The sequence below is a fragment of the Mustelus asterias genome, chromosome 6 (genome assembly GCF_964213995.1).
Source record: "Mustelus asterias chromosome 6, sMusAst1.hap1.1, whole genome shotgun sequence".
In the NCBI taxonomy this organism is placed as follows: Eukaryota; Metazoa; Chordata; class Chondrichthyes; order Carcharhiniformes; family Triakidae; genus Mustelus; species Mustelus asterias.
Genome location: NC_135806.1, coordinates 54,325,443 through 54,569,235, shown reverse-complemented (window position 1 = coordinate 54,569,235; position 243,793 = coordinate 54,325,443). Strand labels below are relative to the sequence as shown.

General features: G+C 41.9%; 1 protein-coding gene across 1 annotated transcript; it reads right to left on the bottom strand.

The window, feature by feature from the left end:
* Window positions 1-14,051: 14,051 nt before the first annotated feature.
* On the bottom strand, window positions 14,052-229,213 carry slc12a2 (solute carrier family 12 member 2). The gene is made up of 27 exons (XM_078214342.1): window positions 228,253-229,213; window positions 164,082-164,201; window positions 155,715-155,790; window positions 147,558-147,653; window positions 128,526-128,665; window positions 128,233-128,343; window positions 127,443-127,551; window positions 121,573-121,700; window positions 118,931-119,015; window positions 112,650-112,804; window positions 82,561-82,668; window positions 80,470-80,593; window positions 78,879-78,980; window positions 78,076-78,231; window positions 67,642-67,741; window positions 63,504-63,615; window positions 62,971-63,111; window positions 60,930-61,036; window positions 60,157-60,236; window positions 57,020-57,163; window positions 40,308-40,355; window positions 38,487-38,609; window positions 38,207-38,318; window positions 35,130-35,216; window positions 34,755-34,890; window positions 27,485-27,552; window positions 14,052-16,726 (listed from the first exon to the last, which is right to left on the bottom strand). The coding sequence occupies exons 1-27, from the start codon at window positions 228,877-228,879 to the stop codon at window positions 16,591-16,593; spliced, it is 3,531 nt and encodes a 1,176-aa protein (XP_078070468.1). The 5' UTR covers window positions 228,880-229,213; the 3' UTR covers window positions 14,052-16,590.
* Between the last annotated feature and the right edge of the window lie 14,580 nt (window positions 229,214-243,793).

The following is a 243,793-nucleotide window of genomic DNA, read 5'->3' as shown; positions in this document are numbered from 1 at the left end:
ATTAAAGTAGATTTCCTTCCCTGATACACAGTAATGAACCACATGGGTTTTTACAACAACCAATGATGGTTGTCATAGTCACCATTATTAATATATTCATTTAATTTAAATTCCATGTGGTGATTTGAACCCATACCTCCAGAGAATTAGCCTGGGCTTCAGGATTGCTAGCCTAGTGACATTTCTCCAGCCTACTACACCACCATCTCCATCTGGTCTGCTACCTCTGCTTTAAGGGATAATGATGTGGAGCTGCCGGCATTGGACTGAGGTGGGCACAGTAAGAAGTCATATCACCAAGTTAAACTCCAACAGATTTATTTGGAATCACGAGCTTTCGGAGCGCTGCTCCTTCAACAGGCGAGCAGCACTCCCAAAGCTCGTGATTCCAAATAAACCTGTTGGACTTTAACCTGGCGTTGTGAGGCTTCTTAAGGGATAATGGTAGCACTGCAGGATACAGGCAATCTGGATGAAGAGAATGTCATCCTGATTGAACAAAATAAAAGGCAAACTTCATGGGCTTATAATGGAGATATGGAGGAAAATAAGCAGACTGCTTAAGGTTGGGCCTCCCACAGCTGCTCTTGGGTAAACTGATTGCTCGTTTCATGGGAGTACTGACAGTGAACCCCATCGCAAAGACTCTGTGACAGAAAGTGAGAACTTGCTGCCTGAAATTGCCGAAAGCCAATAAACAGAATCCTTCCTTCCTTCGTTACTCAGCCAAGAATTTTTGTTTTCCAATCACTGTCTTACAACCATTCAATACGTGTGAACTCAACTACTAACCAGCTCGACATGGTATGCTTGTAACTGAACCCTCTTTTATAAGTTTAACTTAACTCAGATTGGGTCCTAACGTAAATCATTTCTGAGACAACAGCTTTTGCTCTCATTACTGTGTTATTTAAACGCCACTTTTTAATTGGACACACCTCCAACTCAATTGGAATTTGTTGCACTTGGTAGAACAACTGTACGTTTTACATCCTGAATTCCAGTCCCTTCTTCAGAACATTAAACTGATTTTTCAGGCCCCAGAAGTTTAAAGTTTACTGCAATTAAAACAGAGAATGCTGGAAAATACTAGCCATGGAGGGAGCAGGTAATTGCCCTGAAACAGATATTCCCGTTCGAAGTCAATGGACTTTGTGATGGTCTGTCAAAGTATCCATCCCATTCACTACCATTCCCACAGTGGACGGGACCAGAACATTTAGGTCATTAACTCTGTCTCTATCTCCACAGATGTTACCAAGTGTTAACCAGCATTTTCAGTTTAATTTTAGATTTCCAGTATTGACAGTATTCCGCTTCTGTTCTTTCCTTCAGCTGGTATGTAACTGAAGTAATGTGACACCACCTCCTGAAAACAACATCCAGCTAAACATCGTGCAAAAAATATAATGATTCACGAGCTGATTTCCAATGGAGGGGCTGATGGATAGCCTGGGATCTGGAGTATCGTGGTGTAATCATAGAATCACTACAGTGCAGAAGGAGGCAAGTTGGCCCATTGAGTCTGCACTGAACCCAATCCCACCCAGATCCTATCCCTTTAACATCATGTATTTATCCTACTACCTCTGACACTATGGGGCAATTTGCCAATGCCAATCAACATAACCCACACAACTTTGGACTGTGGGAGGAAACCGGAGCACCCGGAGGAAACCCATGGAGACACAGGGAGAACATGCAAACTCCACACAGTCACTCGAGGCCGGAATTGAATCCAGGTCCTTGGTGCTGTGAGGCAGCAGTGCTAACCACTGTGCCCCAATGCCGCCCGTAATGTAGTTACTAAAATTGAACCATGTTTAACATGGCCCGCCCCATATATAGCCACTGTTTAGATACAATGGCCAGAATTTTACTGGGTTACTGAGAGCAGATTCGGTGGAGTGGAGGGGAACAAGGCTGTAATGGGTTCAGCCGGAAGTCCAACGTTGTGACATGGAGTCCGAATTTTATTTGCAGCAGGAATCATGGATGATGGACTTCTAAAAATGACAGAGCAGAACATCAATTAAGGTAGCTGAGACACCAGATGAATGATGCGCAGGAATTGGGCTTCAGAGCTTTACCTGCCTAGAGGAAGCAGCAAGGAGAAGACAATTCATTGCTGCCTCTGCCAGTCAGACATTCAGAAAGCCATTGTGCAGTGGAAGAGAGTGTGGTGAATGGAGAACATTGCCGGATGATGACAGAAGACATGTAAAGGTTCCAGCACTGATTAAAAGAGTGTGTTGCAAGAGTCATAGAGGAGCAGTGGCAGTTTCTCCCAAGGCACTTGATAGGGAAAAATGTGGAGAGGGAAGTGTGCTGGACAGGATGTGCAGAGCTAGGACAGAGCCCACCTGCAAAGGACCCAATTCTTCCAAACTTTGTGCTCCTTGCCCACTGAGGAAGAGGGGTACTCAGTGGGGGTGGGGAGGTCTAGGTGCCAGGGAGGCCACAGTAGGAATGCAAGAACAACAGGAGAATTGCCTGGGTGGACATGCTGAAGAAGATGAAGAGAGGCATGCCAGCAACTTCTTGCACTAAGAAGGGCCTTTCCCAGGAAGAGAGTCTACTGTACACAGATGAACTATCTGCAAATGTCCAAATGGCACTGGCAGCGCAGATGAAGCTCCCCAGGCAGTTGATTACTAATCACTGTGCCTCGGGATGAGCTGGGGCCCATGGGGTACAGTTGACACTCAATGGTAGTGGCTGTGGATTTTTCCAGGAATCTACTGAGGATTTGTGTGGGATCCCACAGGCTGCAGTTCATCGGTGTGTCAAGAAGGTGACCAATGTCCTACTCAAGTGAGCCAGAGATGGTTTGTTGTAATGACTATCCTGACAATCAGGCTGAGAGGGCCATTGGCTTCAGGACCATTGCTGGATTCCCCCAGATACAAGGTGTCATTGATAGCATGTATGTGACCATCAAGGCTCTGACAGATCAGCCAGCGGCCTTCATAAACAAGAGGGGCTTCCATTGCAAGGAGATTCAACTGGTCTGTGACAACAAAAAGCAGATCCTTCAGATGTGTGCATGGTTCCTGGGAAACAGCCAAAACACCTGCATCATTCAACTGACCAAAGTACCAAAGCTTTTCTGGTCCCCTCGTGCCTAGTGGGAATCCATGCTGAAGATGAGATTCAGATGCAGTGGAGTCCTTCAGTATTCCCCAGTATGGTCACACAGATGTTGGTTGTGTGCTGTGCACTCTTATAGAGTATTCACTGTAAAAATTGTTAAAATTTCAGAGTTCACAATGGTTCTGCTGGCTCAGGGAGTTTACCCACTAAGTAGCTAAGCCATAAAGAGATGGAAGGTCCGAGATTCATTTGCCAAGCTTGGTGAGGCACTGGTTGGAAAATCACAAATAACCTAAGAGGAAAATGACCATAAAGGAAGTGTGCATGTGGATGTTGGCACAGCTCTGAAACGACATTGAACACTCACTGTTCAGGCTCAAACAGGAATAATGGACTTCCAGATGAAAAACCAGAGGGCAATCAGTCCAGTAGAACCATCATACCATTAATGTCATCGGCAAAAAAAGGGAAGCAATTTTTTACTTTAAATGAATGCAAATGATTGATTACTATTACCTAATCTGAGTAATGCCTGCACCTTCTCACAGCTAGCTAGCTAGTCTTATCTCTTCTGCCTAATGCACCCACAATGACTCATTACTGACATAAGAAATCAGTCTAGATGTTCAGCTGGAGTGTTGTACCCCTCTCACATTTGGCTCTGAGATCTGGGGAGATGGTCTGTAGGACTCATTAGCTACTTGAGATGCTTTGCCCACTTCACCTTTGCCTGTGGCTGCATTTCTGCTTTATTTTGTTCCGGATTTTATACCCTTGGTTTATTGCTTTTCCTTGTAATTATTGTGAAACATTAGCTGTCCTCTTCCATCTAGTAGTATTTATTCTCTCATTATATGTCTTTTTCTTTGATGCTGTGTTGCATGTTTGTCTGTAAGAGAGTGTGGAACAACAGCAGACTGACTGAGAACACCAAACTGAGAGTCTACGAAGCCTGCATCCTCAGCACACTCCTCTACAGTGCTGAGACCTGGACAACATATGTTAGACTGGAGAAAAGGCTGAACAGTTTCCACCTTCACTGTCCCAAACAGGACTAGGTCACTAACTCAGAGGACCTGGAGCATGCTAATTCCATCAGTATACACTCATTGTTAAGCCAACAATGTCTGCACAGGTTAAGACACATTCATCAAATGGATGATGGCTGCATAGCCAAGAACCTCCTGTATGATGAATTACTTGACAGATCATGACCTCCATGGGCATCCATATAAGGACACCTGCAAGCGAGATATGCAGATATTAACACCTGCAACTGGGAGCCAATTGCTAAAGGCTGTGACCTCTGGAGGCTGATTGGTTGGAAGGGCATTGGAAGAGGTGAGCAGAAAGGAAAAGCTCAGCTGGCTGAGAAGAGAGCCCAAAGAAAACAGAGACCAGCGAATCATGCACCTTTTTAGCCTGCTATCTTCCTTTACAGCAAATGTGGCAGAGATTACCATGTCAGAGTGGGGCTCCTGAGTCACACCAGGTGATGCTTAACACAAGAGTTGACCATCATAGTGAAACCATCATTTTGCAAGACAGAAGGCCGCCTCCACCTGTCTCTATCTTTAAATAATAATGTAGCTTTAGAATTTTTGATTTGCTAACATCACTGCACCATTGAGCTGTCTCCAGGCAGCTGCCTGTTCCTTTCTTTTGATGTGATTAAGTGTTTGTTTTGTTTCCTTTTTAAATGCTTTGATGCTGTATCCCATCTATTATTACCACCCACTTCCTCTTCTTCTGGCGGAGTCTATAAACATTCACCGAGCTTCTGCTCCAAATTGCCAGTAATGTTTTGACATGGAACGTCTCCTGTCTCAAACAACACTTTTTTTCTCTGTTTATAACTTGCATTCGCTTGTGACACACTTAGAAATGAATAGTGATCAAAACCAACAAGTCAGGAGTTTCAGGTATTTTAAATCTCAATTTCTACATGTCTCTCATAATTGACACTTTAACGGTTCTTTTTAAAAAAATACATAACCTTAAAAAGCCAGCTCAGTTGTATTTGAGGTAATTGAATATTGGCGAACAGAACCAAAATATTACTTACTATACGAAGCAGCCTTGCATGGTTTTTTTTTACAGAAAGCAACCACAAAGTAACTTCAAAATATTGAATTCTAGTTTGGGCACTGGTATTTTCCTGAAATAGGGAGGTGTGAATTTAAAGTTGATTTAACCTTTACCAGTAATAAATGGAAAGTAAGGAAAGCATGAAAATAATTTTCTGTGCACTTTACAAATCTGTGATGCAAATTTAAAATTCTAAAAATTGTGTTTGAAAACAATACATGCTGATAACTGCTGAATCTAGCATACTGCACATGACAGAGAAAGTGCCCAGACCATCAACACAATGCGTTTGGAAAGGATGTTTCCAGAAAGGACATTCAAAATGATTAGTGTTATAATTCCAACATAATTCAAAGATGTGCAGGTTAGGTTGATTGGCCATGCTAAAGCGCTCCTAAGTGTCAGGAGGATTAGCAGGGCAAATACCATGGGTTTGTGGGGTGGGATTGTGGTTGATGCAGACCCGATGGGCCAAAACTTTATTTCAATTCCTGCTGACCAACTCAAAGGAACCTCACAACATGATGTCAAATTTCAAGACTTTTATGGTAACAAACAAACTGAAAGCAACATTACTTAGTTGACAAATAGTACTGTAAACTACAGAGAAGATATCCCTTCTTTAACTTTCTAACATGAGAAAAACATCGTGTCACAGTTGTACCTCACTCGCCTGCTCGCTGCAGTTTTGACAGGAACCAGTTCAACATCACTCTCATCTTCTCCCCATTTCAACAGTTGGAATGTTGAGTAATCCTGAAAAGACACTTCTCTCAGTTTGCAGAAAAGTCCTGAACTGAATACTAGCAGTAAAGCCCCCACTCTGGTGATTGTTCCTCGATCCCCAGGCAGAATTAATGTTCTGAATTGCCAGAAAATGCATCTCTTCGACCAGAGACAATCTTCCCTCCTACATCCTGCTTGGTAGTGCACAAGAAGGCAGCACATTCCTCTTTGCTAACCACACTAACAACACTTCTTCATCTCTCTTGGAGACCTTCCTCTCCTCTTCTCCCTCCAACCACCCACCCCCTCTCTGAAATCTAAGAGACAAAAGCTCTGCCTACAATCAGCCCCAGATGATCTTGCAGAGAGGAGGAATGTCAGCTGGTCGTCTTGGATTAACCCGCCCAGGACTCTCCTGGGATTTGCAGCTGTTCCAAGTCCCCCAGCAATGACCCCAGCAATTCCAGCTGCTCAGGCCAAGGAGGCTGCACCTGCCTCACAGCAGGAGACCCAAAGCAGGCCAGTGACTTCATATCCAGATCCTCCAGAGGACACCCAACAAGGTCATCACAGAAAACAGGATGTAGCAGTTAGCAGGCTCCCTCCACCTGCAGATCCCTAGACATAGTAGTAGGGCAAGAAAAATGAAGAAATATTGAGAGCAGAATGATGGCACGGATGTTCACCAACCGTATACACTTCACACATTTGTAAATATGCTTATCTCAAAATCTCAACTCGTGAATGGCTCTTGTTATCTGATGCAATGCCCTGAGATCATGTTAGTGTAAACGGTTGCCCCCCTCCTCACTTACCTCCCACAGTGTGCCTCAGGTCTCTGGTGTCTCACACAATCTCAATACAGTGTTCGTTTTTCTATCCACAGCAAGATTGTGAGAAAAGCCTCTTGCTTTATCCACATGGTGATTGGGCCATGCTTATCTTAGACTTGCATCGGAGGATCATATCATGTGCTTCATGAGTTTAGACTTTGCAGTTTCGATTTTTCTCCGGATGCTGCTGCACTGAAGGCTTGTCAACGTTTTTTACACAGAGGGTGGTGGGGGCCTGGAATGCGCTGCCAAGTAGGGTGGTGGAGGCAGGCACGCTGACATTGTTTAAGACTTACCTGGATAGTCACATGAGCAGCCTGGGAATGGAGGGATACAAACGATTAGTCGAGTTGGACCAAGGAGCGGCACAGGCTTGGAGGGCCGAAGGGCCTGTTTCCTGTGCTGTACTGTTCTTTGTTCTTTGTTCTTTGTATATCTTATAGGTTTTAATGGTGACCCACATTGGAGTCAATCTTACTCGGCATATCTTTCAGAGGCCTTTATGTAATGTCTATTAGGCTTGCATTTGGGTTACATTTCAAGTTATAGTCAGGGATCTTGGACTCTCATGGCCGCATTTAAAATGATGTTATGACCAGGTGTATAGCTAGGCATCACCCTATAGTCATTCCCATTCTCCACCTGCATGATGCAGAGCTATGAACCTCGCTAGCACTTGGTGACTCTTGAAATATCTGCTAGACAGTAACAACTATGTGAGATCAGAGGTGTGTGTCAAGGCATGGGGCGGCATGGCGGCACAGTGGTTAGCACTGCTGCCTCACAGCGCCAGTGACCCAGGTTGGATTCCTGCTTAGATCACTGTCTGTGTGGAGTCTGCACATTCTCCTCACGTCTGTGTGGGTTTCCTCTGGGTGCTCCGGTTTCCTCCCACAGTCCGAAAGATGTGCTGGTTAGGTTCATTGACCATGCTAAATTCACCTTCAGTGTACCCAAACAGGCGCCGGAGTGTGACGACTAAAATTTTCACAGTAACTTCATTGCAGTGTTAATGCAAGCATACTTGTGAGTGGAGGCGAGAGTTCATGTTCTGAAGTTGTTGAACTCAATGTTCAGTCCAGAAGGCTGTAAAGTGCCCATTGGGAAGATGAAGTGCTGTTCCTCCAGTTTGCATTGGAGTTCATTAGGACATTGTAAAAGACCAAGGACAGACATGTGGACAGGAGAGCAGGGTGGCATGTTGAAGTGGTAAGCAGCAGGAAGGTCTGGATCCTGCTTGCGGACCTACTGAAGGTGTTCTGCAAAGCAATCACCCTGTCTGTGTGTAGTCTCTCTGATGTAGAGTAGATCGCATCGGGAGCAGCGAATGCATTAGACCAGATTGAAGGAGGTGCATGTGACGTGTTGCTTCACCTGAAATGTGTGTTTGGGCCCTGGAGTCAAGCCTGAATTGGACTGGACAGCACAGTAAGAAGTCTCACAGCACCAGGTTAAAGTCCAACAGGTTTATTTGGTAGCAAACAAAAATTTGCTAACAAAGAAGTCAGCACAGAGATGAAGGCAGTGGAAGAAGAGTTGAGCATCGTGTTGAGCCCGAAATTCGTTGAGATGAGGACGTAAGAGTACAAAGCGAGTCCTTTGCTGAATACAGCACAATCAGCCTCAGAAAGGGGAAGGTCAGAGGGTATGGTGAATAAGCAACAAGGGCTGGGATTTGGAGGGAGTAGGTGGAGGGTCCTGGACGGGTGTTGGTATCGATGAGTTGTTGGAGATTGCGTTCTCAACACCTAAAAGGAAGAGAAAAATTTTCTTGTTAATGCGTCGGATGAGACAAAGAATGAAGTGAAACTGGTGACCAGGACAAAGAGGTATTCAGTCTAACACACAAATGGGTAAATGTGGTATATGAATTTCAGAGCTGGTGTGATGCCAGATATATAAGCCATACATCCCAACAACTGGTGGATTTGTATCAAACAGCACGTCCCAACCTGTGATTGCAAAACTCAGAACATCATGACCAATGTTAGATGTGATTCCACAATTGGGTAACAATGCTGAACAATCCTTGGAGCGCCAAGACTTTAACTAACAATCATTTAAGTTTATCAGTTGGACTTGCAGTGGAGCTCACTTATGCTTGTCAGAAGCTATATATATTCATATGCCGAGACTTGCCCTCAAAAGGCAAAAGGTATATGTCAAGGCATTGTATCTTTTCCAATTAAACAAAAGTATGGGGGAAAGCATTGGTGCATTCTCCATGGCAACACCTCAACCAATCAGTACTGATTTGTTAACTAATCAGCACACTTTTTTCATGCAGTGTAAATTGATGCTCCCTTTGAAATTTGGCATTCTTGCATCTGTCCAGATGAAAAACTTTGATAGCATGTCTCCTTTTTCAGCAAAACTGGAAACTGTTAAGGTAATGGTGGATTAGGGAGAGTCACAGCGGTATGTGGGAAGTCACCAGACAAGGGGACAAAGAAATTGAGCTGAGATAGGAAGAAATTGCCCCACATTGGGAGCCATTGTTTTTTGAGGATCAGCACAGGGACCCGGGTTCAATTCCGGCCCCGGGTCACTGTCTGTGTGTAGTTTGCATGTTCTCCCCGTGTCTGCATGGGTTTCTTCCAGGTGCTCAGGTTTCCTCCCCCACTCCAAAGATATGCAGATTAGGATGATTGTTCAATGCTAAATTGCTCATTAGTGTCAGGGAAATTAGCTGGGTAAATACCTGGATTTAGGGGGATAGAGTGGGATTGTTGTTGGTGCCGGTTTGATGGGCCTAATGGCCTCTTTCTGCACTGCAGGGAATGTATGATTCTATGAAATTGGTTCAGTGGGGCAGAAACAGGCTGAAACAATGGATATCCTAGGGCAACTCTGTTTGTGGATTCTAACAGTGGGAAAGAGATAGAAGGTGGCTATTTAGACTTGGAGGACTATGAAGTTGACAGCTGTGGAACAAAGATTTCTAGAAGAATAAAGGTCAGTGACTATCCCAGAATGAATGGCTTAATGTTCAGTGGTGGCATTATGGTCCAAAGGAGGTAGGAAGAATTGTCTGAGAGTTGGCATTTGACCTCTGCTAGGTCGAGGTCAATGTGCCAGACAACATCAGTACCACCCTTGTTAGCATGTGTTATGAGTGAGGAGAGCAAAGAAATTGAGATGGCCAATGTCACACTGGCAGATCTCAAAGAAAATCTGTAGAGAGGCTTCAAGGCCAGAGCTCGGTCAGGGGTGGAGGAGAACACGAGTAAACTGGTCCACCATGCAGGGCTTGTGGGGAATGTGCCTGTACAAAAAACATGGGTGTAGGGTTGAAGGCCACAGAAGTATAGCTCAGATAAGTCATCTCAATCAAATCACACAAAAAAATATTGTTTTTAAATGTCAATGTAGCTCTTAAGATCAAGTAAGTAGCAAGAAATAAGATTCAATATGTTTACTCAAACATGAAATATTGTGTATTTAATAATAATGTATAATACATGGTAAGTTTGCAAAACTGACAAGAGAAAGCAATTTCATAATTGAGTCCTGAACCTCTGTACTTTATACGGCTAAAAAATACATCCTAGATATTTTAAAACTGCAACATGCAAGCAGCACAATGGCCTCACAGTGCCAGGGACCCGGGTTCGATTCCCGGCTTGGGTCACTGTCTGTGCGGAGTTTGCGCGTTCTCCCCATGTCTGCATGGGTTTCCTCCGGATGCTCTGGTTTCCTCCCACAGTCCAAAAGATATGCTGATTAGGTGCATTGGCTATGCTAAATTCTCCCTCAGTGTACGCGAACAGGCGCCGGAGTGTGGTGACTAGGGGATTTTCACAGTAACTTCATTGCAATGTTAATGCAAGCCTCCTTGTGACACTAATAAACAAACTTTAAATTTTAATTCAAACTCATGGTTAAGATGATGGTCACAAACTATACCACTGATGTCATCTGTATCCTTGGATGAGATTACCTAGCTGTCACTCCATGATATTTTCTATTTCAACCTTGTTAGGCTATTTCTGGATTTGTTTGTAATTTTACATAATTTATATTATGTATTAATGCAAAAAGATTACGAGTGATGTCTACCCAGTCCCAGCCTAAAAAATGAAACACAACTCTGGCTCTTCATCATTCCATAGAAATAAAAACATTTCCCATCTGTTGTGTTATTACTTTATTTTATGTTCAGCACTCAGTGATGTCCGGACAGCAGCAGCCCTTTTCTGCTGATCATAGAACCCAATTGCTGTCCTCAACCCTTCCTCAGTTTAAAGCAGTTCTGCCAGGTTCCCACCCACCCAAAATTTTTTGCGTACACATTGCTTCTTAGAAACCCAGAGTTTTTTGGAGGCCAAAACATGAAAGATTTTGCATTTTCTTCTCACATTTTCACCAAATTCCCACCAACCCCCATCTGCTATCAGGATGCACTGGTAGCATTTAGTTGTGTGCATTTTGAACTGGAATTTCAATGCGTAGATCATATAATTCTTACAGTGCAGAAGGAGGCCATTTGGTCCATCCAGTCTGCATTGACTCTCCAGTGGAAGCTGTTGTAACCTTTTGATGTTGAGAGATGTTAAAGTCCTTCCTCACGTACCATAATTGGCTCCTCCACCCCTCCCCCCGACCGGATTCCATACGCTCTTGTGCACTTAACGTTTTAGTACATGAAATAGAAGTGCAAGGTCAAAGACAAATCAAGAAGCTGGTTTATTTTATAGAGCATGTGATTTTTACACACATTTCCAATTTTTAAAAAAATGACCTTTTCTATGTTTTCCATCCCACACAAAACAATAAAAACACCATCCTATCTTGAATATAGCAAGCAGGTAATTATCTATGAATTCTTTGTACTTGATCAGCCTCCAGCTGTAAATGTTGGCCAGCCATTTCCTGCTCAGACGGCTCAGTGAGGCACTGCGGCCTCAACACCTTGGGTGACTGACTGCCTATGTGGAGGTTGCACGTTCCCCTGTGTCGGCAAGGAGTTTCCTCCCACTGTCCAAAGATGTGCAGGGTAGGTGGATGAGCAAAGTAAATACATGGGGTTACGGGGATCAGGTGGGTGGGTGATAGGCCTGGGTAAGATGCTCTGTCGGAGAGTTGGGGCAGACTCGATGAACCAAATGGTCCCCTTCTGCACTGTCAGGATTCTATGAATTGCATCTCGGAGACTTTTTCTTTCCTTCTCAGCACAGAAAGTAGGAATCAGCCAGTAGAGCTGCCATTTCTTGCAGTAGTCTGCTATATCTTGTCTTCCCCAAAAACAAGCTATTTACTGGCCAGCTCCATAGTTTTGCTCATGGTCAAAATTTTTAAAATCCTGGTCAGCTTTTTTTTGCTGATATCTTTCATTATTTTCCCCTTTCTTCATAAAAATCATCAGCATTTTTGCTCATTAAGTCTTTGTTTGCCCATGATTATTTTTCAACTGCTATTTTAAACCTCTTAACTTTTACTCTCTCTCTGATGACCACACTTTTGTCATCTTTATGCATCTTGTGCTCTCCTTTTCATCTCACCAAATTTGGAGACCTGCAGCCAGACTTGAGCACCTTGATATACAAAAATGTTGAACTGATGTAGCACCATTGAACATGCCAAAGTACTTGTCAGCCAATTAAGTACTTCTGAAGTATAATCACTATTGTAATATATGAAACGTGGCAACCAATCTGCACACTGCAAAGTGATGGCACTTCTGCAGTGATGATCGAGGAATAATTATTGGCCAGGACATGAGTTTAAGTTTATTTATGTCACAAGTAGGCTTACATTAACACTGCAATGAAGTTACTGTGAAAATCCCCTAGTCGCTCCAGCACCTGTTCAGGTACACCGAGGGAGAAATTAGCATGGTCAATGCACCTAACCAATATGCCTGTTGGACTGTGGGAGGAAACCCATGCAGACATGGGGAGAATGTCTGTGCGGAGTCTGCACAGTGACCCAAGCCGGAAATCAAACCTAGGTCCCTGGTGCTGTGAGGCAGCAGTGCTAATCATTGTACCACCCCATAACTCACTAGACTTGAATCTCTCCCCACCCCACAGGAATACTGCCATATTATAAATGTTTACATGTGCAACTCTGTATATATTAATTGGGTAAGTATAAAATGGAACAATAACCAGAACAGTAAAATTAGTAAAACAGGAAATCTGTTCGACTGAATTTTTCAGCAGCTCCTGCAACAGGGCACTTGTGAAACATGACAGCTGAAGGCTCAAATTGCCAAAAATATAAAATACCAACCAAAACCAATTAATTAATTTAATTTTGAGGACTCTAAGAAAACCTGCTAACTCGTTTGTCAATGAAACTGTCACGACATTTTGAAACAAGTTATTGATTTTAGCTCTTTGGGATGCTTTGAAAAGCACAACATAAAATACAGGCTTCAGTGAATGTGGCAAACACTGCTGCAGATAATGTAAATAGATTTGCTTTATTCCATGTGCTGTGAAGCTGGTGTTTGGCTTAAAATATATTTTTTAAATTCTATGCAGCAGGGTGACCTTGCTGCTGTGACCGCCGTGCAACTCCCCTCAAGGTTCACAGATGTGAGTGTCACAGGGCATTTTTGAAAGATTCACATGGAATTACAAGGCTGACCTCAGGGACACCATTTTCCATTTAAACAGATGCTGTTTATGCATAACAAAGAGGGAGAGGATGTGCGTGACAGACAAAATCATGCAAGTTTGCGTATCTGATGACTGGATGTTGCAATTACTAAACCCTCCCCCCCCAGTTCTAAAGATGTTACCAAGGCTCTTCTTCCCATTTGTAGAATCTGAAGAGAGACATCAAAACAATTGTGTATTTTGGAAGGCTCAATTGTGGAGGATTTCATCCAATGTTGCATCAGTAAAAGAGAAACGAATATGAAATAGTAATGAAACAAATTTAAAGTAATAGATTTTAGGCGGCAAAATTGATGGGATGGCCACATATCATTATATCATAGAATCCTTACAGTGCAGGAGGTCATTTGGCCCATTAAGGTTGCATCAACACTCTGACAGCCCTATCATTGTAACCTAACATATTTATCCTGCTAATCCACCAAACCTGCACATCTTTGGATGGTGGGAGGAAAGCGGAACACTGGGAGAAAACCTAGGCAGACATGGGGAGAACATGCAAACTCCATACAGTGACCAAAGACTGGAATGGAACCTGGGTCCATGGCATTGTGAGGCAATCGTGCTAACCACTGTGCCACCATGCTGCTCTTATCTAGTTCAGTGTTTTATTATAACTCAATTACTACGGAGATAAACCAACCAAGTCATGAGGTGTCTCGGAGACATAATTATGCCACACAATAATGTAACTTATTCTTTATTGCAATAACGATGTACAAAGTATCATCTTTAATACTTTTAATGTTAAAATAATTAGAAAAGCATTTCAGTGAATTATAGTACAGTTTATCAAAATGTTTCATTCAGCCTCTTTGGGTAGTTTACCCTCTGGAAAAAACATGGTCATGAAATAATTTCCAAACATAGCTTTGTAAAACAATTCTGTAGACGTATTTTTTAAAAAAAGGATTGAAATTTACAGAATACAGCGCTGAGTTTTAAAAAGAACCCCTTAAAATAACCAAATTGAATGTAAAAAGGAAAAGAATTGCGTTGATTTACACAAAATCATTAGATGAATAAATTAACAGAAAAATGAATCAAAATCGGCCATTTCACCTAGTCACCCTCGCAGTAATTTCCTTCACAATAAGAGGTTAAATACATAAGTATTCAGTGTACGGTGCAATTTCACATTTGTGAAGATTACTCATGTTTTTTTGTGAACTGGTTAGTTGTCAATAATGAACTACAGTAAGTTTTAGCTTTGGCTACAAAACACTTTACAAAAGCAATGAGACCATTTCTGAACATGGGTAATTGTTGCCTACAGCATGGAATGAACACAACACTAGTAATAGCTACACCTTTTGGACAGAAGTGACTTCTGTTTCCTCGAGGAGTTAGCATGAATTGTTGAACAGTGGCAGTGTAGGATACATAAGAGACCACAAGAATGCACCCTGCAATTTGTAAGCTATTCTTCCTACATTTTATCTTTTATGCATATATACACACAAAATTCATTTGGTATTCATTTTTTTAAAAAAAAAATCAATTTTTAGCTGGCTGAACTAAGCAGTACATTGGTTCACAGAAGATTAAATTGTTGTCCTCTAACAGAACTCTATGTACTGAGCATTATTAAATGACACTGCTCAATATCCGTCTATATAGATTTTTAAGAAATCATTCATATGAAGGAGGAAGCACAACAGCCTTTCAAAGTTCGAACATTCCTAATAATTATAAAGATTTAAGAAATTATTCTTCAATTTTATGGTCATGTTTACAACCTTTAAGTCATTCAAATTAAGATATATTACTTTAATAATGATTTGAAATGTCATGCATTTAACTGCACTGGGAAAGGAACATAGTTTATTTCATACCCAGGTTTATTTCATACCCACTTGGTGCTAGGATAGTAATGAGCAAAACTGCGATGAAGCCAAGTTTGGGCTAGTGTACATAATGTAATTTCATGAAAAGGTATTTGGCAAACAATTTAAAAGTGAACATTAAAAAAGTTCTGAATAGAAACCAGGATGGCTGTGGCTTATTTTTTTCCTCTTAAGATATTACAAGCAAATGATGCAACAATGCATTTCAGCACAATTTACATTACATCATGTGAATAACATTTCATGAAGAAGGTGCCTCTTTAAGTTATGAAGCAAAAGGTCGGGATGAGTAGGTGCATTTTCAAGATTTTAGCTCCGTTTTACATTTCCACAAGAATAGAAAGGCCAGTTAAAATCCGAAAAGCTGATAATTTTTTTTCAGTATTCCCTTTTCAAAGTATTACTCTGCAGATAAAAATATATGACAGCATACTATGACCTTGCTTCCTCAATGCTTTTACAACATGTAAGAAATGTTTGCACACAGTGTAAGCAAGCAAGTTAAATTCCCAGATTTTCTCAAATGAGGGCTGGGTCAGGGGTGAGGTGTGCACGACAGTCTTTTGCAAGATACTGTACTCTTTACTAACCCTGGCTAACACCCCCCTCTAATTATTCTGAAAAACTTAAACCTCCTTTTCCTGATATACAGGCACATTACCGCGTACAGCAACAATCTTTGAAAATGATTACCCCAAAATCACTCCCACAGTGCATTTCACAGAAATGGGGGAACTAAAGGGCAACAAACAAGCATTGCCTATGAAACTGGGCTACTTAAATATCAGAGCTTTTGAGTGCTAAACTTAGAACATGTTTTCAATTAATAGCAACCCTGTGGAAGACCAAAATAGTGAAAGCAGCTTTTTTTTGTGACAGAAGGTGGAAAATACACCCTCTGAGAATTCATGTTCCATCTAAAGCACTAACTACAGTTTATATTAGACCACTTCATTTAACAATGATCATTCGTTATACATAAAATAGGGAATCAATGGAATTTGGTAAGCAATTTTTTTTTTGGAAGGCACCTCAGTAAGGCTGTAAAGGCTTTTCATATCAATGCAATTTTTATTAAGTTACTTGAAAAGAAAACTTATTATTGCTGTTGTTCCAGTAGCAGAAAGAAAACTTTCTGTGTACAGTCAGAAAAATATGCTTTCATTCAAATCAAACTCAGGCAAATTGACAGACCGTCAGGGCAAAAATCAAGTAGTTCTCAGATCCTTGTAACGCAAGGATTTCTTCCTTTTGTGTGCTTATTTTGTTTTTTGATCAATTGGATGTGAAACACACCAAAGCCCAGGACTCTTCATTATTTCCTACTTCCAGCTGCTGCAGTGAAGTTACCAGAGAGTGATGCCCCGTGCTAAGCATCTAGGAGTAGAAAGTAAGAACACTCTGATGGTTGCCTCGAACAAGTAAGATGGGTGGCAGATCCTTTGAGAGAGTTTCAATCCAGGCCATATACAACGCACTGGACACGGCGCCTTTTCGTGCCACTGGCAAACTCCTGCAAAAGAACAAAGAGTTAGTATCCGTATAGCTCATAACAAATGGACTGGAAATTCATTCTGGTATGTTGCAAGCATTTGTTGATTATGGTTAAATGATTAGATGGCAATTAAGACTGTAGTATATCGTTTCAATAAATGAGCCGTGGGTTTTATATTCAACTACTTTGTTATTGTTTGACAAGTCTTACAGGTTCACCTGAAGGCAGAAGCAAGCAAAGTCTTTGACTCTAAAATTGGTATCCTATATACCATCACTTCTTTATTCACAGTTCCTTTGAGCATTCAGACCTGGCAGTGTTTGCATGATGACATTCAGAATAGAACAAAAGTGCAACTCGGCTACTCATGAAGCACTATTTGTAAATGCCACAAGACCAGAATTCCAACTGGTCAATTATTTGGGAACCTAATATAATGGTTATTGGGGAAAATTCAAAGGAATAATCACAACCAGTACACAAATTGGTTCTTTCTTTATTGCAATGTACCGAATGATCACATCACTGGAGTCAAGCCTGCATTGGACTGTACAGCACAGTAAGAAGTCTAACAACACCAGGTTAAAGTCCAACAGGTTTATTTGGTAGCAAAAGTCACTAGCTTTCGGAACAGGCGGTTCCTTCGTCAGGTGGGTTGTAGTTCTGATCACAAACAGGGCACAAAGACACAAACTCAATTTACATGAATAATGATTGGAATGTGAGTCTTTACAGCTAATCAAGTCTTAAAGGTACAGACAATGTGAGTGGAGGGAGCATTAAGCACAGGTTAAAGAGATGTGTATTGTCTCCAGACAGGACAGCTAGTGAGATTTTGCACATCCAGGCAAGCTGTGGGGGTTACAGATAGTGTGACATGAACCCAATATCCCGTTTGAGACCGTCCTCATGTGTGCGAAACCTGGCCATCAGTCTCTGCTCAGCGACTCTGCGCTGTCGTGTGTCGTGGAGGCTGCCTTGGAGAACGCTTACCCGGAGATCAGAGGCTGAATGCTCGTGACCGCTGAAGTGCTCCCCAACAGGAAGAGAACAGTCTTGCCTGGTGATTGTCGAGCGGTGTTCATTCATCCGTTGTCATAGCATCTGCATGGTTTCTCCAATGTACCATGCCTCGGGACATCCTTTCTTGCAGCGTAACAGGTAGACAATGTTGGCCGAGTTGCAAGAGTATGTACCGTGTACCTGGTGGATGGTGTTCTCGCGTGAGATGATGGCATCCGTGTCGATGATCCGGCACGTCTTGCAGAGGTTGCTGTGGCAGGGTTGTGTGGTGTCGTGGTCACTGTTCTCCTGAAGGCTGGGTAGTTTGCTGCAGACAATGGTCTGTTTGAGGTTGTTTGAAGGCAAGAAGTGGGGCTGTGGGGATGGCCTTGGCGAGATGTTCGTCTTCATCAATGTTCGTCCTTAATGGAGATGCGTGTGTCCAAGAATGCAACCGATTCCGGAGAGTAGTCCATGGTGAGTCTGATGGTGGGATGGAACTTGTTGAAGTCATCATATAGTTGTTTCAGTGATTGTTCACCATGAGTCCAAAGAAAGAAAAGGTCATCGATGTATCTAGTGTATAGCATCGGTTGAAGGTCCTGTGCGGTGAAGAAGTCTTGTTCGAACCTGTGCATGAAGATTTTGGGATATTGAGGTGCGAATTTGGCCCCATGGCTGTTCCATGTGTCTGGAAGAAGAACTGGTCGTTGAAGGTGAAGACATTGTGGTCCAGGATGAAGTGGATGAGTTGTAAAATTGCATCTGGAAACTGGCAGTTGTCGGCGTTGAGTACTGAGGCAGTTGCAGCAATGCCATCATCGTGGGGGATGCTGGTGTAGAGTGCCGAGACATCCATTGTGACGAGGAGTGCTCCTGATTCAACTGTTCCATGTGTGCTGAGTTTCTGTAGGAAGTCCGTAGTGTCGCGACAAAAGCTGGGAGTTCTTTATACAATGGGTTTCAGGATGCCCTCGACATAGCCGGAGAGGTTCTCGCACAGGGTCCCATTGCCCGATACAATGGGACGGCCGGGTATGTTTGCCTTGTGCATCTTCGGGAGGCAGTAGAGATCTCCATGGTGAGCAATCACTGAAACAACTCTATGATGACATCAACAAGTTCCATCCCACCATCAGACTCACCATGGACTACTCTCCGGAATCGGTTGCATTCTTGGACACATGCATCTCCATTAAGGACGGTCACCTCAGCACTTCACTGTACCGCAAGCCCACGGATAACCTCACGATGCTCCACTTCTCCAGCTTCCACCCTAAACACATTAAAGAAGCCATCCCGTACGGACAAGCCCTCCGTATACACAGGATCTGGTCAGATGAGGAGGATCGCAACAGACACCTCCAGACGCTGAAAGATGCCCTCATAAGAACAGGATATGGCGCTCGACTCATCGATCGACAGTTCCGACGAGCCACAGCGAAAAACCGCACCGACCTCCTCAGAAGACAAACATGGGACACGGCAGACAGAATACCCTTCGTCGTCCAGTATTTCCCCAGAGCGGAGAAGCTACGACATCTTCTCTGGAGCCTTCAACATGTCATTGATGAAGACGAATATCTCGCCAAGGCCATCCCCACAGCCCCACTTCTTGCCTTCAAACAACTGCACAACCTCAAACAGACCATTGTCCGCAGCAAACTACCCAGCCTTCAGGAGAACAGTGACCACGACACCACACAACCCTGTCACAGCAACCTCTGCAAGACAGCCGGATCATTGACACGGATGCCATCATCTCACGCGAGAACACCATCCACCAGGTACACAGTACATATTCTTGCAACTCGGCCAACGTTGTCTACCTGATACGCTGCAGGAAAGAATGTCCCGAGGCATGGTACATTGGGGAAACCATGCAGACGCTACGACAACGGATGAATGAACACCGCTCGACAATCACCAGGCAAAACTGTTCTCTTCCTGTTGGGGATCACTTCAGCAGTCACGGGCATTCAGCCTCTGATATTCGGGTAAGTGTTCTCCAAGGCGACCTTCACGACACACGACGGCGCAGAGTCGCTGAGCAGAGACTGATAGCCAAGTTCCGCACACGAGGACGGCCTCAACCGGGATATTGGGTTCATGTCCCACTATCATAGAAATCATAGAAAACCCTACAGTGCAGAAGGAGGCCATTCGGCCCATCGAGTCTGCACCGACCACAATCCCACCCAGGCCCTACCCCCACATATTTTACCCGCTAATCCCTCTAACCTACACATCCCAGGACTCTAAGGGGCAATTTTTTTAACCTGGCCAATCAACCTAACCTGCACATCTTTGGACTGTGGGAGGAAACCGGAGCACCCGGAGGAAACCCACGCAGACACGAGGAGAATGTGCAAACTCCACACAGACAGTAACCCCCACAACTTGCCTGGATGTGCAAAATCTCACTAGCTGTCCTGTCTGGAGACAATACACATCTCTTTAACCTGTGCTTAATGCTCCCTCCACTACATTTTCTGTACCTTTAAGACTTGATTGGCTGTAAAGACTCACATTCTAATCATTATTCTTGTAAATTGAGTTTGTGTCTTTGCGCCCTGTTTGTGATCAGAACTACAACCCACCTGACGAAGGAACCGCCTGTTCCGAAAGCTAGTGGCTTTTGCTACCAAATAAACCTGTTGGACTTTAACCTGGTGTTGTTAGACTTCTTACTGTGTTTACCCCAGTCCAACGCCAGCATCTCCACATTTGGACTGTACAGCCCAGAGCTATGAGACGCCTTTTGCAAGGCACTCTGTTGCTTAGAATTGGCATGGAATGACTTCACGCTGGTGTCTAGTGGGCTTCAAAATGCACCTTTTGTGGGGGGGGGGGGGGGGCTTCAAAATGCACCTTTGGGGGGAGGGGGGTATCAAACAAACTTAAGGGGAGTTATTTCTGATGTTTTCAGAGTGTGCATGTTCTGACCTATACCTACTGCTGGGGTGGAGCTCTGTGCATGTGTATAACTGAAGCTTTCCGCAATGACAATGGCAGCATAAGTTCAAAGTATAACTAGTGTTCCCAGTCACTCACTACAAATATCAGCCTCTGATCAATAGCATATTTTATCAGTCTAAATATCCATTTCAACTTTTGGAAGGGAGCATAACTACCTATATTTAAAGAAGAAAAGAACTTCAATCTGCACATTACACTCTGAAAGCAACTCTAAAAATGACAAACATGTATACTGTCATTTCATACTGGAGCCTGCTCAGTCTAAATGCAAATCTTTTTCTTTAGAGTGCCCCGCTCGTGAAAATTAAAAATTCAGTTAGTAGCCCAAAAAACAGAGGCACGACAGGGCATATCAGTTCCGTTTGATGCACATCCTGCTCCATGCAAGAACTCTAGGGCTAGGATTTTTAAAAAATGGCAGGGGTTCCAATCTCTGCATCCATTCTGATACTGTCTGCCCCACAGCAATTCCACGCTCCAACAAGCATTAATTGGCTGGAGATGGGACTTCAGTCCCTCACTCGGGAGAAAGTCCTACCTCAGAGACCTGCCGGCCAATCAGACCAGGACAGGGAGAAGAGAGACCCGGGGGTATTGCTGGAGAGGCTTGGGGGGGGGGGGGGGGGGGGGGGGGGGGGACACGGCTGCAGGAGTTAAAAGGGGCCTGAACGCAGTTCAATTTTGGGCTTCTCCCTGCTTCTGAACTCCTCCCAGCTGGGCAGGAAATGTTTAAATGGTTGATAATTGGTCACTTAAGGGCCTCAATTCATGCTGGGGGTGGGGGGTGGAGGGGAGGGGGGGTGGTGGAGGGTGGGGGGGAGGGGGAGTTGGTGGAGGGTGGGGGGGGGGGGGAGGGGTTGGTGGAGGGTGGGGGGGCGTCTGCTTTTGTTTGACTTGCTTTGCAACTGGGAGAGACAACTCCATCCAAGCATAAAATTGCAGAAGTCAGGCAGACAGGAATGCAGTAGGAAGGCTGTCTATGAAGTTTAAGGTCACCCCCAACCTGCATATATAGTGACAAGGGAATGTTAGGTTCTGCCCTAGGTGGTGTGAGATACTGTACTCTTTACTAACCTGGCTAACACCCCTCTCTAATTAGTCTTAAAAACTTAAAGCTCCTTTTCTTGTGGGCCGGAAGTGTCACCAGTTAGGGCAGTAGCAGCTCTAGGTTTGGAGTTTGAATAGCAGCTGAAGTGAATATTGTGCAGTGAGCATCACCATTTCTGACCTCATGATTGGGGGAAGAGGTCATTAATGAAGCAGCTGAAAATTGTTCAGCCCGGGGCACCGTCCTGAGGAATTCCTGCATTCTGCATCCTCGGATTGAGACGATTGACCTCCAACAGCCATGAACATCTTTCTTTACGTTAGATACGACTCCGACCCATGCAGAGTTTTCCCCAATTCCCACCGACTTCAGGAGGCGGGAGGCCTTGTTAGAACGCAAACTGAGCACCAGTGAGCAGGTTGTCACTGAAGTGCTGTTTGCTACAACTGTTGATAACACCTTTCATCACTTTGCAATGATAGAAAGTAGACTGATGGCATGACAATTGGCCAGATTAGATTTGTTCAGCCTTTTGTGCACAGGACAAAGCGGGGCACCTTTCCACATTGCTGAATAGATGCCACCGTACTGGAACAGCTCAACTAAAAGCAGGGCTTGTTCTGAAGCGCATGGCTGGCTGTCAGGTCCCATAACTATTGTTATATTTAGTGCCTTCAACCATTTGCAAATATCATGTGGACTGAATTGATTATTCTAAAGACAGACATCACTAATTGTAGGGGCCAGAGGAGGAGGCAAGATAAATTATCTGCTCAGCACTTCTACCTGAAGGTGGTTGCGAATGCTTAAGCTTTGCCTTTTGCATCAATATGCTGGGGTCCACTATCATTGAGAATGGGGATATTTATAGAGCCTTCACCTCTAGTTAGTTGTTTAATTGTGCATCATTGGTCATGACAGCAGGATACAGAGCTATGATCTGATCTATTGGTTATGGATTTGCTTAGCTTTGTCTATAGCACGTGTCTTCCCCCTTTTAACATGAATATAGTCCTGTAGCTTCACCAGGTTGTCATCTCATTTTAAGGCATCCATGATGCTGCTTCTGGCATCCTCTCCTGCACTTCTCATTGAACCACTGCCGGTCCCTGGCTTAATATTACTGGCAGTATGAGGGATATGCTGTGTCATGAGGTTACAGATTGCGGTTGAATACAATTCTACTGCTGCTGGTGACCCACAGCACTTCACGGATGCCAAGTTTTGAGCTGTTAGATCTGTTCTGAATCTATTCCATAGAGCATGGTGGTACTGCCACACAACACAATGGAGGATGCCCTTAGTGTGAAGATGGGTCTTTGTCTTTTTAGGGTCTATGTGGTGCTTACTGCTACCAATACAGTCACTGGCAAGGATGAGTTCAAGCAGGTTTTTATTTTCATCACTCCTCACTTGCTGCAATCCCAATCTGGCAGATATGTTTTTTAGGACTCAGTCAGTTTGCTCAATAGTGATGCTACCAAGCTGTTGCTGATGGACAGTGAAGTCCCTCACCCAGAGTACATTGTGCCCTTGTCGCCCTCACTGCTTCTTCCAGGTGGTGCTACATTGTGCCATCATCTCTGTTGGATCTGTCCTACTGGGACAAAGAGGGTGATGGAGAAGTCTAGGATTTTGGGGTGGCACTGTGGCACAAGAGGCAACACAGTGGCAAGCATTGCTGCCTCACAGCACCAGGGACCCAGGTTCAATTCTGGCCTCGGGTGACTGTGTGTGGAGTTTGCATGTTCGCCCAGTGTCTGCATGGGTTTTCTCCAGGTGCTCCGGTTTCCTCCCACAGTCCAAAGACATGCGGGTTAGGTTGATTGGCTTTGCTAAATTGCCCCTTGGTGTCGGGGGATTAGCAGGGTAAATACATGAGTCTATGGGGATAGGCCCTGGGTGGAATTGTCGTCAGTGCGGGCACGATGGGCCAAATGGCCTCCTCCTGCTATGATTCTAGTGGGGAAAGGGGTGGGGCCCATCTCTCCAAGGAGAACAATCCCAATCTCTCCATTCTATCCTCATAACTGAAGTTTCTCATCCCTGGAACCATTCTTGTAAACCTATTCTGCACTCTCTCCAATGCATCCTTCCTGTAGCGCAGCACCCAGAACTGTACACAATATTCCAGCTGAGATCTAACTAGTGTCCTATACAAATTCAGCACAACTTCCTTGCCCTTGTACTCTAAACTCCTATATTCAGTTATGAATATATTCATGAATATACTCCATTTAGAAGAACGAGGGGAGATCTTATAGAAACATATAAGGTTATGAAGGGAATAGATAAAATAGAAGCAGGGAAGTTGTTTCCACTGGCAGGTGAAACTAGAACTCGGGGACCTGGCCTCAAAATAAGAGGGAGCAGATTTAGGACTGAGTTGAGGAGGAACTTCTTCACACAAAGAGTTGTGAATTTGTGGAATTCCCTGCCCAGTGAAGCAGTTGAGGCTACCTCATTGAATGTTTTTAAGGCAAGGATAGATACATTTTTGAACAGTAAAGGAATTAAGGGTTATGATGAGCGAGCAGGTACGTGGAGTGGAGTCCATGAAAAGATCAGCGGAGCAGACTCAAGGGGCCAGATGGCCTATTCCTGCTCTGAGTTCTTATAAATAAAGCCCAGGATATTGTATGCTTTAATAACTGCTTCTCTTCTTCAATGATCTATACACATATAGACGCAGGTCCCTCTGCTCCATTTTATATGGTCAATCCACGGTTTTCCTAATAATTGCATCACTTCACACGGAACTTCATCTGCCACTTATCTGCCCACTCCACCAATTTGTCTGTGTCCTTTTGGAGTTCTACACTGTTCTCCTCAGTTTCCAATGCTTCCAAGTTTTGTGTCATCTGCAAACTTTGAAATCGTCCACAAGCACAAAAAATATCCATTAGCCATTATTCTTGGTTTCCTATTACTTAGTCAATTTTGTATCCATGTTGCTACTGGCCCTTTTATTCTATGAGCTATAACTTTTCTCACACGTTTGTTGTGTGGCACTGCATCCAAAGCCTTTTGAAAGTCTAATTCTAAAGTGGATTCAGGAACAGAGACACCCAAGGCTACATACGCACAAAACACTGAAGATAGCACAGAAGTTTGAGAAAGTGGTTAAGGCACATGGGATTCTGGGCTTTTAAAGAGACGTTTAGAATACAAAAACAAGGATGTTATGAGGATTTTGTGTAAGCTTACTTGTGACACTAATAAATAAACTTTAATTACGTTACAGAATAGAGAAACTGGCCTCATTTCCCTTGGAGAAGGTAGAGAGAAGTGTTCAAAATCATTAAGTCTAGACAGAGTTGAGAGTGTGAAGGTGTTCCATTTGGTGGAATGGCTGTGAACCAGAGGACAAGCTCCGCACAGACAGTGAACCAAGCCGGGAATTGAACTCGAGTCTCTGGCGGTGAGGCAGCAGTGTTAACTACTGTCACCGTGCTGCCCCGTCCTGACAAAAACAGCTAAACAGATACTTTTGAAAAGCACATTGGCATACAGTTTTCTCCATCATCGACTATTTCGCACGATGCTTAAAAATTTTGATCCAATTTAAATTGTCGTATATATGGTTTTTTTTTTAATACAGCAAACGTTCCCTTAAGCGATATTTGCAATTCTTCAGGTTATCCAGAATTAATTTGCAAATAAACACCAATTTCTCAAATTTTTGACCATCTTTATTTCATCCATATCTATCTTAATGCAGTTCTGTTTCCCTGACACTTCTTTATTTCTTAAATTACAACTTCCTACCATCAGAGCTCCAAATGTGCTACAATTGACTCAAGTCGATCAGAGATTGTTAATTACTCAATAAATGATAGCCATGCATTTAAACTAACATTTGTTTTGTCACTGGAGAGCAAAGGGGACACTAGTAAATCCAAAGCCTGGTAACTGGATGGATCCGCGATAGAAAAACAGAGGGAAAGTGATGACCTTGGACATGAATGGAGAAGTATAAAAATTGGGAGAAATCTTTCCCCATATGTTGGTCTGCCTTTTAACTATGCAGCCTATAAACTCTTAAGCCAGACACTTAAGCTACATTCCTCCGCCTGTTCTGAACAAAAGCTGCCTCTGTATATTGGCTAAAATAGGTTATGCAGAGTGGATTTAATAACTATGTATCAATTTATTTTATGGGTGGAATGAATCAACTCTTTCACAACTCACTTCATTCAGGAGACATGGGCAATTTTTCCTCTTCGATACCAAAGCGCGAAAGCTGGGAGATCATAGCATTTACTGCACAAGCTCGTGGTTTTTTACTCAGTAATTAATGGGCTAGAAGCTTTCTGCCCAAATGTGTGAAAAGCACTTCTGCCAACCCAAACTTTTGTGTTTAGATGCTCAATAGGGAAGATATTTTTGAACAGGTCTTTTTGAGCCAATTACAACTGACATACTGCTCCCTCATTCCCAGGTATAGATGAGTTCTACAAAAGCAAAATTCTGTAGAGGCTAGAAATTTGAAATAATAGAATGTACTAGCATTGACTTGAAACACTAACTCTATTTATCTCTCCACAGGTGCTGCTCAATTCACTGAGTATTTCCAGCATTTTCTGTTTCTCATTATAATTAGACCTCTTTGCAAATCTTGAAACCTTTTCATTTATTTTATATGATTGAACAAATGGAATTGTTAATATTGGTAATTATTAATCAATAATAGCAATGAAAAGCAGTAACAGCTTGAAATTGTTAGAAGCAACACCAAATTAAATCTGGAGTATGACATCCGGAATGGAGCTACCAAATGGAGTTAGCAAACTTTTTTTATACTGAGGTCTGCATTCAGTCTCAGAATGAACCGTCTCCTCTGCATCGACTATAATGGTCCGATGTGAAATGGGTTTGGGCTGCTTCCAATCATTTCCTCATGCAAAGCTTCACTAAAGGACGGCATGGTGGCACAGTGGTTAGCACTGCTGCCTCACAGCGCTAGGAATCTGGGTTAGATTCCTGGCTTGGGTCACTGTCTGTGCGGAGTTTGCACGTTCGTCTTCATGGGTTTCCTCCCACAGTCCGAAAGACGTGCTGGTGAGGTGCATTGGCTATGTTAAAGTTCTCCCTCAATGTACCCAAAAAGGCTCCGGAGTGTGGCGACTAGGGGATTTTCTCAGTAACTTCATTGCAGTGTTAATGTCAGCCTACTTGTGACGATAATAAATAAACTTTAAAATGCAATCTCGGTTTCCTACGATCATAGAAGAAATCATAGAAACCCTACAGTACAGAAGGAGGCCATTCGGCCCATCGAGTCTGCACCGACCACAATCCCACCCAGGCCCTAGCCTCCAAATTCCTACATATTTACCCGCTAATCCCTCTAACATCTCAGGACACTAAGGGGCAATTTTAGCATGGCCAATCAACCTAACCCGCACATCTTTGGACTGTGGGAGGAAACCGGAGCACCCGGAGGAAACCCATGCAGACACGAAGAGAATGTGCAAACTCCACACAGACAGAGACCCAAGCCGGGAATCGAACCCAGGTCCCTGGAGCTGTGAAGCAGCAGTGCTAACCACTGTGCTACCGTGCCGCCCGTGGGAGTAGAAAACTGATGAGTAGAGATTTGGTTTCAAATCAGATTTCTGGCCATTTGGGAGTTAAACATACCATACATAGATCAGAGTCTTGCACATTCAGTATCCTGAACTTTTTTGGCTTGCTGCACTGAATAAACTACTCACCAGTCACATATTTTTTATGAAGTTACTTACATGACTATGAGGTTAGCAGTGCCTGAATTCTCCCGCAGCAATTCATTCAATCTGATCTGTCGATACGTCTAAAGGGGAAATAAAAAGTAGTTAGAAATATGTGCTATTTTAATAGATTGTAAAGTATAGCTATTTGAATGGCTACCTGTTCCACTGGGCCTGGACCACTGGAAGCATTCATCAGAAATTATTCAGAATATCAGCCCTTAATATATGTAGATATATGTTTAATATATACTGAAGTAGAAAACAGAATATAGGAGTAGGCCCTTCAAGCCTGCTCTGCCATTCATTTTGATCATGATGTGGAGATGCTGATGTTGGACTGGGGTGGACATGATGAGAGGTCAAAACAGATTTATTTGAAATCTCAAGCTTTCAGAGGCCCTATCCCCATTAGGCCCTATCCTCTTGGCACTGCCCAATGTCTGGTGGGCAATGCCAAGATGCCCCCTGGGCGTTGCGAGCTCGGCAGTGCCAGCTCGGCCCCAGCACTGCCCAAAGGGCAAAGTGGCAATGCCCAGGGGGCACCCCACTCCTTACCCAGAGCTCCTGGGGGGCCCCCATGGCCCCCCTTCACTCCAGCAGGGTCAGGCCATCAGCTCCCCACAAGAGGAAAGCTATTGTATACCCCGCTGGAGTGAAACACTCCTGGCCAGGGCAAGAGGCTAGCGGGCCTTGAGATTTCAGTCCCAGATCTGCTAATTACATGGAAATTCTAATCTGAATAATTTATACAGCTCCACACCAATTTCTTTCTTTCCAAACACTTCCATTAACAAGCTCCCAACCTTTGCTAAAACACAAGTTTCTGTATAATTTGCGGAGGCCATGCCACCTAGCGGGGAGTCTACGAAACGGCCTCCACTTCAGTCTCCCAGTCCAGGGAAATCACCTCTGTTATCTTTATCGCTATTTCTTATTTTCAAACTAGACTTCCCTACCGAACAAAGACAATTAAGATAGCTGACCCTCAGTCAGGGAGTTACCCCAGCAGTTTCCAGAACAAAAAGCATTCTCCTCAGTTTTGGGAATGTCACACCTCATTACACCCAAGGGGCTACTAACGCAACAACCAGAGACTGGTCAGACCAATTTCAAAGCGAGCTATAGAAAGGTTGATCAGCCAATCTTGCCAGCAGAGTCAGTGGGTTTATGGAGACAATGGCTTCCTAAATGACAAGCCCCGCCTCCCTTTCAAGCCATAATGGCTGAGGCATCAACAGTCCCGAAAACAAAACCAATTCCAGATGTTGAATAAATATTCCTTTTTGAAGCCATTGTGGCAAGGAAGATTCACAGGGCCCAAGACTCTGACCTTTGCAAAAAAGTCATGTTAACTTGTTAGGCTGTACACCCAGTTTGCTATTTTACAATCCAACTAGCAAGCCACAAAGGAGCTGGCTCTGTCCAGACCGAATAACCAGCCCATCTAATCCAACTCAACTGGAAGATTCTGTACCATCACCTACAGAACCGACTCATTCGCTATGTGCCTACTTGAGCTTGCAACATCAATACCATCTGAAAAGCGAATGCTGCAACACCAGTTTTCAGCCAGCCAGACTTAAAAGAATTCTTCATTAGACTCTGAATTTGAAACTCTGGAACTCAAGTGAACCAATATTCAATTTCTCTGTGGTCCCTGTACCGTAAAACTTACTTTTTGCTATTCCCCCTTTTTACTCTGTGAATGTGGGAGTGGGTTGTTGCGGACACTCCTTTTGAGGATTTTGAATGTGTGAAATAAAGTAACCATCCGAGTTAATCCTAACTTGGGTTTTCTGTGAATAATCAGTAAAACTGAATCAGGCAAAATCTAGGAATTGGGAAAAATTACACCACCATCTATTCTTTAAAATAAAATAATTCAAAACATCCTCTGGTCATAGACAAGCAGTAGGAGGAAAAGAATGTTGTTAAACTGACCCACTCTCCTGTTCATAATACCACCAATATCTGAGTGATATTCAAGTTGTACAGAGACTTGCGTTTTAGCAAAGGTTGGGAGCTTTTTAATGGAAGTGTTTGGAAAGAATGCAGAGATTTGATAAATGGAGATGAGGACAGAGTTGAAGACAAGAATCAATAGCTGCAGCGTGGTTTGGTCAGTTGTGAATTAGTTAATGGTACAATCATCACAAAAACAAAGAAATCCACAGAGACTAGCGTCATCTCCAAAATGAGCAAACATGCATTACATAAACAAAATCTAAAAGAAGAACAAAGCAGCGAATCATAACAATATAGTCCAGGGGGTCAAATCTTGCAAACTTCCGCTGCTTAAAAAGGGACTTTTGAGTCATTACTCCCAAAATCTTATTAGCCAGAGAGGTGATTTTTTTGTCATTTTTAAACGTAATGAGTTATGATTATCTTGAATACACTGACTGACTAGATGGTGGAAGGAGATTCAATTGTAACTTTCAATAGGGAATTCCAAGTGGAAAGACCAGTGGAGTGGCACTAACTGGACAGCTCTTTCAAAGGGTAGTACTGGTTTGACAGGCCAAACAGTAAGCTTCTGTGCCGTATGATTTTATGATTGCCCTATTTTCTGCAATAGATACATGGGTGGGCTGACAGGTTGGCAGATTGAGAGGAATTCCATGCCTCTTCCTCTGAACAAAACACTAACCTCTGCTTATAGTTGATGCTCGTGGCCAACGTTCAATTATTTGGACCTCACAATCACGATTAATGCATCAGATTTGGTCAGAACTTCATTCCCAGACAAACCAGGCATCACACGTGTACAACAATTGTTGCAAGACTGTCCCAAATCAACTGATCTTTGGAAAACCATTCTTTTTAATTGGCGAGGGGCACGGTCGAGGTTTCAATCATTATGATCATGTTGGTAGCGCATAGTGGAGCATATACCGACTGGGAGCTTAAATGATTAGTGTAGCTTTCCTCCGTAGACTCACTGTTTCAGTAACAATAGAATTCAGCAGTAGTGATCATCTGCCTGACAAACAGGCCAGCACTGACTGTGAAAGAATTATTTTACTGCAGATTAAAGACAACTATATTGACAGGGTGAAATAAAAACAAAGTGCTGGAAATACTCCACAGCTCAGGCACATCCCCGAGAGAAATGAGTCAATGTTTTAGGTCAACGACATTTCACAGAATTGGAAAAAGACAAGAGCTGGTTTGAAACAAAGAGGCAAAGAATGCCTGTGATAGGGTGGAAGGCAGGAGGGTAAATGACAAAAGGGATATTGATGCAAGGTAAAAAAGAGATGGTAATGGAATAAGTGAAGTAAATAAAAAGTGCATCTGCAGGAGGTGTACATGGGAATAACAATCATCATCATTACTGCTGCTCTCAAAAAATGGGGACAAATGTTTGATTTGAAATTGTTGGATTATCATAGAATCATACAGTGCAGAAGTAGGCCAGTTGGCCCATCGTGTCTGCACTGACCACAATCTCACCTAGGCCCTCTCCCCAGAACCCCATGCATTTACCCTAGCTAGTCCCCCCGACACTAAGGGGCAACTTCGCTTGGCCAATCCACCTAACGCGCATGTTTTTGGACTGTGGGAGGAAACCCGAGCACCCGGAGGAAACCCACGCAGACACGAGGAGAATGTGCAAACTCCACATAGACAGTGACCCAAGCCAGGAATCGAACCCGGGTCCCTGGCGCTGTGAGGCAGCAGTGCTAACCACTGTGCCACTCCGTAAAGTCCTAAAAACTGTAAGAGTAGAAAAATCACATGCTGTTCTTCAAACTGACTTTGAACTTCATCAAAACAGTACAAGAGGCAGAGGACAGAGAAGGGTAGAGAATTAAAATGACAAGATGATTGGGAGCCTGGGGGTCATAGTAGAGTACTGAACTAACGTGTTCTACAAAACCGTCAACTAATCTGCATTTGGTTTCTTCAATATAAAAGGAGACCATCACTTTAGCAGTAAGTACTGTATATTGATTCGAAAGAAATAGATGCTATTTCATCCAGAAGGGCGTTTGGGATTCAAGCTGGCAGGAGGGAGGAGAAGGTAAAGGCTAGGGGCTGTGTTTAAATGAGAAGGTGCTGGGGAAAAAGGGATGATTGAGGAATAGGCCAGGCTGTCGAGGAATGAACATCCCCTTTGAAATGCTGAAAGGGGAGAGGAACATGTGCTTAGTTGTGGCATCATGCTGGAGGTAATGGGAGGGGGATCTGTTGAATGTGGAGGTTTAAGATTATGATATGGTGTATCTTATCATGTTTCTGGGAAGGAGAGGAAGGGTTCAGCGAGACAAAACAGACCTTGTTGAGGACTCAGACAAACATGGAAGAAAACGGAAGACATTTGAAGTGAATGAAGACAATGAATTAAATTTGAGCATGGCATGGTGCATGATGGCTGGCATGGTGGGCCAAAAGGCCTCTTGCTGTGCTGTAAAACGCTATGATTCTGTCAAGTTCTTCTATTGCCTTTTACCATTGTTTCTATCTGTCTGGCCAGGAGACCTTCAGCCCAGAATGAATAGTTTTGCTTGTTTGCAGAATTCTCTTATCACTAGGATTCCTCCCCTCTGGCTGGTCATTTACTCTCTCTAGATCTTCTCTTTGGAAATTGGCAGTATGACATCAGGCAGTTTCTCTGCTCCCTTCATTCACTCTAACCTACCTTGCTCCAAATGAACAGCGCTCTGTTCTGACCTGACCCACTGCTGTTCACCAAGTGACCTTCAACTAGCAAAGACAGAATGTTACCTCTGACAACAACAACTATCTCCCCGGACCATAACCTCACCAATGAACATCATGCCATTGTTTCCAATACTGTCAAAAGCCTGACATCATCAGCCTCCAACCTCAGATTCATCCTTCTCACCACGCTTCTACCTTGTTTCCAAGATACATAACCAGGACTAACCACCCTGCTCGACCTATTTCTGGCACGGTAGCACAGTGGTTAGCACTGCTGCTTCACAGCTCCAGGGTCCCGGGTTCGATTCCCGGCTCGGGTCACTGTCTGTGTGGAGTTTGCACATTCTCCTCGTGTCTGCGTGGGTTTCCTCCGGGTGCTCCGGTTTCCTCCCACAGTCCAAAGATGTGCGGGTTAGGTTGATTGGCCAGGTTAAAAATTGTCCCTTAGAGTCCTGGGATGCGTAGGTTAGAGGGATTAGCGGGTAAAAATATGTGGGGGTAGGGCCTGGGTGGGATTGTGGTCGGTGCAGACTCGATGGGCCGAATGGCCTCCTTCTGCACTGTAGGGTTTCTATGTTTCTATTTTGCAGCCTGCTCATACACCACAGAGCTGATTTCTTCCTATATTCACATTTCTTTTCCCTTTTCCAATATCTTTCTACCTGCACCTGTAATTCTTCTGATTTTTTCTGTCATTTTAATCATTTTCAGTCTCCTTTTCACAATGGACATTCCCAATCCTTCTGCACACCTATCAACATATCCTGAGGTTGCTACTTAATACTTGGGTAGTTGCACAGCCAATTGCATCCACCATCACCCTCCTTCATTCAACTGAACTTGTACTCACATTGAATAACTTTTTTAAAAATTTCACTAACTTACTTCAATTAAAATATGTTGCTATATGTACCCTGTTGAGTATTAGCTATGGGTGTCTATTCACAGATACATGGAACAATTTTTCTTTCAGTCCAACTCAGGTCCCCTCCCTCCACTTTCCTACAGTATATTGAGGACTGTATTGGTGATTTCCTGGTCTTGCCTGGAGGTAGAAAATTACATCAACTTTGCTGAAAGGGTTGTGAATCTGTGGAATACCATACCCGAGAGGGTCGTGGATGCGACATTTGTTTAAGGCAGGGATTGATGGATTTTGGTCTCAGGAAATTAAGGGATATGGGGAATGGGCAGGAAAATGGAGTTGAAGCCCAACATCAGCCATGAGCATGTCAAATAGCAGAGTAGGATCAATGGGCGATATGGTTCACTCCTGCTTCTTGTTACTGATTTCTACCTTTCCCTCAACTTCAAACGGTCCATCTTAGACTCTTCTCTTTAAATCCTGGTCCTGAGTGTCTCTATTTCAGTGGGAAAGGCTGTCAACCAACATCTATTATAAACCCACAAACTCCCCAACTACCTTGACTATACATTCACCAACCTTTTTTTCTGCAAGGGCTCCATTACATTCTCCTACCTTCACCATTCTATCTATTCTGACCACGGCACCTTCCATGTCTTCCACTTTTCTCAACTGAGGAATCCCCCCACCTTGGTTGACAGGCCTTGGTCGTCTCTGATCCATTTCCCGAACCTCTGCTCCCATCTCCTTCCCTGTTTCCCCTTGTCCTCACCTTCAATACCCAACCTCCATTTTCAATAGATCATCCTCCACCATTTCCATTACCTCGGGCTCATTGCCACTAACACATCTTCCTCCTCTCCCCTCCGCCTTTGGCACTCTATCAGGACCATTCCCTCCTTGACACCCTAGTCCATTCCTCAATCACCTCTAACATCCCCTTCCCTTTCCACAGCACATTTCCATGCAAACAGAGGAGATGAAACATTGGTGCTCAAACACTCCTTCCAAGCAAATCAGCAACTTCAATTAGGGTAGACATCACAATCTATATTGTGAAAGACTAAACGCCGAGGGGATGATCGCTCTGTGGAGCAGCTCCGTTCAGGCTATAAGTGTGATTCCGAGATTCCAATTATTTGCATTTAAATTCTAGCCTCACTCTAGCCTTTGAATTAGCCTGACTCCCATTGTGAACTCTCTCTCCTTGGCCTCTTACATTTAATGAAGCTGAAGACAAGCATCTCATCTTTTGATTAGGCAATTTATAGCCTTTGGGCTCAAAACCAAATTCAATAATTTCAGATCATAACCTCTGACCTTATATTCTTCATAAGGCAGTTGTTAGTGATGACTGTTATTCTCATTTATCTCTGGATCGATCATCGTCTCCCTTTGCCTTCCACAATCATCCCTTTTATCATCTGATCTCTCCTGCCTTCCACCCTATCATAAACTTTCCCCAGTCACCCTTTTCACAGCCTCAGTACTTGCTTAAAACCTCTCACCATCTCCCAAGTGCCTCCATTTCTGATGAACGGTCATCGACCTGAAAAGCTATCTGTGTTTCTCTCTCCACAGATGCTGTCAGACCTTGACCGTTTCCAGCATTTTGCCTTGAATTATTATTGTAAACTTTGCTCTCGTGTTTCATTTTGCAGTTGTGTTTTTCCACCATGTGCTGAGAAGGCCAAGTCTAACTGACATGCTGGCAAAGAGGTTCAAAAAATTCTCTCAAAATGCAGAGACCTTCATTCTGTAGATCTCAAGCTCATTATCCGTGATCCTCCATGGTTCCTCCTCCTTCATTTTCTCAGATGCTTCTTGCTCTTTGTCATCCTCGTGAAGTCTGAATGGTTCAATCATTTCTTCAAAGGCTGCAATACTGTTTAATAAAAACAAATTCAGCAAACACTCGTGCAGCATTTTGATACAGTACTGACTGTATTCCAACGCCCACGGCCAGAAACTTCTACAGTCCAAAAAAACCACAAAATAACACATAGCTTATAATCACGAAAGGTCAGGAATTAGTTACTTCTTAATGCTTTCAGGGTGAGTAATTAATTACATGCCAAGGCTGTATGATCATCGTGACATATTTTAAAAATCAAATTCACTTACTTTTCTTTGCTTGGCTTTGTATTCATATCCCCGAGAACAGTAATGTCTGAATAATCTATCCTGAACTTGCTGAGTAAGGTGGCCATTCTGGAAGTTAATAATATTATTTAATTATTAACAGTATTTTTCATATTCAAGAGTGCAAAATAAGCTCCCCACATCACCACTTCATGAAAAATTCTACAGGCAATATTGTCGTCTATAATGCAACATAATGCCTGCGCCTGTTGCAATAGGGGGAATTGATGGCCAAGTGGATATGGCCTAGGAAGCTATTCAGTTTCAAAGACAACAAGGGATGGGCAATAAATGCTGGCTGGCTAAGACATCTCTCCTTGTTAGAGTTGTTTCAGAAAGTCTCTTAATGGAGTATCAATAACGTAACATGCAAGATATATTTATGCATGCAATACAGAAACTGGTAGCAAATGGTTGTTACCATGTTACCAACAATGTGGAGATGACAGCGTTGGATTGGGGTAGGCACAGTAAGAAGTCTCACAACACCAGGCTAAAGTCCAACAGGTTTATTTGGTAGCCTGAACTTTTAGAGCACTGCCCCTTCATCAGGTGAGACTCACCTGATGAACATAGAACATTACAGCACAGTACAGGCCCTTCGGCCCTCGATGTTGCGCCGACCAGTGAAACCAATCTAAAGCCCATCTAACCTGCACTATTCCAATATCATCCATATGTTTATCCAATAACCATTTGAATGCTCTTAATGTTGACGAGTCCACTACTGCTGCAGGCAGGGCATTCCACGCCCTTACTACTCTCTTGAGTAAAGAACCTACCTCTAACATCTGTCCTATATCTATCACCCCTCAATTTAAAGCTATGTCCCCTCGTGTTAGCCATCACCATCCGTGGAAAAAGGCTCTCACTATCCACCCTATCTAATCCTCTGATCATCTTGTATGCCTCTATTAAGTCACCTCTTAACCTTCTTCTCTCTAATGAAAACAACCTCAAGCCCCTCAGCCTTTCCTCATATGATTTTCCCACCATACCAGGCAACACCCTGGTAAATCTCCTCTGCACCCTTTCCAACACTTCCACATCCTTCCTATAATGTGGCGACTAGAACTGTACGCAATACTCCAAGTGCGGCCGCACCAGAGTTTTGTACAGTTGCAACATGACTTCCTGGCTCCGAAACTCAATCCCTCTACCAATAAAAGCTAACACACCGTACGCCTTCTTAACAACCCTATCAACCTGGATGCCAACGTTCAGGGATCTATGCACATGGACACCCAGATCCCTCTGTTCATCCACACTACCAAGTATCTTACCATTAGCCCAGTACTCTGTATTCCTGTTACTACTTCCAAAGTGAATCACCTCACACTTTTCCGCATTAAACTCCATTTGCCACCGCTCAGCCCAGCTCTGTAGCTTATCTATGTCCCTCTGTAACCTGCCACTTCCCTCCGCATTGTCTACAACTCCACCAACTTTAGTGTCATCCGCAAATTTACTAACCCATCCTTGTATGCCCTCATCCAGGTCATTAATAAAAATGACAAACAGCAGTGGCCCCAAAACAGATCCTTGCGGTACACCACTAGTAACTGAACTCCAGGATGAATATTTTCCATCAACCATCACCCTCTGTTTTCTTACAGCTAGCCAATTCCTGATCCAAACCACTAAATCACCCTCAATCCCATGTGTTCGTATTTTCTGCAAAAGCTTACCATGGGGAACCTTATCAAATGCTTTGCTGAAATCCATATACACCACATCAACCGCTTTACCCTCATCCACCTCTTTGGTCACCTTCTCAAAGAACTCAATAAGGTTTGTGAGGCACGACCTACCCTTCACAAAACCGTGCTGACTATCCCTAATCAAATTATTCCTTTCCAGGTGATTATAAATCCTATCTCTTATAATCCTTTCCAATACTTTGCCCACAACAGAAGTAAGGCTCACCGGTCTATAATTACCAGGGTTGTCCCTACTCCCCTTTTTGAACAAGGGGACAACATTTGCTATCCTCCAGTCTTCTGGCACTGTTTCAGTAGACAATGACGACCCAAAGATCAGAGCCAAAGGCTCTGCAATCTCCTCCCTAGCCTCCCAGAGAATCCTAGGATAAATCCCATCCGGCCCAGGGGACTTATCTATTTTTACCCTTTCCAGAATTGCTAACACCTCCTCCTTATGAACCTCAATCCCATCCAGTCCAACAGCCTGCATCTCAGTACTCCCCTCAACACTGTCCCTCGCCAGTGTGAATACGGACGAAAAATATTCATTTAGTGCCTCTCCTATCTCTTCAGACTCCATGCACAACTTCCCACTCCTGTCCTTGACTGGTCCTAATCTTACCCTGGTCATTCTTTTACTCCTGACATATCTATAGAAAGCTTTAGGGTTTTCCTTGATCCTACCTGCCAAAGACTTCTCATGTCCCCTCCTGGCTCTTCTTAACTCTTTCTTTAGGTTCTTCCTGGCTAACTTGTAGCTCTCAAGCTCCCTAACTGAGCCTTCACGTCTCATCTTTACATAAGTCTCCTTCTTCCTCTTCACAAGAGATTCAACCTCCTTAGTAAACCACGGTTCCCTCACACGTCTGCTTCCTCCCTGCCTGACAGGTACATATTTATCAAGGGCACGTAGTAGCTGTTCCTTGAACAAGTTCCACATTTCAATTGTGCTCATCCCCTGCAGTTTCCTTCCCCAACCTATGCCAGCTAAATCTCGCCTAATCGCATCATAATTTCCTTTCCTCCAGCTATAACTCTTGCCCTTTGGTATATACCTATCCTTTTTCATAGCTAAGGTAAACGTAATCGAATTGTGGTCACTGTCAAAGTGCAGTGACCAGCGTCCGATAGCTCGTGCTACCAAATAAACTTGTTGGATTTTAACCTGGTGTTGTGAGACTTCTTACAATGTTACCTACACACAGTATAAGTTCGCTCATAAAATTCACTTGATGTTTAGCCATACTCTCTAACGTACAAACAATTTAATGAAAATGGAACTAGCTGTTTACTATTCACACATCTGCAAACACACATAAAACTTTTAGTTTCGCCAAAATCATTAACATTACTCACGTTCGCCTGTCGTGGTCTATCCTGTTTATTTTTCCACCAATGAACACTCTGATCTTGCAATCTTTCCATTTTTTCTTCGTAGTGAGAAGATATGGGATAAGTAGCGTCAGGCCTATCAAAGCAAAAAACTGCTGTAGACATTTAACCAACCCAAAACTTTCTTTTCCAGCTCATTTCCAAAGTAGAACTTAGCAAACAAACAAGAGAGAGAACTGGAAATTATTGGCCAGTTTATTTGTACAATATAAGGAAATGAATTGCAGAACAAAACAAGTTATACCTCCATCATCAAAAAGCCACCAGACGTCAATCGTCCCTTTGCCTTGTTTCTTTTGGAAGCGAGAGCTGGCCTGGAGCAGCTTCTGATCAGTCATATTCATAGGCACAGATGGACCTTTAGCCTCTATAAAGTTTCACGCAAAATTAGGCACTTTTCCAAAGAAGCCAAGAGCATTGTAAGCAGCAATCAGAGTTTAACATGGCAAGTCATTTCACAAAGGAAAATATGGATTACAGAGTGTTTCAGAGAACCAGAAAGGTCCCCGAAATTAGCATTTCCTGCATTTTTTTTGATTGCCCTTTCTCAGGAAAAATAAAGTGACTGATCCAGGGAATTTTCTTTACATGACAAATGCATCTCTATGAATTTATTTTACCAGGTCCAACAAATTTTGCTCCCAAAACACTTCCCTTATTTCAGTCCCATCTCACATTTGCTCAATACCACTTTGTAAAGGGCAATTAGGGATGGCCTGACCAGCGAAGCCCACATCCCATGAAAAAATATTTTAAAAAAGCATTTCATTGCTTCCCCCCACCCCAAAAATTCTAACGTTAGCAAGTCATCCAAATATGCAAGCCTGCAGCAACTTTCTTTTATAAATTTCTCAAACGGCCCGATTATAAAAGGGCAGCTAGTGACTCTGGTTAAGTCTTGCAAGTGCCAACAAAATGCCATCACTACAAGTTTTTGCATTGATCTAATTTACTTCTATTAGGCATAACATTATTGCATTTTCTGGACCAAGATAGTTTTTTCTATGTTTTTCAATGAAACTATTTTTTTCAAAACAAGATTGCATACCAGACTTTCATTATCTTACTAAACTGGATTTCCATTTTTTGACACAGTTAGTAAATTCTTATTGTTAATAGGAATGGGTAAAGTATTTCTGGGTCAATTACCTACCATTGCTTGGAGGCACTAGAACTACAATTCACATTTCCATGCACTCAGGTACAGAATAAACAACCTCATTCCAGTGAAGGATACCACAGTAATGCTAAAACCTCATTGATGGTCCAATGAAAAAGAAAGGTGGACTCAGATAATATCAACAGCCCTGTAACCCCACACCGCGCCTGCCCAATATACACAGATAAAACACACTTTTCAACTTCCCCCTCCACCACCAACGCTTTGAAAAATAAATGGATAGGTTACACAAACTTTGCTGTATAGCTTGGAACACTATCCATGCTATATTGCAAACCACAAACACCAACAGAATGGACTGAGGAACACACAAGGCATCTTTAGCTTGGGTACAATTTAAATTGTAAGCAAAGCAAAAGGTAGCAACAAATACAAGTGCATATTAAATCAGTCAGTCTCTAAAAGAAAAAGAGGTTTCCATTTGAGTGTAGCCCTTTGTCATTCCTGATAAAGGGCTACACCTGAAAACATTAGTATATCTGCTTTTAGGTGCTGATTGAGCTGCTTCATATTTGGAATATTTTCTGTTTTTATTTCCAATACTCAAATCTTCCTTGTTAAGGCAAATTTTTGACAGCTATCATAGAACTTGTATTGAGCTGGCAGAGTTATTGGAGGTATTGAGAAACGTGCAACTGAAATGTTTAAGCTGGAACTTCACGGACTTTACAAAAAGGAATCAGCACCAGCTAATACAGGAGGGACACTGAGAAAAGGGAGTAGAGATTTAAAGCAAGATATATCTGAGGTATTCAAAGCAAAAGAAAACCTCACAAAATATGCAACGGTACAAAAAAAAAGACAAAATGAAAATTCTGGCTTCGAGCACAACTTAAATAATGATTTAGCAAATAATGAAATGAAAACAAAAGATGGGATGCCTGCCTTTTTTCAAGAGTGGCTGGGTTGACGCCTTTCCGTCATCTTCTTCATCTGCATTATGTTCAAAACAACCAATAAAGTAAAAGTTAACTTCAAATGCATCACTGGATGTAAACAAAGTAAACATTAATTAGTTGGTTTAGAATGCAATTAATGGTGAATTACGTTGTGAACATTAATTTAGTACTTGCAGGATGTAGAAAAAAACATGAGCGAACTAAAGTAATAGGCTTGATATTTAATTGTGCTGTATTATTTCGTTAACTCAGCCCAAACTCCAACCCTGTCCTGAAAATGTCTGTTTGCTCAGACAGCTATCAACTGATTTACAAGAGTTTGTTTATATCTGTGGTGGAGAAAATTTAATTGATCAAACCATTCAGTAACAGTAATCTTTGAATATCTTTTTGATAAACTTTTCCTCCCTCCATCACCAAATATTCCTCGTACTCTATTACAGGCAATGATCCAGACATGGATAAGGATTCACATTGACACCAATTTGTAAAAACATGGAGGGAGGCTGGTGGGCAGGAAGGCAGTGATCCAGACACGGATGAGGAACCACATTGACACCAATTTGACAAAAACATGGAGGAAGGTTGGGGGGCTGGAAAATAGGAGGAGGAAGACCAAGACATGCCATTCGTGCAAAGTCAGACAAACACAAGAAGACCCCTGCTGAAGACTGGTAGCTATTAGCCACGGACTTATCTTTTTTTTATCCCACTTATTTTTCCTTCTTTATCCCATCTCAACTCAAATGCTTGTTCTGGTACATACGTTATGTCAGATTACACCCCAAATACCCAGTGCTGAGGAAGTCATTTCTCCTCCTGCTCCATTTAATAGGGCTATACTATTATCGACACTGGTCGACCTCCCAGTCAGCCATTTTGTTCTATGCACAGTGTCAACGGACATGGAAATGTTCCAGTCAACCATAATCAGAATCTTGAGCACAACTTTTATCTTGAGTAAGTTAGTTGAAAATATTTATTTCTTTTTTTTTTTAAATCAGTTATGTTGAGATGGAAATAACAGAATGCAATCATTAATTTGTACAGGTGTATTGAGGAGATTCATGTCATGGCTGATAGAATGCAATATACGCTTCAGCTATTTAACCACTCTGGAAAAAATGGAGAGCCTGTAGCCATCTATAAAGGGAAGGTTTCACAGGGGTTTGATACACAATTCAGTCTGGTTTCAGCTAACACATTGGTTTGGAGCTTTCCACAATGATTATGCAAAAGGAAGCATTTCCTGCAATATCTGGCAGTACACACAATTATATTTACAAGGTACCTTGGAGTCTTGACATTTTCCTGTGTAACTACCAGCTTTTATTCAGAGTTTATTTCAAGATCCTCGGTAGACATTTTTTTGGAGTCTGCACATGACACCAGCATCCATTAAAGAAAGTTAGACCAGAGCACTGCTCATGATTTTCTCATGTGAAGACCTGGAAAATCTATCCTCTAGTCTCACCACATAGTAAACACCCATCAACTTTCTGAAAAATAACTGATGGCACTTTTTTAAAAATTAGCCATTAACTATGACAAACTGATACGTTTAATGGACATTTTTACAATTGAATGGAGGGGTGTTAAAAATGTATTTCCAACTTACTGATTTGTTATATGTAAACATCTTAAAACCACTTTATCTAGCATTACGAAGGCCAGGACTTTGCTGGAAAAGGACAATCTGTGGGAGCGGGTGCAAAAATCAGCATTCAACCCACCGACCTCAATGCCGGTTTCCACACTGTATTGCGCACTTCAGACATCATTCATTTTTCACCCACAGGCATCACACTGTGTCACTGGCATTTGATTCACTAGCCGAGCTGTCGCAACCTCAGAGCTCCTCAGCTCCTAAAGCCATGTTTAAAGGGTGCGTTCGCACAGTCTTTACTCTTTCACTCCGAGTCAGAGTCGTACAGTGCAGAAAAGGCCCTTCGGTCCATCGAATCTGCACCAACAATAACTATCACTGAAGTCACGCTAATCCCATGTTCCAGCACTTGTACCATATCCTTGAATGTTGATATTTCAAATGCTCACCCAAATACATTTGAAATGGTTGTAAGGTTTCCGGCCTCCACTACCTTCCCAGGCAGTGCATTTCAGATTCTCACCGCCCTCAGTGAAAAAGTATTTTCTCAAACCCCCTCTGAATCTCCTGCCCTTACCATAAAGCTATACCCCCTCGTGACTGACTCTCCCCCCACCCCGCGGGCAACCACAGGGAACAGCTGCTTCCGATTCACCCTGTCCACACCCCTCATAATCTTACACACCCCAATCATGTCTCCCTCAGCTTCTCTCCTCTGAAGAAAACAATCCAAACCTATTTAGTCTGACCAGGTAACATCCTGGTGAATCACCTCTGTACCCCCTCTGGTGCTATCACATCCTTCCTATAGTGAGGTGACCAGAGCTGCACACAGTACTCCAGCTGTGGCCTCACCAACGTTCTGAGCTTAAGCTCCACATAACAAATGGCATCCAAATTTACCGATGCTTCACTGAAGCTCAGTGGAAGCCCACAGCGATGTACTCTATCCCCACTCTGGCTGCGGGAGCCCCAGAAAGGTCACCCATCTAGCTTGAGAGGTGGTTGCAGCGGTGGTCAGTGCCAGCATCCAGCAAGAGATGTCAACCACACAGGACAGGAAGAGGATGACTGATTTCTTGATTCTGCTAGATTAAAGTCAACCATCTCAGTAGCCTTAACTCTCACACTCGGCCCATAACACATTCACAAGGAACTCACTCGCTGCCCCTCAAGGGACATCACCATTCACTTTCACACACCCTCACATCATTTGGCCTCATCTCCTCGGGAGCTTGCATCCTTATCCTGCTGATGGCACCACTTGCCACCCACATGCCAGGTATCCTTATGTGTCCTCACATACGTCTAGCTCACACCCTCTCCACCTGTTTTTACGCAGGACAAGCTGGCTCACAAGAAGGTGGAGGGGTCCCACACCAGTAGAGTAGCTAAAAACTAGCCAGAAAGCATGTGGATTGTGTCGGCGCTGACAGTGAGGTAAGTGGTACACACCCAAGCGATGACCCTACACTATAACATCCATCAGCCAACCATACTGTGAGTGATGTCTCCTGTTTAGCAGCCCCTGCCATGCACTAATCACCTCTCCTTTCTTTCTCAGCCAGCTCTGCAAAGTTCAAGGTCAGCCACGAGCCAGGCCATTGACTCCAGCCCTGACAAGAACTCAGATAAAGATTCTGAAAACAGCAACATTGAAGACCTGTCACAGTCCTCAACCACACTCTCCAACAATGCAGAGAGACACACCTTGATGGGACCTAGTTCTTGTGTAGCATCAGACTCAATCTGTGAGCACATTGCAAGGTCTGATCCACAGCAGATAGAGGCAGGGGCATCCCACATTGCCGGCACTTAGAGAATTGTGGAGGCCAAGGAATCTGCTGAGTCCAAGCCAGATGAAGAACCTCTGGATGCAGTCATAATCAGTTGCTGGAGCTCCAAAAGCAAGCTCCGGAACATTAGGAAGGAATGTGAGCAGCACTCCTCAGACTGCAAGGCACGAGGCAGGAGTCCATCCATCTTCAGTCTGAGGTGATTGTGCTGACATGGCAAAGCACTGAGGCCTACCAAATCTTACCAAATGGTGCCAAATCTTGCAAAAGTTGGCATGTGAGAGCAGATGCTTTGGCGCGTCAGTGACAGTGTTCTTGTTCATGTGTGGATAACACATGCAATGTCGATACACCTGGAGTCCCGTGTGGTGTCCACACATGACAGCTCTCCAGGGATCATCAGCTGCGTCCAGGGGAGGCCCCATTGGCTCCTGGTCTTCTTGGTTCAGCTCCTCTCTATGGCGAGCCAGGTGCCTCCATTGCATTCTTCCCCTGCTTCTCTCCAGCCTATAGGCAATACTGCAGACAGTGATAACACCAGGCTCCATCTTCATGATTGTCCCCTCACTGCAGTAACAAAGCAAGTAAGAAGTCTAACAACACCAGGTTAAAGTCCAACAGGTTTATTTGGTAGCAAAAGCCACAAAGCGCTCGCTGCTCCTTCATCAGGTCAGTGGGAGTTCTGTTCACAAACAGGGTATATAAAGACACAAACCCAATTTACAAAATAATGGTTGGAATGCAAGTCTTTACAGGTAATCAAGTCTTAAAGGTACAGACAATGTGAGTGGAGAGAGGGTTAAGCACAGGTTAAAGAGATATGTATTGTCTCCAGCCAGGACAGTTAGTGAGATTTTGCAAGCCCAGGCAAGTCGTGGGGGTTACAGATAGTGTGACATGAACCCAAGATCCTGGTTGAGGCCGTCCTCATGTGTGCGGAACTTGGCTATCAGTCTCTGCTCAGTGACTCTGCGTTGTCGTGTGTCGTGAAGGCCGCCTTGGAGAATGCTTACCGGAAGATCAGAGGCCGAATGCCCGTGACTGCTGAAGTGTTCCCCAACAGGAAGAGAACACTCTTGCCTGGTGATTGTTGAGCGGTGTTCATTCATCCGTTGTCATAGCTTCTGCATGGTCTCCCGAATGTACCATGCCTCGGGACATCCTTTCCTGCAGCTTATCAGGTAGACGACGTTGGGCGAGTTGCAAGTGCATGTACCATGTACCTGGTAGATGGTGTTCTCACGTGAGATGATGGCATCCATGTCGATGATCCGGCACGTCTTGCAGAGGTTGCTGTGGCAGGGTTGTGTGGTGTCGTGGTCACTGTTCTCCTGAAGACTGGGAAGTTTGCTGCGGACAATGGTCTGTTTGAGATTGTGTGGTTGTTTGAAGGCAAGAAGTGGGGGTGTGGGGATGGCCTTGGCGAGATGTTCGTCCTCATCAATGACATGGAGAAGATGTCGTAGCTTCGCTGTTCCGGGGAAATACTGGACGATGAAGGGTATTCTGTCCGTGTCCCGTGTTTGTCTTCTGAGGAGGTTGGTGCGGTTTTTCGCTGTGGCTCGTCGGAACTGTCGATCGATGAGTTGAGCACCATTTCCTGTTCTTATGAGAGCACCTTTCAGCGTCTGGAGGTGTCTATTGCGATCCTCCTCATCTGAGCAGATCCTATGTATACGGAGGGCTTGTCTGTAGGGGATGGCTTCTTTTAACGTGTTTAGGTTGGAAGCTGGAGAAGTGGAGCATCGTGAGGTTATCCATGGGCTTGAGGGACAGTGAAGTGCGGAGGTGACCGTCCTTAATGGAGATGCGTGTGTCCAAGAATGCAACTGATTCCAGAGAGTAGTCCATGGTGAGTCTGATGGTGGGATGGAACTTGTTGAAGTCATCATATAGTTGTTTCAGTGATTGTTCACCATGAGTCCAAAGGAAGAAAATGTCATCGATGTATCTAGTGTATAGCATCAGTTGAAGGTCCTGTGCAGTGAAGTGGTCTTGTTCGAACCTGTGCATGAAGATGTTGGCATATTGAGGTGCGAATTTGGTCCCCATGGCTGTTCCGTGTGTCTGGATGAAGAACTGGTCGTTGAAGATGAAGACATTGTGGTCCAGGATGAAGCGGATGAGTTGTAAAATTGCATCTGAAGATTGGCAGTTGTCGGCGTTGAGTACTGAGGCAGTTGCAGCAATGCTACCATTGTGGGGGATGCTGGTGTAGAGTGCCGAGACATCCATTGTGACCAGGAGTGCTCCTGGTTAAACAGCTCCATGTGTGCTGAGTTTCTGTAGGAAGTCCGTAGTGTCGCGACAAAAGCTGGGGGTTCTTTGTACAATGGGTTTCAGGATGCCCTTGACGTAGCCGGAGAGGTTCTCGCACAGGGTCCCATTGCCCGATACAATGGGACGGCCGGGTGTGTTTGCCTTGTGCATTTTCGGGAGGCAGTAGAGATATCCAACGCGGGGAGTATGTGGGATGAGAGCATGGAGGGTGCTCTGAAGGTCCGGATCAAAGGTATTGATCAGTCTGTTGAGTTGACGGGTGTGTTCTTTGGTCGGGTCTGCGAGTAACTGTCTGTAATGTTCCTCGTTGTTCAGTTGTAGGTAGACTTCTTTGCAGTAATCCATTCTGTTCAGTATGACTATGGCCCCTCCTTTGTCTGCTGGTTTGATGACAATGCTGCAGTTGGTCTTGAGAGCGCGGATGGTGTTGCATTGTGCTTGGGTGATGTTCGGGGCTGTCCACATCATGGCTACCAAAACAATACAGGAATCAGCAAATTGCTTTTCACTTTTGGTCAAGGGACCAACTGTGATTGTTGTCTCAAGAGCTCTTCACACACGCTGGAGTCCTGACCCCCAAAAAGAACCCAGCATGGGGAATGCATGAGTGTTCATAACTCCTCCCTACCAACCCCACACCCAACTGTGCCCCCCACAAGCTTGTTTAGTCACCCAAATGTTCTGCAGACGAGAAGAAGCTAGCAAATTTGAAGGCTATTCACAAGGGGAGCAATCATCGCCACTTTGAGGGATCAATGGTGCTTGAATGAGCATAACCCGTGCACGTCAACTGAGCAGTTGCTAACAAGTCTCAGCTGTGGCAGTGTCCTCCTTTTGGAAGTCACATTTCAGTTGGTTGTCCATTTAGTACCCCGCCCTCAAGTCACACATTTCTGTGCAACTTCCCCCAACCTGTCGGTCCCTTGCCCAGTGGAGCCATTGCCCTGTGGTCCCTTCCTTTACTTTTGGCTTGCCCTTCACTAGTGGAGCCCTTGCCCTGCAGCACAGTAAAAGCCACCCCCACCTTAACCCTAGTCTGGTCACTGTGGAGATTTGCTGTGAAATCTTGCACTGATCCTTGTTAGCTAACAATGTTGTACAAACAAACTAAGTCCCAAGCTAAGTTCAGGTTGCCAGCTGCACAGTATTGAAATCCTGTTTTGAAACAGAGTTCTAATTGCACACAGTCACGGAAGGAACAATTCCAGCAAGTAGCTTTTATAATGAGATCCAAATGTATCCTAATAACGTTCACAATGTTTGGTGGTGGGAAACACAGGCCGCCATTGATAGGTGAAGGACAAAATCACTTCCTCGCTTGACATTTTTGGAAATCCCATTTCAAACCTGCTTGTGAGATTTTGCTCTCGCACTCGCCTTGGTGCATGCCATGATTGGGAGCGGAAAATCCCTGCGCAAGCTTACAGAAAGCTAATCATAGTTCCTTTTGTGGACAATGCTTTGATCTGCATATCCCTAAAAATACATTAGGTAGAAAATGCATTTGGCTTTTCAACTGCTGGTTGTTAAAAGATTTAAACAAGATCACATTATATAGAACATATTGACTTTTATGTGGGCATCTCTGGCAAAGTCAGCATCCCTAAATGCCTTTGAATGGAGTGGCTTACTGGAGCATTTTAAAGGGCATAATCTTCTTGCTGGGAGTCACATGTAGGCCAGACCAGGTAAGGATAGCAGATTTCGTTCCCTAAAGGACATTAGAGAGCCAGATGTGTGTTTACAACAATCGATGACAGTTTTGTAGTCCCCACATTACAGAGACTCTCTCTTGATTCATTGAATTTAAATTCCATCAGCCGCCATGGTGGGATTTAAATCCATGTCCCCAGAGCAATAACCCTGGGCTCTAGATTCCTAGTCTAGTGACATGACCTTCCCTTAAACCTTTCAATATATAATACATTAATCTAAAATAAAGCATTACATATCATTGATTACACATCCAGACTTACTGAAGATTTAGAATTTGTAACATTTAGAATCCAAATTCATGTCGAGTCGCAGACAAAATTAATAGCAACTGATGATTATGAGATGCAGACTCAACACTGGAACTGCTATTCAAAAAGGTTGTGGCATTTCTATCCATTGTACTGGACTTTCATGTTATGTATTGATGTTATTATGATGAATAGTAATGACAAGAATGTAAATAATCCAATTACTAGCCAGGTTCACTGAAGTACCCCGAATTAACATAGACAACCAGCTTTCCCTGTCTGGTGTCGAATTCAGTTTGATGGAGACAAATACCAGATTAGGTTTTAATTCCGTATTTCACATCAAACGTTAGAGTTAAGCCTGCAATGATCTCTAGTTTGCTTTGTCAGCACAGATTCCAATGGACAGGAAATAACCTTGTACAATAGAGTGCCTTCACTTCCCAGGATCTGAACTAAAAATATTCTTGCCCAACCCAGCTGTACAAGTCCAGTCTGCACTTCATTCTTGGCATAATATTAGTGGTTTTACGCACGCAGTGCCAATCATCTGGTGGGTATTGCACAGTGATCATTGAAGGCAGAAGAGTGTTCAAGCATCAACTCAAATTCTACTTAATTTTAAATAGAACCAGTTTAATGATGCTTGAGCCCCGCAATCACAGTTTTCTTTTGTGTGACAAACTGAAGTGTGGCGAATATTTCCAATATTGCTCACTTAGTGTGGGAAAATGGAACACCAATGCAATTTTGGTATAATCAAAAAAAAAACTTTACTCTTGAGGCTCACATTGTGGAGGCACAGAGAGAAATGAGGGTGTTACATTCAATAATTAATTGTAATGTGATTTAAATCAACAAAGGTAACAACACTTGCAGCCATGTCAAAGCAGTTATTTTTGATCATCTTTGCTTTTAATAATTCCCTTTCAGGCAGGCTTAATGTCCCCTGCAGTGCCAGTTTAAATTCTGCTCCTGGAAAGTACATGGTGTCCTGTTTGGCACTGCCATTGCCCCCACTTTCTCTTTCAAATCTCATATTCCACTGCCTTGCAGGAATCACTGATACACAGAGGACTGTCAAGCATGGACTAACAACTTAACGTGGCATGGTGGCACAGTGGTTAGCACTGCTCTCTCAACGCCAGGGACCCGGGTTTGATTCCCAGTTTGGATCACTGTCTGTGTGGCATCTGCATGCTCTCCCCGTGTCTCCTTGTGTTTTCTCCGGGTGCTCCGGTTTCCTCCCACAGTCCGATGTGGGAGGAAACCGGTTAGATGCATTGGCCATGATAAAAAAATTCTCCCTCAGTGTACCCGAATAGATGCCGGAATATGGCAACTAGGGGATTTTCACAGTAACTTCATTGCCTACTTGTAACACTATTAAATAAACTTAACTGCTTCATTTTTTTTTATTCATTAGTGTCACAAGTAGGGCTTATATTAACACTGAAATTAAGTTACTGTGAAAATCCCTGAGTCGCCAAACTCCAGTGTCTGTTCGGGTACACTAAGGGAGAATTTAGCATGGCCAATCCACCTAACCAGCACATCTTTCGGACTGTGGGAGGAAACCGGAGCACCCGAAGGAAACCCACGCAGACACGGGGAGAACGTGCAGACTCCGCACAGACTGTGACTCAAGCCGGGAATCTGTGAGACAGCAGTGCTAACCACTGTGCTGCCCTGCATGAAAAACATATAGTGCACAAATATGTTAGATCAACTCCAAGAAATCCAAATTGACATCTCTTATAAAAAGAGAAACTCTTAAGGTCACAAGTGAGATTTATTTCTTTACATATTAGATAAAGAAACCACATACTCAATGATCTGCAGACATCATCAAATCAAGTGTTCACTAATGGTGGAGGTTCCCTTCGTGCAACAGACCCCCTGCTCACCTTTGCTCCTCAAAAGGTCTGTCAAGTTTTTGGGTTACATTAGATGGCAAGCTACAACATTTACTACTTACTGAGCCAACGTTATGGAACTAATCATTAGAGGGCAGCTACTTTAAACTATATTAGGTTTCAAGAAAATCAAGACAAAAATCAGTTCCTTAAGGGAAATGAGGGTGGAATTATTCTAAGTTACATCTGTTAGGCAGCTGAGTTACATTCATGTTTAAACAGTACCTCACATACTTGCAGCGATCTGTTAAACCACAAGAGAGAGAAAAAAGTTGTGTCAAATTAGTACAAGGGAATATTTATATCATAGCTGAATGCTTGTGAGCTGATTTGGACACCCCATTAAAGAAGAGGCATTAAAGCTTCAGACAGCTTACAGTATAGATTCACCGGGAAGGAAAATGAAATCTAGCTGATAGTGATCATAATACCATTGAGTTCAGCATAGTGTTTCAAGTGGAAAGACATGAAACTTCTAAGATTCCACTAAGGTCAACTTCAATGTGACGAGAGACAGAGCCTAGTCCAAAGTAAATGGAGCAAATCCGTTAATGAGTAAAATGGCAGAGAAATCAGTCATAGACCGTATTTAAATTAGGATTTGAGATACTAGGACCAGCTTACATCTTTACAGGGCAAAAGTTGGACTTGACAGAAACAAGCAACAACGATGAAGAAGAGCTAAAGGGCAACATAAAACTAAAAGAGCGAGCATAAAGAATGCAAAATAAATACTCAGATCCCAGTGAATGGAAGTGTGATAAATCCCCAGGACTCATTGTTGATTTTGATATCACTTGCAAGTTTCTATTTAGATATGTGTGTGTATTTGGAAATGTAAAATTACAAGCAGATATTGATTAAATAAATGGACAAAGCTATGGCAAATGGATTCCACTCTAGACAATTGTGAGATCATCCACTTTGGATCTAAAAAGGATAAACAGATAAAATGTGGAGACCAAAAAGACTCGGGTGTCCCTCATATTCACAGATCATTAGGAAATGTCACGAACAAGTATATCATAATCAAAAAGGCAAATGGAATTTTGGTCTTCACATCTAGAAGACTAGAATGAAGTGATAACTTCAGTCACACAAAGTTTTGTAAGACCACACTGGAACATCGTGAACAGTGTCGAGCACCATTCCTCAGGAAGGATGTATTGCTCTTTGGAGGGAGTGTAGCATAGATTCACCTGGATACCAAAGGTTGAATTAAGGGGAAATATTACACAAATTGTCGCCCTGGGAAGATTCAAGGTGATTTAATCAAAACTTCAAGATTTCATAGGGCACTGATAGGAGAAATATTTCAGTTGGTTGGGCAATCTCAGACTGTGGGGGATGGGGGGGGCACAGTCTAACAATTACAGTCAAACCTTTCAGAAGTAAGGAAATAATTTTACATACACTCCTCTGCAAACAATACTTGACCTTATCAGTTGCTAATTTAAATTGAGATTGATTGATTTTTGTTAATTGAAGATGTTACAAGATAGCAAAGGTGGGTATATGGAGCTAAGTCAGAAATCTGCTGGACATCTCAGTGATTGACCAAACAGGCTTGAAGAGCTAAATGGCTTACACCCGTTTCTATGCTCCCAAGGAGAAACTGGTGAAGTTTGGAATATTTCCACTATAACGGAGGTGACTAAGAAATGATTCAATAAAGCTTTCTTAAGAAGATGAGGAATTTTAATAGGACAAATGGGATGGGCTACTGCCTCTGACTGGAGAAACCAGTGACAAGTTAATTTAAAATAGTAAAGGAGAGGAGAGCTTCTTTTTTATGAGGAGTCTTACTATGGAAGAAAGAATGCTTTGCCACAGGGGGATGATTGCACCTTTTACAATAAAAGTGAATGTTTAAAGCAGACAGTTACATCAGCAAGATTGGTATAGAGGGATATGGGCTAAACGTGGGCAATCGGGACTAGCTTAATGGTAAAAACTGGATGGCGTGAACAAGTTGGGCCGAAGGGCCTGTTTCCATACTGTAAACCTCTACGACTCTGAAATTATAACAGGGAAATGGGAAAAGAGCAGAGTAGTGGGATTAGTTTGGATTGCTCTCGTAAAAATAGACTACACAGGAACAATATTACCACTCCTCCACTTTTCCCAGGTCAAAATCCTTGAAACAGTCTGCAACAGCACTGTAGGTGTACCTACACGTGGGCTACAATGGTTCAAGGTGGCAGCTCACCGCCATCTTCTCAATGGCAAATAGGGATGGGCAATAAATGCTGGTCGAGCCAGAGACCCTCACCCTATGAAATAATTTTAAAAAGTACACATCAAATGTTGATGTGATGAACATAAAATGAGACGTTATTTGTTCCTTACTTAAGACAGTATTAATCAATAAATAGGTTATTGACTTGGTTATAACAGTTGTGTGATGCATTCATATGTTCTTCTTCCCACTGGAGAGCTCTTGACAATTGGGAATGGGAGCACACACTGCAGCAAAGCATAAATATTATTATCAGGACCACTGGCTCCCATCATGTCAGCACTTATCTGGCCATGGGGGATGAAGAATGAATCAGTACTGGTGCGGGAGGTGAACTGAAGAAACATCGTTTTTAAACTTGTTGTAGCCTCGATACACATGACTGAGTAGAGAAGACTTTGTGGCTTGTGCTTGAATAGCAACGGAATACACAATGTGTTTATTCAATTTCAAAATTATGGAATGTTATGGTTAGATAACATAGAAAACTCATGTAGCTTACGGAATTGCTGATTTCTAGTCAGATTCCTACTAATCCCCACTATTAAGGGGTTGGGGATTGGGCCATGTCAAGTAACAGTGACTAGAATCCAGTTATGGATAACATATGGATTGAACAACAAAAGGCAATATCTTCAAGTGCGCCGCAGCAATTTCTGTCACAAAGTCAAGACTCCCTAGCATCTTAAAGGGTTGAACTTGCAGGTATTGGAGAACACGTTCAGTGTGTGAAATGTTTCTTTAACAGCTGTGATGCACACTGGGATGTTTTATTATGTTAAAGGCACTTCATAAATACCTGTAGATAACTAGATTGTTCTCCAATATCTGGTGCAACATCAGACTGTTGCAAAGCCAAGAGATGGAGTTGGTGACTGGACTACAGAGTTTGTATTTGGGATCAAAGACATGGGCTTCAGTCTGGCAATATTTAAATGAGGAAAATTCTGCTAGTCCAGATAAGCAGTCTGATATACTGGAGAAAGTTGGTGAGTTGACGGTGAGGTAGAGATGTCAATGTACATGTGGAAACTGGCACTGTGTTCTCAGACAATGGTGCCAAGGGACAATACATAGATAAGAAATAGGAGGTGGCCAACGACAGATCCTTGGGGGACAGTAGAGTCAATGGTAAGGGAGTGCAAAGGCAAACATTGCAAGTGATTCATTGGCTAGATAAGAATTGGACCGAATGGGTGCAGTCCCATCCGGCTAGTGGCAAGGGAATCGAGGAGAATGGTGTGGTCAATTGTATCAAAATCTGCAGACAGACCGGGAAAGATAAGGAGGGAGACTTACCTTTGTCCTGCAGATAGACTTGGAAAGATAAGGAGAAAAGCTTACCTTTGTCACTGTGACGTAGGATGTCATTCACAACTTTGCATCATTTTAGTATTTGGAGGGATTCAAACATGGAGTTGCAGGAAATATGGGCATGGAACTGGAAGGCAACACGTTCAAGGACTTGAAGGAAGGAGATAAGGCAATAGTTTGCAAGGACAGAGGGCATGAGGGATGATAACATCACATTTGAAGATAAAGAGAACACTACATAGTTTGAGAAGCAACTAAATATGGAAACCAGCAAGTTGCATCGTTGGAAGTGTATTGGGTATAGGATTGAAGGAGGAGAATGCTGTTCTCACAGACAAGATGAAATTGAAAGGGCATGAAGGATAATGAGGGAAATCTTTGAAATGGGCAAAGTTATAGTTTTACATTTTTGAGTACAAAAATCTATTCACTTTATAGATATGCAGATTTATGATAAAAGTATAAGAAGTGTTAATAAAGTGGGATTGTCAGGGCTCATGTATATAAGTTACCTAAGGCTATGTTAAAATGTTAGATTGTTCTCTCACTCCCATCCCAGAGGAGTAGGCATTAGGAACAAAGTTGCCAGTTTATGCAGCAAGTGCAGACTCCCTGCAAACCTTTAGATGGACTAGTTCCTAGTTGAGATGGAGATCTGAACTAATTTGTATGCAGGGCTGAGTTTCAAGTCTGCATCCAGACTTGAAATTTAAGAGCTGTGTTCTCTCTCCACAGATGCTGTCAGATCTGCTGAGATTTTCCAGCATCTTCTGTTTTTGGGTCTTTAACCGCTCTGCCATTCCACTCAGCAGCCCATGACCACTTTTGATCTGCATCTGAAGGTGGTGGGTTGGACTACATTACACCTACGGACCAGGAAGGAAGAGCCTGCCATTAGGGGTGCATTTTCCCCAAGGCAGGGACAGGAAGTTGGGAGATTTTCCGACTATGCGCAACTGCCTCAGAAGCTAAACATCCAGGCCTATGTCTTATTAAAAAAGGTGAAATATCAGGCAATATAAACACAATATGGTCTCTTGGACTTTCTTAAAAAAAAGCATAAGGCAGCATAGAGGATTTTTATAAAGAAAACATCCATAATTTGCCTTGGATTTTAGTCTCACGCTGAAGATTATACAGCTGCCGCCAGGCATATCTAATCACAATTCTTCAGACGCATGCTGCATTTTCCGAGCACAATATTTTTGTCCTCGTGTCTCGAGCACTAATGTTCACAGCTTGGTTACAATGGACTCATCGTTAATTAATTTGGATTACACCTCATTAAAACTATTCCATAACCATTATTCCCACACCCTAAAGAAAAGGACTATATATCCCAGTGCACATCAGAGTTGAAACTCCTTCCTCCTCTGCTGCTGCTACACAAATGATCCATAAGTATCACAAGCAGAAGCCAGCCAGCACTCAACAGGTTAAAAGAGTATTGTGTTGAGCAAGCCAAAATATATACAAGTAAGGACAATTTTCACATCAATTTTTCCACTTGATTTTGTTCATTTGTTTCATATTTTGATAAATGATTAGATAACAAAATTTTGATCCATAATATTTGGAGTGATGTATTTTATGTATTCTCTCTCACTCCATTAAATTCTGTGCAGAATTTGCCATGATATGATTACATTTAACAGTGTTCACTAATCGATGATGTGATCAAATTATATCATGTGAATTGAGACCATTGATTTAAAAAATCTGAAACTGAAGTTATGGGCAGTGAAATTGTCACAAACCTCAGCAGTGCAATCATGTCACCCCCAGCACAGGCCTTTGGATCTCTTCCTTGTCCACAGCCAGGGAATGATCCATCCTTTACTCATCTTGAAGTTAATACGCCTCTGATTAGCCAGGTTGTGTGGCATGTATTAATCACAGAATCCGCAACAACTCAGTGGAAGCAATTTTAACTTTTATCGCCAGGTGGAACAGTGAATCGACAGAGGTTTTACACTCTGCCTGGTTTTCTTTTCCATTTGGGAATGCCTTTTCCCCCAGCAATAAAAGTTAAAACTACCCAGAGGCTTATACTACAGGATATCAGAGGTGACCAATGTATTTAAATTACTGCTTCAACAATAAAATATATGAACTCAAAATGGGCATGCAGAGGGGTACATTTGGTTGTTCCTACAAGCAAGATCCACAAATTCAGCATTGCTGTTAGCTCCCCTACTGAAACAACGCTCATGAGATTGTTGTAGAATAAAGGAATTCAGCAGTTACTCATTTAAAAAAAGTTATATACAACATGTTGAAAGAATAGAAACCTTTACAGAGGCTATAAGTCATTGAATTGCACCAAAATCTATTGAGTGAAAATCTTTCCATCATTAATTTTATCAAAAGGTCAGGAAATCTCACTTTGTACTTGTTCCAATAAGTATCTGCTCACTACCAACAGAATGTAATTTACTCCTCACGTGGTACAGTTCGGTGGTAACTTTGTGCTGCTGGATATAATCAGCATTTCACTGAGTGAAATGTTTCCGCCAAAGATTTTCCAGTGGACTCCTGAATACAGGTGATGTCCTGACAATACTAATGTACTGACTGTTGGTGCAAAGAATGACTCAAGTATTTTTATCCCAAAAAGACCCAAATTGCTTTAAAAAAAGCCATTCAATCACAATTGAAGTGGCAACCATCCAAATCTAAAGCCAATTTTTGCTGTAACCACATTTCTCCAGTCAGTTACTTACACCTCCTGCATACAAAGGGCAATTAATTATTTGCTTGCACCAAAGCTAAAGGCAGCAGAATCTTCTCTTTGGTCCTTTTTGCCACAGCGTCCATTCTTTTAAGTCTTTCTTACAGAGAGGGAAGACTGTATCAAATAGGTGTATATTCGGCTGTTTTTTTTTGTGTGTTGTAAAGTTTTAAGATACTGGAGTATGGTCAATTTCGAGGACAAATCCCCTATTAATTGGCCAAATTAGCAACATTTTGAGCCAGCTCAAAATGTGTGGACTATTGTTAAAAGGAGTTTGCTTTTTTATATTAGTGACATTCTGAATTATTGGGCCTCTACAGGTACCAAGTTATTATAAAACAAATTATCGCACTATGTCACAATGTCTGTTCAAATAATGGGCTATTTTCTACCCAAGAAAGCAGGTTGTCTGAACAGGTGCAGATATTAGGAGAGTCCAAAAATTTTGGAAATAATACAGGTCAAAGCTAACATTTGAAGAGAAAATGAAGACTGACAAGTTCACTTAGGAGCAATCAAAATTTTTTTTAAAAAGAGACCAGTCTTTGCTTTTGTCAGTCCTATAAAAAGGGCCCAGCTATTATTCTTTTTCAATCTCGGTGAAGGGGCTGTACCCAAAAATGTTGCGAAATCAGTCTCACGCTCTCCAAGATACCGACAGACCTGTTCTACATTTGAGATTTTATTTGCCTTTTGCATTCACATAGTTTGGGGCTTTGAAATAGGTACATGCAGGCTAATCATAAAAGGGAAAAAAGTAGCTTTATTGCTAAACTATTAAACTTATAATTTAAATTTTAAATATACACATCACTACATTTTCATCTCATCAAATCTGTGAATTCTTACCTTTTTGGTCTTGTGACACTGCTGGGCTGTTGGTTTCACTCACTGATTTAGAAGATGGCTTGGAAGAGTCTGCATCAGAGTGCTCCAGATTTACTACTATATCCTTGGGATGAGCAGATTTCTCCTGAGAAGTGCACAGTTCTTCTGTACATAGGAATAGAATAGGCATTGACCACATCAAAAAGATTTGATGCTCAATTTAACACCATAATTAAACGTGAAACCATTACTGTCTTCATGTAAAGTAAGATAGAACATGCAATCAGGAAGCAAGTGAGAGCGTGAACAAGGACAGAGAAAAAAGGAGCAAAATCTTGATTTATTTGAATAAATCCACTCCTATATGGGCAGACATATTAAACAACCCCAAGTCAAGTAAATGGAAATGCAAGCAGTGGTGAGGTCAAGAAGAGAGACCACTAAGAGCTGACCACTAAGGCATTTGCCACATTATTGTGTTGCCAATCTGATATACCTGTAGCAGAAAACCTAGGTCAATTCCAAAGGTAAACAATTAAGAAATGATGGAAGAAGATGGTCTGCTCAACAGTATTAGATTTCCACTCCATCTGACGAAGGAGCAGCGCTCCGAAAGCTAATGGTATTTGCTACCAAATAAACCTGTTGGACTTTAACCTGGTGTTGTTAAAACTGTTACAACAGTATCAAACACAGAGGCTTAAGAAGTCCAAGGAGAGATATTATCTGTACATTTGGCTAGGGTCGATTAGTAACATGATACTCTTTCAAATGTCTGAGAAAATACGCTATCTGATTGACGAATCTGATGCTGGTAGTTACTAATATACAGTACTAAATTCCCACATTCCATAAGGGGCTGGTCACCCATCAGTACCTGTTGTTCATAAGTATCAACTACAATGAAGAAGCATAAAACTCTTATTTTGAAAAGCTCTTAATTCTTTTTCATCTGCCTAGCCATGCAGGTGCCGCTCTCATTGTTACAATCTCCATAAGATCTTTTACTGTAACAAAAGACTAAAAACACAATTGACCAAACTCCATCTTTGTAGGCTACTTACACTTTAAATCACAACACAGAACATGCCCCTTTTGCTTTTAGCATAACCAAAAATGTACTTTACAGATATGCTTTACACTATCCTTTTACTAAACATTCTCCCAGAACCAGCCCAAAGTTATTCTTAGCTCCCGAGGGTTTACCTTTCATCTTTTCCTTTCTCAGCCCTGGAACTTTTAATCTCAGAAATGTTTGCACAGTGAGGTTTTGTCCCCTGAGATTCTTCCTCTTGTGCAAACTAGATAATTTTTTCAGCCTCATTTTAATTCCCCATTAATTCATGTTATTCGATTAGAGTGCAAGCTCCCACTCACATTCTTGTGTATTGGACGAGTGACTTGTTGCCTAAAGCTGCTCTCCCTCTCACAGACTTTGGCAGACTAACTTTGTTAGTGGGTTTTCAGGTACATCTTAGACCAATCCCCTCTCAAGTCCCATCTCCATGGCAGTGTGAATCACACAGGCCATGCATCTAGCTAGAATTACTTATCAGCTATCCTTGAGACCCCAACTTTCTTGTATCTTAGGAAGCAAATGGACAACTTGAATCACAATCGTCTGTACCCAACACGCTCAACACCTTTTTGGGACATTGGAGATGGTCAGTCCATTCACTTATCATAGTCTGCTGTCAATGTCACCAGCTGTAAACACCATGTATCTTCTTCCCAGTAAATCAGTCAGGGCTCCCTTTATTCTTCAATAATCAAACTACCCAGGCTCTTGTTCAGAACAAGTCACAAGATCTCCTTTGTTTTACCTCAAATGGAAAGCACAGCCCAAAACAATCTTAGAATTGTAACATAATGCCCCCCAAAAGATGCAAGTACATGGGAAGATGTTTAGTCCATTAGGATTCCATACCATGGATGCTGGGTTGCTGAATATATTCAATTCAGAGATAGATAGCTTTTTGGAAACTAAGGGAATCATAGACATATGGATAGTGTGGGAACATGTAGCTGAGTGGAAGATTAGCCATGATGTTACTAAATGGCGGAGCAGACAATGGACCAAAAGGCCTCTTCCTCCTCATATTTCTATATTTGTAACATGACTAGTAGTTGTATGTGATAACAAGACTGAGGCAAGCTGGCTTTTCCTGGATGTTATAACATTAAATGTGTAGGTTAGGGGATTAGCGGGGTAAATATGTGGGTTTACAAGGATAGGGCCTGGGTGGGATTGTTATCGGTGCAGATTCAATGGGCTGAATGGCTCCTTCTGCACTGTAGGGTTTCTTCTAGGATTCTAAATGCACCAAATGTGATATTACTTAGTAACCAGAACAAACCAATTGCAAACAGGATAGCTTTTAAACACTACCCTTTCATCTCTGGATATGAGCACAAGTTTATTTTAGTCTTACTATGGAAATCCTTTCACTAGAACGTTACACAGTGCACTGTCATGCATTCTCAACCTGGTTTGTAATGCAAGAGGCCAGAACACAAAACTGTTCTAGGTGACTCTAACAGGCTGTTTCAGTAAGGAAACAAAGATTTGCATCCCTTATTGAATAAATGAGGGAACCAGTTAGTTAGTTGGCAAGATGGCTAGTATGTGGTTCAGAATAATGCTGACAGCATGGGTTCAATTTCCATTCCAGCTCTGATGGACTTAGGACTTGCGTCCTTGTTTTGACCTGACAGTGGAAGGCAATAGCAAACCAACACTGACAAAAACTGCTAGGAAAACAGCTCAGGATGTAGCATCAGCAGACAATAAGTCAAGGACCCGTCTTTGGCGAGAGCACATGAGTGAATGAAAGAATGAATTGAACAAATTGGCACTTGTCATTTCACTCCTATTCAAGCAGTAGAATTAGTGTCTCCCTTCTGGATGATGGAAATACAGAACAAGATCAGGATGAAGTCTACAGCTGATCACTAGGTAAGATTTAATAAGAGATTGTCCAAGTGTGAACCTCCTCAAAGTTCTCTTCCAATGCAAGGTGATTCCCTGCATCAACAGTTTCCAATATCAGCACCAGTGCAAACCATGACCAGTCTGGGAGGGAAAAAAGAAAGCTGCATTTTCAATACTATGCTGGTTCTCTATAACACCATTGAGAATTGCAGGTCAAAAAACTCACCTTGTGCTTGTAGGTGAGAAATATTAAAGCCTTCCTTTAGTCTAATGACAACTACTCCATACTGGTAGTCAAATGCATCACTGCAAAGAAAACGTGCAACCAATGAACAGTTCATGAACCAGGAAAATGAAATAACAGTCTATTACCAGAACAGGCATAATATTTCACAAAGACTGGCCATGTGCAGACCAACATTTCTACTGCAAAGACATTATGGGTGGGATTTTATGGCCTCACTCGTCCCGAAACCATAAAATCCCACCCAAGGTCAATGGACCTTTCCATGGTCCGCCCTTCACTTGCTCCGATTCCCGCGGTGGGTGGGATGGTAGCTTTCCAGCCTATAACTTTGTGCAGAGAAATATTACCAGAAAGTTTACCGCCAATATATCCAAAATGCATTATTGTCATGTGTCAAAAGAAAGAATTTGGTCACTTAAGTTAATTGGTAAAAATCTAGTTGAATTTTCTCATACTTGGAAATCTTCAAAACTAGCATTGATATTCATATTCCTTATTTATTTCACTACTGCGAACTTCAGAATATAAAAGCTATACCGTTGTTTTAATTCTTCAGGAGATTAAATGATCACGCTACAGTTTTGATTATGACAATACTAAAGAAATATAAAGGTCTGCTTTTCACTCAATGCAAAGCAATCTTATTAACTTGGTTCCAACCACCTCCAAAAGAATCAAGGGAAGAAAAGCTTGCTTTTGTTTTGAAAGTGGTGCTTTACTCTATGGAACGGTAATTAGTAAGATTAACTCACTGAATAGTATTGATGTAATTTTCCACATCCTTCATAAGGGCTTGGTGCCAGTCTTTTTTAAAGCCAAAAACAAGCGTGTTGGGACGCATTCGACCAAGTCCTACAGCCTGGAAATAGACCAGAAGCAGAATTTTAAAAGTCACTCCTCTATCAGACATGTGCCTGATGTGGGTACAGACTGCAGTACAATACAGCCCTCGATGTGACTATTTGGCAGTCTAATTCACAGGTCACAAGGCAGCTGGTGGGGGAAATAGAAAGGACGTCACACTACACAATGAATATTCAAGGTTAGCAATGAGCCTTCTGACTTTACTTCTAAATGTAGTTACTTCCATATTATTTTCAGTCTGATTCCAGGTGCCAAGAATACTGTACAGCATCTTCCAGCATGTGTTAAGTCAATTTCCCATTGCCCAGTGACGGACTTGTAAATCCAATTTCACCTGGTTTACGAGCCTGCTACCAGACTACAGAGAAGTGATTTAATAGCCTTGAGCTGGCTCCTAATATCCAAATTAGGGAAGTACATTTAAAGACAGTTCATGGAATTTTACAGAAAGAGAGAGAAAGGGAGTGGAAGAAGAGAGATAAAGGAAGAGAGAAAAAAGTGAGGTAAATATTCAGTATTCACATTGTGATTTCTAACAAGGAACTAATCACAGAATGCCACTGCTACTTTTGTTTGTGCCGTATACTCAATGTTAATTTGTCAAAATGGTACCCTAAATATTTCAATATATTATCAACATCATCCAGTCACAATTTTTAAGATTTTTGCACCAAACACAACATGAATAAGCTTTAAAATCTTAGTTTTTAAATTTCTGGCACGCTACATTTTATGTAGCTATTTTGTTTTGTTGAGGTAATGTACAATATTTTATTGAAGGGGTAGGTAATAGGCTCTCTGCTGGTTCTGTTCTTTGACCAGTTAGCAAGAACCATGCAACAGCAGCCTGGTAGAACTGCTTCCGATATCTTATTCTCCCCTTTTCTTCCACTTCCCCTCCCGACATAGCCTTCTCAGAGGAGATGGAGAGTGTTAGAAAATGGCTACACGGTGGGAAGATAGATGAGAATTTGAAACTCATTGCCTGTCCTATTCCATCGATTTCCTTTTAATATAGTGAACAGATGCAATGGTTTTGTTTAAACCTCAGGTATGATGTTCTTCTGAAGAATGCCCATAAAGAGCAACATAAAGAGCAATCTAGCAACTTGTTTTGGTTGAGGTGGGAAGTGTCAGACAGATGAGGAGTTGAAAATTCCAAAAATTACACTAACTTAGCTTATCCTGAGGAGGAAAACTGTATCTCTAACTCAATCAGCCTCTTGCTAGGTGAAATTATTCTGCCATTCTATTACCACCTCTTTTTAAGATAGTAACTACCCTGCAAAAAAAATCAATTGGTTGTGAAGTTTTTTGGAATATCACGAGGTTGTAAAAGGAACTATGTATGAAAGCAAATTTGTCCCCTCTTAATTGGGGTCAGCCTTATTTTGAAAACAATCACACTTTTAAAGAAGATATTGAGTAAAAGCATTTAGTGTAGTGGCATAGTTAAACCAGAAAGCTACATAACTGAAGCCAAGGAAGTTCTCGAGCCGTACACACACAAACTCAAAGTCAGATAGTGTTGAGTGAAGCAAACATAAGTATAAGTTAAAGAACAATTGCACACTAGATTTGCAATGTCAAAAGAATTACATTATGGAACATCACACACGCATGCAAGTGCACGCACACGACAATTGCTCTTGCAGGAAACAAGATGATTGCCGGCTGTGGGATGCGGTTAGCTTTTTGTTTGTCTTCAAATTTGAATTGTTGATCAATGGAATTTTTCATAAATATTGAAAGATTAGTGACTGATCCAATTTCTAACCCAATACCGTAGTCAATACAGGTGGGGAAAAAAAAACCTATGCACTTCCCAGCCCCTTCCCCTCCACCAGAAATACATACTATAAAGCTGAATAACCATAAAGGGCAAGTCGGATTAAAAAGCCAAGCTGTTAATATGCAAAAAAAACTTACCTGAAGCAAGAACTGTGTTCCCTCACGCAGATCTTCTGCATATACAGGCACGTAGAAGGCTTTCATTTTGTTTTTGATTAACCACCGTTGGTACTTGGCCTGATCAGTAGAAATTTCCTTCAAGGCTTGTCTACGAGGTCCCTAATGGGAATGAAACTTTTGCAGCTGAGTACAAGTAAAAGATCACCTTCTACTGCTTAACATTTACCAATATTTCCTCTCCCATGCTGAAGCCTTTGGCCACTGAAGGAAACTGGCAAATTAGTATAAACTACGGTAGAATTAACATATTTTGCACTATCCACAAATATAAAATCTCAACAGATCTAAAAACAGAAAATTTTTATCCCACCAGTGGAAACTGGATTTAAACCAGATAGCCAAGAGGTGAGAGAATCAATTCTGCTATTCCATTAAGGATTCATACACCGTGTGCATACCTTGTCAAGCCACCGTTGGCAGTCCACCAACGGAAAACTATTGCGATGTTATAAGTCGTTTTAATTGAAAATCAGTTTATCTACTGAACTCACCGTATGAACATGTCCACAGACCACTAGCCCAACATTTTTGGTAAAGGCATGAACTAGATGGAGCAAAGCTGGACGGGATGTAGGAGCACCTGTCATCAACAGGCATTGAGGCCTACACAAAAACGATATAGTAGCAGTTCAGAATAAAGTCAAGATAGAGATATAACATTTACATTGAACCTTGTGTTACATTGATACATACACTGGATTTAAATCACTTTATGGACCTGCATCGGAGATTTCCTCTACCCCTACCCAATTCTCCAATATCTCTGCATTCCTCCAACTCTGACCTCCTGCACTTCCGAGTTCAATGCTTCACCATTGATTGACTAGGCCCCAAGTGCTGGAAATCCCTAGCTAAACCTCCACACCCCATCTCTTTTAGTAAAGATCTGAAAACTTAGCTTTTTGACCACTCTTCTGGTAATCTGTCCTAATATCCCTCATGTGGACAGTGTCAACTTTTGTCGGATTATAGTTACATGAGGGATCTTGCAACATCGACCAGAAATATTGGGTAGAATTTTGCCATTTTTTTCGGCAAAGTGTCAACGCGGGTGGGAAAAGCAGAATGTAGCTTGCTGGTTGCACTACTGGCTTTACCTGCCATACATCTTTCGACTTGTCAAAAAAGGGATGGGTCCGACATCATGCTGGTAGGGCGAGCTTAATTTAGGCTCTGGCAAGATTGGTGGTGTTGCAGGGACATCCTGCTGGCGTAAAAGCAGTTTTGGGTCTCCCGCTGGATTCTCTGTCCCCTGAAGAGGGGTGGAAAATCCCCCCACCCAAAAATAACTCCTGTTTCTCTCTACAGATGTTGTCCAGCTTTTGAGTATTTCCAGAACGCTTGTATTGTCACCGTAACTTCAATGCAGTGTTAACGCAAACCTACTTGTGACGTTAATAAATAAACTAAAAGATACAGCATGCCCAAAAAAGGCAGGACATCAATTCCCACCAACTACTGCCCCATGAGTCTACTCTTGATCATCAGCAAGTGATAACAGGTGCTGCTGACAGTGCTATCAAGGGACATTTATCCAGCAATAACCTTACTTAAGTTCATTGTAGGTTCTCCCGGGACCATTCAGCTTCTGATCTCATTACAACTTTGGCCCAAACATCAACATAACAGCTGAATGCCAGAGGTGAGGTAATAGGGACTGCCCTTGACATCAAAGCAACATTTGACCAAGTGTAGCACCAAAGAGCCCTCACAAAATTGAAGTCAATGGGAATCAGGGGAAAATTCTGCACTCGTTGAGTCATGCCTAGCACAAATGTTTGTAGTTGCTGTTGGCCAATGATCTCAGTCTCAGGTTATCGCTGCAGGAGCTCCTCAGAGTAGTGTCCTCGGCCCAACCATTTTCACTTGCATCAGTAATGACCCTCCCCCCATAATAAAATCAGAGTGTTAGGTGTGAGCAGTCAGACAGGAGCAAGGAGCCCAACTTTTGAACTACATTCAACAAAGAGTGGGAAGGACTCAGTGGGCTTTAATCTTTGTGGATTGTTGGGGGGGCCAGTGGTTCACAAATTGTGCGTGTGCATGTGTGTAATGCAGCCTTGGTTCAAAACAGTGACAAAAGAGCAAAATTCCAGAGGTGAGGTCAGAGTGACTGCCCTCGACATCATGGCAGTAATTGAGGGGTGTGGCATCGAAGAGCCAAAGTAAAATTGAAGTCGAACAAACTGGGGGTAAACTCTCCACAGGCTGGAGTCTTACCTAGCACAAAGCAAGATGGTTGTAGTTGATGGGAGATCAATCATCTAAACCCCAGGACAGTACAGCTGAAGTTCTTCAGAACAGTGCTTCACTGATAACCTTTCTTCCAACTTTAAGTCAGAAATGAGGACGTTAACTGCTGATTGCAGTCTTCAGTTCCATTCACAACCACCCAGCTATTGAAGCAATCCATGCTTACATGTAGCAAGACCTGGACAAAATCCAGACTTGGGCTGTTAAGTGGCAAGTAACATTCATGCCACACAAGTGCTAGGCACTGAACAGCTTCAACAAGAAATAATCCAACCATCTCTCCATGACATTCAATGGCATTACTATCACTGATTACCCCACTATAAATATCCAGGGTGTTACCGCTGACAGAAAACTGACCAGAACTGGAGCAGCCTTATAAATACTGAGACAATTTTAGCAGAGCTCAGATACGCTGCAGCAAGTGACTCATTTCCCGACTCAAAAAGCCTTTCCACAATCTAAGGCACAAGTCAGAATTGTAATGAATACTCTCCCCTTGCATGGATGAGTGTGGCTCAACAACATGCATGAAGCTCAAAGCAAACTGCTGCGGATGCTGGAATTTGAAACAGAAACAGAAAATGTTGGAACGCCTCAGCATCGGTGCTGTCAGACCTGCTGAGGTGTTCCAGCATTGTCTGTTTTTGTTGCATGAAGCTCAACGCCATCTTGGACAAGGCAGCCTGCTTGATTGACTATTCATTCAGCATCTTAAATATTCATTCCCTGAACCATCTAACACAGTGGCTCCAGTGCTTACCATCCATAGGATGCACTGTAGCAATTCACCATAACTCCTTCAACATCATCTTCCAAACCCGTGATTTCTACCACCTAGAAGGACAAGGCCAGCAGTTTCATGGAAACACGCCACCTGCAAGCTCCCCTCCAAGCCACTCACCATCCTGATTTGGAATTACATCATCGATCCTGGGTCAAAATCATTGGATTTCACATCTAACAATATTGTAGGAATGCATCTAACACACAAACTGCAGCAGTTCAAGGCAGCGGCGGCTCACTACCACTATTTCAAAGACAATTCAGTATAGGAAATTAATATTGTCCTTGGTAGTGATTCCCAAATCCCAGGAATGATTTTTAAAACAATATTCATTCCTGAAACCTGGGTGTCTCTGATTAAGAAGTTTAACAACACCAGGTTAAAATCCAACAGGTTTATTTGGATAAACCAAATAAACCTGTTGGACTTTATGTGGCGTGGTGGCACGGTAGCACAGTGGTTAGCACTGCTGCTTCACAGCTCCAGGGACCTGGGTTCGATTCCTGGCTTGGGTCACTGTCTGTGTGGAGTTTGCACATTCTCCTCGTGTCTGCGTGGGTTTCCTCCGGGTGCTCCGGTTTCCTCCCACAGTCCAAAGATGTGCGGGTTAGGTTGATTGGCCATGCTAAAATTGCCCCTTAGTGTCCTGGGATGCGTAGATTAGAGGGATTAGCGGGTAAGATATGGGGGTAGGGCCTGGGTGGGATTGTGGTCGGTGCAGACTCGATGGGCCGAATGGCCTCTTTCTGTACTGTAGGGTTTCTATGATTTCTAAGATGACTTAAACCTGGTGTTGTTAAACTTCTTACTGTGTTTACCCCAGTCCAACGCCGGCATCTCCACATCATGTCTCTGATTATGCCAGCATTTATTGCCCATCCCTAATTGCCCTTTAGAAGGTCTTCTTGAACTGCTGCAATCCACGCATGCGTGTGTGCCATAGGAACACCCACAGTGCTGTTAGGGAGTTCCAGGGTTCTGACCCAGCAACAGTTAAGGAATGGCGATAGATTTCTAAGTTAGAACGATGTGTTCCCATTTATCTGCTGCCCTTGCCCTTCCAGATGGTAGAGGTCATGGCTTTGGAAGGTGCTGTCAAAGGAGTCTTGGTGAGGTGCTGCAGTGCATCTTGTAAACAATACACACGGTTGTCACTGTGCATCGGTGATAAAGGGAGTGTTTATTGTGGTGGAGGGGGTGTCAATCATGCGGGCTGCTTTGTCTTGGATGGTTTCATGTTTCTTGTGTTGTTCGAGCTGCATTCACCCAGGCAAGTAAATTTTTTAAAAATCACAAGCAAGGCTGACACAATACAATTATAGGCTCAAACTAGTATGCAAGTATAACTTACTCGATTGCTCTATGAACTGGCAAATAGACAACAACTGTGCCAATATTGTGGGAATGTGCACATTGCAACCAATCAGGGGGAACAAAGTCAAAATCCTCGAGCACTTATTATGAATGTTATTGTAACTGCAAAAATTCAGAATCAACTTTTGAAGAATAGGCTTCTTCGGATGGATTTCAGCTACAAGATTAGCTTTGCCTCCACAACTGCATTGCAGATTTGAGAGATCTGCAATTACCTGAAATTTTTCACATGGTCCTCAACTCCTGTAAGTCGTATGGCATGTTGCAAGGCATTCAAGTAAGTCAAAGCTTGTGTGGAAGAACCCCAATTCACATCTGCAGAAGAAATATTTTGAGGTTATTTGCGTGCACCACACTAAAGTATTCATTACATTTGTAGTTTTAAGATTTCAGGCAAATTAGATCCTAAACAAAGTAGTACAGAAAATACCGTCCAAATTCCATTTACAGTGCATGCATATTCACACAAATTGTGCTAAAGGTTGGTGAACATGCACAGACCAATCAAGTAGAAAGATTATATTGAAGTAATAGTGGAGACTTGACTCAAGAAAGAGCAGGACCGGGTATTAAATATTCCTGAATACAAGATGTTCAGGGGTGATAGTTCAGGAAACAAAGGAGGAGGAATGGCAATATTGATTAAGAAGACATTGAGTGCTGCAGAGATGCCCTGGACAGTTCATAAGCAATCTATCTGGTTACAGTTAACAATAGAGGTACCATTACATTAATAGGTGCATTAATTCGACCAACAAGTGGGAAAGGTAGAGGTATAATAGACAGGGGCAAAAAATTATGGAGAAGTTATAATGGGTGACTTTAATTATCCAATATAAAGTGGGATTGTAATAGTGTAAAGGGCGGAAAGGGGAAATGAGTTGCTGGAGTGGGTTCAGGAAAACCTTCTTGATTAGTATGCTTCCAGCACAATAACAAAGGAGGCATTGCTGAATCTGGTTCTGGGGAATGAAGTGGGTCAAGTATCACTAGGAATAATGTAAAGGGAACAGTAGCTACAGAAAATGACAAGGAGCAATCAAGAGTAAAAACAATTATTTGGAGGTGGGCTGATTTCAATGGGGCGAGAACAAATTGGGCTGAAAGATTTGGAGTAAAAAAGATTGGTATGCAAAACTGGAGCAGAACAATGGACTGCCTTTATAAAGGAAATGACTTGGGTACAATCAAGGTACATTCCGTGAGGGGGAACAGTGGGTCAATCAAAGCCAGAGCTCCCTAGATGGCAAAAGAGACAAAGTGGGATGAAACAGAAAATGGGTGTGCGTGAATGGTGTCTCATTGTTAACAGATAAATAAGAACCAGTCTGAATATAGAAAATTTGAAGCAAGAGGAAATGGAAAATGAAAGAGAGGCAGAGTATGGGAACAAACTGGCAGATAACATTAAAGGGGGTGCAAATAGTAAAGACATACAAATAGTAAAAGGATAGGTACAGGAGGAGTGGGCCCTGATGAGAGACCAATGAAAAGGATGCACACATGGAGCCAGAGAGCATTGTCAAGATATTAAATGAGTACTTTGCATCTGACACCATCAAAGATGATGCTGTTAAAGTCAAAATGAAAGTTGAGTTAGTGGAGTTGCTGTCTGGGCTACAATTTGATAAAGAGAAAGTATTAGAAAAGCTGGCTGTATTGGAGGGCTAGACCAGTTGCATCCAAGGATACCGAGACAACTGAGGATGGAAATTTCAGAGGTATTGGCCATAATCTCTCAATCCTCCTTGGTTACAGCGATGGTGCCAGAGAGCAGGAGAATTGCAAACGCTGCACCTTTGTTCAAAGGGCATATATAGGTCAGTCGGTTTAACCTCAGTTGTGGGAGAGTTTTGAGAAACAATAATCTGGGACAAAATTAACAGTCACTTGGACATTGTGAATTAATTAAACCAGCACCCATTTGTTAAAGGCAAATTGTGTGTAACAAATGTAGGCATTTTTTTGATGTGATAACAGAAGGTTGACGAGGGTAAAGCAGTTGATGTGATGTACATGGACTTCAAAAAGATAATTTGTTTTTAAATGCCGCATAATAGGCTTGTGAGCAAAACTAAAGTTCGTGGAATTAAAGGGACAGTGGTATCATGGATATGGAAGTTGGATGAGTGACAGAAAACAGAGGGTCACTTTGCTTGGATTGATGGAAGCTATGCAGTGGGGCTGCACAGAGTTTGGTACTCGGGACCACTGCTTTTCTTGATAAATATTGATGATCAAAATTTGGGGTGGGATTTTCTGCTCCTCTACAAGATGATCCCACTGGCAGGAACGGCCAGAACATTTCTGCCCTTGGGTATATACAGAACAATGCTTCCAACATCGGAAACAACACTTGGAAGTACTGTAAACTGTGAGGGTAGTAATCGACTTCAAGAGGACATGAACAGGCTGGTGGAGTGGGTGGATACATGACATATGAAATTTAATGCAAAGAACTGTCAAGTAATACATTTTGGAAGGAAGAATCAGGAGAAGCAATGCAAAATGCAGGAACAATGAGATCTGGTAGATACATATATAAATATAGCAGGGCAAGTTGAGAAAGTGGTTAAAAAGCATCTTGGGCTTTATAAATAGAGGCCTAGAGCACAAAAGGAAGGAAGCCATAATGAAATCACTGCTTCAGTCTGAACTGAAGTATTATGTCCAATTCTGGGCACCATACATTTTAGGAAGGATCTAAAGGCTTTAGAGGAGATACAGAAAAATATACGAGAATGGTTCCGGGGATGAGGGACATCAGTTATATGGACAGTTTGGAGAAACTAGAGGGGGAAGGTTGAGGGGGAAACTTGTTAACGGTGTTCAAAGTTACAGACAGTCGATATAGAATAGATAGGGTGAAACTGCTCCCACGGCCAGAAGGGTTGAGAGCCAGAGGACACAGATTAAAGGTGAATGGCAAAAGAACCAACCATGGCAAGAGGAGAAACCCTTTACATTGAGTGGTTATGATATGGAATACAGTGAGTTTGGTGGAGGTAGATACAATCCTGGCTTTCATAAGGGAATTGGATAGGCAGCTGAAGAAAAGGAATTACAGCTTACCGGGAAAAGACTAGCTAAGTTGCCCTTGCAGACAGCTAGCATGGACACAATGGATTGTCTGGCTTCCTTAAGCCCTGCAACCATTCTGTTTCTATTCTATGTTACATACAGACATCTCACCACAAGGTGTCACCCTCTAGCTTGTAGAAAAGTGGCCGCAGCAATTGGGAGTGGAGCTGGGGTGAGTGGGGGAGGGAAAGAGAGAGAGATCGGGAGCAGTGAAGGGGATGAGGTACATTTCAGCAGGACAGCTTAGGTGATATAATTTCCCCTTTCCCTATAAAGCGGTTACATTTACCTGAATGCTTCAACTGCCTAGCCCTAAATAAATCTACCCAAGGGACAATATGTGACTACCCAATGGAACAAAACACACAACTTCTGGCAAATCAAATATTTAGAGTAACATGACTCCAATCCCTACTGTTGCTTTGGGATCTTTTAGGATCCGCTAAAGTCAAACAGAGTATCGAGCCCATCATTTCCGATAATCATCATAAGTCACAAAATCCAGGTCAGGCTACAAAAAGTGAGTGTTAGAGCCATCCAGTGATTGCACAGCTATAGGAGAACTGGCACAGATTCAAGCCCTTGTAAAGTAAGGTGATTGCTTTGTCTGCTTTTATCAGTTAGCAAATTGCTATGCAAGGGATTTATTTTTCATCTCAGCAATGCATAGATCTGAACCAAGAAATAATTGCCAAAAGGAAATGTTTTACCATCGCTCATGTTTAAATGTATGCTTACCCCAAAATGGACAACTGCTATGCATTACTTCCCCTTAAATGATAGACAAAGAACAAATAACAGGAAGCACCATTTCCTGCAAAGCTTTGAAACAACTGACAATTGTACACCACCACCATCTGCAATATTTTCCTAGTTGATGGAGAATTATTAGAGTGTTGGTTGTAATGGGGAAGGGGTAGTGGCGAGGAAGAATGGTTAGTGGAAAAGAACAGCAGGAAAGAATTTGTACAATTCCTTTCCTTCTCCAGTAAACAATGAAGCCCTCTGGTTTATGTCTGGATATTCTATGTTTGACAGTGGCTATGAAATAAATGAAAGCAAACCAAGATGAGGTTTTTTTTTTCTTTTTATGAATAACATTGCACAAATTGGTTGCACTAACAACATGTCATTACAAGAGAGCAAATATTACAACCCTGAAAGCTGATGATTCCAATTCTTTTGCTAATGTAAAATAGAGAAGATTTTCTTGCCAATTAAGTGTATGAGTAGAAAGAAACTCACTGATCCAAAAAGATTTATTTTAAATTAAAAAGCAACTCTTTGGTTTCAAATTCCTTTTCTCAAGTTAACTATATTTACACCCACACCAACATAAGTATACCCCACTAACAATTTACCGAACACCTGAGCTTCAATGCATAATATGTACAAAATAATAATGCAAAGAATAGCCTTGCTCACTTTAAGTTACTAGTTATATTATACATTTATGGCATAGGAAATGACATTCAAGCTGTTGAGTGCCACAAGTCCCTGTATAGGCTTGCAGGTAAATTATGTCAATTAGTCCTCCAAATTATCACAACCACATTTTGCTGTGCCGATGCTTAACTGCCACGTTCATGTTCTGACAATTATTGCCAGTTGTATTAGAATGCCCAAGGGTGTAGTTGCAATTTTTAAAATATCCTTGTGTGTGTAAGAATGCAATAGCAGAGGCAGAGCTCAGTTAGTACATTGATTAGTCCATGCAAACCCACGATCGTGTTATTGTTGACTATTCACAATCTATCAACTCCACAAGAAGACAACCACATTTCCTTTTTAGTGATTCCCTTATTTTAATTTTTTTTTTAAAGCACTTTAAAATAATTTCGCTCTTCCAGACAGCCATGATCATGACCAACAGTCTCACCTTCTGCCTGACCCAAATCATTGTTCCAAGGCACACAGCAACTTGCTGGTCAGCTTAACCCCTAGTTTTCCTAGAATTGAAATTTCCTGCTTCCAAATACAACCGCATGTCAAAGTCCCGGCCCATAGAGGCTCCCTCCTCTACCCAAAAGCAGAATGGCAGTGTGACAAGGGCCGAGTAGAGTCAACATATCTCAGCTCCACAATCACTATTGTCACTCTATTCTGAGAGGAAAAGGCAAAATTAGTGTTGTGGAATCAACAAAGCATTTAAATAGGGAGGTACAGCAAATAAATCCACAATAAACTCAATGAGTAAAAGATCAAATTAAAAAAACAAAGCAAAAAGGGGAACAAGTGAGAAACGAAAAGCAATGACAGGAAAGTTACAAGAGAAACACACCGGAAATGCACAATTATTGCTCACGTCGTGCAACAGGAAGAAAATTCTATTGTTTGACAAGTCCCACAACCGGATTACCCCCACCTTCATTGTCTGCCCGTGCCCCAGAGAACAGAAATTTTAAAACAATCTTGAAATTTAGGATGTTTTTCCTACTTTCCCCATTTCATTTGCAAGATCTGTTCTCCATTTCATGTTGCCCTGTATTTTCCATTTCAAAAGACAGCCCTCCACTCAACTCTTTGCAAACCACTTTCTCCAATGTTGACCCTGCCCTCCTGAAGGTAAGGACTTAAATATCTTTCAAGATATTTAAGCTCAGAAAGGTTAGTGCTGGTAGGATAGCTAATCTAGGAGTGTCCCAGTAAAATTCAGTCCTGTGCCCATTGCACATCTATAAACCCCAGCTATTCCATCAGTTATCCCCCCAATCAGCACAAGAGATCAGGAAAAAAACCTGGGACCTTTTTGGTTTATTCATCACAATTACCCAACAATTCACAAAATATAAAGTACCCTAAAAGAGGAAGTGGCTAGAATGATGCGTTTTTGATATATTGAGATCTTGCAATACGGGATCTTGCTCGACATGAAAGTAATTTTCTTATCCATTTTTACATTGTGCACACTCAGTATTATTACTATTCAATAGCACCAATAAAATGGGAGACTCTTTCAAATAAAATGGAATCACTTGAAACCACATCAGCCTTGGTTGATGAAGGCAACCAGAAATGCGTGGCAAAATATGTGCAAGAGCATCAAGTGGCGGTGCAAACAATAGAAGTCTAGGAGTTGGCCCATGATAAGTATCACCAGAGAGCCTTAATATTTTCAGGAGGCCGACCAGTTTACCTAGGCTCACTGGTAACACTTGCTTCGAGTCCCACTCAACTTGAGCAAATCATTCAGACTGACGTTACATTCAATGCTGACAGAGTGCTGCACTGTCTTAGTTGCCCTCTTCCAATGAGATGTTAAACCAACACTGCAACCGGGATGAGCAGAAAAGAATAAGGTTATTCCCCTCTGTGCCCTCACCGATATTTCGCCCTCAATCAATATCATTAAAACAAACCATTTTGCTACTCATCTCATTGCTATTAGTTAGAGTTTCATGCAAACAAATTGGTCACTAGGTCTCCTGTACTAAAATAGCAACTACATTTCAAAAGTATTTCATTGACTTGTTTTAGCACATCCTTAGGTCATATCAAAAATATTTATGGAGAAAATGACTAATTTACATCAATTAAACTACCAAATACTTCAGCATAGTTTCTTTGAAGTTATTTTCAGCGACTTTTAGATCAGGTTATTTAAAGGTGGAGGTCTAAATATCCTGATTACGAATTTTTGCAGATAAACCCATTCTTCAGTCGCCTTAGTAAAATTCAAACTCAATTGCATTGCCTGGTTGCATTGGTTCATGAAATAATTTATTTTTGCAATTATAGAAATGAATTTTGAATGTGCTTGAAATGTAATTCCAAGCACATTTTGGGTTCAATTTCCATAGCGCGCTAGAAGTGGAAACTCTACACGGCAAGGACTATGGCACTATTTCTGATGGCACCCATTTCATAGAATCCCTACAGTGCAGAAGGAGGCCATTTGGCCCATTGAGTCTGCACCAACAACAATCTCACCCAGGCCCTATCCCTGCAAGCCCATGTACGTATCATTCTAATGCCCTGACGCTAAGGGGCAATTTAGCATGGCCAATCAATCTAACCCACACATTTTTGGACTGTGGGGGGAAACCGGAGCACCCAGAGGAAACCCATGCAGACACAGGGAGAACGTGCAAACTCCACACAGACAGTGACCCGAGGCCAGAATTGAACCAGGGTCCTTGGCGCTGTGAGGCAGCGGTGCTAACTACTTTGCCACCGACACTAAATTTTAAGTTTTATTAGTGAAAAAATTGCTAGAAGTTATTACTTGCCCAGCATGGTACAAAGCCGGCCTTTAGTGAATTGGCCGGTCAAACAGAAACTCATTTGGTCAGAGTTACTGAGGCTAATAGAACAGATATATTGGCCAACAGACAAAATTTATTCTATGCTAGAGTGTTAAAGAAAAAAAAACTTACATAAAATTCTTCTCATAACATGAACCCTTAAGAGGTTTTGATATTGAAACGGATCAACAAGTGGAAGATTGTGTTCTCGAGATTAATCACAGCTCAACCTCTTGATCAGATTGTCTGAGATTCAAGGTACAATAATCATTTTGAATTGCTCCTTCCTGTGAAGCTTTTCAATGATTCAAGTTCCAGAAAAACCAACCACATATTGCCAAGTCCTTGTAGGTGGGGAAGTAATGAAAATACAACCTTTCCTCCCACTCACTGGAAAGTTTTTTTTTGTATCCCCAGAATAGGTAGCTGAATCAAGGATTTTTAACAAGAAAAATCAGTTTAAATTGACAATTTCTCTACTTAAACAGCAAGAAATGATCATTCCTCCCCCCACCCCCTCACCACAAATAGGTTCTCCAATTCATGTTTGTATATTTCACGTGAGTCACAGAAAAGTGTAATCAATTGAATGCTTGGATTTAGGAGTATGTTATCACTGGCGTATAGAATCAGAGTCAGACTTGCACTTCCACCTACACTGCTGCCTAGCCACATAGAGCTTCAGGCGTTCCCTGACAATTTAAACACACTCGCCCAGAGTCATCATAACCCTCTCACCACAAAAGAAATTCCAACAAAGTGCCCAATATAAAAATCCTGCCTGGTTTTTAGGCACCCTCAGGGAGGTTTGTATTGAGGTAGCGTATCTACAAAGGTAAACTGCTTCTGTCATATCCAGAGGTTGTTGGTAAATGCCTATCAACTCATAATGGAAGCAGTCCATTGATGACCACATAACCAGAAGATGGTTGCATTATCTCTAGTGCTTACTAGATAATTTATGAAATTCAAGTAGTAAAAGTTGATTCAAATCATATTTTTGATGGTGGGGGTGGGGGGTGACAATAAATGAGGTGTCTACGTTTGGGGGATTTTTACCAAATTTATCAGAGATTTTCATCTAACACTCAAAAGGATGAGTATCAGTACTGTGTATTACCAAACGTGTCACTCGAGTGAAGAAAAACCATTCAGCAAAATGCTAGGTGACGATCAGGCAACACGATCTGAACTGGCAATACCACAAGTACCAGCCAATATTGTAACCACTTTTATTTCCTAGCAACAGAAATAAACCAGGCCGTACCAAGCTGATCCAAGTGTAGTCTGAAACCAATGATATGAAGAGGACACCAGGGAACATCAATAGACCAATGGATGGTTTGAACTGACATCAGCAACCATGGCACCAACTTGATTAATAATTTGATCTATTCTCAGTGGGTGAATTCCTCCAGGATTTCATTCTGTTTTTTAAAGAGCAGTCCTTATGGGCTTCAACAGGAAGGTTAATTAATTCCGATAGACTTGTATCACATTCAGATTGCTAATAGCAGGTGTCCACCATGCTCATCTGAAATACTGTAAATCTTTGATGATTTGGTAAAATGCTCAAAATTGAATGGGTAGGGTGACTATTGATTAAGCATAGCTTTATACAATGGTTGCAAATGGAAGACTAAATCAGCAGCATTCTAACACAATAATGTTCAAATCAGTAGTTTCCATTATGATTTTCTCCCCCGCTGATTATCTGAATCAGTGATGCCCCTGGCATGAATTAGTTGACTAGAATTCCTGTGAAAGAGGACAATTCCAAGGAATTTAGTTTTCTACTACAGTTCAACCACTTAAGAAATCTTCAAATTTTTAAGCATTTACACACAACGCCCACTTATTCCATCTTCAGTTACAGGCTACATCAAGTTACATGGTTACCAAGAGCAGTCATCTGACAATGCTGTAAATCATTGATTAGCTTTGCACACCATGAACTAGAAATTAGACAAAAGAAACTGGAAATATTTGGAGACTTAACCTGAGTAGAAGTCACAACTTGACATTTAGAAAGCATAGCCACAGAGAAAATTACTTAAAGATTATTAAATCTGAACAATGCCATTAAGTTATATACGTTTCAACTGTCTGCAGACAATAGTGTAAAATAACCACAATTTTTTAGTCAGCTCTCTTCTTTTTTAAAAAGGGGAATAAACATTAAAAAGATTCTTGAATAAAGGTCCGATCACAGAAAATAAGCAGCAACTACACTAAAAGTAAGAATTCCACAAAAAGTTTATGAATTTAGCCCATATTTCAAGCACCAAAAGAGCGCCACATCAAAAGCTCGTGCTAAAATTTCCATTTTATACACTGTTTTTCAGAAGTGTTTCTTCTGCCTTGTGTGAGCTGAGGTGACAAGAGAGGCATATGACGGCATTTGTATGCAACAGTGACAATAGAATTAAACTCTAGACATTGCACCAGAAAAACTGCAAGAGTTGCAGTTCAATAGATAACCACTTTTCAAAACTATTGTGTAAACTACAATGTACTGTCGGAACAGCATTGATAACTAAACAGTTAGCAGACATAACATCTGGTCACAGGTAATGTTTCAGCAAAATTAACAGATCTGTTCAATGCTTTTAAATAAAGTGCAATAGCAATCTAAATAATTCAAACTAGCAGGTCAACATTTAAAAAAATACTCTCTCCATCCTTTGAAAAAGGCACTGACTCCTTGTTGGGTGCATGGTTCCACAGGAAATGAGCACCATTCAGTGCTCGCCTATTTGGTCACGATTCACGTATAGGGCTGGACAGAGTGGTAAGGCAGACTATTCAACTGGCAACATGGATAAGCATTTTGAGCAGTAGGTATGGGATAGTGATTAAGAACAGATGTTTAAGACAATTTTCCCTTCCTAATCCAAATCATCTCTACCACTTCCCCACCTCAGATGATCTAACTCATTACAGAACAGGAATTAAACCTAGGACTGGAGTCTTGCTGAAAAAAAAACAAGACCTGTTGCTGAAGCTTTATATCTTGCACTCATCAGGAAAAATTCACAAGAATAAGAACCCTCTTCTCATGCAGTATATAGCGTTGTTCCCTTTAGATTTCATATTCTTGCTCTCCACTCAAACAACAAAAGTCACGATTTATAAAGCCAAGACCTTCCTGTTTCATTCTGGTTCTCCTGTTTACTTGCTTCAGTCTTCAAGAAAGATCTAGCTCATGGTCACCAGTGAGTTTGGAGATCTTTCCAAAGACATCCGATAAACACAAATTATCAGCAGATGAATCGCCACAAGAAATTGAAAATCTTGACCACAGCTGATTTATGTTAACCGTACCTGGTTTCTTGTAGGTGACGTAGATATATAAAGCGAGGACAATGACATTCGTCAACAGTGCTGCCCACCAATTGATGACAAACATTACTCCACAGCACAAGATTGCACCAATCAACGAAATCCACATGTTATAGTATCTAAATGCAGGTCGCCAACCTAAGTGCAAAAAGCAAGGAAGAGATTGAGCACAGATATGTTGAGAGATTTTAAGTGACGTTAATTTAGCAGAGTTTGATTTATAAAACAATAGCAGCTGCAGGCTGTGAGAATTGTGTGCCATAGAGATTACAGATATAATGTCAAGTCAAAAATCACAAAGCAATACAATAAAATCAAATCATTCATAATTTTACAGGACAGTGTAAACTCCATACTAACCTTAGTAACTGGTGAATACAAGTTGATACTGAGCTCAGTTCGCAACTGGTAAGGGTACAGGAGGCCAAAAAGGCCAAATCAGAAATGTTCTTTAAAACAAAGCACAAATAATAGTGCTCATTTTTACCAGATGGGGGGCAGAAAGGGAAGAATTTAGTTACCTGTATTTTGAATAAATCTCCACAGATTCATTGCCAAGAGCTCAGCAGGCATTTTCTGAAAATCTAATAACTGAAAATATGACTAGCCAGTTTAAAGCGCAACAATATATTCCTGGTATTACCATGCTCGCATCAATTGGCAGACATACACACCATCCCTTCTCGAAATTAGAGTAATCCCAATGCACAAGAAAACGTATGCACTCAAAATATAAACATTTGCACTTAGCCAGCCAGTTTTCTCACCACTGACTCAGTTCTTACCTGGAGATTTAGCAAGAGAAGCATGGAACACTGAGAAATTAATCAAAGCATACGAAGCCAGGAAAAAATTGGAAATGATTGGCGCAATCACATTCAGTTCAGCTGAAAAGTAAACACACAAAGAACATAAAATGTAATAGGAAAAGAAAATACAAATTCCCTAACTATTGCCAAAGCAACAAACTATTTAGAAGAACTGTCATTCTTACTGTGCCACAGAACATATATAAATATATACACCCAAACTACAGAGCATACTGAACACAGAAATCTGTCCCTCAAATGATTGTAAGTTAGCCACAACTGAATCCAATTTAAATATTGATTTGAAGCGAGCAGTTCTATTTGTGTCACTTTGGGTCAGTGCTATATTGCCTTTCTTTCTTACATGTCTGTGCACGCAGATGGAAGAGATTGAACAGGTTTAGCTTAAGTGCATCATCCCTTTCTCTCACACAGTTTAAACACAATATGCAAATATAATTCTCCACATCAGTAACAGTGACAAACAAGATAAAACGAAATTCATTAGTTGTGAAAGAGAGCATAAGGGTGAAATTATTTCTCCACCACCCTTCACCCCCCCCCACCCCGCACCCCCCCCCCCCCCCCCCACCCAGTGCAGTTTTCACCTTAAATTTCCATTCATTTTCAAGTATGCAATTATTCTCTAATTCAGATACTTCACTCCTCTGTCCAACCTTTTCTCTACTTTAGAATCCAACCACTCCCCCAACCCTTCATCAAAGCACCACCCCCCACCCCTGCCCACAAGGATTCTCCCAGAGGCACCCTCCCTCCCCCAACAAGGATTCTGCAATGCTCTCAGTTCCACTACTGCCCTGAGGCTCATCTAAAGTACAGCAAGCCACTTAATCAATATTTTCTCACTTTTTTTAAATTTGAGAAATCTTAAGCGGTAGATCAATATTCATTGTGAAGCACACTGCTATGGCAGAAGAATGGCTACAGCACAGGAAGATGATAAATTGATCAGTCATGTTTTTGCTAGTTCTCTGGAACAGCAATTCAACTAGCCCCACTCCCCTGCCATCTTCCCCCATGGGCCCTGCAAATTTGCTCTCCTCTGGTGCTTATCCAATCTCCTTTTGAAAGCCCCAATTGTATCTGTCTCCATCACATTTCAGCAGTACACTCCAGATCTTAATCACTCACTGCACAAAGACTTTCTCATGTCACGATTGATTCATTTGCCAATCACTTTAAACTGGTGTCCTGTAGTTCTCGACCCTTCCACCAATGGGAACTATCTCTCCCTCTATCACCTTCCCTCCTAGGGGAACAAACCCAGAGTCTCCTTGTAACTGACGTCCCTCTTCCCCGGAATCATCCTCCTAAATAGAGATCAATTAAAAACCAGTGATCATATTTTAAAACTACATATTGTATGAAGGGAAGTAAAGATTTGCTGAGATTTTCTTTCTTGCTGACATGAAACATTTGCCCCAAACACAATGCAATTATAGACAATTGATTCTCCTCGATAGGAAGTACTAAGGCAATGCATTAGATTAATATTGCAAATTTTTTTTGTTTTACAAGTTTGCTGTTTTGCTAAATATTGACTAACCAATCAGTATGAATCCTAAGCCAATGAAGAATGTGAGAACGTATCCACGTAACGGTTCATTGTTCTTGCCATAACCAACTGAAAAAACGTGAAGACCAGGATATATATTATCCTTGCACAAAGCCTGAAGGAAAGAATAGTTATTACTATAGTTCAGGTGTTCAAAATACGCTGCACAAAATAGAACTAAACACACCAAGTTTACAAAATGTATATTTTCTTAAAGCACATGCACACACTTCCCAAGGGGATCTGCATGTGACAATTTGACTTCCATCACTTCATCCACAAGGCAACATAATGCTGTCTACCCAAGTGTCTTAAATCTCACAACTTTCAAAAATGCTGCAAACACAAAGACTGAAATGTATTTTAATGTGGGACTAGGATAAGACAGAATGGTTTTTGGTCAAAAGTAGCTTTGCTTCAGAGGTCTGTTTCCGTAATTAAACCGAACCATGGGTAAAAACAAAGGACGCAGTGTTATATCTGGCTCTGGGTAACAGAGCAAGTGAGCATTTCAAAAATAAAACCCTTGAGAAACAGTCACCACAAACCAATTACGGTCACAGAGAAAACCAGAGTCCAAGATAAAGATATTGGACTGAAATTAGTTTACTTAAAAATGATGCAGTCACGATTAAACAGCTATGAAAATGGTTGATCAGTATCTTCCATTGCATGCACAGTGAAGTATATAATGAATAAGATGAATATAAAATATTACAACTAGGAGTAAAATGGCTGTGTCAAAAACAAGGGGTAGGATTTTTTGGTTACACCCACCCTTAGACTAAAAACCTCCACCTTCCATCCCCTCCCCCACGAGGTCAACAGGCTTTTAAATGGTTGTCAAATTGTCCGTTCTGCTCACAATGATTCCCGTGCCAGGTGAGACCGGAAATTTTACCCAAAGGTTTCATGGAGAAGAATGGAGTTTAAAATTATTTTGAAAAGAAAGCAGAGGCTACTTCACCTGTGCTTGTTGTAGAGTAACAGCTGTGCGAAGCCAATTACTTAACAGTGTCAATGGAAGGTCACAAAGATATCAAACTACCGAACCAAAGCTCCTTTAATTTATAAATGATGCAAACCTCAATTACATTATTGCTTTTTGTTACCTTAGTTTGGTTAATTCTATGCAATGTTTTCATTCTGATTTTATGCTAGCACCAGCTATCCATGTTTCAAATCCAATACTTTGATCAATTTTCATAGAAGCACAGAATCCCTACAGTTCAGGAGGCGGCCATTTGGCCCATCAAGTCTGCACCAACTCTGACAGAGCAGGCCCTATCCCCATAACCCCACATATACCCTGCTAATCCCCCTTATCTACACATCTTGGGCCACTAAGGGGCAATTTAGCACGGCCAATTAACCTAAACTGCACATCTTTAGTCTGTGGGAGGAGACCAGAGCACCCAGAGGAAACACATTTTGAGTCCATGCATCTTTTATTTGGCAAAGTATGCAGCACATATGCTATTTCCCACATATATCTGTCACCTGAAAGAACTCGATCAGATTTGTCAAACACAATCTTTCTTGCTTAAATTACTGTTTGTTGTTAATTATCTTCCTTGTTAATCTGCACTAGATTGCTCCTTTATTTGAAACTCTTTTCAACCACAGTAATTGCATATCTACTGCTGGGTTCCAGAGCAACTGTAGCTGAAACTATGTTTTCTCCCCCACATTTGTAGCCAGTATAACAGTGGTGTGTGATATTAGCCATATCTGTGTGTTCTACCTTATTGCTGTTACAAGATGCTTTTGTGCATTAAAGTTGGATTACTCAAATAAACACTTCTAGAAAAATCATCTTAAAGCTACGAGCAATAGTTTCCTTGGTTTCACACTGCAAAAAATCTTCAAGGAAATTTTAACTTCGATTTCAGGAGGATTATTCATAAGATTCATGATATAATCTTTTAAGAAGAGCATTCATAAACCACAGATTGAATCAATTGACTGATAAATTGCTGTAGATCACAATTACAAATTAAATTTACATTTCTCAGGGACAACCAAATCCATGCATATGCCTGTGCACACATTTTCAGTAAACATTTGGAGTTGTATACTGACCTGGAATATTTTGGGAGCACTCACTAATGAGGCCAGGGCAGAAGAAAGTGTAGCTGAAAAGATTCCTGCAGTAACTAAAGGCGCAAATCCAGACACCAGGCTCATGACCTGAAAAGAATTCAGATTAATCCAGAATTATATTATAATCTCATGTATTTCCCGGAATAGGAGTGGTAGAGAACAAAAGAACCATACAGCACAGGAACAGGCCCTTCGGCCCACCAAGCCTATGCTGAAAGAAGGTCCATTCTTTATCTAGAGCATGTGGCCATTATTGCCGAGTTCATTTCCCCCCATGTTAAAATTACTCTCATCAGCCATTAAATGAAAACTGTAACAAAATGTTTTGTTCAAAAAAAAGCTGGGGGTGACTAGGAATATGTAAATATACATACATATACACTAAAAATAAAGTTGTTTGTTCAATGCTAAAAGAGCTGTATAGACCATTCCTGAAGGCAGGGGCAATATTCATGTCAAACGGACAGACATAAATATGCACATCTCATTTAGACTCTCCGACGATGTCAAAATGTGGACAATAAACTCAAATTGTACATTATCAGAAAGAATAAATTACAGAATTCTGCTGCTTTAACTACTTTGCGTCTGGAGGAATGAAATAAATATTCCTTTCCTCCTGGCCCCAAGTGCTCTGGAAACAGCTCTCCATAATAATTTTTTTTTAAAGAACTCCCAACAATGGTCGAGTCATATACAGACATAAAAGCCACACCTGTCCTTTAAAATAGAATGGGCTGCTATTGGAGTACTCTGACAATAGCTGACTACCATTAAAACACCCTCACAGACCTTCTGTCTGACATTTTAAGTAGTCTGACGTTTCAAGTTTATTTTCAGCTTTGCAAAGTATTAATTAGAGACACTTCATCCCATTGTTTTCACGTGTGCACTTCCATTCCTCCACGAATACCAAACTGGTACTTAAACATCAAGTAAACATTAAATAAATCAAAAGAAAGAATATTCATGGGATAAACTAATAAGGAAATAAGGTCCTTTTGTGGCTGGAGAACAGATTCAGTAAGTAACAGTCAAGAGATTTATCCCAATATTTCCATAAAACACAGACCAAAATGCATCTACATGTAGAACTCATTTAAGAGTGAATAACCATCATCTTTATCAAAATCAATGGGGATGGACTTGGCCCACAGAAAAAAAAAGTATGAAGCAAGAGTGATTTTCCAAATCAGGCAGTATTTTTGAGAATAAATTTTCCCCTCATTTATAGAAGCACAATGTAATTTCCTGATGGAAAAAACCTAATACTGCATGCACAGGGAGAGGGTAGGAGATGCATTTTCCTTTTCAGGCACAGGAAGGGAGCACTCAAAATTCAATATTTTTCTGCACCCCTTCCCTGAAGGCAACAGAGATTAACATCCAACTTTAAGCGTAATTTTCAAACTGAAGATTCCAAGGTTTGCAAGTTTGGATTTCTTTATTCTTCCTTTCTTTGTCAATTTCCTAGATTGACTAAGAAGAAAAAAAATTCTATTTCCCTTTGGTTAGCTGGCTCGGGCTTTTCAGAGTTGGCCAATATTTACACAAAGGTCCCCCAGGAGGACTACAATGCATTAACAAGTTATTCCCATAATTTCCTGCTTGTGCGACACATCATTGATGAAGAGGCCACAAGGTAAAGAAAGGAGGAATACTTAATATATGCGGGCACCATTATAAAATCATTTCTCAAAATAGCAACCAAATAATGTTGAAGTATTCTCTGATTACATCTTGAATTCTAAGACGATACCTCAGATTTTGTTTTGTCATATATGATTATACTGTAAAGAGTCAGATGAATAATCTTAATAGGAAAAAAATCAGCACAAATTTTAAGTGATGCTTAAAAAGAAAGATTTCGGCATACTTACCAACGGCACAAAAGTAGTTTAAACACAGATTCTACTGTCCAAATCTATTTTTAGCCTGTCATAGCCCCTTTTTCCCTGTTAGATTCAAGGGCATGCAACGACTTAACACCGTTGAATCTTTGCAACTTCATTTTTTTCTACGACAAAGTTGAAGACTGAAAATCAATTTAAGTTTTAATGCAGTCACAATACTCTCACAATAACCTTCTCGTAACTACCATTCGGCCATCTTTCAATTTCAGTGGAAAAGTCCCTTCTGGTTCAATGACAACTTTCTGTCCTTGCATGAAAGAATTCTGGAAACTGTTCCACTATTTTCCATAAGCGCCTCAGTGTTTGCATGGAATAACCTTTACTGTGGTAATCTACTTCTCGCTATCTGACAGATAATCAATGTCAACGGCCATTCCTTTACAATGTGCCAAAATTATGAGGCATTATGATTAGACATGAAAATATACTACAACTGCATCCATTCCAAGATCACTCGTCTTTAGAAATACTATGCTTAGAAACAATGGGCAATATGTCATGCGTGTGGTGAGTTTGTAGGTAGGGAAGTATTTTATTTTTTCATGGGATGTGGGTGTCGCCAATTGCCTTTAAAAAAGTGATGGTGAACTGCCTCCTTGAACCACTGCATTCCATGCGGTGTAGGAACATCCACTGTGCTGTTAGGGAAGGAGTTTTAGGATTTGGACCCAATGGTCGTAGTTCCAAGTCAAGATGGTGTGTAGCTTGGAGGGATATTTGCAGGTAGTGTTGTTCCAATGCATTTATTGTCCTTGTCCTTCTAGGTGGTGGAGGTTGCAGGCAGAAAGTCCCATGGATATTTGTAATATTTCCAGAGGTACATATTACATCTGCGAAGATTCTTCCAGAAGAAATGAAAAAGAAGCATGGTGGGTGGAGAAAGCAAGCCCAACAAAGTGCCAGAAAAGGCATTGTGGAAGGTAATGGCAATGGAAAGCAGTGCCATCACTTATTCATTTGGAACATTTTCCTGTTGCTGAACCCGAGGCCCTTTACATACAAAGGCAGATCACTTTTGAAAGGGTAGAATGTCATCCTGGTTGTCGAAGCCTTTTAGGGCTGTGCCACAGCACTTTCCATGGTCCCATTCAGGTGCTTGAAGCTTGACTTCAGTATCCCAATGGTTCGTTTAATGAGCATTTTTATTGCACCAAGTATTTCGTTGTGCCTGATTTTATATAACACAAAGTGGAGTCATCAGCCATGGTCATAGACCGTTTCCCTGGTCACCAAACAAACTTCCAGCTGAATAATCTCCAGGTCAATGAAGTACAAAAGCATTGTGACAGCTTCCCATTTAGCATGCACTTAACAAGAAGAATAATGTGGCTGGCATCACACACCAGCTGTCCAGTGAGCGATTTAAATCTCTTTCGGTTCACATATTTTCACTCGGTCCTTGTATAAAAGGAATGGTAGGCCTGACATACGATGAACGTCTGAGGATCGTGGGATTATATTCATTGGAGTTTAGGAGGTTGAGGGGAGATCTGATAGAAACTTACAAGATAATGAACGGCTTAGATAGGATGGACGTAGGGAAGTTGTTTCCATTAACAGGGGAGACTAGGACGCGGGGGCACAGCCTTAGAATAAAAGGGAGTCACTTTAGAACAGAGATGAGGAGAAATTTCTTCAGCCGGAGAGTGGTGGGTCTGTGGAATTCATTGCCACAGAGGGCTGTGGAGGCCGAGACGTTGAGCGTCTTCAAGACAGAAATTGATAAATTCTTGATTTCTCGAGGAATTAAGGGCTATGGGGAGAGAGCGGGTAAATGGAGTTGAAATCAACCATGATTGAATGGTGGAGTGGACTCGATGGGCCGAATGGCCTTACTTCCGCTCCTATGTCTTATGGTCTTATGGTCTTAAAACCGTTACTTTCATTGATGGAACGCTGATTCCTGGGAAATTAAGACATTCTGAAAGCTAACTGCACAAGCTCAATTTTTGCTGGTTCGTGGAAAACAAAATGAACAGCAATTGTTACTGATGCAGTGATGCATTGCAAACCAACTTGAGGGGCTTATTTTCCTTGCATCAGCCTGGAAAGATTCTGTGACATAGCTTTACAGCCACCAACAATGCTGTAACATTGTGAAACAGGCTGCAGTAAAGGGCCAGAAGATGCCAGAATACTACAGCCTTCTCAGCAACTGCCTTGGAAACAGAAAGGATGGTCTGTGTGTACATTCGAGTGTGGGTATCTAAATTTAGGCATTAGCATTAAAGCTGACCTCTAAACTATTCCACTGCCTGCTCTTTGGTACCAGTGATATTGTGCAATCATTTGGAAGAACTTGTGCCCCACCAACTCCTCCAAAAATAAAGCATTGAAAGTGCAATAGAAACTCTCTGCCTTCATTTCCAATTGTGCTGTTTCAAGATGCATAGTACTGTACATGATCAGATCAGCCATAGCTTGAAATGTGTGGCAAAATCCCTGGCCACTATGACTTCTTACAATCTTCAACTACAATTAAACTTCTTTATGTTAAACCTCCTGACAAAGGACTGTGCATCTGAAGCATTTAATGGCTTACCCCTTATTGATCTTAACTTTGTTAGCACTTTGAAAACTAAAATCCCCTTTTGTACATTTAGAATTCTCAGAACATTCAAAAAATGTTGAAGGTACTTTATATTTATTACAATTTATGCAAGTTTCATGTAGCAATTTTAAAAAAATTACAGGAAGGATTTTCAAGTCAACCAAAGTTAATGTGAAGCAGAATTCTTAGTTGTTAACTAGTTATAATAAATCTATAGAGCACTTCAGTACAAATTAGCTCCTTCATATTTGGCCTGATCACTGAATGTGCAAGCAAATATTTTTGGACTTCGAATAAGCAATTAAAAAATACACTTATGCTTCAATAACATTAGTAGAACAGTGCTCAGATACAAGTGCATCAACATTAAACCCACGAATAGTGGAAGATTTGTTACAACCACGCCACCTCCTAAATGTAGCCAACGTTTGGGTATAGCCCCCCCACCCAAAGATGTGCGGGTTAGGTTGATTGGCCCGGTTAAAAATTGCCCCTTAGAGTCCTGGGATGCGTAGGTTAGAGGGATTAGCGGGTAAAATATGTGGGGGTAGGGCCTGGGTGGGATTGTGGTCGGTGCAGACTCGATGGGCCGAATGGCCTCCTTCTGCACTGTAGGGTTTCTATGATTCTATGATTCTACTACAATTCTCAGTGTTTTCTTCCATCAACTGCATTAGTTACTGCAACTAGTAACTTTTGCAAATAATCTCTGGATCTACAATTGGTATTACTTCCTCTTTGGATTCAAGTTGATTTCAAGTATAAAATGGAGCACGGCTTTGGCCTTCATGTTCGCCAAGGACATAGGCTGCACTTCTAAACTGTGGTTTGATGCAGTCTAATTATGAAGTTGGATTGTATTCCTGCAGAGCTCAGTCAGTCCCCTGTTCATTCCAAACAAATGCTCTACAATTCTTGAGCCCTTTTGTGTTCTGCACCAGTATATTCACACAAAGATTTTTGATTTTAAGTCTCTCTCTACTTGTTAGGGTCAAAGTAAAGATGCCAATGCGAGGCCATCAGTGTTAATCCCAAGCAGTGCCTGAACCAAGATTGAACAATTATTATAGAGTCATAGAGGTTTACAGCATGGAAACAGGCCCTTCGGCCCAACTTGTCCATGCCGCCTTTTTTTAAAAAAAAACCCCGAAGCTAGTCCCAATTGCCCACATTTGGCCCATTTCCCTCTATACCCATCGTACCCATGTAACTGTCGAAATGCTTTTTAAAAGACAAAGTTGTACCCGCCTCTACCACCACCTCTGGCAGCTTGTCCCAGACCCCACCACCCTCTGAAAAAATTGCCCCTCTGGGCCCTTTTGTATCTCTCCCCTCTCACCTTAAACCTATGCTCTCGAGTTTTAGACTCCCCTACCTTTGGACAAAGCCTTTCTCTATTCTTTCATACTATGAAGTTCCAACGTAACTGAACTAAGAATCTGGATGAATGGTCAAGTTCAAAACCCACCACGACAGCTGGGGAATTTAAATTTATTTAGCCTGGAATAAAATTTTGTCAGGTACTTTTGTCATAGTTCCCAACGTCTAGATATCCTTTACTGTGTACAGTTTTGGTCTCCTGGCACTGGAGGGGGTGCAGAGGAGATTCACTAGGTCGATTCCGGAGTTGAGAGGGTTGGCTTATGAGGAGAGACTGAGTAGACTGGGGCTATACTCAACTGGAATTCAGAAGAATGAGGGGAGATCTTATAGAAAAATATAAGATTATGAAGGGGATAGATAAGATAGGGAAGTTGTTTCCACTGGCGGGTGAAACTAGAACTAGGGGGCGTGGCCTCAAAATAAGGGGGAGCAAATTTAGGACTGAGTTGAGGAGGAACTTCTTCACACAAAAGGTTGTGAATCTGTGGAATTCCCTGCCCAGTGAAGCAGTTGAGGCTGCCTCATTGAATGTTTTTAAGACAAGGATAGATAATTCCTTTATTGTTCAAATATTTAAGGGTTATGGTGAGCGGGCGGTTAAGTGGAGCTGAGTCCACGAAAAGATCAGCCATGATCTTATTGAATGGCAGGGCAGGCTCGAGGGGCCAGATGGCATACTCCTGTTCCTAGTTCTCATGTTCTTTACCCAGATGGATGCAGTTAGGGTAAAGACCATAGGTGATTTCATTGAATGGTGAAACAGGTTAAGGGACTAAACAGGCTTAAGGGTCTGAATGACCTGCATGTTCTTATGCAGTTGACATGAATCAGAGTCAGGATCAAACGCTAATGTTTAGACCAAGACAGGCTTTTAACATTGCTGTTACCAAGAGCTAAAACATTTACATTATTCCCAATAGGAAATGCTCTGATGGCAGTGAAAGGGTTGATTGAGTGAGAAAAATAATGCATCCAATACTATTAACAAGTCCAATATGTTGGCAAATCAGTTTGGTTTGTGACTACTGCCTTAAGCTTCAAGTAAGGATCCTATTGCATATTTCCAATATCCTTCTAATTAACAAAGCAATGTTTGCACTCTTGAAGCACTCTAATCCAACTATATAGTATTGTCAATTTCCAAACGCATTTAATAAAATATTACATATTAGAGTTAGGGTTAGGCATAAACAGCTATTAACAAATTTTCCACTGTTGGTGGGTTTAATGTTCACCCTTATCAGAGCAGTGGTGTCAACTCTGCTAACATTATTGATGCACGAGTGTACCCAACATATAAATTCCTTACAAAATCTGAAAGAACCTCAATTGAATCATCCCCTAACTTTATTCATCTAGGGAAGCAGCTTTATGTAATCTCACCTCATAATTCAATCCTTGGGGCCCAGCTAGTGTACTGGTGAAACCTAGACTGCAGGTTTTCCAAGACCAATACCCAAAGGTGTGTGTTCAGAACTGTAGACAGTAATTCAGATGTCATCTAAGCAGGGCTTTATATAGCTGAAGCAAACATTCTCCATTTCGTATTCTAGCTCTTTATTCTTTCACGGGATGTGGGTGCTGCTAGCAAAGCCAGCATTCGTTGCCCATTCCGAATTGCCTCTGAACTGAGTGAGGACAGTTAAGAGCCAAGCACATTACGGTGGATTGGGAGTCACATGTAAGCCAGACCAGGTAAAGTTGGCAGATTTCCGTCCCTAAAGGACACCGGTGAACCTGATGGGTTTTTACAACAATTGACAACGTTTTATCAAATTCAAATTACCCCAGCTGTTAGGGCCACCAGACATTTTGTGTCACTGAAATACCACCACCTCCCTAACTTTCTAGATAGAACATATAAAAGCTAACATTCCATTAACCTTTGATTTTTTTTAAAGTACTTGATCACTACATTTTATCGATCTATTTACATGAACTCCTAAACATTTTTGGACCACCACTATTTCTTTAAAAAATTTTATTTGATCTATTCATTTTTTGTTCCAAAATAGTTGACCTTGCAAATCCACCTACCACAGTTATTTAACCTATCAATGTCTCTGAAATTTTATGCTCTCTTCTACACTACGTACTGTACCATCCATCTTCATGTCATTAGGAAAATTAAATTCATGGTTCTCAATTGTATTATCTAATGTTGCATTGGGAAACTCTTGGCACACTTTCAACCATAAAGTTTGGGCAAAAGATAACAGGAGCTGACTCGGGAGAATTGCAGATCCCAAAGAAGATGAACAGGCACTGCGAATGGCTGGCAGCTAAGTCAGGACCAACAAATCTAAAACACTATTAAAACTCCATAAAGCACTGGCACTTTCACACATGGCAACATTGGGCCTGGTTTCAATTGGAGAGGAAACATCGAGTCTAATTATGAAGTCTATGCATGGTGAAGGAATAGCTAGGTTCTGAAAGATTCAGCAGAAGGAAGCTTGAATGACACAAGATCTTAAATCTTCTAGTTATGATTATCTCCAAGAATATTGTTGATGTAAAGGTGACAAGGAAATAAACGCGCAGACCTGTTAGAGAGAGGTTATTTGAACAAGATAGAGGTGTTAGGTCTAAGAGTCATGGGTATAAAATCAATAGGCGAGGAACTTCTTTAAGCTTCAGAAAATACTTATTTTCACATCACTTGATGCAATAACTATCAAAACCCATGTAGAACATAGAATAGTTGTCTTGTTAAAAAGAAACTTAGCAGGTTCCTGATAGAGATGGTTATGGTGGGGGTTATGTTACCAGTTAGTTACCATGCAGATGGCTATGGGGGGACTAATTTACCAGTTAGTTACCATAGAGTTGGTTATAGGGGGTTATGTTACCAGTTAGTTACTAAGTTGATGGTGATGTGGGGGAGTGGGGGGGGATGTTGTGTTTATAGGTACTAACTATAGTGTTCATGATATGCCATAATCAAGAGTTTCTTTGCTGCCTGAGGAAATTCTTGAATTAGCCACAGTTTTAATTTTTCCTTTCCCAGACAAAAGGAGAATTAGTGCACAGTATTGGTGGTAGCCTCAATGGAGCTGACTTGATGGCCCACTTGTTTTTTTTTCCTGTTCATGTGTGTATGAAAGTTGCCCGTCAAAGGGAGTTAGCTAATTACCATACTGCCTTCAGTTGGGCATGGTATTATACTACTTTTCTTTTTTGAAGGCTTCATACAAGTTCTTAAAATGCATGAATAATTATAATCTTCAAAACTATGAGCAGGAACATAGCATACCTTTCGCACACTTGGAATGTTCTCAAAAGTAGATTTCCCCAAGGCAACCAGTGCAATGTTCCAATGACACAATACTTTTGAAATCACAGTCACATTAAATGATCACAGCACAGCCATTCGACCCATCAAGTGTGTGCCAGCTCTGAACAACTCACTCCCCTGCCATTTCCCTGTAACCTTGTGATTTGTTTTCTTCTGAAAATGATCCAATTCTCTTTTTGAGGCCTTGATTGAATCTGCCTCCACTGAACTTTCAGGCAATGCTTTCCACATCCCAACCACTTGCAGAGTAAACAAAGTCTTTCCCTATGTTGCCTTTGGTGCTGTTGCCATTCACCTTCAAGCGCTGTCCTCTGGTTTTCAATCCTTCCACCACCGGGAAAAGTTTCTCCCCATCTTTCAGTCCAGATCACATGATTTTGAACACCTATATTAACCTTCTCTTAATCTTCTCTTCTCCAAGGAGAGCAGTCTCAGTTTCTCCAATTTATCCAACTAACTGAAGTTTCTCATCCCTGGAACCATTCTTGTGAATCTTTTCTACATCCTTTCCTAACCCTGCACAATTTTCCTAAAGTGTGGTGCTCAAAACTGCACAATACTCCAGCTGGCCAAAGCAAGCTTTCACACAGGCTCATCATAACTTGCTTGCTTTTTACTCCATGTCCCCATTTCTAAAGCTCTGGATCTTGTATGTTTTACTAACTGTTTTCTCAACCTGCTCTGCAACCTTCTAAGATGTGATCTCATATACCTGCTGGTCCTTCTGCAGGTTTAATTCCTGCACATGTCCCACTAGATAATATGATAATTGGGGTTGCTGGCTTTCACAGCAAAAGCAACAATAGCCATTTTCTTGAACTGTTGGTCGAATGCAGATCCTAGATCAGCTTGCCTTGGAGCAACTATTAAATACCTAGGCATTATTCAATAATTCAGATACATGCAATCAGCATCACATGTAAACTGCTCTGATAGCAATGTTGCTCTTAACAGATGTTTGATATGTTCCAGCAACCATGTGACAATTTGCAGCTGGAAAGATTGCCACATAACTTTTCTAAAACAATAACTGCACATTTCTAGGCAGCACAGAGCAATGGCTTTCATTTCCTGCTCTAGGACTAACAATGGAAGCCTAACATCTGGCAGGATTCATACTCAGTGCTGAGATGTCCAGAGGTTTGCAAGTCATTAGGTTATAATTTTTGTGCTATGCTAATTTGAAATAGTCAGCAGCAATTACCTGTAATAGGAACATGGGCTGGTTTCCAGCATTATGGTGGCCCATCTGCGTCACACACTGAAGATCAAAGTCACTTTCACACAATGAATCTAAATATTAGGCTGTTTTGAAGCTGGAACTTTTGTACATTTTCCTCAAAAGGGAATTGAGCAAGCCTTTTGTTTAGTGTACTTTGGACTCTTGGTGAATGGACTCTACCACTCAGATGGCTGGGGTTACCAATCCTTTTGGGTAGTTCGGGAGTGTCTCTGAAGGTACCATTAATCTCCCAGGAGCTGTCGCAGGCAATCCAGGAGAAAATAGGAAAATGAAGTTCACAGACTTTGCATGCGGGACTGATGATAGAACACAATTCAAATGGCTATGCAGAGCAGCGAACTCTGGGAAAATGGCATTGGCGGCATGAGCGGGCATCCAAAATGGGGCAAGAGGTAAGATGCAATTCACAAAATATGCTAAGCCATTAAGAACAGGCTTAAACAAAAGAATCAATTCCATTTTGTTTTCTTAAAAATACAATAGAATAGACGTGCAAGACCACTGAGCTGAAATACTTCTTTTCCATTTAAAACACTTAATAAATACCTGAAGACTCAGCTTGAATTAAGCTTAAAGTTGCTTAATTTGAAGTAAAATGGAGCCAGCATGATACCTTTGGTGTTTTTATGGTAAACACTAATGTATACAAAAATGAATCAGCACATGGAAGAGAGGTATCATTGTAAATTTAGGAAAATAATTTGGACTGATAGAACTTCACGGGTTTTCAAATTAAGTTATTTTAAAAATTCTTTAAAAGAATTACAAATCCTTGCAATGGAGATGATGGTTAGAAAATTTCAAAACAAAAATATGCCCACGACCTATATACAAAAATAGGCAACAACAATGCTATTTTATTCTTCTAAAAATAATTTTATGCACTAAAACATAGCTGCAACCATAAACGTGAACACATTTATGAATTGCAGTAACATATTGTGTGTTCAAACCTCCAGGAATACATCCAACCAGAAAGTTGGCAACCAAAGCCACAAACCCGTTCCTCTTTCTCAGAATTACTGCCTTCAGGAGAGAAAAGGAAGGAAATGATCAAAGTAAGTTTTAGAAAAAGAGAGAATTGCATGAAATATTTTGTTGTTGCTGATAAAGCTCATGGAGTCAAAAGAAAATTGGGTTCAGCTCCACTCCAAAGATTTGACCACATAGTCTGATGCAGTCTAATATCGGAGAGGGTCTGCATTGTTGATGTGCTAACTACCAGGTAAGACTTTAAGCAAGGCCTCACATTTCCACTTAGGTAGACATAAATGATCCCACAGCACCAGTGAAAAAGCAGGAAAGTTCCCAATTGCCCTGGCTTAACTGATCCCTTAATCACCGTCACTAAGGTATCAAGTCACCAATCTAACTGTTGTCGTTGTGTACACTTGATTCTAGATTTGCCTACATCTAAATTTACTTAAACAAGGTTAAAAGATATGGTGGATGAGCGCGTTCATCAGTGCACCTTATTTCATCTATACAGAAAAATCTTACTATCTTTCCTCCCTGCTCCCTCCACTTCCACAAATGAAGCATCTAATTGCTTCTTTTTAAACAATTTTGGGTTTTCACTTCAATAGCTTATACAGAATACTATTCCAAATGCCAATCACTCTAAGAAAATCATTCTGATATATATCCTAAGTTAGAAACATAGAAACCCTACAGTGCAGAAGGAGGCCATTCGGCCCATCGAGTCTGCACCGACCACAATCCCACCCAGGCCCTACCCCCACATATTTTACCCGCTAATCCCTCTAACCTACGCATCCCAGGACTCTAAGGGACAATTTTTAACCTGGCCAATCAACCTAACCCGCACATCTTTGGACTGTGGGAGGAAACCGGAGCACCCGGAGGAAACCCACGCAGACACGAGGAGAATGTGCAAACTCCACACAGACAGTGACCCGAGCTGGGAATCGAACCCGGGATCCTGGAGCTGTGAAGCAGCAGTGCTAACCACTGTGCTACAGCACCCTTGTACTAAGCTCACACTTTAAAAGGAATATTTGTTTCATCTTTGACAACGTCTTTATACACATCTACAAGTTTACTTCCTCAAACTGAAATCCAAGTTTTTCCTCATTCCTCAGATACCTGACTAAGGATCAACCTTATAATTCCTCCTCGTTGCACTCCAACCAGCCTCACATGCCTTCCTAGTTTCCTGGAAACTAGAACCTGATAACACTACTCAAAGTGCAATGTCACTAGAGTGCTGCATAGTTTGAACATGTTTATTAACTTATGTATTTTAATAGTGTATTGCCTTTGCTGCTCCATAATGATTGGATGTGTTGAACACTGGATCCACTAAAGCACCCAGATAATTTACAGTATGAAGAGTAAGAGTGAAACATGCCATCACTTGCTGTAGTTGCACTGCACATTCTTCCACCACCCCAAGACAAAATTTCTAGGGAACCAGTTTCTTTCTTAAAACATTTCAGAAAAAGATAAAATTGTTTTTAACCCAGAAAATCACATACCACATTTTTTAAAAAGGCACTAAAGCAGGGCAGAATTCACACTGAAAATTATTACACCAGCTTAATCGACAGAGTGTGACCGGGTTAACATCGGATCATTATTGCCTCCTTTAATAGGAAATCTCTGAAACAACAGGCAACTGTACTTGAAGGTTTTCAACAGCTAGACAAATCTGACTGGCACATCACAGTTTAACAATGTCATATCAATGTCAAATTAAAATTTGGCACAATGACATGATATGAATGCCCGCTTTCATCTAGATAACCCTTGCAAGTCTTATGACTGAGAAAACAAACACCCATTATTTGAAACTTCAATATTTATCACTTATTATTCAGCATCAACTTTTTTAAATCTGGAGTATAATGCAAGCATTCTTTAAAGAATTTGAGGGGTTCATTGTACTGGAATTAAACTAAGTATTTCAATTATTTATTGTCTTACGCATTTTCAATAAAAACCTTGAACTTTTCTGCATTACTTAGCCCTTATTCAAATAGCTTTGCCTTTTGTCCATGGATAATTAGATTAGTAATTTATTTTAAAAGACACGCATTTTCAGCTAAAGTTACAGCTGTTTCATTAGTGCAAGATATGGGAGATAGTGGTGTAGTGGATTAGTAATCTATTGGCCCATGTTAATTCCCTGACTGGTTCAAATACCACCATGGCAGCAGGTAGAATTTAAATTCAGTTAACTGAAAACTAGTTTCTGGAATGGTAATAATGAAAATAATTTGTTATGAAAAGCCACTGGTTTACTAATGTCCTTCAAAAGGAGGAAATCTGCTATCCTTTGCCAGTCTGGCCTACATATGACTCCAGACCCAAAGCAATGTGACTGACTCTTAACTGCCCTCCAAAATAGCCTAGCAAACTATTCTGTTCAAGGTCAGTTAGGCAGCTCATCACCACCTTAGAGGGCAATTATGGATGGGTAACAAATACTGGTCTTGCCAGCAATGCTCACATCTTGTGAAAGAACATAAAAAAAGCCAATTCACTTCTGAAAATTATTGAATTTTCTTCCATCACCCTTTCTGGCTGTGTGTTCGAGGTTATAATTTCCTGCTTTTTTTTTTTCTCCTTACATTGCCTCAGATTATTTGCCAATTGTTTGTGCTCATTGACATGTCCAAATTCTTATGTTTGGGGTCATGGAATGTGAGCACAGGAGGAGGGGGTGGGGAGGTCAATAATGACAAACTTCTATCTTTTCTTCATGGCAAACATCATTTCTAAATATATCCATTTCGCCACTATTGGAAACAACAAACCTACAAATACAAGATCCTTAGCAAATTTTCAACACAAGAATGAATGTGAAATCTACCTTTGTCTAAAGTATAAAGCATAGAAGTTATTTTTTCCCAGCATCAGCTTAATTCAGTTGTACCATATGATAACACACTTAGCCTGCAGAAGCATTGTTCTTCAAAGAGATGAAGGAAGCAGGGTGGCTGTTTGTAAATCCTGGTGATGTGGTTAGTGCCTCCTGGGACCTCAGGCCCTCCCTTGTGCACATGCTGACCCAACAATTTTGCATCCCTTCTGATGTGCTGTCAAACAACATCCAAGGCACTCCCCATCCTGATCTTGTCAATTTGAAATCCTCAAAGATCGTAAATAAGGTGCATCCACATCAGCACACTCTGCCAAACGCTTGTTGAAGAGAATTGAGACACCAGCTGAGCTTCTACTCATATGGGTCAATGAGAAACTCACCTACATTTTCCTGGTTAATTGCCCAAATCCCCAAAAAAGTGGGGTTCAAGTAGAACTTAGAGCCAAGTTCAAAGCAATTTAAAAATGACTTAATGTGTCCCAAAGATATAACTGCACCAATATGTATGTGTTATAAACTATTAGGAAATCCCCAAATTCAATGCACAGGTCTCTTTCCAACATTCAAATGCACATGCATTTGAGTTGCATTCATGCTCATTACATACACTTTTTTTAAAAAAAAACCCTACTGCCCACTCTTGGGAGTTAAAATTCATCCCATATTTAGCTCTCTCTCATTTAAATCACCAGACCTTAACATGTGACAAAAGGTGGTATGCAAAAATCACAAAGTCAAAAAGCACGTCAGTTGCTGATGCACTTCCATTCCTTTAGATAGTAGTACAACCTTCATGTTCAAATTGTAAATACCATAAAGGACAACATTAAAAATCAAAAGGTGGCATTTTCTCAATCTGCATCTGTAAATTATGATGCCATGTTTTGTTCAATTAATTTGTAAACTCTATAATTTTATACTAACCACAAATCATAAAGAATAAAGAGTGCAATTGTTGTGATTTAATCAAATATTGGCCTTGTGCATCTGCATTTTATAATTGGATGCGAGCGTGTAAACGCCACATCAGTTTTGCCTGCAATGTTACAATGCAGCACAAATATATCACTTGTCCTCACTTCAGTTCATTTGTGCCAGTTGCATCTTAGCAACAATGCAAGTAGATTACAGACAGAACTAGGGAAGTTAATAATTCAGCTCACATATATGGTGTTTAGAATTCCTCTTGGTCACGATGGAAAACCATCGATCCCAATAGGGATGGACAAACATTCCCATTTTTTCCCCCCCAAAACATAGTTTTTTTTGATTTGTCGCATGTCTAACACAGACAAAAAAAACTTTTACTATCTACACTACTGAAGATCACAACCCCTGGAGAAATAAATCTGCTTCTAACAAGTCTTGAAGCACACTATTGTGAAAAGTACATAGGCAAGAGATTATTTGGTATAGAGTGTAGAGGACTGTTGGGACCCATGCTTTTCACTACCTTATTAGGCATAGGTTGACAGGGCAGAGACCTGGGTTTGTACATGGGTACTGCTGAAGAATAGTGTAGTTAGCTCTATAAAGCCATACCCTATTTGGTGCCAGGTGGCAGAGACCCACACTCCGTGACCCCTCCAAGCTTTCTTAGTGCCTTGGGAGTGCTGTAGACTGATCTGTTTGGTTCAGGTATTCAATTATTGAGGTTTCCACAGAAGGTTGACTTGATTGTAATCTATCACTTGAAGTCACGAAAGATGATAAGAGATCGGAGCAAGAATAGAGGGTGCAGCCCCTCTAGCCTTCAATGCTACCCAGTACAATCATGACTGATCTTCTACCTCAACTCCACCTCAACCTACTCCCTGTATTCCTCAATTTCCTGAGATACCAAAAATCTGTCTACCAACTTCGAAGATACTCAACCTCCATCACTCTTATTCTCTCTTCTGCCCCCACCCATCCCCCCAAGAAAAGCAGTTATTAGCAACAATTAGACAATCAACAAGAACAGGCACTGAAACGTGCCACAAACAACAGGGATCGATCAGTCAGCTGTAAGCACATTTCCAACACTGTCTTAACCACAGTATACCCCAGCTAGCACTTCACTGGCAGCTGTTTGCCTTTCTGCAACAGAATCATGAGAGACACCATCAAATACATTCTCACGCCAGCCTTCTGGTAAATGATATAATCAGTACCCTCATCAGCTCCACAACCGTCCTCTGCCTTCAGCATAGGTGAAAGAATCTACGCAAGATATTTTACAGTATGGCTACTTCATTTCACACTTTATACAAGGCCAACTCTCATTCGGTCTGAACACTGGAACATTAAAGAGCTTTACAAAGACACACACCGATTGAGAGGTTGACTCCCTTGGCAGGAAATTGAGCAACAGGTCTGCATAGGCTGAAACTCCCCCAGAAATTATTTCCCTTTTCTGTCATTAAGTCCACCCTATTGCTTTTACCTGCTTTGCACATATGGGCTAGAGCAGGGTTTGCAACCTTTCCGCTTCAGAGCTCCTCCTGTGTTATAAAAATTCTGAGGACCATTTGCAACACAGCACAAGTATCTTCTCGGAATAAAAATTGTACATATATTTAAACTTAGACGTGAAACTTGCTGAGCAACAACACTGGGTGATATTTTCGAGAAACACGTACACGTAATGCAGCTGCACAGATTCCTGGTGGTGATCCCCTGACCTAGAACTAGCCTTTAAAATACATCTAGTCACGAAGGGCAAATACTAGGATTTGGAAATAGGAAATGCTGGAAATACTCAGATCAGGCAGCATCTGTGGCAAAACAGAGAATTAATGTGTTCTGACAGTAGGTTAATGTTCTGAAACATTGGCCTAAATTTTCTGGTTCTGCCAGCCACACAATTTGTTGCTGGCATGACAGATAATTTGATGGACCAGCAAAAGATCCGTTGACTTTGGATGGAAATTTCTGGTGTCTCACCCTCTCTACAGATGCTATCTGACCTGCAGTGTATTCTGAGCACTTTGCCTTTTTTCAAAATATCAGATTTCTGGTATGTGCTTGTGTTTTGCTTTTGTATAGAATGTTTGGATATATTGTGCCCATCACAGGCTTAATCTGCATTGGTACATTGGTCCTTTTTTACAGTTCTTCAGTAACAGCAAGTGTCTTTCATGCTTATTCAGTGTGAGGTTGCACACATGCTGCAATTGGCACTCAGGGATATAGAAATCAAACAACAATTGAGACAGATGTCCCTCATGAATTCCAGTTTATATTTCAGTACCAACAGGGTAGAATAGGCAAAATACCCAAGGGATGTTTAATAAGGAAGGGGGGGAAAATTGAAATACACCATAAACGGGTTAAACAATTTCTTATAAGACCATAGAAGTTCACAGCACAGAAGGAGGCAATTTAACTTGTTTGTATAATCTCTTTGGCACACAATTAAGGCAAAATAAATCCTACAGCCCAGTCCTCTACATTTCAAATATTTATCATCTTTAATTACTTTGCTTCAGCAGTTACAGTAGAAAAGGAAGAGAGTTTGCCAGAAGTCCTGAGGAAATTAATAGTGGATAAGGACAGGGTCTAAATAAAATTAATGCATGTAAAACATCGATAATGAAGAAATTAATGGAACTAAAGAATGACAAATCCCCAGGACTTGATGGTTTCCGTCCGAGGGAGTTAAAGAAAGTAGGGGAGCACATTGTAGATGCCTTAATGATAATCTTTCAGAGTTTCCTCGACTCAGAAGTTGTCCTTCTGAATTGGAAAATTGCTCATGTCACTCTGCTTTTTTTTTAAGAAAGGTGAAAGAGGAAAAACCAGGGAATTACAGACCAGTTAGCCCAACATCTGTGGTGGGGAAATTATTGGATTCGATAACTCAAGGATGGGGTAACTGAACGCCTCAAAATTTTTCAGTCAGTCAGGGAGAGCCAGCGTGATTTCATGACAGATAGGTTATGTCTAACAAACTTCGGAGTTATTTTGAAGAGGTGACTAAGGTAGTGGACATGAGAATGTTTATGGATGTTCTTTCTATGGACTTCCAGAAAGCATTTGACAAAGTCCCACAAGAGACTGTTAACTAAGGGAGAAGCCCACAAAATTGAGGGTTAATTACTGACATGGCTGGGAAATTGGCTGACTGGCACGCGACAGAAAATAGGGATAATGGGTAGGTACTCAAATTGGCAGAAGTTGACTGGTGTGCCATAAGGATCTGTGTTAGGGCCATAATTATTTGCATTTATTAGCGACTTGGATAATGGCATAGTAAATCATATATCCAAATTTGTGGATGACTAAGTTAGGCAGCATTGCATTCAGTGCAGGAGATAATATAAAATTACAAAGGGATATTGATAGACTAGGTGAAATGTAAGCAAGTGTGAGGTTAAGCATTTTGGACCAAATAAGGATAGATCAGGTACTTTCTAGATGGTATGAAGTTAAATACAGTGGATGTCCAAGGAGACTTGAAGGTTCAGGTGCATAGATCTTTAAAATGCCATGAACAGGCACAGAAAATAATCAAGGCGGCTAATTGAATGGTGGCCTTTATATCTAGAGGACTGGAATATAAAAGGACACAGAAGTTATGCTATAGCTATACAAAACCCTGGTTAGATCCCACTTGGTGGGAGTACCGAGAGTAGATCTGGGCATCACACCTTAGCAAGGATATATTGACGTTGGAGGGAATACAATGTAGGTTTACAAGAATGATAACTTTAATTCCTAAGGTCCAGGTATGAGGAGGGATTATCCAAATTAGGCCTGTTTTCTCTAACATTTAGAAGGTTAAGCAGTAATCTGATCAACGTGTTCAAGATATTAACAGGAAAAGACAGGGTAGATAAATGGTTTCCACTGATTAGAGATTCTAGAACTAGGGGACATCTAAAAATTAGGAGAGATGTTAGGAAGCAAAGGACACAAAGGATGGCAGAGGTTTAGAACGCTCTTCTACAAATGACAAGTTGACGCTAGATCAGTTGTTAATTTTAAATCAGAGATAGATTTTTTTTGTTAAGCAAAGATATTAAGGAATATGGGCCAAAGGCAGGTATACGGAGTTAGGTCACAGATCAGCCATGATCTCAATGAATGATGGAACAGGCTTGAGGGGCTGAATGGCCTATTCCGGTTCCTATGTCCTAAATTATAATGTCTTCTATGTCCTTTCCATAATGGAAATATCTGTAAGAATTGTACTGATTCTTCCTCTAATTACTTAACAATGCTTTTGGATTTTGTTACAACCCAACTCCCCACATCATCCTTACATTCAAGAGCAGTGATCTTCTACCAACACAAACACCTCACTCTTCTGAAAAAGTTAGAACCAGGAATATATCCACAAACTTGTCCAAACAAAAGTTGTGCATCTTTTATAGCTGCATCACATCCCTTTGTAACTATTAATCCGCTTAGCTCCCCAATGGGGGGAGGCAATGGCCTAGTGGTATTATCACTGGACTATTAATCCAGAAACTCAGCTAATGTTCTGGGTTCAAATCCTGTCACGGCAGATGGTGGAATTTGAATTGAATATTTTTAAAAATCTGGAATTAAGAATCTGCTGATGAACATGAAACCATTGTCAATTGTTGGAAAAACCCAAATGGTTCACTAATGGCCCTGACCGCATGCTTACCCAATCTGGCCTACATGTGACTCCAGAGCCACAGCAATGTGGTTGACTCTCAACTGCCCCTCCAAGGGTAATTGGGGATGGGCAATAAATGCTGGTCAGCCAGCGATGCCATGTCCCACGAATGAATAAAATTGTTTTCAATACTTTGAATTCACAGACCTCACCAATTCTTCCATTTCTCTTGCTCCTCCAAAGTCAGTATTTTACTTTTATCTCAGCCTGTTTCTTTCACTTTCTCTTAATCTTCTCACTTTAAAAATTTTTTTAACTAAGCCTTTTAGTTCGATTCTAATGCCTTTATTAATCCTATTCTTCCTCTCCAATTTCAAACTCTCCTCACCCACCTTCCAAATTAAATTCTCCATTACTGTTCTACTTGCCCTTTCCACAAGTACATTAGTGAATATTATCTCTTTCGGGCATCTTTCTTTATTTCAATATCTTAGTGTCCCTAAAAATGACAATTCGTCCCTCCTTCACCAACCCATTAACCACACACTGACCCATCTAATCTTCCACTCTAATCCAGTTAGTGTATGATGCAGGAACCGAACATTACTACATATGGAGATTTTGCTTTCCAATTGAAAACCTTACCTGTTAAACTCCATCTTCTATGGCATTTCATTTTTAGCATGGATGAAATCATAGAAGTTTTCAGATTCATTAGATTTTTTTTTAATGTTTTAAAACTGTTTGTAGCAGCCAATTGCCCATTTGCAATGAGTGGCTTGCTTCACAGACCAGCTTTCAAATAGCAACTAAAATTTGCACCAAATTCACATTAAAAACAGAGATGATTAAACGTAACCTTTAATGTACAGCACTTTGAAGTTATTCCACATCAACACCAATTGTTTTGCAATGAACCTCAAAGCAATTCAGTCTAGCAAAATAAATTAAGCAAAATAAAAAAACTATTCAACATGAAAGCATTTCAAAATTAATAATTGTCAGAACCATTACATAAATAGACTATTTCCCCTCCAATGTTTCTACACCATCGACAAAACACATGATAATAGTTACACTGACACAAAACAATGCATTGCATCTCCAATCTCTATTGCTTCAATTTACAATTCATTAACCCTATAAACAATGTACTATCCATCTTGGAGAACACAGATTACTGTTAAAATATCTAAGAGTATCAACTTTTAAATAGGAAACATATCGCCCATGCCTATGTCAGGGAACTTAGTCTCCACAAAAAATAGAATATGCAAGGCACACTGAGTTGCTGGGGATCTTCATGCCACCATGTCATCTTGGTCCTCCGACCAAATTGCAGTAGATGTGCTTCTTAAACTGAAGGACACATCAGGATTGCTAACTTCATACATACATAAAGAGCAAGAGGGTTGTCAGGGAAAGGGTTGGTCCACTCAAGGATAGCCGAGGGAATCTATGCTTGGAACCAGAGGAAATGGGCGAGATATTAAATGAATACTTTGCCTCAGTGTTCCCAAAGAGAGGGACTTAATGGATGAGGAGCCGAGGGTGTGTAGATATTCTGTGTCATGTCAATATCAAAAAGGAGGTGCTGTTGGGTGTCTTAAAAAGCATTAAAGTAGATAAGTCCCCACATTTGGAAACAAATTGAATTAGTGATAAACAGCATGGTTTTATGAAGGGGAGGTTATGCCTCACTGACTTAATCGAGTTTTTCAAGGAAGTGACGAAGATTTTAGAGTCAGAGAGTCAGAGAGTGGAAACAGGCCCTCCGGCCCAACTTGTCCACACCGCCTTTTTTAAAAACCCCTAAGCTAGTCCCAATTGCCCGCATTTGGCCCATATCCCTCTATACTCATCTTACCCATGTAACTGTCTAAATGTTTTTTAAAAGACAAAAATTGTACCCTCCACTACTACCTCTGGCAGCTTGTTCCAGACACTCACCACCAACTGTGTGAAAAGATTACCCCTCTGGACCCTTTTGTATCTCTCCCCTCTCATCTTAAATCTATGCCCTCTAGTTTTAGACCCCCCTACCTTTGGGAAAAGATATTGACTATCTTGAGGAGTGTACATATTACAGAGGAGATGCTGGAAGTCTTAGAGCGCATCAAGGTAGATAAATCCCCCGGACCTGATGAAGTGCATCCCAGGACATTGTGGGAGGCTAGGGAGGAAATTGCGGGTCTCCTAGCAGAGATATTTGAATCATCGATAGTCAAAAGGTAAGGTACCTGAAGATTGGAGCGTGGCAAATGTTGTGCCTTTGTTTAAAAAAGGGCTGCAGGGAAAAGCCTGGGAACTACAGGCCTGTGAGCCTCACATTTGTAGTGGGTAAGTTGTTGGAAGGTATTTTGAGAGACAGGATCTACAGGCATTTAAAGACACGAGGACTGATTAGGGACAGTCAGCATGTCTTTGTGGGTGGAAAATCATGTCTCACAAATTTAATTGAGCTTTTTGAAGGGGTAACCAAGAAGGTAGATGAGGACAGTGCAGTTGATGTTGTCCACATGGACTGTAGCAAAGCCTTTGACAAGGTGCCACATGGTAGGTTGCTGCATAAGGTTAAATCTCACAGGATCCAGGGCGAGATAGCTAAATTGATACAAAATTGGCCTGATGACAGAAGCCAGAGGATGGTTGTGAGGGCTGTTTTTCAAACTGGAGACCTGTGACCAGTGGTATGCCTCAGGGTTCGGTGCTGGGTCCACGGTTATTTGTCATTTATATTAATGATTTGGATGAGAATATAGGAGGCATGGTTAGTAAGTTTGCAGATGACACCAAGATTGGTGGCATAGTGGACAGTGAAAAACGTTCTCTGATTGCAACGGGTTCTTGATCAATTGAGCCAGTGGACTGACGAATGGCAGACGGAGTTTAATTTACATAAATGCGAGGTGATGCATTTTGGTACATTGAACCAGGGCAGGACTTGCTCAGTTTATGGTAGGGTGTTAGGGAGAGTTACAGAACAAAGAGATCTAGGGGTATAGGTTCATAGTTCCTTGAAAATGGAGTCACAGGTGGACAGAGTGGTGAAGAAGGCAAACAGCATGCTTGGTTTCATTGGTCAGAACATTGCATACAGGAGTTGGGACGTCTTGTTGAAGTTGTACAAGACATTGGTAAGGCCACACTTGGAATGCTGGGTACAGTTCTGGTCACCCAATTATAGAAAGGATATTATTAAACTAGAAAGAGTGCAGAAAAGATTTACTAGGATGCTACTGGAACTTGATGGTTTGAGTTATGAGAGGTCAGATAGACTGGGACTTTTTTCTTTGGAGTGTAGAAGGCCACGGGGTGATTTTATAGAGGTCTATAAAATAATGGAGGGGTATAGATCAGCTAGATAGCCCATATCTTTTCCCAAAGATAGGGGAGTCTACAACTAGAGGGCATAAGTTTAAGGTGAGAGGGGAGAAATACAAAAGGGTCCAGAGGGGCAATTTTTTCAGAGGGTGGTGAGCGTCTGGAACAAGCCGTCATAGGTAGTAGTAGAGGCGGGTACAATTTTGTCTTTTAAAAAGCGTTTAGACAGTTACATGGGTATAGAGGGATATGGGCCAAATGCAGCCAATTGGGACTAGCTTCGGGGTTTTTTAAAAAAAAGGGCGGCATGGACAAATTGGACCGAAGGGCCTGTTTCCATGCTGTAAACCTCTATGACTCTATTAAGTCCCGCATTTAATTTGTCTTTTGCGCGGGCCTCCACAGTTGCTAACTTTTCACAATTTCGAAAGTACCCGATTTCATCCATTTAGAGGTCGAAAGTCGATAACCTCACATAGTACCCATCTTGAAATCCGTTTGCTACAGTCTTGCCCATTCACTTAACTGCATTTTATGCTTCCAGCTACACTGCTCATGTCACCCATCTTTGGGCCATCGGCAAAGTTGCATATGTGGCTGTTTGATCATTTAAGCTTTTAGATAAATATGTTGAATGAGTGAACCCTAACACAGATCCTTGCAAAACAGTACAGATCACATTGTGCCCATTAGAGTACAAGTCCGTTATCCTTATTCTCTGTCTCCTTTCACTCTAATTTTCTAATCAAGACAATCAGCTGCCTTCAATTTCATGTGTTTCAACATTAGCTAATCAGAGGGACATTAGCAAGTGTGACTGCAAGTCAGGCAGGTAAAGGGAACCAGCAGTCAGGAACTCAGGAGCCTCAGCCCTTGACCCTGTCCAACAGGTACGAGGCACTTGCTCCCTGTGTGGATGGCAAACAGGGCTGCAGGAAGGATGAGTCAGCTGACCAAGGCACCATGGTTCAGCAGGCCATTCAAGGGGAGGAAGTAAATAGGCAAGTTGTAGTTGTAGGGGATTCTATTATCAGGGGGATAGATAGTATCCTTTGTGAGCAGGATAGAGTGTCCCGCATGGTATGTTGCCTGCCCGGTGCTAGGGTGCGGGACATCTCTGACCGGCTTGAAAGGATACTGGAGAGGGAGGGGGAGGATCCAGTTGTTGTGGTCCATGTTGGTACCAACAACATAGGCAAGTCTAGGAAAGAGGACCTGTTTAGAGATTATAAAGAGCTAGGATTCAAATTAAAAAACAGGTCCTCAAGGGTCATAATCTCCGGATTACTGCCCGAGCCACGTGCAAATTGGCATAGGGAGGCAAGAATAAGGGAAGTTAACACGTGGCTGAAAGAGTGGTGTGGGAAAGAGGGGTTCTTTTTCATGGGACACTGGCATCAGTTTTGGGGCAGGGGGGACCTATACCGTTGGGATGGTCTCCACCTGGACCGAGCTGGGATCAGTGTTCTGGCGAAGAGAGTAAATGGGGTGGTCAATAGGACTTTAAACTAGAGATTGGGGGGGAAGGGAAAGTCAGGGAACAAAGAGGTGAAGGAATCAGTGGAAAGCGTAGCTGCTTAGGATTACGAAAAATCACGAAAAGACAGCACTCAGGAGAGGTTACGATAGTCCCCATCTCACAAAATATGACACAGTGTCTGGAAAGGCTCAGTAAACCAAGGTCCACCACACTACGAAAACAAAAAGGGACGGTCAATAGGGAATTAAAGGTGCTATATTTAAATGCCTGCAGTGTCCGGAACAAGGTAGATGAGCTTGTGGCCCAGATTGTGACTGGCAGGTATGATGTGGTAGGCATCACAGAGACGTGGTTGCAGGGGGTTCAGGACTGGCAGTTAAACATCCAGGGATTCACAACCTATCGAAAAGACAGAGAGGTGGGTAGAGGGGGTGGGGTTGCCTTGTTAATTAGAAATGAAATTAAATCAATAGCACTAAACGACATAGGGTCAGACGATGTGGAGTCTGTGTGGGTAGAGTTGAGGAACCACAAAGGCAAAAAAACCATAATGGGAGTTATGTACAGGCCTCCTGACAGTGGTCAGGACCAGGGGCACAAAATGCACCACGAAATAGAAAGGGCATGTCAGAAAGGCAAGGTCACAGTGATCATGGGGGATTTCAATATGCAGGTGGACTGGGTAAATAATGTTGCCAGTGGACCCAAAGAAAGGGAATTCATTGAATGTTTACAGGATGGCTTTTTGGAACAGCTTGTGATGGAGCCCACGAGGGAACAGGCTATTCTGGACTTAGTGTTATGTAATGAGCCAGACGTGATAAAAGATCTTAAAGTAAGGGAACACTTAGGAAGCAGTGATCATAATATGGTAGAATTCAGTCTGCAATTTGAAAGAAGGAAGGCAGAATCAGATGTGAAGGTTCTACAGTTAAATAAAGGTAATTACAGGCGCATGAGGGAGGAACTGACAAAAATCGACTGGAAGCAGAGCCTAGTGGGAAAGACAGTAGAACAGCAATGGCAGGAGTTTCTGGGAGTAATTGAGGACACAGTGCAGAGGTTCATCCCAAACAAAAGAAAGGTTATCAGAGGGGGGATTAGGCAGCCATGGCTGACAAAGGAAGTCAGGGAATGCATCAAGGCAAAAGAGAGAGCCTATAATGTGGCAAAGAGTAGTTGGAAGTCAGAAGATTGGGAAGGCTATAAAAACAAACAGAGGATAACAAAGAGAGAAATAAGGAAGGAGAGGATCAAATATGAAGGTAGGCTAGCCAGTAACATTAGGAATGATAGTAAAAGTTTCTTTAAATACATTAAAAACAAACGGGAGGCAAAAGTAGACATTGGGCCGCTCCAAAATGACGCTGGTAATCTAGTGATGGGAGACAAGGAAATAGCTGAGGAACTTAATAAGTACTTTGCGTCAGTCTTCACAGTAGAAGACATGAGTAATATCCCAACAATTCAGGAAAGTCAGGGGGCAGAGTTGAATATGGTTGCCATCACAAAGGAGAAAGTGCTAGAGAAACTAAAAGGTCTGAAAATTGATAAATCTCCGGGCCCAGATGGGCTACATCCTAGAGTTCTAAAGGAGATAGCTGAAGAAATAGTGGAGGCGTTAGTTATGATCTTTCAAAAGTCACTGGAGTCAGGGAAAGTCCCAGAGGATTGGAAAATCGCTGTTGTAACCCCACTGTTCAAGAAGGGAACAAGAAAAAAGATGGAAAATTATAGGCCAATTAGCCTACCTCAGTTGTTGGCAAAATTCTAGAATCCATCGTTAAGGATGAGATTTCTAAATTCTTGGAAGTGCAGGGTCGGATTAAGACAAATCAGCATGGATTTAGTAAGGGGAGGTCGTGCCTGACAAACCTGTTAGAGTTCTTTGAAGAGATAACAAATAGGTTAGACCAAGGAGAGCCAATGGATGTTATCTATCTTGACTTCCAAAAGGCCTTTGACAAGGTGCCTCACGGGAGACTGCTGAGTAAAATAAGGGCCCATGGTATTCGAGGTAAGGTACTAACATGGATTGACGATTGGCTGTCAGACAGAAGGCAGAGAGTTGGGATAAAAGGTTCTTTCTCAGAATGGCAACCGGTGACAAGTGGTGTCCCGCAGGGTTCAGTGTTGGGGCCACAGCTGTTCTCTTTATATATTAACGATCTAGATGACGGGACTGGGAGCATTCTGGCCAAGTTTGCCAATGATACAAAGATAGGTGGAGGGGCAGGTAGTATCGAGGAGGTGGGGAGGCTGCAGAAAGATTTAGACAGTTTAGGAGAGTGGTCCAAGAAGTGGCTGATGAAATTCAACGTGGGCAAGTGCGAGGTCGTACACTTTGGAAAAAAGAATAGAGGCATGGACTATTTTCTAAACGGTGACAAAATTCATAATGCTAAAGTGCAAAGGGACTTGGGAGTCCTAGTCCAGGATTCTCTAAAGGTAAACTTGCAGGTTGAGTCCGTAATTAAGAAAACAAATGTAATGTTGTCATTTATCTCAAGAGGCTTGGAATACAAAAGCAGGGATGTACTTCTGAGGCTTTATAAAGCACTGGTTAGGCCCCATTTGGAGTACTGTGAGCAATTTTGGGCCCCACACCTCAGGAAGGACATACTGGCACTGGAGCGGGTCCAGCGGAGATTCACACGGATGATCCCAGGAATGGTAGGCCTGACATACGATGAACGTCTGAGGATCGTGGGATTATATTCATTGGAGTTTAGGAGGTTGAGGGGAGATCTGATAGAAACTTACAAGATAATGAACGGCTTAGATAGGATGGACGTAGGGAAGTTGTTTCCATTAACAGGGGAGACTAGGACGCGGGGGCACAGCCTTAGAATAAAAGGGAGTCACTTTAGAACAGAGATGAGGAGAAATTTCTTCAGCCAGAGAGTGGTGGGTCTGTGGAATTCATTGCCACAGAGGGCTGTGGAGGCCGAGACGTTGAGCGTCTTCAAGACAGAAATTGATAAATTCTTGATTTCTCGAGGAATTAAGGGCTATGGGGAGAGAGCGGGTAAATGGAGTTGAAATCAACCATGATTGAATGGTGGAGTGGACTCGATGGGCCGAATGGCCTTACTTCCGCTCCTATGTCTTATGGTCTTAAGTATCTTCTCAAAGTCTAAATAAATAACATCCGTAGACATTCTCATGTGTAACATCACAGTCAACACTTGAAAAAACACAATTAGTCAGACATGACGATTTTTACAAATCCATGCTGGCCTTTTCTGATCAGTTGAAAATTCAAGATATTCACCATAGGGCAAAAATTCCCCGAGAACAGATATTAGGCTAATTGGTCTACAATTCCCCAATTTTCCCTTCAACTATTATTAGAAAATGGTGGCGTGATGTGCAGTTTTCCAACCAAAGGAATAGTTCCCAAATTGAGAATTTTGGAAGATTATAACTAGGACATCATAGAATCCCTACATTGCAGAAGGAGGCCGTTCGGCCCATCGAGTCTGCACTGACTCATACCCAGTCTTACATTGTAACCCCATGCATTAACCTCGCTAATCCCCCTAATCTTTTTAACTTGTGACACTAAGGGGCAATTCACCATGGCCAATCAACGTAATCTGCACATCTTTGGACTGTGGGAGGAAACCCACACAGACATGGGGAGAATTTGCAAACTCCACATAGTCACTCAAGGCCAGAATTGAACCTGGATCCCTGGTGTTGTGAAACAGCAGTGCCACTCATCTGCAACATTCTCACGTAGTTCCTTTAAAATCCTAGGATTGAAACCATCTGTCCCTGGGGTTCGTCAACTTTGAGTGCTATTATTTAATTCATTTTGCTTGCATTAATTCTGGTCAAATTCTGTCCCCGATTCATAGAAATCATAGAAACCCTACAGCACAGAAAGAGGCCATTCGGCCCATCAAGTCTGCACCGACCACAATCCCACCCAGGCCCTACCCCCATATCCCTACATATTTTACCCACTAATCTACGCATCCCAGGACACTAAGGGGCAATTTTAGCATGGCCAATCAACCTAACCCACACATCTTTGGACTGTGGGAGGAAACCGGAGCACCCGGAGGAAACCCATGCAGACACGAGGAGAATGTGCAAACTCCACACAGACAGTGACCCAAGCCAGGAATCGAACCCAGGTCCCTGGAGCTGTGAAGCAGCAGTGCTAACCACTGTGCTACCGTGGCGCCCTTGGATGTCTGACCTGCATAAATACAGAAGCAAAGAAATTATTCAGCATGTTTGGCATTTCCTAATTTTAATTGATAAAATTGCTATCCAGATTTTAAAGGGGCCTACACCTTTGTAATTATAAAAAATTCCATTTGTTGATTTTGACCTCTCTTGAAAATTTTTCACCATATCCTTTTGTTTTAAGTGTTTATTGTTTTGTCACCCAGAGTGGTTTTTGGATCTTTCCCACTTGCCAGGATCTGTGTTTTTTTTGAATTTTTGTATGCTTTTGCCTTTAGCCGACATTGTCCTTTCCTTCGCTCGTTGTCATTTTGCAGACCCCTGCTGAAATCTCTCCACAAGTTGTGGGAGCCAAGAATGCCAGGTTGAGAACAACTATTTTAAAGATTACTCCAAGTAAACTCCAGCCTGCATATCAAAAACTACAGTAGCTACAAAAACGATGAAGGAAAATGAGGGATTTGACAATTTCTTCTAATTGGAAAAATGACAACTCAGGCCAGTCAGCTGCAGCCATATTATAATGCTGCTGCTCCGTGTGAAAGCACTAGACAAAATCTACTGTTTAGATTTCCTGAATTAATGCAGGTTGGAATTGTAGCTGAAGTAATGCCAGTTTGCAATACTGTGTCTATTGATCAACATACTAGTTTATTTTTAATTGATTCAATTTTCATTGAAAACACCTGTTAATTACGCCAAGTACGCTTTTAAAAGGGACTCAAAAGATCCGGGTTTTTTTCACCTCGAAGTTATTCACTCGACCATACGAACATTTATTCATGGCACCACCACGACGATCAGCGGTTTAGCAACAGGTGCCTAATACCAAAAACAACAACCCATGACAACATCTGATAACCACTTCATACGTGGCACTTGTGGCAGAAGCTGCCTCTAATGGACTGATCTCTTCAGCCATCAGCAATGCGGTACTGTAGGAAGCTAGTGAATCCCCAATAGATTTGATGTGCTGCCCGTTTATCAAATTGCCAATGGCAATACCTCAATTTCAAAAGTCATTTTTTTCACAATTTCAGTCAACAGTCAAGAGTTATGACCCCCAATACCTATCTCTAAGATTAGATGCCATCCAGGAACACCAATCCCTAATGGACTGTGATTCACCATCTGGACTCCATGAAATGCCGAAGAACTGACCGATATATATGTTGGTAAAATCATAACAATTACCTGACAAATTAACCAGAACATTACGCAGTTAAAGAAGGACTTAAAAAAAGCATTTTTCCTCCTCACCTGGAAGTTATTAATTAGACCATACGAACATATATTTGTGGCACAGGAGGAGAAATTGAAGCCCAGTTTACAGGCTGCATTTGTGCAGTTTACCACTGTTCCAGGGAGGATAGCATCGGTAAGATTCCCAGTAGCATCACGTACAATACAGGAACCTGACGGGGAATAAAAATTGCAAACAGGAGGTTAATGTGTCAGCTAGTATTTTGCACCCAATTACCTCCAATCCTGTTTCCCACCTCATTTCAAGATATTTTGCTAGAAACCAAGTTTCAGTAGTGTTAGAACACAGAAAAGTTGCAACACAGGAGGCGGCCATTTGGCCCATCTTGTCCATGCCAGCCCAAGGATACCCAGGTGCCCTTTCTCATCCCACCTTGCTACACCTGGCCCATAGCCCTGTAGTTTACAGCACTTAAGATGCAGATCCAGGTTCTTGAGTTTAGGGTCTCTGCCTCCATTACTGACTCAGGTTGCGAATTCCAGACACCCACTGCCCTCTGTGTAAAGAAGTTCTTCCTCATGTCCCCTCTACACCTTCTGCCACTTACCTATAATCTACGTCACCTGGTTCTAGAATTTGTCACCAAGGGAAACAATTTTAGCCTGTCCACTATCTCTTCCCTTCATAAATTTTTTTCACCTCAATCAAATCACCCCTCAGCCTTTGTTCCAAGGAAAATAACCCCAACCTATCCAATCTCTCCTCGTAGCTACACTTTTCTAGCCGTGGCAACGCTCTTGTAAAGCTCCTCTGCACTCTCTCCAGAGCGATTACATCCTTCTTCTAATGTGGTGACCAGAACTGCACAACATTCAAATGTGGCCTCACCAGTGTTTTTACAATTCCAACATCATATCCTTACTTTTACATCTATACCTGTACCAGTGAAGGAGAGTATCCCATATGCCTTCTTTATAACCTTGCCTACTTGAACTGTTGCCTTTAGGGACCTGTATACTTGTACGCCAAGATCTTTCACTTTATCTACCCCTTTTAGTACATTCCCATTTATTTTGTATTCCCTGTAACTGTTTGTCTTCCCTAAATGCTTGACCTCACACCCCTATCTTAAAATCCATCTGCCACTTTACCACACACTGCACCAACCCATCTATATCATTTGAGATGTTAGCTATCCTCTACTCAGCCAAACTTTGTGTTGTCTGCAAATTTCCCAACCGTGCTCCTTAACATGTTAATACATAACAAGCAAGAGTCCCAACATCGAGTCCTGTAGAACACCACTTGAAACAACTTTCTATTCGCAAGGGCATCCATCAACCATTGCCATTTGCTTCCTGTTACTAAGCCAACTTTTTATCCAGTTTGCCAGATCATCCTGTATCCCATGGGCTATTACTTTGATGACCAATCTGCCACATGGGAATCCACATTTTAGCCTTGCTAAAATCCACGTACACAACATCTGCTGCACTACCTTCATCAACCCTTCTTGTCACTTACTCAAACGATTCAATCAAATTTGAGGCACCAGACTTTCCTTTAACAACCTGACCATCCCTGACTAGTCCGTGCCTTTCTACATAATAGTTAACCCCATCTCTCAGGATTTATTCTACTAATTTGTCCACCACCGAAGAAAGACTAACTGGCCTATAATTGCTTGGCATTTCTTTCAATCGCTTTTTAAAGAATGGATCTATGTTCGCATTTCTCCAGTCCTCTGATACCTTCCCTGTGTCTAGTGAGGATTAGAAAATCATCCTTCGAGCATCTGCTATCGCTTCCCCAATCTCCTTCAGCAGCCTCAGAAACAATCCAGCTGGTCCTGGCAACTTATCAAATTTCAAGGATTCCAACCCTTTGAGTACTCTAGCAGTGGTTGGCACTGCTGCCTCTCAGCGCCAGGGACCCAGGTTCGATTCCCGGCTTGGGCCACTGTCTGTGTGGAGTTTGCACATTCTCCCCGTGTCTGCATGGGTTCACTCCGGGTGCTCCAGTTTCCTTCCACAGTCCAAAGATGTGCTGGTCAGATGCATTGGCCATGCTAAATTCTACCTTAGTGTACCTGAACAGGCGCTGGAGTGTGGCGACCAGGGGATTTTCACAGTAACCTCATCACAGTAAGCCTACTTGTGAAAAGTTTTTTCCTGGACATATTGCATTAATTCTTTTCCCTCAATGTCCCTTATATTGTTCGAATCCCAGTTATTGGGATAGTTCTGAATAAACAGGAGCTATAAGAAATTTCTTCACTCCTGTCCATGGACGAATTGCCGGTTGGTAATATTAAAAACACAAATGATTTTAGACATCATTGTCGGGTGAATTGAACCTGCCCCCTGTAGGCTCAATATAAAGAACATGACATCTTTGGTAATGTATTTAGTTAAGAGATAATTTAAAAATAAAAATGCTCTTTTCTGAAAAGAAATGCAAGGCTAAGTGGCTTTATAAACATTAATCGAATGTTAAATCTTAAAAAATACATCACCTATAGCAATATTTAAGCAAACTATTCATTAAACCCTTTTAGCTCATCTTATTTTACAATGCAATGAAAAATGTGTTTACTAACTTTTGAGAGTCATGTTGGCACTCTTTAATAAGCCACGATTTTGTTACTCTATCCTTGATTAGCTATCACCAAACATATCAAAGCATTGCTGTAATAACTCAGAAGCTCAGACGACAATGTTAAAAAATAAAATGGTATTATTTTAATCGTACAAGAAATTTCCCATTTAGATATTAAGATTCCATTATATATTACTTTTGAAGATTATATTACTTCTGAAGACTGGCCGTTTCCCAACCAGCAAGAGTTTCATTTTGAGTCTTTCCAGTCGAGGCAGTCTCTTTCATAAATCAATGTTTCAGCACTCTTAAAATAGACCTGCGAGAACACTAACATTTCAAACCCCACAGCTTTTTAATGATACAAAAAGAAATCCCACGTGTAACAAAGATGTTTCAGGTCCCAGCAGCAGTAGCCAATCCTCCCCCATGAAAGCAGCTACTAAACCACAGCAAAATCAAGTGTCCCAGGAGAATGGTGAGAACCATTTGTTTTGTTGGTCAGCAACACTATTTAGTACACAGAATTCGACACAACACTACTTAGTATACAGAATTCCCATTTATTAGGAGGTACCTTTCCTTTTTATGGCTATCGCAAATGAATTTTGCCATCATTAAAGCATTTTCAGAATATTCAAGGGAGTCAATGTTCCAGGTTTAATTGCACATTTCATTCTTTTGCTATTGACACCCACTAGCTGGCTATGAAACTAATGCAAGAATGTGGGGAGTTATAGGAGTTAATGATCAACTCGTCATCAGAATATTTGAGTTTTTTTTAAGAAAGGAGTGATGGATGTACTAATTCCCTAATGAGATTAGTGAGTAACAAAAAAGGTCATGGGAATAGGTCACACTGATAAACATTTGTCCATCTTGTACTTCAAAAAGTTAATTCTGAACTCCGACATGTAAATTGTTTACTGCCTTGAGCCTATAATGTGGAAAAGAGTAGTGGGAAGTCAGAAGATTGGGAAGGCTATAAAAACAAACAGAGGATAACAAAGAGAGAAATAAGGAAGGAGAGGATCAAATATGAAGGTAGGCTAGCCAGTAACATTAGGAATGATAGTAAAAGTTTCTTTAAATACATTAAAAACAAACGGGAGGCAAAAGTAGACATTGGGCCGCTCCAAAATGACGCTGGTAATCTAGTGATGGGAGACAAGGAAATAGCTGAGGAACTTAATAAGTACTTTGCGTCAGTCTTCACAGTAGAAGACATGAGTAATATCCCAACAATTCAGGAAAGTCAGGGGGCAGAGTTGAATATGGTTGCCATCACAAAGGAGAAAGTGCTAGAGAAACTAAAAGGTCTGAAAATTGATAAATCTCCGGGCCCAGATGGGCTACATCCTAGAGTTCTAAAGGAGATAGCTGAAGAAATAGTGGAGGCGTTAGTTATGATCTTTCAAAAGTCACTGGAGTCAGGGAAAGTCCCAGAGGATTGGAAAATCGCTGTTGTAACCCCACTGTTCAAGAAGGGAACAAGAAAAAAGATGGAAAATTATAGGCCAATTAGCCTACCTCAGTTGTTGGCAAAATTCTAGAATCCATCGTTAAGGATGAGATTTCTAAATTCTTGGAAGTGCAGGGTCGGATTAAGACAAATCAGCATGGATTTAGTAAGGGGAGGTCGTGCCTGACAAACCTGTTAGAGTTCTTTGAAGAGATAACAAATAGGTTAGACCAAGGAGAGCCAATGGATGTTATCTATCTTGACTTCCAAAAGGCCTTTGACAAGGTGCCTCACGGGAGACTGCTGAGTAAAATAAGGGCCCATGGTATTCGAGGTAAGGTACTAACATGGATTGACGATTGGCTGTCAGACAGAAGGCAGAGAGTTGGGATAAAAGGTTCTTTCTCAGAATGGCAACCGGTGACAAGTGGTGTCCCGCAGGGTTCAGTGTTGGGGCCACAGCTGTTCTCTTTATATATTAACGATCTAGATGACGGGACTGGGAGCATTCTGGCCAAGTTTGCCAATGATACAAAGATAGGTGGAGGGGCAGGTAGTATCGAGGAGGTGGGGAGGCTGCAGAAAGATTTAGACAGTTTAGGAGAGTGGTCCAAGAAGTGGCTGATGAAATTCAACGTGGGCAAGTGCGAGGTCGTACACTTTGGAAAAAAGAATAGAGGCATGGACTATTTTCTAAACGGTGACAAAATTCATAATGCTAAAGTGCAAAGGGACTTGGGAGTCCTAGTCCAGGATTCTCTAAAGGTAAACTTGCAGGTTGAGTCCGTAATTAAGAAAACAAATGTAATGTTGTCATTTATCTCAAGAGGCTTGGAATACAAAAGCAGGGATGTACTTCTGAGGCTTTATAAAGCACTGGTTAGGCCCCATTTGGAGTACTGTGAGCAATTTTGGGCCCCACACCTCAGGAAGGACATACTGGCACTGGAGCGGGTCCAGCGGAGATTCACACGGATGATCCCAGGAATGGTAGGCCTGACATACGATGAACGTCTGAGGATCGTGGGATTATATTCATTAGAGTTTAGGAGGTTGAGGGGAGATCTGATAGAAACTTACAAGATAATGAACGGCTTAGATAGGATGGACGTAGGGAAGTTGTTTCCATTAACAGGGGAGACTAGGACGCGGGGGCACAGCCTTAGAATAAAAGGGAGTCACTTTAGAACAGAGATGAGGAGAAATTTCTTCAGCCAGAGAGTGGTGGGTCTGTGGAATTCATTGCCACAGAGGGCTGTGGAGGCCGAGACGTTGAGCGTCTTCAAGACAGAAATTGATAAATTCTTGATTTCTCGAGGAATTAAGGGCTATGGGGAGAGAGCGGGTAAATGGAGTTGATATCAACCATGATTGAATGGTGGAGTGGACTCGATGGGCCGAATGGCCTTACTTCCGCTCCTATGTCTTATGGTCTTGAGCGATATATAAAAGACAAGCACTTTTCATGACAAAGAATGCTCATAAGCATAGAAAGATAGATATCAGACAAATCCATAATTATAAAAATCTGCAGGAACTAAAAATTTTGGAAACAATAATTATACAAGAACATAATCACCAATTAAACAAATGTTATAAATGTATTCAGCATCTGAGTAATATGAAACACACCATTTTGTTGTTCAACAAAACTTTTGATGCAACTTAGTTTGAAAGAGAAGAAATATATACATTGGATGAAACAGCTGCTGCAAACAATTCTGACTTATAAGAGATTAAAATGATCTGGTTAGATCATAAGATATAGGAGCAGAATTAGGCCATTTGGCCCATCGCATCTGCTCCACCATTTGATCATGGCTGACATGTTTCTCAAGCCCATTCTCTTGCCTTTTCCCCGTACCCTTTGATCCCCTTACCGATCAAGAACCTATCTATCTCGATCTTAAATACACTCAATGACGTGTTGTCCACCGCCTTCTATGGCAATGAATTCCACAGATTCACCACCCTTTGGCTGAAGAAATTCATCCTCATCTTGGTTCTAAATTCCACCTCATTTTGTGCCCCCACATCCCACCCACTCCTCTTGGTACCCTTGAGGTTATGACCTTTTTAAGAAATACCTGGCCATAGTCACTGTATTGTGAAAACAACCATTCTGCAATCCACTTTTGAACGGAATTCAAAATTATTAAATGCAAAAAAACAATGAAAACAAAAATTTAATTGCAAAGCCTGTATGGAAACATACATTCATTTTTATTTGGTACATCATCTTTAAATTAAAAGATTTTGAACAGAGAGAACCCTTACCAGTAGAAACAGCAGCTCCTGCATAGACTATTGTGGTGATTAAAATAGCCAAGAGTGTGCCTTTCGGTATGGCTAATTGTGGGTCCTTTTATAAAAAAAAAGGTACATCATTTAACACAAAAATATTTCTCTCCAGTACAAAGGCGGCTCTACAAATATTTACAGCAACATTTGTTCTACCAAGAGATTGGCGTGCAAGAACAGGGAAAGTTACTTTAATGACCGATTTAAATCTGCACCATATACAAGTTGAATCAGAACTGGTAAATTTAATTAGAATACAACTTCATAGCTCAAGAGCCTAATGGAAGTCACAAGAGACAGTTCTGATCTTGACCTGGGAGACGGGAGGGGTGACAGAGTGCGGGATTAAGATTAACATGATCTGGACCGAATAAACCTTCCTCATTATCACAGGTTTATAACTAGAAGAGCTAAATTAAGACAGGAAGGAAACATTAAAACAAGTTGAGCAGGGTGCCCAACATCATTTCCATTGAAGAGAAAGCTAGCACAGATAAATGAATAATACCAGGCATGCAGGATAAATATAGGCGTAAGATCAACAAGCGAAGACAAATTTAAATGGATCAAGAAATCAAAAATGGTCAAAGAGAAAAAAAAAATCCTTACATAACTTACAGGGGACAAAAAAAAGGGAGCTCATTGGGATAAACATGATCCTGCAAAACAAGCTGAAAGGGCAGAGTGCCAAAGAGAAATGGATAAATGCAAGACAAAGCACGACAGTAATTAGTTCTCAGTAACACAAAAGCAAAAGGACTGCCAAAAAGAAAAAAAGAGAACACTAAAACATGCAAATGGATTGAAACAGATGAAAAGCACAAGATAGCAATTAGTCTCAATGATGTCTTCCTGTACGAACCTAAACTAAAGGGGGAGGGGCACCAAGAAAGAAAGTGGGGGCACAGCACAGAGGTGGGAACAGAGACAGAGAAGTTTTAGGAGCAGAATTCCAAAGCTTAGAATCTAGGCAGCTGAACACACACCGCCCCTGCTAGGGTGAAGACAAAGTGCAGGAGAAGAGCAGAGATCCTTGGAGAGGTTGCAAGTTTGGAAAATATTAGCGATATGAAGCGAGTGCGGCCACGATGATTTTAAACCACAGGCTGAGAATTTTAAAAATCAAGATTTTGATAGAACAGGAACCAAATGTGGACCAGCAAGCACAATGATAATGATCGCCCGGAATTTGGTCAGAGCTTGGATATGAATACTATAGTTTTGGACAAGCTGAAGTTTATAATGTGTGGTAGGTGAGGGGCAGGAGAACATTGGAATGATCAAGCCTGGAACTAACAAAGGCGTGGATGGGCTGAGACAATAGCAGAGATTTGTCATGTTACAAAAAGTGGAAATGGCAGCTTTGATGGTGGTGAGGACAAGGGGTCAGCAGCTCAGCTCAGGGTCAAAGGATGCAAAAAGTCAGATTCATCATCAGATTTTTTTCTGGCCAAGGGATGAAGTCCGTGACTGTCGAACAGAATTTGTGATGCAGACCAAAGACAATGGCTTTCATCTTCCCAATATATAATCGGAGTAATTTCTGCATATTCAGATATCCTGGATATCAGTCTAATCATGACAAATCAGAGGCAGTGAAAAACGTCGAGAGTGGTAGTGAGGCAGCGTTGGGTGTTGCCAGCACATATGTGAAATCTGACGTTGCTGTGGAGCATCCTATAGATAAGAAATGGGAGCCGCCGAGGATAGATCCTTCATTCACAGACAAAACAGTGAGTGCGCAGTAGTGAAGCCCCATGACAGATCATTTTCTGACTATGACTAAATAGATAGGCAGGAAGCCAGGCAAGGGGAATCCCACCCAGTTAGATAACAGAAGAATAACACTGCAGGGGGATGGTGGGCTTAATTCTGTCAAATGCTGCAGAAAGATAAGAGAATTTTGAGGAGGAATGAATCACTGTGGTCACAGTCATAAGGATGTCATTTGTGACATTGGCGAGGGCTGTTTCATTCAAGGGATGGAAAACTAATTTGACAAGTTCAAAGATCGAATTGTGGGAAAGATGCACATAAAAGTCAATCCACTGACCACAGCACAGTAAGTAGTGCCTCATAGGAGTTCAGAATCCACTGGCTAAAAGCTTTGTGCAATAATAATAAGTTGCACTTAAATAGCACCTTTAATGTAGTAAAGTGTGCCAAGACACTATGTAAATATAATCAGGTTAAAAATTGACACCAAGCCAAATATCGTTGACTAAAAATGTAGGTTTTCAGAAAGCTCAGAACAAAGGGATAACTATCAGAGGTGGCTGATATTGAAAAATACACAGTGTCAAATACATGCTCAAGGACAACAACAACAGCAACCATTCGCTTTACTGTGATGTCAATTGATGCAGTTTGTTACATGTAGAGTATTATCTGTACAACAAAGAAATATAATTCAATTTCAGATAATACTAATATCTCACTGTTGTTTCCTAAAAATATCTCTTGCATTTGTCACGCAATACTAAAATCTGGCAATAATGACATACAAAAAGGTGTGTTTCAAGCCCTCAACAGAATAAATTAGTCATTAGATTTGCGGCTGCTGACGTTGTTGATTTCCCAGATAACAAATCCTTTTCCATGTATAAGCAAACACTTACTGCAAGATCACCAGAGATATTTGCTCCAGCAAGGATACCAGTAGCAGCAGGAAAGAAAATAGCAAAGACGGAGAAGAAACTTTCTCCCTCTCTAAAGTCAGGCCCAAAGTTTTCATAAAATATTTCACCTGAAATAAAAATACAAAGATCATAATCATTATTTTACAACAAAATAATTTTACCAAATTATTTCCACTTTAAGCCACCACGCCAATAAATGTAGGTTTTCAATATAATTTATCAGAAATTCCCTGGTTTCGATGTTCATTGTTAACATCATATGCACAATATTCTAAATGTCTCATACACATTAAATTGGGTCTACATATGTGAGCTTATTCTTGCATCATGTCCCCAACACACAATAATCCATAGAGAGGTCTGGGCTGCAAGAACATCTATCATATCATTGGATCTGCTGAAAAGTGAAGGGCTTTAAGAAGCAATATAAGGGATTGATTTTATCCAAAATTTTGACACACCACGTTGCAATACAAGTTAACTAAGCTCATTAGTAGTACGGCCTTCCTAATTTTTCCCCTGAAACAAATAGGATGAAATCAGCCATGGGCAAAGGGGCAAAGGTCTCCATTTGGAGATAATTATGTGTCACGTCCCCAGAGCATCTTTTCACCACTCAGCTACGTGTATGGACTTTACCCTGACAAATTCTCAGCAGTTGACTGCATTTAGCAACACCATATTTGCATGCACCCAACATGAGCTGTATCCAAGTGCCCAGAACACCAGTGTCATTAAATCATAGAGAAAAGGATTGGACAATGTTGAAGCTCGATTGGAAGTGGCATGCGTCCTCTTCCAACTTATAACCGTATGTAAAAGTACAAATGAGCAATGGAGACAATCCTAAAGATGCAAATCTTATCATGTCCTGGTTCAGCAAAGCATGCAAACATCTTCAAGGGGGAATTCCAAAAAAGTTCATTTTCTCTTGCCCTTACACCCAACAATGCAAATGCTATTTCTTGGAGAGCCATTGGATGCATTTCACTCTGGATGCGCACCAGTATCAAAGGCTAAATTTCCTTTGTGAGAAAAGGATATGCATCATTCTCCACGCCCATTGTCACAACTTTAATAATGTAAGAAGTCTCACAACACCAAGTGAAAGTCCAACAGGTTTATTTGGCGTCACGAGCTTTTGGAGCACTGCTCCTTCATCACTCACCTGATGAAGGAGCAGCGCTCTGAAAGCTCGTGATTCCAAATAAACCTGTTGGATTTTCACCTGGTTTTGAGAGACTTCTTACTGTGCCCATCCCAGTCCAACGCCAGCATCTCCACATCATGGACACCTTTGATAACTGGCAGACAAATTGCTATATGGCGCAAAGAAATAGACATGTAAAGTATTCAGTCACCCCCCATGTATTTTTGTTTTCAACTAAAAAGGTCTGCCGTGGGCTCTATAAATGGATTTCCTTCATTACCTGCTTCCATCAATGTCAATATCTGTACCTCAACAAGTATTTAAAAAGCACCTATAACATTATTAAACATCCCACAACTCTTTACAGGAACATTAAACAAAATTAGACAGGAGCACATGAGGAGATATTGGGCCAATAAATAAATGTGGTCAAACGTAAAGAATAACAGAGACAGACACGCACCAACATGTTTTGGGGGAGGGAATTGCAGAGCTTAGGGTCTTGGCAGTTGAATTGGAGTGACTAAAATTGGGATACTCAACAAGAGACAAAAGATGCACAGATACCTCAGAGGGCTCGAGCCTTACAGAAATGAGGAGGCACGAGGCCATGGAGAAATTTGAAAATAAAAGTTGAGAATTAAAAATAAGTGGTTACTTAACTGGTAGCCAGTATTGATCAGCGATAACAGGGCTGAATGGGACTTGATCTGATTAAGGACGCTTTGGATGGCTTATGGAGGGTAGAATATGCAAAGCCAGCCAGGAGTGTCTTGTACTAGCCAAGTGTAGGCATAATAAAAGCATTGATGAGGGTTTCAGCAGCTGATAAGTTGAGGTAGGGACAGAGTCAAGAAATATAGCAAGGATGGTCTTGATAACAAATGTGAATGTGTAGCAGAAAGCTCATCACTGGGTCAAATACGAAACAACTTTACAAACAGCTTGATTCAGCCTTATGTATTTGTCAGGGACAGGCACAGAGTTGGTAGCTCGGGAAGAGTTTACACAGGGACCAAAGAGACAATGGTTTTGGCTTCCCAAAATTTAATTCGAGAAAATTTCTGCTCATCCAGTATTGGTAGTTGGCCAAGCAATCTGACAATTCAGAAGCCATGGCTACACAATACAGAATGGAGCCTCATGTCTGTACACCCACATGTGAATACAATAGAACCAGGCAAGATTACCCACATTCATGGTGGCGTGGTCGAGTTGAATATCAGCAGAATACCTGTGGAAATGGATGGGTTTTTTAAAATAAGTTTATTCATGGGATGTGGGTGTCACTGGCTAAGCCAGCATTTATTGCCCATCCCTAAATGTCCTCGAGAAGGTGATGGTGAGCTGCCTTCGTAAATCATCCATGTGATGTAGGTACATGTACAGAGCTGTTAGGGAAGAAATTCCAGGAATTTGACCCAGCAACAGTGAAGGAACAACGGTATATTTCAGAGTCAGGATGGTGAGTGACTTGGAGTTGCAGCTGGCAGTGTTCCCATGTATCTGCTGCCCATGTATCTGCTGCCCTTGCCCTTCTAGATGGTAGTGGGTTTGGAGGGTGCTGTCAAAGAAGCCCTGGTGAGTTCCTGCAGTGAATCTTGTAGATAATGCACACTGCTGCCACTGTGTGCTGGTGGTGGAGGGAGTGAATGCTTGTGGATGGGGTGCCAATCAAGTGGTCTGCTTTGTTTTCGGTATTGTCAAGCTTCGAGTGCTATTGGAGTTACACTCATCTAGGAAAGTGGAGAATATTCCATCATACTCCTGAGTTATGCCCTGTAGATGGTGGGAAGTCAAAAGCGGCGAGTTACTTGTCACAGGGTTCCTAGGCTATGACCTGCTCTTACAACCAAAGTATTTATATGGCTAGTCCAGTCCAGTTTCTGGTCAGTGGCAATTCCCCAGGATTTTGCTAGTGGGAGATTCAGTGATGGTGGTGTCATTGAATGTCAAAGAAGCAATGGTTAGATCTGATTAGTTGGAGATGGTCATTGCCTAGCTCATGTGACGCACATGTAACTGGCCACTTCTTAGCCCAAAGCTGGATATTGTTCAGGTCTTGCTGGCTGCTTCAGTATCTGAGGAGACATGAATGATAAACATTGCGCATATCAACGGACATCCCCACTTTGGATCTTACGCTGGAAGGAAGCTCAATGATGAAGCAGCTGAAGATGGTTGGGCCGAGGACACACTACCCTGAGGAACTCCTGCAGTGATGTCCCGAGATGATTGGTCTCCAACAATCACAACCATCTTCCTTTGTGCAAGGTAAGACTCCAACCAATGGAATTTTCTCCTCCTGATTCCCGTCGACTCCAGTTTTGCTCGGTCTCCCTTGATGCCATACTGGGTTAAATGCTGCCTTGATATTACAGGCTGCTCTCTGACCTCAGAGTTCTAGCGCCCATGCTTGAACCAAGGCTGTAATGAAGTCAGGAGCTGTGACCCTGGTGAAACACAAACTCAACGTCTCTGAGCAGGTTATTGCTGGGTAAGTGCCACTTAATAGCACTGTTGATGACACCTTTCATCACTTTACTGATGATTGAGTGTAGACTGACAGGGCAGTAATTGGCCGGGGTTGGATTTATCAAGGACATATCTGGGCAATTTTCCACATTGCTGGGTAGATGTCAGTGTTGTAGCTGTATTGGAACAGCTTGGCTAAGGACGCAGCAATATCTGGAGCACAAGTTTTCAATCTTATTGCTGAAGGACAGCATGTAGATGAAAAATCGGGGAGGGGTTGCTGTATCAGGTAGTTTTAGCAACCTCTATCCTCCAATAATGACACCAGTGACTTACATTGAAATTAATGTTTTCTCCCTATCAGCGAGTGAAATTAACATGAAAATATCACTTTTAGCAGTTTCATATGATTTGCAGCTATGGGTCCAGGAAACCATCACTCGGGCTCTGACTGGATGAACTGAACAGTAAGTGTTTTCTGACTGGCAAAAAAATTTGAATTGCTAGAGAAATGGCCAAGATTTTTGCAAAATCAGACAAGAGAAGAAAATTGAGGATGTAATCACAAGAAGGTCTTTGTGTACAAGCAAAAGGTCATCTTGAATAGGTTGCAAATACTGTGTGAAAGGGGTAGTATCCTCAGGAATAAACAGGAAAGAGGAAAGAAAATGGGGCTATGCAAGCTAAATCCAATCTCAGTACGTTAAATAAAGAATGAGCCTGAAGCCAGTCTGTACCTTGACACTGATTTATTTCCAAGCCTGCAGAGTAAAGACACAGACTCCTTCGATTCCCTCTAACATCCAGTGGGAATACTTTTTTTTAAATATACTCTTCTAATGAAGCCCGAACTTGACAACTGGGGATGGCTGCTCTTAATCATCAACTCAAAGTATGGACTCTATTGCAGTATAATTTCAACATTAACAACGTGGAGAAAGGAGGAAGACAAAAATACTTCCTCATTCAAATGGAATTTTCTGGATTTGCTCACTTTATCTTCTCCCAAAGTGACACACAACCTGCGCTATACTCTATCCAACAACTTGACACTAAACCATCCACATTCACTGGAGCTGGAGTGACAGGTGTGCCCCTTACATGGTTGACATTGAACTACTTCTAAAGTTCACGGTAGAGGCCTGTCTTTTCCTTCCAAGCAGCTGTACAGTAAGAACATGCTCAAGAACACATTTACCAGGCTTCTTTTAAAAAGCATTAGTCATGCAGAGCCAGGACGTCATAAGATTCTTATCCTGTCAAGGCAGGTCTGCAGTATATGACCCCACCTAACATGAAGTGCGAGCTGCATGAAGGCAATAATTACAAACTGCAATGAATGGGGGTTGGGAGAGAAGAAAGGAGAAACCAAGAAGAGTCTAAACATTACTAGTCCGGGGGGTGGGGAGAGAACCTTAGGAGAATAGGAAACAAATGCGTACAGAACTCCATTAACCCAATAAACAGGAATCTCAAACACACTGGATTCTTTCAACTATTTAAATCCACAGAAAGGAAATTACCAAAGACTTGGGAGGAATTATTAGAGAATAATAATATTACATTGAACATCAATAAATTATATAAATAAGAAGCTGCAATGTCAAAGACAATTACATTTGAAGGTTAAAAAGATAGTTTCTCCCAATGACTCAGCAGATTTGCACAGATAGTATTCAAACTATATGGATTAGTAAGGTTCAATCTGCAGACTATACTCCGCGAGTTAGTCACTTATGGGTTAATTGCATTGACATTGACGGCAACAGCTTTGGATTAGGGAGAAAAGAAAACAGCATTCTGCTCCTGATTGCTATTGAACTACCCCTGCTGCTGTTATTTAGAGAAGCCTAGTTCAACTTTAGGTGTGCTGTCTTATCTGGTGTTTGCCACATTAGATGCTATACCAACAATCATTTAAGACATCTATATAAATGCGACTTGAACAAAAGGCATGCATGACACTACACTCCAAGAAACTGACACCTTCAAGGAAAGCGGAGTAAGTTTGCAAGGGAGGTAGGTGTGGAAGTTAGACACAGATGCCATAATATTCCATCAGGTTCATAACCCTAAATAAGAGTTTCAAACCCCCACCTCATTCAGCTGTTCCAATAACAATGCTAGACATGTGCATTGTCTACACACTATCTGAACTAAATAAAGGCAGGTTCCAAAGCAAAACCATTACCAATACAAAATGTTATTGTATTTTTCCACATACTTTGGTAATTAAAAAATCCTTTTGCCCGTTTGTCATTGGCTGGGATGAAAGTTCCCACGGTGAAGTTAACTATGGATATCAGCAGAATTCCCAAGAGCACAATTTGAGCCTGCAATGAAATAAAAGGGAAACATTTAAATTACAATTGTTATTCTGTAAAGATCATGGGATATATTGCACAAGATCCTGTGCAAATGGCAGGCCCATTGAATTACATCAGTGTGGCATAGGAAAGAGTGGCATCCTTGCTCACTGAAAGGGACCTGTCCACAGGACTAGGCCTCAAAATGTACTCCAATCTGCAGTCTCTCATAATGTATGCTAGAAAGCTCACAATTTGAAACATGCAAATACACACATGTAAAACTCCAATTCATGGAAAAACTATTTATTTTCACAGGGGAACCATACAATTTACAAATGTCTAATTTATGATGGAATATTAAAAGTCAATACTCAAATGTTTCCCTTCTTGTGCCAAGGTCAGAGTTGTCTTTTTCTCCATACAACATTAAGGCAGTAGCCAAGTGTTGCCATATCTCCCATCCCACTGTCTTCAAAGATTCCTGGGTTCACCATTGAAGATCTTGATCATTCTTCCCAGATTTAAAGAAAAACTTCCGAGCAGCTTTTCGGTCCTCCCCTACCCCACCAAAACACGGATTTAAAACAAAATGTATAAACTTTATGGTGTTGACATTGCAACTGTTAACTCTCAGCCAAAGCTTTTAGTTAGAGTGTTGCATGCACCTTTCAGTATTCTTTGTGAAAGTATGCTGCAGAATCCTACCTTAGCTTCCCATTCCATCCCTGCAACGGATATGCCAAACAGGGCAACAATCGTAATGGTTCCTACAATCCGGATGTCACTCATTTCGTCAATCATGAGTGCATTGTGTTCCTCAAGAAATGAAAAAAAGGCAATTTCATCAAATAAAACAGGTTAAATCATTAAATTAATAAACTTCCAATTATAGTTCAATTGTTGAAAATTAATATCAGTGTCATCTGGATGTTTGATTTGTACTTTTTGATCAATGTTCGAAAGAAAGTATTTTATTGATTTAATCAAATGCAACTTACCACAAGCAGATCTCGAACTGTCTCTGCAAAGCCAACCACGTACATGGCTACAGCAACTGCATTGGCGAAGGCAAAAATGAGGCCTATTGCACCGCCAAATTCAGGCCCCAAACTTCTGGATATCAAATAGTATGCTCCACCTGTAGAGATAAACACAATTTTGTTGGCATCCATTTTCAGACGCACAGCATATTCTTTTCCATTTTGGAGCATCCCAACCTGGCAGAAATGTTGAATAGCATACCCAAAAATCTAAGTATTTAATCTAAAAGTACCAAACTACAAGTTTACAAGGTTTACAAGATTTTTCTACCCCAGGGGTAGAAAAGTCAAGTACTAGGGGATATAGGTTTAAGGTGCGTGGAGAAAAGTTTAGAGGGGGAGATATGCGAGCACGTTTGTTTTTTAACACAGAGGGTGGTGAATGTCTGGAACACACAATGCCCAGGGAGGTCATGGGAACAGGTATGATAGCAGCATTTAAGGGGCAACTAGATGAATACACAAATAGGATGGGAATGGAAGGATACGGACTCCGTAAGTGCATACGGTTTTAGTTTAGGGAGACATCATGATCGATGCAGACTTAGAGGGCCGAAGGGCCTGTTCCTTTGCTGTACTGTTCTTTATTCTTTGTACTAAAGCAGATAAAAATAGACTTGGCTGCACAGAACACAATCTCAAAATTTACAGATGACACAAAAGCATTTTGAAATGAGGGAGATACTGATAAACCTCAGGAGAAAATAGACAGGATAGATAGTGGAATAGAACACAGAACATAGAACATTACAGCGCAGTACAGGCCCTTCGGCCCTCGATGTTGCGCCGACCAGTGAAACCTACACTATTCCAATATCATCCATATGTTTATCCAATAACCATTTGAATGCTCTTAATGTTGACGAGTCCACTACTGCTGCAGGCAGGGCATTCCACGCCCTTACTACTCTCTTGAGTAAAGAACCTACCTCTGACATCTGTCCTATATCTCTCACCCCTCAATTTAAAGCTATGTCCCCTCGTGTTAGCCATCACCATCCGAGGAAAAAGGCTCTCACTGTCCACCCTATCTAATCCTCTGATCATCTTGTATGCCTCTATTAAGTCACCTCTTAACCTTCTTCTCTCTAACGAAAACAACCTCAAGTCCCTCAGCCTTTCCTCATACGATCTTCCCATCATACCAGGCAACATCCTGGTAAATCTCCTCTGCACCCTTTCCAACACTTCCACATCTTTCCTATAATGCGGCGAACAGAACTGTTATGCAATACTCCAAATGTGGCCGCACCAGAGTTTTGTACAGTTGCAGCATGACCTCCTGGCTCCGAAACTCAATCCCTCTACCAATAAAAGCTAACACACCATATGCCTTCTTAACAACCCTATCAACCAGGGTGCCAACTTTCAGGGATCTCTGCACATGGACACCCAGATCCCTCTGTTCATCCACACTACCAAGTATCTTACCATTAGCCCAGTACACTGTATTCCTGTTACTCCTTCCAAAGTGAATCACCTCTCACTTTTCCACATTAAACTCCATTTGCCACCTCAGCCCAGCTCTGCAGCTTATCTATGTCCCTCTGTAACCTGCCACTTCCCTCCGCACTGTCTACAACTCCACCGACTTGAGTGTCATCCGCAAATTTACTAATCCATCCTTCTATGCCCTCATCCAGGTCATTAATAAAAATGACAAACAGCAGTGGCCCCAAAACAGATCCTTGTGGTACCACTAGTAACTGAACTCCAGGATGAATATTTCCCATCAACCACCACCCTCTGTTTTCTTACAGCTAGCCAATTCCTGATCCAAACCACTAAAGCACCCTCGATCCCATGTGTCTGTATTTTCTGCAAAAGCTTACCATGGGGAACCTTATCAAACGCTTTGCTGAAATCCATATACACCACATCAACCGCTTTACCCTCATCCACCTTTTTGGTCACCTTCTCAAAGAACTCAATAAGGTTTGTGAGGCACGACCTACCCTTCACAAAACCGTGCTGACTATCCCTAATCAAATTATTCCTTTCCAGGTGATTATAAATCCTATCTCTTATAATCCTTTCCAAAACTTTGCCCACAGCAGAAGTAAGGCTCACCGGTCTATAATTACCAAGGTTGTCCCTACTCCCCTTTTTGAACAAGGGGACAACATTTGCTATCCTCCAGTCTTCTGGCACTGTTCCTGTAGACAATGACGACACAAAGATCAAAGCCAAAGGCTCTGCAAACTCCTCTCTAGCCTCCCAGAGAATCCTAGGATAAATCCCATCTGGCCCAGGGGACTTATCTATTTTTACCCTTTCCAGAATTGCTAACACCTCCTCCTTATGAACCTTAATCCCGTCCAGTCCAACAGCCTGTGGAATGGTGAGGCAAGTGACAGAAGATGTTTAAACAGAGAAGTGTGAAGTGATTCATTCAGGCAATTTTTTTAAAAGTATAATATATAGGGGTACATTAGCAGAGGACCCAAGAGCACATGTGCACAAGCAGGGCAGGTTGAAAGCATGGTTAATAAAGCATACAGGGTTCTGGGCTTCATAGGGCCATAGTGCACCAAAGCAAGGAAGTTATGATAAACCTATATAAAACACTGGTTCAACCTCCACTCAAGTGTTGTGTCCAATGTTGGGCATCGCACTTCATCAATGATGTGAAGGCATTAGCGAGGGTGTGGAAAGCTTCACAAGAAAGGTTCCACAGATAAGAAACTCAATTACATGGATGGAGATGAAACTCAGCTTTTCCAATCTATGAAGAAGGTTGAGGGTAAATGAAGGGACTAGACAGAGAAACTATTCCCACTGGTGGAAGTATCAAGCACAAGACGATCCCAAGTTCAGGTGATTGGCAAAAAGGACCAATGGCGACAGGAGGAAGAATTTTTATATTTTTATGCAGTGAGTGGCTGCCTCAGAGCGTGGCGGAGGCAGATTCAAATCAAAAACTGGATGACTATCTAAAGAGCAGAAATTTATAGGCATGGACAATAGCCAGGGGAGTGGGAGATGCGCTTGCAGAAAGCCAACATAGAGACAATGGGCGGGATTTTACAGCGTCGCTCATCCTGAAACCGTAAAATCCTGCCCGAGGGCAACAGACCTTTCCATGGTCCATCCCTCACCCACTCCGATTCCCATGGCAAGTGGGATGGTAAAATTCCGGTTGATGGGTCAAATGGCCTCCTGTGTATAACATTTTTACAATTCTACCAAGTGCAGAGCCACAAAAAGGTACCAAGTTTTCAGGTTTTAAAATAGCTGGTTTAAATTTCCACATCTGGCCCCACACACAAACACAAAACACACACAGCAAAAAAAATCTATGCTAAATGGCTGTGTGTTACTCAGGACTAAACTAGTCATATTCTTTTAATGAAAATGATTCATCCTTGATGGGAACTTCACAAACAAATGAGGATTGTATACGCAACTCTTTGTCCTGTGGCACAAAATAGTAACCTTTTGCTTTAGAACACATGTAAATTCTTCTGATTTAGAATGTTACCAAAACCCTTTGATTCCATTAACCCAGTTTCAAATGGTCATTAAGAAGCTTAAAAATAAAAAATGAAATGTATTAACAAGCCCAGCACAAACCTGTAAGGAACAACTACAGCCGTAACCTGAATGCTCAGTTCTGCAAGTTCAATCATTTAATTAATCATCTGAGGTGGCCTGTCACCAGTCGCTCAGCCAGCATGACTCACAGGCAGGGTTATTGGGAGAAACAGGCTTGCTATTCATATTCTGTTCCTTTTATCTGGCCCAGGTTGGTTCTTAACAGTGTACCATCACCTGTAGCGAGATAAAGAGTGATGATAAATTATCCCATTCACCTCTGCTGGCATGTTCACTTGGATGACCTTCATTGCATACAGCAATAAGAAATTCAATGGGAACAAAAAGCCATCAAAATACAACACCAAGCGAGACAGGTGAACCCGAGGTCCCAAAATAGTCTGGTCCTAAAATTGAGGGAATCAAGCCTTAACATGGCTCAAAACTGAGAATGTCTACAACCAATTCCAAGATACCAGAACTATCTAGAAAATAGGTGACCACTTTAATGGATCAACTTATTCATTATTTCTCAATATACTTGTGTGAACTTGCGATGCTTGTACCTGATGAGATATCAGGACTAATACAGAGGAAAGGCACAACAGTTCAGTGATATTTAATGGTCAATGCAAGTGGGTCAGCTGGTGGGCAATATAATCAAAATGGACCCATCATCTACATGATGTTCGTCAATATATAATAGGCTTAGGCCTGCTCAATTGATTGCAATAAGGAGCTTGTGCATCCTAGGTGATAGGCGAGGACACAGTTGCAGTACAACTGTCCTGTCAGCAGAACCGAACCACTACGAACAGAATAGCTCAAAAGATGTGTGGCTAAGAGACTGTTAGAGGCTGCAAAATAAGGTTAGGACTGTGTGAACCTGCATCTCTGAAGTTGCACACTTTTTTAAAAACAAACATGTGTCTCTCTTTCTGGGGTGCCAAATGTAATTATACGCCATTTTTCTGGAGAACAAGTGGTGCATCCACTTTTTTTTTTAAGAACGTGCCATGTATATAAAAATCAATTCATTTTCCCAAATTAAACCAAACAATTCAGAAGTGACATAATCTTATAATGTTGAAAGTTAAATTCTCACGTCAGTGGTCAACTCTTCCACATGAGAGTAAGCAATTCTGAACTACCCGTTGTGCATTTTCAGGAGATGAAAATTGGCTGGAGCACAAAAACCATGATTAAAAATAAAGCTAATCAGCTAATTGGTGGAGAAAGCTAGAATAAATAGGCAAACATTCCTACTCTATTCACACCTTTCTGGCCTATTTCATCTATTAATTAAAATCACATTTAATATTTCAAAAGTACTCAAGCATATTGAATTACTGTTTGTAACTTGGTGTAGTTGTGGGAAATCATTGACTTGTTAAATGTGACGGTCACTTCATAGAACTTGAATGTACACAGCACTGGGTCTTTCTGTGATATGCAATTATTTCTCCAACATTAGCACAATCAAGTGAACATGACTACATCAAGAACATTCCCTTTTCTCATTGTGTTGCAGAATTTCATTGATGCAGTAAAAGCCTCAAAAACAAGGCTTTCAACTTCTCCTGTTTTTTTTTGCATCATAACTAGAACCTTTAATCCGGCAAATAGACTGACATCTAATTTTAAACACGTTGACAGGTTAACCACAGATTTAATGAAGATGCACAAATTTTCATAAGACTGATCGCAAAACATTCTGGTTTGATTACAGAAATGCTTTGTTACTCAAGTCCACATGATTCTGTCAAACATTAGACTGGATCAGATAAGCTTGCACATCAGAGGACATAGAGGTCATATATCCAAAATGTAGGGGTTAAGACAAGTGAACAATCTAACAGCAATCATATAGTATTGTAATGAAGTCCCCGACAATCTGCACCATAAGTGGAAGCTTTGGTGTTACTGTAACGAGATGACTTTTATTCTTCATTTCAGAAACAAGGATGTTTTCAGGCAAGTTCTGTAACAATTAAACTAGAATTCCATGGAGCAAGATGGCACAGCGCAAACACAGATCATCATGGAAGAGGAAAGTCAAAAGCCCAGTGCCTCACTTCGTTCAATTCCCAGTTTGAACAAAGCTGCAAGGAAGTAGCAATAAGAAATTGGATAGGAGTTTTCTAAATGCGCTTTACCTGGTAGCCCTAGCAGTTTGGGCCAAAGCAGTTTTCAAAAATAGAGATAAGATTAACCCACATCAGGAGGAAGAAACAGTGGCAATATAAAAGGCACTGTGTTTCATTAATCTTTACTTCCAAACCGGTTCAAAGGCAGCTTGGACACCTTAAATGCAAGGCATCAATCTTTACAGCAGTGCAACATGCCAAATTCTCAACGTGGGAAGAGATTTAAAACCCTCGCTACATTTGTAAAGTTTCCACTGACTCAGTGGGTGGGAGATATGGTTTGCTCGGGCGAGACTGGAAATTCCTGCCCGAGGTCAACGGACATTTCCGTTGTTGGATCCTCGCCCGTGACAGATTCCATGGCAGGCGAGATGGTAGAGTTCTAACCAATATGTTCCTCAGAGATTCAGCCATAGACATTTCACTTTAATGGTATTTAGCTTACAAAAGGTTCAGGAAGCTAGGTAATGTTAGAGATCTTGAAGAGTATACGGCTAATAGGAAGGAACTTAAGGAGGAAATTAGGAGAGCCAGAAGGGGTCATGAGAAGGCCTTGGCAGGCAGGATTAAGGAAAACCCCAAGGCATTCTACAAGTATGTGAAGAGCAAGAGGATAAGACGTGAAAGAATAGGACCTATCAAGTGTGACGGTGGGAAAGTTTGCATGGAACCTGAAGAAATAGCAGAGGTACTTAATGAATACTTTACTTCAGTATTCACTATGGAAAAGGATCTTGGTGGTTGTAGTGCAGACTTGCAGCGGACTGAAAAGCTTGAGCATGTAGATATTAAGAAAGAGGATGTGTTGGAGCTTTTGAAAAGCATCAAGTTAGATAAGTCGCCGGGACCGGATGAGACGTACCCCAGGCTACTGTGGGAGGCGAGGGGGGAGATTGCTGAACCTCTGGCGATGATCTTTGCATCATCAATGGAGACGGGAGAGGTACCAGAGGATTGTGGATGTTGTTCCTTTATTCAAGAAAGGGAGTAGAGATAGCCCTGGAAATTATAAACCAGTGAGTCTAACCTCAGTGGTTGGTAAGTTGATGGAGAAGATCCTGAGAGGCAGGATTTACGAACATTTGGAGAGGTATAATAGGATTAAGAATAGTCAGCATGGCTGTGTCAAAGGCAGATCATGCCTTACGAGCCTGATCGAATTTTCTGAGCATATGACTAAACACATTGATGAAGGAAGAGCAGTGGATGTAGTATATATGGACTTCAGCAAGGCATTTGATAAGGTGCCCCATGCAAGGCTTATTGAGAAAGTGAGGGGGCATGGGATCCAAGGGGACATTGCTTTGTGGATCCAGAACTGGCTTGCCCACAGAAGGCAAAGAGTGGTTATAGATGGGTCATATTCTGCATGGAGTCGGTCACCAGTGGAGTGCCCCAGGGATCTGTTCTGGGACCCTTACTCTTTGTGATTTTTATAAATGACCTGGATGAGGAAGTGGAGGGATGGGTTGGTAAGTTTGCTGATGACACAAAGGTCGGAGGTATTGTGGATAGTGTGGAGGGATGTCAGAAGTTGCAGCGAGACATTGATAGGATGCAAGACTGGGCGGAGAAATGGCAGATGGAGTTCAACCCAGATAAGTGTGAGGTGGTTCATTTTGGCAGGTCAAATAGGATGGCAGAATATAATATTAATGGTAGGACTCTTGGCAGAGTGGAAGATCAGAAGGATCTTGGGGTCTGAGTTCATAGGACGCTCAAAGCAGCTGTGCAGGTTGAGGCTGTGGTTAAGGCGTATGGTGTACTGGCCTTCATCAATCGAGGAATTGAGTATAGGAGTCGTGAGATAATGTTGCAGCTATACAAGACCCTGGTCAGACCCCACTTGGAGTACTGTGCTCAGTTCTGGTCGCCTCATCACAGGAAGGATGTGGAAGCCATAGAAAGGGTGCAGAGGAGATTTACAAGGATGTTGCCTGGGTTGGGGAGCACGCCTTATGAGGAAACGTTGAGTGAGCTTGGCCTTTTCTCCTTGGAGTGACGAAGGATGAGGGGTGACCTGATAGAAGTGTACAAGATGTTGAGAGGTATTGATCGAGTGGATTGTCAAAGGCTTTTTCCCAGGGCTGAAATGGTTGCCACAAGAGGACACAGGTTTAAGGTGCTGGGGAGTAGGTACAGAGGAGATGTCAGGGGGTGGTGAGTGCGTAGAATGGGCTGCCAGCAACAGTGGAGGCGGCGGATTCGATAGGGTCTTTTAAGAGACTTTTAAATAAGTACATGGAACTTAGTAAGATAGAGGGTTATAGGTAAGCCTAGTAATCGCTACGGTAGGGACATGTTCGGCACAACTTTGTGGGCTGAAGGGCCTGTATTGTGCTGTAGTGTTTCTATGTTTCTAGTGAAAGAGTGAAGGTATTTGGCCTTTGCTAGGAAATAAGGCTAATGAAATGAAGTTTCCATGCATTTCTTAAATTGCTCTTTTTTACTAACAATTTTGAAAGAGAATGTTTCCTTCTCCTCAGCTCCAACTATTTTGGCAATCAAGACTCAAACCATGGCCGAGAGTTTCCACTTTGGGCAGAATTGTCAAACTGGGTGTTCGAATTTGCAGTGCTTTTCTGAAGCAAAGTTATGGTTCAAGTTTCTGCCAAAGTCATTTGTATGATCACAAACACAAAATCCTTCGTGAACCATGAGAAGCGGAGAGCAAAGAATAATTGTCTTTTCTTCTCATCAAAAAATATTATTGAGTGGTAACCGTGGTGCAGTTTCATCAAGTATAAAATGTTTTCTTATTAAAGTGTTTATGTTTCAACATTAAACTATTTTGAAATCAATAACAATGTTTAAAAACTATACTGAGCCATTTACTAGCTCTATTGCTCTACTGAATCCAGTTTCTTAGCAAATTAACGATTAAATACTTAACTCCTTCAAAACATGTGCACAATAAGCTCTCCCTGAACGCTGTGGTTGCATTCCTGAAAGGCGCAACTTCCAATAAAACTTTAAGCAAATCAGTAATCCAGAGATCCAGGCTAATGTTCTGGGGACAAGGGTCCATATCCCACCAATGCAGCTGGTGGAATTTAAATTCAATTAATAATATTGGAATTAAAAGATTGCCTCAGTAATGATGACCATGAAAACATTGTTGATTGCTGTAAAAAATATCTATCTGGCCCTCTACTGTTCTTTAGAGAAGAAAATGTGCCATCCTTACTTGGTCTGGCCTATATGCGACTCCAGACCCACAGCAATGTGGTTGACTCTCAACTATTGTCAGAAATAGCCTAGCAAACTATTAGTATCAAAATGCTACAGAGTTCCAAAGGAACCAAATCGAACAGAGCTACTGACCAAGGAACCGGAAACCACAACAGCAAACCAAGCCCCGTTGACCCTGCAAAGCCCTCCTTGAAGTACTGGAACATTTCTTAGGAGTAGTGCATTCAAATTAGCCCCAACATTGCGGAGATGGGCAACGTTAAGTCTTCCTTTTAAAAACGCGGCACGGTAGCACAGTGGTTAGCACTGCTGCTTCACAGCTCCAGGGTCCCGGGTTCGATTCCCGGCTCGGGTCATTGTCTGTGTGGAGTTTGCACATTCTCCTAGTGTCTGCGTGGCTTTCCTCCAGGTGCTCCGGTTTCCTCCCACAGTCAAAAAGATGTGCGGGTTAGGTTGATTGGCCAGGTTAAAAATTGCCCCTTAGAGTCCTGATGCGTAGGTTAGTGGGGGTAGGGCCTGGATGGGATTGTGATCGGTGCAGACTTGATGGGCCGAATGGCCTCCTTCTGCACTGTAAGGTTTCTATTCTATTCCCACGCCTAATCAGTGTTCGGCAGCACCTGATCATTGGGTGGTTACAGGTTCAGGTTGACTGAGATAACTTGCTAACATTAATTGATAAGCCCCGAAGAATTGTGCATAAAGTTGATACTGCAGATGGGCACCATCTTTTAAACAACTTCTTTTGAGAGATCAGGAAGAAGTGAGAAAGAAAAGCACTTGGCAAGACAATTAACTCGGAACATTCTGGTCTTAAAAAAGGTTTATAATTTTTGTAAATTGCTTTGATACATATAAATTTTGGATTTTACCTGGTTTCAAAAGAAGATTTACAAGCAAGTAAAATACTTGACAAGCATATTAGTTACGATATAACAAAATTTGTTTTCAAACAAATTAATCCCATTTGGTATAGGATCCACCCAGTTCTCATGTTGATAATTTAAGCTATTTTTCTATTTCAGTCACAGTAGCAATTGTTCAAGTAAGTTCAACAAAAACCATACTAAGTTACAGAATGAGTTCCAAATACCCTCGGAATGAAGTACTTCACAGAAACAAGCCATGCAGCCCAACTGGTCTATGTCGGCGTTTATGCTCATCTAATCATCTATCCTCCCATTCCTTTCTCCCTCATTGCTCATTTAGCTTCTTCTTAAATACAGCAATCACGTTGTCAACAGAGGCCCAATAGGCTGCGCTGGATGAATGATCAGTGAATCGGTTTTTAGTAACATCAGTCAAGGGCAGAATGCTGCCCAGGGCATCAGGGCAAATCAGCTGCAATTTACATAATAGTTCCCTTTCATTCCCTGAAACCATTAAACAAAGAGACAGAGTAATGTATCAAAGTTTTCTGATGACATATGGCTGAGTGAAAACGGAAGGATACAGAGAGACTGCAAAGAGATATCAACAGGTTAAATGAGTGTGCAACAGGGTTATTCAATTGGCTGGAAAAACAGAAAAAAATTGTGTGTCAATGTTGATCCCCATATTTATGGAAGGATATACTGGCATTGGAGGCAGCTACAGTAAAGGTTCACTAGATTGGTCCCTCAGATAGGGAGGTTTGTCCCATGATGAGGGGTTGAGTAAATTGAGCCTTTACTCTCGAGTTCAGTAGAATAAGAGGTGATCTAATTGAAACATCCATTCACTTGATCGGGTAAGCAGAGAACGCTTCTGCTGGTTGAGAAATCTAGAACACAGGGACACAATCTCAGGTTGATTACTTAGGATGGAAAGAAGAACAAAAAGAGTGAAGAGGGAAAAGTATAACAATTTCAAAAATCACATTTTAATTATACTTGAGACAGAGTTAGCAAAGGAACATTCAAGGAAGTGATAAGAGCGTATCCTTTCCAAGCACCGAGAGCTATAAAAGAAAAAGAGCCAGCATGGGGTTAAGCAAGAATGAGTGAGTGAACCACAGATAAGAGGTGAGATTATGAGATAAGACATGTAAGAGAGCAACAGTGAGTGAGAGAGATAAATAAGAGTGAGTGGGGCAGATGTCTAAAAGAGAAACTTCTTCTAACCCATGGAATTCTCCTGTTTCTTCATATTATTCCTGATGTGGCATCACCTTTATTTTTAATTCATTTTCTGCACTGAAGTTATACCATTTAGGTTTCCATTACATGATCATGATACTTGGGCAGCTACCTTTGATTTCAGTCTTCCAGTTACAAAATGTGAAAAATCGATTGTTCTTTTTAAACAAAAATTGCTTTCTTTGTACGTACCTACCCATATAATGGCCAAACAATGAGCACTGTAGCTTTAATAAGTAAGGTGGGGTTAAACGCGTCATTTAGAAAAAATACCCGGCATAGAACTGAACTTACTCTAATGATTAACAGCATTTTTAAAAAAAATCATTAAGTGGTAGTTGGAGAACTCCTAAATCTTACTCTGGGACGGAGACAATGGAACAATTTGTTACAGCAATGTTGAAAATAGTGATTATTTAGCCGCAAACATCTCACTTTGGCAAGCACAACTTCATTATCAAAACTTTTCTGCTGAGAACCAATGCAATCTTTCTTCAAAAAGAGCCAGGAAACACTCGAGTCAAGCTTGGAAAAGCATTGATTTCAAAGGTAAAAGGTAGAGACAAACAAAGCCAACTGTGATTCATCACCAAGACCATTTACTCCCACTCCTAGTCACAAGTCAGTGACCCCTGCTGGAATGTGCACACACACCTATACAGAGTGAGGACAGGATCAGGCTTCAGATAGATTACCATATAGGCATCGCTAGCCAACACTCAGTCGATGCCCACACATTTAAAAATTAATGTTTGTGCCAGTTGTGTTTCAGCCATGTCTCAAGTTGGGAGCACCCTTGTCTCGGAGGCAAACCAAGACTGACACTAGAGGGAGTGTGCATTTTTGGAGGTGCTATCTGTCTATTGAACTAACTGAGGTCAGGTCTGTTGTCTCAGCTGGCACCATTTCGCAGAACAGGGGAGTCATTCTCCATATCCTGACCAAATGAACAATGCAAATAAAAAGAAACACATTATCTGGTTGTTATAACACTGCTGTTTGTGGGAGCTTGCTGTGCAAGATGGCTGCTGCTTTCAAATGTTTCCAAACTATTTCATTGGCTGTACAGTGTTTTGGGATATCTGGTGGTCATGAAAGGCGCTACATAAATGCTTTAAAATTTGTTTGGCTGATGGTACCTGCATATCTTCTAGGCTGCATTTTTCCAACTTGGGATCATTCTTGGGTTGGGGACCTAGTCACTGGAGTAGCATGCCTTCTGACTGCACTTTATCACAGAAAATACATCCGGAGCCTTTTGTGTGTCAGCTGTGGCTGGGTTGATAGCATACTCGCCATCGCAAGTTTATTGGTTCCAGTCCTACTCCAGGGCTTGAGCACAAAAATCAAGGCTGACACTCCTGTGAAATACTGAGTGAGCATTCCACTGTCAAAGGTGCTGTCTTTTGGCTGTGCCACTAAATGGAGACCCCAGTCACCTGCTCGGGTAGACGTAAAAGTTCCCATGACACTGCTCGGAAGAGGCCTGGCCAATATTTATCGCTCAAACAACATTACAAATAATAGATTATCTGGTCATTATTGCAATGCTGTTTTGGGGAGTTTTGCTGAGTGCAAATTAGTCACATTTCCTACATTGCAATAGTGACTACACCTCAAAATGTAAGCACTTCCTTGGCTGTGAAGCATATTGACACACCCAGTGGTCATGCGAAATGCTACATTAACGCAAGTATTGCTGCAAGATGTCTTGCACAGGAATGCCAAGTTTCAAAGAAAACAATTTATACTGCATGACAAAGAATGATGTTGATTCAATAACCACGTTTTCTGAATGGTACAGATATTGTATGGCGAATGCACCAGTGAGCTATTGTACTCCATGCTTTTGTTTATTCAAAATAAGGGGGTAATGTCAGGGCATATTCCTTTTGCCTGCAGAGGATAGGTCCTTGCCTATGAATATGTAGCTTCAGCAAGCACAGTGAGCTACATTGAGAGCCTGACTGTTAATCTTATATATGTTGTTGATATGAATTTTAGCACTCAGGATTCTTCATAAATGCGGCATAATCACAGAATCACATCTAATTTCAGATGTTATGTTTTAGAGAACTACCATCATAATTGCTGAGATGTGTCAATAGCAAAGTCAACTCAATTGGTTATTTAATTGCTATTGAACATGGCTTCTTTGGAGATGAACTACATACACAAAACTGCCCTTTTTGCAGTCAAAATAATTTTCAGACGGAGATCTCACTGAACCAATCTTGACGACTGCAAACACGAAAATAAGCATTGCTTATTTTCTCTCACCTGAATCCACAGCAATTAGAACGTAATACAAACTAGATGATTTTGCTTCTGGCCCCTCAAGCCTGCTCCGCCATTCAATAAGAGTATGGCTGATCTTTTTATGGACTCAGCTCCACTTACCTGCCCGCTCACCATAACCCTTAATTCCCTTACTGTTCAAAAATGTATCTATCCTTGCCTCAACGAAGTAGCCTCAACTGCTTCACTGAGCAGGGAATTCCACAGATTCACAACCCTTTGGTGAAGAAGTTCCTCCTCAACTCAGTCCCAAATCTGCTCCCCCTTATTTTGAGGCCATACCCGCTAGTTCTAGTTTCACCCGCCAGTGGAAACAACCTCCCTGCTTCTATCTTATCTATTCCTTTCATAATCTTATATGTTTCTATAAGATCTCCCCTCATTCTTCTGAATTTCAATGAGTATAGTCCCAGTCTAGTCAGTCTCTCCTCATAAGCCAACCCTCTCAACTCCGGAATCAACCTAGTGAATCTCCTCTGCACCCCCTCCAGTGCCAGTCAAACTCAAAGGGATTTTTCACCCATCTCTTTTTCAGAATCTGAAACTTCTCCTCTGGAGCACAGCAACAAAACTGTTGATCAACACAGCCAAATGTGATTGGATACTGCTCGTCAATCCACTGACAGTTTCCTCACTAACACTGTTTCCTTCGATTTGCTATAGCAGTGTGGGGAACATGTAGTAGTTGACGCTTTTTAGTTGCACTTGCCAAACTTCCAATGACTTTTGGAAAGCATATATTTGTTCCCAGTGCTGAAAAAAAAAATCATCCTTTCCTTGCAATTTTAGGTTCAGTTTGTTTAGAATCGAAAAGGTAAGACAGATAGATGGATAACCGCTAGAAGGGGCAGGCAGTCAGTGCAGCAATCCCCTGTGATCGTCCCCCTCTCTAACAATTAAGAGATTCCAGGATGGTATGTTGCTTCCCTTGGTGCCCAGATGTCTCTGAACAGGCAGAAAGCATTCTGAAGGGAGAGGGTGAGCAGCCAGAGGTCGTGGTACATATTGGTGCTAAAGACATAGGTAGGAAGAGTGATGAGGTCCTGCAGCAGCAGTTCAGGGAATTAGGTAGAAATTTAAAAAGCAGAACCTCTAGGGTTGTAATCTCAGGATTACTCCCTGTGCCACGTGTCAGTGAGGCTAGAAATAGGAAGATCGTGCAGTTCAACTCGTGGCTAAACAGCTGGTGTTGGGTTTCAGATATCTGGACCGTTGGGATATCTTCTGGGCAGGTGGGACCTGTACAAGAAGGACAGTTTGCATCTAAGCTGGAAGGGCATAAATATTCTGGGTTTGCTAGTGTCACACGGGAGGATGTAAATTAGTTTAGCAGGGTGGGAACACCAAAGCAAAGGTAAATTAACTGAAGGGGAACCGGAGAGTAAGGCCAGTAAGACTCAAAGAGCAGGCAGGGTGTGGTTGGTAGTCACAGAGGGTCTGGTGGACTGAAGTGCATTTGTTTCAATGAGAGAAGTGTAACAGGTAAGGCAGATGAATTTAAGAGCTTGGATTAGTACTTGGAACTATGAGGTTGTTATTACAGAGACTTGGTTAAGGGAAGGGCAGGATTGACAGCTTGAAGTTCCAGGATACAGATGTTTCAGGCGGGCTAGAGGGGGAATGTAAAAGGGGTGGGGGAGTTGCACCACTGGTCAAGGAGAATATCACGGCTGTACTGTGGGAGGACACCATGGAGGGCTCATACAGCGAGGTAATATGGATAGAGCTCAGGAATAGGAAGGGTGTAGTCGCAATGTTGGGGGTTCACTATAGGTTCCCCAACAGCCAGCAGGAGATAGAGGAACAGATATGTAGGCAGATTTTGGCAAGGTGTAAAAATAACAGGGTTGTTGTGGTGGGGAATTTTAACTTCCCCTATATTGACTGGGACTCACTTAGTGCTAGGGTCGTGGATGGGGCAGAGTTTGTAAGGAGCATCCAGGAGGGTTTCTTGAAACAGTATGTAGACAGTCCATCTAGGGAAGGGGCCGTACTGGACCTGGTATTGGGGAATGAGCCCGGCCAGGTGGTTGACATTTCAGTAGAGGAGCAGTTCGGGAAGTGACCACAATTCAATAAGCTTTCAAGGTACTGATGGATAAAGATAAGTGTAGTCCTCAAATTAAGGTGCTAACCTGGGGGAAGGCTGATTACAACAATATTAGGCAGGAACTGAAGAATGTAGATTAGGAGCAGATGTTTGAGGGCAAATCAACATCTGGCATGTGGGAGGCTTTCAAGTGCAAGTTGATACGGATTCAGGACCGACACATTCCTGGAAGGATGAAGGGTAAGTATGGCAAGTTTTGGGAACCTTGGATAACGAGAGATATTGTGAACCTAGTCAAAGAGAAAAAGGAAGCATTTGTCAAAGCCAGGAGGTTAGGAACACACAAAGCAAGTGTGGAATACAAGGAAAGTAGAAAGAAACTTAAGCAAGGAGTAAGGAGGGCTAAAAGGGGTTATGAAAAGTCATTGGCCAGCAGGATTAAGGAAAACCCCAAGGCTTTTTATACATATATAAAGAACATGAGGGTAGCCAGGGAGAGGGTTGGCCCACTCAAGGACTGGGGAGGGAATCTATGAGTGGAGCCAGGGGAAATGGGTGAGGTATTAATTGAGTACTTTGCGTCAGTATTGACCAAAGAGAAGGACTTGGTGCATGATGAGTCTGGGAAAGGGTGTGTAGATTCTTTGAGTCATGTTGAGATCAAAAAGGGGGTGGTACTGGGGTTCTTGAGAAACATTAAGGTAGACAAGTCCCCAGGGCCTGATGGGATGCACCCCAGAATACTGAAAGAGGCAAGGGAGGAAATTGCTGGGGCCTTGAGAGAAATCTTTGTATCTTCACTGGCTACAGGGGTCATAGTCATTGATGAAGACGAACATCTCACCAAGGCCATCCCCACACCCCCACTTCTTGCCTTCAAACACCCACGCAACCTCAAACAGACCATTGTTCGCAGCAAACTACCCAGCCTTCAGGAGAACAGTGACCACGACACCACACAACCCTGCCACAGCAACCTCTGTAAGACGTGCCGGATCATCGACACGGATGCCATCATCTCACGTGAGAACACCATCTACCAGGTACACGGTACATACTCTTGCAACTCGGCCAACGTTGTCTACCTGATACGCTGCAGGAAAGGATGTCCCGAGGCATGGTACATTGGGGAAACCATGCAGACGCTACGACAACGGATGAATGAACACCGCTCGACAATCACCAGGCAAGACTGTTCTCTTCCTGTGGGGGAGCACTTCAGCAGTCACGGGCATTCAGCCTTGGATCTTCAGGAAGCGTTCTCCAAGGCGGCCTTCACGACACACGACAGCGCAGAGTCGCTGAGCAGAAACTGATAGCCAAGTTCCGCACACATGAGGACGGCCTAAACCGGGATGTTGGATTTATGTCACATTATCAGTAACTCCCACAGCTTTCCCCCTGATCTTGCAGAATCTCACTAGCTGTTCTGTCTGGAGGCAATACACATCTCTTTAACCTGTGTTGAATGCTCCCTCCACCCACATTGTCTGTACCTTTAAGACCTGGCTGGCTGTAGAGATTTGCATTCTAATTAGTATTCTGTAACTTGATTTCTGTGTCTGTGCACTGTTGGAGAACAGATATCCACTCCATCTGACGAAGGAGCTGTGCTCCGAAAGCTTATGGTATTTGCTACCAAATAAACCTGTTGGACTTTAACCTGGTGTTGTGAGACTTCTTACAGGGGAAGTCCCAGAGGATTGGAGAATAGCCAATGTTGTTCCTTTGTTTAAGATGGGTAGCAAGAATAATCCAGGTAATTACAGGCCGGTGAGCTTGATGTCAGTGGTAGGGAAATTATTGGAGAGGATTCTTCAAGACAGGATTTACTCCCACTTGGAAATAAGTGGACGTATTAGTGAGAGGCAACATGGTTTTGTGAAGGGGAGGTCATGCCTCACTAACTTGATCGAGTTTTGAGAGGAAGTGACAAAGATGATTGATGAGGGTGGGGCAGTGGATGTTGTCTACATGGACTTCATTAAGGCCTTTGACAAGATCCCTCATGGCAGACTGGTGCAGAAGGTGAAGTCGCATGGGATCAGAGGTGAGCTGGCAAGGTGGATACAAAACTGGCTCAGCCACAGAAGACAGAGGGTAGCAGTGGAAGGGTAAGCTTCTGAATGGAGCGCTGTGACAAGTGGTGTTCCACAGTGATCAGTGCTGGGACCTTTGCTGTTTGTAATATACATAAATGATTTGGAGGAAAATGTAACTGGTTTGATGCAAACAACACAAAGGATTTGCAGATAGCGATGAGGACCATCAGAGTATACAGCAGGATATAGATCGGTTGGAGACTTGGGCGGAGAGATGGCAGATGAAGTTTAATCCGGACAATTGCGAGGTAATGCATTTTGGAAGGTCTGATACAGATAGGAAATATACAGTAAATGGCAGAACCCTTAGGAGTATTGATAGGCAGAGGGATCTGGGTACACAGGTCACTGAAGGGGCAACGCAGGTGGAGAAGGTAGTCAAGAGGCATACAGCATGCTTGCCTTCATTGCCGGGGCATTGAGTTTTTCAAGTTGGCCAAGTTCCGCACATGAGGACGGCCTCAACCGGGATACTGGGTTCATGTCACACTATTTGTAACCCCCACAGCTTGCCTGGACCTGCAGAGTTTCACTGGCTATCCTGTCTGGAGACAATACACATCTTTTTAGCCTGTCTTGATGCTCTCTCCACTCACATTGTTTGTATCTTTAAGACTTGATTAGCTGTAAGTATTCGCATTCCAACCATTATTCATGTAAATTGAGTCTGTGTCTTTATATGCCCTGTTTGTGAACAGAATTCCCACTCACCTGAAGAAGGGGCGTGGGGCTCCGAAAGCTTGTGTGGCTTTTGCTACCAAATAAACCTGGTGGACTTTAGCCTGGTGTTGTTAAACTTCTTACAATTGGCTTAACAGAAAGGGAAAGGCCATTTGGCGCCAAGCGCACATGCGTGCAGGATGCTTGGCACCACATGTACAGGGTGCGTTGACCTGTTTATTTTTGCCTCTTTTGGTCATACACTGCACTGTAGCAAGAGTACACCCAGAGAGGAAACGGAAAAAAAGGTCGGGTGGTCATTGGCATCATTTGTGGCGATCCATTTTTCAATATCCCGCGACCCACCCATGGGTCGTGACCTCCACTTTGAAAAACACTGCTCTAAAGTACCATCAGCTAGTCAAGCACATTAAATTCCATCATTATGTTTCACTGCAGGAAGTTCAGTCAGCTGAGTGCAAATCAAAGACAGTTAAAAATAAAAGTTCACCTTGAAGTGAAGTTCACGCCCATCCACTGAAGGCAGCTGCTTCTCAGCACAGAAATTATTTCTGGAGCAATAAATTTACTAACTGAGCACATGAATAAAAGCATTGTTGCATTATATTTAAAAGAACTGTTTCATGGATTCCAGTCATCTTTTTTTTCTGGTGACATAAAGGAGTAATTGAAGGAGGAAAATATATATTAAAAATGTGATCTGAAAACCTCAGTCTTCAACTGCTCTTTTATATCTGAAGCAAATAATAACATGCGGAACAGAAGAAACTTGATGAGATATTTTTGAGATCTTGGAGATGCAAAATATCAAATATACTACATTGACATTAATTAATAACACTGCAAAGATGGAAACATGAAATCATTACCTCCACGAACAAATCCATTGGTAGTTATAGCAGAAGTCGATAGGCCAGTAATTGTGGTCACAACAGTCGCTATGCCAATAACTACAAGACAAAGACCTGTTTACAGAAAAAAAAAGTTATTCAAATAGGTCTGAAACAAAATTCAAAATCATGTTTCAGCAAACAATTGTAGTTTTCAATAGTTGCTAGAGACAGCGATCTGAGGCATATCACATTGACTTGACAGTAAGGAATAGTTAGACAGGACTCTAATGGAGAGGGACTACGAACCCAATGATATTGGATTCGAGCATGATTACACTTTACAAAATTATCAGCTTCAAAGTTAATCACTATCCTCCCTACAATGTCAGTCAACAAAGTTCTGTTTGAAGGCCAGTGACTAATATTGCTCCTAGCCTGCACCGTACCATAAACGTTCAATTCCTTCAACCATGCTGTCCTCACACACCACTACGCATGAAGTAACAATCTCCTATTTAATATAATTAAGCAAACAACTTGGATCAAATATCTGAATTGCCTTACATTGTGGTGGTTAAAGATGTTTGAAATGGTATATAATAAAATTCAAGATCTTCAGTGCAGCCGCAAGGTCAATCTGAAAGGGATGCTTAAAAGGCTTAAGTTTAAAGTTTATTTATTAATGTCACAAGTAGGCTTACATTAACAATGCGATGAAGTTTCTGTGAAATTCCCCTCGTCACCACACTCCGACGCCCGAGGGAGAATTTAGCATGGCCAATGCACCTAACCAGCACGTCTTTTAGACTATGGGAGGAAACCGGAGCACCCGGAGGAAACTCACGCAAACGCGGGGAGAATGTGTAGACTCCACACAGTCAGTGAGCCAAGGCGAGAATTGAATCCAGGACCCTAGAGCTGTGAGACAGCAGTGCTAACCACTGTACTGCCCCTAACATTTTATGCAAGACTCTCAACGATGGCACTGGCTCCCAATGTCTCAGGAACACGTGTTGCTCACACTGATCTTCCACAATATTGGAAAAGCTTTAACAAGCCATTTTAGAAGTTATTTTTCCCTCTCCACCCTCCCAATTTAGCACATTGGTTAACATTTCCCCCAACTCCCACACTGAACAAATGAACAATGAGAATGGTCTGGATAGGAAACAGACAATTCTCTTTTAAATCTCCAAAGATCTATTGTCGATGTAATTTAGCAGATTCATATAACAAAATGATTAAAAACAAACAAAGGAAGCATAATGGGCATCCAGAGACAAAGGAAGGTTACAGATGCAGAGGTAGATACCACTGAACAAAGATAGGCATACAAAAGATGTCACCAACACCCTGTGCTTGAAAGCACATCATGGTTAACTTTGCATTATTTTACAAGCCGTTCTCTTTCAAGAACTCCCACAGAGTTAACATATTTCCTAAGTGGCAGTTACTTCATATTTAATTCTGGTTTTAAACACTGAAGGCTAAAATCATATTTAAATTTGAAAAGATAAATGTCTGCCACATAATAAACAATGCTCACACAGAATTAAACATTGCTGTAATGCAAATTAATGGAGAAATGTGATGGAAGAATTAGAAATCTAACGGAATAAGGACTTTTTTTTTTAAAGCCTCAACTTCCAAATGGCTTGACATCTCATTCATGAAACTTGTAGGCTGGAATTGTACCGCTCTGTCCGCCACAGGAATCAGAGAGGCAGACAATGGGAAGGTCCGTTGACCTGAGGCGGGATTTTATGGTTTCTGGAAGAGCAAGGCTGTGAAATCTGGCCCCGTGATCCAAATACAAAAGCTATACTATCAATTTTCCTTTACTCCCCATCTGCACTATGCCAAAGACTGGTTCCAGAGTGAAATAATACACACTCATCTGCTGAACTTAAAATACCACGTGACCTATCTACAGCCAGCTTTTGTTGTTGGTATACTGCCTCATCAGCAGGTGGAAAAATGTTTTTCATATTTCAGTGCATATAGAAGGATTTAATATTCTACACGGACAGATTTTCATCAGCTGTTTATTAACAAGCCCACATACAACATTGCAGCACTATCAAGATAAAATTAGAGGCGAGAAAGTTATGACAAGCTTGTAAGAAAGAAATGACAGTCCAATATAACTATCATTCTCACCTCTTAGTGGAAAAGGGAAGGATGAGAGAGAGAGAGAGAGAGAGAAGAGTGCAAGAAGAGTAGGAAGCCGTTATCAAACTTCATTGGAGTCTGTAAAATTTCAGGTTGCCCTGTTCTTTCAATGACAGCTGCTTCTCAGATTATTAGCACTTACACAAAATAACACCTATTTGTGAAGAGCTGAATGGCAAACTACATAGACATTCACCCCCCACACTACAAAATCAGAAGTCTATAGTGAGTTGGCATTTTAATGGAACAATCAGAATGCATCCTAGTCTTCAGTGTTCTCCTTGCATCAAATATTTTCATTTTCAACTGAAGTAAATAAGTGTGAATGTGGGATACAAGTGCCCTGCGGAAATCGATACAATTTAGCCTGCATCTAGGTGACAGAAACAAACCTTGTTAAAGTGGTATTGCACATCTCAATGAAAGATATTACAACTAACAATGTTGGAACCCCACTTCCAATTAACAGCATTATACACACTTATTAACTCAGTGGCCAGTTCACCATTTGGCATAGACTTCACAAATCCCAGATTCATTTCCTGGTTTGCACCAAGTCAACTATCAGAGTTAATACAAATGAGGAGGAGTAAGCCACTCAGCCCCTCGAGCCTGCTCCATTATTCAATAAGATCATGGCTGATCTGATTGTAACCTCAAATCCACATTCCCCACACATCCCCAATAACCTTTCAACCCCTGGCTCATCATCAATCTACCTACCTTAAAAATATTTAAAACTCTGCTTTCATTGTCTTTTGAGGAAGGGAGTTCCAACAACCCACTACCCTCAGCAAAAATTTCCCTTCAGCTGTCTTAAATGGGTGACCCGTTTTTTTTTAAAATAGCAACACCCTAGTCTTAGATTCTCCCACATCCAACTTGTCAAGACCCCTCAGGATCTTGTGTTTTAATCAAGTCACCCCTTGCTCTTCTAAACTCCAGCAAACACAAGCCCAGCCTGTCCAACATTTCCTCATAAGACTACCCGCCCAATCCAGGTATTAGTGTAGTCTGAACTGCTTAAATAAAGAGTCCAATATTGTACACAGCACTCCAGATGCCCCTGTGTAACTGAAGAATAACCCCTGTACTCAATTCCCCTCACAATAAATGATAACATTCTATTAGCGATCATAGAAAAATTGTACAGTGCAGAAGGAGGCCATTCGGCCCATCGGGTCTGCACCGACCACAATCCCACCCAGACTTTATCCCCATAACCCCATGCATTTATCCTAGCTAGTTCCGTTGACACTAAGGGACAATTTAGCATGGCCAATCCACCTAACACATCTTCAGGCTATGGGAGGAAACCGGAGCACCGGAGGAAACCCACATAGACACGGGGAGAATGTGCAAACTCCACACAGACAGTGACCCAAGCTGGGAACCAAACCCGGGTCCCTGGCGCTGTGAGGCAGTAGTGCTAACCGTTGTGCCGCCACTATGCTAATGACTTGCTGTATTTGCATATTGTGGTTCCTTTTGTGGTTCATGCACGAAGACACCCAAGTCCCTCTGCATCTGAAAGCTCTGCGACCTCTCACCATTTAGCCACTGTGCCTCTCTTTTGTCCTCCCTGCCAAAATGAACAATTAATTTTCCCACATGTACTGCATTTGATAGATCTGCCCACTCACTTAACCCACCTATATTCCTTTGTAGCCTTATGTCCTCTTCACAACTTACTTCCCTATCTTTGTCATCAGCAAATTTAGCAACCAAACCTCTGTCCCTTCAGACAAAGTGGTGGCCTCAGCACTGATCCCCATGATGCACCACTCCTTGTACCTTTACAAGTTTATTTGTGTCACAAGTAGGCTTACATTAACACTACAAAGTAGTAACTGTGAAAATCCCCTAGTCGCGACACTCCGGTGCCTGTTCGGGGATAGAGGGAGAATTTAACATGGCCAATGCACCTAACCAGCATGTCTTTCGGACTGTGGGAGGAAACTGGAGCACCCGAAGGAAACCCACGCAGACATGGGGAGAACGTGCAAACTCCGCTCAGACAGTGACCCAAACCGAAAATCGAACCCAGGACCTTGATGCTGAGGCAGCAGTGCTGACCATTTGTCAACCAGAAAAAGACCCATTCACATCTACCTGTTTGTTCTATTAGCTAGCCAACCCTCTAGCTATGCCAATATGTTACCCCTACAATATGAGCTTTTATTTTCAACAATAACCTTTGATGTGGCACATTATCAAATACCTTCTGGAAATGGGGTACTATAACTGTCTCCGCATTCCTTCCCACCTAATATCCTCCACGTACTCATCTTGTAGAGGTTCACAGCTACAGAATAGCCACGTGCTTGTGATATCGGAGGACTAAGAGAAATAACATCCCAGCACCGAACGCCACTTTTTGGCAAATAATAGGAGAGAAAAAAAAATTGATGTTCCACTGTACTCTTAAGATCAAGATTTCAACTATCCAGGATGTAGCTGACAATGTTTTGAATCCATGTGGTTTTATCTTAGAAAAAACTAGCATTAAAAACCCCAAAACAAAAACAAAAGTATAAAATGGAAACCAATCACAGGCTAAGTGTCTTTATTTATTGACAATGCTGAAAATCAACCTTAACGATTGGTAATCCTGTTCAGTGCATCCAGCACATTGGCAATGTGCAAGTCTGAAATATTAATCCAATAAAAATTGTAATTCAAATAATTTGATTAATTTAGTTAGACAAGACATATTCAGTAGGGCCTGGCTACACGACAGCGCAGAGTCGCGGAGCAGAAACTGATAGCCAGGTTCCGCACACACAAGGACGGCCTCAACCGGGATATTGGGTTTATGTCACACTATTTCACATAAATATTTCTGCTTTTTTCCTCCTGAGTCTTTATCATGCGATCCTAGAATCAGAATTTATGTCACACTATTTGTAACTCCCACAGTTGCGTGGACCTGCAGAGTTTCACCGGCTGTCTTGTCTGGAGACAATACACATCTTTTTAGCCTGTCTTGATGCTCTCCCCACTCCCATTGTTTTGTTTCTTAAAGACTGGATTAGTTGTAAGTATTCGCATTCCAACCATTATTCATGTAAATTGAGTCTGTGTCTTATAAGTTCTGTTTGTGAACAGAATTCCCACTCACCTGAAGAAGGGGCTCAGAGCCTCGAAAGCTTGTGTGGCTTTTGCTACCAAATAAACCTGTTGGACTTTAACCTGGTGTTGTTAAACTTCTTACTGTGTTTACCCCAGTCCAACGCCGGCATCTCCACATCATGTCAAGAATTGACATAGATTAAAGTTGTGATTGCCTTCAATCTCAATTAAGACAAGAGTTTTATGGTTTGATGTGACAATCTTGGTGTTAAACGGCTAATAATGTTAACGAAGTCCTAACCACAGTAATACAATGGTGGCACAGTGGTTAGCACTGCTGCCTCAGTGCTAGGGACCCGGGTTTGATTCCCAGCATGGATCACTGTCCGTGCAGAGTCTGCATGTTCTCCCCGTGTCTGCGTGGGTTTCCTCCGGGTGTTCGTTTGCCTTCCACAGTCCAAAAGACACGCTGGTTAGGTGCGTTGGCCATGCTAAATTCTCCCTCAGTGTACCCGAACAGGCACTGGAGTGTGGCGAGTAGGGGATTTTCTCAGTAACTTCGTTGCAGTGTTAATGTAAGCCTACTTGTGACACTAATAAATAAACTTTAAAAAAAACTTAACTCCAAGAGGGAGGTACTCAAACAAACCCAAGCTCTAGTTAACCGGTCACATTTTTCTCATTTGCCAATTTGTTGAATTGAAGTAGAGCCCACTAGAAACAAATTAAGTTCACGAGCATAAGCCAATATCTACAAGCAGCTTGATCGGTGCTGACAGAACTCACTTATAGTAACCAACTGTGAATTTGAAACAAGGAGTTTAACATTATGATATGAAGTTCAGAATACGTGTAACTGTTGTGTCATTGCCAAAAGCTTCAGCCTTACTTTCCTCAACATCCAAATTATATTTTGACTTAACAGCTTTACTGTTTAAAAAAATAAAATCAAAAAGATTTTTTTTTAAACTTATTTAAGCGTTGCTACTGCCAATTCTTCATACTTTGCATCCAGTGCAAAATTTCACTTCCCAGAGGCTAAGCACACAAAAAGTGCTCCTCAATCTTACCCAACACTAATCAAAACACTCTCTCACAGACCCTCTCTTCACATATTCACCAAAGTTGGGAACTAATCTTTGAGAATCCAAGTGCTTTTTAAACAATTAAGAATTTTTAAAACATTAAGAATTTTAGTGTCATGTGTTACACTATAAAAGAATTTTAGCATCATAATGTGTTACACTATATAAACAGGTCACTTGGCTCAAGTCTGCAACAATACTTTTCCTCTATTCAAGTCTTGTTTCATAACCGCTACTGCTTGCTCCCATTTAACATTAATTTTCCTCTTTTTCAACAGCAATCATTTGAACAGGAAATTAGATAAAGGTCTCTGCATCAACAAAGGTTTGCAAAGAATTACACATTCTAAACACCCACTTGTGGTTTTATTTACTCATCCTGCTGTAGCCGAGTCAGGGGATTAATTAGAGTTTCCCTTTAACAAATCTGTACCGGTTTTCCTTCATTAATCCATGCTTGTCAGGGAAGGTGCTGGCATAGTGGTATTATCATTGGACTAATAATCCAGAAACCTAAGTTAATGCTGTGGAGACCCGAGTCCAAATCCCACCATGGCAGATGGTGGAATTTGAATTCAATCAAAATCTGGAATTAAACCCATCTTTAGAAATGGAAATCTGCCATCACGTGACTCCAGATCCACAGCAATATGATTGACTACTAAATGCCCTCCGGCTTGCTAAGTCATTTCATTCAGTTGAAGGGTAATTAATGCTGGCCCAGCCTACGACACCCATATCCCATGAATCAATAATAAGTAGTTGAGAATTTTAGAACTGATAATACAGGACAAAAGCTTCCCCGCCACCAAGATTCAGATGCTTGGTTCATCCCTGCACCCTTTTTTCAACAAAGGTGTAAGGATTGGCAATTCTCAAGTCCTCTAACACCAAGTTGGCATTTATAAAACAGGAAATAAATTTAATCCTAAAGCCTGAAAAGCTTTCTAGTTCTCTGGGGAGGAGAGGTGGGGGGGTCACTCGCAGGTCCAAGCACTGAACTCCAAATATACCATTCCAAAGTACCTCCTTTATATGAAAGATTTAGTCCAAAAATAAATATACAACCAATTTGTCAACAAGGATCATTAATTTACCTGGTGGATCAATAGCTTTAGTATGTTGCATGTGACCACAACCTTCATTATTAATCCGGATGCAGCCCTGGTCCTAATGAGCTACTTCAGCCGAATACAGTTCTTACCTTGGAAACAGTTTCTTTAATTCATTTATTTCAAAATAGGGATTTATAGCCATGTAATGCAAATTAAACAGAAACATATTCTAGGGAACTAACAACATTGTTTTCCACAGCAGTGCAAAAGGAAGGTTAAACTTGTCCAGATAAATATTTATATTCCATTTATAAATAAACCACCTCACATATTTAAATATTGTCAGGTACTTTGATGCTAATCTATAAAAGATGAAGATGAATCTTTAAGAACAGAAAGCAAAACAGTCATTCCCTGACAGGTAAGGAAGGAACAATGTTTATGACCATGCAGAATGGCCGCAGATATGGAAGGAACAATATTCATGGTTAGCTGATTATACATTAAGAGCTGCAAGTTACTTGGGAAAGACTCACATCTTAACAATTTTCCCATGAACTAGTTAATTTGTAGTTAGTTGTACCAAGCTCTACTATAACTGTTTCACTGCAAACTGTAAAATGTGCTCAGTTTCAACACCTAGCGTGTAATTAAGATCAAGACAGAAGACAACCATACGTTACATTTAACATACTACTGCAAACTATTGAACCACTTAACATGTGAATTAGCATTCAACACAAAGATGAAATTTGCACTTAAACACTAGCGCAAAGAAAGATCAGAAAGAGTTCAGCTTTTCCACATACCTATCCCAGCATGTCCAACAATCCATGTCAAACGGATGAAGAGCATCACACCCCAGATATTTAGCATACATCGTACCTAGAGGACAGGCAAAGGTTACAAGAGAGTACAAACTTGGTTGATAATCACACATTCCAAATTCTTACCAAAATGCACTAACAGCCAACCAGACAATGAATTAAGTATAGCAAAATCTCAAACTTCTTTAACTGCATTTAAAATATCATTTAATGATATTATTTTTCTCTAATTATAGCCCTGATTTCGACTTCTCTAACAAATGGTGGCTGTGCCCTCAGCTGCCTAGGCACCTAGCTCTGGACCATCCTCACAGCTCTCCAATCTCCACCTTGAAGACACTCTTTAAAACTTACCTCTTTGTCCAAGTTTTTAATCATCAGGCCTAATATCTCCCTTATATGGCCCAGTGCCATTTGGGATGTTTCATTATATTTAAAGGCACTATGTAATTAGAAATTGCTGTTGCTCAGCAGGCAGTAAAAGGGAAGATGTGGGCAATAACTACATAAGTGACTTAAAAGAAGAGAAATTGGCATTCATAGAGCAACTTTCATGGCCACCAGATGTTTCAAAGTGCTTTACAGCCAACGAAGTATTATTTTGAAGTGCACTCACCGTTATATTGTAAGAAACCTGGCAGCCAATTTGCATACAGCAAATAGTAATGTGATCATCCTCAGAAATTTTTTTCTGATGTTGAATGAGGAATAAATATTTGTCAGGACACCCATTTCCTTCAAAATAGTGTCATGAGACCTTTTCACCCACACAAGGGGCTAATGAGACCCGAGTTTAATGTCTCATTCAAAAAAATGGCACAAGCACCAATGCGTCACTCCCTCAGTGGTTGAAACCAGAGCCCTGTGACTCAAAAGGTATTAGTGCTACCAACTGAGCCACAGCTGACACTTGAAGTATGGTATTAGAAAAATATCTACATCCATCAAAAGAAGCTCAATTTGGGTTCCATCAGGGTCATTCAGCTCCTGAACGTATTACAATCTTGGTTCAAACAAGGACAGAAGAACCGAACTCCAGAGGAGAGGTCAGAGTGACGACCCTCAACATCAAGGAAGCATTTGACCCAGTGTGTGGCATCCAGAATATCACTGCAGGAGCTCCTCAGGGTGGTGCCCATCTTCAGCTGCTTCATCAATTACCTTCCTTCCATCATAATATTAGACATGGAAATGTTCGCTGAGAACTGCACAATGTTCAGCAACATTTATTACTCCTCAGATACTGAAGCAGTCCATGTGCAAATGCAGCAAGACCTGAACAATATCCAGGCACACACAGGCAAGTGGCAAGTAACATTCACGCCACACAAGCTTTGAAATGTTAACTCTATTCTCCGTCCACAGATGCTGCCAGATCTGCTGAGTTTATCCAGCATTTTCTATTTAGAATACTTTTATCTATTAACTGAATATTACACAACATTAAAACCACTGCCACTTGGTGCACAGAAGCATATGTCATCTCACAGGATTTGTAATCTAGAGGCCTGGATTAATAATCTGGAGGACAAGAGTTTAAATCCCATCATGCAGGTGGAGAATTTAAATTCAATGAATTAAACTTTGTTAAAGATTGAGATCCAATAAAGTACCAGAATATTCTAGAACCCACCTGCTTCACTAATGCCCTTTAGGGGAGGAAATCTTTGCAATGGTGTTCTTGGTATATTTGTATCCTTAAACAATATATATTGGTCCACATGTGGGGGGGGGGGGGGGAGGAGGAGGAGGAGGAGGAGGAGGAGGCCACACTGGTAGATAGTGTTCGGGATAGTTAAAACATAGATCTCAAGTAGCTGAAACCTGGGCAAATCGTGATGCCACTAGGAATGGATCTCACAGGGCTTTAGTATATGGGCAATGGACTGGCTTGGATGGTCACAGTCACAATTTGAGTTGTTCTCATATTCCAATCATGGAGCAAGGGGCCACATCCTCTGGCCCGTCTGCAATCAGTTGAGTGTGGCCAAATTTCCCACGGAAGGTTGAAATCTGGGACTTTAACACACTCGAATCAGTTAGCAGGTTGCAATTAGTGATGTTTGCAGTCAGTCATCAAGAGGTGGTCCATCAGCAGTTTCTAGGCTGTGGACTGTGTTCCAGCAGAGGCAGCAAGATTGCAGAGCAATGCTTAATTTTTTTTTTAAAAAGAACCTGGGTCAATGGGAATGCTTCATTATGTACACCTACACAGCTGTTAGGGAGGGAGGGCCAGGAGTTTGACCCAGTAAATGGGGAAGGAACAGCGGTATAATTCTAGATCAGAATAGTGTGTGGCTTGGAGGGGAACTTACAGGAGGTGATGGTCCTATTCAGCTGCTGCCCTGGATTTTCTAGGTGGTAGAGTTTGCAGATTTGGAAGGTGCTTTTGAAGGAGGCTATCTAGTTGCTACAGTGCATCTTGTAAATGAAGTATAATGCTGCCACTGAGAGTCAGTGATGGAAGAAGTGGATGTTTAACGTAGTGATGGGGAGCCAATTGAGTGGACTGCTTTTTCCTGGATGTTATTAAGTTTCTTGAATGTTGTTGGAGCTGCGCTCGTCCAGGCAAGTGGAGAGTATTCTATCATGTTCCTGACTTGTAGTTGGTGGGCAGACTTTGGAGAGTCACCTTGCATAGAACTCCCAGCCTGTGACCTGCTCTTGTAGCTATAATACTTATCATAATCATAGAATCCTATGGTGCTGAAGGAAGCTTGTCCAGTTCAGTTTCTGGTCAATGGTAAACCCCAGGATGTTGACGGTAATGCCAAAAGGAATGTCATGGGAAATTATTTGATCCTCTCTTGATAGACATCTCAGACGACACAGTGGTTAGCACTGCTACCTCACAGTGCCAGGGACCCGGGTTCGATTCCTAGCTTGGGTCACTGTGTGGAGTTTGCATGTTCTCCCCGTGTCTGCGTGGGTTTCCTCCCACACTCCAAAGATGTGCAGGTTAGGTGGATTGGCCATGCTCAGTTGCACCTTAGCATCAGGGGGACTAGCTCAGGTAAATGCACTGGGTTTATGGGGATAGGGCCTGGGTGGGGATTGTGGTCGGTGCAGACTCAGTGGACTGAATGGCCTCCTCCTGCTCTGTAGGGATTCTATGACATGGACATAACATTTGCGCGCACACAGGTGCCAAGTAAATTGCCACTTATCAGCCCAAATCAGAATGTTGTCCACATCTTGCTATACATGGATACGGACTGTTTCGATATCTAAGGAGATGCAAATGACACTAAACATTGTGCAATAACCAACCAACATCACCCCTTCCGACCTTATGATGAAGGGGTGATCATTGATAAAAGTTGAAGATGGTTGGGCCTTGGCACTACCCGAGGAACTCCTGCAGAAATTACCTAGGACTGAGATTATCTGTCTTCATTAACCACACCATCTTCTTTTGTGTTAGGTGCGCCTCCAACCAGTGGAGAGTTTTCCCCGATTCCTATGGATTTCAATTTTGCCAAGACTTTTTGGGCCCGATTTTACCATCAAGTTATGCCTGTTTTCAGGCACGAAAACTTGGTAAAGCCGGGCGTGAGGTGAGTTGCATGATCCGCACCTACCTCCGCGCTGGTTCCCCCTTTACCAAGGCCTGAAAATGGCCATGATCGGGCCCACGCCCATTTAATTACATTTGTATGCAATTAAATTGACTTAATGGGCTGCACGTCCAACCTTACCGGCACTTCCCCCTTTACCACCGCATTCACCTGTCCAGAATCGGTGCGAAACAGACATGGTCCACAAAACTCTGATTCAGGCGCTCCAGCTAGTGACGAGGTAAGTGCCCAGAGTCCGACGGTTCTCTGCCACTCTGCCTGAGATCAGTGAGGGGTCCACTGCCACTCTGCCTGAGATCAGTGAGGGGGAAGGGGCCAGCGTTCAGTAAGTGGGGGATAAGGGGGTCAGTAATGTTGTGGGGGTGAGGCAATGTCTGTTGGGGACAGGGGGAGGCATCATCCAACCCAGGAGCGATGTTGCAAGGGAGCCAAATTCTATCTTTTTTTCCTGCACATGCGCAATTGGAGGCGCCAATCGGAGCTGCAGGATTTTGGGTGCATTCAGAATCACTGATATTTTTTCAGGCAGAGTGCGTATGGGGGTGCCGGAGAACGGTCTAAAAGTCAGATCTGAAACACTCCCAGTTTCAAGTCTGCCCATCACTCAAAATGGCAAAATAGCATCTACCTGACAATGCCCAAGAATGTCCTGTCCATAAAAAGGACAAATCCAACCCAGCCAGTTTCTGCCCCAGTCTACACTCAATCGTCAGCAAACAGATGGAACGCATCATCGACGGTTCTATCAAGCAGCAAATACTTTGATACCATACTTGAGCCAATGCCATCTGAACATCAAGGCAGTCACCCTCACCCAGAGTTCAGCTCTTTTGTCCATTTTTGAGCCTTGGTTGTAATGAGGTTAGGTGCGGAGTGACCCTGGCAGAACGGAACGTCAGTGAACAGATTGCTTAGTATTTGCTGCTTGATAGAACCGTCGATGATGCGTTCCATCTGTTTGCTGACGATTGAGTGTAGACTGGGGCAGAAACTGGCTGGGTTGGATTTGTCCTTTTTACGGACAGGACATTCTTGGGCATCGTCAGGTAGATGCTAACGGTGTTGTACCTCTACTGAAACAGCTTGGTTAGGGGCACAGCTAGTTTTGGAGCACAAGTTTTTTGTTATATTGCTGGAATGTTGTCAGGGCCCACAGAATTTTCAGTACCTGGTGCCTTCAGTAGTTTCTTATTTTAACGGAATGAATCCAATTGGCTGAAGACCGATGATGCTGGGGAACTCAGGAAGAGGCTGAGGTAGATGATCCACTCAGCACTTCTGACTAAAGATGCCTTATCTTTTGCACTGATATCTGGGCTTCCCCCATCCATTGTGGATGGGGATATTTGTGGAGTCTCCTTCTCCAGTGAGTCGCTCAATTGCCTGCCACCACTTGCATTTGAACATGGCAGGAATTGAGAAGTTAGATCTGATCTGTTGGTTGTGAGATCGCCTAGCTCTGACTAAAGCATACGGCAGCCACCGTTTGGCATGCAAGTAGTCCTATGCTGTACCTTCACCAGCTTGTCACGTCCATGAGGTTAGCCCCATTGATTTATGGAGGGGGGAAAAGTCATAAAAGTTCAGAAACAAAATGGAGAATTGGCTTTAAAGTGAGATGGCGTTGAGAAATCTGGTAACCTCCCTTGTTGTCTGCCAATATACATAGAATTGCCTACGGTTACAAGTTAGGGAGCATTTGTGTGGACAATTACTGGTCCAATAACTCTCCATAGTAAAGTAAAGTTTATTTATTAGTCACAAGTAGGCTTACATTAACACTGCAATTAAGTTACTGTGAAAATCCCCTAGTCGCCACACTCTGGTGCCTGTTCGGTACACTGAGGGAGAATTTAGCATGGCCAATGCACCTAACAGCACATCTTTCGGACTGTGGGAGGAAACCCACACAGACATGGGGAGAGCGTGCAAACGCCACACAGACACTGACCCAAGCCGGGAATTGAACCCAGCTCCCTGGCGCTGTGAGGCAGCAGTGCTAACCACTGTGCCACCCCATAATAAAGAAAACAGCTTTCCTCAAGTTTAAAAAAAAACTTATTTCTCAACACCTGGCAATTTGTGTAGTCAATTTCAAATTATATACTATAGTCTGTGATAAGGAACATTTAAGACATTTTGAGGGCAGTCCAAGCCAGCCAGCTAGTTTGGGAAACAAGGGATTCAGCCCAAAGGTAGATCCGGCCTAAAATCCACTAACAGGAAGGGAGCTGGGGCTGGTGTTTTACCTACTGATTTGTAAAACCAAGCTAGATCTTCACTACAATGCATCTCAACTGGAGAAAAACCCAAAATCTAAAGTTTATTTATTAGCGTCACAAGTAAGCTTACATTAACACTGCGATGAAGTTGCTGTGAAAATCCTCCAGTCGCCACATTCTGGCACCTGTTTGGGTACACGGAGGGAGAATTTAGCATGGCCAATGAACCTAACCAGCACATCTTTGGGTCTGTGGGAGAAAACTGGAGCACCTGGAGGAAACCCACGCAGATACGGGGAGATCATGCAAACGCCACACAGACAGTGACAAGCTGCCAGAGGCAGTAGTAGAGGCGGGTACAATTTTGACTTTTAAAAAGCGTTTAGACAGTTACATGGGTAAGATGGGTATAGAGGGACATGGGCCAAATGTAGGCAAATAGGACTAGCTTAGCGGTTAAAAAAAAGGGGCGGCATGGACAAGTTGGGCTGAAGGGCCTCTTTCCATGCTGTAAACCTCTATGACTCTGACAGTGACCCAAACTGGAAATTGAACCCAGATCTTGGCACTGCAAGGCAGTGCTAGCTATGAAACCTGCTGCTGCAATTAGTAAACCAAGGCAAATTAATTGCCAACGACTTCCAACTTCCCTTCAGTGATCAAAAAGGGAACCATCAGACCTCAAACATTTCAAGCTTCCATCTCGAAAGACTCAAGTTTAACAATAAAGTGAATGCTACCTTTGAAAGCAAGCCATAGCTCATGTATATTATTGCAAAATTCTTTCAGAAAGGGTGTGGCAGCCTAAATTTGCCCAGATTTGTTGCTGCTGGTGCACCAGATACACCAGGTTAATGTTTTGTACTGGAACAAATTTCTTCCTGGAAGTTTACAACAGCTTTGGTAGGGCAGAAAATTTCAAGTGACTGATAAATTCCGTGTCAATATTCAGGGAAATATCATGTAATCCTCAGCATTTAAAAAAAAATACAAATTACTTTTGGATAAAAAAATGACGGTTATAAACAATATAGTGAGTACAGAAGTCTTATATTCTGGAATGCTTTACTATAGGAAATGGTTGATGCAGAGTCCATTCCATATTTTAAAATGAAAATTGGATGAACATTGAAACTGAGCGATTTGCAGGAGTATGGGAAGGAAGATAATGTTGGATCACTCGACGAGATACACAAGTGGTCCAATGGTCTCCTTTTGTACTGTTATCATAGTTCCAATGAGTACAAAACATTTCTCAACTATTCATTTCAAACATCTGGCAGTATGATCAGAAGTGCGTATTTTTGTAATTGTTCTTTTAAAATAGTGATTCTCGATCTGGGGTCCATAAAAACTTTCCAGGAAGTCCAAACAGAGCAAATCTTATGGTTGGGTGACTACCCAGAGCATAGTGGTCAAGTGTAGTTGTACACACAGCGGCTGGGAGGGGGGAGGTCAAGAGAAATGTGTTCTCCTTCTCAGTATTGTCAGAATGTGCAGTTAGATGTGCACACACCCAATACAGCGATGTTTGTAAGTAAATACCTCTCTTCCCAAAAGCATTGTTCAAACACCACTTTCATTTTCTGAGTATTATAAATTTAACTGGGGGTGTTAATGATGACTAATATATTTGAAATGGGGTCCTTCAACCAAGAAAATGAAAACCAAAATCTTTAATACATTGATTTGAAGAGATTTACATTATTAATACAGGCTACTCTGATTATAGTCACTGTTTAATTAAAACTGTCTTCAACTCTATTTAACTCATTCTTCTTGGCCATTTCTGTATGCTGCACTTTGCCAATGTTGAACAGGTTCATGGAATTGCTCATAAAAAAGGATCATTTTCAAATAGCTCATGCCTATTAGGTTTCATACTTTATTGAAATAGATAACTAAAAAGCAGCTTTGCAATTTAAATAGTTACTTTCCTCACTTGCATAGTTTTCTTTTTGAAAAAGAGGATAGAGAGAGCAACAAGAAGTGGTCACTTGTCGTAACATTACAGTAAATAACGAAGTTTCTTATGCAAACCTTCAGAAGAGATCATATGTTTTATTTTCCTACTAAATCACATCATGATGGAATTGGAAGTGGGTACTATCAATTAAGGAAGAGTCTCTAATATAAGGCAACAATTTACATGAACTTCCACATTGGATTTTGTCCTGAAGATGGGAATGTGGTTGTTGTACCTTCAAAGTCCAGAAATTATTGGTCAGGCAAAAAGAAGTCATCTCCACAATGACAAAGATTAAAGGCATTTTGCTGTTAGCTGGTCAGTTAGCAGTTGCAGGTGGTCAAAGCTTAGTACCAAGCTAAAATCTGCAAGATTTCTAAAGGCTTCTAAAACCCCAACAACAGTCAGATCACAAAGTTAATCAAAACTAAAAAATCTCAAATGATATGCTGAAATATCTGGAGACACCTTCTCAAGGGCAATTAGGGATAGGCAATAAATTCTGGCCTAGTCAGTGACACCCACATCTCATGAAAGAGTATACAAAAAGGTCCATTGAAAATAGAGTGAGCAATTTACTTACCAGAACACCTTTAACCCAGCCAAACTTTACAACACCTTTATTGTCAGCAACGTGCTTCGACACAGCCTCTTCAGCTGGACAGGTTTCTTCTCCATTTACATAGCCATCCTCAAAAGGCTCCTGAAAAGCAAATGAGAAAGGTTTTATTTTTTACTACCCCTCACTTCAAATATTACATTATTCATAAATTCATGCTCATTTGTCCAAAACAATATTTGGCACAACATTTTAAAATTACAACATATTTATCTTACAAGGCAACTGCCAATTATTGAATTCAAAGCTTGAAAACAAAACCATTTGCCAGCACTAGTTTTTCCAACCTGTGTCATTACACTGAAGTGAATGCAAGAACATGATGTAGGAGCAGGACTAAACCATACCTCAAATCAACTCTGTCGTTCGGCAAGATCATAGCTTCAATATTGTTTCTGGTCAGTATTAAATTATGGTACAGTTCTGAGCTGGCATTCAGACAGAAAGGGAAGGAGCCAAGTTTCCAAAAGAAATTGTAGCCAAGGCAACAACGTTATTCAAAAAAGGAGAATCAACCGAGTAACCTGTCAATCAAATAACCCTTATGGGCAAACTCAATCAAAATTTTATTAATACAGGGAGTAATCAAGTCCAGATTTAATTAAAACAAGTCATGTTTTGAAAAGTGTAAGATTGCTTTTTAAGGACATGGTAATACTACAGAAAAAGGAAATGCATTTGGATGTCCAGAAAGCATTCAATAAAAGGTGTCTCACATGAGGTTATACCAAATGCCTGAATTTAATAAAGAGTGTGCAGCAGATATAGAAAAATAGTTGTTAGAGATTAGGGTTAATGTTGGTTGTTCAGGTGGGAAAAGAGTAGAACTTGAGGATACTGAGATAATTTCTACTAGAACAGAGAAGGCCATGAGAACTTTAAAAATTAAAAGGATCAACAAGAGACCTACGTAAAGTGGCAAAGTCAGTGATGATCATGCCAATTAAAATTGATGCAAAATGAGGAGCAGAGTTTAGATTAATTACAATTATGGAGTATGAGATACTTTGCTATTGAGAGCAGTTGAAACAACAACAACAAAACTGAAGCAGGGCAAGACACAGGGACAAACAGCAGGGTTATGTGATTACCTCCAAACTCCTCCAGCAAAAAGTAGGCACAATGGCCTGAATGGTCTCAATCTGTGCTGTAAATGTTCAAGTTTCTGCAGAGTAGCAGGACACAGGTTTATGCCCACCATCTCCTCATTTTAGAATTCCCAAACCTGTCTAGATCCATAGGGGGATAACTCCTGCAGCAATACCCTGGGGCTTCAATGATTGATCTTGAATAATAACCATTCTTCTTCATTCTCATCTAGCTTCCCCTTCAATGCATTAAAAGGAGTATAGGAGAATGTACCAATATGGTTAGATGAAGACGGGTGGGAGAAGGTTCAAGTGGGACATAAGTGCCAACACAGACCAGAGTGGCCGACTAGTACGCTTTAAAATTTATTGACTCCAAGTCATTAAGGATTTTATTCTTGCCCCACTTCTGACACACTCACATTGGTTGGGGGACACAGAAGGCAAGCAAAGCATTTGCCTCATTAAATATATAAAACAGACATTTCCAGAGAGAAAAATAGTTCCCATGTTAGACACTGGAAACCAATAAATAACCAAGTAAGTATGGTACAGAGTTACATCTCTTCCTAAAAACCCATACAGATCCTGCATTTGTGGCATGTCCAAACTGGCTGAATACTATGCTTTCTCAGGATTATGACAAAACAATAGCCAACGCAAGTTCATTTATATCTTGACACCACTGACTCCAGATGACCAGAGAAAAATCCCTGAATTGCTGCTCAGTTGCTGTGGAAGTAGAAACATGACCTCACCTTAAATTAAGCACTGCCAAGGACATTAGCGGTGCACTGTTACTGTTCCATTACACAAAAACATAACGATAGATATTGTCACTGCTCTAAAGAATGCTAACATTCAAAGCTTCCAAAGAGACCAGTATTCCAATATACACATTTCAGTTTTGAGATTTAATACCTCACTGCACTCCTGCACACCACAAAAATATACCAAACTACAGCCAGAGTTAATTTTTTAAAAATTATGCACCAATGATCGCAAACCAGGCCCAAGTTAAAACCAGATGTCACCTGTAGCACCTGTGAAAAATTAACTGTGTGCAAACAAAGGCGTTAGCATGTTACCCTTTACAATATGATATCCAGTATTTCCATCAGCAGTAAACCTGGATAGAGAACATCGCCTTTTAAGATGTGGATCAATTTATTGCCAGTTAACAGCATGTGTGTCATAACTATGTCTAATTGAACCAATAAAGTTATAGCGCATCATTTCAGAGGGCTACTCCTAATCATAGAATCCCTACAGTGCAGAAGGAGGCCACTTGGCCCAGCGAGTCTGCAGCGACCACAATCCCACCCAGGCTCTATCCCCGTAACCCCATTTACACTGCTCGTCCCCGATACTAAGGGTCAATTTAACATGGCCAATCAACTTAATGCGCACATCTTTGGACTGTGGACGGAAACCGGAGCACCTGGAGGAAACCCATGCAGACATGGAGAGAACGTGCAAACTCCACACAGACAGTAACAAAAATTAAACAGCTTCGCCATATTCAAGAGTCAGAGGGCAATATTTTCCAGCTGCGCTCACGCCAAGATCGGAAAATCCCACCCGAGATCAACAGAACTTTGCATAGTCTGTGTCCCGCCCGCTATGAAAACTCCTCCATAGAGTTGTACAGCACGGAAAGAGACCCTTCGGCCCATTGTGTCCGTGCTGGCCATCAGGCATCCAACCTACCATAAGGCAAACCCACTCTCCCCCAAATGGGGCTCTCCGGATACTGTGCAATTCTATTCCAAACAGAAATTTTGCTAAATATTCGCAAAAGGAAAATGACACAATGATAAAATAACAGTATTCCTCTGTTCTCTCACCAGGAACAAAAGCTTTGCTAAACATCTAAGGCAATGCTTCTTGAAAATGATTTGTGCTACCAATTCCTGTTCAAACAGTTATACCCAAGCTAAACCTACAAAAGCAATCCATCCCTCAAGGGATAACTTCTCTTGTAAGGGGACAATCAGGGAGAACTGCAGTATCCAAAGTGTACTGCATGATCCATGTTTTCGCAAAAGGGATTTTCACCATTCAAGATGAGGGTGTCCTGCTGTGCCTAAATTTAAACTTTGACCGAAAGTGTTCTTCAGCTTTAATCCGTTTTTATTTGAATTCAAAAGCTTAAAAGAATCAAACTGACCAATCTTACCCCCGAACAACATCCATACAAAAGTTATTTTAACATTTGTGGTCTGATTTATACAATCAAAAAAAGTTCATAAACTTTGAATGGCATATTAAGCTTCAGTGAACACTTCAAAAATAAGTAATTTGGAGTCACTGCTTAAATCATCATGAGTGAAGTAGCCTTAGGCAATTTGCAATTCACTAAAAATCTTTGTATAATCTTCTAATTAGGCTCTTAAAACTGAATGTTACAGCACCCAATATATAAAAAACATTAACTGAAGTCAAATTACAGCATTGAGGAATCATGGTACAGTAGAAATATACTACAATTATCTTGGTATGTGGAACTAAGCACAAGACAGGAGGATTTTTTTTTAAATCATTCATGGGACGAGTGTGTCACTGGCAAGGCCAGTATTTGTTACACATCCCTAATTGAGTTTGGGAAGGCATGAAATGTTTAGAAAGAATAAAATTAATTTAAAACAGATTAGTTCTCTATGAGATAGAACTTGGATGCTTAAAAAAATCTTGCAAGAAGAAAGTCATCTTGTAAAATAATCTGGCCAGAGTTTCTAAAGGAAGCAAAATAGAAATAGGTGTTTATCACAGGCAGTCAGCCTAGAATAAAGGTAAATGGTGAAGTCGCTATAGTCTCAAATGACCAGAGGCTCCTCTCCCCTTTGAGGGGAGAGAGCTGACTGGTGGTGATATAACCTGAGGATCACCACACCTCAGGTAAGGGACAAGGTTGAGAAGGTGGGGCCTTCATGAATAACCTCAGCCAGTACGAAAATTGAACTCACGCTGTTGGGAGTACCTCCACATCACTCAGTTGGCTGGGAAGCTAATAATAAGAGGGAGGACAAAACATCAAGTTTTAAGATGAATGCAAAAACTGGTGATGCATTTATTGGAGAACTTCTAATAACTAAAGTTGCACAAATGTTTTATGGCAACCAGCCATAAATCCAGCCTCAGATGACTGTGTGTGGAGTTTGCATGTTCTCCCCATATCTGCGCGGGTTTCCTCCGGGTGCTCCGGTTTTCTCCAACACTCCAAAGGGTTAGGTTGATTGGGCATGCTAAATTGATCCTTATAAGGTGTCAGGGGTATTAGCAGGGTAAATGTGTGTGTTTACAGCAATAGGGTCTTGGTGGGATTGGTACAGACTCGATGGGCTGAATGGCCTCCTTCTGTACTGTAGGAATTCTATGATTCTATGAATCAAGACAAACAGATGAAATTTGCAAAATGCAATCACATGGGCGTCACTGAGTGTTGGGAGAATTTGGAAACGACATAATGTAGTAACCAAATTGAAGAAAGAGCATTAAAAAGTGAATACAGGAATGCACAGGTACTTTAGTCCAAAATCAGCACTATGTAAATAAGTTAATCAATCATCAGGGACCAACCATACCAGAATAAAGACACACAAGATGGGGTTTTAAAAGAAATAGATCCTACCCCACAAGCCTTTTTTGAGCATGTCATATCCCAAATGAACAGGAGCGACCCATATAATTTTAGAATATTTAGGACTTCCAAAAGAACCTTGATAGAATTGGTCACAAAAGGCTGCTACTGAAAATAAGAATACGGTATAACGTTTATGTAGAGAAGTTGAAGTATGGAAGCAACAGGTGCAGGTGTGATTAAGCTTTTTTTTTGGGACACAAGTGGTATTGGGGGAATGGGAAAATAATGGTATGGAGTAGGATGCCACAGGGTTCATTGCCGAGACCTCTAATCCATGTTAAATGACCTGCAAACTAGTTGAAGTGTTAGATGATGATTGCGCAATGGGAAGAGTTGTTGAAATGGAAGTAATCAGGAACACGCATTAAAAAAGTCAAGACAAAGAAAAAAACTGGAAAGCAAAATGGATTTACAAATACGAGGGCTGTAAAATTAACTGTTTAATTTTGCACACTGCAGAAATATTCCATGCAAGTATTTCAAACAAGAGGCAATGCTGAGAAGAGGGACACGACTGATCTGGATTAAAGATTTGTGGTATTACGAATGGCGAAAAACAATGGGATCTTGTAATCTTGAACAGGAAGTGACTGAAAGGATGCCTTACAGAAGTGCAATCGAATATTATGATAAATAAATTTATGAACATTTTAAGGCATATTACAACAAGAGACAATTGACTAAAACTGACAAAAGCTTGGAATGAATTTTGGAAACACTTAATACAAAGGATGATTAACATGTGAAATGATAGTGAAGGTAAAAATTTCGGATTATTTCAAGAAATCATGGGCATAATGTCAGGAGGCATGTTTGTGAACAATTTGTCCATTCCTAAATATAAAATATGTATTGTGCTTTAAAATCTATTTACATCAGTAATATTGTAAGTAGTCTCACACCAGGCTAAAGTCCAACAGGTTTATTTGGAAGCACGAACTTTCGGAGCATTGCCCCTTCATCAGGTGAGTGTAGAAACTTGATGTGTGTCGATATGCGCGATCTGCTTGGAGATCCCCTCCACTTTGAGCCAGCAGTTTGCAGTGTCGGTGGTAGTCATGATGTGGAGTTGCCGGCGTTGGACTAGGGTAGGCACAGTAAGTAGTCTCACAACACCAGGTTAAGCTGTAATATATTGAAAATCACCAGGTCGATTCACTTGATGAAAGGGCAACGCTCCAAAAGCTCATGCTACCAAATAAACCTGTTGGACTTTAACCTGTGTGAGACTACTTACCGTGCCTACCCCAGTCCAACGCCGGCAACTCCACATCATCAGTAATATTCACAGTGGCATTGTAATTTTTTGAAAAGAGTCCATTTGAAGGCATCATTATAATTTAGATTACTCTCTCATTATCTATAAACCAAGTACTTCATGAGTTAGTATATATAGAAATGGTTAACTTATGTGAATCTTCAACAGAAAAAAGCATGTCCACCTTTCTTTGTAATACTTCAAATTCTCGCGAACTTGCAGGGCAATTCAAAATGATCGGTTTTAGCAAATATTTGTCCCCATACTACAAATTAGGGTGCAGTTTACACTTGTATTGCAATGTAATTTCATGGAAACATCAATGGCGTCGTGCCTCTAGATTAGTGCAGCAGACTAAATCCAGAAGCATTCAATGTAATGTTTGCCCAACAGCAGCAAGAACATATTCATAAATCTTTGTTCCTATTGTTAATACAATTCCTTGCACGAGACATTGCTTCATCTGTAGATCAACAAGATGTGTGTGTAAAGTACTGCATTATAGTTTCTAGGTTATAATCATCCAGAACTTTAAAAAAAGCACTAGAGCAGCCATCCTGAAGGAAGGCCATCCCAAAAAAAACTATTAAAAATGCTCTGGGTAGTTCTTCCAGTCATATTTTACACTGAGGAAATTTGAAAGAAAAGTCTAGCTTTGAACATGCACTAGTCTATTCATGTGCATTACCTTCCTGACCTGCCACTTGTTTCAACTTGTTCCAGTTTAGATTAGATACAACCTTTCCCCACCTTTCAATTACAAAAGTCACTCTATTGTAACGCCTACCTCTCAACAATCAATCACCATGCAAGCCTCCCAAAGTACATTAACTGGCTGCAGTTTTGCAATATACTACAGTTTTAAGTTATTCAGATGCCATAAATACATTACAATAGCAGTCAGATGCACATCATAGAACATAAGAGTTGAGGCAGTTTGTTCCAGCCACAGAGTTTTTGCCAGCACAAAGTGAGATTTTCTATTGCTGGCTTCAAATTATGCAATTAGTCATCGTATAAGTGCAATGCAGACGCTTGAAATCAAATTCCTTAAAATCACAAGGGGATAATCGGAAACAAAAACTACATAGAGTGCTACATGTTGCACTTCCTCGAGTCAGCCTTCCAAAATAAGGATAGAGACAATACAATCAAGTGGGGCCAAGTTCTACTAGAGAGAAGTCAGATTTAACAGAGGTTTTAAAATTATGAAGAGCTTACAAATTTAGTGCTTGTCTGACATTTTTCTTGAGGCAAAACAGTGTTGGTAACACCCTTAAGTGGTCTGAGCATCTTACAGTTTAGCAGTATAATGGTTTTGCCCAATATCTAACAGTACAACAGCATAACTAATACAATGTTCCACGTGCCCCAATTTCACGTGGGATACTGCAAGCTTTTTAACTGTAGAGAAATACCTGACAAAGGATAGGTATGATTTGTTGCATTAAGAGACAAAGCAAATTTCATTCAACTCCATTTCACTGTTTGCAAAATAAATTACACATATTCCTTAATGCCTTCAAACAACAAAAACATACGATTCCATCACTCTTTGGGTAGTTATGCATAACGTTTTAATGAACTCTGTAAATGGATGTCTTCTCAACCTCCGTTGTTTCTAGCTTTTCACCATTTAGGAAGTATTCTGTTCTATCTTTTTACGTCCAAAGTGGCTGATCTCACATTTGCCTACATTGAAATCCAACTTTTTAAAAATCTCATGTCCTTTTCTCTAAAGAGCCTCTAATCACAAACTCCAATTTTCTTTTATCCCCAATGACTCAGGCTAATGGATTCAGGATGGACCAATAGGTTTGCATTATTAAAACCAGGCAAATCGGTTTTGTAAGATAGTACAACACAAGACTATTTCAACCAGATCCACGGGCCTCAGTCTTAACCCCATTCCCTCAACTAGTCAGACAGAGGAATAGGAGGTTAAGCAATTAAATATAGGCAAAACATCCCCAACACGTCTCACACACCATCTTTCTTTAAAAGAAACAATGGCAGATACTGGGGCAGACTGATGCCAAAATGTTAACAGTACAGATAGAAGCTATTTACCCATTGCGTCCATTCCAGCCAAAAAAGAGCTAGCTAGCCTAATCCCAGCTTCCAGCTCTCTGGCTGTAGGTCATGGCACCTCAAATGTGTATGGGCACTTTACAGCCTGGATTGAACACGGAGTTCAACAACATCAGAGGATGAACACTCTCCTCCACCTTCACCCAATTTCCATTTATTTTATTCATTTTCATCTCATTCATCTATTTTATCATCCTTTTTCCACTTCTATTTTTCCACTTCTCCATTGCAAGTTCCTTCTTTCCACACCCTCCAACCCCCCACCACTTCAGTGCAACTGCCACATTCCTCAGGCAGCCCTTTAACAATCTGTACCGCCATTCTCACATTCTGATCACTTAATAGACACTCATCACTTTCTCAGCCTTTTGTATCCTCATTTACATTTCCTTTGTCCAATTCCACACCCCCTCCCCCCAACAGTATAAATCTCTGCTGATTCTCTTTGTTCTGACGAAGGGTCATCTAGACATGAAACGTTGGCTCTATTCTCTCCCTACAGATGCTGTCAGGCCTGCTGAGATTTTTCCAGCATTTTCTGTTTTTGTTTCAGATTCCAGCATCCGCAGTATTGTGCTTTTACCTTTTTGAAAAAAAATAGGGGAGTTTGGGTGGTGAGGTCCAGGCTCCCAACAACCCCTCGGTGAAAATATTACTCCAACTCCCCTTTAATCCTTACTTTAAGACCATTCCACTGGCTATTGACCCGTCTGCTTAGGAAATAGGCCCTTCCTGTTCATTCTATCGAGGTCCCTCTTCATTTTATTTCATTCAATTAAATATGCCACCAGCTTCTTCTTGTACAAAGAAATCAACCCCCAGTCTATATACCCTATCATAGCTAAAATTCTCCATTATTAATAACATCCTCGCAAATCCCCCTCTCTAGGGCAGTCACATCCTTCTTATAATGCAGTGACCACGCTGTACACAGTGCCTTGGTTGTGGTCTAACTAGTGATTCTCTAACAAACTCCCAGCTGTTACACTCAGGCAATAACGCAAAGCATCACAAATGCCTTCTTGGCCACCTTATTTACCCTTCTTGATATTTTCTGGAGCTGTACTCCAAGGTCCCCCTGTTCTTCTGCACTTCAGAATCCTAGTATTTATTGAACATTCTCTTGCCTGGTTTGTCCTCTACAAATGTATTACCTCACACTTCTCCAAATTGAATTCATTTTACTACTTTTCTGCCCACCTGACCAATCTTGACATTGTCTGCAAACTTTATGTGGGGTGGCACAGTGGTTAGCACTGCTGCCTCTTAGTGCCAGGGACCCAGGTTCAAGTCCAGCCTTGGATTACTGTCTATGTGGAGTTTGCATGTTCGCCCCGCGTCTATGTGGGTTTCTGTCAGATGCTCTGGTTTCCTCCCACAGTCCAAAGATGTGCAGGTGAGGTGGATTGGCCATGGTTATCGGGATAGGGCGGAGGGGAGAGCCTGGGTGGGATGCTCTTTCAGAGAGTCGGTGCAGCCTCAAATGGGCCAGATGACCTCTTTCTGCACTGTAGGAATTATATAGTCATACATACCACAAAAAAAATCAAATGACCTGGCACTGAACCCAGCAAAATCCCACTGCAAACATCCTTTCCATCACAAAAACATCCATTCACCATTACCCTTTGCTTCCTGGCTCAGTCAATTTTGGATTCAACTTGCTATTTTGTCTTGGATCCCATAAAGTTACTTTTGTGACCAATCTGTAGGATGGGACCTAATCAAATCCTTGCTGAAATACTTAAGACCAAATCAAATGCACTACCCACATCCTTGAGTTTTTGAGGTGGTGACAAGGAAGGTTAATCATGTTGGTCAAGACACAACATTCCTTTAAATCTATGCTGACTATTCTTGATTAATCCATGCTTTCTAAATGGTGATTAATGTTGCAATAATTTCTCCAGCACGGAGGTTCGGTTGACTGGCCCATAATTACTCAAGCTATCCCTTGCCTGCTTTTTTTAAAAAAATGCTACAACATTAGCAGTCCTCCAGCACCAGGCCTATCACAAGAGTGAATTAGAAAATAGTGGAGAGTGCATCTGCTATTTCTTCCCTTGATTCCCTCAGTAGCCTGGGATACATTTCATCTAGGCTTGGGGTTTTATCCACTTAAGGATACTAAACATCTTAATATTGCCTCTTTCATTTTGTTTATCCCATCGAATATTTCACAATCCTCCTCAACTAGGAGGTTTGGTCCTTTTTAAGGGAAAAAGAGACGTAAAGAATTCATCAAGAATCATGTCTTCCACAAGTCAACTTTTAGGTCTCCAATTAGTTCTGCACTTTTCTTAGTTATCCTCTTGCTCTTGAACATATTTATGAAACATCTTAGGGTTCTCTTCGATTTTATTTGCCAATAATTTTAATGCCTTCTCTTTATTTTCCTTTTAATTTCACTCTTGCCTTTTTCATATTCCTCAGAATTGAGCTTTCGACATCTGGTGCAAGTTCTCTTTTTTTTGCCTGATCCTATCCCACTCTAATATACATGGGGGGCGGGGGGGGGGGGGGGGGGGGGTGGTAGAGAAAGGAGGGAGGATCTAGATTGGAGAGCTCTACATTTTTTGCGTTGTACAAATATATTTGTTCTGAACCCTCATTCTTCAATGCCTCCCACTATTTTTAAGCCCCAATTTACCTTCAAGTAGCTGTTTTTAGCCCAGTGTTGCTAAGTCGCATCTCAGCTTGGCAAAATTGGCCTATCCCCAATTTTAAAAAATTACTTTTCACCTATCCTTTCTCATAACTGCTCTAAATCTAATGGCATTCTAATCACTACCACTAAAATGCTCTCACTGATACCCCTTTCACTTTAACTTGCATCCCATAATTATCCTCTCACTTGTAGAACTTGCTATGCACTGACTTAAAAAAAAGTTCTGATTCTGTGAATGCTTTTCAAGAGTTCCAGTTAATATTTGGGTAGCTGAAATCCTGTTATTGCCTTCTAACATAGCAGAAATTCATTCATCTAACTCCCCTGACCGTTTGCAGACATGCAGTATACTCCCAGACAGTGCGACTGCTTTTTCTTTTCCCAGTTCAATCAGTGTGGCCTCATTTGATGCTCCCGTCGTTATGAGATCATCCCTCCTCACTGCTGTAATTGTTCAAAAGTGCTTCATAAAAAGTGCCTCACAGAAATGTCACCAATAGCCTATCAAAAAATCAAACCTCATCTCCAGGTTTTGATACATGTATCAAACAGAAAATGGTTCCCAGTCTCAATATATTCTTTCTAATAGTACAAGATTGATTACAAAGTTATGAATATTACATTCTCTGGAAAACATGCTATTTTAAAAATATATCCATATGACAACCCTGTGATATGCTAAATCAGTCAAACTTCATGTTGCTAAACTGTTTCTTTTATGCCCATTTCCAATCGGAAAGTTACAAAAAGATCCCTCGTAATTTCTCCGATTATGGACGCGGAGATAAAGTGGCCGCTGCTGAAACATTGAAAATTCTCCAAATGGACCATCAGTTCAACAACTCTTAAGTTGAAATATTTTCAGTTTTTAAAACCACATTCTTTCAATAATGAAGTTACACAAGTTTTAAGTTACAACAAAATTCAACCCCACTGCTTTGTCCGCTCACCCTATAGCAAATGCTGATCAATTCGCTGAGATAATTCTTGATAGAACAAGATAATTCTGCTACTTTTCATCATAGGTTTGGACAATGTTTAACAGGAGAATGGTTCTACTGCAAGAAAAAGTATAGTACAAAAAATCAAAACTGATGGTTCAGCTTCTGCATCATATGATGTGGTGCTGAGCAGCATTTCAAGTTTCACCTGGTTTGTTAGGGGGTAACTAATCAGATGTGACACCCATCCACAAATCGAAGTGTCTAAAGAGATCAACTGCTTAGCTCACATACAAATAGCCTCTTGGGTGTGGGTGTGCATTAGATAGTTGGTAGAAGCTGCTGCCTTCTAAGGTAGAGTGGAAGAAAGGAGGAGGGGGAAAAAAAAGCCAGACAGTTAAAATTGGAATGGACATTTGCACTGCTGTTTTTGTACAAGTCTAACTTTGTAAAGTCACTTCACCAAGGGCAGCAGCAACAAATTGACATTCGGAAAACAAAATGCACAAATAAGAGCTGACTTTTAAAGAAAACAGGACTAGCACTTTCAAAATAATTACATTTTGGACAGCACACTACTAGTGCTTTTTCTCAACACTTTAAAAATGGTGCAATCTTCACATACAAGTTTAAATGAAGACTGGTCATAAACATCAATTACCAATTAAAATTGACAGAAATTCCACTTAATTTGAAAAGACTAAAAAAATGACATCCAATATCAAGAACTGCACTTCTCTCCAGTGGCAGTTTGATATATTTTGTTACAGCAACAAAAGATCCAGGTAATTGAAAAAAAAACAGATCTCACTATGGCTATCCATTCGACAATTCCGAATTCTATTTGCCATGTTATAAACATTCAAAATTTACAATATTTTCCAATAGCTTTTCCACTTTGAAAGTGCAAAGCCTAATTTTTCAATCAAGCATTGTTTATTCAAGTTGGTCAAGATATATAATCTCTTCTAGATCAACCACAGTTGTATAAAATTGCCTCATTTCCCTGGCCAGATGAGTATGCAAAATTTATTGAAAGACTTATTTGGTAACCCCAAACTTTAGCAAGCTAGCATCAATTGATTGTTCTTAGCTTTCAGAACTTAGTTTTGTTAAGAGTTGAATGTCGGTAAGCCTGCTTTCTAGCTATTACCCAGTCACCACTGCAATAGCCAGATCTGAAATAAGAACTGGAACAGACTCAATTGCCCCATATTAAAATAAAATACCAAAGTATATTGTGGGTGCTTTGCACTTGGATGAGATAACAAGTACTGGCGCAACCGGCAAGGCCAATGTTTATAAGCAAGGGAGAGAGAAGAAATTTTCCTCAAAAACTTTTAATAGATAAACTCAGTAAGCACCACTACATTAAATCAAGTAAATCATTAATGAATTGAGAGATACACGCATTTGGTCAAGCAGGTGACAAGGTTCTTTGTATTACATTTGATTGCAACCTCAGTTTAGTACTAAACCATTAAATGCACTGGTAAACAATGCAGATTAGTGAATTCAGCTTTTGTTGCTAAATATTGAACAGAGCAGTAACCCAGTGCCGAGGGAATATGAAAAAAATATCAAAGCAAAAACACCATTATCTTTCTACACTGTACAATGTCTTATTCGAATTGTGAAGTCATATGCACATAACTAGATGCATTGTTCACTCCTGATGCATGTGGGTGCCATTTAATAATGCACAAAACTGACAACAAAAGTGCAATTTGGAAAAGGTTCCACTGTGGGAGTACGAAAACCCACAACTTGTAATACCATGCTATTGTATAATAAACAATTGGTTTACAGGAAGCAACAAAATATTGTCTGTTACATAAAATAACTTGTTCACTTTCTGCCAAATTTTCTCTGATCAGAGAATTGAAGAGGTAATAAATTAAGAGGTGGAGTTGGACTACAACCCCAAACACAGTACAAGTTTGTTCTCCAACAAAAGGAAGCGTGTGTGCAGGGGTGCAGCATTGATCGGAGAATTGAAGAGGTATTGTACACACCACTCACATTTCCTTCTGTAGGTTTATAGTGGGTGGAGTCAGCCATTATCGTCTTTGATTCAAAAGTCACTATTAAAGCCATTCATGTGTCAAAGATGTTAACGGACAGTTATTTTCAACTAGATAAATGGACATAATATAACATAAATTCAAAAGATTTTTCTTAAATCCATATTGACCCTGTGCATATGCAACCATTATCTGAAGCTGAAAATGGAGTCATGTGTAACCTGTGTGCGCTCCTCGATGATGGTTTGGATACGTCAAAAAGCACATTGATTTTCCTTTAGCTATTTCAGATTTAATACCATTTAAACCTGATGCATCCTACAATACTGTGCCAAACAGGTGACGGGCATGTGCTCAAGAAATTCTCTTCCCAGAGAGATTCTGAATGCACTCTGGGAAAGAATTTTTAACCAAGTGACACCACCATCCCTTCACTGGGCTCACACTTCAACTTGGGGCCACAGCTGTTAGAAGTACTGTAACAAGCAAGTTTAACCCACCACTCTACACAACTCCTTCAGGATAAATTGAAGGTTCAGATGTACTTAAACCAAAAAGTAGGATATATTGGTGGGTGGAGAACAAGAGCATAAAACATACCCCGAAATAAAATGTAATTGTGCAACACTATTGGTTTCACATGAATTTGCTTCAATTTTACAGCTAACCACATACAACAATCCTATCCTGCAATTCAGAAGAAAACCATAGATAACAATCACTATTTATATTTAGCATTAAACAAAGTGCAGTACTTGCATACCTTATTTACCTTTTGAGAAATACCACCATCAAATCATATAATTTAATAAAGATTACCAAATACTTTGATCCTGTATTCTTAAACATGTACTCTTAAGACATAGTTATCGCATGTTACTGAAGGAAAGATAAATACTGAGATTGTAACAGAAAGCACATTTGATATTCTTAGAAGACAGCAGCAGCTCGCCGCTAGCTTCTCGAGGGCAATTAGGGATGGGCGACAAACGTTAGTCTTGGCAGAGAAGCTCGCAATCCATGAACAAATAAAAATATGATGACTATGGTTGCATTGTGCAGAGACAAAAAGTGAGATTTTCTCACAATTGCTAGAATTAAAAAAGATTTTACTATTATGACAGAATTACAGACACAAAGTTAAAAAATTGGGACCGGAATACCAGAGACCTTGAAATTGATAATTAACTAGTTCAAGATTTTTAGCCTTTATTCTTCTTCAATCCAGCAGTACATCAACTCGGGGTGGGTGGGCTGCCATGATGAGAGCTCAATGTCATCTTTGGAGAAAAATGCCTAATTTCAGAAGCTCTAATCTAGCATTGCAGTCACTTGAATATGGTTGCCTCCTCCAGTTCCTTCTCAAGGCATTGGCTCTTTGCTGAAGAGAATTTACACAACCCATCTCACCCAAGTACCCATTATTGATGCAAAAGCAAAATATCATGAATGCATGAAAATCAACAACAATAAATGCTGGAAATACTCAGCTGGTCAGGCAGGAAAGATAGAGAAATAGATGGTCTCGGATCTTTCGTCCAAATTGGAACAAAATGTCACTGGCCTGAAAATTCAACTCAGTTTCCCTCTCCACAAATGAGTGTATTTCCAGCATTTTGTTTTTATTCTGGCCATGACTGACGCAAAAGCCCGAAAAAAGTGAAAGCTGTTCTACCATGGCAGCAGGGAGTGGTTCCTTTGCTAATGTGCCCTCTTGGCGATGCTATTAAATTGCCCTTTAACCTTCACTTCTCTGACAAAACAATCCCAGTTTCTCTAGCCTCGAGTAACTCATCCATGGGTACCATTGCTGTAAAGCTTTACCACACCCCTCTTCAAGACATTGAAGTGCAAAGTACGAATTGGACCAAATTCTCCAGCCAAAACTCAACTAGGGATTTAGAAAGATGAGCAAAAGTCAAGAATCCCATTCCCATATGTTTTTTTATTTAAAGCAGCTTCAGATTTGTGTTACATTAATGGCCAGGTTTCACTGCACCTGCAATCCTCCTTTAAAAAAGTACTTCCAAAATGCACGCACACGATAGTTAAGAAAGCCCACCAATACTTCTCCTTTCTCAGAAGGCTAAGGAAATTCAGCATGTCCATTACGGCTCTTACCAATTTTTGCAGATGCACCATAGAAAGCATCCTTTCCAGGTGTATCACAGCTTGGTATGGTTCCTGCTCTGACCAAGAAACTACAAAAGGTTGTCAACGTGGCCCAGTCCATCACGCAATTCCCATCCATTGACTCTGTCTACACTTCCCGCTGCCCCAGAAAAGCAGTCAGCATAATCAAAGACCCCTTGTACCGTGGACATTCTCTCTTCCACCGGGAAAAAGATACAAAAGTCTCAAAACATGTACTAACCGACTCAAGAACAGCTTCTTCCCTGTAGCCATCAGATTTTGACTGGTCCAAATCATATATTAAGCTGATCTTTCTCTTCACCCTACCTGCAACACTACATGCTGCACCCTATTCTTTCCTTCTCCCCTATGTACTCCACGAACAGTATGCTTTGTCTGTACAGCACACAGAAACAATACTTTTCACTGTATCCCAATACATGTGACAGTAATAAATCAAACTTCATATTTCAATACATTGCATGTCATCTCTGTCATGTTTCTGCCCATTTCACCTGACCGAAGTCTTCTTTAAATTATGCAGCATTCGCCCAGATAAGCCTCAGTTTCTTCATCTGAAAGATGACTACCATATGCACAAAAGATGGGAGGACATTCAAAAGTTAAAGTCAAGATGAATTGATCTGTTACTGCCTCACAGCACCAGGGACCCAGTTCGATTCCTGGCTTGGGTCATTGTGTGGAGTTTGCACATTCTCTCCCTGTCTGCGTGGGTTTCCTCCGGGTGCTCCCGTTTCCTCCCACACTCCAAAGATGTGCAGCTCAGGTAGATTGGCCATGCTAAATTGCCCCTTAGTGTCAGGGGGACTAGCTCGGGTAAATGCATGGGGTTATGGGAAGGGGGCCTGGGTGCGATTGTGGTCGGTGCAGACTCGATGGGTCGAATGGCCTACTTCTGCACTGTTGGATTCTACGATAGGCTTCTCAGCATTCTAGGAATAATAATAGCTATGCCCATACATTAACACCGCAATGAAGTTACTGTGAAAATCAGATATTATTGTCCATTTCTAAACTGGATGTAACTTATTGTGCAAGAAACAAAACAATGACAGCATTGTTAGGAACGTGGATCTACTTGTGGTACTTTGTAATTCAGCAGCTCTTCTATAGAAAGCCATAAGCAGTTCGATAGTTGAGTTCACTTCAATGAAATTCAAAATGTACCCTGAGATTGAAAGTTAGGACTAAGTATCCCATTTCTGTATATTTTTTTAAAGCAGCTTCAGATGTGTGTTATATAAATCCCGAAGTTTCTCTGCACCTGCCCCCTCCCCTTAAACTTAAGTTTATATTTCCTCTCTTTATTCTTTCCTCCAAAATGCATGTGATGAAAGGCCTTCTCACGAGGAAAGCTTGGGCCTATATTCAATTGGAGTTTAGGAGAATGAGATGTGATCATATTGAAACACAAGATTCTGAGGGGGCTTGACAAGGTAGATGCTGCAACTACGTTTCTCCCTGTGGCTAGGAACTGGACCCATCAAGCTGGTTAACAAGAACAAACATCTGTGGACAATCCAGCTCGACAACAACGTCAAATATCAGTCTCTGCAACAACTGCATTCGTGTCAGGACATGACTGCATCTGTTGCATCATAATCCATTGCCTCAAATCTTCTACACTTGTAGCCCTCGTCACTACAGTAGGCATGGAATACATTTGGGCATTTGCTATGGACAGGTTTGTTCTAATTCAAAAAATTGACCAGAGATATGTTCACTAAAATGCTTTGGATTATTTTCAAAAATGCTTTAGTGCTATTCTTAGTTTTGCTCATTTGATTTTTTTTAAAAAAGACGACACTAGCAAAAAAAAAGGGTGCACGGTAGCACAGTGGTTAGCACTGCTGCCTCTCAGCACCAGGGACCTGGGTTCGATTCCCAGCTTGGGTCTCTGTGCGGAGTCTGCATGTTCTCCCCATGTCTGCGTGGGTTTCCTCCAGGTGCTGCGGTTTCCTCCCACAGTCCAAAAGATATGCTGGTTAGGTGCATCAGCCATGCTAAATTCTCCCTCAGTGTACCCAAACAGGCACTGGAGTGTGGCGACGAGGGGATTTTCACAGTAACTTCATTGCGGTAGTAATGTAAGCCTACTTGTAACTAATAAATAAACTTTATGAAATTGGTGAAAACGAGGCAACCAGTTCTGGGCAAAAGAAGAATCAATCAATTCCAAACCATTTGTACTGAAGATATACACTTTGCAAAAATAAAATAAAAACAGTATAACCACATCTGGTTGAACAGATTAGACAACATAACGCAAGATGTAATTTAATTAACAGCAATATATTTAATGCCATTCCAAAACACCAGTCAGAAATTTCCAGAACCCTGCTCCACTGCAAAGCCCCTTAGGCTGAACACCAGAGAATAATGCAATCCTATTCTTGGACATGGATCACAGAAAGTTAGAATAGAGTCATAGAGGTTTACAGCATGGAAACAGGCCCTTCGGCCCAACTTGTCCATGTCGCCCTTTTTTTTTAAACCCCTCAGCTAATCCCAATTCCCTGCATTTGGCCCATATCCCTCTATACCCATCGTACCCATGTAACTGTCTAAATGCTTTTAAAAGACAAAATTGTACCCGCCTCTACTACTACCTCTGGAGCTTGTTCCAGACACACCACCCTGTGTGTGAAAAAATTGCCCTTCTGGACACTTTTGTATCTCTTCCCTCTCACCTTAAACCTATGCCCTCTAGTTTTAGACTCCCCTACCTTTGGAAAAAGATATTGACTTTCTAGCGGATCTGTGCCCCTCATTTCATAGACCTCTATAAGGTCACCCCTCAGCCTCCTACGTTCCAGAAACAAAATGTCCCAGTCTATCCAGCCTCTCTTTATAACTCAAACCATCAAGGCCCAGTAGCATCCTAGTAAATCTTTTCTGCACTCTTTCTAGTTTAATAAATATTCTTTCTATAATAGGGTGACCAGAACTGCACACAGTATTCCAAGTGTGGCCTTACCAATGTCTTGTACAACTTCAACAAGACGTCCCAACTCCTGTATTCAATGTTCTGACTGATGAAATCATGCATGCCGAATGTCTTCTTCGCCACTCTGTCCACCTGTGACTCCACTTTCAAGGAGCTATGAACATGTACCCCAGAATACAGGAGCAAATAATTATGAAGGCAAATGGAATGCTGGCCTTTATTGCAAGATGGATGGAGTATAAAAAATAGTGAAATCATGCGACAACTGCAAAAGGGGTTGGTGAGATCACACCTAGAATGCACAGTTTTGGCCCCCTTAATGATCAAATAATTCCTCCTTGTTCAACTGCCGAAAACCACACAGGTCTGCAAAGTGTACAGTCACAATAGTTGACACTACACATGAAAAATCAGCCATCTTGGATAATAAATGGGCAGTACTGACAACTTAAGGAAGCATATACTTGCATTGGAACCAGTTCAGAAAAGGTTTGCCAGGCTGGTTCCTGGGATGAAAGAAGGCCTTATGGAGGAAAGGTTGGGCCTATACCCATTGAAGTTTAGGAGAATGAGATGTTCGTACTGATACACAAAATTCGAGGGACTTGACAAGGTGGATGCTGAAACTATGTTTTTCCCTTGTGGGGGCATCAGTTCTGGCATCTGGAACTAAGGGCAGAGTTTAAAAATAAGGGGTCTTCTCTCAAGATAGAGATGAGGAGGAATTTCTCTTCTCAGAAGGTCTTTGAAATTCTCTTCCTTAGAGAGGAGTGGATGCTGGGACATTGAATATATTCAAGGTTGAATTAAGCAGCCTTTTGATTCGCAAGGGAGTTAAAGGCTTTGGAGGCAGGCAGAAAAATGGAGTTAAGGCCATAGACAGATGAGCCATGAACATATTGAATGGCAGAGCAAGCTTGATGGGCCGAATGGCCAATTTCAGCTCCTATTTCTTATGACCTTACATCAAGTCAGTTTCAAAAATATTCAGGTCTATGAAACCTCCTGGCTATTTTACAAAGCTATACAAAATAATCTTTAAATGCTTTAGAAAAAAAAAATGAATAGTTTTATGCCATGCTGTCAACACAGTATAAACCGATGAGTTGAAAGCACAGCTCTGCAATCACACACCTGCACTGAACTGAGCACCTCGAATGCAAATCACAACTTGTAACACAACCCAGAACTACAAATGAGTTACAGCTGGTCAAACAAGTCTCAGAGGTAACACAATGTTACCAAAATGTAGACAGCTTGGAGAAAGAGTGTCAAGGAATATCAAATGCATTTGCTTACTATCTTCCTTCAAACATTTGTTTATATTAGAGGAGACAAAATGACTATCTTTTCCCCATTCATCCAATTGGGACAGCAATTGCTGTAACTGAAATGGTTAACAATAACAAGTTACGGTATTCATAAGTAATGCCATTGCTATTATGGCAGAAATTTGAATCAACTTTTTACAAGCTTTGGATAATGCTGCAAAAATATATACATGGTCTACATGACAATTCTAAAACTTCTGTTGAAACAACCACCTGTAACAAAAATATAATCACTGTTCTTGCTAACTGAATCTAAAACAACATCTCCCATCTGTCCAAGTTAAAATGGTCAATTATACCAATATCCTAAAGAGTGAACTGGCTCCAAAATACTGTCGTCAGTCCATCATTACCACACAATTGAATTTATTGGAATCATTAATCAACTGGCATTTGAGAAACATGGGAAATGGGAGGCAGTGGCATAGTGGTATTGTCACTGAACTAATAATCTAGAAACCCCTGGGGACCTGGGTTTGAGTCCCACCCGGGCAGATTTCAATTCAATTAGAAAGTCTGGTATTGCAAAGTCTAATGATGACCATGAAACCATTATCGATCATAAAAATCCACCTGCTTCATTAATGTCCTTTAGGGAAAAAAATCTTCCGTCCTTACCTGGTCTGGCCTACATATCACTTCAGATCTTACAGCAATGTGGTTGACTCTTAAATGCCCTCTGAAATAGCCCAGCAAGTAACTCATTTTAAGGGCAACTAGGGATGGGCAATAAATGCTGGCCTAGTCAGTGATACCAATAAAAACGCATAAAAGGGAATTTTAAGAATTACAGTACGATTGAACGCCCATAGATGCTTTCATGTAAATTCATTTGAAACGTTAATTAGAATTGGGACCCACCATCCACAAAAGTTAAATCTCTCAAACTTAGTCACTGTGCAGCAACGTACTCAAAAACACTAAAGTTTCCCCCACTGGGAAAATGAGAACCAAGGACATCCTTTCAGAACAAGGGTCATTTAAGGCACAGATGAGGAGAAGTTTCATCTCAGAGGGTTGTGAATCTTTGGAACTGTCTACCCGAGAGAGCTGGGGAGGCTGGGTCACTGAATAGATTCAAAGACTAAGATAAGCAGATTTTGAAATATTTGGGAATCAAGGATCATGGAGAACAGGCAGGAAGTTGGAGTTTGGGCTAAGTCCAGTTCAGCCAGGATCTTATGGGATGGCAGGATCATGCCCATGGGACTTTATGGCAGATTCCTGCTCCTATTGCAACTCATCGTGAAAGGACTGATACCAAATTTGAGAAAAACCTAGACACCACCCCACAAGATATTCAAATAATTAACATGAGAGCAAAAGGTAGAACCTCCCACTTTAAGGAAAAGTACATTTGAGACATAATGACATTCTCTACAGCAACAGGGTGCGGCTGGGGGGGGGGGGGGGGGGTGGTACAGTGAAGGGAGCAGGTAGACAAATGCTAAGTTTTGCTTAGATAAGCAATGTGGCCGAACATTGGGCGACACAATTAGCACTGCTGCCTGAGAGCGACAGGGGCCCAGCCTTGCAAGGATTACAGCCATGGGCGACTGCCTGTGTGAGTTTGCACATTCTCCCCATGTCTACGTGGGTTTCCTTCCATCGTCCAAAGAGGCGGAGGTTAGGTAGATTAGCCATGCTAAATTGCCCTTTAATGCCGAAGCATGTGTAGGTTAGGTGGATTAACCATGGTTAACGCGCAAGGTTACAGGAATAGCAGGTTGGTCTTGGGTCCGATGCTCTTTTGGAGAATTGGCGCAGACTTGATGGCCCAAATGGTCTCCTTCCGCACTGTAAGGATTCTATATACGGCAAACAATTATGAAGGAAACATAGGCAGAGAGAGTTCAGAACTAGCCTTGTGTCGCTTGTAATGTTCTATTTTGAACTAATGGGCCTGAGAGGGGTGCATTACACTGGCACTCAACGTTTCTGCAAGTGATGAAATGGAAAGGATTTGAACACACCAGTTTTGCACATTGCCCACCTGGGTTCCAACTCTACTGTGCTGTGTGCAAAACAATCATGGTATCAAGAGGCCAGCATTAATCTGTCCATTTTATTACTCCAGAACTGGCCAAAGTGAAATTACAAAATACAGTTCACATGACGGATATGTATTGATACTTTGCATCGAAATACTCCCAAAGCAAACATCAATGCAGTAGTGCCAAATACTGCATGATTAGTACACAGCAATGGAATCACAGGCAGTGTCCAGGATAAAAGGAATCAATGCTTCATCATCCAATCTAGTTGGCTAGGGTGAGGCGCTTGGATCTGTATAAAAACAAATCTGCTCAAGCAGTTAATTTAATTCCACTTATGTATACCCAAGGAGAGGTCCAGAATAGAACAGTGATTAAAATTAAAATGGATCAGCTTTCACAACTTTCCACTGGGATGGAAGCAGCCAGACGACAGCCACCTAGACAACAGTTAAGACCAGCTTTGATACTCATGGATTTTTTTTCTGATAAGGCTATGTTCTCTTACCAAAATAGATCTTTATTTTATGCTTCTGAATGTGCGGATTGGGTGGCAGGCACCAGCAACAGGAAAGAACTTGTTGCAATGGACATGGGATTTTAAAAATCAGGACTTTCAAATTCGAAGCATCATAAAACCCAAATTTTCCATTCCTACAATTTAAAATCAGAAGCATTATTGAAATGTTAATATGAAATCTAACTTGATCAAGGGTACATGCTGACAAACAAGCTTAAAACACATGTGCAACAGTCGTCTTGACTTAGTGGGTGAGATTTTTTTTTAAAGTGTCCAGCTAGCATGAAAGCGGGGGAGTTGCTGATCCGTTTTTCGGGCGGGTTTTCACACCCGGTCATATGCACTCAAGTCTTTGAAAATATGGACTAGACCATTTCTGGCCTTGAGGCAGTGGGCGGGGCTTAATTCGCCAGACAGCCAACAGCTCAGATTGGAGCCACAAACTGCGCAGAAAAAGCAAAAATAAAGTTCTCCTGGCAGAACCACCCTCCCCCACCCCCCAGCCAGATACAGCCTCACCCTTCCCTGCACGAACATCGGGGACCACCCACTCCAACACTACTGACCCCCTTACCCTCCTCAACGTCCCCTCTCCAGACATTCTTGCACATGGCCCCCTCATCGTTTCCCCCACCAGCTCCAATGGCTGACTGACATGAGCCTCTCTCTCCCCTGCCCCGATCATCAAAGGCACAATTTCTCCCCCGCCCCCCAATCAGCACACCTGCAAATGCTGACATGGCTTCCCCTTCATGGTAATAAGGCAAACTGCATTAAACTCGCTGGAATGCCCCAACAGGCATGTGGCTCGCCCAAACTGCCTGCAGCTGATCTGCCCTAACAAGGAACAGTTCCATAATAATCCCCAAGGATGGACAGACAGGCAGGCAGTGCAGGAAGAAATCACCTCCAGGAAGATAGCTCCCCGTTTTCCAGATGCTGACCTGGCGAGGTTGCTGGAGGGGATGGAAGCAAGGCTCTTCCCGCCCAGCAGGACACTGTCCCAGTGGAAGAGTTGGAAACGCAGCTTTAGAGGCAGTGCCAGCATGTGTTAGTACCAGGGCACAGGCCACGAGAACCAGGAAACAGTACCACAAAAAACTGAATGACCCCATCTGGGCAGCAAGGATGTGTGTTTAACCTCATCCAACATCTTCCCCCTAAATGACCCAGAGATCCCCCAACCCCCTGACCCCATCTCCCCCCAGCACCCTGACCCAATCCACCCACCCCCAAGCACCTCCCTGCTCCCCATCCCACTCCCACGAGTATCACAAGCCTTGCTCGCTGAGCGCCATCCCCGATACCCTGCAGGACTCATGCAATCAGATTGCTTCTTCTGTCCTCACGGTAGCACAGTGGTTAGCACTGCTGCTCCACAGCTCCAGGGACCTAGGTTCGATTCCTGGCTTGGATCACTGTCTGTGTGGAGTTTGCACATTCTCCTCGTGTCTGCGTGGGTTTCCTCCGGGTGCTCCGGTTTCCTCCCACAGTCCAAAAATGTGCGGCTTAGGTTGATTGGCCATGCTAAAATTGCCCCTTAGTGTCCTGAGATGTGTATGTTAGAGGGATTAGCGGGTAAATATGTAGGGATATGGGGGTAGGGCCTGGGTGGGATTGTGGTCGGTGCAGACTCGATGGGCCGAATAGCCTCCTTCCGCACTGTAGGGTTTCTATGATTCTATGAGGAGAAGAATGCTCATAATCACCGAGAGAGGGCGAAGACAAGGGGTGGTGTGCCCGTGATCCGAGTCCTGACCCCTTTGAGGAGCAGGCACTGGAGCTTGCGGGAGATGGGGGGGGGATGCGGACTATTATCGACAGCATGGTCAGGTCGGAGCATAGGAGTGGGCACCTGCCAATCCTCCACTTGGAGAAATCTCAAGCAAGTTGCATGCAGCCCAGATTCCTCTCCCTCCCTTTCACTTAACCTAGTGTCCTGTGTTGCAGGAAGGGACCCCGATGCGCCTGGCATCACAGCCTCCACTGCTGCTTCCACCCATCCTACGCCTGACAGCTCGGGAGACTCCTCGGAGGAAGCGGATGAAGGGACCTCGGAAGCGGACGCAAAACTGGTGCCAGCCTCGACCTCGCAATTCATCATCCCAGAGACTCTCACATCGGAGGCTCGTTAGTGGCGAGGCATCTGGGTCACTCTCTGGTGCGCACGACACATCTGCTGATGTACATCGGGTGGAGGAGGGAATGTCCAAGGCCTCTGGCATGCAGGGGCCTACCGGAGGCGAGGACTCAGCTGGCTCCAGGCTACATGCTGGGCCTCGGAGATCACTTCTGTGAGGCTGCTGGGAGGAGTCCCAAAGCTTTCAGGTGGACCAGATATTGCCTGTCTTGTGTGGTTCCCAGGCCAACAATGCAAGGGTGGCATCCATGGTGGAAAGTCTGGGGCAGGAAATCCTCACCATGAATGCAGGCTCCAAGCGATGACCAAGTCACAGCAGGCCACGGTGGTGTCCCAGAGGGCCAAGGCCGAGTCACAGCAGGCCACAGATGAGGGTCTCAACAGGATTCTTGAAATTCTGCAGCCCATGGTGGAGAATCTCAAAAGCTTGCAGGAGACGCAGCGAGACAGTGCTGAGACACAGTGGCTATGGCAGCAGCCTTTGAGAAGGTGGCCAGTCACAGAGGGTCATGGCTGAGGGGCTTCAGAGCGCGGCCCAGTCTCAGAGTGCACTTGCAGCTACCATTGACAGGTGGATCCTGACTGAGAGGGCCATTGCAGAGGCAAGAACACAGGTGGCCCTCCAGGACTGGCAGGGCCAAGTGACGCTGGAGCTTCTGCAGAAGCACCGCTGTCTCATGGAGTGACCCAGGGGCCCACAGGAACCCAGAGGGAGGTGGAAAGACTCAAGCCCATGCTGGGGCCTTCCACCCAGGAGACTGTGGCTATACCTTCTGTCTCCCCCCTTCCGGACACCAGGGCGTCTCAGGGACAGTGGGATGAAGAGGATGTCATGGATACGTTGCTGATTTCCTCTAACAGAGCATTAGATTAACAGGGAAACCCCATAGAATCTCTACAGCGCAGCAGAGACCATTCGGCCCATCAAGTCTGCATCAACTCTCTGACATAGTAGTTTACCCAGGCCCTCTCCCCCACCCTATTCCCTGTAACCCCAAATATTTACTATGGCTAATCCATCTAACTTACACATCTTGGAACATTATGGGACAATTTGGCATGGCCAATGCACTTAATCTGCACATCCTTGGACTGTAGGAGAAAACCAGAGCACCCAAAGATGGAGAGAATGTGCAAACTCCATATAAATACAGTCACCCAAGGTCGAATTGAACCCAAGTCCCTGGAGCTGTGAGGCAGCTGTGCTAACCTCTGTGCCACCATGCTGCCCTATACAACTCACTAAATTTTCTGGTTTAAAAAAAACTTTACAGTTCCCTGATGCATCAGCTGGTGTAGGCAAGGGAACCTAGCTAAGTTCCAGGTTCTATCCTCATTTTGTGTGCAGTTAATGGATCTGAAACAAAGCTTACATGTGATCTCACTTCAGCAGTTCCCAAGGTAGAGGCATGTGGACAGAATAAGTCTTGCTGAAACTCACTGTTCATATAAACAATGCATGATTGAATATAACATAATGGAGAAAGAAAATTAAAACCGGACAAGGTACTATAATGGAGGCCTATAACAGGGACTACGTGCAGTGTTAGAGAGAGAATAGCATTAGGTGATTTACTCAGAGTTAATGCAGACACCATGGGCCAAATGACCTCCTTTACGCTGTAACGATTCTATGATTCTGGGGAACAGAAACAATTATTTTCCTAATTGTAGAATGAAGAAAGAATTTATTTCCCATTCTTGGCTGCACTTAAAGTTGATAAGTCATGAGGACTGGAGGAGATGCACCAAGGATACAGAGGGAAGGGTTGAAATTACTGACTATAAATTTTTGAAACTTTGAGATACAGGGGTGGTCAATAGATCGAGTTACAGCCTTGTTCGAAAAGGGTGTGAGGATAACAACTGCAGAAAGTCAGTTTAACCTCAGTTGTGGGAATATCCAGGATAAAATTAAGTCATTTGGACACATGCCAAAATGGATTAGCTAAAGGCGAATAGTAGGTAAGCAACTTGAGCTTTTTCATGAGATGGAGAAGGTTGATGAGGGCATTGCAAAGAACAAAGAAAATTACAGCACAGGAACAGGCCCTTTGGCCCTCCAAGCCTGCACCGACCATGCCGCCCAACTGAACTAAAACCCCCTATCCTTCTGGGGACCATATCCCTCTATTCCCATCCTATTCATGTACTTGTCAAGACGCTCCTCAAAAGTCACTACCACATCTGCTTCCACTACCTCCCCCAGCAACGAGTTCCAGGCACCCACTACTCTGTGTAAAAAATCTGCCTCGTACATCTCCTTTAAACCTTGCTCCTCGCACCTTAAACCTGTGCCCCCGAGCAATTGATCTTCCACCCTGGGAAAAAGCTTCTGACTATACACACTGTCCATGCTTCTCATAATCTTGAAGACTTCTATCAGGTCTCCCCTCAACCTCTGTTGCTCCAGTGAGAACGAACCAAGTTTCTCCGACCTCTCCTCATAGCTAATGCCCTCCATACCAGGCAACATCCTGGTAAATCTTTTCTGTACCCTCTCCAAAGCCTTCACATCATTCCGGTAGTGTGGCGACAAGAATTGAACACTATATTCCAAGTGCGGCCTCACTAAGGTTCTATAAAGCTGCAACATGACTTGCCAATTTTTAAACAATACCCCGGCCGATGCAGGCAAGCATGCCGTATGCCTTCTTGACTACCTTCTCCACCTACATTGCCACTTTCAGTGACCTGTGTACCTGAACACCCAGATCCCTTTGCCTATCAATACTCTTAAGGGTTCTGCCATTTACTGTATATTTCCTATCTGTATTAGACCTTCCAAAATGCATTACCTCACATTTGTCCGGATTAAACTCCATCTGCCATCTCTCCGCCCAAGTCTCCAATTGATCTATTTCCTGCTATATCCTCTGATGGTCCTCATCGGTATCCGCAAATCCACCAACCTTTGTGTCGTCCGCAAACTTACTAATCAATCCAGTTACATTTTCCTTCAAATCATTTATATATATATTACAAACAGCAAAGGTCCCAGCACTGATCCCTGAGGAACACCACTTGTCACAGCCCTCCATTCAGAAACGTACCCTTCCACTGCTACCCTCTGTCTTCTGTGGCTGAGCCAGTTCTGTATCCACCTTGCCAGCTCACCTCTGGTCCCATGCGACTTCACCTTCTGCACCAGCCTGCCATGAGGGACCTTGTCAAAGGCCTTACTGAAGTCCATGTAGACAACATCCACTGCCCTACCCTCAATCATCTTCGTCACTTCCTCGAAAAACTCGATCAAGTTTGTGAGACACGACCTCCCCTTCACAAAACCATGTTGCCTCTCACTAATACGTCTACTTATTTCCAAGTGGGAATAAATCCTGTCTCGAAGAATCCTCTCCAATAATTTCTGTACCACTGATGCAAGGCTCACCGGCCTGTAATTACCTGGATTATTTTCTTGCTACCCTTCTTAAACAAAGGAACAACATTGGCTATTCTCCAATCCTCTGGGACCTCCCCTGTAGCCAGTGAGGATACAAAGATTTCTCTCAAGGCCCCAGCAATTTCCTCCCTTGCCTCTCTCAGTGCACTTGGATGTGGTACACGGACTTCCAAAACGTGTCTGATAAAATGCCACAAAGTTGTTAGCAAAGTTAAAGCCCGTGGAATAGAAAGGGGCAGTAGCAGCAAGAATATGTTGTTGGTTGAGTGACAGGAACGGTTGATTTTTAGACTGGAGGAAGGCATACTATGGGGTTTCCCAAGATCAGTATCAGGTCCACTGCTTGGTCTGTATTAATAACCTTGGCTCAGACATATGGGGCACAATTTTTAAATTTGCAGATGATATCAAACTTGAAACTGTTGTGAACTATGACAACAGCGATAGACTTCCAAATGGCCAGACTGGCTGGCAGAATGGACAGACATGTGGCAGATGAAATAATGCACAAAGCGAGACACTTTGGGAGAATGAGCAAGCAGCAATAATATAAACCAAAGAAAGCTTTGGGACCCTGGGGGGTATATATGCACAAATCATTGAACATGGGAGGACAGGTGCAGAAAGCAGTTAAAAATCCATACGGAATCCTTGGCTTAAGTTATGGCGAACTTTTATAAAACATTGGTTTGGTAGTGTTTAATTCTGAGCAAACATTTGGACGAATGTGAAAACTTTGAAGATGATACAGGAAAGATTTCAGAGAGTGGCTGTAGGAAACCTTCTTCCCTGGAAGACAGACTTCAGGTACAAGGATGAAACAGGTGTTTCTAAAAGAAGAAAAAGGTTGAGAGATTTGAGTGTGTTCAAGATGTCAAGGGATCTGGACAGAGTCATGAGAAAAGTTTTCTCTTTGGCAAAAGGGCTGAAAACCAGAAGACAGAGAGACAGCCAAAAAATAAACCACAGAAGTGGTCAGGATCTGGAGTGTACTGCTTGAGGGAGGCAGATTCAATTATAGCTTTCAAAAGTCAACTGATTAATTATTTGAATAGAAACATTTCAAAGCGGGATAGATACTGGGACTAGCCGAATTGTTCTTGCACAAAACTGGCAAGGACACAATGGACTGAATGGTAGCAGGATTGAAGATGGCCATTCTATGAAATATTATAATCTATGGATATATAAACACGTAACAAGGCGTGACAAAACTGCAAATCTTTTAAGTGATAGATGTAACATTTACGTTATGTTTATTCCGATCTTTATTTCTGAAAAGCCAGTTTGTATCTTGCTTATACTAAATGATCCAAGGAATTGCATAAAAATGCATTGCGTATACTTCCAGAGGCTCTAGTTTGCAGAAAGTTCACAAATCAAAACCAGTGAGAGATGCAGGGCAACGAGAGAGACGAGTGAGTAATAGATGTGGTAGAGGGAATCAGAGAGAATAAAAAGCATAAGAGTCAGACCCCAGAAAAAAATAAAGGCAAGCAGGAGAAGCAAGAGACAGAGAATGGAGAGGAAGAACAAAATTTAAGAGACGAATTAAGGTGTACAATTTACAGAAGGTGTTCTAATGGTCAGGCGGGTATATTTATATTGCAATGGGTTGGGAGAAAATTCTGAGGATGATACAAAATCATTCACTTATTCAATAATGTGAAGAGAATATGAAAAAGTAGAGTAGATTGCTGTAGCTCGTGATACATGAACTCTGGATGGGGGCGCTAGACTCTCAACTAACCCACCACAGGCAGATATCGAATTGACAAGGAGAAATTTCAAATTCCCACCCAAAAGGGTGGCATGAAGTCAGTGGAAAAAAAATCTACATTGCTTACCTGAAGTCAGGGTTGGGAGACCCCGACCATTTTCAGATTTAGGATTAGTTTTAATGCTCCGGGGCTCCTCTGTTGCTTATCAAACAGTAGGAGATGGGAAATGTAGCGAGCTCTCAGGCCAAAATAGCCAGGTCAGCAGAGGCAGGGTGGAAAGAAAACTAGAGGTGGTAAGGAGTCACTCCCAATCTTTTAATTTACTATCATTCTACAACTTGGACTTCAAACAATTAATGCTCAGTTATTAGCTGACCACATGAGACAACTACAGCAAGAAATTTCACTCAAAATAAAGCACATAATTAGATTTAAAAATAATTTAGACAAATGGTATGAATAACAGATGAGGATTGTTTATTGATGGAAAGATAATAACCCACCTAATTTTAGACTCTGACTTATTTCGCCTCAAACCATTGTACATAGTTACGCAAGCAGTTAAAGTCGCTTCTAAATGCAGAGGCCTAAAAACTGAAATGATCCACTCGGACAGAACTAGATTAATTCAGCCCATTCTTACTTCTGCCAGGCTAAGTTGAAGCTCTAGTTAAAAAGGGTCATTACATTCAAACAAAGTTCAGGTCTTTTTTAAATCAATTAAATCCTGAATGTTTTAAAGATGCATATTGATATTATTTAACAAGGTGCTGATTACATTAGCATAAACTAGGATTTAGCAAGCGAATGTGACAGGAAGGACAGAAGGCCAGTGAGGGGAGGACAAAGGGAGCAGATTTGGAGATCAAAAACACTCAGCCCACACATGGAAAACTAATTTTGACAGTGATCGCTTCGGCAAGCACTAAAACTCAGAGATTCTGAAGCATCTGCAGGTTGGTGTGGAGTTTCGCCAAATACAAGACTTTTCAAATTTAAAAAATGGTTATGCTGCAACCAAGTGATGTGTTTCATTACCATTTGTGCGCTTTCTATTGGTCATTAGTTGAACTATATCAACATCAGCTGGTTTATATGGCAAGTGGAATCAAAAAAGGTGGGTCAGACTGGTTGCTTCACACAGCCACTTTGAAAGAAGGACCTATTGCGCAACATAACTGTATGGAAGCCTGGGAGCAGGTCACCTGCCTTCCCACATGGATGGAGATAGAAAAAAAAAGAGCCTCGCCCATTACAAGTGCATTCTGTAACAGGATCTGAACCAAATTAGGCACTGACTGTACATTCCCCATACAGACAAATTTTAACTAAACCTCAAAAGTACACATAAATCTAGGATCTTAGACCTGGTAACAAGTATCTGAAAAAGTATCTGTAAAACCATTGGCAAACAGACTTAGTCACTTCAGTGGTATTATCCACATAAATAAACTGATCAAAATATTATGACGTTCAGGGTAGAAAAAAAGCTACAGGTCATGCACCTATATGCATTTCAGGCTTGCTCAAAAATAAGGCATCAACCTGGCGAAGATTGCATTGAATCTCTACAGTGAAGAAAATCTGCACCAACTCTCCGACAGAGCATCTTACCCAGGCCCTATCCCTGTAACCCCACGCATTTACCCCATTAATCCCCCTAACCTACGCATCTTGGGGCATTAAGGGGCAATTTAACATGGCCAATCCACCGAACCTACACACGTGGGAAGAAACCGGAGCACCCGGAGGAAACCCACACAGACACAGTCACACAAGGCTGCAATCGAACTTGGGTTCCTGACGCTATGGGGCAGCAGTACTAATCAATGTGCCACTATGCTGCTTGTGCTGCACAGGAGCAGCAGTGTACATCACATACAAGATGCACTGCAGCAACTCCAAGGCTACTTTGCAAGCCTGTGACCTCTACCCACATATTCTCTCCAAGCCACATCCCAGGCTGATTTGGAATTGTATCACTGTTCATTCACAGTCACTGGGTTAAAATTCTGGAACTGCCTTCCTAAAACCGCTGTGGTGCACCAACACCACATGGACTGCAGTGGTTCAAGGGCATGATGTGGAGATGCCGGAGTTGGACTGGGGTGAGCACAGTAAGAAGTCTCACAACACCAGGTTAAAGTCCGACAGGTTTATTTGGTAGCACAAGCCACAAGCTTTCAGAGCGCTGCTCCTTCATTAGGTGATGAAGGAGCAGCGCTCCGAAAGCTTGTGGCTTGTGCTACCAAATAAACCCGTCGGACTTTAACCTGGTGTTGTGAGACTTCTTACGGTTCAAGGGCAACAGGGGGTGGGTAGAAAATGCTGGCGCAGCCACCAACAGGCACATACCGCAAAGGATTTTTTTTAAAAATCAAAGTAATCCTACAATCTCAATCTACTCCAGGATTAGACCAAGAACATATATACACTGTGCGATCCAGTCCTGAATCCATCCCAATTGCACTGTGCTGCACAGAACTGAACTAAAATGTTAGTCATCTGCAAATACTGTGGTCCCGCAGGCAGTTCTTCATGCCACATGGCAACTTATAATTCTCAACTAATACACATTAATTTGGTGAATTTCAATGGAAGTTAACATCCAGGAATGTATCAACAGAGCCAATGAAATTCTATCATGGTCAAATTAAAGTTGTAATCTTAGTGCAAATTTACTCCTGTTAGAATATAGTAATAGCACAAGAGATAAAAACTTGCATTTTTAAAACTTCACAACAAATTAGCACTATTATGAGTGGAAAGATGGCAGCAGATTTACACATGCAATAGGGTAGTTGGTGTTGGTTGAGGGATGAGCAATGCTGGCCAGGAGACTGGGAGAGCTCCATGGAAATGAATCACTCTTATTTTTTTCAATTCAACTAACACAATCTGGTCCGGCAACGACTACATCGGAGACAGTCATGGACCTGTTTTGACTCAAATCACCAATATTTCCCATATTATGATCCAATAATACATAGTAATTGTGCTCCCCCTCCCCCGAAAAGAGAGGGTGCTTACAAATCAATGAGGTTCAACAGACACTGATCTTTGTTAAAATGGTCTTTATCCTGGCACAATATTGAAGCTCAACAATAAATATTTTAAAATGCTTCATTTAATGTATCCATGAATCAAAATGCTAGCTTGGATATAACTCTCAGTAATTTTTCTTCGTTTCCTGTTTTAATCTATTCACTTTTACCCTCTTTACCCAAATTCCTCAATATTATTCACAGGCACTTGGCACAAATAACCATTATTGTACAACCAAGATATTTTAAAAATGAATAACCAGGGTAGTCACTTGGATGTCTATATTTACTTTCAAAAATAAGCTTCTGCCTCCAACATTGTAAAGTGGTCACATATGAGCAATACTAAAACATTAATACTGAAAATTTAGTCATATAAAAGGGTCATCACCATCAAGAACAAAAAAAGGCACAGTTGACAAAAAAAAGAGCATGGTCTCATTATCATGGTTTAGGATTAAAATCAAATCAAGTATAAAATTCAAGTTGCAATTGAATGCGGTGAGGCTAAAAGTTGGATTAATGTTCTAGCTTGCACCCAGATTATTTTGGGAGTTTTACTCTGGCCTGCTTCCATGACAGAAACTAGCAGATAATTTGGAGAGAAAAAGCTCTCTTCATGTTTAGGATTCTTAAATACTACGATTTCTATTGGTTTAATAAAGGCTGCTGCTGTTAAAGTAAATCATAATACAACATTTCAAACACGATGGAAGTCGGAAATCCTTTATGGAAATATACGTATCTAAACACATTTTGTTTTTGTTCCCCCTTGAATAGAGTTAACTAGCTATGCTAAGCGCACTGAAGTTATTTGAGCATTAACATTTCTCATTATTAGATCCCTGTCATGAATGCAAAATATTAAAAAGACAGTTTTTATTCTATATATGTTCTATAATTCATTTTACTTTGGCATTTGCAAACTCCATCAGCAAAACACAAGCAGGAATAGAAACCACCTTAAAAATTGCCATTGTATCCAGAATCAGAGATGCTTGATTCAGCAATGGAGTTGTGAAAACCTCACAAATATCCTATATATTGTGAAAAACAATTAATTTTACAACACCAAAAAACACCATTCAGCATGTTGGAGAGAATATGAGGGCACCAGGACAAGTGTCTAAGTGTTGACTATGTTAAAATCTCAAAGAACTTTGAGAGTCAAGAGACCAGGTTCAAGGATGACCCAATCCCAGAAGTTCCAGGATCCACAGAAAAGACAGTGTATTGTGGAATAAGGATTAGTGATTTTCCTTATTCCCCAACAAGAATTTTCTCACTGGAAGTTTGGTGTGGAGTCCAAATTTCAATAGCATTAAATGGAGAACTACAAATCCAAAATTCAATTTTTTAAAGAAGTACATTCAGTACACCACAACTAATTGTCACGAATAGCCATAAAACATTTAAGATTCTTTTTCTTCCTCCTAATATTTAAGTTTTAGCCTTATTGGTTTTCTTTAAACATCAATACCCTTGTTGATGCATGAGGTTTCTGTGCTTTACTGATCTTAATGTTGCTTACGCAGCATTTTGTTGGATAAATATGGCTACAATTCCATCAGCATATTTCTGTACAACCCTGCCAAAAGGGATTCTACAAATATAAATTCATCCTTGACAAAAGGAAAAGCACAAGTCTCAATGCAAGTGTTGAAGAAAGCCAATTGTCATTTAATCACATACTGATCTCCACAGAACAGATGAATAGGAGGGTGGACACAGATTGATAAGAGAACACCTGCTAATAAGAAACACATGAAAACAATGGGACACACAATTTCCTGCTGGCAACATACAGCTTTAGGACGAATTTTATCATTCAAGAAGAATGCAAGCTTTGCTCCTGCTGTTTGAGCAGATGGAATGCATTCACTACTTGCAGTGAATCAGAGGGCCATGTTTTTTTTTAGGTTCACAATACACCACATTCCATATCTGGTGAATTCCCTCCACAATTTTGTCTACAGTCAGGAGAGATCAAAAATGTAAAGGCAGCCTCATGCATTAGAGCCTGGCCTAAGTTCACACACAAGTTACTCACTTAGACGGAGGCGACTTATAAAATAGAGGCAAAGTACAAGACCAGGATGCCTCAGGCAGGGTTGATTCCTGGTGTGAACTAATCTCAGAGTCAGGGCAGCAGGAAGAGAACACCTTCTAATGTAATGCAATCTAGCATCTCCTTCACTCTGCTTCATGGTTATTCCATAATGTTTGGACATGGCAAGCAGATTTCTTTCAGTTTCCTCCTACCCCAACCACGGATGCCTATTTTTAAACTTCCAGCATGTAGTATGGCCCAGGTGTCAAATTTGAATTTATTTTGTCGCAATCCAAGTGCAAACCTGCCAAACTCCCAAGTCCATAAGCCTCAGCTTGAGGGCTGAATGTAATGCTGCATCAAGACAGCAATTCCAGATCATTTAAGAACTGAAACAAGGAGAATTCTGATGTCTGTGAAACAGTTAATACTTCCTCCCTCCCTCAGTGGCCTAGTTCACCAAGCAAGGACTTCTGACTCATTCCTACTCCCTAACTCTCATCTACACCTTGTTCCTGATATTCAATTACCTTAATTTGCATTAAAAACTCCCATTGTATTTTAATTGGAAACCTATTAATATAATCAGTGCTCCAAATACAGTTAAAGCAATACGCAAACAAAAACAGAATTTCTGAATGTCTTAAATGGCATCTTAGGACAGGCTATGCAGAATTTAAAAAGCAAGAAAATGTGGATGCGCCACAATTCAAGTTTAATGAGCTCAAACGTGGGAGAGCAAAGACTAGAAGTAAATTCTCATGTAAAAATAGATTTGTGAAATGAGAGGGAAGAACATAAAGTTGCTGACGAAAAAAATCTATGATCCTAGCCAGTTAGCATGAAAATAAAAGAAAAATACTTGAAATTACTCATTTTTAATCGTTACTTGAATGAGGAGACACTGGATCAGTGCGCGAGGAATGGCACAGTTCAGTGAACCGAAGCACATCATAAATTGCAAAGTATGAAGATAGCTTCACCATTCATCGCAGTTAAATCAATTTATTTGGACTCTTTGCATCACTGGACGCATTTTTGTACAGTTTGCATATTCAAGCTCTCGGCATGGCATGCAATCAATTAGGTTTGCTCAGTATTCATATATTGGGTACCATACTTCAACTGGTCCCAAATTTTTCTGATCTTCATTAGAGTTAGATGAGGCTCTTCGAGATTAAAAAAGACAAAAAATATAGAACACACTCATTAGGCCAGGGGGTATCAGTAGAGAAAGGAAAATTTAAGATAACATGTGTGTGACCAGGAGCTGAGTGAGAAAGAGCAGATTATGAAGAGTTAATGGTGGTCAAGTGTGCTCCAATCAAGAGTTTGAATAAAAATCTGAGAGATGTGACAGGGAATTTCACAGTAACTTCATTGCAGTGTTAATGTAAGCCTTATTTGTGACTAATAAATAAACTTTACTTACTTTAAGGAAAGTAAATGACTAGTTGGCAAGTATTCATTTTGTTTTTCTTTACTTCCCTCTAAACTCAGGTTTTGTGTTAAATTTGGTAAATAAAATGCTACGTGAATTAGTAAGAGTATCAATCTAGAACAATTTCAACTGAATATAGATTTCACCAGTGCAAGGGAATTCGGAGTGTGTGAAAGTGCAGTAAGACAAGAATACGAAGCACTGGTATGAACAAATACCAGTTGTATCAAATTAGGACTGTGGGTTAAAGTCCTAAAGCATAAAATTAAATTTAATAAAATGAGGTTATTACCTAGATTAAAAGCTATAAATAGACAACTGAGTGATATCTCAAAAGTAGACAACCTTATTAGTTAAGTAAAATAGGGATAACAGGGCAGATGGTGTGTTGTAACTGTAGCATGAGAGAGCTGGTGGATACCAGTGTGCTCCACAGCAACCACATCTGAATTAGGTATTGGCAGCTCAAGGAATTTGGGCTCAGAGTTGATGCAGTGAAGTCCAAGCTTGGACAATACAATGAGAAAAGCCACCTGAGCACTTTGATCCAGGAGGCAGTCACATCTCCAAGTTAAACACTTGGAGATTTGATCTACTGTGGGCAGCACGGTAGCACAGCGGTTAGCACTGCTGCTTCACAGCTCCAGGGACCTGGGTTCGAATCCCGGCTCGGGTCGCTGTCTGTGTGGAGTTTGCACATTCTCCCCGTGTCTGTGTGGGCTTCCTCCGGGTGCTCCGGTTTCCTCCCACAGTCCAAAGATGTGCGGGCTAGGTTGATTGGCCATTCTAAATTGCCCCTTAGTGTCCTGGGATGCATAGGTTAGAGGGGTTAGTGGGTAAATATGTAGGGATATGTGGATAGGGCCTGGGTGGGATTGTGGTTGGTGCAGACTCGATGGGCCGAATGGCCTCTTTCTGCGCTGTAGGATTCTATGATACTCTAAGGGACAGGAGTGCATGACTAAGTAAGGCAGGTACTGTGATCCAGAGGCACTGGATAAGCCTTAGGTACAAGATTCTGGCAGCCTGTGAGGATGAGAGCAGAAACTACCAAGAGGATGAGCAAACTTACTACAGTATTTTGTAGGAGGCAGTTTTCAAGTTGAGGGAATAAGGAGGAATGTAATTGTAGTTTGGCATGCTTTTCTTTGGGGTTGGGGGGGGGGGGGGGGAAGAGGCATATTCAGGGAAGGAACATGGTTAGAAATATGGAGGGAACTTGAAAGTGAGAGAGGGGAAGGTGTGTGTGTTTTGGTCCACGAGTACCAAAATATTAGTAAAATCAAGCAAATAAAAAAGGTTCTACTAAAGGAAATGTGAGCATCAACAAGATTGAGCGATTGAAGGCCTGGCTCAAATGTTGGTATGGGAAAAATAGGTTTCAATTCATGTGTTATTGGCACTGGGAAAAGAGGAAACTGTTCCACCATTTGGATGAGCTTCACGTGAATCGTGTTAGAACCAGAGTCCTACCAAACTTATTTTTATTCATTTGTGGGACATGGGCGTCACCAGTTGGCCAGTATTTATTGCTCATCCGTAGTTTCCCAAGGGCAGTTGAGAGCTGTGGCTCTGAAGTCACATGTAGGCCAGACCAGGTAAGGATGGCAGATTTCTTTCCCTAAAAGAACATTAGTGAACCACATGGGTTTTTCCAACAAACAACAGTGGTTTCATGGCCATCAATAGATTGTTAATTCCAGATTTCTTTTTAAAAATTGAATTCAAATTCCACCATCTGCCATGGCGAGATTCAAACCCCGGTCCCCAGAACATTAGCTGAGTTTCTGGATTATTGTATGACTAGGATTGTCGGTAGAGTAAAATATTAGCATAGATAGAGGATTAGCTAACTAACAGCAATTAGAGAGTCAAGATAAACGGGTAATTTTCAGGTTGGCAAACTATAACTGGTGGAGTGCCGTAGAGTTCAGTGATGGGGCCTCAACTATTTAAAAATCAATATTGAATGAAGGGGCCAACTGTACTGTGGCCAGATTTGAAGAAGATACGAAAGATAGGTAGGAAAGCAAGTTGTGGAGAGGATACAAAGAGTCTGCAGAAGGGGTGCAGATAAGTTAAGGGAGTGGAAAACATTTGCAAATAGAGTATAATGTGGGAAAATGTGAGGCTGTCCATTTCAGTAGTAAGCACAGAAAGTCAATTTTTTTTAATAGAGATTAGAAAATTTTGCAGTATAGAGCGAACAAGGTGCCCTAGTGCAAGAAGCACAAAAAGATAGCATACAGATACAGAGAGTAGGAAAGAAAATGGAACATTGGTCTTTATTGCAGGGATGGATGAAGGAAAGGAAGGAAGCCTTGATACAACTACACAGAGCATTGGTAAAACCATACCTTATATTCCTTACTTAGGGGAGGGGTGCACTTGCATTGCAAACAGTTCAGAGAAGTTTTACGGGGTTGGAGAAATTGTCTTATGAGGAAAGGAGGAGCAGGTTGGGCCTATACTCATTGGAGTTTAGTAAAATCAGAAGGGATCTTATTTAAGTACAACGTGCCAAGACGACTGGCAGGGTAGAGGCCAAAAGGACGTTGCTGGCTGGGCCAGCATTAGTTCCCCTTGAGAAGGTGGTGGTGAGCTGTCTTCTTGAACCCCTGCAGTCCCTGTGATGTTGGTACACCCAGAGCTGTTAGGGAGGAAGTTTCAAGATTTTGACCCAATGGCAGTGAAAGAACGACAATATATTTCCAAGTCAGGATGGTGAGTGGCTTGGAGTGTTCCCATGTATCCGCTGCCCTTGTCCTTCTGGATGGAAGCAGTCTATATCCCAGAAATGTTAAATATTATTCAAATCTTTTGCAGGACTGCAATGCTTTGGGGATTGAAATCAAACCACACACAAACTTTCATGGTCTAATAAAAATAACCAAGTTCCAACATAGGTCCATTTCTACAACCCTTTAACCAAATGGTATCATGTAGATAAACTTCATTCTTGATCAGTTTGGATATATATCTATAAATAGTTTAAGATCAAAGAAAGACATTAAAGATGCATTCCTAGATATTGAGTGGTGAGTGAGAGAGGAAGGGAGATGAGAAGGAGACAGAAATAACAATACAGCACTGATGCAAATCAGCTTCAGTGATGCCAGGAATCTGATTTTCTATCTACATGAAGCTTAATATTAAAACAAGCATGATGGAACATTCAGCAGAAGAATGCAATTTTTTGCACTGGCTGCAGGAAGTGCAGGGCATAACAAAGTCCTTCCACTGCGCTTCAGGTTTCAGCGCAACTCAAATCTCAGAAGTGTAACATGAGCAGGAGCCACTGAGGTATGAATTCCAGGTTAAGATAAATAAGAGAGACGCCGATAAACTCAAATTTCCAATATCTTATAAAAGGAATGTTCTACTTAATTCAATTTGATTACATCTTTTTTTATGGTGACAAGCACCGAGCTTGAAGTAGTAACAAAATGTAGATGCAATATTAAGATGGTTTTAATTTTGCAATTGTTTAACCATATTGTAAGAAAAAAAATCACTTCATCCTATCTCAATTTCCCCAGACTTTCCACGTACAGTCAATGGGTGGCACAGTGGTTAGCACTGCTGCCTCACAGTGCTAGGGACCAGGGTTCAATTCCAGCCTTGAGTGACTGTGTGAAGTTTGCACGTTCTCCCAGTGTCCAGGTTGGTTTCCTCTGGATGCTCTGGTTTCCTCCCACAGTCCAAAGATATGCAGGTTAGGTTGATTGGCTGTGCTCAATTGCCCCTTATGTGATTTGTCACATGTATTGTGATACAGTGAAAAGTAATGTTGCGCGCTATACAGACAAAACATACCGTTCATAGAGTACATTGGGGAGAAAGAAAGGAGAGGGTGCAGAAGATATAGTGTTGTCATAGCGAGGGTGTAAAGAAAGATCAGCTTAATATACGTTAGGTCCATTCAAAAGTCTAATGACAGCAGGGAAGAAGCTGTTTGGGTCAATTGGGTAAGTTTAACAACACCAGGTTAAAGTCCAACAGGTTTATTTGGTGGCAACATCTTCATGCACAGGTTCGAGCAAGACTTCTTCACCGCACGGGACCTGCAACCGATGCTATACACTAGATACATCGATGACATTTTCTTCCTTTGGACTCATGGTGAACAATCACTGAAACAACTCTATGATGACATCAACAATTTCCATCCCACCATCAGACCCACCATAGACTACTCTCCGGAATCGGTTGCATTCTTGGACACACGCATCTCCATTAAGGACGGTCACCTTAGCACCTCACTGTACCGCAAGCCCACGGATAACCTCACGATGCTCCACTTCTCCAGCTTCCACCCAAAACACGTTAAAGAAGCCATCCCCTACGGACAAGCCCTCCGTATACACAGGATCTGCTCGGATGAGGAGGATCGCAACAGACACTTCCAGACGCTGAAAGATGCCCTCATAAGAACAGGATATAGCGCTCGACTCATTGATCAACAGTTCCAATGCGCCACAGCGAAAAACCGCACCGACCTCCTCAGAAGACAAACACGGGACACAGTGGACAGAGCACCCTTCGTCGTCCAGTACTTCCCCGGAGTGGAAAAGCTACGGCATCTCCTCCGGAGCCTTCAACATGTCATTGATGAAGACGAACATCTCGCCAAGGCCATCCCCACACCCCCACTTCTTGCCTTCAAACAACTGCACAACCTCAAACAGATCATTGTCCGCAGCAAACTACCCAGCCTTCAGGAGAACAGTGACCAAGACACCACACAACCCTGCCACAGCAACCTCTGCAAGACGTGCCGGATCATCGACACAGATGCCATCATCTCACGTGAGAACACCATCCACCAGTACATACTCTTGCAACTCGGCCAACGTTGTCTACCTGATACGCTGCAAGAAAGGATGTCCCGAGGCATGGTACATTGGGGAAACTATGCAGACGCTGCGACAACGGATGAATGAACACCGCTCGACAATCACCAGGCAAGACTGTTCTCTTCCTGTTGGGGAGCACTTCAGCGGTCACGGGCATTCGGCCTCTGATATTCGGGTAAGCGTTCTCCAAGGCGGCCTTCGCGACACACGACGGCGCAGAGTCGCTGAGCAGAAACTGATAGCCAAGTTCCGCACACACGAGGACGGCCTCAACCGGGATATTGGGTTCATGTCACACTATTTGTAACCCCCACAGTTGCCCAGACCTGCAGAGTTTCACTGGCTGTCTTGTCTGGAGACAATACACATCTTTTTAGCCTGTCTTGATGCTCTCTCCACTCACGTTGTTTTGTTTCTTAAAGACTTGATTGTAAGTATTCGCATTCCAACCATTATTCATGTAAATTGAGTTTGTGTCTTTATATGCCCTGTTTGTGAACAGAATTCCCACTCACCTGAAGAAGGGGCTTGGAGCTCCGAAAGCCTGTGTGGCTTTTGCTACCAAATAAACCTGTTGGACTTTAACCTGGTGTTGTTAAACGTCTTACTGTGTTTACCCCAGTCCAACGCCAGCATCTCCACATCATGGGTCAATTGGTACATGATCTCAGACTTTTACATCTGCCCCACCCCCCGCGGGAGGAATGTGGAAGAGTGCATGTCTGGGATGCAGGGGGTCCTTAACTATGCTGCTGCTTTTCCTAGGTAGTGTGAAATGTAGACAGAATCAATGGAAGGGAGGCTGATTTGTGTAATGGACTGGGCTATGTTGAGAACCCTTTGCAATTTCTTGCAGTCTCAGTTAGAGCAGGAGACATACCAAGCTGTGATACATCCGCAAAGGATGCTTTCTACGGTGCATCTGTAAAAATGAGAGTCGGAGTGGACATGTCTCATGGGAAAATAGAGGCGTTAGCGGGCTTTCTTCTGTTTAGCGTCAGCGTGAAGGGAGATGGATCAGGGCAGGTTGTTGGTGATCTGGACACGTAGCAATTTGAAGCTTAACCATTTCCGTTGCATCCCCGTTGATGTAGACAGGGGTACATCCTCCACTACATTTCCTGAAGTCAATGACTATTGCCTTTGTTTTAGTGTCCAGAGATGTTTCACAATGTGATGAATTGTCAGTGAGTTTCTGCTACTGGCACCGGAAAAGAATGTTGGTCAGGGCGCCATGGTACAGTCTTCTCTTCCATTTCAAACGGTGTCAGCAATTGTTAAAACATCCAAATTACCGGGTCAGGTAGACAGGGTCTCAATTTAATAAATAGCTGAAGGAAAGCACCTCTGACAATGCAGACCTCTCTCAATATTGCTCTGAATTGCCAACATATATTATCTACCCCAACTCTTGGACTACAGATAGCATCTCCAACCTTTGAACACAGGCAAGAATGCTGCCAACTAAGCCAAAACGACAATGCCATAGACGACAGGTTACAGGTGCAATTTACAATCCGAGTTAGGCATCGAGGAAATTACAATTCATCTCAGCATAAAGAGCAGACAACAGAAATCATGGGCTGAAGTGGGGGAAGAATCAACTTTAATTTTGATTGCTGCTTCACAGCTCCAGGGTCCTGGGTTCGATTCCCGGCTCGGGTCACTGTCTGTGTGGAGTTTGCACATTCTCCTAGTGTCTGCGTGGGTTTCCTCCAGGTGCTCTGGTTTCCTCCCACAGTCCAAAGATGTGCGGGTTAGGTTGATTGGCCAGGTTAAAATTGCCCCTGAGATGCGTAGGTTAGAGGGATTAGCGGGTAAAATATGTGGGGGTAGGGCCTGGGTGGGATTGTGGTCGGTGCAGACTCGATGGGCTGAATGGCCTCCTTCTGCACTGTAGGGATTCTATGATTCTATGACCACAATTAGCATGTGCCAACTATACACGCCTCAAAGCTGCATTACCTATTTTACTTCTAATATTCAATATAGTTTTACTGGATTAAAATAGGATCTTAAATCAGAAATTACAGTTTAATATACATTTGAAAGCCAATAAAAACAAACATTCTGCAAACGTTAATACATTAGAAGTAGATATATTGGGGGTGGGACAGTGGCAGAGTGATTAGCACTGCTGCCTCAACACCAGGAACCAGGGTTCAATTCCAATCTCGGGTGAGTGTGTGTGGAGTTTGCACATTCTCTCTGTCTCTGCATTGGTTTCCTCCGGGTGCTCTAGTTTCCTCACAAAGATGTGCAAGTTAGGTGAATTGGCCATGGTAAAATTGCCCCTTAGCATCAGGAGTATAAGCAGGGCAAATACATGGGGTTACAGGAATAGGGCCTGGGTGGGATTGCTGTCAGTGCAGGCTTGATGGACCAAATGACCTCCTTCTGTAGGAATTCTATGATTTTGTGATCTTAAACTGCTTGTATTTAATGTGTAACATCAGATGCGATTCCAAGATTAAACAACACTAAAAAAACCTGATTGTGCTGAGAATTATACTGACAACCAAGATTGTCAGGATCAGTGTGGCTCACTTACACATGCTAGAAGCTGTGTTTACACACAGAGCCTTGTCCTTTGCAAACAAAGTTTAAGTTAAAGTTTATTTGTCACAAGTAAGGCTTACATTAACACTGTAATGAAGTTACTGCGAAATTCCCCTAGTCGCCACAGTCCAGCACCTGTTGGGTCAATGCATCTAACCAGCATGTCTTTCAGAATTTGGGAGGAAACCGGAGCACCCACAGACACGGTGAGAATGTGCAAACTCCACACCGACAGTGACCCAAGCCGTGAATCGCTGTGATGCAGCAGTGCTAACCACAGTGCCACCGTGCCGCCCAGGCACTGCACCTTTACCAGCTAAGCAAAAACAAGGGGGGGGGGAGAAGCGACAGCCATTCCTGGTTCATTCTCCATTGCAATATCTTCACCGGAGTTGATGCACCTGGTCTAAATTCAAACAAAAGCCTGTGGTTAAATGTTCCCTGGTGCATTCTTCATGGTAAGGAGTCTCACAACATCAGGTTAAAGTCCAACAGGTTTATTTAGCAGCACTAGCTTTCGGAGCCTCAAGCTCCATCAGGTGAGTGAGGATTTGTATTCACAAACAGGGCATATAAAGACACAAACTCAATTTACAAGATAATGGTTGGAATGCGAGTCTTTACAGGTAATTCTTCAGACATACAGGCATTTTTCATGGCCACACCTCCATTATATTTCACTTGTCAGCAAGTAAGCACTCTTCTCATGCAATATAAATTGTTGTTCCCTTTAAATGTTGTATTCCTGAAAATCTGTCCGGACGAATGTAAGACAAAAAAGCTTCAATGTCTTTTTTATTCCCCAAGCAACATTAAATGATCATTGTGTCAGTAGGAGGGCAACATGGTATTAAAAATATCAAAAACTGGAGATTGGTTTTAAAGGAAGGGGTAGCTTTGCTGCCTTGTGTAATCCGGACAAATGCAGAGAAAAATTGGGAAGTCTAATGGGGACGTTGATCTGATGATACAAGTTTTTGAGCAAAGGAAGAGTTACATTTCACTTTTAAAAGTTGGCTTTGGATTTAAATCCAGCTTAAACAAAAAATAAAAGTGTCCTCTGCTGACAGCAAGAACCCAAGTTTATGTAGTTCATCACTCGACAAAAGGTCCAATGTTAACAGGCAATGCCATAATGAGGACTGTTACGGGATCAGTGTGCACACATTTTATCCCTTCCAGTTGACTATAAATGTAGAATGTTGGGTGCTTCCAACAGGCAGCCTCAAACCCGCAAGCAACTTTCCAATCTCCAAGTCCCTCACAAAACCATTACATTTAGAATAACCCGAGATTGCGTTTAAATTGAGCACTTGTCCAAGGTGCTGATCATTTGATACTTGTTTGATGTAAAAGTGCGTGACAAAAATTTAGTCAAAACTACAAAACCAGTCTAAGAAATAGCAACAGATGTACAGGAGTCAAGGTCCTTGGCTCTTCATATCTATTCTATCATTCAATTGGATTAGGATTGACCTATACCTCAATTCCAACTACCAGCCTTTATTCAATATCAGTGGAGACCCCTTACCAAGAAAAAAAATAGTGCGTCAATTTTGAAAATTTAAATTGAGCCAACAACCACAGCTTGTTGGGGTAGCTAGTCGCAGTTTTCCCCGACCTTACTTCCAGGTTTCATTCCTAAAGAGACTAGTTTTAAGATTATACCCCAAAGTATTCTCCCAGAGTGAATAGTTTCCCTATTAGATCCCTTTTCATTTTAAAATACCTCAATTAGATCACCCCCCAAACTTTCTAGTCATGAGAAAGAGAATATTAATGCACCATATCCCTATTTTTGAGCACTACGATTTGGCATCATTGAGGAATTTGTGCAGAATCTTTCAAATTGCAACATGTTTCCAAGATTGAAAGAATAAAATAGGTAAATAATTAAAAACACACAGCAAGAGGTAAAGTGAAATCATAATGCAAATAAAAGGTTTGGAAGCAGCTACTTTTAAATTTCAAGTTTTGCTGAGTGATGTGTTATGGTACTACTAATTTATCTGCAAGTTCTTTCATTCTGCATCAGAAAGGTGTGCTCTATTAATATCTTGTATATTATGGGGATAGAACATTGTGTAACACAACACATTTACTGCAAACAGCTGAAGCACTGCTGCAGTTAACAGCAAACGTTGCGTTTAGTGGTATCACCCTACCACTATCCAAAAGCAAATGAATATTAATTAGTGTTTTAGGATGTTCCAAAGTGCTTCACAGCCATTTAAACACTTTTGAATTGTAATAGCAGTTTACGTGCAGCAAGGCTCCACAAAACAGCAAAGATAAACAGCCATGTAATATAGTTGGTCATATAATTTAAAATTGAAGATAATGGTAGCTCGAAGACCAAGAGAACCCATCCTGCTACTCTTCATGTAGAGCCATGGGATATTCCTTGTCTAGCTGAGAGGCAAGTTGGATTCTTGTTTATCTACTCAGTTCCACATTGAAGCACCAGCCTTCATTATGTGCCAAGTCCAAGACTTCAACTCTCAGCTCTGCCATCCGATAAAGGTTCTTAATGTTGCAAAAGGATTTACTGTTGTTCCTATATAAAATTTCCCCCCAAAAAAATATTTGATGCAAAATCGATTGCATTTGAACAACCCGAAAATAACGTAATAATCAATTAAATGCAATCACTTACTATCCAGCCAAACACAGTAAGGAAATGAAAAGTTAATTAGTTGGCAATGATTGAGAAAGAGTTGGAGAATTTACTGACACTGTCATGTAGCATTGTGATCTACAAGAATTAACAAATTCATTAATTGCTAAGACAAGTTACTATATATATTGACCTGGCTGCTATGATTCAAGCACATTCATTAGAATATGGATACAATGGCATTTCTTGCCAAAGATTAGATTTTTTTTAAAGAGCAAATATTTGAACAACTCCCAAGTTTACTCCACAGTAAAAAAGTCAGGACGTTATTTGGTCGTTAATGTATTTGGACAACATTCAAAATATTGGATTTGAAGTCCAAGTGCATAAAGCGTGAGAGACGATTTGCTTCCTGCAAAGTACCCAACTATAGATAAGTTGGATATGGATTTGTAATAAAATGGCCCTCCTGTCTGAAGTTCGGACAGCATACAATGTCTCAGTTTATACTTTTGTGACATTGAAACAAAATGTATAATTGGATATGGGATTGTTTGATAACACAACTAAAACTGCTATATAAAATGATATGGAAGTAGAATGGCATTGGCAGCCATCAATGTTACCCCAATGCCTAAATGATGGATAGGATCTTAAAGTCTGGGAGATGATCAAGTTGGTGTTTACTATGAAGCAATAAAATGAGGCAGAACAAAAATGGAAGCACACCACTGAAACTGCAGTGATTTGTAATGTCCTTTGGTTACTGAGGAAATGTTTTTTCTGCCTTCTCAATTCCTGCAGTGAAAGATTTGTTTGCATCAGGATACACAACTTTGCTGCCATTTCTGAAGTTAAATGCATACTACTCTGCATATTCTGGTTAACAATGTTCTGCACAGAATCAATTAGCCAAAAAAAAAATCTTACAAGGCATATTTTATGTTCATATTTCAATTTCACATGGCTTTTTTCATATAAAGCTGTTGTGATTTTCAATGGAGAGATGGTGGCATAGCAGTAATGCTAGGAGCCCAGGCTAATGTTCTGGGAACATGGGTTCAAATCCCACCATAGCAGCTGGGGGAAATCTGAAATTGATTAATAAATCTAGAGTATAAACTAGTCTCATTTCAATTGTAAGAAAAACAAACCTGATTCACTAATGTCCTTCAGAGAAGGAAATCTAGCATGTTTATCTGATCTGGCCTACATGAGCCTCCAGACCTGCAGCCGTGTGTGGTAAACTCTTAACTGCTTTTTGAAAAGGCCTAGCAAGCCTTTCAATTCAAAGGGACAATTAGGAATGGGCAACAAATGCAATGATGTTCTAAGAAAGTAAGACCACATATTTTGCAAAGTATAATAATCCAAATAGATTTGATCTAAATTAGCAGTATTAATGCAGGACAATCCTCCAAATCGGACCTGCATAATGACATTGTTTGCTTCACCCATATACTGCATGCAAGATGGATGTTTGCACATGTTACTGAAACAGTTATGAAACGCAGACTTACGTAGAGCAAGTTCTGGAGCTCATCCAGATCTCCTGTGCATGCGCAGGCCAGGAGTGGGCTGCAAATGCACATTTCATCTTCACATTCTTCAGGCTCAGGACACAACCTGCATGCCTTCGCACAGAAGGGTGCAAAAAACCCAAATCTGAAGACTAGGTACTGAGCACCATAGGCAACAAGTGTGCCAGACAGAAGGACAGGGAGAGCTCCCAAAAGGAAGTACCAAGTAAAGGGCAAAGCCAGGGGACAGAAACAATTAAGGGGGAAAACAGAAACAGGTTCCAGTGTGACCATACTTGGGTAACTGGTCAGTTGAAGGAACAGCATGTGGCAAGCCAGTTAACTCTGTTTAAAAAATACTTTTCTAATCTATCCTCCTACTCTAACCGATATGCATGAAAGTCAGAGCGTTGTATCATTTTTATTTAAGCTAGGTTAGGTACATTAAATATTAATTTCAAAGTAACAAGGAAACTCATCTGTGTGTATCTTTTACTATCACATCATAAACAGTTAAGCACTCAAAAATTGGTAATAAGCATATCCTAACCCATTGCAGTCAAACTAGAAGTGGGGGCAAAAAGGAAGGCTATTCCACCTCCTCATCTGATCACAACATCTAAAATAATTTTAATGCTAAAAATTGTAAGATACTTGCAGCAATAAACAGGTTACAATAGTAAGGCACTTACCTAACAGTAATGGAGTAAGTAATGAGTCGTGTGTTACGGATGGTTTAAAACAGCCCCACAGGTATCCTGTGGCTCTCTCTTTTCCCACCCCCTGTATCAACTTGTGCAAGAATAGGCAAAACGGGAATATCAAATCACAACTAAAATCATTTGGGTTGAATGACATTCTCCCAGTACTCAACTGTTAGGTAAAAGCAGAAATTAGTATTGCCAGGTAGGCCACTGCTCCAATAAGTAATTAAGGTCATCATTTTAAAAAAGGAGATACTTTCCATCAGTGTGTACTGGAGAGACAGCAATTACCAGTACTAATCTCAGGTTATCTATAACAGAAGCTCATGATGCCAAGTGTGCTGTATCTTCAAGATGCATCAGTCCAGCCAACCTGCTAATGACCTTGAGTGCTTCTGGAGCATGTGTTCCGTCTCTAGCTTTTTTTTTTAAGATGCAGTGCCTGAACAACATATTCCCTTAGCTAGTGCTATAAATTTGCAAAGGAGCCATCTGCATATGAAGGTTTCCATTTTGCTAGTGCTATCACAGCACAAAGCATTTGTAGTGGGCTACAATAATGAATTTGCAATCCTATAAAAACTTGCATGCAGTTTCAACAACTAGATTGGAATAACAAATACCCGAAATTACTGTCTTGATGCTGAATTAGCTATTTCTGACGCAACACAGAAGCAAATATCCAGCAGGAAAAGGAACAGAAAAAAATGGCAATTTTTACAGAATTATTGCAGTGCTGTTTCCCATTTTGTAATGTACAGGAAACAAGCAGAATTTACTAAATTTCATATGATCAGCCCAAGTGTCATGTGCAGTAAAACTTGCATTTATGCAATGTATGTCAATGTAAACATATGTCAAAAAGAATTTCAAAAGTACTTTACCTACAAGAGTTTGACAGGCAATGCCCTAGGTAAGTAAACACAACAGTCAGAACTCTCAGCAGATGAATCAACCATTCACAGTTTCATTTTTTTTTTAAATGTTACCCTGATGACATGCACTACCACTTCACAGATCAGAGACTGGGTCACCATTCATAAATGTTAATTGGATGTCAGATAAACTTAGCCATGAGTAACAGAATACAATTTCAACTGAACATCCCTTGACTCTTTTTTAATTCTCGTTGTTCTAGCATTATATTAAATTGTGAAAATGACGTTGTAAAATAGGTTAGACGAAAATTTGCGTAGCCTAAGAAGTGGGAATCCCAATGGCATGCAATAAGAAATATGGCAATGTGGGAACTAGATTTACTTAATTTGATAAGAGTTATCCAGCACAGGAAGCCCTTTGATCTATAATACTTCAGCCAGCTGTTTGAAAGAACTTCCCAATTAGTCCCACTCCCCTGTAATTATTTCTCCCTTAAGTATTTATCCCATTTCCTATTGAAATGTACCACTCTATCTACACTCCACATCGTAATGTGGTCATTTCTGTTCCCTTCAGGTCACTGGTGTTTGCATTTAATTTGGTCATGGCTTGTGAACCTCACTGGCAAGGTCAGAATTTATTGTCCATCAGAAGGGGAGTTGTTAGATAGTGTTCTCCAGGTTCTTTCGGCTACTATTTCTGAAAATTGCCTAAATTCTGTTGAAATGACTGAATATTATGCATGAACAGTTACATTCTAGTTTCCCCACCCTAGCAAAAAAAATGCTTTCCAAAATAGGGCATGGAAATTGCAGTTCAAGTTCCCACCAGCAAGATAGGAAATCAGAAATGTATCTGCCAATTACTGTACTGATTTGCACTTAATTACTATTTAGAGTTAAGCTCTAATGTTCTTTGATAATCCCTCATATTAATAATCATGGAGGAGAACAAGGAAATGTAACCATTTTCTAAATTTTAGTACAGATTGTCTAACCTGAATAGTCCAAGTAGAGTTCATCATGGAATTGAAACACTGGTGCACAAATGAAGCAACAGGTTTATATTATTGCAAGAAACATCCTCCCGTATATTCAAGCATAAAATGTACCAAACTCACCTGGATAGTATTTAAGCTAAGAACTTTGGGAAAAGGGAACAAATTTAGTTTTATTTAATACACAACAATCAATAACATTCAACCCTTTTGGTATTGCTGTAATTAAGTGACATGTTTTCTTAATTATAATTTGCTCTTAATGCTAAGTTTATGAGCTAACCAGCTGTAATATTGTTTTTATTTGCATACAATCTAAAAACTGTATTGTTGTTCCTTCACAGTACTAGGTCAAAACTCCCTCCATTACTGGCCTGTGGGTGTACCTCCACCAGATGGACTACAGCAGTTCAAAGCGGTAGCTCACCACCATCTTCAAAGACAATTAGGGATAGACAATAAAAGGTGGCCTTGCCAATGATGCTCACATCCACAAGAATCAATTAAAATCAAAGCTTTAACGTAATCGCCACCATGGATAATATACAATTTTTGAATTCTTCTTCTTCCATGGGATGTGGGCATCATTTGTTGCCTATCCCTATCTGCATTTCAAAAGGTGGTGAGCCACTTTCATGAATTGCTGTTGTCAATCTGGTGCAGAAACATCCACATGTGCTGTTACAGAGTTCAGATCCAGTAACAATGAAGGAACAGCAATATAGTTCCAAGCCAGGATGTTGTGTGACTGGGAGGGGAATTTGCAAGTGGTTTTCTCATGTGTCTGCTGCCTTTGTTCTTCTAGGTTATAGATGTCACAGATTTGGAAGGTGCTAATGAAGAAGCCTTGATGAGCTGTTGCAGTGTGTCTTGTGTATGGTACAGACTGCTGCTACTTTGCACCAGTGTTGGAAGGTGAAGGGGTAACAATCATGGGGCTACTTGACCGTGGGTGATGTCAAGCTTCTTGAGTGTGGAGCTGCACTCATCCAGGCAAGTGGAGATATTCCATCATTGCTCTGATCTGTGTCTTGTAGAAGGTGGACTGGCTTTGGGGCGATAGGAGGTTCTCTGAAATTCTAGCCTGTGATTTGCTTTTGCAGCCACAGTATTTAAATGGCTGGTCCAGTTCAATTTCTGATCAATGGTAACCCCCCCCAGGATGGGGATAGTGGGGGATTCAGCTATGGCAATGGCACCAAAATCATTGCAAGATGGCTCAGATTCTTTGTTGGAGTGTGTCACTTATCAGCCAAGCCTGAATGTCATCCATGTCTTGTTGCACATGGACACAGAATACTTTGTACATGAGGAGTTGTGAATGATGCTGAACGTTGTGCAATCATTAGCAACCCTGTGACCTTCTGGTGGAGGGAAGGTCACTGATGAGGCAGCTGAAGATGGTGATGCCTAGGACACCACCCTGAAGAATTCTTGAATTCATGTCCTGGGACAGAGATGACTTATTTCCAACAGCCATAACCATCTTCCTCTGTGTTAGATGGTGAGTTTTCCCCAATTCCTACTGACTTCAATTTTGCTAGGGATCCTTGATGCCACACTGGATCAAATGTTGCCTTGATGCTAAGGGCATTCACTCTCACTCACACAGGTTCAGCTCTTTTGTCCATGTTGGCACAAAGGCTGTCATAAGGTCAGGAGTCTAGTGGCTCTTGCAGGACCCGAAATGAGCATAAGAACATAAGAAATAGGAGCAGGAGTAGGCCATCTAGCCCCTTGAGCCTGCCCCGCCATTCAATAAGATCATGGCTGATCTGAAGTGGATCAGTTCCACTTACCCACCTGATCCCTATAACCCCTAATTCCCTTACCGATCAGGAATCCATCTATCCGTGATTTAAACATATTCAACGAGGTAGCCTCCACCACTTCAGTGGGCAGAGAATTCCAGAGATTCACCACCCTCAGAGAAGAAGTTCCTCCTCAACTCTGTCCTAAACCAACCCCCCTTTTATTTTGAGGCTGTGCCCTCTAGTTCTAGCTTCCTTTCTAAGTGGAAAGAATCTCTCCATCTCTACCCTATCCAGCCCCTTCATTATCTTATAGGTCTCTATAAGATCCCCCCTCAGCCTTCTAAATTCCAACGAGTACAAACCCAATCTGCTCAGTCTCTCCTCATAATCAACACCCCTCATCTCTGGTATCAACCTGGTGAACCTTCTCTGCACTCCCTCCAAGGCCAATATATCCTTCCGCAAATAAGGGGACTATGTCATTTGATAATACTATCGACACTTTCCATCCCTTTGCTGATGATTGAGAGTAGATTAATGGGGTGGCAATTGGCAACCATTGTAGCTATGTTGGAATAAGCTTCATTAGGGAAGTTGTTAGCTCTGGAAGGACTTGAACAAGCATCAATTTTACAACACAAGCTTTCCAAAGGACAGTTTTTTGGGGGGGCTGCGGTTGTGTTGGGGAGTCTAGAAAGCATTGTTTTTCAACTATTAACAAAACAAATCTAGTTTCAGATGCCATGCCTAGTATACAGGCATAAAGATATTACAAATTTTAAAGCTATAATTTTAAAATTAGATACCAAAAGTTGCTGCAATATATCATGCGACTTATACTGCACAATCACAGTCACTTGAAAAATTTACATATCACTTGTGGGTTCTTCACAATCACTATTTATCCACCATTAGCAGAAAGGATGGAGAATAGAGACATCAAAACTCAAATGGGTGATGAACATGAAATGGATCTCACTGATATTGCATTGACGATTCGTCATCCCAAAGGCCTAGGCTGTATGAAAAGGTTGGTGTGAAAAGCCACAACACAGGGATGTTTACCAGTCTAACACACCACCTTATTTGGAAAAAGACTGTTGCAGGTCACATGGATTAGGCAGCCATTTTGCTACCTGCTTCAAAATATAACAGAAAACCGATACCATTAGAAACACCATCTGAGCCAAAGCAGCTGCAAGACAATGACACAGCCAAGGTAATATACAGCTGTATCCTGCAAGTGAAAGGACTCTTCCCCAACTGGTTCAAAGTTGACCTCTTGACAATTCAACTGCAAAAAGCATCACTACTTACTAAGAATCTTCTGTTTTTACAAGACCCATTCCAGCTGAAGGAAACTACAAGGTTGTTACAAAAGAGACTGATAATTCCATTGGTAATTATATAATTTTTTCTTCATTTCTATTTAATCTTGATTTGTGTGACAGTGCAAGATAGTGTGTTTAAACCTCCAGGGCATGTGCATGCTAATAAATAATCTTTAAATTCACAAAAAGCTTACTGCTGGAAACATTTCACTACTTCATGCATTAAACACTTTAATCACAACAATAAACCCTGTCCGTAGCAGACAATATCCATTCAGACATGTCCACGGCGGGAATTGGTTTAATTTTTAAAAGACATTATGTTTATCCATCACGTTTCATTTATTGCAAATGTAACTGACTATATTTAGTACAACATTTAATCTTGAGAGAGATAAAGAGAACGGAAACAACAGTCCTGCAAAACAAAATTCTCTTTTTTGGAGGGAGTTAGCTTGAATCACTAAAGTCCTTACTTTGCAAGAAAGAAAAATGGTCATCATAATGTGCGGGAGGCAAACACAACAGAAACTATTTAATCAGTTTGATTGGTTCAATCTCAATATTTTCCCATCTGAAGCAGATTAAAATTAATGCAGGAGATACCACTAATTCTTAAAACTTAGTTATAAATAACTATAACCAAATTCGAGACGTTGGTTCAAGCCTAATTTCCAGTCACTTTTTTTAAGAAACATATCCTCAAAAACAAATGCGAATAACTTAACACTTAACAGACGGCTGTAATCAAATTATAACTGCAAACACTTAGTTTCATTAAGATTGCATTCATTTTAATCAAAATTCACTTATTTCTAAACTAAAGTACTGCAGGCTCCACGTTCACATTCATTATATCAATCCTTTTATTCTGTTAAATGGACTTCTGTGTGCCCACCAATGGAAGTACAATTATCTGAACAATTATTTCCTCAACTATAGACGCAGACTTTCCAGTAATTTAAAGGGATCAAGAACAGAGTAACAAATGCAGCAAATTTAGTACTCAGACAAAAGAATCTGCAAGATTAGATCGGATAGGAAAAAAATTGGCTGAAGAGAGATAATAAGAACAAAGCAACACTATGTTTCATTGAAGGTAAACATCAGCACAGACAGATCCAGTATGGTATGTTTCTGCACTGTAACATCTATATACTTATTACATTGGATGAGTTCAGCAACACTTTGGGTGGCACAATGGTTAGCATTGCTGCCTCTGTGCCAGGCAGCCGGATTCAATTACAGCCTTGGGTGACTGTGTGGAGTTTGCACATTCACCCGGTGTCGGCGTGGGTTTCCTCCTACAGTCCAAAGATGTGCAGGTTAGCTTGATTGGCCATGCTAAATTGTCCCTTAGTGTCAGGGAGATTAGTGGGGTAAATATGTGGGGTTGCAGGGATGGAGCCTGGGGTGAGTTGTTGTTGTCAGTGCAGGCTCAATGGGCCAGGTGGCCTCCTTCTGCACTGTAGGGATTCTATGATTACCTCACTTTTCCATACGCAATACCATCCTCCACCCCAATACCGCAACCTTTTTCTTCTGACTTTAGCCTTTTGGTGCATCTCCCTTTTGCATATCATCCACCATCAACCAAGGGTCAGTTCATAGCATTCTTGTCCAAGTCAAATGGTTGAGTTCAAATTCCAATCCAGGACCTGAGCACAAGGTCTCCACCCACTCTGACAGAGTAACCTACCCAGGCTCTCCCCCCACACGAGTTTACACGTGCATTGCATCGCACATTTACCATAAAATGACCTTCACCGGAGGATAATAAAACAGAAGGATAGTTGAGGTGATTCAGTACTCTGGTAGAGGCTGAAACCAGATTGGAGAGATTTAAATATGGAGTTCCAGGAAAGATGGGAGCAGATTTGGGATCACCAATGGTAGCTTTGTCTTCAGATAACTCTGCCTTACGCAATCATATTTTATACTTCTCATTCGCTCAAGCCCTTCTTAAAATTCAGCTCGAGGTTAAATATGACACTGGTTGTGAACAACTCAGCTTGAGATGATGGTTGATGGAATCAGCAAGAGTATGGAGACAAAGACAATAGTATTAGCCTTTTCAGCCAACTTCTTCATAACTTGTTATTGAATAAGCAATCTGACAACAGAGACAGTGAAAGGGTCAAGAAAACAAGAGCTCAATATCATCAGTGCACACATTAAAGCTGATCCCATGACTATCAATGATGTCACCAAGGGACAGCATGTAAATACAGGGAAACAGAGACACAAAAAATGAATACTTAATAAGAATATGGAAGTAACAAGAGCAGTGTGGGACAGAAGACATTGCTAAAGATTCTCTGGTTTCCACTGAATAGGTAAGAGGAGCCACGTAAAAGGAAGTACCATCAAACTGGATAATAAATGAGTTGTTATAATGATAGTGTGTTCGACCATGCCAAAGACTGCAGAAGTCAAGGAGGGCTAAACTTAACTTTAAGTAAACTGCTATTTTTATTTCTAAACAGTGTGGAAAGGAAAAGAATATCCAATCTGTTGCTATAATGCATACCTATGCCGTTGTTATCCCGATTCAATTATTCAAGTATTCTTCGGGCTGCCCCCTTCCCTCCCACCCAACTCCTTCACAGGATATGGGTGTTGCTGGCCAGGCCAGCATTTATTGCCCATCCCTAACTGCCCTCAAGAAGGTAGTAGTGAGCTGTCTTCTTGAACAGCTGCAGTCCATGTCGTGTAGATACACCTATAGTACTGTTGGGCAGGGAGTTCCATGATTTTGACCCGTGACAGCGAAGAAACGGCAATATATTTCCAAGTCAGGATGGTTTATGACTTGGAGGTGGTGTTCCCATGCATCTGCTGCCCTTGTCCTTCAAGGTAGTAGAGATTGCACGTTTGCCACCATAACATCGTTGAAACCTATTTATGGGTGTAAACAGCGCTTATGAAATTCACCTTCCTTTTAAAAACATTTTACCCTCTCCCTCCATCTTGTACCTCGCCACCAACCTATAGCCTTCCAAATTATTTCAGAGTGTTCTTCTGTCAAACTAGGAATCTGGCACAATCACTCATTTGGCAGTCTTGATGCAGGGTGCTGTCAGTGTTGTTTGCATTTGTTAGAATATATTGAACATAGCTGTCAGCATACAAGTCAACCTTGAGAAGCCTTGAAAAATCCCTCTAAAATCAGGAAATAATTTACAGATTAAAACTGCGGGCTTGGTGCGGTGGTCACCATTTTGAAATATCAGCATCCGATGCAAAGAATGGGCATGCATTAACCTCTCATAAATCAGCCCGTATTGTCTGCTTGATTCTTTGCACCTAGTTTTAAGGTCCTGGTCAGTAAAACATGCATTGTTGTGGGTGAAAGTCAGGGTTATAGTCTCATTAGTAATCAACATGTTGCAGCCGAATGCGGGGAGGAGATGGTGGAGGGGTCGACTTTAAAGTAAAGTTTATTTATTAGTCACAAGCAGGCTTACATTAACACTGCAATGACGTTATTGTGAAAATCCCCTAGTCGCCACACTCCGCCACCTGTTCAGGTACGCTGAGGGAGAATTTAGCACGGCCAATGCACCTAACCAGCACATCTTTCAGACTGTGGGAGGAGACCGGCTTAAATGCCAAATTTAAGCAAATACATGATTTTTGGGGGTTGCAAAAATAGTGTCATCATGTACACGACGACTTCTTCTTTCTCTCTCTCCCCCCCTTAATAACAACAAATGACTTTTGGAAGTGCCCTCTGACTAGCAACACCAGGTCACACAATTTTGGGACGTCTGAGCTTTCCTGATATCCTGTTCTTAAAAGTTCAGCAATTACAAATTGCAAAAAGTTCCAAAGTCAACATAAAAAACCGAGCATAACTGCATTTTGTCACTTCAGGTACTAAAAACAATAGGAGTGCAACTTTCTATGTTTTAAAAAAAAAATTGATCAGTCAAGTGTGGAGAATTACTGCCTTGTGACTACTTCACTGTTTTTAATAGGAGAGAATACATCAAGTACAATAGAACCTCAGTGTTAACATTGTGTTATCGGTGGACATTTCTGAAAACATGGAAGACCGTGCTCATAGCTTGGAAGATCTTCGTGCGGAGCAAAAGACAACTGGAAATTGAACCTCACGCAATGAGATTTTTTTTGCAGGCAATATTCCAGTAGGTTTAAACTGCCTTCAGGGATCGAGATGCTATTGTTTGTAAAAACAAGTCTGTATTACAGCTGGGAACTGTATTGTCCCAAGGTCAACTGATATCAACCATGGAATCTCACAACATTAGCCCAACAATGGCATAATATCCAATTGATGTGAATTAGTATCAAATATTTTAGTTTAGGTGCAAAGGAGAACTACTGAATCAATATTCACAATTCATGCAGACATCCAAAGATGATGGCAATATTAAATGGGACATTAGACAATTTAATGCAGAAGACATGAATGTGCTTTTCAGTGATAAAACACAAAGCTGCAATGATAACAATGGCAAATGCACCATGTGGTGTAAAGCTAAGCTACAGAAATCAGAGATCTGCATTAAGTGTGTCATCCTTAGTCAAATTTATGTTTGCTGCCTATACTCTCAAACGTAGACTTGGGTCACAAGGATAAGACACCAGAAGATGTCCGATACCAAAAAGCTGCATCCTAGTATAAGCCAATGCCTTCAGGATAAAGTCCTACTTGCTGCAGAAGAGAAAAGGAGGCCAATATAAAAATGTTTCAAACCTATCTTTTGATGTTATCCATTGTATTCCCACTAGCACTAATCTCATGGACATGAGCAGACAATGATAAGTCACAAGTTTGCCAACAACCACTGATTTCTCCTGTTTGCTTTGACGAGACCACACTTTGTGGTAAACAACTGAACATATATAGATAGTCACTTGTGAGTTCTAAGACATCAAATATGTACACAATTGATCTGCTTTGATTTCTGATAGTTACCACCAGTAGTAAGAGTATTTATTAGCTATGTAAAGGTCAAATTTCACAGTAGTGGTCGCCATAAGATTCCTGGGCCAGAATTTCCATTTTGTTGGTGGCAGCCAATTAAGCAGCTGCTGCTGTGGATTCCTGATGAGAGTGGCAGCTCACTCAAGAGTTGTCAGTTCAGAGGACCAGCAGTACCACAGCTTGTGGATAGTCATTGTTGGGGCAACATCTGGAGTGCTCACTGCGGCCAAGCAGCATCATTATTGCAAAGACAGCCATTGTCACCAGAGGCCCGTGGGCCATGGAGCACCCATATTTACCGCGCAGTCTGTCCGTGGCACATGTCAGGAGGCCCTCCCAATGTTTGCATAACGCTCACACAAAAGTGGAAAGTGGCCCTTAGCTACTTTGTTGGCTCAATTGGACTCCTGGCAGGGTGCCCAATTTGCCACCTTTTCCACCGCTGTAAAAAGGCATGGGGGTGCAGTGAAAAGGAGAAAAGTGTGAGTCAATCTAATGAGTGCTGCAGACCCACCAATCTTTTACCCTTTCTGATAATGCCATCAATAGCAAAAGATAAAATCAATCTCATGCACATTATGGTTTACTGTTCATTCCCAACCCTCACATCACAGCTGGGATTCTAACCTAAGCAATGTTTTCAGAAAACAGTCTATATTTAACAGTTGGAGAAAACCCACTTGCTACATTTGAGCAGCAGCAGCAGAGAATGAAGTCTGCAATTAAATGCTGTTACATACTTCTGAATTCATTAATGGGATTGAGTATTGCTGGCAAGGCCAGCGTTTATTGCCCATTCCTAATTGCCCTTCAGAAGGTGATGGCGAGCCATTTTCTCGAACAGCTGCAATCCACTTGCTGTAGGTACACTCACACAGTGCTGATAAGGGGTTTCAGGATTTTGACCCAATGACAGTAAAGGAATGGGGATATGGTTTAAAGTCAGAATGTTGTAGGACTTGGGGAGGAATGTGCAGGTGGCAGTGTTCCTATGTTTCTGCTGCACTTGTCCTTCTAGGTGATAGAGGTCGCAAGTTTGGAAGGTGCTCTCAAAAGAGACTAGGTGAGTGACTGCAGTACATCTTGTGCTGGTGCTGCAGGGAATGAACATTTAAGGTGGTAGATGCCAATCAAGTAGACAGCTTTGTCCTGGACAATGGAAAGATCCCCCATGTGTTTTTCCATGCATCCAGACAACTGAAGATTATTCCATCACTCTCCAAACTTGTGCCCACATTTTTTTGAAATTGAGCAAGGGTATCAAGGGATATGGGTCTAGGGCAAGGACATGGAGTTAGGCCATTGATTAGCCATGATCGTATTGAATGGTGGAATGGGCTCAAGAGGCTGAATGGCCTACTCCTGTTCCCATATCTTTCACCACGTCCAATTGTTACACAGGTATCGAATGAAGTTGCGTTGCAGTTTATTGAGTTAATATTTCTTAATTCTTTTGAGTTGAAATACTGTTAACAAGAAGAATTCAAAAGTGTTTGTTGTCATTTTTTTTTTTGCAGATTCAGGAGCTGTGTCATTTGCTAGAACTGCTCTTGTAGCCATAGCATTTATAAAGATGGCTCAATTAAGCTTCCAGTGATGGTAGTGTCAAGAATGTTGGTGGATTCATCAATGGTAATATTGGTGAGCGTCAAGGGGAGATGGTTAGATTCTCTTGTGGGAGCTGGTAATTGCCTGACACTTGTGTGGTGTAAATGTAATTTGCCTCTGATTAGGCCCAGCCCACATGTTGTCCAGGTCTTGCTGCATGCGACAATGGACTGCTTCAGTATTTGAGTTAAGTGGTTAAGAAATATCAGAAAATAATTGCTGCTGAGGAAAGGAGAATCACAGAAAAATGGTGGTAGCAAACTACTGTGAAATCACCTTGTTAACAGGGTTCAAAGTCAAAGCATAAAAAATATTTAACACAAACTGCATCAGGACTTCATGAGACACCTGTGCAGTAACTGTGGATGTGGTGAACGGTATGGATACTTTAAGGTCCTTGCTTCAAAAGCATGGTAAGCTCAGGCAACATAGCATCCAGCTCCTCAATTTTGTTTTAAAATGCTATGGTTTGGATTTTACCATTAGCAGTGAAATGCTAGCGCTCACCATTGACTTTTACAAAAAAAAAATCACCCACCAAGGTAGCATTCTGTGGTGTGAATTTCACCTTTTCCCACGCTGATTTCACTTTGGCACCAACAACAGGGAAGCTGTGGTGTCCAGTAAGTGATGTCATCAAGTATGGCAAGCAGTCAATCGTATTGAAGGATTCTCACGGACAGGAAATCAGGAAGTAAAAGGCACAGATAACCCGTCATTTTTTAATTCATGTTTAAAAAAATAAAACAACTGGGACATGTATGCAAGGTAAAAGCTGAAGTAACATTAAAAAATGTATAGTTTAAAAATCTGCAGATTATGACGAATTTAAAATTTCACAAATATATATTATATATATATTTTAGGGCCCAAGATAGTTTAGTAATAATGGCTTAGTACACAGTTTAAAAATGCAGCTGCAACTCATTCTGAAGCAGTCAGTGCATGGACATGTATATGCAGCAAGACCTGGACAATATCCTCACGCCACAAGAGCCAGACATGGCCATCTCCAACAAGAGAGAATCTAATCATCTCCCCTATCTGGCACAGTGGTTAGCACTGCTGCCTCACAGTACCAGGGACCTAGGTTTGATTCCCGGCTTGGGTGACCGTGTGAAGTCTGCACATTCTCCCCGTGTGTGTGTGGATTTAATCACTGATGCACAGTGGCAGCATTGTGTACCATCTACCAGATGCACTGCAGAAGTTCATCAAGGCTCCTTTGACAGCATCTTCCTACCTACAACCTCTTCCATCGAGAAGGACAAGGGCAGCAGATGCATGGGAACACAACCACTTGCAAATTTCCCTCCAAACCACTCACTATCCTGACATTTCTTCACTATTGAGTCGAAATCCTGGAATGTCATTCTAACAGGAGTGTTGGTTTTCCCACAACTGGACTGCTGGGTTCAAGGTGGCATCACAGCACCTCCTTTAAAGATGGGCTAGCTAGTGATGCCCACATTCTATAAACAAAAAAAAAAATTAACAACTGTAAAACTGCTTGAAAAAGTTACGGTTAACAGCACAATTGGTACAAGTTCCATTCTGTGGGGACTTAACAGCGCACCTAGAAATAGCAGGCGTGGGAAATAAATGACAAGTAACTTCCGGACTTCCACATTCAAGTTGGCATGTATGGACAATGGAAGTTGCTGTTGGTTACACAGTCATAATGGCTGTGAGTGCTGACAGTTGTGTTGTTTTTCCACCTGACTATTACAATACAACTGATTCATTTTGGGGCTAAAATATTGGTGTTAGCAGATGAACTTTAAAGTATTTGCTATCATTCCTTCACCACTTAATATGTACCACTTTGAATAATTGGGTTATTGCTCCATCTTTTCAAAAAAAGATGAGGCATGTCATATGAATACATTGTGATAGTGCATCAATAACAATTTCTATGCTTAAAATGCACTGTAGCACAATAACAATTTCTGTGCTCAAAATCCAGAGTTATTTTTGTTTACCAGTACACCATTCATCATTGTATTTTGGAACCAGCTCAGTGGGATGCACTCTCTTATACATTGTACACAAGATCTGTACATAAAAAATGTCTACATCCAAATACTATAAAATTCAGCTAAATTGTTAAAAACTTGGATCTGGGTAGGATATCCCTATTTTATATTACTACCAACCTACCTCCCCACCCACCTACCCCTGAAAATAAAGTTCATGTCTAAATAACATGCCTGCTTGCAAAACTGCCACACAAAATGGCCCTTAACTCTAGTTTTCAGTCACAGTAAACATTTTGCTTTTTCACACCCTTTCCCACCATGTAATGGAAGGTCAAAGGTCACTAGCAACACAATCAGCTGCTGTCAAAAACACAACCACGTGCACAAACTGGAGGAAAGATTGCCCTATGTTAGTATTATAACATTCTACATGGTTGAACTTTTCACATGGCTGTTTAATCTACAATATCCTTTGTTTCCTTCACCCTCCCAATCCAAAAGTGGAATTCAGGTCACCACTGCCCAAATGAAACAAAATAACCTCAGCATAACCCTTAAGATTACAACTAACTACAGCAGGTTAGCAGAATTTGAATTCCAGTCTTCAGTAATTGTCACACTGTCTGTTATAAAGCCAGTTCCAGGTAAGAGGCCTATGAAGAGAAAAACTGCCACGAGGTGGATCCCCAACATCTGAAATGGTTGCACAATGTCAAGATGTTCAGGGAACTGGCTTACTCTGAACAGGCCACAAATACAGATATAGAGCTACAGAGGAGGAAAAGATGGGCAGATCGAAGGGAAGAAAAGAAATTCCCTGTTGCATTCTCCATGGCAACGCCTTGGCCAAAGTTGACTTGCCAAGCAATCAGCATCTCATTTCCCATTCTGTATAAATCATTACTCGCTTTGAAATTTGGTATTCTTGTGTTAGTCATGATGAGTGCAAGATGAAAAGCTAAAACAGCATGTCATTTTTTCAGCAAAACTATGCCTCATATTTAGAGAGATTCAGATTCCAGCATCCACAGTAATTTGCTTTTTTACACCTCATATTTACATCTGTAATAGTACATGAACATCACCGCAAGATTTATTATATTTACTGATTACAGCACTCCTACTTGTTAAGCTAAATAGTTAATTTCAAACAACAATGGAGTCGAAAGCCTAACAGTCATTAACTAAATATATATAAACCACTTGAACTTCATCTTAAAAAATAGATTTTAACACTTACTCTGGATTACAAGTCAAACTCTGGCATCCATTTTATATGTTGTTGCAATTGTGGCTGCAGGTGATTGCAAGAGTGAATGTCATTGGCACGGGAACGACTTTCTTTCCATACACTCACCTAGAAATCCGCAGCCAAGGGTCAACAGTTTTAGGACCCATATGTGTATCTGACCTTATGAAAAGAAAACTTAATTCTATGCAGGCATTTCCAGTTAACTTTTCCATTATACATGCCCATTCTTCAATGGAAACTATGCAATCTTGACACACTGCAAGTCCATCACCACCATATCTCATCCAGCATAGCTGGCAGGAGGGCAGAGTGACAGATGACATAGACAATTTCCATTATAAATGTGGCATTTACAGGTCAGAATATCTGACTTGGCTGAACAAGTCGAATACCTTGGTCCAATTTAGCTCTATCCCCATTCGACCTAAAGACCACACACTTGGGTCTCCACTCACTCCCAGTGAGCAATGCCACTGGGGGTCAGCTTCCAAGTCCTGGATGCCAACAATACCATCAATATACCGCATTTACAATAAAAATGCGTTTTTTTTTTAGAGCTGGGCTGGGCTTCTAACCACCAAGGAAGGGTATATAAAATTGCTGCATTGGGAACAGTAATCCTGCATGTATTGCAGACTAGAGAGAGGAGAGAGATGCGCTATTGTACCTTGTCCAGCTCATCGTGGAGTTCAGCCAGGCTGGGTCTGATGAGCTTCTCTCCGAGTTGAGCCACCGTGTTCCTGTAGTGATCGATCCTGGGCACCGCATCGATGGTGTTGTGGCCGAAAGTCCTGAGATAGTAAGTGTTGCTGTGTGTATCGTAGTAGTGATGGGTGGTGGTGCCGGCCGAGTGCAGGCTGCCTTCACTCAGCATGGTATCGCCGTTCTGCGGGTAGCCATTCATGCTCTCGCTGGCGGCTTGCTGCTGCTCGGGGGCCGCTGCCGCCGCTGCGGACGGGCTGCACCCCGGCGGCTCGTCCGAAGCCGGGTCCACGAAATTCACCCGGAATCTGCCTTTCGCCTCTTCAGCAGCAGCAGCAGCGGCGGCGGCGGGAGGGGAGGCTGGAGCCGGAGCTGCCCCCCCGCCACCATCCCCCTTCTCCTGGGCTGAGCTGGGGCTCTGACCCTTCTGCCCATCTCCCCCTCCTGCCCCCTCGCTCACCAAATCCACCTGGAAGCGGCTCTGACTGGCGACGGGACGGAGCGGCATCGCGGGCTCAGGGGGGCCGGCCTGACCCTCAGTCTGCTCGCCTCCTCCACCGGCGGCCGGGGAAGCCGGAAAGCCGGGCTCCATCCTCCCTTCTTATCCTGGGGTCACCCTTAACAAGCTCCAAAATCAATCAATCAATAAATAAACCAACACTGGGGGGGGAAAAAATGTTTAAATTGGGAAAAAACCCCCACCCTCAAAAAAAAATAACCCCCCCAGAAAAACCACCCCGTGTCTCAGACAGACCCTCTGTCTAAACTTTACACTTGGGGCTAATGTTTCCCGGTTCCACTGCGGCCGCTCCCCAGCATGAATAAGCCGGCTGCTCAATAACTGCAGCCCCGCACTCACTCACTCCAGTCTATCTGTTTATCAGTCTGTCTCTCTCCCTCCCTCCTTTTCCTCCTTCCTTTATCTCTCACATCCCTGGCCGGCCTCAGCTGTTATAAGCCGGCGCTCTCCTCTCATTGGCGGCTGCAGAGTGCGGCTGGGGGGGGTGTTGCTGTTGGAGATACACACACACACAGAGTCACAGCTCAATACAGCAGAGGGCAGGGCAAGGCTTAAACATCGCGAGAGATAGACACCACACACACACACACACACACAGGCTGATAGCTGGTTTCGGTTCTCTCTCTCTCTGTGTGCTGGGGTATCATTTTCAAACACACTCTGTCTCCCCCCCACCCCCTAATGCTTCTAAATGCAGAGCCACAATATGAGAGAATACATGAGAACACTGCAGAAGCTGGAAGTCTGAAACAATGCAGTGGGAGAGGTGCTGGGCTGGGCAAATAGAGCCGAGGGATCCTGTGTTAAACTGTTCAAAATATGCATGGATTGTTGTTTCGCGGGTAAGTAGGGAATTGCAGGCAGGCAGCGAGGTAGTGTTTTTACCCCCCCCCCTTTTTTTGACCAAGGGCTGGGAACATTTTAAAAGAGAACCCTCCCCCCCCCCCCCCCCCCGTCTTCATTTCCATTCGGGAGGGAAATAGCCCGCACATCCTGGAAATCTGCAATGCACAGCACGTCAGTTGACATCTGTTCAGAAGGAAAAGGCAGGTTGGAAAGGTTTGGGATTTTCAGATAGGCCAAACGTAGAGAAGTACATTGATGAAGTAACTGCACATTGTTTACTAGAGGATCATTAGAGGACACAGATCAAAGGGGAGGCGATGCAGAGAAATAAACAAGACAAACGTATATGCATATAAAGAGCAGTAATAAAAAGGAAATCAACACAGACAATAAGAAACAAGGGGCAAATGCAGCAAATCGGAAATTACACATGAATTTGCGAATTAGGAGCAGGAGTAGGCCATTCGGCCCTTTGAGCCTGCTCCTTCATTCAAAAAGATCACCACTAATCTGATTGTAACCTCAACTCCACATTCCTCTATCCCTGACAATCTTTCGCCTCATCATAAATCAAGGATCTATTAGCTCTGCCTCAAAAATATTCAAAGACTCTGCTTCCATCACCTTTTGAGGCAGAGAATTCCAAAAATTCATGACCCTCAGAGGAAAAAAATCTCATCTCTGTTTTAAATGAGCCACCCCTTATTGTAAACTTTAGTTTCTCCCAGAAGAAGGAATGTCCTCTCCACATCCACCCTGTCAAGACTCCTCAGCATCTTAAAGATTTCAATCAAGTCACCTCTTGCTCTTGTAAACTCCAGTAAATGCAGGCCTAATCTCTCCAACCTTTCCTCACGACAACCCACCCATTCCAATATTAGTCTAGTAAACTTTTTCTGAACTGTTTCTACTGCATTTACATCTTTCCTTAAATAGGGAGACCAACACTGTACACAATCCTCCAGATGTGGTCTCACCAATATCCTGTACAACTAAAGCACAAATTCCTTACTTTTGTAATCAATTCTGCTCACAATAAACAATAACATTCTATTAGTTTTCCTGATCACTTGCTTTACCTGCATACTAGCTTTTTGTGATTCATGCATTTGGATACCACCAAGTGGGTACTCCCTCTGGGTGCTCTTCAGGTCTCTCTGACACGGTGGCACAGTGGTGAGCACTGCTGCCTCACAGTGCCAGGGTTCAATTCCAGCCTTGGGTGACTGTCTGTGTGGAGTTTGCACATTTTCCCCATGTCTGTGGATTTCCTCTGGATTCTCCATATTTCTTCCACAATCCAAAGATGTGCAGGCTAGGTGGATTGGCCATGGTAATTGCCCCTTAGTGTTCAAAGATATGTAAATTAGGGGGGATTAGTGGGATTAATGTGTGGGGTTATGGAGACAGAGCAGGGGATGGGCCCGGATAAGATGCTCTGTTGGAGAGTCGCTGCAGGCCCAATGGGCCAAATGGCCTCCTTCTGCATTGTAGGGATTCTAGAGATTCTATAAGCTTCACTGACAATTAGATGAGTGTTTCCTCACTGTACTGGGTACATAATATGCTGCTCAATTCTGACGTTATGACACCTTGTTAGAAATATCAGTTCAAAGTACCAAGTTACTGCACAGGAAATAAAACAGAACCACAAGATACAGTGAAGCTCTACAACCTCTCTCCACCCTCCACTGGGATTGGTGAGACATATACACAGTTTGGGCTGCTGCCCATTAGTACTGGCTGCACCCAAGTTGCAAACCTGTCCCAGCTTAAGTCGGGCCTGGACAGTTGTAGGCCGATTCCCCAAAGCCCGAAACCAGGACGTAGTGAGTCTCCACCAGCAGGAGAACAAGCTCAGTAGAGAAAACACAGCCTGTAGCAGTTCCTCCCTGACAGACAGCAACTCCAGTAGCTGGAAGTTCCATTCTTCCAAAGCTGGTCCTCAGCTCCCCATTGACCACACCCGCCGCTACTGCCCAGTGCATAAATGTCAAAATGCCAAGCATGTCAGGGAAGACTCTGTCTATCTAACTGCCATTGAGATCCTGAAGCTGGCTAGCAACATGCCCCCGGACAAGAAGTCCCGCATCATCCTCGCCATCTCTAGCTCACCATCCACAGCAACAAGGAGATAATTAGCTGCTGGGGAGACTCACCGTGGCCCAGGGCAGGGCAGGGTATGGTTCAGCTCAATATCCAGATTATGCTGCTGTGCAAGAAAACCAGACAGGCCAGTAAAGTAAAAGGATCAGAAATTAAAGAGTGAGAAGGGAGGGACTTGTGATTGAAGGAGCTGGGACAGCAACATGGGAGAGACAGAATGTCTGACTGGAGGAGCAGCTCCTCACAGATTCTGTCTCCTTAATTCACTGCTCATCCGATCAAAATAGATGGAGGTGACCTTTCTCGAAGTTTTCACCCTCATTATTGAAGGCTATTTGTGAGGTTTCCAGGGTGAATTTGTCCACTTATCCCAAGTATCTTGAATCCTGAATTGAAGTGGAATTTGGTGAACCAGCCAGAGGAAAGAAGTGTCATAGCTAAGCCCCGTCAGTGCTGTCCTTTGATGATGGTCTCTATCCCAAATGTCAACCTGCCACCTTCTCTCAGGTATAATATACCTTCCCCGCATCACAAGCACTGACTGCTGTGAAGAAAGCAAAAGGTAAAGCTATGACCTGAAGTTACTTTGAAGTAAATTTTCAGATCAGAGGGTGCAGAGTGTTCAGGAGAAAGATGAACATTGTTCCTTAACCTTGCATTGAGTTCCAGTGGAACAGGCCAAAGGATCTATGGCTGAGAACTTGGAGTCAGAGTGGGAGTCAAAGCTGCTGTGATGAGCCACAGGGAATGTGAATGGAACCAAAATAAAAACAGGAAATGCTGGAAACACACAGCAGGTCAGGCAGCTGCTGTGGAGAGAAACAAAGTTAACCTTGTGGGTCAATGACCTTTTGTCAGAACCCGAATGTTTGCTGGCCACCTGAATCTGAGTTTGCATCATTGTGCTCACCCCAATGAAAACTACTGTCTGAAATAGAAGCAATATTTTAGGCACAAGGTAGCAGCATTGTGAAGTGGGCAGATGTTGCATCTCAGATTCAAGCAAAGGGCAGGAGGGCTTTATTAAAGAGGAAGCTGAGAGGTGACCTGACAAAGTTATTTAAAGTTATGAAAGAGTTCAAAATGGTAAACTGATAGAAGATTTTGCCATTTGTGGGTGTGTGCAAAATTCAGGGCCATAAATATTGGATAGTCACAAATAAATCTAATAAGGAATTCAAAAGAAACCTGTTTACTCTGAGTGCTGTTAAAATGCTACCACAAGAAGTATTTGACGTGATTAGAATAGACGCGTTTAACAGGATTCAAGATGGAGGGAGAAAGGAATAGAAAGATTAGTCAATAGGAGGAACTTGTTACCTTTTGAAAAAAAGGTAACAAGAGGCGTAAACAACAGTATTGACCTGATCAGCTAAATGACCTCTTTTTGTTCTGTAAATACAATGTAAAGTGGATTGCGAAATCCCCTATAACTTCACTGGAATTTACGGCAGAAGGTTAGCTCGATAAAGACGCCCACAATTCCAATTGTTTTACCAGAATAGTTACCCAGGAAAATTTGGAAGAATGAAAACCACTTCTAATTCCTGGGTATCTATAATTGAACCCTTGACTACCCTCTACCTCCCCCGCCCACCCCATTGACTAGCTTCCATACCCTTTGACTACCCTTCTGACCCCCCTCCACGACATACCCACCCACCCAACTACCCTCCTGATCCTCCGACTATCCCACATCATCAAACTAATTTGCTGACTCCCTGACTTCCCTCAACCCGAGCCCTGTACTGACCACCTAACTCATCCTATTCCCTCAACTGACCGCCCGCTCAACCTATCCTATCCCCACCCACTGACAACCAGACCTTCTGACCCATCCTACAACCCCCTTCTGACCTCTTGATCCATTCTACACCTCCAGTCATCATTCAACCTCCTGACCCCTTCTACCCACATCCACTGATCGCCGAACACTCTGACTCACCCTACACCACCTCCCCCAATCACCACCCAACTCCCTGACCCATACCTGACCCCAACCCAGCCCATCCTACACACTTAGCTTGCAATTTACCTTTCCTTAGCTACTCAAAGTGGCTGGAACCTTTAAACTTACCAGCTTTATGGAAGTCAGTGCTGTAAAAAAGGATGTCATTGTTTCCTTTCCTCTAACTGTGCTGCACTCAACTGAAGGCCTCAGGAACCCTTGCACTGTACTTTCCTCATCCAGTCTGAGTCAGAAGGTCAGGCTAGAAAGGTGCAATTCCAGGATGAAAAGAAGTGGCGATCCAACTGTGACTGCCACTCCTCGGAAGCTCTGGCCCATTATGCACAAGAATATCACAGAGCAACAATCTCTCCAGAAAGTGAGGTGAAGAGAGGAGAAATTTTGATTTGTAATCGTATAATTTTTTTTAGATGGTGGAAGAGGTGATAGATACCTGGTAGAGCAGAAAGCGAGGATAAAGAATATCCTGTGATTATATTGAGGGACAAGGGCCTAGCGAATAATGCAGTTTCAGTCAAGCATGCTGTGGAGGTATCATAGAGTCATAGAGATTTACAGCATGGAAACAGGCCCTTCGACACAACTTGTCCATGCCGCCCTTTTTTATAACCACTAAGCTAGTCCCAATTGCCCGCATTTGGCCCATATCCCTCTATACCCATCTTACCCATGTAACTGTCTAAATGCTTTTTAAAAGACAAAATTGTACCCACCTCTACTACTACCTCTGGCAGCTTGTTCCAGGCACTCACCACCCTGTGTGAAAAAATTGCCCCTCTGGACCCTTTTGTATATCTCCCTCTCACCTTAAACCTATGCCCCCTAATTTTAGACTCCCCTTCCTTTGGGAAAAGATGTTGACTATCTAGCTGATCTGCCCTTCATTATTTTATAGACCTCTATAAGATCACCTCTAAGCCTCTTACGCTCCAGGAAAAAAAGTCCCAGTCTATCCAGCCTCTCCTTATAACTCAAACCATTAAGTTCCCGTAGCATCCTAGTAAATCTTTAATGCACTTTTTCTAGTTTAATAATTTCCTTTCTATCATAGGATGACCAGAACTGTGCACAGTATTCCAAATGGAGAAAGCTCAACTCAGGAAAAAAGGGGACAATTCAGAAGCTCTGATTTGGAACGTATAATCATCAGGACAAATATGATGGAGACAGAGAAACTGGGATTCTTGATGAGGTGGAATGGGAGGAAGCATAATCAAAATGACTGCAAGATTGGTGGGTTGTTGATAGGTGTCTGTGGAAACCACATTAACAGCATTGCAGGGAGACATCTAGGAAAGAAAGAGGCAGACATTGACCATGCAAAAGTAAGGGATGGATGGAAATTAGAAGAATAATCATTGAAATTATCCATTCCAGAGCAAAAACAGAAAGCAACACTGATATAGTCATCAATGTGATGGAGATATTGGGAGGAGTTTTAACATAAGTGGACACATGAACTCGGGTATGGCAGAGGGGACAGGAAAAGTAGCAGCACATTGGAAAAGCAACTCCAACTCACTTGCTTCCAGATTTCACTTCAGCATGTTAGCCAGCATGCTCACAACTCCCTTGAACAAGGCGGGCTTTCCATTTCAAGATGTTAATTGTTCAGATAGAGCTATATTTATATAGGTTCTGATTCCATAGGTCTCCTGAGCTTCCGGGAGCTCACTAATGAAAGCAAAATGAGAAGCAGCTGTAAGTGAGGGAGCTGAAGCCATGACAGAAAAATATGCCAATCAGTCCTCCCAGCTGATTCCTTACCTGTTTATTTGAAAGGGATTTTCACAGGAACTATACCAAAAGTTCACTTTACACACTTCGGAGGTAATTTTCCCAGACTTTGACGGTTTGATGGTCTGATCTGCACTTTTCAGCTTTAATCGATCAGGTTGACATGGATGCTGCATGTACTGCATTACTTAAGACCTCAGATGAGGACCAAGGTGACCAGCAGCAGCCTGCAGCTCATAGACATGCAGTCCCGGAGTAGAGAGGGAAACAGCAGACAGTGCAACTTTAGGGAAGTCTTGCCTGGCACACAGGACTTTCAGGCAGAGGATAAATGTCCTTGGCATGTTGGCATACCCGTGTCTCAGGTTGCTTAGGGTATCATATCAGGTGAGAGTAGGCATTTACAGCCTGGTGGGCAAGACCTGCTCAACCCGGTTCCCACGCTCTACCAGTGATTGTCAAAGTGACCACCATCCTGTGTAATTGAAAACAATTGTGGTTAATTGGATGCAGATAGTGGGCATGACCTGGGAATTTACTTACACTGTTATGAATAGGAACCAACACGTTGTGGCGTGGATCAAGAGGTGATGTTTGTAATGTGTATCTTTGTAGATAAATGCTTATAGAAGTATAAATATTGGCTCCAGTTGTATCCTTCCTGGAGTATACCATGGTAGTAGAGGATGGTTACTTATAGTGAAGGTTGGAAACTAAGAAAAATAGCCAGGCACAAAGATAATATCCTAATGGCCATTGTGGAAAATGGCAAAAAAGCAGATATAAATTGTTGAGCATGATTACCCTCCAATTTGAGTCAATGAGAATCAGGGGGAAATTCTCCACCAGTTGGGAGTCATACCTAGCACAAAGAAAGATGGTTGTTATTGTTGGAGGCCATTCATTTCAATCCCATATCTGCAGGAGTACCTCAGGGAAGTGTCCTAAGGCCAACCATCTTCATCTGCTTTGTCAATGACCTTCCTTCCATCATAAGGTCAGAAGTAAGGATGTTCACTGATAATTGCACAATGTTTAGTCCCATTTACAATTTCTCAGATTATGAAGCATTGTGTGTGAGATTATGCATCAAGGCCCAGACAACATTCAGGCTTGGGCTGATAAGTAGCAATTATCATTTGTGCCACACAAGTGCCAGGCAATGACCATCTCCAAGAGGGAATCTAATCTTTTCCCCTTGACATTCAGTGGCATTACCATCGCTGAATCCCCCACTATCAACATCCTAGGGTTATCACTGACTGAAACCAAACTGGACCAGCAACTATGGCTACAAGAGCAGTTTAGAGGCTCAGAATTCTGAGGCAAGTAACTCACCTCCTGACTCCACAAAGCCTATCTACCATGTCTACAAGGCACAAGTTATGAGTGTGCTGGATGGCTTTCCACTTGCCTAAATGAGTGCACCTCCAACGAGACTAAAAAAGCTCAACACCATCCAGGATAAAGCAGCTTGCTTAATCGGCACCGAATCCATCAATTTAAATATTTAGTGCCTCCATCACTAATGTACAGTGGCAACAGTGTTCAGCATATATAAGTTGCATTGCAGTGATTTACGAAAGTTCTTTCAACTGCACCTTCTCGAACCTGTGACTTCTATCACCTGGAAGGACCATGGTAGCAGCTACATGGGAACACCACCATCAGCAAGTTTCCCTCCAAGCAACACTCCATCCTGACTCAGAACTATATTGGCATTCCATCACTGTCACAGGATCAAAACCCTTGAACTTTCTTCCCAGCAGCACTGTGGGTGTATCTGCATCAAATGGACCGCAATGATTCATCTTCTCAAAGGCAATAAGGGATGGGCAATGAGTGCCGGCCCTGCTGACAATGTCCACATACCATGGGAAAAAAAATGACCAGTGGAAGAATGAAGCTGACATGTGGGGCTCGACTTTACCATCGTGTTAGGCCCATTTTCGGCCGCGGAAACTTGGTAAAGTTAGGCGTGATGCGAGTAGTGCGATCCGCGCCGACTCTGCGCCGGATCCCCCTTTACCAAGGCCCTAAAATGGCCACAATCTGGACCGTGCCCAAAATGGGCGCAACAGCTATTTAAATGCATTTGCATGCATTTAAATTGACTTAATGGATTGCACACCCAACCATACCGACACTTCCCCCTTTACCACCGCGTTCGCCCATCCAGAATCAGCGCAAAACAGGCACGCTCCATAAAAGTCCGATTCGGGCACTCCAGTTAGTGAAGAGATAAGTCTGATGACTCTCTGCTTGAGATCAGTGGGGGGGGGGGGAGGGGGGTCCGCTGCCACTCTGCCTGAGATCAGTGGAGGGGAACGGGAGTCCGCTGCCACTCTGCCTGAGATCAGTGGAGGGGAAGGGGAGTTCCCTGCCACTCTGCTTGAGATCAGTGGGGGGGGAGGGGGGTCCGCTGCCACTCTGCCTGAGATCAGTGGGGGGGGGGGGGTCCGCTGCCACTCTGCCTGAGATCAGTGGAGGGGAAGGGGAGTCCGCTGCCACTCTGCCTGAGATCAGTGGAGGGGAAGGGGAGTCCGCTGCCACTCTGCCTGAGATCAGTGAGTGGGCGGGAGGGACCCACGATCGGTCTGGGTGGCGGGGGCATGGGGGGATAAAGGGGTCAGAAATGTTGTGGAAGTGGGGCAATGTCTGTGGGGGCCAGAGGGAGGCATTATCCGGCCCGGGGGAATGTAGCAAGGGAGCAGCATTCTATCATTTTTATTTTCTGCGCATGCGCAGTTGGAGGCGCCGATCGGAGCCGCAGGATTTTGAATGCGTTATACCCCACCCACAGGCTTCCACAACACGATTCGGAATCGCTGATATTTTTGCAGGCACAGTGTATATGGGGGCGCCTGAGAATGGGTTTAAACATCGGATCTGAAACACTCCCAGTTTCAAGTCCGCCCAGCACTGAGAATCAAATTGGTAAAATAGGGCCTAAGGACACAGGTTGCATCCTAACCAAAGAGAAAATAAAGGAAGGTTTTTGTATTGTCACTTCCTACAAGAAATAGAATCAGAAGTATTTTGTGAGCTGGATGCCAGTGGGTTGGATAGTGAAGAAGGTTCGGCCTTATATTAAAATCTTGTATTAAAATCTACAAGAAAGATGAACTGTTAAATGCCTATGAGACTTCCACAGATTTTGGACAACAGATGGTTATTCTGTAAGAAATGTATCAAGGATTTTAATAGATTGTATAAAAGATTGTCACAATTCAATGTAATGTTTGCTGGATCAATACCACCATTTAAATTGCTGGATTGTGTTACGATGTCTCACATGGACGAGTAACTGTGTCTAACTGGTGTTCAGTTCTCAGAGAAGTGTCTCAGTTGTGACAGATATCTGCTGATGAAAATAATTCCAGGAGGATCAGTCATTTCATTTAGCCTTCCTGGAAAAAATGAGACAAAGAATAGAAAACTTAATGTTTGCCAGATTTCAAAATAATCCACATACCAGATGCAGATGGCAATACAACAGTAGGATTAAAGACTTACTGAATGATGATAAAAGCATGTTTAGCATATCTGGCTATTACAATAGAAGGCAGAATTGGAGCTGCTATAATAGATGAATGAATCCCAGGAATGTCCAAAGAATATTTAATAGGTGCTTCAAGTGTGACTGAAATATCGTTATATGGTAAACTATCAAAACAAAGAGGCATAGTTCTCAAAGTGAGACATGAAGAGAATATCCAAGGAGAGGAAAAAAGATAATGATGAAACTTAAGAAATTGAACTGGTCACAAGGAGTTTTAGATGTGCGATGAATGTGCTTGTCATTGACTCCTTTCGCTATGCAGTACTAGGTAGCACTTGTACTTCAACAATATGTGGGACAAATTGGTTAAAATGCTATCTTGATTCAGAATGCAGCGTTAAGGAGCATACAGCTATTACTTGCTTTAGGTTTGACAATGACAACACATTGAAGTCACTAATGGGAGTTGCAATTCCATGTGAAAGAGCTAGAGTGAGTCATTTTATACGTACTGATGTCATTTCTAGTGAAGTACCTATGTTGCACAGTAAACCTTCTGTGAAAAAGATACAAATGAAACTTGGTGTGGAGTATTTTTGGAAAGTCAGATGATCTGCAGTTTGTCCAACGAAGACATTATTGTATCCCCTTAACAAAACCTAGTGTTTCTCATCAGAATGTAAGACATATATTAATGGCATCAGGTGATAAGCGTCAAAGAGAAGAAGCACATTGTCTAACATTGCATGGACAATTTTATTTACCTTACTTTGTCAAAGGTTACAAACCCTGCTTTAAAAAAATGCTGGTACGGCTGATGAACAGCATATAGAAGAAATTAGTGAGAATTGTAAAATCTTCAAAAATTATTGAAGAATGCCATCATGCCCTATTGTAAAACTCCCATTGGCAAATAATGTTAACAAGGTAGTTGTCATGGATCTAACCATATAGGACAAGGACAGAAATATTTGCATTCTACGTTTTATAGCCTCGGTGACCAGATTTAATCTAAAATAATTCATCAAAAAAACAAAAGAATTATAATAGATAAAATCATGGAAGGATCAGACTTGAGATACCTGCAAATTTTCCGACTGAAATTGGAGGGAGATTTGCCAAACTCATTCAGAGACATGTGAAAACTTGAACACCATGGCCATGTATACCGCAGCTGAAAGTCCCTGGGTGAAATTCCAAACTGCCTTCTGTTCATTCCAATAGTCCTCCTACTCTAGAAGGCCCTACAATTAGTTCCATTTTTTTTCTCCACAGTTGAATGCCACACATGCAGGGTCACAGGCTTTCATGAAGACAAGTCTTGGAGAAAATTCAGAGAGCGCAAAGGCATAGTATAAGACATCTGAGAAGAATTTGAGTCAGAAGATTTGGCATACTATGAAAGAGAGAGTCAGAGGGAATGGAAAGGCCATGGTGGCCAAATCTTCTAAACCTTAGAGCCACATGTAATAATCTTCAGGCATTCAAGAGCCACAAGACACAGACACACTTTACAGACTCATTTTTATTACTATTGCACACATTTCAGTGAAGAAGTCTTTGGCTGGCTTTTTCCTCTCTTATTTTCCAGTCTTCCTTCACAGGCCACTCAGATGAAGGCAAAAACAAATCTGTTCACTGACACACATCAGAGCCAGCACATGCTCGCTGCTTAACTGACTTTGGCAGTCTTGCCCTTCCAATGTAGAAAATCAGTCAAGAGGTTAAAACCACCCACTGAACAACAAATGTGAATCAGAGCATCTGCGCCCTAATGCAGTTGATTCTTACATTCCTGTTCTGTATTCAAATCTTTCCACCTTCTCCAGACAGAGGCTGTAATTTGAAGGGTCAGCAGCAAGAGGTGGGTTAGGGAGCCGGAGAGAACGGAGGGGTGAAGGTATGTAAGACCACCAGAAAACTACAAAAGGAATCCTGCGATGGCACTGAAATGATCTTCTGATTTCAATTCTCCTTCTCCCAGTGGTGCTGCCTGCTCTCTGGTTTGGTCCTCCTGTGAAACTATTCATGGTCAAGGGTGTACCCGGCTGTTTACCTCCCTCCAATGCACGATTTAATAAGTTTTACAGCACAAGGTATGAACTACACTGTGTGTGTCAAAAAGCCACATACAGTTCCTGAGCCACAGTTGGACCATCCCGGTAATAGACCATAATGGTAAGATAGTACTTATCAATCATGCCAATCAAACCAATAAGATTCATTCCTCACAATTAAAAAGAATTGATTAGAAAGTCTTAGGGGGGAATTTTACCATTTTGAGTCTAAGTGTCGAATCTGGGCGTCAAATAGATCCGCGCCTGGAATACTCTTTGCAGCGCGCCCATACGCATTTTGCCAGCTCCGGCCCGATCCGCGCTGTGGGCGGGGCTTAGCGCTGGCAGACCAATCGGAGCTCTGAACTGCGCATGCGCAGTTCGAAAAAAATCTGACACCGCGCCCGGGCACGAAAAAAAAAGCAGAAAGCGGAGAGAGTGGCTCTCTGATGATCATCCTCTGGTCGGGGGTGGGGGGGCGGTGTGGGAGGGGAGGGGGTGTGACCGATCATCCCCGGGGGGGGTGGGGAGAGGGGGTGTAATGTATCATCCCCTGGGGGGGTGGGGAGGAGGAGGAGAGGGGGTGTGACGTATCATTCCTCTGGTCGGGAGGGTTCCACTACCAGCCACAGATTACTCTTCCCTGCCGGTGTGAGAGAGCGGGAGAGATGGCTGTGGCTGGTCGTGTACCAGTGATGGTGCCAGGAGGGATCGGCCGTAGACAGGCAGCGGAATCCACCCGACCAGAGGATGAGACGTCACACCCCCTCTCCACCCGCCCCCCCCCCCACCCCACCCAGGGGATGATTGGTCACACCCCCTCCCCTCTCACCCCTTCCCCAGGGGATGATCGGTCCCACCCCCTCCCCTCCCACCCCCCCCCCCACAGGATGAGACGTCACACCCCCTCCCAACCCACCCCCCCCCCCCCCCCCCCAGAGGATGAGACGTCACACCCCCTCTCCCCCCACCCCAGGGGATGACCGGTCATACCCCCTCCCCTCCCACCGCCCCCCACCCCCCCGAGCTTGAGACGTCACACCCCTCTCCATGCCCCCCCCTCCCCCCCCCCCGGGCATGAGACGTCACACCCCTCTCCACGCCCCCCCCCCCCCCCCCCCCCGCCCCCGGGCAGGTGACAATCGGTCACACACCGCCCCCGCCCCCCCCCAGGGGATGAGACGTCACACCCCCTCTCCGCTCCACCCCCCCCCAACAGTGGATGATTGGTCACACCCCCTCTCCTCCTCCCACCCCCCTCCCCCCCGACCAGAGGATGACCTGGGTCAGGGAGCCGTTGCAGTCTCTGACCCCGCTCTTCGGAGGCTGCAGCGGCGACTTCAGACTTTTATTTTGCAGGTCGGTAACAGCGCGGACGCGGATCGGGCCAGAGGACGGTAAAGTGGGATTAGGCTGCACAGTTGGGCGCGTGGTTCATTAAGTCGATTCAAATGCATGCAAATGCATTTAAATCGTCAGGCTATCGATTCGGGGCACGCCGGACCCGCACCCGAATCGGGTGTCGGTAAAGGCACGATCTGCTCGGATTCGGGTGCAGATCGCGTTAAAGGCCCGATGCCCAACTTTACCACGATTTCGCGCCTTTGGTAAAATTAGGCCCTTCGACTCTGAGCAGCTGATAAAACACCTCGTACCTTGAGTGCCAGATGCCAGCCAGCCACAGAGAATGGGCAAAATGTGAATGTGGCTTAAAATAATGATATTTATATGGCTCCCATTTAGAATAAAATGTAGTGTAGCAAGTCTATATAGATACCTCTGAGCAAATAACAATTACACTCTGCCTTTCCTGGCTTCTATATGGTGGAATCCTTGTTACGTTAACAGTGGTAGAGGCAGGTTGTTCTGTTTCATCCGCTGAGAAGCTCTTGGCTAATGTCCTCTGTCCCAGCAGATACCCGGCAATTGCCCATTCCTGCACGAGTGCAGCTGGAGCAGACTCAGCATTGTGAGTGCAAGGGGGGATGGCAATGAGTCAGATGTGAAAGCACTTTGATCTGAGTCTCTATTTCCATCTCTCCTTTCACTGTCATCTCTCTCATGGCCCAACAGCACTTTCCTGCTTGCAATGAACTGGAGAATATTTGGAACGGTGGTTAGCACCGCTGCCTCACAGCGCCAGTGACTCGAGTTCAATTCTGGCCTTGGGTCACTGTCTGTGTGGAGTTTGCATGTTCTCCGTGTTTGCATGTGTTTCCTTTGGGTGTTCCGGTTTCCTCTCACAATCCAAAGATATGCGGTTAGGCTGATTGGCCATGGTAAATTGGCCGTTAGTGTCAGGGGGATTAACAGGGTAAATATGTGGGGTTACGGGAATATGACTTGGGTGGGATTGTTGTTGGTGCAGGCTCGATGGGCTGAACGGCCTCCTTTTGCACTGTAGGGATTCTATGATGCTATGATTCTATGAATATCTTACTACAGATCAGTATTTAAGGTGCCATTCATGCAAGTCATTAGTGAGGGTCTGCATACACTGTTGTGTTTGGTGATTGATGCAGGAGGCCACACTTTTGATGGGTGAAGATAGCATCACGAAGGCTTGCGACATCATGTCATTCATCTTTGAGATGGACTCCTCCAGTCTCACTGCACAGTGCAGCTGGAATGTCTGCTAGTATATCCACATTCCTGTTCATCAATAGCCCCAAGGCACAGCACCTCATCTAACTGAGCAGAGCTTGAAGCATCCTGTAACCTCAGAGGTGGACTCTCCACTGTTGCCTTGTCTCTAATACCTGCTGTTAC

What these genes read in the sequence shown, in the direction of transcription:
- slc12a2 (XM_078214342.1), bottom strand. Translation starts at nt 228,879, where the DNA reads ATGGAGCCCGGCTTTCCGGCTTCCCCGGCCGCCGGTGGAGGAGGCGAG. An exon ending in CGTCACCTACAAGAAACCAG is followed by an intron (nt 67,742 to 78,075) that starts GTACGGTTAACA and finishes TTTCTTCTGCAG; the next exon opens with ATGTGAATTGGGGTTCTTCC. An exon ending in TCTGTGGACATGTTCATACG is followed by an intron (nt 63,112 to 63,503) that starts GTGAGTTCAGTA and finishes CATTCCCATTAG; the next exon opens with GGACCTCGTAGACAAGCCTT.